The sequence below is a fragment of the Balaenoptera musculus genome, chromosome 1, assembly GCF_009873245.2.
Source record: "Balaenoptera musculus isolate JJ_BM4_2016_0621 chromosome 1, mBalMus1.pri.v3, whole genome shotgun sequence".
Classification (NCBI taxonomy): Eukaryota; Metazoa; Chordata; class Mammalia; order Artiodactyla; family Balaenopteridae; genus Balaenoptera; species Balaenoptera musculus.
In genome coordinates, this window is record NC_045785.1 from 13,029,638 (window position 1) to 13,312,703 (window position 283,066).

A 283,066-nucleotide genomic window follows, 5' to 3' on the forward strand; every position below is an offset into this window, starting at 1 on the left:
TCTTCATTTCCTTATGAAGTCTCCTGTGTCATGTAAAACTTAGGTTAAAATAAATTTGTAGGCTTTTCTCCTGTTAATCTGTCTCCTTCAGCATAATTTTCAAACCCAACCAGGGACCGGGTCAAGGAAAGCTTTTTTTCTCCCCTACATAAGCATTGCAAAGTGACACATATGTAGGACCATTATGGCAAGGGAATTCATCCTATTCTGGGGTCGGGGAAGGCATCCCTGTAGAAAAATCATCTGAGCTGAGTGACTGACAGGGGGGATAAGACTCAACAGATGAACAGGGGTGAGAAGACTTTCCAGGGCGGGTGGAGGGAGCCATACACACAAAAGTCCAGGGGTCTTGACATGCCTCCTGGGAGAAGTGTCCCTTGGGGTTGAGAGAGAACAGTATGGCTTGAGGTGAAGAGGCAGGCCTGGTCTCCCCTTCTACATTATGATCTCAGTATCACTTGGTCTCCTACCAAAGATTTTTACCGGCTTCCTTTTTCCTTAAGCATTCTGCACAAGGAAATTCCTACTTTAGGCAACTTCCTGAAGATGGCTAGAGTACTAGGATTTTTGCAGTCAATTAATTCCTTAACCACTATAGGAAGAAGCAGGATTCATGGGACTTCCCTGGCCGTCCAGCGGTTAAAACTCCGAGCTTCCACGGCAAGGGGCGCTGGTTCGATCCCTGGTTGGGGAACTAAGATCCCACAGATCCCACATGCCACGTGGTGCCACAAAAAAACAAAACAAAAACAAAAAACCAGGATTCAGGAGGCAACAAATGTTTAAAGGAAGATAGAGAAACCAAGAGGCCTAAATCTAAGGTATTTGATCAGAGTCAAAAGTGTATGTGTGTCCAGGGAGCCAAGAGCACTTATGTAAAAGAACTTTGGAAATGAGAAATCATCTGGTACATTTCAGAGATTTTTCAGAAAGGCGAAGCACCCTTTGAAAGCCTCTTCTTAATAGTCATGTATTTAAAAAGATCTAGGAGATTAAACCTTGATATTTTGGTATAAAACATAAGTAGAGCCAACCAGACAAGAATTTCACCTAAATATGCCATCAGGTCCCCTCCAGGAAATGGCATGCCGATGCTTGTCAAGCTGCAGTGGTTAGGTGGGTGTTTGTCCTCCAAACACCCTGTGTGGCCAATTAGGAGCAGTACTGACAGTACCTTTAGATGTCAGCCAGCGAGTCTTTTTCTTTTTTCTCTTTCCCAATTGTAAAGCCTTTTGCCTGCGCAAAAGACACATGCGTCAAAAACACTGATGCAATGAGACGCTAATATCAGATTGCATCATATGATCCTAGGTGTGGTGCCCCGAAACTGGTTTTTCCTGAGGTCGCGCTGCCGTAGAAAAGCACTTTGGGTAGAACACCCAAGAACTGACCCTACTCGTCAGATGGCAAAAGTAATTTTTGCAACTACATGCCTCAGTTCCACACCACTATTTTCCCGGCGGAAACCAGTGTGGCTTTCCTGGCTGAAATGGGTGTGCGGCCGACATTCATCAGTTAGGTGTGTCATGCTGCGGCTTTGTAACGAATGTCACCTAGGGAGATGCACCTACCAGGCAGGCTGGAAACGACACTTCTGCCTCCAAGATGTGCTCTGAATTCTATCTCACTTGAATGGAGCAACTTCTCTGGGGACAGACCCGTTTGGTGCAAAACTGGAAGAGGAGAAAGGAGAGAAGGTTGCGGAGGTTTCTCGGACACTTGCTGGGTGGCTGGCACAGTGTTCTAAGCAATTCACACACGGAACTGCGGAATTGTGGGTTCCAACTGCCAGCCTGCCATCACTGGGACCCACAGCAGGCTATTTTGCTGCCCCGGGTGTTCATAAAATCATACATCAAGTTAGTTTAGGCTACTTTTAAGGTCCCTCCCAGAAAAGGAATGCTATTCAACTTGGCCACAGAAAGCTACATCTCCTGTTGGACAGTTAACTTTCTGGTCCCGTGTCTATAAAATATGATCACTGATCATGGGAATGATGCTATTGCCCACTGGAAAATTGGTCTGTGTTTGTACAGTTAGGTTAGACTAGGACGATACAACTTGGATCTTTACCATCCAACATGAGAGCCATGCCGGAAATGTGGCTAGTGCAAATTGAGATGTGCTTTCGGTGTACTTACACTGGATTTCTGAGTCTCAGGACAACATAAAAGAGTATGAAATATCTCATTAATAATTTGATTATATTGATCACATGTTGAAATGATAATATTTTTGACCTTTAGGTAACGTAGAATAAAATGAATATCACCTGTTTCTTTTTAATCTTTTCAATGTGACCAGCACAAATTTTTAATTACCTATTTAAAATTTTGTGGTTCACATTTAATTTCTATTGGAGAGCACTACCTCCAAAAAGCATAGTTGAAACCAGTAATTCGCTCAGGACCCAACACTTTCTGCCTCTGTTCTCTAGTTCCCCCCATCAGCTAAATGGCAAGATATAGTTTGGGCTAAATTTTCAGGGAGTTACTTCTGGATTAAATGTTCCCTGATTCTGAGAACAGTAGTTGGTAGAGGCTCCCTGTCATAGTGTTTGGAAAGATGTTTTCTAGTAGAGGAAGATCTTTTAAGCCTTTTCTACCAGTGAGCCATGAAATTTTAGAATCCAAGTGGTCTTTAAATATTATCTTTGGAACTTTAGGCTCCCCAGTCTGTAAGCCCCTCCTGGGCTGGGCTTGTGATTCATTCATCTTTGTTTTTCCAGCATCCACCCAGGGCAGTCTGACTTGTAGTGAGCTGTTCATATATGTTTGTTGACCTATATAATATCCAGACGAAGAACCAAAGCCCAGAGAGGTACTGAGACCACCTAAGGCCACACAGCTGGCTGGTAGGAGAGTCAAGAAGAATACAGTCCTCATGCACCAGTTCAGAAAACCCTTGGTGTGGCCCCTGGACCAGCAGCAGCTGCAACACTTGGGCGTTTGTTAGAAAAACAGACTCTTAGGCCCGGCCCCAGCCCTACTGAATCTGAACCTGAGTTTTTATTAAGATTCCCCACAGGTGATTTGTATATATGTTAAAGTATGAAAACTGCCACTTGAAGTCATGTCACGTCTCTCAAGGAAAGCCTCCCTGTCTGTGCCCTGCAGAAGCTATTCCAAGTCTATTTCCAGGGTGAAGAGGTATAGGATGCTAGTCACCAAGACTCACATGCTGGCTGATGAAGACTAAGATTTAAAGATATTTCAGGGCTTCCCTGGTGGCGCAGTGGTTGAGAATCTGCCTGCCAATGCAGGGGACACGGGTTCGAGCCCTGGTCTGGGAAGATCCCACATGCCGCGGAGCAACTGGACCCGCGAGCCACAATTACTGAGCCTGCGCGTCTGGAGCCTGTGCTCCGCAACAAGAGAGGCCGCGATGGTGAGAGGCCCGCGCACCGCGATGAAGAGTGGCCCCCACTTGCCGCAACTGGAGAAAGCCCTCGCACAGAAATGAAGACCCAACACAGCCATAAATAAATAAATAAATAAATAAATAAATAAAAGATATTCCGGTAATATTGACTGAGTCTCTGCTATGCCCAGTACCTGGAGCCAGTGCACTTGCTTCTCTTCCTGAGGGCTTGAGGGGCTCACACTTTTGTAGCTCCAGCCACCTGCACCTCAAGGAACAAGCAGTTCTTCACAAGTTTGCCCCCGCTGGTCCTGCTATCCTGCTTTCATACAAGGGAGTCCAGGAGAAATTTGAAATGAAACCAGGCACACCTTGGGAGTCCAATCTAATTTTTCAGATCCAGGAAAAATAGGATCAAAATCAATTGCATCAATGTCTGTATGTTGTTTATATCTACCATTGCCTCCCCTCTCTGCTTCTGCACTGGTGTTCACAATTCGTGGTGCGTTCCTGGCCTGTGATAGAACCCAGTTTGCAGAATTGGTCTCTAATCAACAGCTCTCCAGTCATTTTTTAAGACTGTCCCTCATCCAAGTTTGCAAATAAAAGCTGTCTACTGCAGAGATTCTATTTTCTCCTGGCCGTGGGCAGGATGGATATATGGTTTTGAGGCTAGAGAAGGACAAACAATTTGCAGGACTTACAGATGTTCGCCCAGCATCGATTGTGTAATGGAGCCGAGAAGCCAGGCAAATTTCCGGTGAGGTCAAGAGGCAGAGTTTGAATGAACAAGAAAAACCAGGGCTTTGGGCTCAGCTACAGAATTGGGTCATGTGCCTGGAATGTTAGTGATAAAGCCAGAAGGAGTTCAGCCTGTTGAATGTGTCAGGTGGCCCTGCTGGCTGGGGACCCCTGCATTTCAGGCCATGTCATGTCATCCCAAACTATAACAACCCTTTGGAAAATGAACAAACCAAACCAATGGGGGCCCCCACTGTGCTAACTACCTGGACTGTCTGATTTTCACCTTCACTGAATGGACTGAGTCAGCTGGGTGAAAGAAGAGAGGTCTTAAATTGAATCAAGCTCTGGCATTTATTGAGCACCTACTATGTGCCAGAGATCGGGCCATGTGTTCTATGTAGAAAAGCCTGTTTAATCTTTATAACATACATACAACAATGGCTACTGCTATGAGTCCCTGTATTAGTTTGCTAGGGCTGCTGTAACAAAGCATAACAGACTGGGGGTGCTTAAACCTCAGAAATTTATTTTCTCCCAATTCTGGAGGCTGGAGGTCCAATATCAAGGTGTTGGCAGGGTTGTTTTCTTCCAAGGCCTCTCTAATTGGCTTGTAGACAGCCGTCTTCTCCCTGTGTCCTCCCATGGTCCTCCCTCTGTGTGTGTCTATGTCCTATTCTCCTCTTCTTGTAACGCCACCAGTCATACTGGATTAGGGCCCACCCTAGGGATCCCATTTTAACTTAATTACCTCCTGAAAGACCCTACTGACAAATACAATCAGATTCTGAGGTATTTGGGGTTCGGACTTTAACATAAGAATTTTAGAGGGGTGGGGGGGGACACAATTCATCCCATAACAGTCCCATTTTACAGATAAGGAGACTGAGACAAAGAGGTTAAGTAACTCGGTCAAGGTCTAGCAGGTGGAAGTGGAGAAGCCGAGATTTCAACCTCAGCAAGTGACTCCCAACCCATTCTTTCTTGTTTGTCAGACAGACCCAGCCCTGGGACCGGGCACAGGGCAAAATCTCTGAGAACCTCAGGCCCCAGGTGTGGAAGGCAGAGCCGGCTCACCAAAGAGGAGAGGGTTCCGCTCAAGGCTGTAGGTCCAGCAGGCTCACGCTCCCCAGCGCATGCACAGTGCGTGATGGAGCTGATTCTGGCCTCCTCCCACTGACCTCTCCAGGACCCGGGCTCCTAGACTCTCAATGGGGCCAACCATTCCTGCTCTGCCTGCTCCCAGGAGTGGCACATGAAAGGGCTTCCTAGACTGTAAAAAGGCTGTTCCCATGTAAGGGAAACTTGGCAACAGGGGACAGTGTGGCTTTAGGTCAACACAGCGCCTAAAACCATGTGCGTCTCCTCTTCAGCCCTTCCTGGTGAGGCTCAGCCAGGAAGTCACCTGAGGAAGTCATCCACTCCACAAGCAACCACTAAGCCAGGCAGAGCCCACTTCTTTCTGCCTTAGTTTCCCTGTCGTGCAGTCACTAGAACACCTTAGCTGAGTACCGTCTCTCTTTTTCTTTTTTGATTGAAGTATAGTTGATTTACAATGTTGTGTTAGTTTCTGGTGTATGGCAAAGTGATTCAGTTATACATATATATATGTATTCTTTTTCAGATTCTTTTTCATTATAGGTTATTACAGGATATTGAATATAGTTCCCTGTACTGTGCAGTAGGACCTTATTCTTTAAACTGAGTACTTTCTAGTGTGTTGACAGTGACTTAATGCTTTGCTGTTCACTAGGATTCATTATGAGATATAACAATGTCAAGATAAAATATAAGGAATAATGATATAATACGTTCATAACTTTTGTCTATTTTCAAAGCCGCTGACTTCAAGGCCTCTACCCAAGCCATTCCTGTACTTACTCCACTGTCCCCCACAAGCTCTCTAATTGCTGTCCTCCCCCATACCCTCCTTCATTTTCTTTGTTTTTTTAATTGTTTTTTATTTTATTTTATTTTTTTGGCTGCGTTGGGTCTTTGTTGCTGCGCGCGGGCTTTCTCTAGTTGCAGCGAGCGGGGGCTATTCTTCGTTGCGGTGCACGGGCTTCTCATTGCGGCGGCTTCTCTTGTTGGGGAGCACAGGCTCTAGGCACGCGGGCTTCAGCAGCTGTGGCACGTGGGCTCAGTAATTGTGGCTCACGGGCTCTAGAGCACAGGCTCAGTAGTTGTGGCGCACGGGCTTCATTGCTCCACGGCACGTGGGATCTTCCCAGACCAGGATCAAACCTGTGTCCCCTGCATGGGCAGGTGGATTCTTAACCACTGCGCCACCAGGGAAGTACCCCTCCTTCATTTTCTTAAATACCCCCTCTTCCTATGACCCCTTCATTTAATTCCTTATCTTGCTATCTCTACTGGGGTCTCACTTGGGTTCCTTTTTTTTGGGGGGGGCGCCATGTGGCATGGCTTGCAGGATCTTAGTTTCCTGACCAGGGATGGGATCCAGGCCGCGACAGTGAAAGCACCAAGTCCTAACCACTGGACCACCAGGGAATTCCCTCACTTGGGTTCTGAGGCTAGAAACAGAGGGGTCCTCTTTGGAATGAATAGCAATAGCACACGTGGTTCTGTGGGTTTTAAGTCTCAAGCGGAGGCAACATCTTAAAATACACTCTCTACTATGGGCAACCGTGACACCAGGCATGGAACTGGATGATGCCAGGGCCCAGCTTCTACCCCTGGGCTGTGCTGTTCCTGGAGAGTGGACCACATGGGCTGGCAAGTCTGTGGTGTGCGCTGAGTGCCTGCTGTATGTTGGACCTGCCCCAGGCCAGGTGCGTCACCCACTCTATCATGACCTTAGATTGGGTCCCTAGATTACAACCAACACAGAGGCATGAGGGTCACAAGCCTCAGCATCCTCTCTTCACTTGGCAATTCAGGCAGTAGGAACAGCATGTGCAAAGGCCCTGAGGTAGGAATGCATTCTGCTCCTCTGGGCAAAGTGGAGAAGGAGCAAGAGAATGACTATAGACCAAGTACTCTTAAGGTGTCAGCCCAGTGAGATGTGCCCTGTGAAGCCGCAGCAGTTAATGAGGGAAACTGGGGGTCTGAGGCGATCATTGGGACTTTGCAATTCTGAAACCCACATCCTTTATGCCATACCTCACTGCCCCTCAACGCTGAGACCTGGGCTTCTTCTCAGAATATGCATCAATGATGTTAGGCTTGGGCTGTGGGCAAACCTCCTGGACCCCAGGCATCCTCACTGCAAAATGGAAGGGATGGGTCTGTGCTCCGTGGACGGACGTGCCGGTGGACATGCTCCACAGACACACACTGTGGACGTGGTCCGTGGATGCACAGCATACACAGGCACCACGGCTGTGCACCAGGAGGTGTTTTAGCTGGGACGCAGATGAACATTTTTAAAATTCCAATTGCTACACGTGTATTTCTGTGCATTTTAGAAACGTGCATGTTTGTTTAACTAGCAATTAAATCCATGTTTTCAATCATGACTGATAGAGAGTTTCCTTTTCAAAATGATTCATTTCAGTTTAAAATAGGGGCTTATTGGGAATTCGCTGGCGGTCCAGTGGTTAGGACTCCGCGCTTCTACTGCAGGGGGCATGGGTTCGATCCCTGGTCAGGGAACTAAGATCCCACATGCCGCAACGCAGCCAAAAAAGAATTTAAAAATAAATAAAGAGATTTAATGAGGTGTTATATAGATCTTGCAAAAATGGGGAATTCGGTTCACACACAGCCTTGGCCTAAGAGACCTGGATTTGCTACTCTGGCACCTCTCCCAGCTCTGATGTTCTCAGTTCTATGATGGACCAGACTCTGACCATCTAGAACAATCCACTGTGAAGGGGACTCAGGGAGTGGACAAGAAAGTGGGCCTGTTTGTTTGTTTGTTAAGTTTCTGGACGTGGCACTCGGCATGTGAGATCTTAGTTCCCAGACCAGGGATCAAACCCGTGCCCCCTGCAGTGGAAGCAAAGAGTCCTAACCACTGGACCGCCAGGGAAGTCCCAGACCTGTTTAAATGAACACCTGGGATCACGCAGGTCTGGACCTGATCCATGGAAGACTTCTTGGCTTTGAATATGTGACCAGGTGTGCAACCCGTCTTCAAACGCCAGCCTGATTGCGGGGCTTAGGAAGCAGGAAGCTGGCACCGAAGGAGGATGAACCTTGCAGGTGGGAACCTGATCTCGGCCTGTTGAGTCTAGTGTGTATGTGGGAAATATCGTCATTTCTGTGTCCGGTAGGCTGCTCTGGAAAGTTATCCTTTTCCAGCTGGAATCTAGTCCCCTCCTTTGAGGAATGAGAAAACTAAGACCCAGGGGAGGGGATCTGTCTGCACTCTGAGCCGGATGAAGGACCCTGCATTGACTCCTCACTGCTCTGCCAGGATCCACCCTGACACCTAAACCACTCATTACTTTTTATCTTCTGGGTAGTTTAAATAACTATCATTAAGTGCACGTTTTCCAAAAGAGTGCATTTCTTTTTTTTTTAAATCCAGGCATTCTGATTCCACAGCTCAGACTCTTTTTTTTTTTTTTTGAAATTTTTTAATTTTTATTTTATTTTATTTATTTATTTATTTTTGGCTGTGTTGAGTCTTCGTTTCTGTGCGAGGGCTTTCTCTAGTTGTGGCGAGCAGGGGCTACTCTTCATCACAGTGCACGGGCCTCTCACTATCGCGGCCTCTCTTGTTGTGGGGCACAGGCTCCAGACGCGCAGGCTCAGTAGTTGTGGCTCACGGGCCTAGTTGCTCCGCGGCATGTGGGATCCTCCCAGACCAGGGCTCGAACCCGTGTCCCCTGCATTGGCAGGCAGATTCTCAACCACTGCGCCACCAGGGAAGCCCCAAGAGTGCATTTCTTACCAAACTCATTAAATTGCCTGAGTTGTGGGCTGGTTCCTTCCCTGTCTTGGAGGGAAGGAAGAAATTTGGCTGGACACAGAAACATCCTCCTCCCATGCCATCATCACCTAATGCTCTGTGTCCAAAACAGGGCGCTGGGGACCTACCAGTCTGGCAGGAAGGGGGTTTCCAGTGATTCGCAGGGCAGCAGTGAGCACAGGTAACCCCAAGAACGCAGGCAGGGCCCATCTGAAGAGGCTGAAAAGGGTGGACTGGAGTGAGAGACAGTGTGGGAGGGAGACGGAGAGCTCAGACTCTGGAACTGGCCTGTCCGTGTTCAAATCCCAGCTCTGCCGATTGCTGTGTGATCCTGGACAAGTTAAATAACTTCTCTGTGCCTCTCTTCCCTCCTCTGTAAGTGGGAATGATGACAACAGAAGCTACCTTGGAGCCCCATTCTGTGGCCTAAGTGAGCTCGTCTTAGGATGGTGCTAGCAAGTGCTATTGGGTTGCTGTTATCCTAGACCTTAGGAGGGCAGCCCCTGGATCCAAAGCCTGGCCAGAATCAAAGCTCCAGCCCTACTTGCTCCATGACCTTGAACCACCTACTGCACTCCTCTGGACCTCAGTTATCTCATGTGTCAAATCAGGGCAATGACAGAGCCTACTTCCTGGGATTGTTCTCAGGAGTCAAGGACTCAAACCCAGAGCCTGGCACAGAGGGAGCCCTTGAGAAAGAAGAATTTGCATGAGCTAAGCCTCTAGTCCATACATGGTTGGAATCCTGAAGGCCTCACACAGGGAGTGCTCAGGATGACCCTGAGGAGTGAATGTCTCTGGCTGCATGGGTGGGAGGGGCCGACAGAGGAGTAAAGTGAGAAGAGCCCAGGGTTAGGAGCCAAGAGCACTGGGTCTGAGTCTCCCAGCGCCATGGGCTCTGGATGACCCAGGGTACAGTCCCTCCTACTTCCAGGGCCTCAGCTGCACCGAAGGTACAAAGAGAAGTGGTCTTCCAGTGAGGTTTCCTTGGAGGTGCCTGCCCCAGCTCCCCCAGCCCCACTCCAATCAGAGCATATTCCTTTTTATAATAACAACAAGCATCTGTTGGGTCCTTACTAAGCACCAGGTACTTTACATGTGTGCAGTTAACCCTCACAAACTCCTGAGGTAGTTCCACGTTACAGAGGGGGACATGAAGCCCAGAGAGGTGATGCAATTTGCCTAAGGTCACACAGCAAGTTAACAGTGGAGCTGGGATTTAAACTCAATTCTGAGTGACCTCTGAGCCGGGGTATTTATTTATTTATTTATTTACTTTCCATTGTGAAATCATTATAGCTTCAGAGGAAGTTGCCTAGATAGTACAGTGAGGTTCAGTGTACCCTTCACCCAGTTTTCCCCAATGGTTACATCTCACACCCAGTTTTCCCCAGTGGTACAATATCAAAACCAGGAAATTGACATTGGTATGTACGAGTATTGTATAGTTCTGTGCCAGCTTATATCACATGGGTAGAGTTGTGTAACCACCACAGCAATCAAGATAGGAAACTGTTCCATGATCACAAAGATCTCCCGTGTTGCCCTTTATAGCCATACCCACGTCCCTCCTACCTGCCAGCTCTGACCCCTTGCAACCACTAATCTGTTCTCCACTTGTATAATTTTGTCCTTTCAAGAGGTTATATAAATGGAATCATACACTTTTAAGGCTGACTTTTTCACTCAGCATAATCCCTTGAGATTCCATTAAAACTGCCCTGTGGGGCTTCCCTGGTGGCGCAGTGGTTAAGAATCTGCCTGCTAATGCAGGGGACGTGGGTTCAATCCCTGTTCCGGGAAGATCCCACATGCCGCGGAGCAACGAAGCCCGTGCGCCACAACTACTGAGCCTGCTCTCTAAAGCCCGCGAGCCACAACTACTGAAGCCCACGCGCCTAGAGCCCGTGCTCCGCAACAAGAGAAGCCACTGCAATGAGAAGCCCGCGCACCGCCACGAAGAGTAGCCCCCGCTCGATGCAACTAGAGAAAGCCCGCGCAGCAACGAAGACCCAACGCCAAAAATAAAATAAATAAAATAAAAATAAATAAATTAAACAAACAAACAAACAAAACTGCTCTGTGTATCAGTAGTTTGTTCCTCTTTATTACCGAATTGTATTCTGTGGTACAGATGCCCCATTCAGCCAAATAAAGGACCTTTTGCTTATTGCCAGTCTTTGGCTATTACAAATAAAGGTGCTACAAACATTTGTATACAGGTTTTTGCGTAGACCTTTTTGTTTCTCTGGGATAAATGTCCAGGAGTGTAATTGCTGGATCATAAGGTACGTGTATATTTAGTTTTTTAAAAAGAAACTACCTAACTCTTTTCCAGAGTAGCTGTACCATTTTCCAGTCCCACCAGCAATGTATGAGAGCTCCAGTTTCTACATACCCTTGCCAGCATTTGTTGTTGTCACTATCTTTTTTATTTTAGCTGTTCTAGTAGGTACAAAGTAGTGATGTCCATGGGAGTCCTGATTTATGTTTCCCTAATGGCTAGTGATGTTGACCATCTTTTCATTTGCTTATTTGCCGTTTGTAAACCCTCTTCAGAAATGTCTCTTAGGAACTCCCTGCTGGTCTGTGGTTTACAAATATTTTCTTATTTTGATGAAGTCCAATTTATCGATTTTTTTCCTTCATGGATCTTGCTGAGGACCGTAGTCCTGGATCCCAAAGGCAGTCACCTATGTTTCTTCTAAAAGTTTTACAGTTTTATGTTTTACTTTTAAGTCCATGATCCATTTTGAGTTAACTGTTGCATGTTTTTAAAAATTTAATTTTATTTTTTATTGAAGTCTAGTTGATTTACAATGTAGTGTTAATCTCTGTACAGCAAAACTTTTGCATGTTTTTATATGAGGTGTGTGGTTTAGGTCAACTTCATGGCTTCAATGCCATTTGTTGAAAAAACTATCCCTCCTCTTTAATCTATTTTTTTAATCTTTTTTTTTTTTCAATTGAAGTATAGTTGATTTTATCCCTCCTCTTTTGAGAGTGGATGTAAAACCACAACACTCTGCCATCTCTAGTCTTTATCTATTTGTGTTCCCTGCAGGATTTTGTTTGAAGAAAAAATTGCACTGCTAAAATAGTTTGAAAACGATTGAACAAGAAGATGCCGATGTTCCCCTGGCTCTAATTATCTTATTAGTTAGTCCTAAGCTAACACGTCTTGGGTGATGCATGAAGTTCAGCATGAAAGCCCCCCAGAAAAGGGATTCCTGGGTACCAGGCCTCTCCAGGACCCCCTCTTCTCACCATCTGAGGCCTCTCTCCCCAGAGAAGCAGGTTCTCTGGCTGGAGGTTCATTAGTGGGGCAAAGGACATCCATGGCCAGGGGCCTGGGCCCGCGGGGAGGCAGGCAACCCTCTTGTGAGGAGCAAATAAGAGCCGGCAATTTAGATGAGGGAGTGGAGATCAAGGGAGAAGACCCAGCTCTGAGGACTTGCGTGTGGGGTTTCACAATGAGAATTTAAAACTTGCCTCCATCCACTGGCTCTTTGATGCTGGAAGAGAGTTCTAGCCACTCAAGGCCCCCAGTTGAAGCTGGAGCAGTTGCAGAGGGCTGAGGGGCATATGGGAACACTTCCCTCCGCACCCCCTCTCCCCAAATACACGTGGATGCTCCGGGATTAACTTCATATCAGGAATGGCCCAGATTCCCCTGGTAACTGATGTCTCTCTCCACTCACTCTCTGCCGTCCCTACCAACTGCAATGAGACCTTGAAGGTTGCTTGTCAAAGTCTCTTGTTTTCGACAAAAAAAAAAAATCAGCTAAAAATAATAAACGCAGAAGGTCCCTGCTCACATCAGTAGGATGCTTTAAAGTTTGTAAAGCACGTTGGTCTTCTCTCTTGGGCCTCACAGCCATCTGCAGAGTGCATGGGTCATAGATTATTATGCCCATTTTACAGAAAGGGAAACTGAGGCTCAGAAAGGTCAAGTGGTTTGCCTTTTAACTTTTCTGTCTACTACACCGGAAGCTTCGAGAGGGAGGGCTCAGGCTTGACTTGCTCACTGCTGTGTCCCCAGGTCTAAGCGCAGCTTCCAGAACATCGTAGTCGCTCAGAAGATACTGTGCAGTTGAGCAGAGTAATGCCCCAGAAGACAAAGCTAATCAGAAAAGCAGCAGCACTTGGATGAACAGTTCTGGCAGTTCTTTTTTTGCAAGAAGATCCAGCCAAGAAAAAGGAAAGGCACCAAGAGAGACAAAATTCAACCTGGGAGTTAAGAACAGTTTTTACATTTGAACCCCAGGTAAGCAAATTGTTATCCCCTCTCCAAAGAATTTCACTCTACTCATTGGTAGATCTGTGTTATTAAAAAAATAATTCTATTCAGTTATTATTTTAGAATTTGTAAACAAACAATAAAGCATTTATGAATGTTTGTTTTCTCTCGTTATATAAGTACCCACATAATATCCCCAAGTGTGCCTCTTGGCTCACAAAGCCTAAAATATTTACAATATGGGCTTTTGCGGAAAAAGTTTGCCAACCTCAACTGCAGAGAGGGAAAACTTGAGCTTAATGCAAGTGCTGGGGGAGATGCGAGGGCATCCAGATGAAACGATAAGGAAGTGGGTGACAGATTGCGTGTCCCTGGGCAGTGGAGGATGGTGTGTGGCAGAAGGAGGGGGTGAGCAGCTAATAAGGAGTGGGGACAAGGCTGCTGTTTCCCCAAAGACCCTGTTAAGGAGGAAATCCCAGGTCCAAAATGGCATCACTTGTGCTAAAGCCCATGATACCAAACCTAGACTTAATACCTGACCTAACTGCAGTTTCAGCCTTTCCCAGAAATGAACCCTTAATCCACTACTCTGGAATGTTCTGGTCAGCACTGATGAGGTCATCTGTCCAGTGGAATCCCTCCATGCCCCAGAGGAAGAAGAGGCATCTATCTGTATGATAAAACCTTTGCCACTCCCTTCGCCCCGCAAAGAAGCCATCCTTGCCTAAAATTAAACCCTTCTTTCCTTTTGCTAGTAGTTCCCTTGCCCTACCCTTCTTCCCATAAAAACCTAACATTTTGTACAACCCCCGGAGAACCCTTCTAGTTGCCCCATTTAGGAATCCTTGTCTAAAGCCAATTAGATCTTCAAATTTACTTGGTTGAATTTTTTTAACAACCCCCTAACCGTGACTGTCATCTACAAAGTACCCATCATGCACTGGGGACTTTCCACAGACACCTGACCTGCAGGGCAAGTGTTGTCAGGGTCCTGCTTTCCTGTGGGGAAACAGAGGCAGAGAAAATTCTCGCAGCCAGGGAGAGGCAGAGCCAGGATTCTGTGATGGTTAATTTTACGTGTCAGCTCGACTAGGCTCAAGGATGCCCAGATAGCTGGAAAAAACATTATTTCTGGGTGTGGCTGTGAGCATGTCTCTGGAAAAGATTAGCATTTGAATTGATGGACTGAGTAAAGAAGAGCACCCTCACCCAGGTGAATGGCTGTTGTCCAAACCCTTGAGGGCTGAACAGAACAAAAGGGCAAATTGCTCTCTCGGCAGGAGCTGGGACGTCCCATCTTCTCCCAACCTCGATCATTCGTGCTTCTGCTTCAGACTTGAACCCAGACTTACACAGTTGCACCCACCAGTGCTCCGGCCTTTGGGTTTGGACTGGCAGTATGCCACCCACTTTCCTGAGCCTCCAGTCTGCAGACAGCAGGTCATGGGACTTCTCAGTCTCTAGAACCAAGTGAGCCAATCCTTTACAATAAGTCTCTATATTTTATCTCTATACGTGCTATTGTTTTTTGTTTTTTTGGTCACGCCTCGCGGCTTGTGGGATCTTAGTTCCCTGACCAGTGATCGAATTCAAGTCCCCTGCAGTGGAAGCACGGAGTCCTAACCACTGGACTGCCAGGGAATTCCCTGTCCTATTGGTTCTGATTCTCTGGAGAATCCTAACTAATACAGATTCAAACACAAAGCTGACCAAACCCAGGCTCTCTCCTGGACACCAGGCTGACTCTAGAAGGTGAGGCTGTCCATTCCTGCCACCCCAAGTCCTGCAGAACCTGCCCTTCTGCATCTTACAACCACAAATACTTCTTAGGTGCTTGTCATGTGCTCAGCACCATTCTGAGTCCTTCAAACTCCTATTCATCCTTCAAAACCCTTTCCAAGGTTACATCTTTCCAGAAGCCTTCTCTGATTTACCAGTAATGATGGTGACGATGATGATTATAGAACAGGCCTTGTTTTTTTAATGTATTTTTGTATGTATTGCTCACAAGCCCTTGTGACTTGGCGCTATTATTACCAACCTTGGTTTACAGATGAGGAAACTGAAGCTAGTAATGGAGGATTGAAGAGCTAGTAATGGAGGATTTGAACACAGGTCAAACTGATTCAGAGTTAGTGATCTCAACCACACACTCTACTGCTTCTGGAGTAATAATGAATAATTTCTCATGTCTGTGTTCAAAAGTTTCAAATTCCTATCAGGTGCTTCACAAATTATATGTCATCATCTTCAGAACAATCCCAGGAGCAGGTATCATTATTGTTACCATTGCTATTTTTTTGGTGCTCAGAGAGCTGAACAAAGTTCTCAGAAGTCACACATCAATATGCAGCAGAGAGACTTCCCTGGTGATCCGGTGGTTGGCACTGCGCGCTTCCACTGCAGGGGGCGTAGGTTCAATCCCTGGTCAATGAACTGGGATCCTGCATGCTGCATGGTGTGGCCAAAAAAAAAGCAGCAGAATCAGATTCAACCTAAGGTTGCCGGATCCCAGAGCCTGTGCCCCTTCTGCAGACATGTCCGTTTCTCCTAGGGGCCTAGTGAAATGTCACTGGGAGAGTTCTCCAGGTGTTATGCATTCCCTGGAGTCCTCCACTAACCGGATGGTGGGCTCTGGGTTTGCCAACTCCTCTGCAGCCAATCAGCTTCCCCAAAGCCACTGCCTTCCTCCTACCCAGCTCAGCCCAGGACACTTGGGGTCCTGGAACCCCAGAGTGGCATGGGTTTGGGCGTGAAAGTGAAGAGGAAAGGCCTTTGGAGAGACACCAAGTTCAAACCTGCTTTGCTGGGCATGACCCTCAACCCAGGGTCCCATGGGGCAGGGGGCAGTCCCAGCTCTCCAACTGCCAACCTGGCTGTGCCAGGGACCAAGAAGGATGCTTCAGGCAAAATCCCTGCATGAAAGAGCCGGCTTCCTAGGTTCCTTCAGGGGGCACGTGAAAGGCATGCACAAGGTGTGGGGACATCGAAGCTATTCTGTCCAGCAGCTCCGCTCAGAGAAGCCTGGTAAATCTCCCTGTCCTAGGGTTCGTGTTGAAATAATAACCTCAGCCGTAAACACAGACCTCCTTCAATCCTTACTACGCCTTGCACTAGAGAATGGCTCCTTTCCAAACCATTTCATGCATGTGTTAAAAACATGTTCTGAATCAATGACTAAACAAATCACAGAACTTGTTTGTATTTAGGAATGTTATTTCAGGCTTATTCCCAGAAGTAGAATTATTGGGGCAGAGGGCATGCATATTGTTAAGGCTCTTGATGCAAACTACACACCAAAAGAAGAGAGATGGTGTGGACCCTGCCATAAACAGTGCAGGGTTCTGGCATCATCATTCGTGGATGCATTTTAAATTCCTAATACCAAGTACCCCACATATAACTATACCCAGCACAGCTTTATTGACTATGTAAAGGGGAGATATGTGGCCCTTAGCACATGCCATGTAAAGGTTTTTATGCTTTTGCTTATTTTAACTTAGTTATTTAAACCTCATAATGATCTTATGAAGTGGATGGTCTTCTTATCCCCCTTTTACTGATGAGGAAGCTGAGACACAGAGGTGAGAGGCTTGGCCAGGAGGAGTGCCCCTTTGGCACCCTGCCCTACCACTTCCAGGCATTTCTGCTGCCCCAAAGGCAGGACCTCTGGGCTTCGCCTGGGTTCCAGCTTCTGTGTGGTGTTTGGGGAACTGTCCCCAGGAAGAAGGGAGGTGGTAAAGGGCAGGGGCTCATCTTGTGAGTTTCTTTCCTCTTGCTTGTGCTGCTTGTGGTTTGATGCCTGAGAACTGCTGCTGCAGCTGCTTTGTACAATTCTATGGTTGTTTACAATGGGAGGGCTTGTATGGTACCAGTTCGGCCATCACATCTGTCAGTGGAGTCCACCTTGTTTGCCAGGATGATGTTTCTTTTTTTCAATTAAAATTTCAGATGGTGGTAAATACATATATATAACATAAAATTGACCATTGTAACCATTTCATTTATTTTTTAGAAATGCTTATTTATTTATTTATTTATGGCTGCGTTGGGTCTTCGTTGCTGCACGCGGGCTTTCTCTAGTTGCAGCGAGCGGGGGCTACTCTTCATTGCGGCGCGCGTGCTTCTCATTGCAGTGGTTTCTCTTGTGGAGCACGGGCTCTAGGCACGCGGGCTTCAGTAGTTGTGGCACGTGGGCTCAGCAGTTGTGGCTCGCAGGCTCTAGAGCGCAGGCTCAGTAGTTGTGGCGCACGGGCTTAGTTGCTCCGCGGCATGTGGGATCTTCCTGGACCAGGGCTTGAACCCGTGTCCCCTGCATCGGCAGGCGGATTCTTAACCGCTGCACCACCAGGGAAGTCCCAGAAATGCTTTATTTTTTAAAAATTTTTTGGCCGCACCACGCAGCTTGTGGGATCTTAGTTCCCGACCAGAGACTGAACCCGGGCCCTCGGCAATGAGAGTGTGGAGTCCTAACCACTGGACCGCCAGGAACTTCCCCATTTAACCATTTTAAAGTGTACAGTGCAGGGGCGTTAAATACATTCACATTGTTGTGCAACCAGCACCACCATCCACCCCCCAAACTTTCTCATCTTCCCAAACTGAAACTCTAAACCCATTAAACAGTAACTCTCCATCCTCCCTCCCCCAGCCCCTGGCCACCGTCCTTCTACATTCTGTCTCTGTGGCTTAGACTTCTCTAGAACTCTCATATAAATGGATATGATGTTTCTTGAAAGTTATTTTTAAATATGAAAACAATACAGAGATCACTGAAGCAAAGTTGAAAGTACAGGAAAGAAGAGAGAAGAAAGATCATCTAATGACCCATCATTCTGTAAAAATTTTTTTGTTTCCATTTACAGCAGCACTTTCTGGGAACCATCAAAGCCAACTGCTATTGTAAAGTCAACTATACTTAAATTAAAAACAACAACAACAACAAAATTGCTGTACTTCATGGCAAGGGGCTCTAGTGAGCTGAAGCTGATAAACGATCAAAGGGACTTCCCTGGCCGTCCAGTGGTTAAGACTCTGCGCTGTCACTGCAGGGGGCGCGGGTTTGATCCCTGGTCAGGGAACTAAGATCTTGCATGCCACACAATGCAGCCAAAAAAAAAAAAAAAGAAAAGAAAAGAAAAATCATGTACTTGGCATGGCGGGAGACGACCAGACTCAGCGGACCTAACTGAAGACATTTTCCTGACCCATGAACGGCGAAACTTTTTTTCTTCTAGTTTCATGGAGATGTAATTGACATAGCGCTGTCATATAGCGCTGTAGAATTTTAAGGTGTACAACATAATGATTTGACTTACATCAGTGGAACTTGTTTTAACCAACCACCTGCAGACCCAGGGCCTCTCCAGGGCAGTGGTTTTCCAGGCTTCACCCGCAGAACACCATGAACCCCCTTTCTAGCACTGAAAGCCCCTGTCCCCACCCTCAGGAACCCATGCCAAGTGTTTCTCTGCTGCCCTGCCTTCCTTTGCCCAGCCAGCTAGTTACTCGGCCAGGTAATGTTACCCCAAAACATTCACCTCTAAGTGGGTGTGGAGCCAATAGACACAACCAAGCCAAAAATCGGGAGGAGGAAGGACTTATTACACTGGGGACCTCTCCCAAAGCAATGTCTCCCCGGACAGTAAAACTGGGGAAGTTTTAAGCTAAGGGTACATGCATATTCATGAGGGGGCTTGAGCAGAGGAGAATTCAGCACAGAATAGGGGCAAAGGTCAACAGAGTCCAAGCTTAGTTGATTGAAGTCAGGAGGGTCAACATCGTCCTTCTACCCTCTACCTGGTTGGGGGTCTTAGTTCCTGCAGAACTCCAAGATATATTATTATGCATATCCCTTGAGGAACCAGGACCCTGCCCCCAGGCTGGGGCAAGAAACTATTGTTTCTTGACTGTTCCTCCCTTATTTCTGCATTCCCTCCCTTAAGATCTTGAATTACTGAGACCTGAGGGTAAGGATTGTGGCCAGGCTTAGATCACAAAATGGCTTAGGCCAGAAGCCATTCCTGGTTCTCTTTCTCTGGGGACTCCCCTACCTTATCTGCTTACCGTAATGTTTTCCCTCTGACGGCCTTTATTTTCAAAAACCTAAACACAACCATTTTGGCTGATTTTGTTGTGGTGGTGACCTATAAAAACAGATCAAGGAGTAGGGGCTAAACCTCAAATTCCCATCGCACTGGGGCTGGGCCCTTGGAAAGCAATTTAGTTCCTGCCCCCGAGGGATCTAAATGCTAAACACAGGCCGATCAGGGGCCCGGAAAGAAAGCTGGCAAACAAAGGCCAGCTGTTTTGAGAAATCATCATAATTAGAGCTACCATTTCTTGTGCTTTTTCTAGGAAATGTTGGGTACTTAGCACACATTATTTTATTGGAAGAAGGCATTGTTCCTTTCAGGAGAGGGAAGCTCAGAGAGATGAATTGATTAGCTTTAGCTCACACAGTTGGAATTTGGTAAAGCAGCGATGATGGTGATAATGACGATGATAGCTAGTATGTATTGAGCAGTTACTAGGTGCTGGGCAAAGTTTTCTGTACTATACGTGTGTATAATTTTATACAATTCTCAGTATAACACAATGAGGTAGGTGCTAGTTTCATCAGCATCCCCATTTTACAGAGGATGAAACTGAGAAGCAGGGAGAGCCTCTCTCAAAGCAGCCTAGCTGGTCCTAGGGGGAGCTAGGACTTGAACCCAGATCCTCCACACCACCTGTATTTAACCTTTGGCTCACCCTGACCCCCGACCTCTGAGCAGCTTGCAGATTCTAAAGCCCTCCCTCTTCCCAACCACCCTGTACATGGATAACACTAGCCATTTTGTTATGGGCAGACCTGCGGGGTCTGATCTCAGGCAGGAGCTGGGACGGGGACCTTTGAGGTTTGGCTTCTATCCCTGGGGACCATCCAGGTCTCTCTCGTGAGAACGGCACAGGCCCCTCCACCTCCCTGTGGTGGAGTGATTATCTCTTGGCAAAGTCTGAGAGACTGTGTGCACTGGCTCGTCACAGGTATTTGCAGGTTTGGCCACAATCTCCTTTTGTTTGGGACTGTGGAAAAAACAGGCTCCATATGTGAATTTTATGCCTGCTCTCTCTATTTAAGAGAAGTTTTAGCACTTCTTGGAAACAGCTTTTTCTACCTTCCAGTTCTTTCAGGCCAGCTGGGAGGTTAACTCCTTGCTCTCCGATCCCTCTCTTGCTCAAATGGAATCTTTCTCTCCCTCCCCCGCTTTTTTCCTTAAGACTCTTTTCAGCAAGGTGAAATTTACATACAGTGAAATGCATGGATTTTAAGGTACAGTCTGATCAGTTTTGTCAGGTGTATACAACGGTGTAGGTTGCACCCCTGTCAAGAGGTCGAACATGCCAATCACTCCAGAAAGTTCCCTCAGTCCCTTCTCTCCCTCATGATCCCTGGACAACGGCACTCACCGGATGGCTGGCCAAATGCCTGGGTGGTGCGGTGCCGGGTCCTGAGCTGGGTGCCTGTTCTCCAGGGTCCTGGGGCGAGGGACACCCAGCCTTAGCCTTCATGGAGCTCCCTGGTTTCACTGGGTGGGGACCCAGGTAACGAGAGGCTGATGTGAGATATAGAAATAGCCCAGCAGAGGGCTTTCCAGCCATGGGGAAGATGCTTGGAGGAGGGCCAGAGCCTAGCTCATTCAGGAGTGTGTGTGTAAAACCCGGCTGTGCCAATGTGTGCTGTTAAAGGAAAGAAAGGTTGCACTGGACACTAGTTAAAAACCGTAGGGGGGGTTATTCAAAACTATTGCAATAGGGGAGAGACTATTGCAATATGGAGAGACTGAACTCAACTCTGAATACATCACAGATGGGGGTGAGGAGGCGAGGGAGGATTGCAGGGGGGTGGATTTATAGCCAAGGAGCAGAGTGAGGCAGGTGAATCATTTTTCTTTAACAGTGACCCCTGCCAGGAGGGGGAGGCTCACCTGATTTACTGAGGACGTTTATTTGCCCCTGGCCCACATCAGGGGGATGGACCTAGAGTATTTCCACAAATGCGGGAGGGGGGTGGCCCTACATATAAATTCTTTTTTTGCGTGGGAAGCTGGGAGGCAGAGATAGGGGGAGGGGAAAGTGGAAGAAAAAAACGAAAAGGTAAGCACTTGTTCAGAGTTAAAGGTGAATATTGGGACTTCCCTGACGGTCCAGTGGTTAAGACTCTGTGTTTCCACTGCAGGGGCCATGGGTTTGATCCCTGGTCGGGGAACTAAGATCCCGCATGCCTCGAGGTGTGGCCAAAAAGAATTAAAAAATTAAAAAATAAATAAAACTAAAACAACAACAAAACAGAGTTAAGGTGAATATCTCAGAATTAATTTGATCTTCTGAAGGGGAGCAGAATATACCACGCCCAAAATATGCAATTTCAGCATATTGTTTATTTTGAATTAAAGTTATTTGAGAAACAGTCAGTGCAAGAATGACACTCTGCCTTCCTTTTTCCCCTGAAAGCAGGAAGTAAATCTCCCAGGTGAAAGGTATGCTTCCTGTACCAGGAGGGTAGATGGCATCTTATTGCAGGAGGAAATTTAGGGCTGAGAAGGCGGTATAAACAAACCTTGTTATTTCCTCACTAATTTACTAGCCCAAGCCCAAGCTTCTTTGTCCTGTCAATTCTTCACAAATCTGTTTCTTTGTCTAAAGGTATAAAAGCTTCCTGCTTTGGTCACTGCTTTGAGTCTCATATTTTTATGAGTTCCTGTACATACGAAATTAAATTTGTTTTTCTCCTGTTTGTCTGTTTTATGTCAATTATTAGACCAGCCAAAAAACCTAGGAGGGGAGAAAGGAAAAGTTTCCTCCCCTACACTTGCTTTCCTTTCAACACCTGCCCTAGTGTTCCATTCTTCCAAACACCACCTTTTGGGAGTATTCCTCTGACAAATATTTATTGAACATTGACTGAGCCAGGCACTGTTCCTGGCACTGAGGATACAACAGTGACTGGTGCAGACAGAGATCCTGTCCTCCCAGGGTTTCCATTATATTGTGGGGCGATAGACAGTAAATAAGATAAAGAAGTGAATTGTGGCTTGTGTTAGGGAAAGATGCCGTGGAGGGAAAGGGGAGAAAGAATGCCATGTTGGAAGGTTTACAATTGCAAACGGGTGGGCGGGGATGATTTCACTGGGAAGGAGACATCCCTGCTAGGGAGCTAGCCAGGAGGATACCTGGGGGAAAACACTGGACAAAGGGAAAACGAGGTGTAAAGGCCCTGAGGTAGGTGCATGTCTACTGTATTGAGGATGCAGAGTCAGGGAGGCTGGTACGGCTGGAGATGAGGGAGGGAGGGAGGGGAGGAGATGAAGTGGGAGAGGTAAGGGATGTAGGGTAGGCCATCTAAGGCTTCGACTTTTACTCCAAATGACATGGCAGCTCCTGGAGAGCACTGAGCAGAAGAGGGACATGATTCTCTTATTTTTTAAATGGAATTTTTAAAAATTCTTTGTTATGTTGAGGCAGGGGCAAGGGAGGCAGCCTGGAGATCATTTAGGAGACCAATATGAAAATCCAAGGGAGGCCTGAGTACAGGGAAGGTGGTGAGAAATGGCCACATGGAGCTGTCATTTGAAGGTAGTGCCATTAGGGTTCGTTGACTGTGGGGTGTGAGGGAAAATGAAAGTATGACACTGGAAGCATGGAGTCATTGTCGTCAAAGGAGAGGGGAAGACCCACCTGGGTAGAAGCAGATGGAGTTGGGGGCGTGTGAGGGAAGCTGAGTGGAAGAGGGGGACCACTTGGGAGCTCAGTTTGGGACATGCTGACATGAGATGCCATTGGACAACCAAGTGGAGATGTTGAGCAGGCAGCTGGCTCTCAGAGTCTGGAGGTGAGAAGAGGTTTGGAGTTATAAACACGTGAGTCATGGCTTCGGCGTAGGCATACTACTTAAAGCCTTGAAATTACGTAGAATCTTCAAAGGAATAGAATCTCAGATAATAGCAGTGGAAAGCCTCTCACAGCTCTGCCCATTCGATGCTCACATTTCACAGGAAAAAAAGTGAAGCCCAGAGAGGGGAGGTTACTGGTCTAAGGTTACACAGCTAGTTGATGGCAAAGTTAGGAAGAAGACCTCAATTCCCTGGTTGCCAAGTTCAGCGCCTTTTCCTACACCCAGTTTGTCATTGCATTTTTTTCATGATGAATAAGGCTTAGGGGCTCTAACACTTTGTCCTTTGACCTCATGGCAAGCTCATGAGGTCACCAGAGAGCTAAAATGACCTTCCTCAGACACAGGGGGGCTGAAGGACTTCTGATTCCTGGTCCAGTGCTCCTTGCTCCCCAGCCCCCTGTCTGTGCCGCCTCCTTCAGGAAGCCAGCTGTCTCTCATGACTGGACCATCCCTGGACCTTCTTTGTCCTCTGTCCATCTTACCAGACTCTGGGTTCCGGGTCTTTGCCACTGTATGTCCCACCGCTCAGAGCTCAGCTTTTAGTGGTGACAAAGATTCTCTCCTTGGCCAAACTCTACTTAGGTTCCTCTGAATTCTCTTGTCAACTGGGCTCTGACTTTGGGCTTCCATGTTGGTCTCTGCTTTGTCCTGCATTCTCTGCAAGAATCCTGCTAAGTCACTTCAGCCAGGATCCCCCATTGATATCTGATCATCTAGATATCTGATCGGGTTCCTCATCCTCCACCATCCCCCAGGTGATGTCAGATCACCCTGACCTGCCTTCAGCAGGAATCCTGCCAGGTTGGTGTGATATTGTAATTTATAATAAGACATATATTAGGTTTTCCTCCTGTTTCTGGCACAGAGCTCCTAAAACCCTTGTCATTTCCTATAGAAGAGCCATAGGGGGCATCTTTTGTTACAATATTTACTTCTGTTCCTCAGTTCCTGAAGTAGCTCCAGAGTGATAAAGCCAAATGGATGTCTTTTGTTGTTCATAACAAGCCCCTTTCAACCACACCTGAACTGATGTTAATGAGGTGACTTTTGGGAAGCCCCTAAGGATGGGGGCTGGTAGCCAGGGGCACCAACCAAGATTAGAAGGTTGGAACTTTTAGCCTCACCCTTCAACTTTCCTCCTACCTCCAGAAGGTGAGCAGGACTAGAGATCGAGTTCAATTACCAATGGCCAACGGTTGAATCAGTCATGCCTATGTAATGAAGCCTCCATAAAAAGTCTAGAAGGATGGAGTTCAGAGAGCTTCTGGGTTGGTGAACACAGGGAGGTGCTGGAAGGTGGCACCCTTTGCTCACATATCTTGCTTTCTGCATTTCTTCCATTGGGCTATTCCTGAGTTGTCTCCTTTTATATAATAAATCAGTGATCTAGTAAATAAAATGTTTTCCTGAGTTCTGTGAGCCATTTTAGCCAATTAATCAAACCCAAGGAGGGGGTCGTGGGAACCTCTGATCTGTAGCCTGTGGGTCAGAAGCACAGGTAACAACCTGAACTTCAGTTGGCGTCTGAAGTGTGTGTGGGTGAGTAATTTTGTGGGACTGAGGCATTGACCTGTGGGATCCGATGTGAATTCTAGGTGGACGGTGTCAGGATGGAGTTAAATCGTAGGACATTCAGCTGGTGCTGAAGACCTGCTTGGTTTGGGAACCGCCCCCCTGCACACACACACACACACACACACACACACATCCCATTTAGTGACAGAGTACAGAAGTGTTCAGAGTATTGTGTGTGGTGTAAAGGAAAACAATAGTGTGTTTTTCCTTTTTTTTTTCTGGCCGTGCTCTCTGGCAAGCGGCATCTTAGTTCCCCAACCAGGGATTGAACCCATGCCCCCGCTGCATCGGAAGCACAGGGTCTTAACCACTGGACTGCCAGGGAAGTCCCAATAGTGTGTTTTTTCTTTACAGTCCAGAATCCCCCCAACCCCTGCTGTTTCCTCTTAGTAATTTTCCATCCACAGACAGCTGCCCCCACTTGGCGATACATTCCCACTTTTCCTGGTTGTATTCTGAGTTGAGAATTGGGAGTTTTCTCCCTTACTGCAAGGCCTCATTTCAGTGGCCCCTCCGTCTATTGCAATAGTCCCTGAATAAAATCTGCCTTTCTGTTTTCCATGAACATCATGAACCATCTTGTAGGAAGGGTGTCTGTGACCATCTTCTTTCAGGAATAACCTCCCTAGGGGCGGGACCCTGTTGGCTGGCCATGTCTGTAAGCAGCACGGGGCCTAGCCCAGCACCAGGGACAGGTAAGTGACCCAATGAAGATTTGGAAGATCTCCCTGCCCAATCTCGTGGTCCACATTCATGCTTTTGGGGTGACACTGTCTGTAGCCAGTGGTGAAGAAGGACATGTCCAGTGGCCTGCTCTATCCCTCAGGCCAAGGTTTGGGGGTGAGCATAGGAATTTTTTTTGTATTTTTTAAAATTGAAGTATAGTTAATTTACAGTGTTGTGTTAGTTTCTAGTGTAAAACAAAGTTATTCAGTTATACATATATATATTCTTTTTCATATTCTTTTCCCTTATAGTTTATTTTAGATATTGAATATAGTTCCCTGTGCTATACAGTAGGTCCTTGTTGTTTATTTTATATGTAGTAGTGTGTATCTGCTAATCCCAAACTCCTAATTTATTCCTCCCCGACCCCCTTTCCCCTTTGTAACCCTAAGTTTGTTTTCTATGTCTGTGAGTCTGTTTCTGTTTTATAAATAAGTTCATTTATGTCATATTTTAGATTCCACATATTAAGTGATATCATATGGTATTTGTCTTTCTCTGTCTGACTTACTTCACTTAGTATGGTAATCTCTGGATCCTTCCATGTAGCTGCAAATGGCATTATTTCATTCTTTTTTATGGCTGAGTATAATATATATTATACATATATTATATATTATATAATATATAATATATATTATATAATATATATTATATATATATATCTATATCTCACATATTCTTGATCCATTCATCTGTCGATGGACATTTAGGACATGTTGCTTCCATGTCTTTGTTGTTGTAAATAGTGCTGTTCTGAACATTGGGGTGCATGTATCTTTTCAAATTAGAGTTTTTTCTGGAGGTAGAGTATAGGAATTTTTGCCTCTTATTGTGGATAAACCCGGATAAGCTTCTTTCCCCTCAGCACCATTCCCTTTGCTAAGGAATTTCCCTCCCCATGTGGGGGGGAGGGATAGATTGGGAGTTTGGGATTGACATGTACACACTGCTATATTTAAAATAGATAACCGACAAGGACCTACTCTATAGCACAGGGAACTCTACTCAATATTCTGTAATAACTTAAATGGGAAGAGAATTTGGAAAAGAATAGATACATGTATATGTATAACTGAATCACTTTGCTGTACACCTGAAACTAACACAACATTGTTGATCAACTATATTCCAATATTAAAAAAAAAAAAAGAATGTCCCTCCCCACTTAGCTCCTGAAATTTGTCCTCTTTCCTGGGTCTGTAAAGAGGCCTTACTCATGCGCTTGGGCTAATGCAGAGGTTTTTCAGGCACCATTGACCTTTGGGGCCTGGTAAGTCTTTGCTGTGGGGCACCGTCCTGTGCATTGTAGGATATTTAGCAGGGTCCCTGGACTCCACCCACTGGATGCCAGTAGCTCCACCTCTCAGTTATGACAACCAAACATGTCTCCAGACTTTGCCAGATGTTCCCTGAGAGCAAAATCGCCTCCCCTCCAACTGAGAACCACGAGTTACTGGAAAGAATTGTTTTCAGCTGTGGTAGCTGGAAGGGGTCTGGAGTGGGGTCCCTACAGGGGGAGGTGACCAGAACCAGATGTATCACTTTGATCATTACACTGAAGCTCACTTTACGGCCACGTGTTTTATATCTAGAGGGGCCTCAGAGACTGTTTTCTTCATTGTCTTGGAAGTGGGGGCAACTTCTGAGAATTAGCAGGCTCCCTGGGTGCAGTGAAAGGTGATGACATGTGAGTGATGTCTTGATTAGTGAAGAAAGAGCCAATTCCACAAAGGGAAGGGGAAGAAGGGAGAGTCTTGTATCTGATCTTGGCCCAGCTCTAGATAGCTGTGTGGCTTCAGGCGAGTTACTTAATCTCTCTGGGTTGTGAGGATCAAATGCACCCAGGGGTGAGAGGTGCCCAGCAGACTGTGTGGTCTGCAATTGGCCTGCCCAATAAATGCAAATTCTCCGTTTGTTTTTTTTTTATTTTTTAAAAAAACTTTTAAATTTTATTTATTTATCTATTTATTTTTGGCTGAGTTGGGTCTTTTGTTGCTGCGCGCTGGCTTTCTCTAGTTGCGGCAAGCGGGGGCTACTCTTCGTTGTGTTGCGCAGGCTTCTCATTGCGGTGGCTTCTCTTGTTGTGGAGCACGGGCTCTAGGCACGTGGGCTTCAGTAGTTGTGGCACGTGGGCTCAGTAGTTGTGGCTCGTGGGCTCTACAGCTCAGGCTCAGTAGTTGTGGCGCACGGGCTTAGTTGCTCCGCGGCATGTGGGATCTTCCCAGAGCAGGGCTCGAACCTGTGTCTCCTGCATTAGCAGGCAGATTCTTAACCACTGCGCCACCAGGGAAGCCCAAATTCTGTTTTAACTCTGAACGATGCTGAGCATGATGGCCAAGTTTCCTAATAGCCTCGTGATGTTGAACTCTGCAAAACCGAAACCAAGTGTAAGGATCGTCTACCCAGTGGTAGGTGTGAGGGAGAATTAATGTTTGGTAATTATGCTGTGCAAGCAGCACTGGGAGCCAGGACTTTGCCTCGTTCTAGAAAGAAGAAGAATCAAAGGAAGGAAGGAAGCCTGAGAGCTCATTCAATGACTTCATGCTTCGTGCTGAACTGGCTCAAATGTTCTTGGAAAGTTTTCTTAAAAATGTCTGGAGGGAATGAAAGAAACACACACACAGTAGCTTTTAAAGAAAGGCTTGACAGCTAAATTCCATGTCCTTGGTTTGCAGTGCCAGCTAGTCCCCTGCAAACTCCTAATAAACAAATCTATATAATTAGGTTGGAATGGGGTTGGGAGGAAATTTCACCCAGGTTTGCAGAAAGCACAATGACAATAGAAAGGGTGGAAGTTGCTTTGAACGAGGACCAAACAGGAAATAACAGGTTAGTTCTCTCTTATCCTTTTTTCTTGTTGTTGTTTTTCAGTTCTCTCTTAACTTGACAAATATTGACTGAGAAAAGTGAGCCAGACCCACTGAATAATTGGCCACTGAGGGCTGATCAATTTGAGGCTCTTTTCTTTTTCTTTTTTTTTAAATAATATTCACTTACTATTTTTTTTAATTTTTTTTTATTTTTTATTTATTTATTTATTTATTTATTTATTTATTTATTTATTTATTTATTTATGGCTGTGCTGGGTCTTCGTTTCTGTGCAAGGGCTTTCTCTAGTTGTGGCAAGCGGGGGCCACTCTTCATCGCGGTGCAGGGGCCTCTCACTATCGTGGCCTCTCCTGTTGCGGAGCACAGGCTCCAGACGCGCAGGCTCAGTAATTGTGGCTCATGGGCCTAGTTGCTCCATGGCATGTGGGATCTTCCCAGACCAGGGCTCGAACCCGTGTCCCCTGCATTGGCAGGCAGATTCTCAACCACTGCACCACCAGGGAAGCCCGGCTCTTTTCTTCTTGAGGTTCTGATTGGATGGCCCAATGTTTTCTTCTGGAAAGTCCCGGATTTGAAGATCTGAAAGAGGCCAATCCTCTCTCCCTCCCCTTCTTTCTTCCTCCCTCCCTCCTTCCCTCCCTCCCCTCCTTCTATTTTTCCTTCCTTCTTTCCCTTTCATCCCTCCATCCATCCATCCAATGGTGCTAACCTGGCAAAACCCTAACTAGTTAAATGCAGCCCTAGCTGCTCCCACTCCATCTCCATGAGTGAGATGAACCTTTAAATCACCTGTATTCCCAGGACACAATTTACATTTTTAAAAAATTGAAATGTAGTTGATTTACAATGTTGTGTTAGGTTAGCTGTACAGCAAAGTGATTCATATATATATATGAATATATTATATATGTATATTCTTTTTTCAGATTCTTTTCCATTAGAGGTCATTACAATATATTGAGTATACAATATATTGAGTATAGTTCCCTGTGCTATACAGTAGGTCCTTGTTGTTTATCTATTTTATATATAGTAGTGTCTATCTATTTTATATATAGTAGTGTCTTTCTGTTAATCCCAAACTCCTAATTTATCCTTCCCCTCTCCCTTTCCCCTTTGGTAACCATAAATTTGTTTTTTACGTCTGTGAGTCTATTTCTGTTTTGTAAATAAGTTCATTTGTATTACTATTATTATTATTATTATTTTTTGGCTGCACCATGCAGCTTATGGGATCTTAGTTCCCCGACCAGGGATTGAATCCAAGCCCCCTGCAGTGGAAGTGCAGAATCCTAACCACTGGACTGCCAGGGAATTCCCTGTATTATTTTTTCAGAGTCCACATATAAGTGATATCATATGACATTTGTCTTTGTCTGACTTACTTCACCTAGTATGATAATCTCTAAATCCATTCATGTTGCTGCAAATAGCATTATTTCATTCTTTTTTATGGCTGAGTAGTATTCCATTGTGTATATATACCACATCTTCTTTATCCATTCATCTATCCATGGACGTTCAGGTTGCTTCCATGTCTTGGCTATTGTAAATAGCACAATTTACATTTTCATATAAGAATTATTTGTATCACTATCAGGTTTTCTACAATTTGCAGAGCTGTAAGTTACCTTATAGACTAAGAAAGGTGGTGGGCAGCTGGTCATGCACTCACTGCATCTGAGTCTTTCACAATTTCCCCTATGCCCCTAGTGTCTCCTCTCTTCTGTTTCCCCTTACTCACTCCGGTCCAGCCAGCCTCCTAGCTGCCCCCGAAGCTGGGAAAAGCCCTGTCCTCAGAGCTTTTGCCCTGCGGTCCCACCTGCCTGGAACAGGCTGCCCCCAGCCATCCCGGAACTCTTCAGACCTCGTCCCTCTCAGGTCTCTGCTCAGAGGTCACCTTCTCAGGGAGGGACCCCACCTGTCCCCTTCCCTGCTTTATTTCCCCCTCCAGCACTTACTGTAAATGGTAGAATCCTGTCTTCTCCACTGCACATTTGTTGAATGGAAAATTGGACTATCGGGTCCCAGGCACTAGGAATTATATTATTTTTAGAGTCATAAGTCTTAAGTCATAAGATTTAAGATCTTTTTGACACCCCATTATTGTTTTTTTTAAAGCTGGGTTTTTAACTGAAATATAGTTGATTTAGAATATTGTGTTAGTTTCAGGTGCGCAGCAAAGTGATTCAGTTATGTATATATATACTTTTCAGATTATTTTCCATTATAGGTTATAAGATATTGAATATAGTTCCCTGTGCTATACAGTAAATCCTTGCTGCTTATCTATTTTATGTATAGCAGTTAGTATTTGTTAATGCCAATCTCCTAATTTATACCTCCTCGCCACCCTTTCCCCTTTGGTAGCCATAAGTTTGTTTTCTATGTCTGTGAGTCTGTTTCTGTTTTGTATATAAGTTCATTTGTATTAATTTTTAGATTCCACCTATGTGATATCATATAGTATTCGTCTTTATCTGACTTACTTCACTTAGTATGATAATCTCTTGGTTTATCCATGTTGCTGCAAATGGCAATATTTCACTCTTTTTATGACTAAGTAATATTCCATTGTGTGTGTGTGTGTGTGTGTGTGTATACACATACACACCACATCTTCTTAAACCAATCATCTGTTGATGGGCACTTGGATTGTTTCCATTTCTTGACTATAGTAAATAGTGCTGCTATGAACGTCTGGATGGCACCCCATTATTTTAAGGACAAGAAAACCAAGAGCAGAGGAGGAAAGATCAAGGTCAGAGCCACAGCAGCGGGATGTAGTGATGAGGGCCATGTTCCAGAATCTTCTGCTGGGCTCAATCCTTATTGTGTGACACTAGACTATGTTCCTTCAACTCCTTGACACGGTCTCCTCACCTTTAGAACGGAAGTACTGCTGTGCTTGTTGAAAGGATGTAGGTGAATTGCCCAGCCCAGCAACACTGAGCAGCTAATGTCAGCATATTAGGAACCCACAAAACCATGAAATAAAGCCACGTGTTTCTCAAAACTCCGTCCAACCAGTGTTCCTTCTCTGGAGCTCACCTGGTTTTGAAGGGAATAAGAAGTGCAGCCAGGAATTGGCAATCCTCAGGGATTGCTTAGAGCAGTGGTACTCAAATTTTAGCATCACCTGCAGTGGGTGGGGTGGGGTGGGGGGAGGCTTGTTTAATAATCTGCATTTCTAGCAAGTTCCCGGATGACAAGTTGCTACCAGCTACCCTGGCTCACAGCTCAGTACTACTTCTCTTTCTCTACCATGGCCAATGGTCTACTGTAAACTTGCAGCTTCACTTCTACCTGCTCAGCCCAGCTCCCGACCCCTTCTCCACCCTCCCCAATCTGGCCTGGGATTCCTCTTCTTTCCTTATGCACCTTTACACATGTGGTTCTTCTTATCCTTCTGGCCCCATTAATGCCTTCTCATTCTTTAAGATAACAGCTCAGATAATGTTCTCAGGGTGTTTTTTGTTTTTTGTTTTTTTTTTTTTAAAGTCATGGGCAAGATGGCCTATCCTAATTGGCCTGGCCAATTAAGCCTAAATTGTTTTGTCTTCAGTGAATTGAATTGAATCAGGCTACCCATTGCTCTATGCAGATAGTCTCCTCCAGGAAGCCTTCCCGGACTACTCAGGCTCAGCAGGTGTTTCTTCTGAGCTGTGTGATTACCACTCTCATAAATGGTACATTTCCTCTGAGGGGACTGTGGATAATGCATCATCAGGGCAGGGATGATGCATTATCCATCTCAGCATCCCCAGTCCTGTTGGTATTCTTTTCACTGCAGCCAGCAGAGGGCACCTCAGCACCACAATTCTGCCCAGCTGGGTTCAGCCTTGGGGATGAATAGCCCAGATCTTCCTGTCCTCAGGAGGCCTTGGGGCAAAGTGGAGGCTTCCCAGTCCTTTGAGAACCAGGTCACCTATGGTTAAGTGCCGGCACTTCAGCCTAGACATTCCTAGCTGTGTGATCTTGGGCTTTGTGACTCGCCCATCTGACCCTCAATTTTCTCTTTTATAAATTGGCTATAATAATGCCTCTTGGCAGTTTGTGAACATTTAACGGAATGGTCACGTGAATTGCTTAACCCAGAGCCTGAATCAGGATTAGGATGTGCGTGGGTGACCTTGGACTAGTGATTTCACCTTTCTTCGCCTCAGTTTCCTCATCTGTAAAATGGGGATAATTTAAACTACCTCCTCATAGGCTACCTACTCAATTCGTGTTATTATTATTATTCCTTGATGATGATGATGATGATGATGATGACGACGACGACCAAGCCTCGATAGTTACCTGTTCCATTGTAGCTGGTTATGGGTCCAGATTAAAAGCTACTCCATCTCACGTTCCTGGGCTCGCCCCTGTTCCCCCAGAGCTATCGCTCTTGGTGAGGGCAAGATCAGCATCCCAACTTTTCCTGGGAAGCATCTGTTGAAGTTCCTGGCATGAGCTTGGGTGCCAGGTGGTATCTGGAAACTTGAATCCCCTGAACCTGGTTGCGGCTCATGGCAGGAGTGGGAGTCCAGGGTGCCCCCAGTATGCCCCCACACCTACCCCACAGAAACCGAGACTGCCCTGGGCCACTGAGCAGGCCCTGCTCTCTGTAAGGGGGCGGGGGGTGGGGAGCAGGCAGCAGGGAGGCTGGTGGCTGGGTCAGCCTTACAGCCAAAGTGGGGGGCAGGAGGAGCTTGGACCACCACTCTCTTTCTCTGTCCGCATAATGGGGACAATAAAACCTGTCTTCTCTCTCCCTCTCAGGGCAGGCTGGCAGAGCAACATCTTCATCCAGTGGAGTTAGATGCAGGAGAAAAGCCCACATTTTGGATGATCTGGCTTTGAACCCTGGCTCTACTTCTTACCAGCTGTGTGACACTGGACAAGTGATTTAACCTCTCTGAATCTCATAGTTTCCTCATAGTGATGCTGGGAGGATTGAAAATGTTATATATCAATACGTGTTGTGTGTGTTTGCTTTATTCTTCCTGTTGTTATTATGTTAGAGAACAAAAGGTTTTCTGTGTATTTTATTTATTTATTTTTGGCTGTGTTGGGTCTTTGTTGATGCGTGCTGGCTTTCTCTAGTTGTAGCGAGTGGGGGCTACTCTTCGTTTCAGTGCGTGGGCTTCTCATTGCGGTGGCTTCTCTTGGTGCGGAGCACAGGATCTAGGCACGTGGGCTTCAGTAGTTGCAGCACACAGGCTCAGTAGTTGTGGCTCGCGGGCTCTAGAGCTCAGGCTCAGTAGTTGTGGCGCACAGGCTTAGTTGCTCCGCGGCATGTGGGATCTTCACGGACCAGGGCTCGAACCCGTGTCCCCTGCATTGGCAGGCGGATTCTTAACCACTGCGTCACCAGGGACGCCCCCACTGCCCTTTACATACATGGTTTCACTGATTCCTCATAGCAATGGTGAGAGGTAACATCACCATCCCAATTTATAGATAGGAAGACTGAGGCTCCAGGAGGTGGAGTGACTTGTTGAAGATCCTCGTTTGCAGGACCAGGTGACCCAGAGGCTGCCTCTGGGATGGAGGAGAGGGCATGAGAACATGAGCACAGTGCAGCCCCGAACTTGTCCAGCCCTTGATACATCCCAGTCCTGACTCTACTGCTCTGTGCACAACGCCAGGGGGCGTCATTCACCTGGCAGAACCCTCCTGGTGAAACCTGGTCCTCAGGGCTGTCCCTCTGAGCCACAGCTGCAGCTGACCACTGATTTCTGTGAAGACAGTTCTGTGAGGACAGCATTGTAGCTGGTAATGACCCATTATTCCCATCACTGGCCTCTTGGGAACTGGTCCTCCTCAAGCCATTGACTTTAGTCCCCCCTCTGACTTGCTCTCCATTTCTGCAATGTCTTGAGTGTGTCCCAACTGTTTGTGCTGTGAATTTAATTCCCAGGGTGGCCTTGAGCTTGGCAGAAGAGAGACACAATAGGAATCTAATAAATGCATAGGTGGCCAGGCAAATAGATGTAATTAAGTTGTGCCTCTGAGCCTCTTGCTGAAGGGTAACTCATCCTTACAATACTGTTCAAGGGCCTGAGCTGGAAAGGGAAGAGGTTCAAGTTAGACCCCAAACAAGGTGAGTATTGGTGATTTGAGCTGAGATTAGAGACAGGATGTCATAAAGGCGAAGTGACAGGCCTGTGTTCAAATCCTGGCCCAACCACTGTATAAGTGACAAAAATGGCCACCATGCTCCGTTTCCCCCATTGGTGTGGAGTCTATTTTTACACTCCTTCTCTTAACCTATAGAAAGTGATGGAAGTGAGAACATGTGACTGCCAAGCCAGGGACTCAAGAGACATTGACCACCTGCACATTCTCTCTCTTGGACCTTTGTAACCTCCATGTGACACAAGCGTGTGCTAGAGGCTGGGGGAGGTGAGAGGCCCTGTAGAGGAGAGCGTCCCAAGCAAGGTCACCCTAGACCAGCTGACAGCAGACCCAAAGGCAAGTCAAGTCTAGTTGAGGTCAAGTTTGGTCCTGGTCAGGAGAACCACACAGCTGACCACCAACTGATGCTGATTGTTTTAAGCCATTGAGTTTGGGTTGGTTTGTTATGCAATGACAGTTTATTGATGAGCCATTTGTCATGGTCAAATTGCTTGCCCTCTCTGAGCCTCAGTTTCTGTCTCTGTGAGATGGGCACAATAATCTTCTGTGTCCCAGAGGACTGACATAAGGAGGAGATGAAATGCACATAAAGTACTGAGCACAGTGCCCGGCATGGCGAGGATGCTGGAATGGGCCCCGTTACACTGCCATAAAGAAGCAACCTCCAGCTCTTTGATCACTCCTCCTCAGTCAGCTTTGCTTGTTTTTCCTCATCTTTCCCATTACTAAATATTGGAGTTTCCCAAGGCTCAGGCTTCTGATATTTTCATGTTTCCATCTATATTCTACTCTCTAGGTGATTGCATTTGGTCTCACTGTTTTTAAAATGTATGTTCATCATTCTCAGATTGACATCTCCAACCTGGATTTCCCCCTGAACTTCAGATTCAAAACCAAACTTGCTATTTTACATCTCACTTGATGTCTAATAGGTCTTAAACTTGATATGTTCAAAATGAGCTCTTGATACACTCACCCAAACCCACCCCTTGAACATTCTTCCCCTGCAGTTAACGGCCCCCGTACTTCTGGGTGCTGAAGCCCAAACTCTTGCAGTCATGTTTGACTCCTTTTTTTCCTCTTACCCTCCATACTCCTTGTCAGCAAATCCTGTTAACTCAGCTCTCAAATATATCCATAATCTGACCACTTCCCACTACCAACACTGTTCCCATCCTGGTCCAAGTGACCATTATTCTTGCCTAGATTATTTGCACTAGCCATTTAATTGATCTTGCTGCATTTGCCCTTGCCCCAGTGCAACAAAATAGCAGTTGGTGTTTCTTTGAAACCGTAAGTTAAAGCATGTCACATTTCAGCTCAGTATTCTACAGTGAATTCCCATCTCACTCAGAGTCAAATCCGTGATCCTCCATGACCTGCCCCTCTTCTCATTACTTCTCTGACCTCACATCTTATAGCACCTAGCTTGTTCTGGCCACTCCGGCCACTCTGGTTTTCCTGCACACCAGACACACTCCCTCCTCACTCATTGGCATTTGTTCTCCCAGTTGCCTAGAATGCTCTTCTCCCAGATGTCCATGTGGCTCAGCTACTCACTTCAGACCTTCAGAACTTTACTCAAAATTCACTTTCTCCACAACAACTTCCTGTTCATCCTATCTAAAACTCCATCACACCCTACACACACACACACACACACACACTATTCTTCCCTGCTATATTTTTTTCTCTCTAGCATGCATTACTTCCTAACATACTGTATATTTTACTCATTTATTTTGTTTATTGTCTGCTTCCACTAAAAATATAAGTTCCATGAGAACAGAGATTTTTTTAAAAAAATTACTGCCATATTCTTAATGCCTAGTATACTGAATTAATTGTTGAAGGCAAACTATTGTTTTGTAGGTACTTCATTTTGTTCACCATCTCTCACAATTAGGTGCAGATTCAAAATCAGGCTCCAGCACACAGCTCATTTTCCAAGTCAGTGAATTCCTTATTCTTTCTAGTTCTGCAAGAGTTATCACTTTTTCTTATTAAGTTTACATCGAAGGATCAACAAGTTAAAAACCTGTCTTTTTTTTCATCATAAGGGCAGGCAGGACCATCTATATAATTGTGAGATCCCAGACAAAATGAAAATAGAGATTCCTCCTCATTCAGAAAGTATTAAGGATTTCAGGATGGTGACAGCAGAGCACTAAACCAAACGTGGGGCCCTATGAGACTGCACAAGTCATATTCCCATGATGCTGGCCCTATAGGCAGGTTTTTATTAGAGCTAGATGTTTTAAAAACTTACAAAAGAAGCACACAGTTTGGTAGTTAGGATTCTCTTTTCACGTTTCCCCATGTCCATGTTCTATGATGAGTCTGTATTGCAAAGGTTTAAAGATTCTAAAGATGAATACAATTTAAATCATTAGTCATGTAAGCTACGTAACCACTTTTTGTGGTTCCAAGTTGATGTTTTAGTTATACAAATTTCCATCTAGTTATAATTATTTATTGTCACTTATGTTAATTTAAGATTAAAAAATCTCACTGCTATATTTTTCAGGACATTGATTTATCATATAAAAAAAAAAAAAAAAAAAAGAAGCAACCTCCAAAAATCCTAATGACTGAAAACAACAAAACTCTACTTTTTGCTACTTGTTGATGGCCTGTGGGCCAGGGCTTAGCTCATTGTGGTCACGTAGAGTCCTGGGCTGCTGAAGTTCCCCATCCTGCATGGTGCAGAGCCAGGCACCGTTCCAGAACTCGGCAGAGTCTTGTGCTGGGAATTGAGCGCTCAGCCCGGAAGTGACACACATGGCACTCACAACTCATTGCCCCACCCATCCAAGGGGTCAGGAAGTGCATCCTTCGTACCAGAAGGAGAGAGCCGGAAATATTGGGTGAACAACGTTCATTAATGTTAGCTATCGTTTCCTGCTTTTCAAGTCCAGAGAGTGGAAAAGTCAAAACAGTAATAGAAACAATGCTAATAGAAGGAATAATAACAACTCCATTTATTGAGGGCCTACTACATGCCAGGCACCGTGAGAGGCCTTTTACATGTGTCATCGAGTCCTCATTTCCATTTGATGGGGGATGTGGCTCAGAGAGCTACACGACCTGCCTGGTGCTCCGGGTTGGTGGCAGAGCCAGCGTTTGGACCCAGGACTCTAAAGCTCACTTTCTTTCTAGTAGACTATGTGGCCCCTTTTCAAAGACCCCAAAGGCTGACCAAGGGGCATTTGAGAGAGTGCCCAGAGGTAAGACAAGGGGTCAGACCAGGCTTCCATAAACAGGGCCAGCCAGGCAAGGCTGTCCCTGGACTCCTATCAGTTTCGATCAGAAATCCAAAAAGTTGTCTGTTTTTGCACTTTTAATCCCCCTGCTCCTTCTGGTTTCACAGTACATCGTCCCTCTGAGGAATTCCAGGTGAGCCAAGAGGCTCAGGATTTTCTTACCCGCATCAGACTGGAGGCAGGCTCTTCCCCTTTGCGAAGCCATTCATCACTACTGCCATCATTCACTGCACTCTCGCTGTTTGCCCACGGACGCCAGGTGCTTCATGAGAGTTTCCTTACTGAAACCTCTCTGCAACCCTCTGTTATCATCTCCATTTTACACAAGTGGGAACAGTTGCACAGAGAGGTTAAGTGTCCTGTCCAAGTTCACACAGATGGTTGAGGAACTGCAGTCCAGGCAGCCTGGCCCCATATCCTCACTTTTAACCACCAAGCTACAAAGGGCTTTCACATCCTTGAGCTCATCTGATCTTCCCCCAAATACACACACACACCCCAAAACTTCATGGCAAAAAACAACCATTCTGTGATGCTAACAGACTCAGAGATTTGGACCAGGTACAACAGGGATGGCGTTTCTCTGCTCTTTGTTGTCTGGGGCCTCAGCTGAAAGACTTAAAGCTTAGGGGTGAGTCGAGAGCTGGACACTGCAATCATCTGGAAGCAACTGATCCCAGGTGTGGCTGGGACTCAGTCGGGCTGTTGACACAGGACCTCTTCATGTAGCTTGGGCTTCCTCACGTCATGGCAGGCTTGGTGTCTTATGTGGTGGCTCCAGAGGTGAGTGTGAGCTAACAGGATTGAGATCACATGCCCTCTTCTGACCTAGCAGGATCACTTCTGCTGCATTCTGTTGGCTACATAAGCCTGCCCGGATTCAGGCACAGACCCTCTCTCTCCATGAGAGGAGAGTCAAAGAATTTGCGGACGTGTTTAAAAACTCCAGGTGGAGGGCATCAATACCTGGCCATCCCCCAGGGCCATGGAAAGCTGGGACAGAGAGTGTGGAACCCTAATGGGATAGTGCAGAGACTCAGGTTAGCATTGACCTCCAGCATCCCATCACTGCCTCTTGGTGAAAACTCTTGCATCTTGGGTATCCCCATCCTGGAGGACATGCTCCTATGGCCAGCAGGGGGCGCCTGATATCCCTTGGTGTCCATAGGTTAGGAGGTGGCAAGAGAGGACACTCTGGTAGCCTCTCTGGACATAATCGCCCTCCACTGCCCAGAAAGGGGCCCTCAAGGGGACTCCAGCTGTGTCCACACTGTGTTGGCCCCCTGCCCACAAACTCCACAACAGGCTGTTGATGGCTCTTCTTGCTTCTCACCAGCTGTGCCAGCCCCACAGAACCCCCTGGGGCAGCACCCTAGGCAGGGGGTCCGGCACTGGCTTTGCAGCCGGGCAGATCGTGAGCTTGGACAAATCACATCTCTGGTCTGGACTTTGGATTTCCCAGATGCCGGACTGAGGGGGCTGGGCTACATCATCCTCCAGTTTCTAGAACTCCATGGAGCACCTGAATTTCTTCTCAGGCGAAAGCCTCACCTGCCAAGACTGACTGCAAGCTCCTTGAAGACAGATCGTGTCCTCTTGACTCTGGGCAAGGCACTTCCCTACTCTGGGCCTTCTCATCTGGAAAATGGGGATGCCACCAATGCCTGCCTCAGAGAGTCGCTGGGAGGTGGACTTATGGACACACATGGCACCTTAGTCGGTGGTCACTGACAGCTTCTTGCCTTCTTGCTTTGCTGTAAGAAGAACCCATGGAGGCGGGTTCCTGAGTCACTGGTCCCCTCGGGTCTCCTGGGGGCTTGGGGAGAGTGTGGATGTTTGAGTGCCGGCCTTCACAGCTACTGGACGCAGAGTTCCAGGAGCAGGCCTCCAGGGGCTGCCCTCCAGTGGCTCTAAAAGGGCACTGAATGAGGTTTCTGAAAATACCTCTTGTCTTTACAAAATGACCTGCTTTCCCAGGCTTCTGCCCGAGGCCCCCTCTCATGCTGTATGGGCGCCATGTTGGATTGTAGGTGGGCATCAGGCCCAGGGTCCACAGGAGGCACTGAGGTCCAGGGAGGTCTGGGGCTTCTCGTACAAGCAATAACAGCAACCCCTCCCAGGAATGAGCACCTACTGTGCGCCAAGTACCTCACCCTCTGTGTGCAGAGGGCAGCACCATTGATGTGGGGTGAGGAAGTCCTCCCTGCCTTCACTGCTCTGACACACTGGAGCTCTGAGTCACTGGGACCCTGAAAACTCCTGCCTGTTCCCCTTTCTTTCCTTCCCCCACTGCCCGCCCTGCAGAGGCTGGGTCTTCCTCGCCCTTCATCTCTCCCAGCCTCTGCACGTCTCCAGGCATGGCCGGTGCGGCCCCAAGGGGCTCGACTTCTCTTCACTGGTGGCTGACATTTGTCTGGAGAGTGGGGCCCCAACCGAGGAACTTTGTTGGCGATAGAGATCACTTATCTCTTTTCAACGTTCCTTCCTCCCAGGTTTGATCTATGATCCTGAGGCCTGTTTGGACGTCTCTGAAGAAGCAGCATCAGCTCTTGAAAGCACAGCCTGCTGCAGCCATTGGGACCCACCGGCTTCAGAGAGGGCAGGGGCACGGGGAGAGGGAGGCCTTGGGGGTGGGCCACTGGAAGGAACTACTTTTCAGTGAATCAGCCTTTAAACTTTCCAGGACCCGGGGGAGCCTTGCTTTTGGTGCAGCCAGGCAACCTGATGTCACAGCTGCCACCTTCAGGCTTGTGGGCTGAGCGTTGCATGACTCTGGGGGCACCAGATGGGCTGTATGTGATGGCACCCCTCAGGGGTGCATCGTGGCCACCCTGGCTGATGTCCGGCCAGCTCAGACCTTCCATGGCCCCCTTGCCTTACCTGTCCTCTGTACCTGGGCACCTGCCTCAGTTTCCCCGGGCTGGGGCCTCCTACCCTGCCTGTCTCTTGCAGTAGAGAGGAGCTGGATCCTCCTTTCCAGGCCCAGGCAGTTGAAGAGATTGCTCCAAATGGCAGTGCCACCAGACTCCTAACACTGAGTAATGCCACCACCTGGATGTCACTATCGAGACCCCAACCTGGGATGGACCTCTGATGGGACATTTGCTCAAATTGGCCCAAACTGAACAAAATAGAAGCTTCAAATCCCAACTCTGCCTCTTTCTCTCTGTGTGATCACAGGCAAGACTCTCAAATCCTTCTCATCTGCAAAATGGAAAATAACGCTAATAAACCTATAATAAATTTAGGGGCATGAATCTTGGTGGCACAGTGATGGGGATGGAGCAGGCGTTTAGCAAATACCAGTTGTCAAGTTCTGCCCCTTGGAGCACTGTCTTAAGGTAAGCTTTCCCCACCTGTGTCCCATCTAGACCCTCCTTCCTCCTTCCTCTCAGCTCAGGACAGTCAGTGTAGGCGGGGCAGCTGAAAGCCTGAACTTCAAGGGGAGAAGTTTAATCTCTTCTATGCATTTTTAATGAATTGACTTGAGATTTCCACTGGGTCTGTTTAACTGACAGGTAAGAATCATTTGCCGTTATCCTGGCCACCATTAACGTAAATGGGGCTTCCATATTATTTGCTTTTGCTTTCTTAAAATTTTTTTTTTATTGACATATGGTTGATTTACAATGTTGTGTTAGTTTCAGGTTTACAGCACAGTTTTATATATATATATAAAACATATATATAAAAATATATATTATATATTCTTTTCAGATTTTTTCCTTTATAGGTTATTAGAAAATATTGAGTATAGTTCCCTGTGCTATACAGTAGGTCCTTGTTGTTTAACTACTTTATATACAGTAGTGTTATATGTTAATCCTAAACTCCTAATTTATCCCTCCCCCCTTTCCCCTTTGGTAATCATAAGTTTGTTTTCTATGTCTGTGGGTCTATTTCTGTTTTGTAAAGAAGTTCATTTGTATCTTTTTTTTTTTTTTTAGATTCCACATATAAGTGATATCATATGATATTTCATATGGCTTACTTCACTTAGTATGATAACCTCTAGGTCACTTTCTTCAATTTCTTACATTTATTTATTCATTCATTCAATGTTACTTAACCCCTTAGGATGCGCCAGGCACCAGATTAGCTGCTGAGGATACTGGTGAATCAGACAGGTGGGATCCTATGTTCATGGAGTTTCTAACAGAGTTGAGAGCATAGATAAAATCCAAGCAAACACACAGATATATTACATAATTACAAATTGCATAAATGCCTTGGAGGAAACAAACTTATTTGCTTATTAAAGCTTAAATAATCCAAAGGTAAGTTTCAGCCTAGCCCATGGAAGGTTTTCCTGGGATACTGTAATAAAAATGGTAATAACCATGACAATCTCCATAGATATCAGTGACCTGCTAAGGCTACATATGTAAATGAGTGCTCTATATAAATGAGCTGATTCACTTTTTACAACAGCTCTCATAGTTGAGTGTCATTATCCCCATTTTACAGATGAGCATCTGTAAACAGAAGTTTAGGGGTCAAGTGATTTGCCCAAGGTCACAGGGCTTGCTAAGGAAGCTAGATTCAAACTTGGGTTTGTTTGATCTGTCCCTGCTGTAATCATAGACCTCGACTGTGCAGGGCTGGCTGGGGTTCATGCTACACTGTTTGTCTTGCTAAGCCTGGGAAGGGATTTTTTTTTTTTTTTTAATTCATTTATTTTATTTATTTTTGGCTGCACTGGGTCTTTGTTGCTGCGCGTGGGCTTTCACTAGTTGCGGTGAGCAGGGGCTACTCTCCATTGCGGTGCGCGGGCTTCTCATTGCGGTGGCTTCTCTTGTTGCGGAGCACAGGCTCTAGGCATGTAGGCTCAGTAGTTGTGGCACACGGGCTTAGTTGCTCCACGGCATGTGGGATCTTCCCGGACCAGGGCTCGAACCTGTGTCGCCTGCATTGGCAGGCGGATTCTTAACCACTGAGCCACCAAGGAAGCCCATGGGCAGGGATCTTTAAAGCTGCATGGCTGGAGGGCTGGGAGAGAGCAACAGGAGAGAATTGACTACTGGGGCATGTCCCCTCCCTTGAGGATGAACTGGGAGAGGGGATGGGAGGGCAGTGAGACCTGGAGCTGGGGGTTGCTAAAGTCCAGGCCCAGTCCAGAGGCTTGTCTCTTAACAAATGGGAGCAAATAGTGTCTGTCTCCAAGATGCATGGTCCCTTCCACCTGGAAAAGAGTCCCTGACCTCAACCTTATTTGCAAAAGCTGGATGAAGATGATGGGGTGGGGACGGGAGCCCCGACTCTGCATTCACGTAACACCTGATGGCTAGTGTGTGTTATGGCTTTGACCTTTCACACTTTCAAGACTGTGGGCAGGTGGCTTTGGAGGTTGGGAGCCAATATGGAGGAACCCAGGCTCAGAATCTGGACTCCGTTCTTCCACTACCCCCTGCCTTCCGTAGCCCCAATCCTGTCCTCCCTGTGGTTGAGAGCCTGGACCCTGGAAATTAACATAAAACTGGATTGAAATTCCAGCTCTCCCACTTCTTCTTTTTTTTTTTTTTTTTTGGCTACGCCATGTGGCATGCAGGATCTTAGTTCCTCAACCAGGGATCGAACTTGTGCCCCCTGCAGTGGAAGCGTGGATTCTTAACCACTGGACCGCCAGGAAAGTCCCCAGCTCTTCCACATTCTACTGTGTGACCTTTGGCAAGTTACTTCACTTCTCTGAGCCCCAGTTTCTCATCTTTCAATGAGCATAGTAAGACCTGCCTTTCAAGCTGTTTGGGAGATTAAATAAGATGATTTATATAAAGTGTTTCATCCAGCTCCTAGATGATTATATAGTCTTAGTCGATGAGCATAAAGTTGAATCCTATTCTTCCAGGAGTTTGGGGTGTTGGCATCTCCCCAACTGATGTGAAGAGTCTGCAGAACAGAGCGTGACCCACAAATGTTCTTTCTCTGATTTTGTTCTAACTACATGCGTGCTTATCTCTGTAAGAGACTGTCGTCTCTTCAAAGTGGTCGCCTGTCAGGAGGCTCTTTGGGGAACTTGGCTCTTGGAAATGTCCCAGAACCTGTGGCACCACTTTGAATGTTCTCAGCGGAGGCCCATTCATCCTCTGAGGGTGGGTCTGGTGTTTGGAATTAGCAAGGAATCTTCTGGATCCAAGACTGCTGACTTTGGGTGGAGGTTTGAACTGGGAAATGCTGACAAGGGAAAGCTAGAATTAAAATGCAGGGGGCGGGGGAGGGTGGAGGGTGGAGAAAGGTTTTCTGCTATGGAGGGCTGTGGTTCTAATTTAAGCAGTTTTAAAATAAATGTGTGGAGGGTGGTTCTATTATGGGTCAGAAAGAGAAGCTTGGGGTATGGAGGCACCAGACCTTTTTCGGGGCTGACCTTGGACAGAGGGTGATGCCCTCCCAGAATTAACTGTCCCCTGATATTCGACTGAGATCCTTTCATTTGAAAATACAGAGCCCTGAGTGAATGGGCTCAAGCAAAAAAAGGAACATATATTCTGAGAATTCAGGGGTGTCTCAGAAATCCAGAGAGCTGGCCTGGCCTCATGGGGGCTGATACCAGGAGCTGGACGGGGGCTGGGAACGCAGGCAGCACTGCCTGTCTCTATTCCCACTGTCTCTCTCTTTTTTGAAATTGTGGTGAAATATACATAACATAAAACCTATTATTCTAACCATTTTTAAGTGTACAGTTTGGTGGCCTTAAGTGCATTCACAACGCTGTGCAGCCATCACCACCATCCATCTACAGAATTTTTTTATCATCCCAAACAGAAACTCCGCACCCATTGAAGAACAACTCTCCATGCTCCTGCCCCCATCCCCTGGTAACCACCATTCTACCTATGTCTCTACGAATTTGCCTATTCCAGGTACTTCATATAAATGGCATCATATAACATGAGCTTTTGTGTCTGGCTTATTTCACTTAGCACAATGTATTTGAAGTTCATCTATGTTGTAGCATGTGGCAGAATTTCATTCCTTTTTAAGGCTGAATAATACGCCATTATATGCATGGATCACATTTTGTTTATCCATTCATCCGTCTATGGACATTTGGGTGGTTTCTGCTTTTTGGTTGTTGTGAGTAATGCCAATAGCATGATCTCATCTCTGCTTCTCTCCTTGCATCTGGGACCAGATTTCTCAGTGTCTCTGGGCATGTGGCAGAGATGGCCACCCCGCAGCTTTTGAGTTGAAAGTGCCCAGTTCCAGCCTCCAGCAGAAACCCAGTTCTAAACTGCTGAGGCAGAGACTGTGACTGTCACATGTATATGCCATGGCATGGGTTTACATGGTACCAATATGGAATCTATCCTTGGGAGTAGGGAACGGTTCTCAGAAAGGACATGGCAGTTGTTTGCGACCTGGCAACCTCCTCCTCAATAAAAAACTAAGGGACTTCCCTGGTGGCGCAGTGGTTAGGACTTCGTGCTCCCACTGCAGGGGGCCAGGGTTTGATCCCTGGCTGGGGAACTAGATCCTACATGCATGCCGCAACTAAGAGTTTGCATGCCACAACTAAGGAGCCCTCGAGCCGCAACTAAGGAGCCCACCTGCCGCAACTAAGACCCAGAGCAACCAAATAAATAGATAAATAATTAAATATTAAAAAAGAAAGAAACTAAGCCAGGACACCCCCAGATGGAAATATTTCCACTTTCATGAACCTATCTGGAATTTTAAAATCAGAAGACTCAGAAAAATGCTGTTAATTTCTGCATATATGCATGTTTTGTGTCACCTGGCTTATTGTTTTTAAGGGCTTCTATAAGTCATCCTGGGCCCTGGTTAGGCTGACACCTTGACCTGGCCTGGGGACCTGCTTGCTTTGGAGGCCAGTTGGCTGCAGGTATGGGAGGAAGGAGTGTCATCCAGTTGCTCTTTCAAAACCTCTGGGGCTGGTGGTCCCTGGACTAGCCCTGCCTCTGCCCCAGCATCCTCACTCATCCTTCAGGCCCCTCAGTAGAGTGACTTGTACCTTTTCCAACTTCTGTTTTGTGACTATGAGCCACTAACTAACTGACGTGAGACACATCTCTGGATATTATGAAACCTCAGTTTTCTTAGTGATAAAATGGGTAATAACACCTGTCTCTTTTCTTTAGATGTTGGTGCAGGTGTACATGAAACTGATGACTACAGAGCAGGGGTTCTCAACTGGGGGCAATTGGTCCCCCTGAGGGCATCTGGCAATGTCTGTAGACATTTTTGGTTGACACAACCAGGAGGGGTGGGTACCACCGGCATCCAGGGGTTAGAGACCCATGGAGCTGCTAAATATCCTACAGAGCACAGGATAGTTCCCACAACAAAGAGTTAGCTGGTCCAACACATTAGCAGTGCCAAAGGTGAGAAACACTCGTCTAGAGCTGCTTGGAAGATTCATTCACTCTGCAAGACTTTTTGAGCATCTTTTGGTGCTGGGTGCTGGGGGAGGAGGGACGTTGGTGAGGATTCAAGGATGGAAAGGACCCAGCCCCTCCCTATGGTGGGGAGGGGGCAGAGGGTCTGGCATGTAGAGAGCACTTAGATTCTGTTTTTACATCACAGTTTTCCTCAGTTAGTGGAAAGCTTGGCATGCAGCTGTTTAGGCCCTGCACAGATGGCAGAGCAGACTAGGAGTTAAGGCTTGGTGTGGGGAGGGGCTCCTTGGGGCACTGGATCAGCGACTAAATAAGTTGCTGTGGGTAAGCATAGCCACTGTTGGCAAACAGGTGCTTCCCGAATGCTGCCCTGCAGCCTCACCTAGCAGAGCATTGCTCAGGAAACCAGTTATGGTGTGGATGGCGGAAAGCAAGCCTCCCCTAACCTCTTGGAGGGACCAACAGTTTGGGAAAAAGAAGTGGAGGTAGATGTATTGAGTTTTTTCTGAACTCATGGTTTTTTCTCAACTAATATTTAGCCCCTCCTCTGCCACTGGACCTTGGGGGTGGGTGGGGAGAGCAGGGGCCAGAGGAGATCCCCAGAGAGCAGGAGATATGCCTTTATACCTTTCAGAAGATATGGGAGTGTGGGGTGGTGGTTCAGATTTCCAAAGAAAAGCACTAAGAGTGACTCTGGCCCCTCCCGCCCTCCTTCCATGACCTTTGGTGCTGCTTCTTCTGGGAAGCAAGGCCCAGGCCCTCCTTCTGGGTGGGTGAAGGCAGTGCCCTCTGGGGTGGGGCTCCGGGAACGAGAGTGCAGCCTCCTGACAGTGGCAGCCTCTCCCCGGCCAGAGCTGAGGGAAGGTGCTGGAATGGAGGCAAGGGAGGCGGTGGTAGACAGCATCTCTCGTCTCAAGACCCCCGGAACCAGGAACCATCCCTCCCAACCCTAGCCATGCCCTCTGGAAGGGAGAGCCCTCACCTCCTGCCACTTCTGTGGATGGAGGGGCCACTCCTCCATGGCCTTCTTTTTGCTCAAACTTTAGGCCCCAATAATAATGACAAGGATGCTCTAGAAATGACAGAAGGCTTCCCGCCTGCCCAATGCTGTTCCAGGTGCTTTCATTCTGCACTATTCCCATGCCCACCTTACAGCTGGCTCCTGGTGGAGCCAGGAGGTGGTCTGACTCTGGTCCAGAGGTTGGCAGCCTCCCAGGTGGGAATCCAGTGAACCGGACCTGTTTACTCTCTCCCGTGGGGCAGGACTTCCGATCCTACTAGGGTTTGCTGAGCCATTTGTGCCCCAGGCCTGTGTGCTCACCAGAGGCTTCTGCTTCCATCAGCCCATGATTCAAAATATCCATCTACTGCACTCCCCATGTGACCCTGGGCAAGTTAGTGATCTCTCAGAAGCCTTAGTTTCCCTCTCTGTAAAAGGGGGAGACACTTTTGCAAGGCTTGTATGAAGTTATTCATGGAGTGGGTAAAACGTTTAAGAGCAAAAACCCAGGATCATCATTATTATCATCATCTTCATCATCTAAGCAGGGATCAGTAAACTTTCTCTTCAAGGCCAGACAGCAAATATTCTGCCTTTGCAGACCCTGCAGTCTCTGTCTCAATTTTGTCTTTGTCTCTCCCAAAGCAGCCATAGACAATAAGCCAATGCCTGTGCCTGTGTTTCAATAAAACTTTATTTACAAAAACAGATGAAGGGCCAGATTTGGCCCTGATCTAAGACCTTGAGGCTTGACTGCCAGTGTCCTGTAGCAGAAGGTGGAGCAGGGTCCAGGTCAGGTTTGGTGTGAAGTGCAAGCTGTCCGTAAGCATTTTAAGGGCAGGGGCTGATCTCCTTTGAGACCCCATCCTGGGTTCTCAGGAGCACATGGTTAGGGCAGAGTAAGTCTTTGTGGTTAAATGACTTTTTCCCTGATGTCCAGATACACATGCTCTCAATCAGCTCAGCAGATGTTTGACGAAAATCTGGGGGGGTGATTAACACTGACAATGAGAATGCAGGCAGGGTCAGCCCTGAGTGTGCCGTCCTGCTTCCCGGAAAAGCATCCTTGTGATGAGAATCAACGTATTGTCTGTCCCCCCGGCAGCCGGGACTCCAGCTTTATCCTTACACAGTTTCATTTAATTCTCATGAGAACGCTGTCATCCTGGGACTCTTATAATTACTCCAGTTGAACAGTGGGAAACTGGGGCTTGAGAGACAAGGCCTTGTCGCTGAAAAGGGCTGGGATTCAAACCTGAAACGTTCCGACTTCAAAGTCACGTTCTCTTCCACGCGTTTCTGAGCCAACAGGCAGCTGTCAGTGCTCAGCCCTTCTGCTCAGAACCCCCTTTTAGAGGGCCCCCCTGTGCTCTGTTCATGCCCCTCCTCCCTTCCTCATCCTGGCAACTTCCTGGTCCTCCCAGCCCGGCCCAGCCTTGCCCTGCCCTGCCTGGCTTGACTCAGTCTAGCCCTTCCTTGTGGGCTGCCAGGGGCCGCCTCCTGTCCTCCTGCCCGCCCGCCTGGCAGGTCTGGCAAGTGAGTGACTCACACACCTGGATCCACCGCACACCCAACGAGGGGAGTCCGTGTACATGACCCCTGGGCTCCTGCTGGCCCTGTCAGCTGCGGCGACGACCAGACGGGACGCTTCCCTGCTGCTGGGGCCCGCCCCCATCACCCGCGCTGCCTTCTTCCTTGGTTGGAATTGGACTGCACAGAATCCAGGTCAGGCTTTTGGTTTTTAAACATCTCTGTCCCTCGCTGAGTTGGAGGAGGACACTTTGGAGGTCACTGGGTGTGTCTGGGTCTCTGTTGCCGTTGACATCCTTGGGCTCCAGGCCCAGGGACACCCTGCTCCCTCCCAGGTGGTGGTGGGGCTTGGAATGCCTTGTGCTGGACTCAGGGAAGAGAACTCCGCTGGGAGCCTCAGTGGACATGACCTTGACCCTCGTGGCTACCTTGTGGGGCAGGTCAGGGCAACATGGGGGTGAGGAATGCCGAGGGAGCCTGGCTGGGGCGTGTGTGCGGTGGGAACTTTCCCCAACTCCCTTCTTAGGGTCACAAAGTTTGATAGTTGCAGCTGGATAAGGCCTCAGAGGACACCTAGTTCAAAGGCATCATTTTACTGCTGGGAAAACTGAGGCTTGGAGGAGAGGGAGTGACTCAAGGTCACGTTGTGAATTGGTGGCGGAACGGGGGCTGGAAGCCAGAATCAGCTGCGCCTCCCCGCCCAGGGCTCCTTCCTGGCTCCTCAGCGCCTGCGCCTCTGTTTGTGCCCCTGGCCCACCTTGGTAGCCCTCTCGCGCCTCATCCTATCCTGGCTGTGTTAGGAGGGGGGAATGCATTGCACGCAATTTCACGGGTGTGATTTCATGGACTCACAGTTGGAAGCATTTGAAAGGTCACCCAGGCAGTCCTGGCCGTGAGTCTCCGACAGGTGGCTGTTTAGCCCCAGCTTGAATATCTCCGGTGATGGAGAACTCACTGCATTTGGAGGTGGCCTTTTCGTTTGTGTGACCGCTGTCCGGCGAAGGCCGGTGTAATGCTTGCTGGGCACTTACTTGGTGCCAGGCGCTTTGCTAATGGAGTATATTACATGTACGAACGCATTTAATCCTCCCAACACTCCTATGAGGTAAGTTTTATTCTTATCATTTGTGTTTATAGCTGAAGAAACAGGCACAGAGAGGTTAAGTAACTTACTCAAGATTTCACAGCTTGAACAAGGGGAGCTGAGATTTGAAGCCAGACAAGTCTGGTTCTAGAGCCCCACTGAGCCCTTAGCTCCGTGACTTGGTCACTGCTGGGTGATGATGAGGCTTCCTGGGGTGGGGAGTCCCGCTGGGCATGGTGAGGCCAAGGTTGGAATGCGGAATTTAGATGATTGTGTGCCCCTCCGGCTGACCTTCCGGGAGAGGGGCAAGGCTCAGAGAGGTGAGGTGACCTACTTGAGGTCACACAGCTAAGAGATGGCAGAGAGTCAGACTCTCCCTCTTGGCTCCTAACAGAGTGTGTGCCGCACGAGGCCGGCCCCTCCTCTGGGTAGCTTTTCCTCCAGAGGATCCTGGTACGTTTGGGGCAGAAGTGTCTGAGTGAGGCTGCCTCCCCAGCTTTTGGTCCCTGAATCAGTGTCTCCTGAGGCTTCTTTGGGGCCTACCCTCTCTCTTCTATCCCCCTGAGGGCTGAGCTCTTCTGGGATTAATGCGACCAGCCCTCCAGCTGGGTCTCCTCAGTTAGTGGGACTTTGGGAACTTCAGGGTGGTGACCGGTCTGGCCCCATTCACATCCGTACCACCTAGAAGATGAAAAGAGTCCCTGGTGTCTCCTTCCAGGGCTCCCTCCCTAGGACAGTCACGTGGGCAAGAGGCCCCCAGGGTGATTCCGTTCTGTCCTCTCCTCCTGATAATAATAATGATATTGACAGCGATATTGACTACTGGTCCTGCCACCATTGCTCCCTTTCCATTTGTTGGACACTCACCACCTGCTAAGCTCTGAGTCAGGCAGCCCGCATGCCATAGTTTGTTCAGTCATTCTGAGAGCTCCCATTTCACAGATGAGGAAGCTGAGGCTCAGAGAGGTGAACTCACTTGCCCAGGGTCACACAGCTGGCCAATGGCACTGAAATCATCAGCAGAAAGTTGAAAGCTCACATCATCCAAAGTTGCATGCTGAGTTCACGGTGCAGCCAGGGCCAGTGTCCAGCTTGGTTGACCCCAGATTTCAAGCTTTTCCTACTTGGCTCCTCTGGGCTGGGCTGCACTGCGGTGGGACTTGAGAAACATGGGTTCTGGTCGTGTTCTGCCTCTAAATACTACAGGACCTTGGGCAAGCCCCTCAGTCTCTGGGGGCCTGGGTCACCCCTATCTGGGTGCAGGAGCTGATCATTGCTTTCCTGTGATCTCACCGAGGGCTGTGAATTATAGTCACAGCTGGGAATGCCTTAAAAACCTTGACACAGGGAGTTCCCTGGTGGCCTAGTGCTTAGGATTCTGGGTTTTCACTGCAGTGGCCTGGATTCAATCTCTGGCTGGGGAACGAGATCCCTCAAGCCGCACTGTGTGGCCAAAAACAAACAAAAAACAACAAAACAAAACAAAACAGCAAAGCTTGACACAGTATGCACGCAGACAATTAGTGTGAAGAGAGGTAATTACCCAAGCAGCATCTCCAGTCCCCTCTATACCTGGGACAGCCTTGACATTGAATCCCCACCACCACCTTGGGATGCAGGAACACAAGCCTGGCTCTACAGCAGGGAAGCTGAGGCTCAGGGAGGTGAAGTCACTCACTTGAGGTCACAGGACCAGTAGGTAGGGAAGCAGGGATTTGACCTCAGAAGTGAACCCCCCATCACGATGAGGGACAGCTCCTTGGGGATGGGGATGTCCCAGGGTACCCAGGCTTGGAGCAGTGAGCGGGTTTGGAGACATCGACCCTTTGGCCTCAAGGGGGTCAGACTCCCAAGAGCAGGGTCCCAGGAGCTTAGCAGGTGGATTCAAGGCAGGTGGGGCGGTGCTGCCATGAGGTGAGTCCCTGGCTGCCCTGCTCAGGACTCTCCCACTTGGCCCTTCAGCAGAATGAGAGGGACCTCCCCTCCCCCATCCTCCCTTGTCTCAGGGACAGAGGCAGTCCTTGTTCCAAGGGGACAGGAAAACAGGGCGCACTCCTGAGCCATTCTGGGACCTGCCCTGAAGGTGACCCTGATTCCTCCTCCCGGCCCAGCTCAGCCCAGCTCAGCCACTGCAGAGTCGTCTGATGCCCCAGCAGAGGGAGGGATGCACCGGGGTTAGGTCGCACTTCTGCCCACCTCTTCCTTCCCCATCTTTCCCTCTTCCCTGCTTTTCCTCCTGAGCAGTGTCGTAATTAAATCTGATAACCATTCATTCTCTCTGATAAGAGGGGTTCCAATATCCTGGCTTGTTTGAGACTGGCTGGGGTGGGTGAGGGGACCCCAGGCTGGGAGCCAGGAGGCTGCCACTTCTCCCACTCCATTCCTCATGCCTGGTGCAACCTTGAGCAAATCCTTTGCCCTCTCTGGGCCTCAGTTTCCCCTTCTGTGAAAGGAGGGGTTTAGCTTGGATCATCCCTAAGGGCCCTGCCAGCTTTGAAAGTGTCTGACTTGCTTGAATGGATGGCCCCGAGGTGCCCTCTGAGCTCCCTGCCAGCTCTCTCTCCTCCCCACGTGGCCCCGGGACCACAGGAATGCAGGGGAGGCTCTCATTTGCTTCTGATACATGGGGACTGGCAAAAATGGGAGTAAGCTCCATAAAAACCCGCTCCTACTCTGTGTGGCCGATTTTTGGAATAAACGCACGGTGCCAATGTTTGTCTGACTACAGGGGAGAGGCTGCCTGAGGCCCTTTCCACCTTGTTGTTTGTGGAAAAAGTATGGACGTTGGGGTCAGACTTGGGTTCAAATCCCAGCTCTGTCCTTCCTGATGGTGTGGACTTGGGCAGGCTGCTTGGTCTCAGTTATTGCATTTGAAAAGGAAGATAGGGCTTCCCTGGTGGCGCAGTGGTTAAGAATCCGCCTGCCATTGCAGGGGACACGGGTTCGAGCCCTGGTCCCGGAAGATCCCACATGCCGCGGAGTGGCTGGGCCCGTGAGCCACAATTACTGAGCCTGCGCGTCTGGAGCCTGTGCTCAGCAACAAGAGAGGCCACGATAGTGAGAGGCCCGCGCACTGCGATGAAGAGTGGCCCCCACTTGCCACAACTGGAGAAAGCCCTAGCACAGAAACGAAGACCCAACACAGCCATAAATAAATAAATAAAAAAAAAATAAAAAAAAAAGTAAAATCTTTGTAAAAAAAAAAAAAAAAAGAAAAAAGAAAAGGAAGATAATAATACTGAACTCACTGAGACGTTATGAGGGTTATGAGTTCTCCCAGGCAGAGCACTTGGCCCAGCGAATAGTAGATGCTCAATAAAAGAGAGGACAGGTCCCTGGCACCAGTGCCATCTGATCCCTCGTGGCTCCAGAATGACAGGACGCCTTGTCCGGGATCTCAGTGCCACAATCCATGCAGAGGAGCGGATGTCTCCAGGTGTGATAGGGATGATATGGCCCTAGTTCTAGTCTTTCCTCTTCCTCTTTCTTAAAGTTGCTCTGGAAACTACAAAACTGGGCCACATGCCTCAATGCCTGCTCTCCTGGGGCCGCTGGGTTTCTTCACCCCCCCGGGAACCCTAGGCTCCAGCCAGGGCATAGTGGGGAGGCGGGCAACCTGCTGCACACTGACCTCACCCCCACATCTGGCTGGCTGGCTCAAACGACTGATCAGAATTCATAAGGTATAAGGATTCATGGGTCAGGGTGAGCTCTCTCCAATGAACTAGAGAACGAGCCCCCTAAAGCTCAAGGCTCCTGGGGGGTGCTCCAGAATTCCGAGAGCGCACCCAGGGAAAGGGTTGGAGCTGACTTCAACCAAAGCCCAGGGTCTGGCACAGGTGTATTCCTCGGCCCAGCCCTGGAGCCACAGGGCAGGTAGCTCACTGAAGATGGCACATCGTATGGCTGCCCCTGACTCAGAGACGTGCGTTTGGGGATGGAGCAGATGAAATTCCCTGGCGAAGTGGTGGTTTCTGGGAATGGGGAACTTGCCTGATAAGGCTACGTGCTGCTATCTCAAAGCTCATTACCCGAAAGACATTTCTTTTTTCCTTCCCCTAAAAATCAGCACAATCTTCTCTGCTTTTCCTGGAATCCTGGATGGGGGATTTTCTAGTTAGTAGAGAAACCGTTATCCAGCTTCTTCCTGCTTCACCCAGGGGGTGAGTGGTTTTTTTTCCTGTAGTTTTTCAATTGTATTCATCCATCCGTTTGTCCATCCATCCATCTATCCATGTGCCCATCCATCCAAAGACTGCTTATTGAGTGTCCGCTCTGTGCCAGACACTACATTCTAGAGATACAACTCTGTGCAAAACAGACCTCCTATCCTTAGGGAGATGATAGTATAGCAGGGGTGACAGACAATTTAGGCAATATACTACCCGGGGTGCTATGGCCTTATCTATTTATCAGTTTCCTTATCTGTTGCATGGGCTGGTAACTGTACCTATCTCCTGGTATTGTGAAGATTTGATGAGATAATACAGGTAAAGAGTTGGCCCAGTGCCTGGCATGTAGTAAAGTGCTCAGTAAGTGTTAGCTGTGATAATAACGATGCTCATGAGCATGATAAAGACGATGATGATTCAGATCACCTAAAACAGTGCCTGGCACTGACTAGCGACCATGCACATCCGTAAGTTGTTCTGGGCAGCAGCAGGTAATAGGGGAATGGTGACCAAGGGCAGGCCCCGAGCCAGCTTCTCACGGTGGGGCAGTCCATGAGCTAATCATCTCAACAAAGGGGCCGAGGGTGCTGGCCATGCCATCTGGCGGCAGGGTGTGTGGGTCTGAGGGCTTTTCGGGGGAGCTTGAGCCAACGCAGCTGCCTCTCTGGTTGGCCCAGTTAGGAGTTGGTTATGAAGCGTCTTAGGGTGAAATCAGCCATGAGACCAGGTGCTGTAGACTGCCTTTGCAGGGCTGGAGCAGGCTATCTGGAAAGTTCCCAGAAGCTGAGAGAGGGCAGGGCAGCCAAGGGCAGCAGAGGTGGGGATGAACCCCTGCAGTGGGGGCTCAGCAGGGGGAGGCTAGGGATGAAATTCTAGGGGGAGCAGCCATAAGTGGTCAGGGGGTCCCTGGTGGTCCCCCATGGGGCTGATGAGGGTTGAGGATGGCAGTCTTATTCACCACTCTACCCCCAGCTCCTGGAACAGTGCCAGGAAAACCTTAGGCACTTAATTGGGGAGTATTAGTTGAATGCATGCTGTGTGATCAGGCCACCCAAGACGGCTGTTCTCTTGCTCTCCATACATCCCCGGCTACACCAGTCCCTGCTTCACCTACACCCTACTCACAGGACTGACCTTTCCTCTTAATCATAGAGCCTAATCTGTAAATGTCTACATATTTGTCCCCTGGCCCAGCTAGTGATTGTTCTAATCTTTAGATCAGAACATCTCCACCATAGCTTAACAAAGGGGCAGTGAGGGGATGATCCTCTGCTGGTTTCCCTGGTAACCGATGAGCCATCCTGATGTAAATTCCCCCTATAACTAGTAACCTTTTCCCCCCAAACCCTGGAAGCAAAGACGGCGGCCATGTCCTGCCTACCGTCTGCCGCGCATGGAAGGGTGTCGCTCCAGGACCTTGTTTCAGACATGTAAGCTCCCCCATCAATTGAACCATTAATGTCTCTGTTGCTGACTCCAGGCTCTTTCTTCGGTCTTGAGGCTGGGCTAGTACAGGGCTGGCAGGCCTATGGGGTGCAGCCCAACACACGCCAAGACGCTGTTGGGATGGTCTGGTTTAACTATCATGCTGGTTTACCTGTAGGAAGCAGTGGTTCTGGAACCCACAAGAGTGGGTGCAAACCCTGGTACCCCTACTTACCAGCTCTGTGGGACCTTGAATAAGACATTTCCCCTTTCTGAGCCTCAGTTTCCTCATCTGCAAAATAAGAATTGCAACATCAGCCTTGAGGATTGTTGGGTAGACAGGAGATGATGAAAGGATTTAGAAGTGACAGCTGTTGTCATTTTCCACACATCTAGGGTGACACCCAGAGTTGTAAGCCAGGACTGTGGGATTGGGCTGGTGGGGATGGAGTGTCTGCTGAACCCCACATTGTGATGTTTTGGGGAGGTGTGGTAGCTGGAGTCAGATAGACTTAGAATCCATTGCTTACTTGCTGTGTGACCTTAGGTGGCCTACTTACCTCTCTGTGCCTAAGTTCATCATGTGAAAAAAAGGGGATCTTGAAAGCAGCCATTCTACAGAGTTCTTGCAAGAGTAAATGGGGTCATACATGAAGAGCACAGGGCCTGGCATATCCCTCAGTAAAGGGGGATTTACTGCCCAGTAAACGGGGCTGGCTTTATCATTGGTGGCCATCCGGGAGGAATGGGGTGAAAAGCCTTTGTGAGCGTGAATGTGAGATACGGTGAGGGACTCTGCATTTCATCCGAGGGAAGGGGCTCGGGTCCCTCCCTGATGTGTTGGGAATCCCAGCCGGCTGTGTCTCTGCTGACATATTGTGTAGGTGAACAGAACCATCCTGGTGAAGGCTTTGAGGTCCCAGAAGTTGCTTGTTTCCAGGAGAAAACCTAGGAAACCCATTTGGCTTAATCTCTTGGGTGATCTTAACCCGAGGCCACAGGGTAGTGGGGAAGGAGCAGATTCTGGATTTAAATCCCCACTCCTCTACTCTCCCACTGTGTGACCCTGGGCAAGTCACTTAACCTCTCTGGGTCTGTTTCTGTATTCATAAAACTGGACAAAACCACCTTCCTTGCAGGATTCTCTGGAGACCAAGCACACAGTGGGCCTCTGTAAAGGGGAGTGATTTGTGCAGTCTCCACGGAGGGCGAGGGAGTAGATGTTAATGAACGCTGGGGCTGGTCCAAAAATCCAGTCTATAAAACTCCTGCCTGCAGCTTCTGGTGCGTTGCTAATGGGAGTTTATGTGAAGGACACAGCGGGATAAGGGCCCATTGTTTCCAGTGGGGACGGTTTTATGACTCTTAGAAAGCGTCTTTCATCTGGGAGACCAGGGAGCTTATGGAACCTCCCAGCCCTGGGCGGTGAAACTGGGGGATGCTGAAGGTTTCTGGGGCCGGTGCCAGGCTGCAGTCACGGCCAGGCCCTCCTGCTGACAGGGGCTAAGGCCTCCCTGGAGTGTCACTGCAGCGTCAGGCTGGCAGCCGCTGTGCCTCCCTTTCCCCAGGCCTAGGACCTTCTCTCCTGGAGACCTTCTGTTGGGTCCCCAGTGCCCAGCCTGGTCTGCTTGGCAAGGCTGGAGGCTCACTGGGTCTGCCGGGTTCCCTTTCTGTTCCCCCTCCTCAGAGGCCGGTGCCATATCCTCTTCATTCTTACGGCAGCTTCTAGAATAGGCTTTGGACTCTGTCTGCTGTCAGCTGACCGGCAACTCTCATTGCTTGGGAGGCTTGCCTGGCACCCTGAGCCCTGGGTAGGGGCAGTAACCTGATGCCAGGAAGCGAAGACCTTGTCTCTCTGTCCTTTCTGGCTCCTTGGCCAGGTCCCAGGCAGAGAAATCCAACCTCCTCTTGGCTCCGCAGACAGCCCCAAGTCCTCTGCCTGCTCATCCCCAGCGGAGGCTGCAGATACCCCAAGGAGTAGGTGAAGCTGGCTTCCTAGTGTAGGCTGGGCTGGCACACGGGGCCGGTGGGGATGGGCTGATGGGCAGAGGACCTTTACATGTTTGCAGCTGCCTCTGATGGCCCAGGCTGCGATTTTTCCCTTTTCCGTTTCATCTTTTCCATTTTGGGAGATACAGAAAGGCTAGAGCAGGATGTTTGGATACATGAATTGGTCCCAGAATCCCCCCTCATCCTGCACCAAGATGGTAGCCATGGGCAGTGGGCACCACTCTCCTTTTATCATATGAATAAAAATCCACTCAGGTGAGTGCAGTGAAGGGGGATTGTCTCTGTAAGGACACAACAGTTCACTCAGATGGACATTCAAGGCTAGAACAGAATATCATTGTGCCTCAGTTTCCTCATCTGTAAAACAGGGATAAAAGTACCTACTTTATAGGGTTGTTGTGAGGATTAAATGAATTAATACATGAAAGTGATTAAACAGAGCCCAGTACAGAGTGTTATGGAAGAATCTGCTATTATTATTGCTATTATTTTTGCTAGGGCTAGGTGATCTCTGCCTCACTGTCTTTTTCTCTCACTTTACTTTTTTTGTTGTTGTTGGTGGTGTTTTTGTTTTTCTATGGCGTTTCTGATCTCCCAGAACCTCAGCTTGAACTTGGCTGTGGTTTATTGCAGCATGATTGCCAGCTCTGGCTCTGCACCATCTTTCAGGTTCAGCGTCTGTGGTCATTTGACTGACTCAGCCTCTCAGCTCTCCAATGCCAAATTCTTGGGTGAGACGAGCAGATAGGCCCAGTTTTGTCAGCTGTTCACCCTGTTGTCCAATCAAGTACACTGGGGAATAGGTTGCTGTCATGGCACGTGGAGGGGCACGCGTCCTGGCACGTCCAGTCCGGCCTCTTCAGAGGCTCTGTCAGAGCGGCAGAAGAACTGTGAACAGCGGTTTGGAGCTTTTTCTGTCAATCCACAGGAGCGTTCCGTGTTTCTAAGTGTTCAGGACAAGTTTTCAGAACTCCTGATGCTGGCACTTGGAGCTTGTTTGGCTCACAAATTATTGGTCCATTTAAAATTTGAAATAGTTGTCAATATTAAAAATCAGGGGATTTCTTATGGAAATCTGGATTTCTAGCTTCTCTTGGGAAAAACAATAAGAAAGCTTCATAGTACACAGTGACTCATCTTCTAGAACTGGGTGGTGACTGCCCCTTTTATCTGGGGCAGTGCTTTCCAGGCCTCCAACCTTGAGACATAGTGTCAGCGGTCATGTTCAGCCTGCTTCTCCCATTTTCATCTCCTACCTGACCCCCTAGGTCCTGGAATTTGCTACCTTACTCCATATGCTGGCTCTTTCCCAGGGAAGGGAGCTGCGTAAAGAACAAGAAAAATTATGTAGCTTTTCAAAATTTTGGAATATATACATGAGCCCAGTTCTGTGTTAAATAGTCCACAAATATTACCTCATTTAATCCTCTAAACAACCTCATAAGGTAGGTATTATTACTTTCACCTAGATAGTGAAACTGAGGCTCAGAGAATTAAGCAACTTGCTCTATATTAGCACGGGCCATCTGACTTTAGAAATGACTTTAAGCTTACAGAAAAGCTGCAAGTACAATACGACTTTCCCTCTGAGGCATTTGAAAGGAAACTGCTGATGTGACGTTCCTTCTCTTTGGATATGTAGTATGTGTTTCCTACAAACAAGGACATGCTCTTATACAACCATGATACAACCATCAAAGTCAGGAAATTCACATCATACATTTCTACCACCTAATCCTCACACCCTATTCAAATTTTGCCGATTGTCCCCATAATGTCCTTTACAGGCGAAGGATGGAGTTCAGACCACATGCTGCATCTGGTTGTCGAGTCTCTTTGGTTTCCTTCAATCTGGAAAAGTTCCTTGGTCTTTCCTTGATTTTTGTGACCTTGGCACTTTAGAAGACATTTAGAGGAATGCCCCTCAATTTGGGTTTGTTTGATGTTTACTTGTGATTATGTGAGATGTGCATATTTGGCAGGAAGATCATGAAGTGATATTGTGTCTTTCTCAGCGAATCACATCAGGAGACTCATGATGTCAAAATATCCCCCAGCTGGTCATGGTAACCCAATCTGACAATCTGACAATTGAGTGAGAAGGTAACTGCCAAGTTTCTCTACTGTAAAGTTGCTCTTTCCCCCTTTGTGGTTAATAAGTATTTTGTGAGGAAGTACTTTGAGACTCTGCGAATAGCATTCCTAGCTTTCAATTTATTCATTTACTTATTTATATCAGTATAAACTCTTGGTTTCCAATTGTATTTAATGGAATGTAAATCCTTATAATCATCATTTATTTTGATGCTCAGATTGCCCTTGATTTGGCTAGTGGAAGCCTCTTTGAGTTGGCTTCTGTGTCCTTTTGCTATGTTTCCGTCATTTCTTGAGCAATTTATTAACTTCTGGCCCAACAATATGTTTCAGGCACAGCTTGTGCTTCCTCTGGAATCAGCCATTTCTCCAAGGAGCTCTGGTTCCTTTTAACAGAGAATGGTAATGGCCGCACCGCGTGGCATGCAGGATCTTAGTTCCCTGACCAGGGATGGAACCCGTGCCCCCTGCAGTGGAAGCCCAGAGTCTTAACCACTGGACCACCAGGGAAGTCTCAGAGAATGGTATTTAGAAACCATGATCTGACTGCTAAGTGTGTTCATTGTCATTGGGTGTCCCTGCTCCCAGGCCCTTTTGGTGGACAGAGCTATGAGCTCACACCCAAATCTCCAATTCTAGTCCAACACCACAGGGTTCATTCTACTTTTCTCCCTTTTCATATTTGTATTCCCTTCTCCAACAGTGTTTGGAGTTTGAACTCTTGACAACCACTATACTAGGCTGCCTCTCATCAATAATACTTATGATTGTTTATGATAATATAGTATCAAATAGCATATTTATCTAATTTTGTTGGTGAGATGTTGAAAAATCTCTGTTAGACTATATTAGTCTTCTATCCCTTCAAAATCCTATGGGATAGAAGAGGGCAAAAGGATTATTGCTCTTTTACAGGCATTGGGACCAAGTGGAAGAGGTTGAAGGCTGTTCTCAGGGTCCTATGGAGAGCGTGGGGTGCAGAGCCCTGTCCTGTGTCTGTGTCCAGCCCACTGGACAAGAGTGTCCATCACCCCCAATGGTTGTTTTGGGAGAACTTTGAGACTACATCCCCAAGAGAAAGAGCTGCTCAGACTGTCCTCTCCCTTACACCAGGGCCCGTAAAGTGGTAGCTCAGAAAATCAAGTTTCCTTCTTCACCTGAGCCCCCCAAACCACCTCTAGCTGTGTGTTTCCCCACAAATGGCAGGTCTTGAGTTATGAGGAAACTGGGAGGTGGTGGGGAGATTGCTCAGTGCATCCCAGCTGCCTTCAAAATGCCTGTCCTACTGAACAGGGACAGGAGTGTTACTAAAGGAGAGTTTCATTTTGGTAAGACAGATCATGTCGTCCTCATTCATAATCAAAATGCGATCCAGCCTCTCTTAGATAAGAACCTGTTCATGATTGGTTTGACGATACAGGAAATAATAAGGACTAGCTGCTTTCTGCACACTCTCCATTCATACTGCCTGTGCAAGGGCGGTAGCTGGACTTGGGAAGTCCACTTTCCCATCTACCCTCTTCCTTTTTGATCTACTACAAGCCTGGGCCGACGGAAGCAGGGCCAGTCTGGGAGGCAGAGGCAGAAGCCCCGGGTTCCCATCCTCACTTTGCAACCAGCTTGCTAGGCAACCTTGGCGACGTCACTTAGCCTCTGTGACCAATGGAAAATACCACCATGCCCTCCCTCCCTCCCTTCCTCTTTCCCAGGTCAGCAGGAGAGACCAGGGAGAACAGAGGCCCGGTCTCATCCAGATGTATCATCCACAATTATGCTTACACAATAGATCCCACACCACCAGAATGCTCAGCGAGGAGGACATGCTGGTTAATTGAATGTTCTGGGACATGGAAACGTTCCCAGAAATCCTTTTTGTTCCTTTTGTGCCTATTGAAACCCATGTGTTCAACTATTTAGCAAATATTTGTCTCGTGCTTATGCTCCATCAGGCTCTGTCCCAGGTGCTGGGGATTCCAGCATGAATGAGATAGCGGAGTCCCAGCTCCTGAGGACTCACAGTTCGGGGGAAGACATGGGGCAAATACCCTACACAACACGGTAGGATGGGTGCATGGAGGAGGGGACCGTAGGATGCTATGGGAGCCCAGGAGCCCAGTCTTGGCGCACTAGAGAACAGATCCTTGAGAAGGTGTTATCTATGTGGAGAGCATCAAAAAGCCACAGCGTCTGGGGGATGCAGCAGTAATGGCGTTTCAGGCAGAGGGAACAGCATAGGCAAAAACCCAGTGAAACGCCTTGTACATTCATTCGTGCTGTGGAGCTTAGCATGTGAGGCTGGGCAGGCGAGAGAGAAGGTGTGTATGCGTGTCAGGAGAGCAAGATGGTGGAGAGAGCAAGAATGCAGGAGAATTGGGCTGGGCTGGGGCCTGGCCTGACCTAGAAGGTGAGGGCTGCAGGCTCATTTATTCTCGAGTATGTGTTTCATGATGTGATTTTTTTTTTTCTCATACAGTATAAGTAGAAAGTAGATGGAAAATGAAATGAAAACACTAATTCACAGAGGAGGGGCCTCAAGGTCAAATGGATGACACAGAACTGGGAGGAATGGTGACAAGTGGAAGGACACAGCTCTTTCTAAGGGGCCACTGCTCCTTGGGGCCTATAGAGTATGGCCATGGGGGACTGGCATTACCAGATCGTCAGATTTGTTAAGAGAAGCCAGCAATCTGGCAATGGATGGGAAATCTCTCAATTGTTAAATGTTGGTAGCTAATTAACAATAATAAAATCACTGCGGGCAGAACAAAATGCTTCTGCAGGCTCTATTTGTCCTATGAGCTGGTAGTTTGCAACCCTGGATCCAGAAGTTTCTATTGATAAGGGTTTGAGGGTGTCCACTTGGTATGTCCCTAACCTGTGCTGGGCTCTGGGGGCACAAAGGGGGCCTGAGGTATGGCCGCTGCCCTTAAGCTGGAGACAGTTCAAGTCATTACATGCCCAGAATCAACTAACAGAAACAAAAGCGCTAACGGAAGCAACTAACCAAAGCACGAAGTGCTGTAGAGCTCAGAGGGAGAGGTGTTGGGGAACAGAGGCCACGTGGGGCGGCTTCCAGGAGATTCTGGGCCTTCTGATCGTCTGGGACGGAGGGTAGACCTTAGTGCAACCAAACAGGGGGCAGGCATTCCAGACTGGAGGACTCAGGAGGGCTCAGGCCCAGGAGGGAAACAACTATAGCCAGGGAGGGGGGCTGGAAGAGGTCTGAAAGGCTGCAAATGCAGGTCCAGGGACTTGTACTTTTTCTATGCCAGCAGGACCCGAATATCTAAATTCTGGTCCAAGGCTTAATACCATGAGCCCCGAAGTCACTGGAGAGACCTCTGAAGATGTTCCTGCTGCTTGCCTGGCATTCCAGAAACTTTCCTCCCTGCTGTCACGGCCACTGTTTATTCTTCCCTGGAATGGACAATCCAGCAGGGCAGGGGCCTTGCCTGTTTTGTTCACTGATGTCTCTTGCGTACCTAGAATGATGTCTGGAATGTAGTAAGTGCTCAGCAAACATTTACTGGCTGCACACTGTGAGCCCAGGGTTGCCCTAGGCTTGGGGGTTAGGATGACTTTATGAACAACTCTTAGGACAAGCTCTATGGGGCTTATGTTCTTGTGTGGAGATGGACAATAAACAAGCAAACCTATCAATGAATAAGATGATTTCAGAGAGCGTGGACTGGCGTGGCTTGCCTCGCTGCACTGTAGCGGCCTGTTATCCGTGTCTCCTCCTAGCCTAGGAGAGCCGAGGGGGCAGGGCCGGGGTCTGGTTCCTTGTTTCATTCCTAGCCCCTGAGGCTGGTGCCTGCCAAACAGGGAGTAGTTAAAAGAAAAAATGTTTTTGCTGGCTGTAGGAAAGAACGAACACAGGCCAACACAGACTCCAGGCTACATACACCTGTGCCCTTTGGAGGCTGCAGAACTCATTATTATCAAGCCAGGAGTAATTGCTGATAAGCCTGAGTGTGAATTTCCTTGCATATAGGGAGGTAGCAGGGCAGTGTTTAACAACAACAGGGATCATCTTAATTAATGAGCTGATAACTGTAATTAACTGCATCATATCCGGAGGCCCTCTTTGGAATTCTGAGAGGGAGTAACTAGGGTTTGGCAGCTTTGGGTACTGGAAGGGAGGGGCATGCTAGGATCTCGGTTCCACCACTTCCTTGCTGCGTGGGCTTTGGCAAGTTACAGCTCTGAGCCTCCGTTTCCTCATCAAGAAAATGGAGCTACATGGCAGGGTGGTTGCTAGTTCAAAGCCCTCAATGCCTGCGGCTGCCAGGATTATGGTTCCTGAGGTTATTACGGGAAACCAGGGTGCAGGGCTGATGTAAGGCGTCAGGAGGGTTCTCTGCGGCAGGGGCTCGGTGGGGGCCCATCGCAGGTCTGGGTTTTCCTCTGGGACCAACCCAGGCATCCCTCACCCTTCTGGGGTAGCCCTGGGCAAGCCCCCTGTAAGTGAGGGAGAAGCAAGCGGCTGGCGCGGGCCCGGGACCTTTCTAAGGGAGAAGCGGGGAAGGGGTAGGGGACACGGGGGGGGATGAAGGACTGGGGAGCCCTCTGAGACCTAGGGGGTCGTGCCCCAGCCCCTGCGGGCGTCGGTTTCCCCACCCGTGTGGCGAGACGCTGGGTGGGCGGGAGGGATGGAAGCCCTCCTCCGGCCGCGGGGTGGGGGCCGGTTGGGGGAGCTCCCGGCCTTCCGGGGGTCGCCGGGCGCGGCGGCCTGGCCAGCAGGGGTTAAGCGGTGACTTCAGCCGCGGCGAGCAGGCCGGCGGGCCGGGCTGGCAGGCGGGCGGGGGCGGCGCCGCGTCGCGTTGTGCGCGGCGGCTGGACCAGGCCGCTCGGCAGCGGCGGCGGCGGCGGCGGCGGCGGCGGCGGCGGGCGCACCCCGGACCGGGCCGTGACCTCGCGGGCGGCGCGCGGCGCGGCCATTGGCTCGGGCGGCGGCGGGCCGGGCGGCTGGGGCGCGGGGCTGGGCCGGCCCGGCCATGGGCGCCCGCGGCCGCCGGGGCAGCTGAGGTGCGGGCGGCCGCCGGCGCCTTTGTGAGCGGCGCGGACAACAAAGGCGCGGCCGAGCGGCCGGAGCCGGTGAGTGCGGCCCGCGGGGCGCGGGGCCGGGCGGGGGGCTCCGCGATCCCCGAGACCCCGCCAGGGTGTCCGTGTGGCTCCGGGTCTCTCAGGGGCCGTGGGCGTCCCTGTGCGAGTGTCGCCGAGTCCAGGGTCTCGGTCTCCCGCGTGGTCCTGGTCTCCGCTCGTGCGTGATCCTTGTGTCCCCGATTCTCCGGGGGAGAGTCTCTCCCGGAGCCCGGGTCTCCTCCGTGTGCCCGGTTGTGTATGCGAGTGTGTATCTCAGTGTCTCTGGGGGTGAGGTCCCGGAGCTGGGGTTTCCTCTCTGTGTGTATGTATGTCCTGTGACATTGGAGCGATTGTATTGCTAGTGTGTGTGTGTGTGTGTGTGTGTGTGTGTGTGTGTCCCCTCCCCCCATGGGAGACTCTGTGTCCCTTGGGTGTCCCATCCCTCTGCATGACTCCTGTCTGGCTTTTGTGCATCTGTGTGTGTGTGTGTGTGTGTGTGTGTGTGTGTTTGTGTGACCTCTGCAGGTTCTGGCAGGGACAGTTTGGAAATCCCCCCACCCCCACCCTGGGCTTCACTTTCCCTTTGGTTCACCCAGGCCTTCAGGTCCTGCTGTCACTGTGGTTCAGCTCCCCCCTGCACTGACCTGAGGGTCCCTGGGATTAAGTGGAGTCAGGGATGCTCTTCTCGCCTCTGCTCTGGGCCCGCCTCTCCCACCCTGGACCCCTGCCCAGAGACTGGACAGGGGCGGCCTCCTGGGGGAGGGGAGTGTGGGAGGAGAGGATGCCCTGGTCAGCCGGAAGGCCACGGCCACAGAACCCGGTCAGGCCTGGACACTCCTGGAGACAGAAAAGTGTGTCCGGGACAGGCTCTGTGAAGATGAAGACCAGCCTCCTGGGCCTCCGGGGGTGGTCTTTGAGAGGGAGGCGAGGCCTGATGTAGGGGAGTCTGGGGAGAGTTCTTCCTCCCTCTTCCACGCTGGGGTCCTGGGGCAGGGGGTCAGGAAGCTTCCTTTAGCCTTGAGAGCCTGAGGACCCTGCCTCGGGCCACAGCAGGGAGGTGGTAGGGGTGGGCCACCCTGCCCACGGGCTCTGGAGCTAAGACTTTGTCTCAGAGGCCTTGGCCTTCCCGAGGGCTTCAGTCCGGGGAAGTCATGCTCCGCCTGCTGAAGCCCCATCTGTTCCTCCTCGGATGCTGGGGGGAGAGGACAGGTCATGCAGGCTTATTAACATGCTCAGGTCTTCTCTGCAGGCCCTGCCTGAATGACCCTGAGCGGCAGCATTCATCCGTCCCTCTGTCTCTCCACCCAGCACAGTGCCCCACGGTGTCCAGGCCTCGGGTATATAAACTAGAAAGGAGGGCACAGTCTGGAAATCTCCAAGCTCCCTGTGGCTGGGTTATAACTTCTCGGGATGGAGCTCTTCTTCTGGCTTGTGAGGCCTCGGGTTGTGCCTGCGTCTTTCTTACTTTGCTCCATCGCACTTGCCTTTCCGAGTTCCCCTGCTCCTTCCTCTTCCACCAGAGGGCCGTTGCCTTAGCTGGTCCCATCCTTCCGCTCTTCGCTTCTAACTCAGGGATCTCCTCCTCTCTGGGCAGCCAGGCTGGCTCCAGAATTCCTGTTCGTGATGCTCTTAGAGCCCTCACTGCGCTCGGGGTGGGTTTTTACCCCTCCCAGTGGACTATAAGCCTTCGAGAGTAGGGCCCATGCCTGCCTTGATCACCAGTGCCTGACACACAGTAGGTGCTCAGTAAATGGTTGCTGATTATGTGGATGCCCAGGAACTAATGGTTCCTCAATTGTCCTGTTTCACAGGTTAGCTTTGAAGGAGTCTGGGGAGGGGGAAACTTGGTGGACTTCTTGGGACCCAGGTACCAGGTTCGTTTAAGAGGAAGGCCTACTTTTATTTAAATAAATAGTAAATTAACAGATAAATCAACAGTAAATTAAAAGCTCTTTATGGAACCCGGTATGTGCCAGGTGCTGGGCTAGCTGGTGCATATATGTCATCTTTTAAACGGTGGGAAGGAGCAGAGTGGAAAGAATATAATCTTCTTAGATAAGTTTTAAAAAGGTAAAGTGGGTGATATGTACTGCATATATATGTATGATAATAGTAGCTTAGATTTATGTTGCTCTTTCATGTCTGCTGTCTTTTTGTTTCTACAACCACCCTGATAATTAGGCAGTGAAGATGGGCTCATACCCATTTTACAGATGAGGAAGATGAAGCACAGCATTTAAGTGACTGCCGAAGGTCACAGTCAGTGAAGGACTCAAGCCTGGGTCTCCCTGACCGCCCAGTCCTTGCTTTCTTCTGCAAGCTTGTCTTTAGTATCTTTGGATTCTCATCTGCTGTCCTTGCCCTCAAGTCCAGGAAAGACAGTCAAACTCATAAACAGTGGAGTAGGCCAAAGTTCTCTTTCCTCCCCCACTGTGCCGCCTGGGCCCCAGCTCAGCTCCTTTCTTGCCATGTGTGCCTGAAGAGTTCCTTGGTCTCTCTTTGCCTCAATGGAGGGCATTTGAGTCGCCTTCCTTTGGGGTCCTAGTCTAATGAGCTCCCAGGAGTGACCCGTCCTCTCACAGCCTGTGCCCGGCCCCGGGCAGTGGTGTGCTGGAGTCTGTACTGAAGAATGAGATCTGATCGCTAAATTTTAGGCGTTTTGCGAGTTGGCTGTTAACCTGCAAGTTTATAGTGTGTAAACTGGCTGTAGTGTATAAATTTACAATTAAAAAAATTATACCAAAAACAAGGGTAATAAGTACTCAGAATACAGTACTTCCTGATTATTTCAGTTTTTCACAGTTACCTATGTATTTGTGATTATTTATATCTTTTGTGTGTGTGTGTGTGCATGTATATATATATATATATAGATAGATAGATAGATCCTTTTATATGTGTCTGTATGTGTGTGTGTATATACATATATATACACACATACAGATCTTCCTCAACTTCTGATGGGTCCTGATAAACCCATTGTTAGTTGAAAATATTGTAAGTTGAAAATACCGTAAGTCGAGGGAATTCCCTGGCAGTCCAGTGGTTAGGACTCGGCGCTTTCACTGCCAGGGCCCGGGTTCAATCCCTGGTTGGGGAACTAGGATCCCGCAAGCCATAAGGTGCGGCCAATAAATAAATAAATAAATAAATAAATAAATAAAATGTTTAAAAAAAAGAAAATCTCATAAGTGGAAACTGCATTTAATACACCTAACCTACCGAACATCATAGCTTAGCCTCGCCTACATTGAACGTGCTCAGAACACTCCCATTAGCCTACAGTTGGGCAAAATCACCTAACACAAAGCCTATTTTATAATAAAGTATTGAATATCTCACGCAATTTATTGAACACTGTACTGAAAGTGAGAAACAGAATGGCTGTCTGGGTGCACAATGGTTGTAAGCGTTATCGGCTGTTTACCCTGGTGACTGCACGGCTGGCTGGGAGCTGCCGCTTGCTCCCCTGCCCTGCATCACGAGAGTGTTGTACTGCATGTCACCAGCCCGGGAAAAGATCCAAATTCAAAATTCCAAGTACAGTTTCCACTGAATGCGTATCGCTTTCACACCATCATAAAGTTGAAAAATTTAAGTTGAACCTTTGTAAGTCGGGGATGTAATGTACATATGGGTGTGCTCCTGCCATCTCTTCCCAACTCTGTTCAGCGGTCTCACCTTGTAGCTTCAAAGTGGCCACAGTGAGAGCATTTATACCACAGAAATTGCAAAACGCTGCAGGTGTCCCAGTTCTCCCCCCTGTGGAGAACCAGCTGTTAAACATTTACCAGCACACCATGGGAATCTAGCAGTGAGCTCCCTGAGCACAGCGCCCCCCTGGAGCTTGCATTCTCATGTGACAACACTCCAGGGCTGGTTCAGGGTCGTCACAGTGAGAGTGGCAGCTGCTGGCCTGGGTCTGCTATGATGGTAGGGTTATAAGTGGCCCTCAAATGAGCTCTCCACTCCAGAAACTGACTTATCTCCCCATGCACCAAGAAGAGGGGACGTGGCATGAGGATAAGTTTCAGTTAACTGAGAGCCTGCTTTGCCATTGATTGAAAAACCACACTCAAGATGACTCAGGTATCTGGGAGGCAAAGTGGTTAGGGTGCCTGAGGAGAGACTGTGGATGAGTCAAATAGCTCGGGGCTGGTGAAGGTGTGATGGCCGGGACTCGGGTGGCTAGAGCTGTCTGGGGGTGGCTTGGGCAACAGTGGACAGGACCCATCCATATGGATTCAGGGGCAGAGTAGAGTCAGACTGTTGAATGGGCAGGCTGTAGCTCTTGTACAGTCTGAGAGCCCTGGTTGGGAGAGGGGCATGAGCACAGTTACATACAGCGGGGGTGTGTGCAGAGTGTAGCAGAAGAATGGGTGGGGAGAGGGCAAGGGTCTGGGTGGAAGGAACAGCATGTGCAAAGGCTCGGAGGCACGAGCTGTTGGAAGTTCAGTCTGGCTCAGGTGTCAGGTGAATCAGGAGTCTGCAGAGCTGGTGGCAGAGCAGGGGAAGTCCTGAACCTTTCTCAAGTCAGAGCACACAGCATCATCTGGGTACCAGCAAAGGAACGCTGCCAGCCCTCTTCTGCCAGGGGCATCGTGCTCTGCGGGTCACCCCCTCCCCTGAAAGTCTTTAAGTTTTCCGGGTAGTTTCTTGTTATCCTCAAGCTTTATGCTGTTCCAGCCCTAGCATCTGTGGCTGGTGGATTCATAAAAAAAATTCCATTTTAATATCAGGCCAAAAAAATACAGAATTGGGAAGGTGGGTCTGCTGCCCTCCCTCCACCCCAAAGCTAAAAGTAACGGTTATTTAGGTTATCCAGTATTTTGATTACCTCTGCTACTTCTGCCCTTCATTTAGGCAGATAATTAATTGGGAGCTTGTTTGTTTAAAGACAACTCATGTTACTTTAATGCCTGTATGTGGCAGACTTTTTTCATGCATCAATTCATTTAATTCCCACACTGATCCTGCAGGTGGGTACTATTATCCCATCTTATAGATAAGGAAACTGAGTCTTAAAGAGGCTGAGTGACTTTCCCAAGGCCACAGTGTAAGTGGCAGGATTCGAACCAGGTGGGCCCTGAGCTCTTTCTACAGTCCCCCTTTGTTCTATTTTCCCCTTTGCCCTTTGAGGAGGGGAGGAAGAGAAGATTCGACACACGTCTGGCATCTCAAAACACTCAGCCCTTCTTCGTTGGAAGTGAATGTGTGTTTTCTCTCCCATATAGCTGGGTTCATCACCCTGTGGTTTAGGGTCAAGGCCTAGAATAGAACTCGGTGCCCAGATGGACCGCTAGTCCTGGTGTCTGGAAAGTGCTCATATAATGATGGCTCGTGTTTATGGAGAGTGCTAATTGTAATAGCTCATGTTGACGGAGTGGCAGGCTCATTGGCGGGTGCGGGGCTCGCAGGAGTTTGTTTGGTCCTCGGCAGTCCTGACAAGTGGGCTGTATCATCAGCTCCATTTCACAGCTCAGGTAAGTTATCTTGCCTGCCCGGAGACACGTAGCGCGGAGGAGCGAAAGCAGCGCTGCTTGACCTTGTTCTGTTTGCCCAGAGCCCCAGCTCTCAACCCTGTGCCCTGGAGCCGTGCCACCCCTTCCAGGGCCTGGCCTCTCTGTGCCTCTGACAGACCCTGGCAGCGGGTTCCACATGCCGTGGGAACTCGGGGCGGGCAATCGATCGCTTGGCCAGCAGTGCAGGTTGTGCCCACCCCTTGGTCAGAGGCTGGTGCTGAGCCACGAGCTTTACCTTTTCCTGACCTGTCTGTCGAGAGAGAACCCCCTGCCAAGCGGCTCATCTTTCCACTGACCTGTTGGGAGGGTGGCCTTGGTCCCGGCCTCACCACCACCTCGTTGCAGGGACATCGCCAGTCCGGGGCAGTGCAGGTGGCTTGGGGTGACCCCTGTCCATGACTGCACATTGGGCCTGAGGCGAGGTGGCATTTCTGGGTCTGGACCCCCTCCTACTTGAGAGCCTGGCCTCTGCAGGACCCCCTCCCAGCGGCTTCCTGATTGGTATGCATCCCTGAATTCCAGCCCTGAGCGTGCGAGGCGAGGCGGGAACCAGCTCCCATCACTGCCCTCTCTTCATTGTTTGAAGTGGGCAGACTTGGAGCGAGCTTTAAAAATACGGGCTTTTTATTCAATTTCCCTAGAAAAACAATGGTTTAAATTAAGTAGAGGAGTAACCGTCTCTGGAAATCGAAGAAAAATATTCTGGAACCCAGACGTTACCCAGAACCTTTGAATTTCTTTTAAAATAAGGGTTTATTTTACTTTAAATTATGCGTGTATTATGTGACCATTGAAAAAAACTTGGAATATACAGGGAGAAGAAGATTAAAATGCCCCTTGTTGCGCCACCTGAAGACAACCTGTCTCAGTACTGCAGTGTATAACATTCATTTATTCAGCGATTCATCTGATCATTCGGCAAGTACCAATTTAGGGCCCACAAAGGGCTGGGTCTGTGCTGGGTGTGAAGGGGGCGCAGGTAAATGGTACCCTGCTTCCTGCTGGACCTCTTTCTTTTTTTTTTTTTTTGGCTGCACCACGTGGCAGGTGGGATCTTAGTTCCCTGACCAGGGATTGAACCTGTGCCCCCTGCAGTGGAAGCGTGGAGTCTTAACCACAATGGCCAGGGAAGTCCCTGCTGGGCCTCTTTCTATGCTGGACCTTGGGTAACTCACTTGGCCCCTCTGTATCTCAGTTTTCTCATCTGTAAAAAGGGTGTAATACAAGTACACTGCTCAAGACAGTGCCTGGCCCACTGTCCTGGCAGAATTGGTGGTTCTTACCACAGTGACCAGGCCAGTTGTAAGTAGCCTTGCCCTTGTGGATCTTATGTGATGGTGGAAGAGAGAAAAGCCAGACAAACGAGTTAAAGTAACTGCATGTCATGGAATTAGTCCTGCCAAGGAAACAACCTAATGTGGTAGGATGGGAATAGCAGGGGCTGGGGGGAGGCTGTTGGGAGAGGAGGGGGTGTACGTGGGGGTTAGTGGTGCAGAATTCGTCAGCTGGAGGTGGTGAGGAGGGCCCCTCTGAGGAGAGGCATTTAAGCTGAGTCCCAAATGACGAGGGAGGACCCCCCCTCCCCCTCCCCCTGCAAAGAGCAGACGGAAACGTGTTCCAGGCAGGTGCACAGCACATGCAAAGGCCCTGAGGTCAGAATGATCTTGACTGGTCTGAGCAGGAGAAAGCCCACGGCTTGCAGCGGCCAAGGCGGGGAGGGCAGTATAAGGAGACGCTGTGGAGGGCCATGTGGATCAAGGCAAGCAGTTAGGATGGCTAATCCAGGTGCAGCAGGAAGCCATCAGCAGTTTCTTTTTAGTTTCCTGTAAATACCTTTATTCATGAAATACAATCCCAAGGTTCCAGCTATAAATAGCTCTGGAAAGAAATTTATGTTTTCTTCAGATAATTTATTCAGAAATAACTGAGTGCCTATGACGGGGAAGCACTGGAGTGGATGCTGGATGGTGAGGGATGGCCTCATAGATGAGAAAGGGGAGGCCTCGCCCGCAGGTGACTGGTGACCGCGTGCCTGCGTCCCGCCCCGCTGACCCCTCCCGCAGCCTGCTGGAGCCTTGTGGGCCCCGACTCGCCTCAGGAAGGGACCCTCTGGCTGCAGGAGGAGAACCGGCTGTGGGCACCCGGGTGGACTTGGGCCCGGAGGAAAGGCTCGGGTGGCTCGGGTATGAGAGGTGGCCATGGAGCTGGAGAGAAGACTTAGAGAAAGAATCGGCTGGAATTGCTGGTGGATTGGTCACAGGGGCTGAGGGAAAGAGAGGAATCAAGAGGAGCCAAGACTTCTAGAATCTTCTTTTGAGTGTCTACGTGGGTGGTGGTGTCATTACAAAAAGGTGGTTCCGAGGGGGTTGAGAGCATGGCTTTGGAGAATCCAGGAATCCAGCTGGGGACAGGTTCACGTTGAGAAGCTGGCTTAGAAGTCCACGGGAGAGGTGGGGGCCCCTTGGCTGGGTGTCATTAGCATATAGATGGTGCAGGTGGGACCACCCGGAGGCCAGGTGGAGGAGGAGGATCCAGGAGAGGAGGCCGAGGAGGGGCAGCCAGGGTGCTAGCAGGAGAAGGGAGGGAGAGTGGGGTCTCTGGGAAGCCGCCACGCCACGCCACGCCACGCCACGGGACCTGTTGCAGAAGAGAGCTGGTGGGCCACAGGGCTGCAGGCCGTTGAGAGTGGAAGTAAGACCAGACAGAAACACGGAGGCAGTTTGGGCCTTTATAAGGGCACTTTTGGAGGAGGGATGGGGCTGGAATCTGCAGTGGGAGTGGCTGGGACGGGAGGGGAGCAAGGAGAGACAGCGTGTGCGGACAGCGCTGCGATGTTGGCCAGGCAAATGGGGGTTGGAAAAAGATGTCTCGGGTGGAGGGGAAGTGGGGGGACCCAGGAGAGTGGTTTGTGCTGGTGGCCAGGACTGCTCCCAGAGGGGACAAGACACAGGGTGCAGCTACGGGAACCGGATCTTTAGGCAAATGAGAGAGGGTGGTACCCAGTGTGATGATGTGGGAGTGGGGGGGAGGCATTGGCCCTTGATGGGAGCCAGGATGCTCTTAGGAAATGGGAGAAGATGGGATAGATTTGGATTATACATGAGGAGAAGTTGAGGACAGTCCCATCTGATGGCCTCATGTTTCTTAATGAAACCTGGACCAGAGGACGGTGAGGTAAAGGGCCCCCAAGACTGCTCCCCCCGGGAGAGGTCATTCTGCGGCCACTAAAGGAACAGGCAGAGATAGATGGCTGGGTCCCCACAATGACGGAAGCAGCCTCAGCCCGCCTTTGTATAGACAGAAAGGATCAGAGAGGTCAGTGGTTGGTCTGAGATGGCACAGAGGGGCTGAGCCCTCATTCCCGACTCAGTGGGGCTCACGTTCTCCGGGGCACCGGGCTGCTGGGGTGTGGGTCCCGTGCCAGCAGACGGGGGCAGCATCCAAGCCAGTTGGGAGGGTGGTGTCAAGGACACTCGGACCCTGCAGCAGGAGCTCAGCGCCCCGTGTCACGCCCGTCTCCTACTTTTCTTCCCCAGAGGTCAAGTGCAAGGAACTCACCTCTTCGTGCCAGGCACTGGACTGAGCACTCTGGGAGGATTAGGTCGCTGAGTCCTCATGGTAAGTGAGGTGCGGGTGCCGTTATTGTCCTCCCTCTACAGCGGGGAGAGGGGTCCCGAGAGGAGAAATACCACCCAGCAAGCCTGTGCCAGCTGTAAAAGGGGGTGAGGGTCCGCACCCAGCGAGTCCGGCTGCTTCTCCCACGCACGCCCGTTTTGCAGAGGAGGACGCCACAGCTCGTGGATTTGTTAATTTGTTCTCAGTTGCTTGTCCTCGCATTCCTCTCCTCCCAGCATATATTTACTGGACACCCCCTGGGAGCCGGGTACTGGGCTAGGAGCTGGAGATGAGTGCAATACGGTGACCACCTATCTGGGGTTGGGGGAGCAGACAGGTAACCGTGGAGGGAAAGGAGAGTGCGCGACCCAGGCATAGGGGCTCACCGGAGCTTCCCAGGGAGTGCTGGGCGAAGCAGCCTAGAGGCAGAGTTGGTTCTGAGAGAGGGAAGCGTCCCAGGTGTGTACAGAGGCTGGGGGTGAGTGCAAAGTAGGACCCCGCGAGGTCAGGAGGGATGCGGTGAGGAACGCTGCTCGAGAACTCTGTCCGTCTCACTAGGAGCTTGCACTTTATCTTGACCATGGGGAGCCATTCAGTTGTTTCTAGCTGGGGAGGGCCACGATCAGCGTGGTCAGCACTTTTTGTCCTGGTGGGGGCTGAGGTGGAAGGGACAGGAGACATCAGGGAGACATTTAGAGGCCTTTACAGGCCCTCTGATTCCTAGGTTGTTCTGCGAACTCTTGCTGCTTTCTTCGTGCTTTCCAAACTCTGCTCATTTCTCTTGTCTAAAAAGGTTCCCGAGACTCAGAGAGGTTAAGCAACTTGCCTGAGGTCACGCAGCATAACACGGCATCCAGGTTCCTGCTGGTTTCTTGAGTGAAACAACCAGAGTCTCAAAGGTGGAAGCAGGTGGCAAGTAACCTCTGCGAGGGGCTCACAGGAGGCTCCAGTGGACCGTCACCACCTGCAGGTCCCCCTGTGCCTTTAAATGTTGTCCTTTTGCCGGTCTCAGAGGCTGGGTGGGACTTCTGGGAGGGAGGAGCTGGGCTGCTGCTGGGAACTGGGGGTCCGCCTTCCCAGGAGCGGGGTCCCCAGGTTTAAGCAGTTTCCTGGGGAACTGGCTTCCTCCCCAGTGAGTGATGAGAAAACTCTCTGGGGCTGGGCCAGGTCATGGGAGACCAGCAAGGGCGGCGGTCTCCGCGGGGGAGGATGGCTGTATTTTACTGACGCCAGGCAGAGGCCTCCTTCTCGGGAGGCTGGAAGAGATGGGGAGCGGTTCCCAGAGCCCTGTTCCTGTGAGTCCCGTCACTTTGGGCAGGTGTCTTGCCTCTCTGGAGTCTTGGTTACCTCATCTGTGAGGGAGGGATAATATTAAACGTGCTCCCGAGGGATTGAAAAAAATAACCGGTGTTTTTCACTGAGGGCCTCGAGTGTGCCAGGCAGCACGCATTATCTTCTTTCAGTTCATGTGGCAACCTTTGAGGTATGTAGGGTTATCTTCATTTTACAGATGGGGCAGCCGAGGAACAGAGAGGGTAATTCACCTGAAGTCACACAACTTGTAAGTGGCAGAATTTGAACACTGACCCATCTGACTCTGGAGCCCTCCCTTGAAACCCCTTTGGTCCCTGTCAAACTTCCTTGGCAAATCACCTGATAGAATCTTCTGGGGCTCCAGCTTTCTGGCCACCCCACTTTGGGGCACCCCAATCTAGTCCAACCCCGTAAGTTTTATCACGAGGCCTTGGGGCCCCAGTGGGCCTAGGCCCCTTGCTCATCATCTCACAGCCACTTGGAGCAGACTTGGGACAAGACTCCCAGCGTCCCCGGGATACTGGCCTTCTGCCCTTTCGCTACCCCAGGGCCTCAGGAAGACCACCGGACTGGGAGCCCGGCACCTGGGTTCTAATCCCACCTCTTCCTCAAACCAGCCAGGAAAGCTTGGGCAACATTTCATCCTGCCTCTAACTTCACCCTAAGCCTCCGTTTCCTCTTCTGCAAAATGAGCAGGTGGAGAATCTAGGGTCTCTACCAATTCTAATAATCCACGAGTATAGGATTTCAGATTTCTGGGAGTCGGCAAGAGTCAACCATCTGCCACGTTTTTCTACTTTCTGTTCTCTGTTGCCTGGGGGGCAGGGGGAGATTGAATTGAGAAAACAACTCAGAGAGCCCTATAGTTAGATAGCAGCTTATGATCTAAGCATTGATGGAGCGCCCTGTGTGCCAGGCACTGAGCTGGCCGCTTTGCGTATAACTGAATGGTGTGCTCACCAGGGAGGTGGGTATTATTAGCTACGTTGCAGGTGTGGAAACTGAGGCATAAAGAGGTTAGCTAACTTACCCGAGGGCCAGGTTATACAGTTACCTTTATATGAGAACTAGACTTAAAAGCCCAGAGGCAGTGCTAAGGGTCTGTGCGGGATCCATCCTGCCTCGTGGCCCATCGTACGGACCTCTTGGTAAAACCGGCTCTCTGGGACCCCAGATGGAAAAATCCACCCTATCCATCCACCCTTGAGCGATGGTGATTGGGGTCCAATCTGGAAACACTCAACGGATGAGTCACAGGGAGGATGATGAAGGGATGATGGCAGGGAGAGCAAAACAGTGCTTAGTCCGCCGTCGGCCAGAGCTCAGCCTAGCCTGGCAGCCCGGCCACAGAGCGCAGGCCGCGGCTGTTTACAGAGAGGATTTGGGACCAGGGAGAGGCTGTGGCTGACGGGGAGGGAAATGGGAGCTGAGGGTAGGACAGTGGGGTCGGACTCTTATCTAGAGCTGGAACGGCCTTCTGGGATTATCTACTCCAAGCTCCTAATTTTATGTATGGGACATCTTAGTCTGGAGAAGGGCCGTGACTTGCCCCAGGTCACACAGCCAGTGACAGCAGACCCGAGAACAGAAGAGGATTTGGGAAGCTGGATCCTCAGCTTCCTTCTGGCCACTGTCGTGGGGATGACTTCCTGCCCAGGCCCTGCTGCTGCCCGCCCTCTCTCCCTTCCATCAGAAGATCAAGAGCAAGAACAGCGACAGTAAACAGAGGAATCATCTTGCTGAGTATAAGCACGGTGGTCGCCAGTATGGACTCTGGAGGCAGGCTGTCTTGCTCAAGCCTTACCGTCCCCCCACCCCCTTCCTCGCCCTGTGACTCTGGGCAAGGCATGTAATTCCTCTCAGCCTCCAACTTTCTTCATCTGTATCATGATTCAAGCAGATTCTGAAATTGCAGGACTTTTCAGTGCCTTTAACGTCTAGAAGGGCAATTTCTACCCTGGTTCTTCCATGGTCTTTGACCACTGAACACCTTTTTTTGCACTGAGTATCTATTAGCATATTTCAGGACACAGGTATTCCCCCAGATGTGCAGACTGAGAAACACTGATGTCGGTGGTTCCTCAGGACTATTTAAACATTGGAACTCAGGCACTGTGGACTGATCGTAGAGTTTTGGGGAGACATCCCTACTGAGCTGTGACATTCAGCACCCTCACCAGTCTCCTTGGGATGCATAACCGACCAGACTGTTTCTGCTCATTCCATTCTCTGACGCCTCCTCCTTCCTGGAGCACGAGCTGCTTTATCACCGTACGTGGTGGAAACAGAAGGAGCCTTCCCTGACTGGAGCCACCCTGTCTTCCTGGGACAGCAAGACTGGCTGAGATGTCCAGGGCCGGCAGCTGCTGCCCTGCTGCCAGGCTTACCTGGGAGCAGGCTTGGAGGATGCGAGGCAGGGCAGCCTGGGACCGTGGGGTGAGTCTGGGGCATGGCCACCTGGCTTCTAGGTTGGCTCTGCCACTCACCCTTTTATAACCTTGGGCAAGACACAGCCCTCCCTGGGCCTCAGTTTCCACATCTGTAAGATAAGAGGCGAGGTGTAGTGATTTGTTGGTTCCCTTTGGGGCTGATGTTCTGAGGAATGGGCACGTTTGTTACCTTTTGGCCTCATACCCTCATTCATTTGCTGGGTTCTTGGAGTCATCCAAGATGTCCCCCTTTTTTTTGGCTGCACTGCACAGCTTGCGGGATCTCAGTTCCCCGTTCCCCGATCAGGGATTGAACCTGGGCCACGGCAGCGAAAGCCCAGAATCGTAACCATTAGGCCACCAGGGAACTCCCAAGATGTCCTGACAGGAGCTTTTCTTTCTCAGGAGGTTAGGTGTGCATGAAGGTGCCAGATACAAGCAGGTGCTCTGAGCACCCTTGGGAACTGGGAGCCAGTAATTCTTACAAGTTAGTGTGTGCCAGCATTGCCCCGACAGCCTGCAAAGAATGCAGATTCTCGGGCCTCACCCCTAGAGATTCTAAGTTTGTAGGTTGGGGTTAGACCTTAGAGTCTACATTTTAAAAAAGCCTCCCCTTCATTCAGGTTGTTGTGAAGTCAGTAGTTCAAGGACCACACTTTGAAAAAGGCCGTTAGACTCTCTTTGAGCCAAAAAAGGCATAGGAGAGTGACAACCTGCCAGGTTTGGTGATGACTGTGTGACCCTGTTCCGAGCTGCCCTCATCTGTGGTCACAGCCTTCAGTAGCTGGTTACTCTTCTTGCCGACAAGCTAGTGTTTCTCAAACCTGACTGATTATCAGGATCTCCAGGAAGCTTTTGAACAAAATACGAATTCTTGAGTCTCACCCTTAGTGATTCTAAGCCAGCAGATCTTGGCTGGGACAAGAAATCTCCATGTTTAAAAAGCCCCCTAGGTCTTTGGTTCATTTGTTTGTCGTTCATTCATGCAATGCTCTAGCCCCAGGGGAAGGCGTTGAGGACATAATTGTTAGACCAGATGCGGTCTCGGACATTATGTCACCTATGCTGCAGCCTGGTGAAGGAGACAGACAGTGATCACATAGGGATGCTCAGCCAGGTTTGGGAAATATGTCTAGAAAATGGTTGGGTCAGATTTAATACCTGGGCAAAGCTGGGCTTCCTGGTAAATTCCAGATTGAAGTAGAGCCCTGAGCCCAGTGGCCTTTGGTCACTGCTATGGACACCTGCCATTTTTTCATTCACTTATTCTTTTATTCATCCATCCATCCATCCATCCATCTATTCATTCATCCACCCATCTATCCATCTATCCATTCATCCATCAATAGATCCACCCATCTATCCATCTATCCATTCATCTATCAACGATCCACCCATCCATCTATCCACACATCCACCCATCTATCCATCCATCCATCCATCCATCCATCCATCCATATATCCACTAATCCACCCACTTACCTAACCATCCATCCACCCATCCAGCCATCACTCTTGAATCTCTACCATGTGTTGAGGGCTGCACTAGGTACTGGAGAGACAGAAATGAAAATCCTTGCCCCTACCGTCAAGGAGCTCACAGTCTAATGGGTGGTGGGGTCAGAAAGCAAAGCAAATGATTCCAATCCAGAGTGTTAGTTGCTCAGAGGGGCGAGTGGCTGGTTCTCCCAGTGGGCCTCATGGAAGATTTCCCTGAAGCTGGCTTGTGTTAAGGCTCAAAATGTAGGTGGGAGGGTCCCAGGCAGGTAACGTAGGGCGTGGCTTCCAGGCCAAGGAAGGGTCTTGCCCTGGGGAGGGCAGGTCATTGTGGCTGGGCAGGTGGGGGCACCTCTTCTGCTCCTGGAGCTCAGGCTCTGTCTTTTGTTTTCCATGTTTGTTTCTCCATGAGGCCTGGTCCACAGTAGGTGCTCAGCAAACATTCGTTGTTGGTGAGTGGGGAGGTGTGGGGTGATCTGGAAGAAGGGATGGCCTTGTGGGCCACACTGCGGAGCTTGTGGCTCTGTGGGCCCTGGGGAGGGTGCAGGTGGGGAATGACACCATCGCCTGGGCTCCCTTGGCTGGGGGAAGGGGGAGAATGGAGATGACCAAGGGGGCCCCCCAGCTCTCACCTTTGTCGGCCTCCTCGGCCTTCAGTTCTCTCCTTGTGCGGATCAGAGCCATTGCCTCTATGAAAACTCGTTGAGCCCATGGCTCTTTTCCTAGAGTGGGTCTCTCCTGCAACCCAAGGGCTCTGCCTCTGTTGGTGGATGAGGAGGACAGGGTGCTCTGGGGAGGTGAGTAGATGCGAGGGTGGGTGGCTAAGAGCCTTGGCCTCTGGCATCAGCTTGTTTTTTTTTTTTTTTTAATTAATTAATTAATTAATTATTGGCTGCATTGGGTCTTCATTGCTGTGTGTGGGCTTTCTCTAGTTGCGGCGGGCGGGGGCTACTCTTCATTGCGGTGCGCGGGCTTCTCATTGCGGTGACTTCTCTTGTTGCGGAGCGCAGGCTCTAGGCACGCAGGCTTCAGTAGTTGTGGCACTCAGGCTCAGTAGTTGTGGCGCACGGGCTTAGTTGCTCCGTGGCATGGGGGATCTTCCCAGACCAGGGCTCGAACCCATGTCCCCTGCATTGGCAGGTGGATTCTTAACCACTGCGCCACCAGGGAAGCCCCATCAGCCTGGTTTTGATTCTCACTTCTGCCTCTTGTCAGCTGTGTGTCCTGAGGCAAGTGTCTCACCCTCCCCGTGTTTCAGTTCAGTTTCTCAGTTTGTCGAATGGGATAATACCAGCCTGTCCCTCATCCGGTTCTTGAACCGATTAAGAGCGCTGTCGTGTGTAGAGCACTCAGGGCAGTGCCTGGCGCCCAGTAAAGCATCTGATAAATGTTAGTTGAAGTGTGGAGCTTGGGAGGCAGTCGTGCTGGGGTGATTGGAGCCAGAAGGCCTTGTTCGAATCCCACCTCTACCTCTGACTAATTATAGAGACCTTGGCAAGCTGACTCAGGCTCCGAGTTCGGGTTTCTCATCTCTGATGCCCCGTAGGATTGCTGGGAGGAGCACGGAGTCTGGTGTTTCCTTTTCTGCACTGGGCTTATTACTGAAGTCTGAAAACCTGGGTCTTAACCGGTAGAGTGAAATCTCCATCTGGTGAGGGTGGTGTGGACGGTCACCTCCACAGCCCGCAGACTCTGGGGGTCGGTCTCATGTCTGTAGGGCTACCTCTCTTGGTCCCAGCGCCCCCTTCACATGCCCTCACTGGTTTCTGGGGTCCTTTGCAAATGGATCATCATATGACAGGGGCGCGGGGTCTTCAGAGCAGGGTGCTATGGGGGGAGGGTCGCACTAGTCTGTAGGGGCACATGGAAGGGACTCTCCTTCCCCAGCCAGCCTGGGTCTGGGTGCCCTGGAGAGACCAGGATTTCAGACACCTGTCCTGGTCTCAGCACCTTACCTCTCCCACATCATGTCCCTGCTTGGTTTGAATGTTCAGGGCTGAGTGATTTGGGCATGCCTGATGCCCCAGAAGATTTGGGTCACAAGCAGGTAAATATTAAACCCAGAAATCTAGCTCCGCATGGAAACCTGTTCGGGCTGGTTGCCTGGGGGACTGCCAGGTTCTGAGCCTCCCGCCAGCTGATGGCTAGGATAGGCAAGCACCCTCCAGGGGAAGAAAGGGCACCTGCTCTATTCCACGTGACTGCATTTACTTGCCATTACTGTCCGGTGATCAGGGGCTGCTGTGTCTGTTTTACAGTGAGGAGGAAACCAAGGCACAGAGAGGGCAGGAGATCTGCTTAGGTTTACATAGCTAATGGAGGGACCTGGGGTTGGACCCGGGAGGGCCTCTCAGCAAAGCCCATGCTTTTCTGGGCCTGGGCCCCCAGTGGTCTCCTTGCTGCTGCTAGGGCCATGCCAGGATGCTGTGGGGATCACAGGTGCTGAGGTTTGCTCTCTGGCTCCTCTGAGCCTGGGCCTCAGATTCCCTTTTTGCAAAGTGGGGACAGTCTTGTTTGGGGTCCCTGGCAGGCAGGACCGGGCTCAGGACACCTGAGTGCAGTGATGCTGGGGGCAGGATCCCAGGGAGCTCTTCCTGTTTGCAATGTACAAAGCTCTCCTGGGGCCTGGGCAGAGCTTCGGGAGTAACCACCTGGGCAGTCAAATAAGCCTTCTCTTGAAGACCATGTACGAGGGGGACGCCCAGGGCCCAGCCACAGTTCCCATCCTCTGGGAGCCAATACACAAGCCAGAATGAGAACATAGGTTTGGGGCTTCAGGACCTGGGTTTGCATTCCGGGTCTTATTAGCTGTGTGATCTTGGGCAGGTGCCTTCGTCTGGCTTAGCCTTGGCAGCTCCCTCTGAAAGACAGGAATTATAATTTACTTCACCGGACCATGGCGAAGAGGAAGTGAGATAGTGTTCTCAAAGCTCCTAGTAGAAAGTAGGTGTTCAGTCAGTTGACTGCCCTCCTCAGGCTCTCAGGGGATAGTCTTCTAAGGCTGAAAGTGACCAGCAGGTCTGAAAGGTGAGTGAAGACTGCTTCTCAGTGCTGCCAGCAGTCTAGGAGTAGCATGGGCTGGTCCTGCAGGCCGCTGGGGATGGGGCAGGACGGGGCGTCAGCTCCACGACAGGACGGGTGGGATGTGGGGCAAGCTTAGCTGGGGAGAGAGGGGGGTGTTGGCTTTTACCTGGTCTCCCCACCCCCAGCCCTATAGGCAGTGGCAGCCCCAGACCCTTGGCTGTTTTCACAGACTGTGAAAATCAGAAGCCTGGGAGAGGAAGTGACTTGTCGAGCGTTGGTGGGAGTTGGTGGCAGAGGCAGCCTGACCCCTAGCCCGAGGTCCACCCGGTCCTGAGGCTGCTCCATGGGCCGCCTGGGGTGGGCCCCTGGGGCGGTTGGCCTCCCTCGCCTCTCCGGCCCGCCCTGAAACCAGCTATGAATGGAATATTCTGGGCTACATGACTCACAGGCTGGCCCTTCCTCCACCAGGGCGCTTTGGGTTTTCCTTTCTTTACTTTTCCCTAATAAGGTCTCATGTGGCTGGCTTTCACCTCTCCTTTCTTTGGGCCTGGAGGAGTGGTGACTTTTGCCCCAGGAAGCCTGTCCTGGGAGGGCTCCCGTTAGGCTGCTGGGCTGCACGTACTCAGACCTGGGTAAGTTTAAAGGGAGGCCGGGCAGAGGCATTGGAGCCGCGCAGACCTGGGTCCGGAGCTCGCCGCCCGCTCTCTAGCTTTGTGACCTCGGGCAAGTCCCTTTGCCTTTCTGAGCCTCAGTTTTCGGACTCTGTTCAATCCAACCCACATTTTTTGAACCCCTGTTAGCTGCCAGGTATGGCGCTAGGCAGTTCCGGTAGAGCAGCAAGCAGACTCAGCCGCTGTCCTCCGGGAGCCTCGAGACTGAGTGGGGAGTCACGTGGGGGCCGGGCTTTCCACCCCGAAGCGCATGTGAAACCCCACACCCGGCTCCTGGTTTTACTAGAAACTCAGAGATCGTAGTGAGCCTTAGTTTGATTCCCAGCTAGTGAGAGCAGTAGTTGGGATTTCATGTCAACTACTGTCACTTGGATTTCACACTTGTTAGCAGGAAAGCGCAGGACCTACTTCTGGAGGGACGGCCTTGATTTTCCATGCACGTTGGTGATGTGAGTTGGTGTCCCAGGTGGTGAGCTGAGGCTGCCGTGTTCCCACGTGTGCCCCAAACTTGGCGAGGAGGAAATGCAACCCAGATAATGTTCCAGGGTAGTCCACCGCCTGGCATGTAGTGGGTACTCAGGAAGTGTTTGTTGAACCAATGAGAGGGACAGTGGCGGCCTGGAACACATCCTAGCGAGGGTGTGATTGACTCAGGGAAGGAGGGACAGCTTATGGGTGTCCCGTGCGGGAGGGAGGAGGCTTGTCCTGAGAAACTTCACAGGATGAAATGAGGGCAGGTTTATTAGACTTTTCTAATGTGGGACAATGAGTCTTCTGCCAAAGGAGGAATTCAAGCATGAGAATATGATGTGGGACAGTGTGACTCAGGCTTGGGTAGAGGTGAGGCCTTTATGGAATAGCCACTCTGTGGCTGGCATAGGGCTGGGCTCAGTAAGCTCCATCAGGGCAGGGAGGCTTTTTCTTTTTTTGTTCACTGATGTATCCCAGGCACCTAGAACAGTACTTGGCTCACAGGGCTGCTTAATAAACGTGAATTGATTGACTGAATGCATGAATGAGTATATTACTGAATTGGGTCTCAGGGGTGTTATTACACCCAGTGTGCAGATGAGTAAACTGAGGCTTATGGAGGTCAAGTCACATGTTTGCTGGGTTGTGGGGTCAGGATTTGGAGTCAGGGCTGCCTGATTGCAAAGCTTGTGCTCTGACCCATCCATCTGTTGGGATCCTCAGGAAGGAATTCTTGCCCTGGCGGACAGGTTGGATTTCAGCCTCTCAGAGATCCCTCTCTTCTGAGAGTGACTGATTGTGGGAAAATACAACATGCTTGGCTCAGAACTAATGGCAGGGCCAATGCTGCGAATCACAGTGGATCACCCAGCCTGCTCTGATCAACAGGCACCCTTTCAAAGAGAGGGGTTAGGAGGGGATCGATGCTGCCCGCCCAAAGGGGGTCCTGCCAGGCTTGGCCTGACGTCGTGGTCATCCTCAGCCACAGCAGAGGGGAGGGCGCTGGCTCAGATGGTGCCTGGCACACAGCCGGCACAGTGGGACCTGAATCTCAGGCAGACTCTGCCCAGGTGCCTGCTCCAGGGGAGTGGCTGGATTGGTGAGGGTGAATCCCTGGTGTTCACGGGAACCTGTGCCTACCCTCAGCCCCCAGGTGGTTCTGGACAAGGATGCCCAGTGAGGCTTGACATGTTTGCATTCAGCTGCTCCGGGAGGGGGCCGCTTATTGAGGCTCTGCTGGGGACAGCGTAGCTGGAACCCTTGCCCAGGGCCACCGGGCCGGAGCACTTTGTCTGCTGGTCCCCCATGTTCTCCTGATGTGCTGCTGCTCAGGGCCCCTGTCCCACCAGCTGCCCATGAGTGGGGTCCCCATGGCCCCGTCTGCTCACCTGAGCATTTCCCAGGCAGCAGAGCAGCCCAGCGGACTGGTGGCCGGCTAGTGGCTGAGGTGCGAAGGTGTGAATACCGTAGGGGTTCAAGGCACAGCCCTGCAGCCAGATGGCCTGGGATCCAATCCCAGTTCCCCCTTGTATTGACCGTGTGACCTTGAGCAATTTTCTTACCCTCTCTGTGCCTCTGTTTCCTAATCTGTAAAATGGGGGTGATAATAGTTCCTCTCTCAAAAGGTTGTTGTAAAGATTAAAGTAATTATAGGACTAAAGGACTTGGAATTGCTCCGGGCCCTTAGTTAGCAATTAATACATGTGAGGTGTTGTGATGCTGATTTTGGCACTCACTCCTTGGTGGCAACTCGAGGAGCGAGCATTTGCCTTTTTTCTGTGCCCAGTGTCGGGGCCCTGGATTCCACCCACTCAGTGCCGCTTTTGTGGATGAGTACCTGGGCCGGGTTGCTGGGGAGAGACGAGCCAGGGCAGCGCAGGGGCCCCTGACTCCCACTGGAAGCCCCCTTTCTACCGTCCTCCCTCCCTCTCTCCTGCTCCCATGTCCCAGGCCTTGCAGAGATGAACTATTCATGCTTTTGTTTACTGTTTCAAGGAGCATTAACTGACATCACCCCACCCCAGGTTCAGGGCCACTCCTGGGAGTTCCCCTAGGCCTCCAGGTCTCCCCCGCAGAAGCACCGCCGGCTCTTGACTGTTGGAGCCCATTCAGTTCACCTTCCCCTGCTGGACTGTGGGCTCCGAGGGCCAGGGGCCATGTCCGTCTTGCTCACCACTACACCAGCCCAGTGGGGCCTCGCCTGGCACTCAGCACGCTGGAGATGCTTGATGAATAAGTGTCCAGGGCTGAACCATGTGCTAGGCTAGGCTCAGGGCGCGGGGAGGTGGTCAGAGGGGAGTGGGGCACGGCCCTGGCCCAGAAGAGCTCACGGTCTGGTTGTTCATTTGTGAACTCAGAGATGGCGGCTAGGTGCCAGGAACGGTGCTGGGTGCTGAGGAGGGAGAGGCATAAGGCGTGGTCCTTGCTTTGAAGAGGCTGCAGCCTGCCCTCCCTCCCCACTTCCTGTATTCCAGATGCCACGCCAGGTGGTGGAGGCACACAGAAAAGTAGGTCGTGGTCTCTGCCCCCAGTCTCTGCCCCGAGATCCACAAAAACAAGTAACCAGAGCATAATGCAGTTTCTTTAGAGACTTGGAACCTGGTATTATCTGCCATGGAAACCGGTGGCAATGACTTTGGTCTCTGTGTCCCTGTGACTAATAACAGTAACACTACCCTGCATTAACAGGCCAGTGTCTGCTCTAGATCCTCAGAGGACTTGACCAGATGCCCCGAGACCAGGAGTTTTCTACCTCAGCGCTGTCAACACTTGAGCTGGATAGTTCTCTGCTGTGGAGGCCGGGCTCTGCACTGTAGGACATGCAGAGCATCCCTGGCCTCTACCCCCTACATGCCACTAGCCTCCCCCTCCCTCCCCGTTGTGACAACCCAAATGTCTCCAGACATTGCCAAATGTCCCTGGGTGGCAAAGTCGCTCCCGTTGAGAACCACTGCCTTAGATGGATCAGTGAAACTGTAATTGCATAAATCAAGATGGAATGGAAAATTTGAAATCCAATACTGCCACCCTCCAAAAAAAACAAAAGAGGAAAAAAGCGCCCACAACATCCTGTATTCCTTGGGTTTGGCATAAAATGCAAACATCCGTTGGGAGGTGGGAGAGCCCTTGGAGGCCTGAGCAGTTGTGTGCCTTGGCCCAGGCCAACCGGAGGCAGAGCCTCTGGCAAAAGAACAGGGCCATCGCCAGACCTTGTGTCCCCTTGCTCTGTGTGGTTACAATGTAGGGCAGGTCATCAAACGACCCTAGGGAGTACATACGACCATCATCAGTTCTGGGGGAGTTGAGTCGGAATGTTCGACTGGCTGCCTCAATCTCAGTTAAGCCCTGGTGTTCCCCCCACCCCATAGTGCCTATCCTGGTTTGTATAGATGTATGGACTTGTTTAATTGTTTAGCATCTGCATCCCTGTGGGGTTGTGGATTTCAAGGGGGCAACATCCAAACCCCCAGAACCTTGCATGGTGCCTGGCATCCAGTAGTGCTAAATCAATTTTTGCGGAATGATTAAGAGATATTGTTGGGTGGATCCAGAGAGATAAAGACTGGCTCTCCTGCCCTCCCCTTGAATGCTGTTACGTTCCCAGAAGGAGGGAGTGGGACCTGGAGACCTCAGTTCTAACATACATGGCACATATGTGGAAGACGTGACCTTCCTCGCTCACTTCCTCGCTCACTTCCTGGTTTGCATCCTAATGGGAAAGGAGATGGTGTCTCCCTCCTCTGACCAAGACCCTGGCCACAGCACAGACCTCGGATGAACCTGGCAAAGGCTCAGCCTTGGCAGGAAATGCACAGGTGTCCGCGCGTGTATCCCCCTGCCGCCATCTAGCATTTTGGAGCACCTGTTGGCTGCAAGCAGGGAAGAGAGCACCAGATCCTGCCTTCCCAGGCCTGTCTCTTTCCACAGGTCACTTGAGGATGCTCCTGATGCAGTGTCAAGTGACAGCCGTGGGCAGGCGGGGTCGGGGGGGGGTGGCGGTGGTCACTGTAAGTTTGCTGCCTGGAGGCGGGGTTGCTGTCCCTGACTTTAGCAGAATACATTTGAGTTCAAGCAAGGAAATTGAAGCATCCTGATATTTGCAACTCTCCCCAGGGCTGATTCTCCAGCCAGGGTGCTTTACATAAGGGGTACATCTGCAGCCAGCTGCGAGGCCCCGCCTCCCCCCCTTGACCACGTGAATTCAGGCAATTGGAATGTCTCCCTGGCACCACGCACTGAGCTTTGGTCATCACCGTGTTTCACACCAACTAAGGGAACTCAGCATCACTGTCGTTTCTGGAGTCCTCTCCTTTCCTGCTGTGACCTTCTTCCCCGGAATCTTGACTTTAAAAGGAGCAGGAGGTGGGTGGCGGCTTTGGGGAGCTGAGTGTTAGCTTCAGGGCCAGGCCAAGCTGGTGGCTGTCGCAGAGCACATGAGTGGGCACCCCTGGCCCTCAGTGGGGGGCACTGCATGGTCAGAAGCTGCAGGAGGGCTTTCACTGACCCAGAAAGACTCTGGAGGACAGTGATGGGGGGGGCCCTGGGACTGCTCAGCTCTACCTGGGACACCCTCCCTTCTTGTAGGCCAGGGCTGCTGTCCAGTTAGAAGGAGGTGGTCATTCATTCATTCAGTAAACATTTACTGAGCACCTCCTGTGTTCCAGGCTCTCAGCGAGGTATTTTATGTGAATTATTCTCATTTAATCCTTATAACAACTCTTTGCAGTGGGGATTTTTAGAGTTTTCCTACAGAAGAGGGAACCAGGGATCAGAACGGTGAAATAATGTCTTTGTGTCACGGTGAGGAAATGGAGAGCCAGAACCCAACCAGGTTTGACTGCAGACCCACTCTCCTAAAAATCATACCTGGGGCATGATGGTGGCAGAAAGGGGCACCCAAGGGATACCCTGCAGGACCAGAGACTGCCTCAGGATGGGGGCACCCTGAGTGCAGCGGGTCCCCCACTTTCCGCCGGGCAGCAGGATGCAGGCAGAGGCGGGCTCCCAGCCCATGGCACCCAGGGCGGTTTCTGTGAGAAGGGCGGAAGGACGGCGAGCAGGGAGGGTAGGAATTCTCTGTAGGACCAGGCTGTGGGTGCCAGTCCCTCAGGAGTCCAATTACAGGGCTGGTGTCGAGAGCACCAGTTAAGCTTTCGCCAAAGCTGGTACTGAAATAGGACCGGTGTTTGGGACCGGTTCCCCGTGGGGGACATAGTTCAGGATTTGACTCCATCCCAGGACAGCAGGATTCAGGGCAAATGTATTTCATGGTTGAAACCCCGCCTCCCCCCAACACCTCCAGCCCAGTCTCCTCTGCCCCCTTCCCAGAGCCCCAGGCAGCACCTTGTCAGAGGTGTGGTATTCATTGCAAGGGAGTGGGATGGATCCATGGGTCTGTTGCGGGAGAGGCACCCTGCTACAGCGAGAAGGCGTGGCCAGACCTCTCCACCTGCAGCTTAATCACGGGTCTGCCTCTGATGAGCTTCTTGAACATGGACAGACCTCTCTATCTCTCTGAGCCTCAGTTTCCTCGTCTATAAAATGGGGCTGATCCCATCCACTCGTGGGTGCTCCGCCCCTTTGGGGGCTGGTGGGAGGACAGGCATTTCCGTCTCTCTCTGGCAGGTGTGGAGGACAGGGAGCTGCTGGAATGACACTCACACCTTCCCTGGGGGAGGGCCGCACATTGTTAGGGGGAGGGCCGCACATTGTTAAGGGGGTGGCTTGAATCTTAAGTGCTGGCCTTTGGGGCTGAGGCCTCTGGGTTCCCTGGGGCTCCTTGCGGGGCTTGTGTTTCGGGAGACCTCAGGTGCTGTCCAGCCAGCTTGCCCTGCCTTGCTTGGGTGGGCTGAGCTATTTTTAGCTCCGAGTTTTGCAAAGGTTATTTGTTCCTGCCCGGAGCTCTCTGTGGGACAAAGTGGACAGCCCCCTCTCAGAGGGAGGCAGAGCTTGGGCCGGAAGAAGAGACTGGAGCCAGACTGGACCCTTGTGGGCTTTGACAGGGAGGCTTCCTCTGCTCTCGGTGGCCTGCCAGCCGGGGGCTCCTGTGATCCTTCCCGGGGAAGCCGGGTGTATGCCAGGGTCCCTCACCTGCCTGCCAGAGTGGCCGAGGGCGGCAGCCCCCGGGGCTTCGGCGTCCTGTCTGCTCTCCCGGCCATGTGCTTCTGACTCATGAGAGCAAGAATGCGGTCTTTTTGGGAGCGAGTTTGTAAAAATAGTCCAAGTCCTTCCTCGTACCCGCCCCACCCCTCTTCTGATCACACCCTGGCATGGGCCCCAGGCCTCTTCCCAGACTGGTTTTGGGGGAAGCGCCTCTTGCACAGCTTGGCACTGACTCTGTTTGTGCAGCTCTCCTGGTAGGAGCTGTCCTGGCGGAGGCTGATTTCGGGTAGGAGGAGGCACGGCCCCAAGAGCGGGTGCCCCACAGGCCTCGGCCGCCTTCTCCCCTCCTCTGATGGTGGTGGCGCGGCTGGTGTGGACCAGCATCCCTTCCTTCATGCAGCAGGTGTGTGTTGAGGTCTGCTGTGTGCCAGGCACCATTCCAGGGCTGTGGATGGAGCGATGAACATAAACGATAATGTCCACATTCTGGTAGGAGGAAACTGATGTAAACAACTAAAATGTATAGATTCCCGGAGGTGTTAAACACTGTGAAGGCGGGGAGAGCAGAGTCAGAGGAAAGAGTGTGATGGGGATATGTATGTGCGATTTTAAAGCGGGTGGTTGGAGGGGGCCTCTCTGACACAGTGACCTTTGAGCAGAGCCCTGAAGGAGGTGAGGGAGTCATCCATGTGTATATCTGGGGGAAGCGTGTTCCAGGCAGAGGAAACAGCAAGTGCAAAGGCCCTGTGGTAGGGTGTTTGAGGGGCTGCACGGTGGTCATTGTGACTAGGGTAGAAAAGCTATGGGGAGAGAGGTAGGCTCTGAAGTCAGGAAGTTGGTGGAGGGACCACATCATGTAGGGCCTTGTTGGCCAAGGTGAGGACCCTGGTTTCCACTCCGAATGAGGTAGGAAGGCATTTGAGGCTTTGAGGAGAAGAGTAACTCGGCTGCTGTGTTGAGAACAAAGTGTGTGGGGTGGGGGGTAGGGGGGTGAAAGCGGGAAGCAGGAGACCAGTCAAGGGGCTATTTTAATGGTCCAGGGAAGAGATGATGGTGGTGTGGATCAGGGTGGTAGCAGGGGAGGTGGTGCGAAGTGGTCAGATTCTAGACATGTTTGGAGGGTAGAGCCAACGAGGTTTGCTGATGGGTGGCATGTAGGTGTGAGAGAGAGGGGGGAGCCAGGAATGAGCCTGAGGTGTTTAGCCTGAGTGCCTGGCAGGCTGGAGCTGCCGTCAGGTGAGATGGGACTCCTGGGAGGAGTGAGGGTGGCCATCAGGATGTTAAGTTCAATATGCCCCGTAGACCAGTGAGCGGACGTGCCGAGCACGTCTGCTTCTGGGCAGAGGTCTGGAGTTCCTCCAGGGAAGGTCAGGCTGGTGGTGTCACCGTAGAGATGGTCTTAAAAACCACGAAACGGGTGAGGTTGCCTGGGGAGGCGCAGATCAAGATGAGGTTGGAGTCCTGAGCCTGGGAGCGGCCCAGCATTCGGAGGTCCTTTGCCTGGGCCATTTCTGCAGCTTAGACCGTCCATCCTTCCCCCACATCCAGCTCCGTGAAATTGCCTGGAGTCAGACCCCTCCATTTCCTGGTCCCACTTCATGCTTCCTGGGTGACTTTGGGCAGGTTGCTTCCCGGTCTGAACCCCAGCTTCCCTGTCCATGAAAAGGAGGGAACAAAGCCACCTCTTGGGTTTGGTTCTGGCATGAAAATGCTCTACTGCTGGTATGAGTGTTCTAGAGCCGCCCTGGCACTAAATGGCCCGGGCTTTGGATGGGGAAACTGAGGAGCAGAAAGGTGAAGGGGTGGTGCAAATTCCATGCTGTCCTCTTCCAGCTTCCAGGTGTGTGTGCTGTGGAGCCCCATCGAATGGGCCACCCAGGATGTGGCCAAGAATATGGGACCCTCGGATTGGCAATTTTTCACCTGGCCCTTCAGCCTGGGGCCTTCCGCCTGGACTGGACCTCTGGGGACGAAGGGGTTAATGTGCCTGGGGGCGGGAAGGAGGAGGAGGAGGGGGAGAAGGATGGGGAGGGTCTGGGGGCTGTTCTGGTGGCAGCAGCTTCTCCAGGCTGGCTCTGGTTTCCTAGCAACAGCCCCCAGGGGTCCCTTCTGCCCAGAGGCCTCCTCCGGGGTTGGTGTGGGAGGGGCCTGCCCCCAACCTGTCCTGCCTGGGGATCACTGACCGGGGGCACGCCTAGGGAGAGGGGACACTTACCCCGGGCAGTTACAGAGCCTCCATTGTCTGAGGCTTCAGCTACTGGCCAGCCTCACCCCCCCTGCCCATGGCAGGAAGCCCATTGAGTGGCTTGGCGCCTAGTGGGCAGGGAGAGGAGCTGGCCCTGTGTCCCTCTGGCATTTGGAGGCTCCCGCCACGGGCTGTGGAGGGTCTGGGAGGATGCTCCCCCCACTCACCGCACCCTCAGCCACCTGGCACCTGGTCCGTGCTGGGATCCCGGGAGAACCAGCCCGAAGGTCCCGCCCCGGCTCTCCCAGCTCACAACCCAGGGACCCTGCTCAGCCACTGCGTGGCCTTGGGAACATCCTCAGTCTCTCAGCCTCCTTTTCCTCATCTGTTGTGGGAATTAAATTAGACAGACACTGTAAAATGTTCAGCAGGGGTTCTGGTGCACGGCAGTGCTGGGAGACGGCAGCTCTTATCGTTTCTAAGACGATCATTTTGTGATCTCAAGGGTGACGAGGGTCACAAAGGTCAGGGCTGGTATTCTGGTGGACCGTCGGCCTGGACTCAGTTGAGCAATCTGCAGAATGGGGCAACGCTGTCCTCCAGGAGCGGCAGGAACTCCAGGAAGGGAACTAACATTGATTAAGGGCTTACCGGCATTTTCAGATGTCACTCCACTTACATCTGCATCTGACAGATGAGGAGAGGAAGCACAGAGAGGGTGAGTAACTTCCTGAGGTCTGGCCGCTGGAGGGCAAGCGCAGATTCAGGGTCTGAAGCTGGTCTCTCTGACCCCAGGCTGAGTGCTTTCCAGGGCTCTGAGTCCTGGACACGTGTCCCTCTTGCTGTACCTCCACCTGTGTTCGCTTGGCTAAGGCACCTTGTCTCTCCAGAGCCCCTGCGAGCTAGCCCCCTCCACAGTCTGCAGCAGGGGGGCTGTTTGCGATGAGGGACTCCCAGGGCAGAGGTGCCCCCACCATACAGCTTGCAGACCCTGCTCTTCCTCCTGGCCCCGGGCTTTCTGGGCAGGGCAGAGGACACCTGCGCTGAGGTTCCCATTTGGGCCTGTGCCCCTCCTCCACTGGTCAGGAAGCCCCACACCTGCAGCCACCCAGGTTCGGGGATACGCCAGCCTCATGGGCTCCTCGGTGAGTGGATCCTAAGCAGATGAAAGTTCTCAGGCTCTGGGCTTAGTTCAGTGCAGCTCAGCTGTTGTCTAGTGTGTGGGTCGGTGCTCCGGGCACTGAGACGAAAAGAAGAGGTCATTTTAGGGAGGGAGACCGTTCTAATGGGGGCTGTAGGTATCCCAGAATCACCTGTGCTCTTTGAAAATAGACTTTCTCAGGCTACACCCACAAGCTACCAATTCAGAATTGTGGGCCTGGGACACAGGTTTCCTTTTTTTTTTTTTTAACATCTTTATTGGAGTATAATTGCTTTACATTGTTGTGTTAGTTGCTGCTGTATAACCAAAGAAGATGGAATGCTTCACGAATTTGCATGTCATCCTTGTGCAGGGGCCATGCTAATCTTCTCTGTATCGTTCCAATTTTAGTATACGTGCTGCCGAAGTGAGCACAGACTCAGGTATTTTTTAAACTAGGCTTGGGAACCACTGCATGAGATGGGTCTGGGGAGGCCTCACAGAGAAGGGTCTGGGTTTTGAAGGTTGAGTAGGAGTTTGCTTTTTGGTTCTGAGAGAGAATTCTCTCTGGAGGGAACAAACAACCTGAGCAAAGACCCAGAGATATAGAACAGGTCGGCAAAGCGATGGGCCTGAAGCCCTTCATGAGGGCTGGAACAGTCAGGCTGGGCGTGGGAACCGCCCAGACCAGAGAGGTCGGTGGGGAGGGTGGTGCGGCAGGTCAGGGAGGGCCTTGCTGAGGACCTGCATTCCGAAGGCGAAGGCGACGAGGAAGAGTCTGAGGCTGTGTGTTTTGGAACCCTTGCTGTGGCAGCAGAGGTGGGCGTGTGTTGGTCAAGCTCACACCTGACAGGGGCCGAAAGCTGGAGAGGCCTCCCAGAGTCTGTGGTTGCAGGAGGAGCTCTGGTCCACACCCCTGGTCTTACCTCCCGTCCCGCACTTTTTTCCTGGCTTCTAGGAGACAGGGTGCCTCTGAGGCCAGAGTTGGAGGTGGGGGCCTGGGCCAGATCCTGGTCCTTGTTTCCCTCCGTGCAGAACAGGGTGGCATCTACCTTTCCTCTGGCAAGGCTGCCCAACTCCGTTATGCCAGCATCTCCCTCTGGGCCTGCCTGCCTGCCTGCCTGCCTACCTGGGCCCCTGCCCACCCTCCCCTCCCCTCCCCTCTCCTCCCCTCCCCGCAGAGTCCCGCCTTCCCTGTCCTCAAACTCCTGGCCTGGTTTGTGCAGCCTCCCTGATTTTCAGGAGCCTTCCTGGTGTATTTCTCCAGGCCTCATTCAGGGGGAGCTGATGGGGCCATTCACTTGAGTGGGAGGTGGGAGATGGTCCGGGATGGCGTGAATCTCAGGGACTAGTGAGGAGGGGCGGGTGCGTGCAGGCTGGAGGAGGGTTTCCTGCCGGGCCTCTGGGCTGGATGGACTTTGAGCTCTATCGGAAGGAGGAACTGATAAGGGTCTGATTAAATTAGAGCCTGGAAGACACCTGCTGTGGTGAGCAGGGCTGTCCAGGGTGGAGGGAAGTGCTAATCTGGCCGCTCTTGGGTGGTCCCAGTCACTGAACTTGACCTGCTTGGGAGGCACACCCGGAGCTGGGCTTGCCCCTTTGCTTCTCGCTCTGTCTGAATGTGCTTGAGAAGGACAGCCTGCTGCTGGTCGTTCTGTGTAGGGTCATGGGCAAGAGCACCATTCAGGGGGTCTGCCTGCCTAGCCAGTCTTGGCAGTCGTTTTTAAAGAGATGACCCCCCCCAAAGAAGAAAGTCTCCATAACCCTACCACCCACTTGGAGCACTGTGAATATCACCGTGGTAACAGTGGCCACGGCAGGCTGAGAGCTACACCACCACACACCACGGTCCCCGTTTCATGAGCACAGGACCTCTGTGAGGCGGGCGCTGGGGAGAAGGGGGTGAATTGTAACAGCTGGAAGTGGCAGAGCTGGGATTCGAACTCAGATCTAGCAACAGATCCCACCCTTTCAACACCATCTTGCAGCTACTGTCTGGTCCGACCTGTGATGCTTTGCCTTAGTTCTCTTTTTAAAAATGAGAATGCTTCTTCTCATCTTCCCTCCCTATAATACTCACTGTAGAAGATCTGGAAAATTCAGAAACATGGAAAGAGGGTCAAAAGAAAATCTTCTGGAGCCCTGCCACCCAAGCAAGCACTGTTCATATACCTTAGTGAGTTTCCTTCTGTCCTTTTCCTCTCTGCACTTTAGAAACAGTTGGAATCCCTGAGTGTAGATAATTCTGTAGATAATCCTGCTGGGCCACTCTTGGTTTTCAGTCGATGCTCCTTCCCCAGCCAGACTGCCTCTTTTGCCAGAGGCCGCTGTGGCAGGAAGGTTCTGGATCGCTTTTAAGAGCGAGGCTCATTTCAGGGGCATCACAACACATTTCTTCCAGCTCAGCCTCCGACCTTGAAGCTTTCAGACCATGCATAGCTCAAGGAAGACTTAAAAAAAAATAAAAAAAGGAAATAGCCGAGCAACCCCACCTGTTTGCTCATGTTCACACCTACACCCTGGCTCCTGGCTGTGGCAGCCTGTGGCATCCTCCGGGCGGGTGCTGTCATGCCCACTTTACAGAGATGTAGCCTGAAGCTCTGAGAGACCACGGGGGGGCCTGGGGTCACACCGAGAGGAGGAGGCAGAGCCCAGCCTGCAGATGGATTTGGCTGCCCCCAGACCCTCACGGCTTGGAAGCCCTTGGGGTTCCCCTTTGAGCCTCCTCCAGGGTCTCTCACACTCCTGGGATGCAGAATCCAGACACATGGTCCCATTTGCTGTTTCCCATTTTGGTGGTGACACGTCAAGGACGGGCATCTTGGCACTGACTGAGCCTGCTGGGGCTTTGTGGTTGAGCTCAGGGATGCTGCTGGGAGTCCCATGGGCCAGGTAGCAGGAACCCCATTTTACAGATGAGGACACCAAGGCTCAGCTCACCTGCCAGTGGGGATGAGACTCCAGCCTGGATCCCCGACTCCCAAGGTAGAGCTTGGTCATCACACTTGGTCTGTGCCCTGGGTGTTAATGACAGCCAGACCCCTCCAAGCGTGTTGCATGTATTTACTTTTAATTTTCTTAAGAACCCCATGAAATAGGTACTTCTTAGAAGTATTTTTTTAAAAATTTATTTATTTTGATTTATTTATTTTTGGCTGCATTGGGTCTTTGTTGCTGTGTGCAGGCTCTCTCTAGTTGCGGCGAGCGGGGGCTACTCTTCATTGCAGTACGCGGGCTTCTCATTGCGGATGGCTTCTCTTTGTTACGGAGCACGGGCTCTAGGTGTGCGGGCTTCAGTAGTTGTGACACAGGGGCTCAGTAGTTGTGGCTCGCAGGCTCTAGAGTGCAGGCTCAGTAGTTGTGGCGCACGGGCTTAGTTGCTCCGCGGCATGTGGGATCTTCCCAGGCCAGGGCTCGAACCCATGTCCCCTGCATTGGCAGGCGGATTCTTTCCTGCGCCACCAGGGAAGCCCCAGTAGGTACTTTTTAATCCCCATTTTGCAGATGAATAAACTGAGGCACAGAGACGGGGGTTAAGTAACTCATCCAAGGTATTATGGCTACTGAGTAGTGGGCCCAGGTGGTATCAGGTAGCCTTGAATTCTTTTCTAATTATTGTGCCGTGAGGGTCTCTAGCAGGGCGTTGTGCTGCTCTGAGCCATGCCTATTCCCTCACTCACATCCTTCTGAGCCTTGGGGCACGTGTGTGCAAAATGGTGACCACAGGCCTGTGGGTGTGCACGGGGCTTGCTGGCCTGGGCCCTTGCCCGGGGACCTCACTGCCCTCAATTAGTCTGCAGCAAACGCCTCCCAGATGCCAGCCCTGAAGTCCAGGGAGGCCGTGTGATTAAGGGGTTGAGACTAGGGTTTGGGGTCAATACCCCTGGATTGAATCCTAGTGTTGTCACTTTGTTCACTTGCCTCTGTGACCTTGGGCAAATCCTTACCTCTCTGAGCCTTGGTTTCCTCATCTGTTAATGAAATAATGCAGATAAATCTCTGGGCTCCTTATATGTTGATGTCTCTGTTCCTTTCTGGGGAAAGCCTTGGGCTTGGAGGGAGGGCAAGAATCATCCCTGAAAATGAGGAAAAAGGAGAGGACATTGCACTTTCTGGCCTAGAGGGAAGGATCCTGGGCTTCTGCATGATCAGAAAATATATATATATATATTTCTCCCCACAGGATGTTTATTAATTACAAAGGAAAATAGTAACTTTACAGTGGAGAAACCTCAGGGAGACATCACTTTAACTAAGTGATCAAAGTTACCATGACTAGTACAGGCGTACCTGGGAGATATTTTGAGTTGGGTTCCAGACCACCGCAATAAAGCTAATATTGCAATAAAGCGAGTCACGCTTTATTTTCCCAGTGCATATAAAAGTTATGCTTACACTATTCCTTAGTCTACTAAGTGTGCAATGGCATTATGTCTAAAAACACAATGTGCATACCTTAAAGAAAATATCTAAGGAGCAGTTTGCACATGAACCTGGGCTGGGTGCCTTCCTTTTTCCTCCTGCAAAATGGGTATGTCTCCCTGCTCCTTCTTCAGTGGTTCTGAATGAGCCCACAGGGAGGACAGACCTGCAGGGGGACTGCTATGCAGCTGTTGTTTGACTTTTCAACTTGCAAAGGGATTTGCAGACATTTTAGTTTGCTTTCCCCAACCCTTTGCTGAGAGTTTTCAGTGTGGGACTAAAAGACACAGTCACACACTTAGTGGAGAGCAATCTGCATTCAGTCAGAATGAAAAGTGCAATTCTCTGACCCAGCAGATCCCGCCCAGGAGTGTGACTGACAGGTTCATACATCCATTCGCTCAAGGCCAAGTGTATGGAGGAAGGCTTTATAACACCAAAGCCTGGAAACAACCTCAGTGTCCCTTGATAGGGATTATGTCAATTATGGTATATCCCATCTGCCCCAAAATACTACGCAGCCATTAAAAAAGTGAGACTGATTTCTGTGTACTGTTCTGAACTGATCATGGAGATTCTTAAGCAAGAAAAGTGGTTGCTAAGTGAAGTAAGTCAGACAGAGAAAGACAAATATGTGACATCACTTATATGTGGAATCTAAAAAGACTGATACAGATGAACTTATTTACAAAACAGAAATAGACTCACGGACGTAGAAAACAAATTTATGATTACCAAAGGGGAAGGGGGGGTGGAGGGATAAATTAGGAATTTGGGATTAACACACTAATATGTATAAAGTAGATAAACAAGGACCTACTGTATAGCACAGAGAACTGTAGTCAATATCTTGTGATAAACTATAATGGAAAAGAATCTGAAAAAGAATATGTATACACACACGCGCACGCGTGTGCCCATGTATAACTGAATCACTTTGCTATACACCTGAAACATTGTAAATAAATTATACTTCAATTAAAAAAATTTTTTAAAAATGTGGTCGCACCACAGGGTGTGCAATGTGCTTCCTCCTGTATAAAACAAGGCATGTATACGGATAAACAAGCTGGTGCATACATGGCATAGTTCTGGAAGGATTCATAAGAAACCAGTAATGGTCACTCCTGGGGGATCTGAGAGACTGACTTTTCATTGTACATCTTTTGTATTGTTTGGACTTTGAGAGACAGTAGAGTGTGGTGGTTACATAATGAGCACACACTGGGGCCCATGGCCTGGGTTCACACCCTGGCTCTGCTGCTTACTAGCTGTGTGATCTTGGGCTACTTACTTAACCATCCTGGGCCTCATTTTCTCATAATTTGGATTATTTGGATTTTCATATTTGTAAAGTGCTCAGAATAATGTAGGAGATATAGTAGGCACTGCATAGATGTTTGCTCTTATTAATTAATTGCCCTTTACATGCATTCTATTTTTATTTAGGAAACCAGCTAACACAAATAGAGGCTTTAAGGATTGGAAAGGAAAATAGGCACGCAGCCAGTTTGTGTCAGGCGCTGATTAGAAAGGAGGGCTCGGGGCTTTCCCTCTAGGGTCGATCCCCTCCTCCCCAGGAAGTCTAGAAGGACTGCCTCTAGCTCAGAATCGGGGGTGTGAACCGGGAGTGGGGAGAACTCTTTCTGTCACTGCTTGGCAGGGGGCATCGGGCAAGCTTGGCTCCAGGGCCCAGGAAGCCCGGTGGAGGCACTGGCTTCTTGGTTGCGGGATCCTCCACTGCGAGGCCTGGAGAAACTGCCCCCAGCTCCCAGTATTTGGGATTCTGCCCAGATCTCGAGCCACCTGTCTCCATGAAGCCCTTTATTTCCCTCACACCCACGTGCTAAGTGGCCAACCTCGTGGGTGCAGCACAGGGAGAGACAGAGAGAGAGTGAATGGCCTTCCGTGGGACCACTGGGGCGGGAGCTGGGGAGAGCGGCTGGACCCAAGGGCGCCCATGGAGGAGGAAGTATCTGGCCACATCCATGACAGTTCAGGTGTGATCCAGCTTCTGCAACACGGGGGCTGAGTGTGATCCTGGCTTCTGAGGCTGGAGTTTCACCTGTCAGCCAGTGGGGACCCACCTGTCAGCCTAGCTGGACCCAGCAGGCTCCCGAGGTTCCTTGGTATTGGGCAGAGGAAGGTCCGTGGAGGCAGGGCCCTTCTGGGAAGATGGCTTAGGGTTCTGCCGCTGCTGGTTTTTCTGTGGGTTAATGATTTATGAAGGTGAGGGCTGGGCCCTTGCTGGCGCTGTCCTGTGTTCCCGAAGCGGCTGGGGAACAGGGTGAGAGCTGGCAGGCTGGCGTGCACGGGTCACGAGTCAGTGACCCCTCTCTGTCGCTGGAACTTCAGCCTTGAACGTCCTCTGATCACATTTCTGGCCTTCTTTTTGCAGGCGAGCGCTGGGACGGTGCTGGTGAGCTGCACCCTGTCTGATGGCGTCCTCCCATCCTCCACAGGCTGCCATAGGTATGGTACTCCGGGTGCCCGCACCTCCCGCCTCTGAACGGGGCCGTGGGGCCTGGCCCAGGGCCGCTAGCTTTGGAGCAGGCTGACCTTGGGTGTGAATGTGGCCCTGCTGGCGGTTAGCTGTGTGCCCTTGGGCAAGTGGCCTCACCCCTCTGCCTCAGGTTCCTTGCCTACAACATGGAAATAATGATTTCCTCCTCATAGAGCGGGCTCCAGGCAAGGGTTGACTCTTTACCTTTCTCCCTAAGGTCCCCTGGGGAGACGAGCAGAGCCCCTCCGGGGACTGAGGTGTGCTTGGGGGTAAAGCTTATGAATTGAGAGTGGGGAATTGGGGCTCAGGGGACTGGCGGGGCCATCCATCTCCATCTGCTAAGGAACTGAGGAGGCCGGGTCATCTAGCAGTGGTGGGGCTGCTAGAGTTAAAAAAAAAAAAAAAAAAAAAAGAAAGCAGAAAAATACATACTTATACTAAAAAAAATTGTTTTTTTATCTGAAATTCAATTTGATGTCCTGTATTTTTATCCGGCAACCCTAACAGTGGGGCCTTGGACACTGCTGGTAGAATCCGGACCCCATCCTGGAGGAGCTGGATGCAAGGCCATTTCTCCCATTGGGCCCAGCTTCCTGACCTCTTGTTCTTTCTGGGGGGTGGCAGTTAGCAGAATGGTAACAAGCCAGGGCTTTTTCTCCAGTCCGACCCTGCCACTGCCACTGTGAGCTCAGCTGAGTGACTTGGTGTCTCTCTGGCTCCGTTTCACCACCCACAAACATGGGGATAATAACGATACCCTCTCCTGTGATGTTTCGAGGTTTAAATACAGGTGGGACCCTGGCATGTGGTGATCAATGGCTCAGTGCATGGGAGCTGCTATCACTGGGGTGTTGGCAGGACGGGCCGCCTGTGCTCTGCTCTGAGCCCCCGGCCAGAGCCCAGGGAGGACTCTCTTCCCCCCCGAGCCTCCGTGTTCTTTTCTGAAGGGTGGGGGACCAGCACGGTGGACACACCTTCTCCATAGCGTGGGGTGGCTTCCTGGGTCCCGGCCTCCTGGATTCGCTGGAGACTCGCTGGGGTGGGCTCTCCCGAGGATGGGGCATGTCCAGGAACGTCACAGGCGTGTGTGGTCACCTCCAGCCCTGCCACCTGTCTGGATGGGTGGGAAGGGCTCAGTTCAGCTCTCAGTTATCCAGGGATGGGCCTCCTGATTTTTCCTTCTGATAAGGAGCTGTGTCTAATTGCCTGGGTCTCAGGATCCTGAACAGAATCTTGGGGACAAGGGCATTTCCTGATTCATGGCCGTGGCTTTGGGTCCCAGGATGTCCGCACCCCCCGCCACTGTCATAGGCACCCTGAACCCTTTCTCCTACACACCAAGGGGCCAGACATGCAAACTGAGAGCGAAAGTATCTTATGATGAAATCAGTTCAGTTCCGTTCAGCAAACATTTGATGAAAGTTTACTGTTCTGGGTGTATCTGACATTGCGGGCTGGTTTCATCTGGTTGAACCAGTCTCTTTGCCACTTTCTGATTCTTTGAGCGCTTCCCATGGTCTTCACGAATAAATTCAAATCCCCCCAGCACCTCGCAGCCGTGTTCTCACCCCCATCGTCCTTGCTCACGTCTTCACTTCCACTGGGCCACTTGCTGTTGTGCTCTGCTCTTGCTCTGGCCTCAGCCTGGAATACCCCCTGACCCGTAACCTGAGCCTGTCAGACCATTGCTCCCCCTTTAAGGCTCTGCACTGGGGCAGCCTTGTGCCAAAGCCGCGCCCCACATAAGCCCCCTCCTCTCTTTAGCACCGGCTCAGTCTCTGGGCTTTTACATTATTCTCTGGCTGTATCTGCCTGCCTCACCCTGTAGTGAGCTCCTTGACATTGAGGGGCCATGTCTGTCTTCTGCTTGAACCTCCCAGCCCAGGGGCTCTCGGGGACAGTTCACTGGATGCGGGCATGACTGTGTTGATTGCTGGGCTAACTGAAGCTATTTGTACTCTTAAAGGGAGAAGGTGCAGAAGTAACCTAAGTCCCTGGACACAGCCTGGGGACCGGGTCACCTGGGGCTGGGCCTGGCCTGTGAGTGGGGAGGGGCTCTCCATCTCACCCAGGGTCAGGGCCTGGGCTGTGACTCAAGGCAATAATAATAGTAAAAACGATAATGATAATGATGGTGCAATGACAGTGATGGTAAGTAGAATCGTCATCGTAAGAACAGCTAACATTTAGCGAGCCCATACCTCGCACTGGGTGCTTTAATGTTTGTCAGTTCATTCCATCCTCCCAACAACCCTGTAAGGCAGTTACTATTATTGTCCTCATTTGACAGATCAGGAAACTGCAGCTTGGTGGGGTAGGGGGAAGGGCGGTGAAATAACTTGACACTCATACAGCCAGTATAAGGGAGAGCTGGAGTCTGAACCCAGGTGGTCTGACTGTGAAACCGTAGTGACTATAATGATACAGCCCACGTGCAAAGGGAACCCTCCCCCCACTGTCTGCCCAGCAGATTCAAGTGGGCAGGACCATGGGCACTGAAGCCCCTTTGGTCAGGATAGGTCTGAATCTGGTGGTCCAGAAATAGTGGGCAGGGACTTTGTGGTCATTTATTCCAGTATTTTTTAAACTTTTAAAACTGCAACCCATAGACCTGACAATAGGAGTGTGTGTGTGTGTGTGTGTGTGTGTGTGTGTGTGTGTGTGTGTGTGTGTATTCAGCAAATACTTATTATGTGCCTACCATATGTCGGGCACATTACCAGATGCTGGGAATATGACAGTGAAACAGACAAGAATACCTGCCCTTAGGAAGCTTACATTCTAGCAGAGGAGGCAGTAAAATAAATAAAACATACTGTGTGTCACATGCTGATAAGGGCCACAGAGAAAAAGAAAGCAGGCAAGGCAAATCGGGAGCCCCCAGGTGTCACTGGGGGCAGTTTTGGTCCTGGCAGCCTCATTGGAAGCTGACATATGGTAAAGACCTGAAGGAGGTGAGAGCAGGAGAAGACGCCTGGGGGAAAGAACATTCTGGACCCCAGGACTGAAAGTGCAAAGGTCCTGAGGCAGGAGCAGAGCTGGCACTTTCACGGTACAGCAAGGAGATCAGTGTGGCTGGAGTGGAATGAGCAAGGGGAGAACAGTAGAAGATGCTATACACACACATTTTATATATGCGTGTACATATACATATCCAAAACGGAAGTGTTGAAAGCAATATCAAAAGTAATACCAAATGTGACCGGGGAGGGCCGGTTAGCTCTGGGTTTCTGCTGCAGTCAAGCAGCTGAGGAAGGGTCTTCTTGAATTTGATACACTTGCACCTAAAATGTTCTGCTCTGGAAACCCCAGGTCACTGTGGGCGGGGCGGGGGGGTTGGATTTTTCTGGTCAGTGAGACTGCTAGAATCAGATCTGTCCATCTGTCCATCCTCTGGCCCGTCTAGCTGTCTCCCTGCTCCATCCACCTCCCCACCCATTTACTTATCGATCCATCTGTGGACAGTCCTGTCCTCAAGGATCTCGGGCAGGGAGGGGACAGAAATTACAGCAGGTGTCACTGTGTAACACTCGCATCCCAGGCACTATGCCAAGAGCTACAGCTACCAGAGCAGTTCTCCACCAGGGGCAGTTTCGTCCCCCAGGGGACATTTGGCAATGTCTGCAGACATTTTTGGTAGTCATAGCTGGAGGGTAGAGGCCAGAAATGCTGCTACACATCCTGTAGAGCCCCCCAGCGCGAAGACCATGCCGCCCCGATAGGAGGCTGAGAAACCCTGACCTACATCTCACGTCACATTCACATCAGCCTTATGAGGTAGGTGCTGTTTCATTCTCCAATTTACAGGGAAGAAACCAACGTTCAGAGAGGTGAAGGGGACCCAGACAGGACTGGGTGGGCCCCCAGCTCATGCTCTAAAATGTGTGACATGAGCTGTGACAGGCCTGCTCCGGGCAGCCCAGGGAGGGGCGATCAGCTTAAAACCAGCCCACATTGTCCCTTGGTTTGGGAGTGGGTTTGCACGAGGTAGGGAGATGGGCTAAATGGACGCTTGAGGTTCTGTTTAGGCTCAGATTCTAGGAAAGAAGTCTTCTAAGGAAGAAGACTGGGGACCTCAGCTTGCTGAAATTGGCCGAAGGCGAGGGCTTGTTATGCTCCTTAGGATAGAGGATCCATTTCTTCACTTGTTTAATGAATCAAGTGAAGTTCTTGTTCAAGTTTGCTGAGTTCTGCCCGTCGACTGAGAAAAAATGCACAACCTCAAAGTAGAGAATTATGTTTTACTTGATGGACTTACTGAGGACTTAAGCCCGGGAGGCAGCCTCTCAGATAGCTCTGAGGGACTGCTGCTAAGAGGTGAGGGGGGAGCCAGGATATATAGGAGTTTTTGCAACAAAGATCAGGTAGTGAGAACATCAAAAGATTAGTGTTAACTAAAGAAAACCAGGCATCTCAAGTTAATGAATTCAGCACTCTTCAGTATATGGGAAGTGCAGGAGGCTGGGCTCCTTGAAATCATTCCTTTGACGTGCGCTTTAGCTCTCTGGGGCCAGCATCCATTTCTTTCGGTCCTGAATCCCCTCAGGGGGCACCACTGGGGTGGCTGCAGTGGCTGATGCCTTGATGGCTGGAACGTACTTTGTTTACTGATATGGCTGGCGACATACCCCAGGCCAGGACCTGCCCCCTTAAAGGGGCAAAATAAATCATTACACATTTTACAGGAACAGATGAAGAAAACAAGAGGCTAAGACAGAGACGGGATGTGGGCAGGGGTCCTCCCAGGGGAGAGAAGCAGGGAGTAAGGCCGGGCTGACCTTCATGCTGGGAGCCCGGGCCCCGAGCCCTGCCCCATCCAGTCTGTGCCCTGGTACCCGAAAGCTGGCTGCCTTCAGGCTCCCCTCCCCCGTGCATACCAAATAAAGCACAGGGTGCCGAGCTCATTCGCATATACGCAAAATGCAAAGACGTATCACACATAGAAATACATACGAAGGTGTGTGCCCAGACGCACGTGGGCAGATGCATTTATAAAACCCCCTTGCTTACAAAATAAGAAAGTAGGAAACAAGAAAACCAGAGACTTACATTCAAGTCCAGATGCACACACGCTCGCCTTGGAAGCTTGCTCCCTGCCCTCCGTCTACTGCCCATCTGCTTAGAGCCCCAAGCCAACCACAGGAGCCTCGGGGCACAGGAGGGCCACCTGACCTGGGCATGGGTTTAATCTAGTCTCTGGGAACTGCCCGCGTGCTCTCTCTCGGACCCCCAGCTGCTCCCCACTTCCAGCCCTCTCTCTGGACCAAACCCTGAGACCCCACAGCGGGCTAACTCCTCCTCCCTTCCAGGAGATCGGCTGCTTCCTGGAGGCCCAGGCCCCTCCCCCGAGGCAGAGGACGACCCTGGCGAGGCCTTTGAGTTTGATGACAGTGACGATGATGAGGAGGACACCAGTGCTGGCCTGGGCGTCCCAGGCGCTGCTCCAGAGAAGGAGGCAGAAGACGCCCCACTGATCCACTTGGACTCCACCCCCGTCGCTGGTAAGGTGCTCTGGAAGCCCGGGGTTTTCCCGTTTCCGGGCCTCGGGGGCTACAGGGAGCTCAGGGCTGCGTGGAGGCTCCAGGCTCCCAGTGATGCCTTGTGGCTCCTCCACTGTCCCCAGAAAGCAGGAAGGGAAGACAGACCACTGGGAAGAAGCTGCATTCCATCGCTCCCATTGGGAATTGGAGATTCCTAGCATTCCTGCAGCATCTGGTGCACTTTGGCACGTCGTAAATGGCAGTGGTTGGCCGTCAATGGCAGTGGTTGGCTGTCGGTTGTGCTTCAGCGACAGTTACTGCCCAGAGCTTGTCTCTCGGAAGCTCCCCTCTCCCCGCAGCTTCTCCCAGGGAATCACAGCTGCCAGAGCCGCAGCCTCCCAGAGCCCTGGGGGCGGGAAGGCCCTGATAAGGCCGGTGTTAAATGGCAGCTTCTGTCATCGGGAGGGACTGGGGACTGGACCGGCAGGAAGTTCCTGCAGGCTTGGGGACAAGGGGCTCCTTGAGGGGCTGCGGGTGAGGGCAGGCCCAGAGCAGGCAGCGTGACTGGTTCTGGTCGGAGCTGGGATGTGGGCCATGGGGCTGGGGGTGGGGACAGGCAGGTAGGACTGGTAGGGGAGCTTAATGATGGTGTGGGGCTGGGGGAAGGCGGGCAGGGACGCAGCAGGCACCGGGCTGGCGGGCCGTCTCTGGGGCCCCCGGGGAAGCTGGGAAAGGGGGCGGGGATGCGCTGAGTCCCTTGGGCCAGCCGCTGGCCTGACGGGCTCTGCCTCTGCTCTCCTCCCGCAGACCCAGACCCAGCGGCCTCACCGCCCCAGACACAGTAAGTGAGCCTCGTTCTTTTGCTCTGGCAGCTGGAAAATGAGGAGAGACCGGGCAGGAGGTGTGGGAAGGGGTGGAGCTGCGGCTGTGGGGGCTCAGGGCAGGTCTTTGGCTAAGGAGGAACGCATTTCAGGATCCCTGGGCCGGAGGGAAGAGGTCAGTCCCTAAAACGTGTTACTTTTTCCTTTATTTTTCCCACAAGCCTGTGAAGTAGAAAGCAGGCCTGGCTCCACATCCTGGCTTTGTCCCTTGCCAGCTGTGTGGCTGGAAGGAGTCACATAAACTCTCCAAAGTCAGTCTGTTCATATGCAAAATGAAAACAATGAAGTACCTACCCACTCCATTGGGTTGTGGCTGGGAATTAAACAGCTCTCTGGTGTTCCACACGGTGCCACCCTCTGTAATTGTCTTTGCCATCGCCATTTGTTTTGCCGGTACCGTTCCTGCTCCCTTTCCTGTGACTGTTGCTGGGGACTCTGCCCTTCTCCACCTGGGAGCCTGTCTGAGGCAGGGCAGCCTAAAGGCTAACACCCCTGGGTGTTGGGGTGATCGCCTGCATCGTACTCTGGACCCAGCATGGGTCCTTGTGTAAGTCCCAGTCCCCCAGTCCTTGGTTTTCTCATCTGTAAAATGGGCCACTGCTTCCTCCATAGAAGAATGAAGAACTGCTGGGTAAGACACCTAGAGACACTGCAGGCACCTAATCAAGGCAGTTTTACCACCACTCCCTCTGTGGTCTTCAGCAAGTTGGACCGTGCATTTGGGAGTTGGGGGCTGTGAAAGCTGAGGCCTCTTGGAGCTTTGCTCACTGCTGCTCATTGCTCGGCTTTCAGGACCTGGGTGTTTAGAGAGTCCTCTTCTAAGGGAAGCCTCAGTGGTGGATCTAGGCCCTGGGGTTGATGGCTGGGGCCCCTGGGGCCCTGAGTTTAAATCCTGGCTGCCCTAGTCTGGGGAGGGGTGTCTTAGCCTCCCTTTGTTCTTCTAGCGTGAGCTGAATCTGGGGGGGTTAATTCTCAGGCAGGTCCCTTTGTTTTTCTGGAGCTGCTGAATCTGGGCGGCTAATTCTCAGGTAGGTGTCACCCAGCTGGAGGTCTCAGAGATGCAGATTGTGGCCCTGGGTCCGGGAGCCAGGGCAGTTCTGGATTCAAATTCAAGCCTAGGAGTCCTTGTGTGTGCTCGTTTGCTTGTTGGAGTGGGTGGACCCTGGGAGGGTTTCTGCTGGGCTTGCCACTGTGTAATTATGGCCAGAAGAGGCGCCAGGCTCTCCTCCCTGGTTAGGGACCTGAAATGAATCAGAGATTCTGCGCCTGGGCTGGGAAGTCCTGACATTGCTGTGATCTCCCAGGGGTTACGTCCCTCCAGGGTGGGCCCGGAATGAAGCCACCCAGAAGCTCAGTCTGGATAGGGAAGCAGACTCATCCAGGTGGGACAGGGGGTGCCCAGGGAACAGGAACACTGACCGGAGGGGCGCTAGGGGGGTCTTGGCTGAGCAAGGGAGCATCAATTCACCGGTGGAGAGAGAGAGGAGGGGTCCACACGAGGAAGCCACTGAGCAGGGACTGGGGGCAGGGGGTTGGGAAACGGTGTGGGCAGCCAGCAAGTGCACCCCTTCCAGGGGTCTGGCACTTGGTTTTCTCAGGCCATCCTTCTGGAGACCCTGGTTCCCTGACCTCAGAGTCAGGAGCATAGCCGTCTGGCCCGGCCCTGCCGCCTTCTCTCTGTGTGTCCTGGAGACCTGGTGGCTGCGGCCAGACGCTGTGTCTGGCTGGTGCTGGTGCCCTGTGGAGGCCTTGTTGCAGTGGCCCCCAGAGCTGGTGCTATACTGTGTCAGAATCACTCAGTGTGGGCCAAGCGTTTCTGGGAGAGGGGCCCAGCCTCTGCCTTTAACCCACCACCCGCCATTCCGTAGCACGCCCACCTATCCTATACCTGGTCCTGGTGTTAGCCCAGCTCCCTTGAACACCATCTCCTGGAGGTTCACATCCTCACTCAGCCCTTCAGTAGCTGGGTGGCTTTGGGCTCCCTGTGAAGCTCTCTGAGCCTCAGTTTCTGCATCTGTAAGATGGACGTGTTCTCTGCCGCTACGCATCGTGAGGAATAAGTGAGGCTGGTTGCTTCTGCTCCTGCCTCCTGACCAGTTTGGATGTTTCCAGTGCGATGGGGCCGAAGGGGCGGAGACTGTGTGCCCAGTGCCTCTGACTCCTGGGCTGGGCCTGGGTTGCCAACAGGTGTGAATAAACATCACTTTTGAGAGCCCTTGATGGGGGCAAACATTCATGGGCTGTGAGTCCCCTGCAGAATATTGATTGCAGCAGGAGTCCCGAGAGACTTCCTTTCTAGCCCCTTAATTTTACAGATGGAGAGACTGAGGGGTGGGGCTTGCCCACAGTCACCCAGTGAGATGCTGGCGGCCTCCTGACACCTTGTCCGTCAAGTGTCTCTGTGCTGCTCCCAGCTTTGTTCCCTCCCTTCCAGGTCTCCATTTTCTTAAGTTCCACCTCCTTTCCCGGATGGTGAATTTCCACTCTGGAGTCCTCTGGGAGAAGAGTCAATCCAGATCGCTTTCCTTCTCCTTGGTATCCAAGACAAAGGGAAAAAAAAACTTGATTTTCCTTCTTTCTTTTCTTTTTTTAAAAAAAATTTTCCCAAAGGTAGTCACTAAGCCGACATTGCTCTGAAAAAACGAATCTCCAAGTGGAGGACATTTCATCTCTTCTCACAGCATTTCTTTCACGGTCCCTACCTGAAGGCTTGGAAATGGCCTTGGGCTTTGCCTGGCTGCCTTCCTGGCCTCCAGAAAAGCAAGGGCTGCCTGACTCGAGGCTCCTGACAGCACAGTTAGAACCACTGCCCAGATCCGGGCAGCCTCAAAGTGACCTCACTCCCTCCCCAGCTCTCATCCACAGCTGGGGAGGGAAGGCGGTGGGAGCGCCGTGGGTAAAGTGAGGGCTGGAGTCCGGGTCTTCGAGGGCCTGGGAGCTCGGGCTCTGAGCCGCAGAGAGCTGGCTTCGAGTCTCACCTGTTACTTAATACCTGTGTGTCATTGGGCAAGTTGTTTCCTGTCCCGAGCCTCACTTTCTTAATCAGTAAAATGGGGATAATAAATCTACTTTCTTGCAGGGCTCTGTGAGGTGTACGTTAAGTTAACATTTATTCGGTGCTGCATCACTGGTTACGAGGACAGCTGAGGCTGACGGGCGGTCCAGGTGACCTGGGCAGGGGCACCGGGTCCCTGTCTGGCTGTGAGGGCTGTGGGCTTCCGGGTCCCTTCACCTGGTGGGTGGGATTGCCCCGAGGAGGCAGCCAGTCTGTTATGGGGTAGGCAGAGTTGCTGGCTTTGCTGAGTGTGTGTGGTGCTGAGGCCCACGGCGTGATTTTAGCGTCGGGCCCTGCTGCTCCACAATCCCAAGGAGCGAGGAGGCCTGGGCCCTTGTCCGTCCTGCTGCCGGGCAAAAGAACCTTCAGCCTGCTCGGCTAGCTGCTGCCACTTTCTCTTTCCGAAACAGGACATATTATCAGATAACAGCAGCAACGACAACAGCAATAATAGCGAATGATAATAGTAATAACAGTGATTGTGTTTACTGTGTACCAGGCACCAAGCTAAATGCCCATTCCCATCTCTTGTCTCTAGGAAGCGGACACTTCATTACCCACGTCACAGGTGGGAAATTGGGGCTTGGGGAAGTTAGGTGGCCAGAGTTACATGTAGATGGTACATGTTCATTCAACAGAGACTAGAGCCAGGGCCTCTCCGACCGGAGGCCAGGTGTTTGACCATCACCCGACCCTCCAGGGGTGCGCTGGGGACTCAGGGTCCAAGCTCAGGACTTCAGACTTTGGTTCATGCTGGGAGGGGTGGCTGGCTCCGTATGAACGATCCCCTTCTGTGTGTGTTTATTGGGGTAAGAACTTTGCCTCTTATGAGATCTAACTTTGCCTCTTGAGCTCTTGGGAGAGTAGTGTCCAAGCTGTTGCTGGAATGTTCCATAGACCCCACCTGGGGAGCCAAGCAGAGTGGCCTCGGCCCTGCCTGTGTGTGACTCTGGGTGGCGCCCCTTCCCTTGAGATGGGAGCAGAGTAAAAGCAGCCCCCTCCCCTCTTGCCCCACACAGAGGTCTTGTGATGGCAGAGGGGTGTGGAAGGGCGTCTCCACCTGCAGGACAGCTCCATGGGGACAGGGATTTTTCTTGGTGGGGGAGGTGGGTATTTTGTTTGCTGCCATATCCTCCCGGCTTAGCATGGTGCCAGGCACAGGGCGAGTGCTGAAGGCATCCCCGTTGAATGAACGATGGATTCCGATGGACAGAAGGAGGAGCCGGGTCTGAAAGACGACTCTCAGTGTCTCCGTGAAAATGAAGAGAAAACAAACGGTGTGGAAACAGAATCTCTGAACCGGGGTTCTGACTCTGGCAGCTGACTGAGGCCAGGACAGAGGCCAGAGGGAAGGGAGGCCTCAAGTGGCTGAGTGGATGATCCCGCCGATGCCACTCATGTCGGCTGCTGTTTCCTGAGTCACACTCTGAGTTGAGTGCTTCCTGCCCAAGATCTCATCTCCTAGGCAACACAGCCCTAGGAGGCGGGGCTACTGATTATGCCCATTTTGCAGATGAGGAACTGAGGCTTAGCGTTGAAGTAGTTTACCTGAGATCTTGCAGAGCTGGTGAATGGCAGGGCTGGAGCTTGGCCCGTCTGCCTCCACAGCCATCCATCTGCTGGAGCTCACAGGGTTGGCCTTTCTGATGGACTTTGAAACCTGTGAACTCACAGCCACCCTGAGCACCCAGTAAGTACTTGCTGGGAAATGAGAGCGCGTAGGTCGCCGGCTCCCTGTGTTTTCCCAGACTCAGGCCTCGTCTCTCACCTCTGAGCGCACCACGCCCTCTGGATTTGTTTGCTTTTCCTGCCCAGTTTCGCTGCCATCCCCACCGGCCCCACTGCAGCCTCGGCATTTCCTGTTGGCTCCTGGCCCGGCTGCAGGGACTCTCAGTGGCTCCCGGGAGGTACCTGTCCTGCCCCTTCCTGGGCTTATCCAGGCAAGATGGACTGTGTTGCCCGCTGGCCAGCATCGCTCACCCGGGCCTGGAGCCTGAGGGAAGCAGCTGGGCAGCTGGGAGAGTCAAGGAGACCCATCCTCCCTGGACGTATCAGGTGCCGAGAAGATCAGACCAGGCTTGGGGAAGCAGTGTTTGAACAGGATGGAAACAGGGCGCTGGAGGGCCTGCCTGCAGCCTGGCCTTGTGGCTTCTGAGGGCCGAGGGTCTGGGGAGCGTGGGGGCTCTTGGGGGGCAGCTTGACGAGGCTGGAGTATCCCCCGGCCCCGGGAGGAAGTGGAGGTGTCCCTGAAGGTTGGTGAGATTGCTGCAGACCCAGTCTGGAGTTGCTTGGCATCCCGAGCTTGCCCTTAACTTGCTGTTTCCCCAGATCCAGAGCATTCGTAGCCTCCTGTGTCCTGTCCTGCAGGGTCTCCCTGGGACCCGAGGACTGACAGAGACAAGCTTCCCTCCCACTGGAGTCCCTCATGGGAGGGTTATGGGGACCGTTTTCCCATGAAAGACCTCTGTCTGGCCCCTTGCCAATCCCTAAATTGGAAAAGCTGTATTTTTGTTTTTCGTTTTCCCCTTTTCCACCCCTGGCTACAAGGGGTTTCCATATAGGACCTATGGTCTTTGGGTCACAGACCCTCTGAGTCCCCAGTATGAAGGCCACACAGTCTCTGGCCTGAAAAAATGTACACAGGTTCACATTCATTACATCGAGTCCCCCTTCAGGATTGTGTCAAGTCTACCCCCTGGATCCCTGCAGTGACAGGACTCTGCCTTATGCATCTTCCATCCCAGTGCCTGGCACAAAGAAGACACGGTGCTAATAGTTTACACGTGCACGGACGTTACAGTTTATGTAGCCCTTTCCACACGCATCTCATTTTGATTTGCACAACTGTGGCAGGCAGATTAATGTCCCTCTCCAAGACTTCCATGTTCTAATTCCCAGAACCTGGGAATGTGTGACCTTGTACAGATGTGATGAAGTTAAGGGCCTTGAGATGGGGAGATGATGCTGGATTATCCAGGCGGGCCCAACGGAATCACAAGGATCCTTATAAGGGGGCCTGTGGAGTCAGAGAGGGATTGAAAGATGCTGTGCGGTTGGCTTTGAAGATGGAGGAGGGGCCACGAGCCAAGGCTGCTTCCAGAGGCTGGAAAGAGGCAAGGGAGCAGATTCTCCCTTAGAGCTGCCGGAAAGAGCACAGCTCTGTCAACACCTTGCTTTTACCCTAGTGAAACCCATTGTGGATTTCGGACCTTTACGGCTGTGAGATAATATACATCTGTGTTGTTTGAAGTTACTAAGGTTGTGGTAAGTGTCACAGCAGCAGTAGGAGACTAACACAGCAGCCCTGGAAAGAGGGAACTGTTATGGGTCCCGTTGTGCAGGCCCAGAGAGGTGCAGTCACTGGTCCAAGGGAGCTGAGTGGCAGGTAGTGGCGCTTGGGTTCAAAGCCAGAGGGCCAGGGCTCTGTTTACTCTTCCCCAGCAGCCCCCTGCCCACCCAGGCCAGCGTTCTGCTGGGAGTCCCCCTGCCCTTCCCCTCTGTCCTCCATCCTCCACCTCTCTACTGAGTGCCTGCAATGTGCCAGGCGTTGCAGCGACAGAGGCAGACAGTCCCTGCCCTTGGGGGGCTGACATTCTGTGCCTTGGTGTGTTTATGGGCTCTGTAGCCAGATAATAATGGCCTGCGCGTATTCTGCACTTATTATTCACCAAGCCCTGTTCTAAGAGCCTCTCCCGCCTCCAGTAATGCTCGTGACACTCACAGGTGGGTGCTACTGTAATCCCCATTTTACAGATGCAGAAGCAGGTGCAGAGAACACACGCTGTCAGCCTCAGGACACGGAGCTGAGACGAGGCAGAGCCACGGTTGAACCTGGTTGGCTTCCAGACCCAGTGTTCTAACCTCTGCCCTCCCGTCTCCCGCATAGAACTGGTTTGGACCTTGCCTGTCTTCCACATCAGCTCCACAACCCAGGACCCGTTCATTGTCTGATCTGCTTAACCTTCCATTTTGCCTCTGTAAAGTGGAGGCTAAATGAAATGTGAGGACCAGATGCTCCGTCAGCGAGCTGCTCTTACCACTGTCCTCAAAGGGTGTGGGTCTGCCTGGAGCGGGACTCCAGGGCACAAGGGACCCCGCGCTGGCCAATCTGTTGCTCAACTTGCCTGGGATGTGTTTTCCTTCTCCCTTTCTTTCTTTCTTTTTTTCTAATAGTCGTGCATGTTTACTGTAGAAAAATTGGAAAGTACAGAAAATGATAGACTAAAAGCAACCTTTAATTCTATCACTGTGTGTTCTTGCCCAGCTTCCTTGCTATAGAAGTATACATATGTGTATATATCAATATTTTATAGAACTGTGGTTTTATTGCACATGCTGTTTCCCAGCTCACCTTTTGACCTAATTACATAGGGTGAGCATTTTCCCATGGGAACTTCTGCAATACCCCACAAGGCTCTTGATAAGTTATTGCTGAGGGTACAGTGCCTGTCCTGGCCCCAGACTGCTGAGCCTGGGGCCCTCGAGATGACGGGAGGGAGGTGCGTGCACCACAGAGAAGAAGGCCAAGGTGGGGTCTGGGTTATTGTCTGTGGCTGTGGGGAAAGATGGTTCCCCGGGAGCCTGGATGCTCGCCCCCCACTGAGGACTGTGTTATAGACATCAAGTCAGGGTCCCCTCCTCCGACTTCCCTGGGGGCTCCTCCCCACTCTGCTCATTCAGTAAGTGGATTTGTGACCATGTGGGGGATGGCACAGGGCAAACAGACTGGGGCCCAGAACCATTCCATATGTGAGGGGTGTGAAGAGGTGATTGCATACAGGGACCCCGTTAGCTGGAGGAGGGGTGGAGGGGAAGGAGGAGGAAGGGAAACAGTGCACCGGGGGTATTTATCGTGGGCCAGACCCTCTGCTAAGAGTTTTACAAGCCTTTATTTACTCCTTCCTGGAACCCTAAGAGGGAATTATTATTGCTCCATTTCACAGATTTGGAAACTGAGGCAGGGAGAGGTGCTAAGTGCCTTATCTGTGTTATCTCATTTAATCCTCACGGCAGGAAGTAGAGCGATTATTCATCCCATCCCTCAGCAGCTCCAGGACGTTTAGCCACTGTCCTGGTCTACAGCCAAGTGGCAGAGCTGCGATCTTATCCCAGGTCTGTTGGCTCTGGAGCATATGTCTATTCCCACCCTAAGCCCATGATTCCCCCGTTCTTAACCCTGGCTGCACATTGGAGCCAGGAGGGAGCTTTAAAAACACCAATGCTGGGCCCCTCCTGACTGATGGGTCAGAATCACTGGGGCAGGGGCTCTGGGTCTGTATCTCTGAGGAGCTTCCCAGGTGACTGCCGTGGGCAGCTGCTTTGAATCCTCCGACCAGGTGATCTTCAAGGTCCTTCTGCCTTTTTTTTTTTGGCTGCACCTTGCGGCATGTGGAACTTACCCGACCACAGATCGAACCTATGCCCCCTCAATGGAAACGCAGAGTCTTAACTACTGGACCACCAGGGAAGTCCTTTTTTTTTTTTAAATCTTTATTAGAGTACAGTTGATTTATGATGTTGTGTTAGTTTCAGTTGTATAGCAAAGTGAATCAGTTACACATATACATATATCTACTCTTTTTAAGATTCTTTTCCCATATAGGTCATTACAGAGTATTGAGTTGAGTTCCCTGTGCTATACAGTAGGTCCTTATTAGATATCTATTTTATATATAGTAGTGTGTATATGTCAGTCCCAATCTCCCAATTTATCCCTGCCCCCTGCCCCCTTTCTGGCTTTAACATGCTATATGAACTAGAAAGTGGCCAGGGCTCAAAAGAAATCTGGCAGCAGGCTTAATCTGGGCTTGATGTTTTTGCCTTTCTTTTGTGTCTCTTGGATTTAGGGATAGGGGTAGTGGGGGTAGTGGGGGGTGCTGGTGGGGAATTTCTCGAGGGGAGTGATACTCTGAGTCGGGCCATCCTGGGCAAGCCCTGCTGTCCCAGCCCTCGGTCTGCTGCAGATTGGGTTTTACTCAAGGCCTTATAAGGCTCATGTTATTCTGGTCCTTTCAATTCCCAAAGGTGGAATTCTTTCCTCTTTCATATTTTTCATACCTTGTCCTGGAAAAGGCGCGCACGCGCACACACACACACACACACACACACCCAGCCAGCCACCCAGCCAGCCAGGGATCCTCTGACCGTACTGGTTTTGGGGGTCTTCTCTCTGACAACTCACACTGTGTAGCCTCTGGGAAGGGACCCTGTGGAACCTGCTGAGCAACCGGGCCCAGCAGGGGCAGGGGTGCTGCCATTCTCGGAGTGGGGCTTCTTGTCTTTAGAAGAGGCTGGGGGGCGGGGGCATCCATCATCACTGAGCGTCCTCGTGTGAAGGGGCTGACAGAATGGGGTGACCAGGCCAGAGCAGGTCCCTGCTGTCACAGGACACTCACTCCCCTCTTGTCCCCGGCGTGTCCCTGGAGAGAGAGGAGGTGGGCTCAGAAGGTGCTTTGAGCTCCGTGGTGGCCTCCTGGTGTACTTGACCTCAGTCTGGTCGGTGAACGCTGTCACGGGGGGCCTTCTCTTCTTTGCCCAGCTTCTCGTTCTCTGTTCCTCTCCACGGACTTGGCTCCTTTTCTTGGCATTCGAGTGGCGGTGGCCTCACTTTGTAAGACGGTGTCATCTTAGTGGCTGGCCTTTCTTGAGTGTGCAAGCTGAGAGGCATTAGAAGTGCAGGAAGCTCAGATAAGGGCAAGATAATTGGACTCTTATTGCTTTTTTATGGCTCTTTTATTATCCGAAACATTTGGGGAGGCTCCAGGAGTGTTTGCTCACAAGGAGAATTAGATTTTCCAGCCAGGCAGCAGCTGGGAGAGGCTGCCCCTGGGTGGGCTCAGGGTGGGTCAGTGGCCTTTGCAGGCAGCTAGAAAGGCCAGGGAGGGAGGAGGCACCCCCAGCCTCATTTCTTGCCATGCCCACTGCTTCCCTGGCCTGGGAGGCTCTTCCCCCTCCCGTCTGCCTGGGGAACACCTGCTCAGGTCTGAGGGCAGCAGAGTTGATGTCAAGAGCAAGGCTTTGCAGGCAAAGTGCAACTCTGCCACTTGCTGGCCAGGTGATTTGGGGCAAGGTACTTGCCAATTCTGGACCTCACTTTCCTCATCTGTAAAATGGTCACAATAAGACACACACTTGTCCTCAAGCACTCTGCCTAGGGCTGGGCGCAGAGAAGATAGCAGCAAAGCACAGGGCACAGGTGCTGGTGGTCTCCAGCCAAGCCTGGGAAGACCTGTCCATGCACGGGCACTGGCCTCTTTCCTCCCTTGGGGCCCCTGGTGTCTCTGCTTGCCTCAGCCATTGAGGCACTCAGGGTGGGCATAAAGGTGACTGCTCTGCTGTGTGACCCCTGCTCCCCCGCCCAGGAAGCCAGGACCAGTACCTCGGTCGCTGCTCAATAGAAGCACGAGCTTCTCTAGTTGTGCCGGTGGCTTAGACCCACGCTGTCCTGTTCGGGGGCCACTAGCCACATGCGGCTGTTTAAAATTAAATTACTGAAAATGAAATACAATGAAAAAATAAGTTCACTGTGTTTTGGTAACGTGCAAACCAGAGGCTCATATTTTCAGCCCCATCCTGGCTTTTAGTATAGCAGTTCCAGATCCCTTCTAAAGCTGTCTGACCTTACCCCAATATGCCCATCCCGCCTCGATGTCACCTTTAGAGGTTACCCGGGACCTTCTGGGGTGTTCACTGGTCGAAATGCACCTCAGCCTTGGAGCTGGTGTCACGATTTCTCCCGGACGGAGACTCGACCGTGTGTCTCTGACTATGCCAAGAGCTCTTTCTCTCTTTCCTTTTTAAAAACATGGTTGGGAGAGTAGTCAAGCGAGGTGCAGTGACGTCGTGACACAGCGAATCTGTGATGTCGGTGAATGTTTGGATGCGAGTTCCCTACTTCCACATGGTCTGGTGGAAGGAGCAACTCTGCGGGCGGACAGCCTGGGCTGCAGATCCCAGCTGCCTCTGATGAGCCGAGCGACTTCGGTAGAGTCAGTCATCAAGACTTCGTGAGCCTCAGCTTCCCCATCTTAGAATGAGGACGACACTGCCTACCTCACGTGCGCTCTTGTGTAGTGAAATATGCACATATAGGTAAAGCATAGCAAGCAGCACCTGGCACGTTCTTCCAGGAGACACCAGTTGTCCTGGTTAACGTAGCAAAGCAAACTTCAAAACCAAATTCTGCCAGACTCTCATGTCAGCTCCCGCTGGAATGACTTGGTTGTGTCTGAGCATTTCTGAGCGGCTGGACTCAGCACCTTGAAGCCGTCTCCAGGCTGAGAAGGTGGTGACTCAGGGAAGCGCTGTTAGGGACTGGGGCTCAGGTGGCTCCAGCCCAGCACCCCTCCTGGTCCAGACCAGCCCTGTCCCCTCTTGGCCTTTACTTCCCGCTGATGGAAAGCGTTACCCCAGGACTGAAACGTGCCCCTCACCCCCGGGCGACACTGCTGACTTCTGGCAGTAAAATTGGAGCTGAGTCTTGCTTCTCCAATAGTGCTGGTGGCTTCGGCCTGTGCTGTCCTGTTTGGGGGCCACTAGCCACATGTGGCTATTTAAAATTAAATGACCTAAAATGAAATAAAATGAAAAGTTAAGTTCCTTAGCCACACGAGTTCCATTAGCCACCTTCCAAGTGCTCCATAGCCACGTGTGGCTCACTGGACAGCGCAGACGTGGCATGTTTCCATCGTCACAGCCGTCCTTGCTCTGTTACCTGAGACGCAGTCCTGAGAGCCCAGCTTCGGGGCCCAGCAGGCTGGCTTCAGGGTCCGGCTCTGCCACTCACAGGCCGGTGATCTGGGGCAGGTTCCTCTGCCCGCCACCTGCCGAGTGGGAAGGATGCCAGGATCTACCTGTCAGCGCTACTGGGAAGGTGAGGCGAGGCCAAGGGCCCGCTCAAAGGAGGTGTTCCACACTTCACTCTCCTCCCTCCCCTCTCCCTGCACTTCCTGGTTGTCATCTCCCCCTCCTCCTCCCTTCCCTCCCTTCCCCCTTCCCCACCCCTCCCCTTCCTCCTCCTCCCCATCCTCCTCCCCATCCTCATCTCCTCCCCTCCCCCACCTCCTCCCCTCCCCCTCCCCTTCCCCCTCCTCCTCCCCTCCCTCTCCTCCTCCCCCTCCTCCTCCCCCTCCCTCTCCTCCTCCTCTGTTAAGGGCTTGCGTGCGGGCAAGTTCAAGTCAATTCTTCCTAACAGTGGCTGCTGCCTTGGACAGTAGAAGGCCTCTACCCTCTGGGTTGCCAGATGTGGCTTGTTTTTTTTTGAGCATGGGCTTTAAAAAACAAAAACAAAAACCTTTCACTTTGGGATAGTTTTAGATTTACAGGGATGTTGTAAAGGTAGCACATAGAGTTCCATATACCACCTCATCCTGTTTTCCCCATTGTTAACATCTTACACGACCACGGGATATTTATCAAAACTAAGAAACCAACGTTGGCACATTACCATTCTCTGAACTCCTGACTTTATCTGGATTTCATCAGTTTTTCTGCTTATGTTCCTTTTCTGTCCCGGGATCCCATCCAGGACCCACATGGCATTCAGTTGTCATTTACACTGCTCTGCTCTGTGACAGTTCCTCAGTTTTCTTTTTCATGATCTTGAGAGCGTTGAGGAGTAGTGGGCAGGTGTTTTACAGCATGTTGCCCCATCTGGGTTTGTTTGGTGTTTCTCTCATGATGAGCCTGGGGTTATGGGCTTGGGGTAAGAACCCCACAGAGGTGAACATCCTCCTCATCACGTCATATCTGGAGTACATGATGCCCGAGTGACGGCACTGGGGGTGCTCACTTGACCTCTTGGTTAAGGTGGTGTCTGCTGTTTCTCCGCTGCTTTCCCTTTGCTTCTCTGCTCCTGGGAAGCGTGTCTCTGGTCCAGCTCATCCTCAAGTGTGTATGGGAATTAAGCCCTGCCTTCTGCGCATGGTCTTGTGAAGCTTTGCAGGTCCTTGTCTCTCAGACGCAAGGCCCCCGAGTCCTCTCCTCCATTTTGCATGTGGAGACTGGGGAGATGGAGAGTCCCACTGAGTCTGCCGTGGAGGAGGAGGGACAGGGTGCCCTGGCCTGGAGAGCATCTGATCCTTATCACTTATCACCGTGAATACCTTTGACCTTTATGCTCTTGTAAAGCAGCAGGTCGGCCTAACAGTGCCTTCTAAAGGTGAGGAAACCAAGAGGGGAAGGGGCTTGTCCAAGGCCAACCCAGCTGTGGCCTCCCCAGCTCGGCCTTGGGGGCAAGTGGCCCTGTCACCTGGTGAGGGGCTGTCTGACGCTTCAAGGAACCAGCTGTCCCATCCTCCCGGCTCACTGGCCCTGCTTCTCCGCCTGCAGGGGGCCGGCCGTGGTGAGCAATGGGGATGCCGAGGACACAGCTTTCTCTGGGGTCCGGCACTCCAGCTGGAGATGGAAGAGCTCCCGTCGCAGTAAGTCCCCTGCATCCCCCACCCCCCCTCCCCCAGGTCTCAGCCCCAGGAGGTTGGTGTCAGGATAGCCTCCCCTTCTCTAGGCTGAGAGAGCTGATGTGGGCTCGTGCAAGCCGAGGGGTTGTCCTTGCTTCGTGGCTGCTGTGGGCTTGGTGGCAGCTCTGAGGGGGACCGGCCACTGCCCACCCTTGAGAGTTGCCCCCTTGGCCACCTGATGTGAGTCGTGATCCAGGAGTAGATCACACATTCAGCTACTCCTCTGTCCCCCCAATACTTCCAAAGCTCCTGCAGCGGGCCAGGGTGATCTGGGTGGTGGGTGTACACTCGTGACCAAGACGAGGTCCCTCTGGCAGCAGGACCAGACACATAGGCGGGCGGTTACCGTGCAGAGGGCAGGTGCTAGGATGGGCAGGTGGGAGTTGGGAGAGCCCACGAGTCCTGAGGCAGAGAGTGAAGGAGCAGGGGTCAGGGCAAGAGTGTCTAGGCTAAGAGGGCAGCCTGTGCCGGAGCCCAGGGGCGAGGGGATGCCTGGCACCTGGGAAGCAGTGAGCCTTGGTGTGGTGGAGGGGAGGGTCTAAGGGGTGAGCAGGGCCAGGTGAGACTGCCATCTCCCCAGTTCCTCCCAGAATGTGTGTGGGGTGGCCTCGGAGGCCGTGCTTTCCCTAAAGTGACAGTGAGCCATAAGAGGCCAAGAGGAAGCCATGAGACCACGTCTCCATTTCAGTCCCATCACGGATGCTCCGAGACAAGGTGGTGGGCTGGAGGCTGTCCAGGGGAGGGAGGCTGATGGCTGGAGCCAGGGACCTGGAGAGAGGTGGGCAGGTCTGAGCCATGTGGGAGGCAGAATCTGTGTTGGTGGGGAGGGGGCGGTGAGGCTCCTACAGGGCTCTGGGGGCCCTGGGACTGCAGGGAGCAACGCAGTTAGGAACGGCGACTTCAGAGTCCATCTGGTCCTCTGTCTTCCTGGAAGGTCTGTGGGGTGAGGACAGGCTACCATCAGGCGTGGGGGCTGGTTTTCCAAACCCTCGCTCTACTGGGGCCACATGCCCCTAGAGAGGGCAGAGATTGGGCACACAGTTATGGGGGGGAGACCTCTTTAAATATTCCAGCTCAGGAGCTGCTAACATGGGCAGGATGTGCTCTCTGCCCTGCTCATAGCACACCCAGAAAAATGTTAGGGGAGTGATGCGCTCATTTGCAGATTTTTTTTTTTTTTTTACCAATCAGGACCCCGCTGGCTGAGTTTTGGGGGACTCTCCTTAACCCCACTCTCCAAATCCATTCCCCCACTCCCTGCTGTATCCTGTGCTCATTAGATATGGCTGCCTTGCCCTCCCCCGCCTCTGGGTTGGGGGTGACTCCTTTTGGGTAGTCCTGGCGGCCTGGGCGGCTGAAGAGGCTTCCGGGCCCTGGGGCACAGGTGCTGGGTTTGCTTCATGCTCCCTGCAGGTGCCATCAGTCAGAGGGGCAGGCCTGCAGGTGGCAGGGTGGCAGGGGGGGAGGTGTGCCGCAGTCACTGGGAGGGCGCTTTGGAGGGGCTGGGGAGCGGTAAGAGGCAGCGGAACCTGCGTCCTCTCAGAGCAGTGGCCGGCTGGGGCTCCCCAGGGGCTGGGCTGCAGGACGCTGGCCCAGCTGAGCCGTGGGGATGCGGGCGGGCGGGCAGAGGGAGCTGCCAGCTGGTGCAGTCCTGATGTCAGTCTGGCAGCCGCCCCGGGCCACCACAGCCTCCTTCGTGCTCTTTTCCTCTCCCTTCTCTCCCAGTCGACCGGTTTACTTTCCCCGCCCTGGAAGAAGATGTGATTTACGACGACGTCCCCTGCGAGAACCTGGACGCCCATCAACCCGGTAAAGCCTCTTTCAGGCGTCCTGCTTCTCTCCAGACAGAGGAGGGGTGGGAGGGGCGGCGGGAGGGCGGGGCCTGGGGAGGGTCTCTCCTTCCACTTCCTCCCCGGCCCCACCGAGTCCACGGCCCCTCCTTCTTGCTTTTAAAAACCACGGCCGTCTTCCCGGGAGAGTCCGGAGACGGCTGAGGGCGTGGCCAGGCTGGGGCTGGGGCGGGGTTAGGGCTTCATGGGGCGGGGTTAGGGCAAAAAGCGCAGGGGTTAGGGCTTCAGGGGCAGGGGCATGCTGGGCTGTGGGTCTCCAGGCAAATCACTCACTTCTCCAAGCCTCCATTCCTCCTGAAAATGGGATAATAGTCCAGACTTGCTGAATGGTGAAGCAGAGAAAGCCTGGGAAAGCCTGGGCCCTGCTGTAGGGCCAGGCCCGTGCGGGGCTGGGAAGGCGGGGAGATTGGGGCCGCAGAGGAGAAACAGGGTGGAGGAGGGTGAGTGTGCTGGAACTGGGCCCACATACTCACCTAGCTGGAAGGAGGACTACCCAGGGAGGAGGAATATTTAACATCCATTCATAGTAAGAGCTGTCTTTGCTTAAACACGTTTTGCCAGCTGCTCTTCATGGTTTATCTCCTGTAATCTGCTTTGAAACTTTGACTTAGGGTATTACTTCCTTATTCTTCAGAGGAGGAAACTGTAGAGGCAGAGCTGGGATTCAAACCTGGGTCATTCTGACTCCAAGTCCAGTGCTCTGTCCCCTCCCCCCCAAAAGAACTTGGGAGGCATTTTATGAAAGATAAAACACATTTGCTTCCCCTATTCAATCAACCCCGTGAGGTCAGTAGGGCAGGGCCTATGGCTCCAGTTGACAGTCACATCAGAGAGGTTAAGCCACCAGCCCCAGATCACACAGCCAGAATTTGAATAGACGTCTGCTGGACTCTGCTTTTTCTACAACACTGTTCTGCCTGTCTTCAGAGACTCCCCATCTAGTGGGGGAAACTGCCCCTGCATTTGTGGAGCTCCTAGTCTGACAGGGGCGACCGTAACCATTCCGGGGCAGCATATAGTCCAGTGGGAGAGACAACATGACAAGGCCCGACGTTCCCCGGGGGCACACTCCTGACACCTGTCCCAGGAGCAGGGCGGATGGGCCCATGATCCATCCATCCATTTAACAAGCCCTGGAGGAGCCTGGAACCCATTCCTGCTTGTAGCTCATGTGAATCCGGGAGAGTGGGAAAGGGTGGCTGGATGAAGGTCCCAGAGCCAGGAGATCTGAGTGGCCTGAGGCCATTATTTGACCCCTTTGGGCTGTTCTCCCACCTGAATCCAATCAAGCCACTAATCACTTGGTCACAGTCTTCACTGGGCACCCTCGGGTCCCCAGGGTGTGGGGATATGGCATGTCCTGCGGTTTACCCTGAGGTGGGCAAGAGCAGGTGGCCTGGGAGCCAGTTGAGCCTGCCAGCTGAGGACCAGGACCGCCGCCCTGAGACCCCCACTCTCTCTCGGGGCTGTGAGAGGGTTGAGTCGGCTAGGCTGGGCCCAGCCCTCAGTAGGTGCACCCCACGAGGAGCGCTGTGAGCCTCACACCTGCCAGGGCCCCGCACTGACCTGCACGGCCTGTGGGCTCAGCCGGCACTCGGTGGGGAGGTTGTCCACTGAGGTGCAGACCGCACAGGCCAGTGGACCCACACAGCCCTGGGCTCTCATCCCAGCTCTGCCATTAATTAGGGCACAGCGCTCTGTGCTTTGGGCCTTGGCTTCTTCGTATGAAATCAGAATATCGTCCTGACTTCACAGGACTTTGGGGAGGGTCACGCCGCAAAACTTCTGGTTACTCTCTCTGGCGTCAGTCGATGCATCTGTAAAACTGGGCAATGCTAGCTTCCTGCTTGGGTTGTGGGGAGGATGCCGTGAGATAGTTGATGTAGAGCACCGAGTGGGTGGTGGTAAGTGCTTTGAAAGGGGAGCCATGTTCCTGAGCATTAGTGACGCCCGTGGCCCCAGGAGGCGGGGGGAGCGGGAACCAGGCCACTGTGAGGCCTCTGAAGGCTTAGGAATCTGGTGACACTGTCTCCACTGGAGAGAGTATTTCTGGACGAGCCCAGGGGGTCGTCAGCACGGCGAGTGGATGGAGCCCCCTCCCCGCTCACTGCCTGACTTTGGGCAAGCACATGTCTTCTCTGGGCCCCATTTTCTCATCTGTCTGATGGGAGGCGGTGATAATTTCCGGCCCCACAGGGCTGCTGGGAGAATCCAGCATGTAGATGTAGGTGGGCGGGGCCAGAAGTCAGGGGAAGTAGATGCCACGTGGTTCTTCCTCTGGGGCAGCCCCAAGAACTGGGCTCTGCCCCTCGACTCACAGGTTGTGGGGCCTCCATTGCAGTAATAGGACAATCAGCCCAGCCTTGTGAAGGTCACAGCCTGGTCACCAGCTGCTCTACTCCCTGGAGACGTTAGTCACTATCATCTTTTGCTGAAAAATAACCCCGTGCTTCCTCCTGATCCTGGGACCTGAGTCTCCAGCCAAGCCTCAGTGTGTCTGTTTTGCTCTTTGGCTGAAAATCTTCCCTGACCCCTCACCCCCCGGCTTTCCCGTGCGGAGGAGGTAGAGGCTTGGGGTCAGTGTGGAGACCTTCAAGCCCACCCAGAGCCCCCACGAGTAAGGATCAGCTGCTCTTTGCTGAGCACCTGCCATGTGCCAGGCTCTTGGCTAAGAGCTTTTTGTGCATATATTATATTTACTCCACCTTTCAGCTTATTATCCCCATTTTGTAGAGAGGGCTCCAATAACCAAAGTTCCATGCTCTTTAGAACGCGTGGTTTCTGAGCAGATTTTTTTTTTAAAACCCATCTCAGTGCCATATTTTGTCTGTGTTAACGAAAAGCATTTTCACCTTTGTGCACTTTTTTGGAGTCTGGCCTTACTTTTGTGAGGCCTGCGGTTCAGTTATTCTCCAGATAACAACCCAGGAAGTGAAGCTCAGAGGGGAAGGTGAGACCGAGAGCTCCCAGAGGTGGAGCTGGGGCCAGGGCTGGGACCCCGTGTTCTGGGCCCGGGAAATTGGCTTTCCCACCTCAGTCTAGAAACAGCATCTCAAACCCGAGTTGACAGGGACCCCAAGAGTGCTCGGCCCTGGTGGCACCTGTCCCTCCAGGCCAGTGGACTGTCAGGTCTCTGTCCCCCAGTTTCCCGTTCAAGGCATTTCCTGTGGGGCCGGGGAAGAAAAGGGAACATTCCTGGATGCTGGGCCAGGCGCGCCCCCTACTGGCCCATCCTGGACCCTCATGGGGAACTCAGATTTGGGGTGAGGGATCTGAGTCATTCAATGCTCCGGAACATCTTCATTTTTTCCCCCCTAGGATGCTGAGGCCAGAGCTGAGGGCCTGAGTCAGGACTTGGTCTTAGGACTTCTCTTTTCCTCTAAAAAATGCCACACAAGCCCCAAATGAACATTCAGATCCTAGCAAGGTGATGTGGATAGGGGAAGTTACTGAGCCGATTGTGTGCCAGGCACATTTCTTGTGCTTCTCTGCATTTTTCACGTCCTCCTCACTCTGCGGGGTGGATGTCGTGTTCTCACTGCCTCCTGCTTATGGACCAGGAAGTGGAGCTGAAGGTCCACCTTGACCCACCCCCCCACCTGCCCGCCTGGGTTCAGAAATTGGGGCTGGTGGGCTTGGCCTCAGGGCCTCCGCTCACCAGCCCTGTCTCTTGGCCAGCAGGGGCAGAGAGGAACCTGCTCTACGAGGATGTGCACCGGGACGGGGCACCCCGGGAGACGGAGGACCTAGGCTGGAGCTCCAGTGAGTTTGAGAGCTACAGCGAGGACTCCGGGGAGGAGGCCAAGCCGGAGGCGGAGCCCGCCAAGCACCGAGTGTCCTTCCAGCCCAAGGTGAGGGGGAAGGCGTCTCTCACCCCAGCCAAGGCACCTGCGAGTGGGATGGTGAGGGCCAGGCCTGAGACTCGTACCTAAACCTCAGTGATTCCCAGGAATGTATGGTGAGAGAGGGAGAAGTGGCCCAAGTAATCCCGAGACAGGAAGTGACCCACCCGCATTGCTGATTGGCCGTGGAGAGCCCTAAACCTAGGATGGGCGTGGTTAGTGCCTGGCACAGGTGCTGCCCCTGCTCCAGGCCTGTGGCAGACCCGGCAATTGATGACGATGCTCACGGGCTCAGATCTGGCTTCAGAATCCTCCTCAACACAGTGCTTGGGCAGCCTAACCAACTGATTACAGTTGACACATGGATCAAATCAGCTTGATCTCCCTGCCTCACAGGATGCTTCTCAGATCAATCCGAGACCCCCACCAGCCCTGGGAGACCCGCCAGCCCTCTGCCCTGGGGAAGTGAGCAAGCGGGCTAAGTCAGAGGTGCCTGGCAGGCTTCTTTCCAAAGCCTTTCAAAGTGCCATCCATGCGTTGATTGCTTCCAGTGTCTGCCTGGAACAGAGTTCATTCTGCTGATTTCATGGAAGGAGCCACGGAAGCCAAGAGCAGGATGAATTGTTTGGTTCCTCCTTTTCTGTGCCAGCCTTGCCTGTCCCATTTGTTCTCTAGAAGCCACCAGAAGGCAGGTTCTATCCATGCCGAGATTTGGGATTTAATGGGAGCAGCTTCTTAGAGACAGGCCCTGCCCGACCAGAGGTGACTGGGTCTCTGTAAGGTACCTTTTGAAAAGACACAGGCAGGCAAGTGGGCTCAACCTGTCGGCGAGTCCTGCCTGCAGGTGGGGCAGGGACCAGGCAGGGGCCCCAGGCCCAGGCTGGATTACAGGGGCCTCCAACTCCCAAGTTTTTCTGAGTGCCTCCTGCCCCTTTCTGAGTCTGGGGATCCCTTCTGGGAGAGGGGCGCAGGCCAGAGCAGCACCTACACCTAAGAGTCTTCAGACAGACTTTACTCAGATGAAGAGGGCTTCCCAAGTCCTCAGGAAGCCTGGGGGCTGAGCAGGTCTCTCCTGAACCCTGGTCTCCTCTCGGCTGGGCCCCCATGGGCGGCGCCACGGAAAACAGCCTTGACCTCCTGCTAGCAAAAAAAGTTAAGCATCTCGGACACCTGCTCTCTGCCCAGTCCATATCTTAGGGTGTGGGTTGGGGTACAGGGGGACTGGGAGGCCCAGCCCAGGCTTGGGGAACCTTTGTGGTCTAGGAGGAGATACCGAATATGAAACGATTTGTCAAAAATGAAGAAAACGTGCCTTTCTGTGAACACAAGCCCGTGTACCTATGGCCGCCTGCCCGACACAGGTGGGATTTGATGGGCCTAATCACAGGAGGCTTCCTTCCAAGAGAGGCGGGTTGGGAGCTGGGGTGCAGAAGCCAGAGGAGATGGGAAAGGCGTCCCCAGTTGGAGGGATGACCCAGGCGGAAGCCCAGGAACAGGCCTCTTCCTGCTTCTGTCCTTAGAAGGGGCAGCATGCTCTAGTTTAGGGGAGAGAGGGGGCTTTGGTTATGAAGGCGCCACGCGCCCTGGGTAGCCTCTGCATGGGGGGGGGGGCGGGACTCATGTGTCCCAGCCCGGCTTTGGAGAGTGTGAGCAGGTGGGACTCCAGGCCTGGGCCAGCCCTTGTTCTCAGCCTCTGACTGTCCCTCCTAATCTCCCACAGCCACTTCCCTGGCCCCCTGCCTTCTTGCTGGGGACCAAGAGGGAACCGGCAGCACCTCTCAGGGCAGGACGTGCGGGGATGCTGAGTTTGGGCTCTCCTGTGGTGGTCCTCAGACTTGCACAGGCATCAGGATCACGTGGGTAGTTGGTTGAAATCGCAGATGTTGGGGCATCGCTCCCAGGTTTCAGGGTTTGGGTGGGTCCTGGCAATCTGCTTTTGAACAGCGTTCTGTCCTCCGGGGATGCAAGGGGCCCACAGAGCACTCTGAGAAATGCTGGGCGGGCCCTCACCTTGGCCTGGCCCCAGGGGTGGGGTCTCTGGGGGCTGCCCCTGGGCTTGTGTCCCGCACACCCTCAAGCTGGGGGCTTGGGACTCTTCCTCAGCAGACAAACGACATGCAGAGTTCTTGGAATTTCTGACCATGAGGACTTTTCTCCGGCCATGGGCCCAGACCCACCTATTCCCTGAACAGCAGGCCCCCAGGGATTGTAAGGGGGCATTTCCTCTGACACCCACCTCTGCCTGGGAACCACCCCACCCCAGCCCCACCTGCAGGGCTTTGCCCTCCTGAGCTGCTTGGGGCGCATCTGCTCCTATGCGTCGTGCTGCAGCCGCTGCATGTTTCCGGTGCCACCGCTGCTTGCCTGTATGTAGTTTGTGCTGTGGCGCGTCGGGCAGCAGAGATCTGGGCAGAGTCGGGTCCTGTCCTTAGAGTCTAACAGGAGCCTGGCACCCTGTGCAGCTGCAAAAGAACTAGTGGAGCCCCTCCTGCAGGTGTCTGGCCAAGCCAGCCCTCAGTGGGCCGATTTTTGCCAAAGAAAATGACTGAGGGTCTGCAGAGGGACCTCCTCAGGAGCACTTGACCCAGATGTGACCAGGAGCCTGAGCCTGATTAACGAGGGCCTGCTGGTCGATCCCCATGGTCAGTGGGGGGTTTTTTCTTTTTTTTTCCCCCAGCTCCGCTGAACCTTTCCACTTTCTGATTGTGATCTCTTCATAATTAAGGTGACCGTGATCTGGTTGGCCAGGGGCCTGGGCAGCAATGCCAGCTCTGACCTCAGCTGGTTGACTCTGATCCGGCTAATTCTGCAGCTGACCTTCGAATCTAGTTCTTCTGACCCTGAGAGAGGCAGAGGCCCAGGTCCTTTATGATTTATCACGTCAGTCTTATTTACAGATGAAACAGGACTCCAGTTTTCTGGGGAGTCTGAGTAACTCTCAGAAGGATCCCTGTCCTGCTACTTCTTTGTATAACAATAGTGAATATTTACCCAATGTGGTACAGCTGACAGAGCAGTTTCGTTTATTGTTCCTAATACCCTAAAGTGGTTGATATCACTTGCTTTAAGAGTCTCATTTTGTTGATCAGAGAACCTAAGTGACAGAAGCTCAGAGAGGTTAAATGATGTGGTGAGGGCCACACAGCAAGTAGGTGGTAGAACCGCAGCTCAACATCACATAGGATTGGAAAGAAAGTACCTTGTCCATCCGTTCATCCCTCCATCCGTCCGTCCATCCATCCATCCAGCCGTCCATCCATCCATCCATCCGTCCAATCAACTGTCCATCCATTCAACAAATATTGAGCATTTATTATTTGAAAGATAGTCTAATATCTAAAAAAGCTTCCATTTTTTTGAACACTCACTAAGCTCTGGGGTTTACGTGCTTTGTCCATTTAACCTTCTCAGTGATACTATGAGGTAGTTATTATTTTGGCCACTTTCCCAGTGAGAAAGCTGTCACTCAGAGAGGGAAAGAGACTTTTCCAGCTAGTAAGCGGGGAGCAGTGATTTGAATGTAGGCCCACCTGCCTCTAAGCTCATGCTTTCGATTCCTCTGCTTGTCTACTTTTCTACAAGTAGTCCCAGTGCTGGTCTTCTCTATATTTTACCAAATATCACTATTGCTCCTACAGTTCATGCATTTGAATGTCTGTCTGTTTGTCCATTTATCTGTCCATCTTCCCAGATAGTATGTAAGCCAGTCAGCCACCTATCCCTCCGTCCAGTTGCCTGCCCATCCCTCCCTCCATCTATTCCTCCCTCTGTTCCTCCACCTTTCCTCCAGTGGCGTGCTCGAGCCAGCTCGTCCTAGCTCACAAGAACCCAAGAACCAACTGTGCACGTCCCTTTCCAACTTCACACTCAGTGATGTCACATTGGTAGTCTGAAATTGGCCATGGTGGGCGTGTTCACTCCATGGAAATACTACAAAACAGGGCTCTTTTTCCTGGAGAACCACACGTTGAATAATTACCAGCACAGCACTGCTTCCATCCATCCATGTTCTTTTTAATTCATCTGACTATCTCTTCATCCCTCTACCCATTTGCCCAGCTGTACGGTCATCCAACTAAATGTATCCATTTGCTCACCCATCCATCCATTTATCTGTCTATACATCCATCTATGAGCCTGTCCATCTACCCATCTGTCTATTGTCCATCCATCCAACCACCCCTCTCTGCATTCACCCATCTTTCTGCATTTGCCCACTCATCCATTTATCCCCTTGCCCACCCATTTCACCCACCCATCCACCTGCCATTCATCCAGCTCAGAAACTTGCCAAGAACCTCTTATGTCGAGAGCCCCACGCTGGGCTCCCGGGATGGGGAGATGACCGAGACACAGTTGTCCTCCGAGCACTGGGAGGGAGCCTGGGCTGTTCCCCTCCCACCTCTCGTCCCCCACAGCTACAGAGACCCAGCCCCCAACTGCTTGGCATGTTGGGGTTGGATGCTGCTGGAGCTCATTCCAGGCAGGAGCCTGGTGGTCCCCAGGTACCCAATCCCACCTGCCCCGAGTTGTCTAGCCACCACCTCACCTGAGTCTCCTTTTTACTCTGTTGCCGGTGTTTTGTCTCCTGCCCTCCCTGCCTGCTCCTCTCACCTGCTGTCCTTCTTCCTGGCTGCTTGGGGGCTCCAGCTTTCTCCAGACCTGACTAGGCTAAAGGAGCGATGCGCCAGGACTAAGAGAGACATCTTGGCTTTAAGAGTTGGGGGGAGAGACATGCAGGAGCTGAAGCACAAGTACGATTATAAGGTATTGTCTGTCTGTCCCTCCAAGTCCTGGGGGCTCCCGGGGCCTTTCCTGTTGCTTCTGGGGCTGCAGGGGCGGGGCTGAGTCCCGGAGCTGCCTCGAGCCCTGGAACTTGGTGGCATCTTTCCTCGGCTGCGCGGGCTGATGCCAAAGGCTGGCTCGCTCCTGTCCATGTCCTCGCCTCTCTTTCTTCCCACCCTCAACTGACACCTTAGCCGTCGATAAGAATTCCTGTGTGGGCTCTCAAACTTTAGGGCCCTCAGAATCACCTGGGTGCTTTGAAAAATGCAGATTCCTGAGCTCCACCCCCAGAGAGGCTGATTCTACAGGTCTGGGCCAAGGCCTAGGAATCTATGAATTTGGTAACTGTGGCAGGTGGGTTTGGGTTACACTTTGAAAAATATGACTGTTGGTGACATTGGACGTTCCTCCACCTCGGAGCTGTTCAGAGAGGTCCAGGGTAAGGAGGCCAGTAGGAGAAACCGCAGTGCCTTTTTCTCAGATGGGACTCCGACTTCTGCGTAAGGATGATGATATTGACAGCAGTGGCTTCCATTCATTGAGCACCTACTGTGTACTGTGGGCTTTGGAGGCCTGCAGGCCTGGATTTGAATGCCAGCCCCACCACCTCCTCGCTGTGTGATCCTGAGCAGGCCTCTTGACCTCTCTGAGCTTCAGTTTCCGTGCCTGTGAAATGGCGGCATGAACAGTACCAGCCCCCAGGGTGGATGTGAGCTCAGAACCGTCAGGTGCTTAGGGCCGTGCCGGGCACAGGCTAAGAGTTCAGTGGATGGTGACCGTTACTACTTGTGTGCCTGACCGTTTTCTCCCTGAGACGCCCTGGGAGGCTGCTGTCTTACTGCTGTCATTCAGCGTTAGTGAGGCCGGCAAGTGAGGCAACTGGCTGGTGGTCACACCAGAGGTCAGCAGCAGAACTGGGGTTCAAGCCTGGGTCTGTGCAAGCCAGAGCCTGCCTGCCCTCTGTCCTGTAGCCCTGCCCATTTCCTCAGAACCGGAGGCCTCTCTGGAGGAGGCGGAGAGACCCTTTATAGTTTGCAAGGCCCTTATACGGACACCCTCTGAGAGCCCTATGACTGGAGGTGGGGGCAGATTTAACTTCTCAGGAAGCTGCGGCCCAGGGAGGAGCAGAGAGCACGTGGAGGGTGGCGTCGAGACCAGGGTGCTTTCCCCAGCCCAGCCCCTGAGTCGGCCCCCAGATCGGGCTCTGTCCTCAGTGCTGTGAGCCAGTGGAGGTGGCAGGTTGACCCAGGGACGCCTTCCACGTGTTCACCTGTTGCTCTTTTTTGGCCCAGGAAGGGTCCTCTGATGGTTCCCCCAAAGACCACTTTGGGGGTTCCTAGGACAGCCCCCCTGATGGCTTTCTGCCGAGACAGGAACTGGGCTCCAGGACAGAGGTTTCCAGTCCAGGGGTCATGACCCCCTCAGAGGAGGATGAGCATCTTCGTACGGTTTCTGGGGTCTGGGGTCGAATGTCCCTCTCATTAGATTCTCACAGGTGTTTATGACACCCCCCCCCACCCACCTCTCCGAAAGGCCAAGAACTGCTGCTCTAGAATCTTACCATTTAGAGGCAGGGAGGGGCCCGGGACTTCCCTTTTCCCTGCTGGCTGTTGGTTGTTTCCAGAAAGTCGTCTTGTTCCTGAAAAGTTACTACCCTGCCCCCAGCCTCAGCGCCCACTCGGTGTTCAGCAAGCCTTCCTGGCCCAGACCCTTGAGAAGTGCCAGGGCCCTTGTGCCGGGGACCAGGGCGGGTGTTTGGAGGAAGGTGACAGTGAGAGCAGAGGTCAGGGACCCCCAGATGAGTGCTTCCCGCCTTTAGCAGAGAGCTTCAGGGAGAAGGGGGTTTCCTAGAATTGTACCGTCCATTATGATAGCTACCCAGCTCTTTACATTTAAGTTAATTAAAATTAAGGATCACCAGGACTTGGGTTCCTCAGTCGCACCCGCCAGCTCTCAAGTGCCCAGTGGCAACGTGTGGCTGGCCATTGCTGTGTTGGACAGCGCAGACAGGGAACATTTCCAACCATGTGGAAACTTCTAGCACTGGCTGTGCGTCAGGGAAGCTTCCAGGACTGGGCCGGGGGCTGAGGGGACAAAGCAGTGAGTTAGGGGGCGGCAGCTCTGTTTGCAGGCCCAGGGTGCCGCTTCCCCGTCCTGGGCCTGCCTCCGCCCGCGCCCCGTGTCTGCTTCGCTTGCTGCGCCCGTGCCCACGGGTCCTCCTCACCTGAGGGAAGCTGTGCCCGGCTCCGTGGTGGCACCAGCCTCCCCCTCATTGCTGGGCAGAGGCTCAGTAAGAAACCCGGCTATTTGGAGGGGGCCGGGGTTCCACTGATGGGATGGGGGTGCTCCCCTCCTTTTATAGTTGTTCCTAAAGTAAGCTTGGGCATCTGTGCAGCTCATTTTACTGTTCAGCGTGCTTTCCCAGACCCTGTTTAGTCCTCACAGGCTCTGGCGGGTCTCAGGGCGGAAACTGAGGCTCAGTGAGGTTAAGGGTCTTGTCCAGGGTCACGCGGCTGGGGAGCGGTAGGGCTGGGATCTGAACCAGGCCTAGGACTCCAGGCCTTGAGCCTTGTCCCCAGTGTCACACCATGTCCTTAATTTGACACCCAAGGGGAAAAAATTGGGTTAGTAAAGAGGGTTCCCCCCGGGAGGTGCCCCAGGGCATGAATGCCCTTCCACCCCTTCCCAGGAGGTCTCAGGGTGGCACTGCCCTGCTGTCTTTCTTGGCCTCTGCTGCCACCTCCCTGGGAGGCAGTGGGCTCCAGGGTCCTCATGTTTGTAGCCCTGGCCGGGAGGCCTGAATAGGGCTGGTGGCCCTTGGTGGCAGATGTCGCAAGGCCTCCTTCCGCTTCTCTGATGAGCCCCCCTGCCTTTGCTCAGATGACCCAGCTCATGAGGGCCGCCAAGAGCGGGACCAAGGACGGGCTGGAGAAGACGAGGATCGCCGTCATGCGCAAAGTGTCCTTTCTGCACAGGAAGGATGTCCTTGGTGAGGCTCTGCGGGCCGGGCCAGGGGCGGGCTCGGTGCTCGGCAGGGGTGGGTGGGCGAGGTCACTGGGTGTCCGGGCTCCTCTGGCGGTGGGGTTTGGGGATTGATCCCCAAATGTGCCAGCTTGTTTCCCGGCCTATGGCAGGTGGACCCCATCTCTTCTGGGAAATGTAGGCCTCTCCCTTCAGCATCCCTGCCCTTGGTCTCTGTCGTGGCCTCCTTGGCCTCTTGCCTCCCATGCTCACCTGGCCTCATCTTTGAATGCACCTGTTCATTCCCTCCTTTATCCATGCACCTGTCTCTCCACCAGCCAACATTTATTGAACACCTACTAAGTGCCATGCCCCGTGCTGGGTGCAGGGACACCAAGATGAGTTACGCAGTATTACCTGCAGGAGCACCTGGGACAGTACGGAGACAGGCATGCAAACAGGAAATGACCAGCTGCACGGTGGGGTGCCACGGTGGGAGCGTGGGGGAAGTGAGCGTGGAATGCGGGAATGAAAGGTCAGGGAAGGGCTGAGAGCAGAAGGAGAAGGAGACCCAGGTCCATCAGGCCAGGGAACGGGGCAGGGAGTGGGTGCTCTGGGCGGAGGAGCCAGCATGTCCAACGGTCCGGAGGTGGGAAGGTATGAGACGTTCAAGAAGTGATTTTCATGATGGTCATCGTTTATGGAATATCTGTTGTGTGCCAGGCACTCTCCTAAGAGCTTTACAGTTTCTCATTTAATCCTTAGAAACACCAGACAGGGGCAGAGGACTGTCTTGTTCCCATTTGGAGATGAGGAAACAGGCACAGAGTGGTTCAGTGTCTCGCCTGGGGACACACAGGCGTGGAGGGGACAGAAGAGGCTTCCTCTGGCTGGAGTGAGGGCAGGGGTGAGAGATCAGGGCCCCGTTAGCACAGGCATTCAAGCCAGGGAGGACTTTGAGGCTCTGCACCCTCTTGAAATCTATGTATTTTACCCTCTCTGTGCCTCAGTTTCCTCATCTGTACAATGGGGCTAATCTGGCATCTGTCTCAGGGGGCTATGGTGAGGATGACCGAGTAGTAGTAGTACATGGAAAGAGCCCAGCACAGCTCCTGACCCCTGTGTGGCAGGTGTTATTCCCGGTGGCAGCCACAAGAAGGAGGTGTTTGGTGCTGCGACAGCATCTTGCTGATGTGGATCCGATCCTGGTTCCACGGCCTCCTGGCTGTGTGACCTTGCCCGCTTCTTCCCCTCTTGGACTGCCAGGTTCCTCATCTGTGAAGCGGGTTTAACCCCACCACTGCATATACTTGATTCAGCGCCAAACTTTTGGGGGAGCCCTACCCCCCAATGAGGGAGAGGATGATGGGTCGAGGAGCCATTCCGAACTTGGAGTGGCCTGGAGAAGGGACAGGCTGGACATGCTGGCTGGCTGGGAACTCTTCCTGGTCACCCTCCCCATCCCCAGGCCAGCTGGGCGGCCAACAGGCTCCCCCCTCACCCCGCCCGTTAGCCCAGAGCCTTTCCTAAAGCGACCCTCCCACCAGAGGCGTTATTAATAGCCACAGCAGGGCTCGAATCACCAGCCAAGAATGTTACCCAGTGGTGCATGGGGGAAGAGGAAGCCGCGGGGCCAGCGGCTGGGGTGGGTGCGGAGTGATGCCCAGGGTGCCATGTGGGCCAGGCAGGAGGGCCTCCACCACCCCGACCCCCATACTGTCATCCGCTGTCCCTCCTCCTCCTCCTCTTCTGTCTCCTGCTCAGGTAAGGCCCGTCTGCGTGTCCCTGTTCCCTCGGCCCCCCGGAGCCACCGCCACTTCTTTCTTCCCAGCTTCCCCATAGCACCCGCTTCCTGCTGCCTGCGGCTGCCGGCACTGGGTTTCAGGGCCGCAAGCAGTGGGGTCCCGTCTCCCTGTGCCTGTGCCTGTCGCTCGTGGGGCGGGAGCCCTGCAAGGCCGGGTTACTGCACTCTGCCTGACCTCCGCTCTTTCTCTCCGCCCCAGCCTCTGTCTGTCTCGATCTGTCCTCTGAGGTCTGCCCCCACTCATGTCTGCGTTCCCCTATTGGACATCAGCTGGACTTTTTCCCTGTTGGGTCTCTTTTTTTGAAAGATGAAAACACAGAGCCAAACAGCCCTGTTCTTCTCGGGGCTTACTTTCTTCCCCCTTTTTGGCATCCAGAAGAAAACTATTTTTAGTGCGTAGTGATGGGGACATGGGCGGCCTGGCCTTTGCCAGCCCAGAAGCGGGCGGGTCTGAGCAGGGACAGAGGCTCCTGGCAGAGTGGATTCTGAGAGCCGAGCCCCTGCTGCATGTTGCTTTCTACTCCCTCGCTCCATCCCTCCCTCACTTCTATTTCCGGGTGGACTGTTCTAGCAGAATATAACCAGGAGGGCGGTGAGTAGGCTGTAATCCTCTGTGGCCCCAGGAGCTGCTCATCCCAGGACCCCGGTCTGTGGGGAGAGAGGGGTTTCCAGCTCCTGGAGTTTGAGCAGGTGTGTCATCCTTGCCTTGCATGTGTCACCAGCCCATCTCACTTTCCAGGTGACTCGGAGGAGGAGGACATGGGGCTCCTGGAGGTCAGCGTTACGGACATCAAGCCCCCAGCCCCGGAGCTGGGCCCCATGCCAGACGGCCTGAGCCCGCAGCAGGTTTGTGAGAGGAGTGGGGTGTCTTCAGGGGGAGGGATGGTGGGGACGCCAGCCTGCTACCTGGGACCGTGAAGGTCTGGGTCTGGAAGGGGAGGTGATGATCAGGGGGCTCTTGACAGAGCCCCAGCTGGGTGGGGGACCTCCTGGGGTCTCTTCTCGACCTGCTGCACAGACTTTCCAAATTGGACCCCTCAGGTTCCATGCCATCATCCTGGGTGGCGGTGGGGCTGCATGTGGAGCTCTTGCTTCCCAGCCCTGCGGCAGCCAGAGCAGCTCCTGTGTAACTGGGTCAAACGAAGGTGTTTGAACAAAGGGTCCGCAGTCCCTTTCTGGGAAGCATCGAGCTAATCCAGTTCAGGGGGGGACCCTGGAGGTGCCCGTCCACCCACCTGTCATCAGTTCAGACCCCAGAGTCACCGCAGGCTTCCCAGGAGCGGGGCTCTTCGGGCGATGTCTTCCTTCTCCAGAAGTGTCACATTGAGATCGGGGTGGCTGTGCTCTGAGACCTTCCTCGGCAGAGTCTGGTTTGAGTTTTTCCCCGCTGGGGTTTTCTTAGCCACGAGGCAGGGGGAGAGACCCCTGCCTCCCTCTGGTCGTGAGGACTCTGAGCAAGACATGTCGGGGCAGCAAATGCAATGAGGGGGTTGGCCGGCTTGGAGTTGGCAGGAAATCCTGACGATGGGCCCCTTTCGAAAATCGGAGATACGGCCACACATCTCGTCTTGGGAGTCCATCTGCCTCCTTCCTTCCTCCTTTCTCCTGCCTGGCCCCTGGCAACACTGAGGTGGTGACCCCCCCTGCTCCCTCCCCTATGCAGTGAGTCACTGTCAGAGCCGTCAGAGCTCAGAGCCAGCCAGGACCCCGGGCTGCCAGCTCATAATCCGGGGTTCCCCTTTTTGATGTCGGCCGGGTCTGTCTCCTCGGGAGCCTTTTGCATTTCTTGGATCAGCAGTGTTAGTTACTCTAGGCCAGTGGCTCTCAACCGAGTTTATTTTGTCCCCCAGGGGACATTTGGCAATGTCTGGTGATGCTTCTGGTTGTCACAGCTTGTGTGGGGGGGCAGGGCGAGTGCTACTGGAATCTGGTGGGTAGGGGCCGGGGACGCTGCTACGCATCCTACAGTGCACAGGACGGCCCCAAACATCAGCGTGCTGAGGTTGAGAACGCTGCTCTGGGAACACCTGGGAAACTGGGGATCGTTGACAAGGCATCCCACCATGGGGCAGCTTGAAGGACAGTGGCCTGGCTCGTCACACCGCCGGGGGCCATGGTCAGGCCTGGGGGGCCATGGTCAGGCCTGGGCGCAGGCAGGGTTGTGGGAGGAGATGCAAAGGGTGTGCCAGAGGGAGGAGGGAGGAAGCAGAGGGGAGCAGGGGAGATGGTGGTGGGCGCCTGGACCAACGTTCTCAGGATGGCTTTGGGGGCACAGTGAGGATCAGTCACCCTCCCAGCTCTGGGCCAAGGTGGATAGGCTCTCCCCTTGGACACCTCTCATGTGCGATACCTTTCATGAGCTCTGTCCCAGCTTTGCTGCACGATAGAATCACCTGGGAAACTTTAAAAAACACTGTTACCGAGGTTGCACCCCATAGCAATTCATTCAGAATGCCTGGGGTGGGAGCCACGTGATTCCAGTGTGCAGCAAAGTCCCCCCACCAACCCCCCTCCCAGCCCACATGCTGCTGTGTCCAGGTGAGGGCTTCTTGACTGGGTGCTGGTCGGTCTGCACCTGAGAGATGCACTAATTTGGGCTGAGGAGAGATAGGGAGGGCAAGAGGGGAAGGATAAGGGGCTGGGATGTTTAGCTTGAAGTAGAGCCCACTTGGTGGGGATGGGAGAGGGATTGGTTAAGGATTGGATCTGTAAGTGTCGGGAGCTGAGATTTCAACTTCATCCAAGAAAGAATTTTCTGCTAGAGTTGTCCAAAGATGGAGGAGGCCGCCTGTCCCCATGGAGGAGAGTGGTGGTTTCCCATCCCTGGATGTGTGGGAGCAGAGACCAGGCAGGGGACTCGAGTCCCAGCGTCCCCTGCCCCCATGCTGCAGTCTGGGGAGCACGGGCATTTGTCTGGGGTGGGCAGGGGCTCTGGAAGGGAGTGCTGGCCTGCCAGGCCCCAGTGGTCCAGGAGCGGCTCTGGGAAAGACGAGTTCCTTCTGTCCCACGGCCGTCAGCTCCACTGGGCGTCATGACTCCTCTTCCCATCACCCGGGGCTCCGCACACAGCCGGTGCTCGCTCTGTGCCATGGTTGGCACAGGTGCTGACTGTGCTTTCCGCCCGAGCAGGTGGTCCGGAGGCACATCCTGGGCTCCATCGTGCAGAGCGAAGGCAGCTATGTGGAGTCTCTGAAACGGGTACTCCAGGTAGGACTCTGGGGGCTCTGGGGAGAGGGCAGGGGAGACCCCGGAGGGACATTTTACAAGGCGTGTTTGGGGACTGTGGGCATTTTTAAGGGGAAGGAGCCAAAGGCCAGGGCTTTTATGGAAACAGCAGGACCTCCAGATGGGGGACACCAAGAATTCCAGATGCCTTGGTGTTCACAGGATGACTGCATTTTCTGAAACCATGTCGGGGTTCAATAAAATGAGCTCTATCCTATGGACTTGAGGGCATGTGGTGCCTCTTGTGCCTTCCTTGCCACTCTGGGAGCCCCCGGGGCAGAGGCTGGTGTCTCCCCGTCATCTTGGAGCTCCCTGGGTGCGCCCTCTCCCCTGTGATCCGGATGCACAGGAATTGCTAAGTAGATGCTTGCATGACTAAGGTGTGCTGGCCTGGTCTGTAGTCTGCATTCCTGAAAAGGTGAACCTTCTGGGATGTTGTGGGCTCTCGGTGAGGACAACGGGGAGGGGGATTGTAGGAGTGGGAGGATGCTAGTGACAACCTCATTTCCCCTCCTGAGTTTGGATCCACAGTGGAGGAGCCCAGACCTCAGGCAGGTGGAGGCAAAAATATCCCGTGTTTCTGACAAAGCTGGTTGGAGAGTGTGGCTCTAGGTCTTGCTGTGACATCACTGCCACTGCTCCGTTAGACAGACTGGCTCACTTGTGGGCAAAGCCGATCTGGGCCGGCCCCTGGGGACTGCCTCCGTGGAGCTCCTTGCAGGCAGGGGTCTGCCCCAAAACCCAGCTTAACACATAAGTCACGGGGGTGGGTTATGGATGGGCAAAAGGGTCAGGAGTGTCACGTTCATGGAGATCCTTCCAGAAGGACAGGTGAAGAGTGAGGGGTGAGTGCTCCCCCCGCAGGAAGGTCTGCCGAGTTCTGCTTGGCCCGGTCCAGGTGGCCATGAGGGCAGTGGGGGCGGGGGCTGTGGCCTGGCCTCGGGGCGCTCACCCCGCCCGCCCCACCCCGCCAGGATTACCGCAACCCCCTGATGGAGATGGAGCCCAAGGCGCTGAGCGTCCGCAAGTGCCAGGTGGTGTTCTTCCGCGTGAAGGAGATCCTGCACTGCCACTCCATGTTCCAGATCGCCCTGTCCTCCCGCGTGGCCGAGTGGGACTCCACCGAGAAGATTGGGGACCTCTTCGTGGCTTCGGTAGGTGTCCCCAGACTCTCCCCAGCCTGCCAAGGTGCCAACCACGGCCCTGATCTGGATGTTCTCTGGGCCAGCCTCCTGCCTCCACCTGGTCGCCTCGTCCAAGCCGGCGGGGTCAGAGGGTGGCAGGGCCTGAGTCGGCCTGGCCTACGCGGGGGCGGGTGTGACACCTTGCAGCGTGTCCTCGGAGATGTCCGCCGGCCTGGCGCCTGCTCCCTGTTCTGGCTCCGCCCAGGTGGCAGCACCTCCAGGAGACTTGGCCGATCTCAAGCCCCCCCTGCCAAGTGCTCGCAGAGGGGCCACTGTGCAATGCTCACACAGAGCATGGCCTTGGCCCCAGAGGATGCTGCAGGGTGTCGGGGCCAGGCCACTGGGTCGTGCTCCCGGAGACCTAGCCTGGTCCCAGCTCAGCTGTGCAAACGTGGGCAGCTCCAGGGCCCTCTCGGGGCTCAGGTCCCCATCTGTGGAAGAAGGGGGTGTGCTGGACTCATGGTTTTTGACACTGAAGTCTGCAGGCCCCAGAGAGATTCACGGGGTGGGAGATGGTCAGGTCGGTGGAACCTGCTTCGATATGTTTTAGGCAATTGGGTTCTGCTAAAAGACAAAAAACCCAGCACCCTGGTCGGTGTGTCCATGGGGCTCAGGTCGGAGCACCATCCTTGAGGGTGGGGGGCTGGGGGGTGTAGCAAAGGGCCGCCATGCCCCCCTTCGCCTGTGGGCCAGGCTGCCGTGCTGGGGGACGAAGGACCTCCCCGGGCTCTCCTTAGCACCACCTCTTCCTCCCTGTGACCTTGGTGTCTCTTCGCCTCTCTGAGCCCTGTCCCCTCCCCTCACCGGGTGACAGGTTTCCTCACCTCAAGGCTAGCTGAGACCCTCCAGGCAGAGGAGGACTGTGGCCGGCGGTGAGGGTGGGAGTGCTGGTCGCCCTCCCCCTCGCGTGGATGTGACCCTCCCGGGCCGCGCCCACACCTGTTTCAGTTCTCCAAGTCCGTGGTGCTAGACGTGTACAGCGACTACGTGAACAACTTTACCAATGCCATGTCCATCATCAAGAAGGCCTGTCTCACCAAGCCCGCCTTCCTCGAGTTCCTCAAGGTGGGCCCGAGGGTGGTCCGGGGCCCCTCTCAATGGAGCCCCGGCCATCGGGGGGGGGGCGGGGAGGTTTCTCAGGAGGGAGGGATCGCTGCAGCATCATTTCTTTGGCCCAGACACCTCTCTTCTTTCCTTTGGGGCATCCCCAGTCACACGAGAAGAAAATTTGCCTCTCCTTTCCCCACTCCCCCAAGAGGAGGGTGAAAAAGAGTTAAAGTTTCTTTAAGCCACTTGGGATCCTGGAGTTTTGACAGGTGGAAGGGTAGGCCTGTGACATCTGCTGATGGTGGCTGGGCTTGGTGTGGCTCAGGTTGTGGCCGGGATGATCCCTTTTCTTAAAGGATCCCTTTTCTTAAAGTGGTGCTTTGGGGATCACGTGGGAGAATAGAGTTTAAAGGACTATAGGCCTCAAGTAGCCGTGGGACCAGGTCCCCCATCCTCATTTCCTAGGCGCACGGTTAGGTGAGTCAGAGAGACCCTGCCGCAGGGAGCGTGCCACCCAGCAGAGGGCGCAGGTGGGCTAGGGCCCCCCCAACCCGCCCCCGCCACCCCCGGCCTCAGCCGAGGAGCCTACAGCCTGGATCCCAGAGGGTCAGGGGGCTTTCTCAATGGGGTACCATCTGACACGGGTCCTGGGGGGTCAGTGGGGTTGAAACAGGGGGAGATGGAGGAGAGGGTGTTCCAGGTGCAAGGGTGATGGGGCAAAGGTCAGAGGCAAGTCTGGTTGGATCCTGGGAGCACTGGGTGCCCGGGAGAGAGGCCCAGAGCAGCGGAGTTCAGTCTGGGCGGATCTGGACCTCCTGACCCAGGGGCTAGGATGTCGTATTTCAGGCAGCGGGGGCCACTGAAGTTTTGGGTGGAGGCAGATGGAGGCAGAGGCCGGTGGGGAAGCTGTGGCGGCAGCCTGGGTCACAGGGGCTGAGGGCCCGGGTCAAGGTGACAGGTGTGTGGATGGAGAGGTGGAAACAGAAGCAAGAGACAGGACAGTAAGAACCGCCCCTGTGCCCGAGCCTCACCCCGGCCCGGGCCCGTCCGCTTTAGCTTAGGTGGAGGGAATGGTTGTCTCGGCTACTTTCGGTAGCCTGACTTCTTGGATAAATTGCTGAAATGGCCTACTTATACTTTTAGTCCAGAGACTTTAACGTGATGCTCTAGGCTTTCCAGGGTGAGGGGCTGTACAGGGGAGCCCCGTGGTGGCAGGGACCCCTGACTGTGGAACCAGGGACCTCCTGGGCTTTTCTTGGGCCCAAGGCCGAGCAGGGTCCTGGGCCCGGGGAGGGGAGCCCGGGATGGGCCGCATCTGTACCCCGGGTGCTGGGCCCTTGCTGCGGAGGCTCAGTGAATTATTCCCCGTCATCTCCAACAGCGGCGGCAGGTGTGTAGCCCCGACCGCGTCACGCTCTACGGGCTGATGGTGAAGCCCATCCAGAGGTTCCCGCAGTTCATCCTCCTGCTTCAGGTACCGCGGGGGATTCTGGCGGCCACCAACCTGCAGGGTGCGGCGTGGGATGGTGCGAGCCTCATGGGGTTGGGGCAGGAGGCCTGGCTTCTCATCCGTCACCCACAACCCACGCATCTGTGCACGGTGGGCAGGGTCTCAGACCCCCGGCCCCCTCTTTCCCCGCTCCTAGGGTGGAGCCCGTCAAGCTTACTTTCCCCTCCCCTGGTGGGAACCTGGTGACCGGTGGTGACATTAGCCCAGGTTGTGGGAAGGCACGTGGAATCCGAGCGCCTGTGGGGCCCCTGGCAGTGAGGAGATGCCCCGTGGATGCTCTGATCTTGTCACTTCAGGCTTCCCGAGGGAACGTTAGCCTCCACGCTGGGCCCCGAGAGCTTGAGACACCTCCCCTGGTTGCCAGGGGTCCTCAGTCAGGGGGTGAGTCCCCCTGGGGGGAAGGCTGGCTGTCAGCCCAAGGGTCCCAGCAGGGTTTCTTCTCTGTCCTCAGAGCGACCAGCAGCAGGAGTGGGTCTCATCTCAGTGTACAGTTGATCAGTGAATCAGGGATTGGTCCACACAGCTATTTTATTTTAGTTTTTCATTCACTAGCTGCTTCTTGAGGCCTTGCTCTATGTCAGGCCCCGCCTGTCCTGGCTACAAGCTGGGCCCTTCTCAGGCCTGAGTGCAGAGGCGGAGGCTGTGACCCCAGCCAGGGGAGGGTCTGATGGGGTGGGGGTCTCAGTCATGGCTCCCTCTGGGCCCCGGCAGGACATGCTGAAGAACACCCCCAGGGGCCACCCGGACAGGCTGTCGCTGCAGCTGGCGCTCACGGAGCTGGAGACGCTGGCCGAGAAGCTCAACGAGCAGAAGCGGCTGGCCGACCAGGTGGCCGAGATCCAGCAGCTGACCAAGAGCGTCAGTGACCGCAGCAGCCTCAACAAGGTGCGTGCGTACCTGCCCTGCAGCCGGCGTCGCCTGTTGCTCTGCCTCCTGCCCTGTGGCACCCACCAGGTGGCAGTGTTCTCTGAGGGAGGCAATTCCTTGCTTCTCTCTGAGCCCGCAGACCTTACCTTAAGGATTAATCTTGACTAGACCTCCACATTCGTTACTACTCATGTGATTTTAGGATAAAAGCTGATTTTATTCAGCAGTGTAATTGCCAGTAAAGATGCCAGAAACGATAGCCTAGTATTGTGCTTAAACTAGTGGGCCGTGGAGTCAGAGTCTGGGTTTGAATCCAGATTTTGCCACTGGTGCTTACTGTGTGGCCTCAGGGGAATCACCCAACCTCTCTGAACCTCAGTTGCTTCCTCTGAAATGAGAAGAGCTCGATGGCGCCTGACCCTCAGGGCTTCTGCGAGGCAAATGAGAGAGTTGGCAAACTGGCAGACCCAGAGCCCTTAATACAAGGTGGCAGTTGTCATTATTAGTGTTATTTTTTAAGAAGCAAAAAGAAAAATCCATGCCATGTTTTGGGATTGCAACTTAGGAACATTCTAGCAAAAAAAAAAAAAATCTTGGAAAACTTTCAAATGAGTCTATTAGGGAACTCTGTTTTTAAAACAAAGTTGGTACAAAAAAATTAGTCACCTCCCAGAGTCACCTGTTGGTGAACTTTATTTTTTTATTTTTTATTTTTAAAATTTTATTTATTTACTTGGCTGCGTTGGGTCTTCGTTGCTGTGCGCGGGCTTTCTCTAGTTGTGGCGAACAGGGGCTACTCTTCATTGCGGCGCGCGGGCTTCTCATTGCGGTGGCTTCTCTTGTTGCGGAGCACGGGCTCTAGGCGCCTGGGCTACAGTAGTTGTGGCACGTGGGTTCAGTAGTTGTGGCTCGTGGGCTCTAGAGCTCAGGCTCAGTAGTTGTGGCGCACGGGCTTAGTTGCTCCGCGGCATGTGGGATCTTCCCGGAGCAGGGCTCGAACCCGTGTCCCCTGCATTGGCAGGCGGATTCTTAACCACTGCGCCACCAGGGAGGTCCCTGTTGGTGAACTTTAGTCCTGTTTCCCTAGTGGCTTGTGACATGAGCCGCTTGCAGCTGCACCCACATCTGGGAGGTCCCGGGCCCCGCCTTCTTTCACCCACCAGAGTGTGGGGTTGGCTCCGATGGTTCGGGGTGAGGTGACCCCCACCCCAGGGCACTTGGCAAAGGCAAGCGTTGTTCTTTGGGGAAGGGACATCCTGTGGGGTCACAGGGAGGTGTTCAGGTATTCTGGGGGAAACCTGGGGGCCTCCTGGCTCTGTGGCCCCCAAAGCAGAACTAAGGCCAGTGACTAAGGCCGATGAGATTTCAGCCACATGGGGTGGAGCTTTCTAATGTTTGGGGAGTGTCACCAGGAGCACCACAGCGCTTCCCACGTGGCCCCGCACTTTACAGTATATGATACTCTCTAACCTGCGTTGTCATGTTTGATTTTCACCACAGGCCTGCAAAACAAGGCTCGGACAAGTTAACTTGCAGGGTCCCTTGCAACTCTAAGCTTCAGGGTCCTGCATCTTAAGACTGTCCCACCTCAGGCCAAATTCAGGCTGCACATGTGTATTTAGGCCCACACAGTATTTTTAGGAAAATGGAATTAATTGCCAACATTTAGAAATGGAGAAATGTCCCACAACATTTAGACTCATGTATCTTCTTAAGGGTTGGAAGAGCTGGCACTCTGGCCCACCTTCCTATGTGGCACCAGTCACCTGAGTAGCAGCTGCCCTTGCCCCCTCAGTCCACATCCAGGTCTTCCCACTGAGGTTACTTCTGGCCCTGCAGGCACCTGGGTTTGCTTTGCCTGTTCCAGGAGTATAGTGCTGGGAAGAAAAGATGAGGCAGGGGATGGAGCTCCCTCCCCGGGGTGTATCCCCATCCAGGATTGCTCAGGGTGGGCCTGAGGGGTGGGGGTCATCCCCCTCCCTGCCTCCAGGCAGGACTTCCCCAGCCAGTCCCACACAAGCCTTCTATTTAAAAAAAAAATTTATTTATTTATTTGGCTGCGCCGGGTCTTAGTTGCGGCATGCGGGATCTTTAGTTGCGGCATGCGGGATCTTTAGTTGCGGCATGCAGACACTTAGTTGCGGCATGTGGGATCCAGCTCCCCAACCAGGGATCGAACCCGGGCCCCTTGTGTTGGGAGCGCGGATTCTTAGCCACTGGACCACCAGGGAAGTCCCAAGCCTTCTATTTTGAAATGTCTCTCGGGAAAAAGACCTTAGCCCAGCCATGGCCACCGTGCTAGTGTTTGATGGTCTTTGCACTTGGGAAGTGTCTTCTTCTGTCTTTAGCTCCTTTCCTGTAACCAAGAGGGTTTCTCTCGCTTTGGCTCACACACTTGTGAGATCACTCGGGAGAAGGAAACCCTCCTCCTTAGCACTTGCTCTGGGAAGAGCTCTCTGTTCCCTTCTGCTCTGGCTGCTGGGGGGGACCTGGGCTGTGAGGAGCAGTGGTCACTGGCTGGAGGTCAGGGGGACCTGTTGGGTGTTGGGTGAGGAACTGACAGCCCCAAGCCTCAGTTTCCCCACCTGTCAAGTGGGTGTGTCGGATGCGAGTGGGATGGTGTCGTGGAGAGAGTGATGGTGGCCGCACACCACGCCTTCCCCTGCCAGGGCCCCCCTGGGGCAGTCTCGGCCAGTTCTGAGGCCAGTGCAGTGATTTCCCTCTTGCCACCCATCACCCAGAGAGAAGTGGAAATGAAACTGGGTGTGCCCGAAGTGGAACCGTGTCGGCTGTTTCAAAATGTGCCTGCTCAGGACCTGACTGCAGGGGGCTGTTTGTGCAATATCCGAGTTTTCTTTTGTCTTTCTTTTTTTTTGATCTGCTTAAGTGGCAGGAGGATGGTTGTCGGAAGCCAGGGGACTTTCCTCTCCCCTGAGGAAAAGGGTCACGGCACCCTTGGCCGTCTTCTGAGGGGCCTGCTGTCTTCGGGTCCCAGCTGTGTCTACACGAGCTGGCAGTCAGCTTGCTGGTGGAAGCTGTGGGCTGGTGGAGCCCGGTCTGAGCAGTCATGGGGGTATCCCTGGGGCACCCTGAGACTTTTTGTGTGTGTTGGGAACAGCGGGCTTTCCCTGACTCCCCTTACCCCGAGTCAGGAGCCAGAGGGCGTGTGGCTGGCTGCCCGGTGCTGGGAACAGCATGTGTGGCCTGGCTCTGCCCCGCCGCTCAACCGGCACTGGGTCTCAGCAAGTCACTTTACCTCTGGAATCTCCGTCCCCTTGTCCAGGAATGGGGCGGCCTCAGCGTTCTCGAGGCGATTATGTGAGAGGTGGACTATTTAGTGGCATGTGGTGTCACTCGGGCTTTCGTGTCACCTGGAGAGACACCGTTCTTCACAGAACAGAAGGGCCTTCTCTCCAGGAGAGGTTTTGGGATGATCCGCCCTTTCCCTTGTGACGATGGGGAGGAGGGGGCGCTAGCCGTTGTTATCAGAATCATGGGCTTTGGGAAGGAATTTTGCCGAATACTCCTTTTCCTCCTCAAAATCCTTAGTAAAGAGGTGTTTTCCCAGCGGGTCTCTGGGTCTGATGGTGGTCCGGTGCTGGCAGCATTCTTGGAATCCAGCCCGAGATGGGCAAATGCCTGTTCGGGTGCTGGAGGCTTGAAGGCCTTCAGCCTTGTCAGAGGGTTGCCTTGTCAACCAGCAGATCTGTCCCAGCCCCAGCACGAGGCCTTCCACGAGGCCAGTAGCTGAGGCTGTTCAGTAGGTCAGGGTGAGGAATGGGACCTACTTTCAGGCCAGGAATCTCCCTGCTTGAGGCCACACGCACAGTGGCAGCAGTGGGGACAGTGGCCGCCATCTGTGGGGCGTCCCGTCGCAGGGCCGGCTCCTTGGGTGTGTGGCCTGTGCCGTCACGCAGGGCGGGCACTCCGAAGGGTCCCACGTTTGGCTTAAGGCTCTGCCATCGCCATCTTGAAATTCTTAATAATTCTGAGCGAGCACCGCATTTTCCTCCTCTGCTGGGCTCTGCGGATCATGTAGCCAGGTCCAGTCCCACGTTGCCTTGGTGATGTGAGCAGTAGAGGTATCGCCCACTTGACAGCTGAGAAAGCTGAGGTGTGGAGAGGTGACATGGCACCTGCCAGAGGGCTTCACAGCGGGTGCTCCGGGAACCAAGGTCAGAGCACGGGTCTGTGGCTCTGGAGCTGTGCCGCTGGCAGCGACATAGGTACAGGCTGGCAGTGGCTGGCTCACCTGAGCAGGGGTGCTGGCTGCTGGGGCCGGTGGGTGGTCAGTGCCTCTCGTCCCCCGGGGATGGAGGGCGTGGCCCTGCCTCATCCTCTGCCTCTCCCAGCTGTGGTCCCCTTTGTACGTGGAGGGAGAATCCTGGGTCTTTGGCACAGTGATGTCTGTGGAGCAGCCTGTGTACGATGTTGGTGTTGACCTTGCTCTGTCCCCTCCCCCCAGCTTTTGACCTCAGGCCAGCGTCAGCTGCTCCTGTGTGAGACGCTGACGGAGACCGTGTACGGTGACCGCGGGCAGCTGATCAAGTCCAAGGAGCGCAGGGTCTTCCTGCTCAACGACATGCTGGTCTGCGCCAACATCAACTTCAAGTAAGCAGGCCTGGCTGTTGCCCCTCCCTGGGGACCCCTCCTGTCGTGTCCCAGTCCGTCATAGCTGGGGTCCTACGTGAGCTCATCGGAGGCCTCCAACGTCCTGACTTCCTCTTCTATCCCTTTGTGCCTGCTCTGTCCCTGGTCCCCAGAGCTAGGAAGCACCTGCAGAGGTCACTGAGGGTAAACAGCTGTCTGTTGCATAGGGTGGACTGTTCTGGAACTCTGCTGTCAGAACTGAACAGTCTGCTGAGTCTTGACCACTTTGAAATTCAAGAGATTCTTCCCTGTTCCCAGCCCAGATCCCAAATCCCTGCTGCTTTAAGTCAAATAGATTTTCCTCCGGCCAGATCCGAGTGTTTCTCAACATGAGTCTTTGCCTTTCCCCCAACTCCCTGCAGGAGCCTGGTTTCCCGGTTCTGGGTCAGAGGTTGTAGAAATGCCCAGTGCCAGGCTGCCAGGCTGCTCCCTGGAGTCAGGATTGGACTTGGAGCCCTGCAGTGGGGAGACGGTGATTCTTTAGACCAGAGTCTGCACACTCATGGCCCGTGGATTGCACTAGGCCTCTGGGAATCTTATGTTTGGCTCCTACGGGGAATTCACACAAAGATTGAGACATCTGGCTTTTCTTAGAAATGTGAAGATCTCACGTTCTGGGCCCACACTGCCTGGGGCCACACGGGCCTGCAGCTGGGTTGCGTGAACTCTTTACTGGGGCTCCCACCTGGCACGGGTCACTCGCATCCACTGCTTGGTCCTGTGGGCTTCAGGAATTGTGACCCTTTACCAAATGAAGGCCAGCTGGGACCTTTCCAGCCATACTCGTATCCACTCGAGTGGAGGAGAATCTCGGTTCTCAATATTTGGCAGCAGTTTCAAGAACCACGGAAACAGCAGGATGGCAGCAACCACCCAGACCCACGAGGGAAAACAGTCACCCGTAGTTGGCGCTAACCCCAGCCTGGCTCTCCCACCGCCTGGCTGGAGCACGTGTGGGGCGGGGGGCGCCCGAGGAGCCTGATTTAGATTCTGCACCCAGAGTCAGCTGTGCCTTCCTGTGCGTGGCCACGGAGCAGATTTGGGGATTATCTGTGGCTGTGGATCACGTGTCCTGGAAGGCGGGGCGCAAGCAGGGCCCTCTGGGGACTCGCCCACTCAGCCTCCACCCACTCATCCTTCGGTCTGTTAATCCATCAAATGTTTATTGAACTCATACTTGGTGCCAGTTCACAGGTCTGGGCAGGATCCGGCCCTGGTAGGGGCCTTGGGCAAGGAAGCCTCTGTCCCAGATCAGTGCAGCGGTGCTGATGGCTGACTCATTCATTCATTCATTCACTCACTCACTTCCTCATTCAAGCACTATAATTTATTTATTTATTTATTTATTTATTTATTTATTTTTTGGGCTGTGTTGGGTCTTCGTTCCTGTGCGGGGGCTTTCTCTAGTTGCGGCAAGCGGGGGTCACTCTTCATCGCGGTGCGCGGGCCTCTCACTATCGCAGCCTCTCTTGTTGCGGAGCACAGGCTCCAGACGCGCAGGCTCAGTAATTGTGGCTCACCGGCCTAGTTGCTCCGCGGCCTGTGGGATCTTCCCGGACCAGGGCTCGAACGCGTGTCCCCTGCATTGGCAGGCAGATTCTCAACCACTGCGCCACCAGGGAAGCCCCAAGCACTATAATTTTTAAGTCCCGTTTATATCCTGGGCTCTGTGCGGGTGCCAGGGATCTGACCTCCACCCTCTCTGCCCTCCTGTTGCTTGGAGCCTAGCATGGTGTGAAAGTGTGATGAGGGTGTTAGTGGCCCACTTTTGGGGGGTCACCTTGGGTGACTTGGGGTGAGTCACGTGACCTGTCTGAGCCTCAGTCTCCTTTTCTGGAATAACACAGGCTTCCTAGTGGGGCCACTGTGGGAATAGGTGATGGAAGGCCAGTGCCCAGTCCAGGGAGAAGTCCCTCCGTGTGGTCCCCTCTGCCCACACCTGGCCCAGCCCAGTGGCCGACCCCCAGGGGTGTCTCAGCGGCTGCAGAAACCACTCCATAACGATAACGACCCTTCTTGTCTTTTTCCTCAGGCCTGCCAACCACAGGTAGGGGCGCCAAGGCTTGGGGTGGGCGTGTGATTCTGGATCTGGGGCTGGGGCCTGGACGCCCTGATGCTTCTGCCCCCTCCTCCGTTCCCTGCTCTGCCTGGCTTGGTTTTGGCCTGAGGGCTTGTGCTTGGGCTGTGAGGTGCCTGGCTGAGCTGACCCGCTGAGGAGCGGCTCTGGCTGGCCCTGGGGCTGGGTGCTGCGGGCTCTCCAGGGCCGTGTCCTCTCTTCCTGGCAGGGGCCAGCTGGAGATCAGCAGCCTGGTGCCCCTGGGGCCCAGGTACGTGGTGAAGTGGAACACGGCGCTGCCCCAGGTGCAGGTGGTGGAGGTGGGCCAGGAGGGCAGCTCCTATGACAAGGACAACGTACTCATCCAGCACGCCGGCGCCAAGAAGGCCTCGGCTGTGGGCCAGGCCCAGAGTGAGTACCTGCCCCGACACTGCCCTGGGAGCACCTGCCCGGGCTCGGCCCCCGGGCCCACGGGCACTTGGCCCAGAGGCTTTTCCTGCTGTGCATGACTGTACACAAACACACACCCACATCCCTACCTGAGTGTGCAAATGCATGCTTCACGCAGTCACACTTACAGCCCCTGCCCACCCCAGTCCTGTACACCCTGGAGAGCATGCACACACACACACGCACACACGTGCACACGCATGCATGCACACGCAGTGACCTTGGATCAGAAAGGGTGACCTCCAGTGCCTGCCTGGCCATTGCTTGCCTCCATGTGGGACCTCAGTTCGCCCGTCTATACAGTGAGGGGCCCCGGTGACACTCACCCTGTGCCTGAAGCCCTCAGGGCCCAGGCTCAGGGCTGCCTGGCTCTGCCTGGATGCTGACTATCTTTCCCCCATGCTTACTGTCCCCTCAGACTGTTGGGCAACAAGGACAATGAGAGCTCGGGGTGGCAGGCTCCCCCGTGCGCCCCGATCTCTCCATCTCCGTGGTGCTGCGGCAGGAACTTCCTGGTGCTGCCCTTCCCTCCCCTTTGCCCCTTGCTGTCCTGTCCCGTCCTCCACCCTCCCCAGGCCGACTCTTCAAAATGCACATCAGAGCTGTGTGTCACCCTTCACCTGAAATCCGCCGGTGGCTTCCCACTGCTCTCGGGGTGACGTCCCAGGTTCTCGCCCGGGCCCACACGCCCGCCCTGGGGGCCCACCTGCCGCCCCACCTCAGCCCACCCCACCCCTTCACTCCCTGGGCTTCGCTGCCCTGACCTCTCTGTTCCTGGGGGGTTGAGCCCCCTCCTGCCCCAGGGACTTCTCCCGGCCTCTGCCCTTTTCCAGAGTGTTCTCCTGCCATCCTGTTTTTGTCTATCTGCCCCTACTCATCTTAGCTCAGGTGACACTTTCTCAGAGAAGCCTTCCTGATTCCTTTGGACTCGCCAGGTCCCCATCCTGTGCTCTCAAGGCCCGGGTGTGTTTTCCCCTTTATGGTGATGGTCTGGTTGCCATCTCGTCTTTCCCCTTGGTGTGACTAGCCCTCCGGAGCCTGGTGTGTGGTGGGTGTTAGTAGACATTTGTTGAATGAACGAAGGACGTAACTGCATGGCCAGCAGGAAGGCACTTGGCTGTCACCCCTCCCCACTGGCCCGCTCTGTCCATCCCTGACCTAGGAGGTGGCTCTGAGGGAGGGACTCAGCGCACACTCTCGTCCTCGGAAGGCTGCGCCCACTTCAGCTGCTGTGTCCCCCTCCCCAGGCCTGGGAGGCATGGGAGGCCGTCTTGTGTTCCTGGCTCTCTGTTCACAGAAGCCCCCTGGGAGGGGCTCCTGGCCCATCTGCCCCCCTCAGAGGTGCCTTCAGCCCTGGCTCCACTCCACTCTCCCCCCACCATTCGGGCTCTTGCTCTGGGAGTTCTCCTTCAGCCACTGTCTTATCTGTGGCCACATTTCTCAAAGTAGAGTACTAGGCTGCCAGACCCCCGTCACAGAGGAAAAAAGAAATCCTTGCTGAACCCCAGTTGGCCTTGAATGATTTTTTATTATATTGTTATTCAAATATGTGCAAGTATAAGACTAGGTGTAATAAACTCCTTATGCTTATATCCCTTGAACAACCATAAAACCAAAACAGAATCACAAATAGAATAAAAATGATGCTACAAAACAATAAAATTCAAATTAACAGCATTAATTTAATGTGATGGATGATGTTGTTTTGCTGGCACCAAATTGCTCTCAGCATAGATGTGGTCCTCTTATGGGGCAGGTTCTTTTGAGTTCTCTGCACCTGTACCCCAAAGTGCCTCACGGCGATCTCCATTTCCCACCAGCTCACCCCGTTTGGGGCGCTGCAGAGCCCTTCTTTGCCCTTCGTTTGGTGTGAGCGTATCTCTTACCGCCCACGCCCACCTTGCTCTGTGTTCATTGCCTGGTGACCATCACGTGGTACCAAAGTCCACAGAAGCCCTGATACCGTGCAGCAGGATGTGGCTTTAAAGTCATTGTATCCAGGTGACTGAGGATGTGCATCTGATTTTTAGATAATCATCTCGATGAAAATCCAAATTAAATGCCTCCGCCCCTCCCTGGGATTCTGTAAGATCTCAGCTTGAGTAACCATGGCGTAGAGAACACAGCCCAAATTCCCTAGCCTGGCATTCAGGGACCTCCCCATCCAGTCCTGCTGGGCCCTTCTGCTCTGTCTCTTGCTGCCCTCCTTCCACGTCCCCGACACTGCATTTGTATCATCATCAGAGATCTGGGCACCCTCAGCCCCCATCCCATCTCTGTCCTATCACCCCGATATCTTTCTCCCCAGTACCTCCCACCATCTGCAGTTGTTAATTGACTCCTCCCTGACTCTGACCAGGTCATAAGCTCCACAAGAACAGGGACACTGTCTGTCTCATTTGCAGCTGTCTCTCCAACATGTAGACTAGAACCTGCCATATAGTAGGTTCTTAGTACATCTTTGAACAACTTACTGTTCCTGGGCTTCCTTATACCACAGTGCCTTTGCACCTGCGGTTTTCCTTTTTTGGCAGTGCCCACCGCTGTCCTGGGCCTGTGAAGCCTCCTCGCCTCTCATGAGCACAGTTGGTTCTCAGTCTTCTGGTCTCCTGTGACCCTTTGTATAGACTGAGAGTGGCCCAGATCCTAGGCGCTAGACTTTACCCGTGACTGGATTTGTCCCCCCTAGTAGACAAGAGCCTGGTAACATTTCCTTCTGTATCTGTAGTGCCATATCTCCAGGGCGACAGCTCTTCTTTTTTGCAGTGAGTACCTGCTTGGGCCCTTGGTGGTGCCTTCCCCACCCCTGAGGCTGAGTAGGGTCTCTCTCTGCCCAGATAAGGTGTACCTCGGGCCCCCGCGCCTCTTCCAGGAGCTGCAGGACCTGCAGAAGGACCTGGCTGTGGTGGAGCAGATCACGCTCCTTGTCAGCACGCTGCACGGCACCTACCAGGTACCCAGCACCGGCCTCGGCAGGAACGTGTGGGTGGGCTCCTCTCCCGCCCGGTCCCCCGATGTGCCCTGGCCTCTGGGCTCCCACTAGCAGCAGTACTGGCTGAAGATCCTGTCACTATCTGGAAGTCTGGTGGGCGGCCTCCGGTTCGGGTTGAAGCTCTGGTTCGAGTTGAGCAGGGCCTGGCTATGGGCACTTTTTTTTTTTTTTTTTTGGTTCTCTGCTCAGTGTCTGGTCTGTCCTGCAGCTCCTTCCCGAGCCTCGTCCCAGGCTGGAGAGGAAGCTGGCTGGGAGGGTGTGTCCCTCTCCGAGGAGGGGTGCCATGGTGGGGGGAGGTCTGAACCAAAGCCTGGAGCCCGGGGAGTCGGCATCCCCCCACCGCTTGTGGCCGAGTGAGCCGCCCAGGTTGAGCTCCGGCACTGACCCCCGGCTCCTCTCCCCTTGGGGCCCTGACTGCTGTGGGATCTGGGGTGGCTTTCGGGGAGTCAGAGGGCTGTATGGTGACCTCCTTGGCCTCCTTGACCCTAGAACCTGAACATGACCGTGGCTCAAGACTGGTGCCTGGCCCTGCAGAGGCTTATGCGGGTGAAGGAGGAGGAGATCCACTCGGCCAACAAGTGCCGCCTCAGGCTCCTGCTTCCCGGGAAACCCGACAAGTGAGAGGAAGAGGGGCCTTGGAGAGGGGCGTCGGGACCAGCCTGCTTGCCAGTACTGCGGGGGTGGGCGTGGGCGTACACGCATCGTGGGCCGTGCCTGGCAAAGCATTTGACACAGAGCAGGTGCTCGTGGTCAGATGAATGAATGAATGAATGAATGAACAAACGACCTGTTTGTACCTGAGGTGAGGCTGTCCTCTGTTAGGCTACTCGGACACCCTGCCGTCGGTTAGTAGACTGTGCAGTCCCCTGGGACCAGGCCCTGGGTCTCCTCTCATGGACCCAGCCTCCCCCCAAATGATCCCACAGGAGCTCGTGCTCAGTCGACCCGCAGCTGATGTTTGTGGAATTGATGCAGAGATGGGGGAAGCGATCCGTCTGATCCCCACTCTACAGATGGGGAAGGCAAGGCTCAGAAGTAGGTGGCAGAGCTGGGTTCTGAGGATTCTGACTCCGAAGCCGAGGAGGCTGGCGCAGTGAGGGGCTTAGAGCCCAGGTTTTGACCTCTCGGCTGGGCGGGGACAGTGTTACAAGCACAGTGGCTGCAGGGAAGGGGAGACTGGGGCGCTGTGGTCTGAGGCAGGTCCGGGAGCCAGGATGCAAGGGTCAGGGCTGGAGTCTGAGGGTCAGCAGCCTGGAACCTTCTGGGTGCCCTGCTGAGCGGCTCTCTCCCCTTCTCTGCGCCCCTTCCTCACCCTCCTGCCCACCTCCCGGGGGCTGGGATGGCTCACAGGGGGGAAATGGGCCCCGGAGAACAATGAAGGGGCTCCCACTGCTCTAAGGTGAGATGACAGTGTGGTGACAGCAGTGACCTCTGGCCACCCCAAGCCTGTACATACCCCCATTCATTCATTTTTTCATTCATTCATGTGTCCGTTCAGGAGACATTTACCAAGCAAGTGCCCTGTGCCAGGTGCTGGGAACAGGCCCGAGTCAGAGGCTCCAGGGTCAGGCGTGTGCAGGTGTCTGACGAGGCCTGTGGAACCCTGACCAGGTGGGGCCCTGGAGGGCCTCTCGAGTCGCAGCCTGCGGAGGGCCAGACCCCCCATGGCCTTGCTAGGCACCCACGCTGGGGTGCCTGGGCCGGGCTGGAGGCCGCGGCCTGGTCGCTCGGGGGAGTTACCTGGCCCCTCCCCGGGGCTGTGGTGGGTGGAGGGAGTCCTCCCCCAGGGGACTGAGGCTTTGCCAGGCCACTGGCCTCTCTGGCCATGCTTTGATGCTCTGCACAGACCTCGCTCTATCTCCAGGGCTGGTGGTTGGGGGGAAGAGCTGGGTACCTCCCGGGTGAGCCAGGCCCCGTTCCAGCACTCATGCTCCTGCCCTCTCACCACAGGTCCGGCCGCCCCATCAGCTTCATGGTGGTCTTCATCACACCCAACCCCCTGAGCAAGATCTCCTGGGTCAACAGGTTGCACTTGGCCAAGATCGGACTCCGTAAGTAACGCCCCGGGGTCAGGAGTGTGGAGAGGGGAGGTCTGGGGAGTGTATATGTGAGTCAGAGGGCATTGTCCAGTCTTGGGGGGCAGGGAGGCTTCTGAGTGGAGGGAGATGGTGCAGCGGAGAAACAACTGGGGCCAGAGGCTCTGCTTCGTGACCTTGGACACGTCACTTCCCCTCTCTGAGCCTCTGTTTCCCCATCTGTAAAATGGTGGGAGTTGACAGAAAGTAAATTAGTGGTTGCCAGGGGCCTGGGAGGAGGAGGGAATGGAGAGTCACCACTAAAGTTTTTTTTTTGGTGAGAGTGATGAAAATGTTCTCAAATTAGATAGTGGTGATGGTTGCCCAAGTCTGCGAATATACTAGAAACCAGTGAGATGTACTCTTTAAAGGGGTGGGTTTTATGGTAGCTGAATTATATCTCAATAAAACTGTTACATAAAGAATGATGCAGGTTAGACTAAACTGATTCTCAAGCAAAGGCCTCTTTATAATTCTTTTCTCCTATGCACCCCCTAATAATAATACAGATAAATAATAGGTATTTCTATTTATAGAGTACTTCCTGTGCGGCAAGCATTTTTCTAAGCATTTTACACACATCTCTTTCATTTCACGTTCACAATAACTCTAAGAGGTAAGTCTGTTGTGAATCTCTTTGTACAGCTGAGGATTCTGAGGCCCAGAGAGGTGCAGTGGCTTGCCTGAGGTCACACAGCAGGGAGGGGTTCAGAACCTGGGCAGTCGGCCCCCAGAGCCCACTCTCAATCCCTGTCCATTCTGCTTCCTCAAGTTGGTGAGCTTCTGTCTGCCAAACCACATTCATTAAATTATAATTACTTTGTGCTTTTTTTGAATTGACAAAAGGCCTAGTCTCTTGCCAATCAGGACCATTATTTGCTGTGACCTACTAGAATTCCCATTTGCCGATTCCAGTCAATAGCAGTGATTTCTGGGGTTTTGTTTTATTTTTTATTTTTTTTAAATTTCTGGCGTGATCTTTCTAGATAAATATGTATTTCCGATAGATTTTAAAACATTTCTGGAAAGGAGTCAGGACCTTCATCAATGGCTTTCATCAATTAAAAAACTATTTATTGAGTCTCTACAGTAATTTTAGGTATAGGGGAAAAGAGCAATGACAAAAACAGAAAGGTCGCTGTTCTCAAGGAACTTACAGTTTATGAGGGGCAGGCAGAGATTTACATGAGGAACAAATCAACAGGGAGAGGTCCGTGCTGTGAGGGGGTAGAGCCGGGTGTGTGACTGGCACCGAGCCCGGGGGCCGGGACTGCTGTCAGGGAGACCTCTGAGGAGGTGACATCTGAAGCTGTGCAGAGGTCTGGATAAAGCGATCCAGGCTTTGGAACAGCAAGTGCAAAGGTCCTGAGGTAACCAGAGTTGGTGAATGGTGGGGTGTGGCGGGAGACAGGTGGAAGTAGGGAGCAGGTTTTCCAGAAAGCCAGGGTGAGGTGCATGGAACTCTTTCTTGACGCGTGGGGGCCGTGGGTCGCAGAGCTGGGAGAACCGGACAACGGCGTGAACTGATTTCTATTTAAGTGGATCATTCTGGCTGCTACTCGGAGAGAGGCATGTGGAGACTGGGGAGGGAAACGGGGAAGAGGTTGTGGCTTTGGAGGAGCCGGCATCAGAGACTTCTGCTCAGCCAGCCCCTTCTTGGATCTGGCGCTGACATCGCACAGGCCTCCGCTGGGTGTTTCTGGGCGACCAGGAGGCCTGCGGAGGGTGGAGGAAGGGTTTCAGGCAGAGGCTGCCCCGGCCCTGGCAGAGGGCTTCGGAGATTCCAGCCGAGGAAAGGTTACGGTGGCCTGCCTGTTGGGCCTCGGGCCACCCGCTCCGCTCTCTCCCCTTCCCGTGGAGCAGTGCGTCTAGGGCAAGCTCCTGAGCCCTGTTTGTACACCTGCTAAAGGCAGGTGCATCTCCCGTTTGAAGCCCAGATGCTTTGCCGAGTGGGCCTTGGCGTTGGTGGGAGAGGAGCCGACTGATGTGAGCATCTCTGTTCTTGGCGGCCTGTGAAGACGCTCGGCTGCCTTATCTCCACATGGCTTCACTGCAGCAAAACTTTTAATGGAAAGAGAGTCATTTGAAATCTTATTTGAATGCCTGGGTTCCCCTGGGGCTTGAATAATTTGTTTCTTTTATTTTGCCAGTTTTTTTATCTGCAGTGCCTGGTGCTGAGGAAAATAATACAAGCCCGTTAGAAATAGAACCGTTAAAAACATTTATTCACAAAGGATGTTATTCCTTTAATTTTTTTTTTTTCTGCATCTTTCTCTCTCCCTGAATCCAGCGTGCCGAGATCATAATCCACTAAAGATTGGGAAAGAGTGGGCTGGAGTTGGGGGGTGCCTGGGATCCGAGATGGGGGGGGGGCAGTTCTGTCCCTTGGAAGGGCAGGGGTCCTGGGGAATCTGGGGACCCAGTTTACATCCCAGTGTGGCCACTGCTGTGCTGTGCGGCCTGAGAAAGGCAGGCTTCCTCAGTAACTTGGCCTAGAGTTCCATGGGCCTTTTCCCTGTTGCATTTCGGGATCTTAGCACTGCGTGAAAGGGAGCCAGACAGCGTGGGTGCAGTTCCCGGTTCTGCCGCTTGCCAGCTCCGTGATCTTGGGCAAACGATTTCACCTCTGCATGCCTTGGATTCCCCATCAGAAAATGGGGATATTCATAGGGTATCATGTGAGCATAAGGGGAGATGGTGCCTGGAAGGCGCCTGGCACACCGGAGAAGCTCCTAGGAAAGGGGTGTCTGCATCTCACAGTGGGGAAGTGACAGGCCTGGGGTCACATGACATTTAGTCATGTGCCAGGATGCCCTCCCCCTCTCTCTGCCAATTAGTCTCTGTTCATTAAGGCTCCAGAAAAGAGATGCAGATAGGAGGCCCCAGGGGTGGGGGGTGGGGAAAGGGGAGATTGGGGCTTCCAGCTCTCCCTTCCTGTGTCTCCCCCAACCCTTACAGCTCTAAGTGCTGCATCCCTGGCCCAGGGACCCCTGCAGCCTCTTCCCCCCATGGCCCTCCTGGTTCCCACCCCTGGAGGACCTGGGCTGGGCAGGCCCCAGGCTAATCCCATGCTCCCAGGGACAGGTCCTCGCTGGGCATGGCCTGGCGGGCTCTCCCCACTGCCTGTGACTTGGTTAGTTTTCCAGCCTTCATTCCTCACAGTAATACCGACGCACCACCTTATGACGGATTCGGTTACAGAGTCCTGAGCGTGGCCCAGGCTGCGTGCCGAGCGTGTTCTAACCCTCATCTCTCGTCTCCATTAGCCCTCAACCGTCCCAGAGCCAGGGACCTGCCCAAGCCCTTGGCCGGAAGTGGTAGGTCTGCCCTCCAGGAGGGGGACTGAGGGTACTGGCCCAGGAGCCTGACTTGGGTTTTACCCCAGCTGGGTGATCATGGCCACTGCCTGGCCTCCCTGGACCCCAGCGTCTCTCTCTGCAGGATAAGATGCATGCTGACGTCCCAGCAGCCCTGATGTCTGTGGCCACGGCCAGTAGCATCTCCGCGGTGCTGGGAGGTGTGAGACGGGCCTTGGATTTAAGAAGGAAGAGAAGGGCAGTCCAAACTGTCCGCTGGGGCAGCAGTGACAGGAAGGGCATGGTGCTGGGACTCAGGAGGAGTTTGGGAGGCAGGTGGGGCTGGAGAAGCAGGGCAGGGCCAGTGCAGGCGGTGGGCTCAGCCCAGTGGCGGTGGGTGGTCTGACCTCAGGCATAGTAATAGGCAGCTTTTTAACCATGAGCACAGCGATCATAATGGGTACTATTTCTTGAGTGTCTGGTATTAAATATAGTCTTTCCAGTGCTCACAGCAACTCCAAATGGTTGGGACTATTTCCCCCATTTTCCAGAAGAGGCCACAGGCTAGGAGAGGTTAAGTGTCCGGCTCTGTACCCTCCAGGGCCCTTCTGGCAGAGTCGGCTTCCTGCGGCCAGCGGGTGGTCCCGAGGGCTCAGGGGGTGGGAAGAGCGAGCGGGAACATGGGCTCCGGCCCTGGAGCTGCTCCCACTGCCCCCTGGACGGCTCTCAAGTTCGGTGGGCGCTGGCAAACAGAGCTGGATGCTAAATAAGCCCCCCCTTAACGTCAGTTGGAAATCGCAGCTTTGCCCTTGGTGCCTGTTCTTAATGTCACTTATCCCAAGCGGGCTTTCAATTTCCAGTGGTAACAGCCTTCTAATTTGGTCTCAGCCGCTCCGGTTTTGTGACGGGAACAATGGCAGTGGCAGATGGGGAACAACAACTCCAGTTTCTTTTAACGTTCCCAGTCGCAGGCAGGGAAGGCACCATCTGAAACGAGAAGGTCAGATCATTAAAGGGATGCATAGTGATAAATTGCCAGGACTTGATGGGCTGTGGGTGCGTGGCGGGAGGAGAGGGGTGAGCTCGGGGCGACGTGGTGACGGGTGGGCATGGGGGCTTACGTCCACCCGCTGAGCTCCAGGCGAGCAGGTGGGCTTGACTGCTGTCTCGGGCTCCTGCCCCTGGGGAGGCGAGGGTCTGCGTGACTGTAAGCTCCTTGAGAGCAGGGCCAGACTCTCCAATCTCGATCATCTTTGTTCACTGCCCGGAGCCTTGTCCAAGAGGCAGCGCGGTGGCTGTGATGTGAGCTCCTGCCAAGGAGAGGTGGTGTCCCCCAGGGCGGGCGGGCTGTCTCGGCTGTCACGGCAGGGCCGCGGGCGCTGTGCAAGGTGCCCCAGAGGTTAGTTCCTTGGCTCCTGCACCCTGTCTTTGACTCCCTGACCTCCGTTTCCCCAGTGTAGACGGGGATGGGAACTCCGACTTCCCCTGGTGGCTGTGGGATGACGTGCGGGACAGAGCTTCGTAAACTGTGAAGTGCGGTGCGCATAGTCGTTCTGTTTCGGTGATGCCCATCCTGTGCCACTGTTGTCCTTTCCTTGATGGCCTCTCCTCCTCGGTGGCGGGAACCAGGTTTCATGCGACTCTGTCTCCAGGGCTCAGTGGGGCAGAGGGCCTGACGCCGGGGTCGCCTCTGGCCTGTTTAGGGAGTGAGCTCCCTGTCCAGCGCCTCCACTGCTTGAGGGGGTGGGGCAGGCACGGGAGCCTCTGTCGGAGCCAGCTGTTCACATAATAATTTCTGACATTTGCGAATGTCTTCATCTTCTCAAAGAGCCTCCGCACTTGCCCGCTCATTCCGGCTCCTCTTGCTGTGACCTACACGCAGACATCACCTTTCTCTGGTGGCAATAGCATTTTTAAAGCCCCTTTATTGCGGTGTGATTGACATACAAAGAGGTATCCATATTTCAAGCATACAACTTGATGGGTTTGGAGGTAATCATACCCCTGTGAACTCCATCACCACAGTCTACGCCATAAGCAAACCCATCCTCTGAAAAGTTCCCTCCTGCCCTCTTCCTTATTATTGTTATTTTTTGTGTGTGTGATAAGAACGCTTAACATAAGATCTATCCTCTTAGCCAGTCTTTAAGCACGTCATACAGAATTGTTAGCTATAGGCTGTACAGATGATCTCTAGGATTTACTCATCTTGTAAAAACAAAGCTTTGTACCCTTGGATTGGTTCCTCCTGTTTCCCCTCCCCAGTTGACCATATTTCTCCAGTGCTTGCTCTGTGCTGGCTGGGGGTTGGGGGTGGTGACTGCTCTTGGTGGCCATCATTCCGGTTTGACAAATCCGGAAAATGAGGCTCCAGGAAGAGACTTTTGTTCATGCCACACAAGGGTGTTGATGGTCTGCTGTGTGTCCAGTGCCATGTGAGGGGGTTGGAGGGTACAGAAGGAGATGGTGTGGAAGGTTTCAGCCTTCATGGAACATGGGCGTTGTAGGGGAGCCTCTGGGCACACATACACAATGAAACACTCACATGTGCACACGCATGCACGCACATATACACGTGTACTCGCACACGCACGTGCGCACACACACACACACACACGGAGGAAAAAAGAGACAAGCCAGTAAAAGAGCTGGAAATTGTGCTCAGGGCCATTACACACACCAATAGGGGCTGAGACAGAAAGTGATGGAGGTGGCAGATGGGGTGATGGTCAGTTAAGGCCTTTCCGAGAAGGTGGAGGTGTAACCTAAGCCTCGCAGAGGAGTGGAGCCAGCCCTGGAGAGAGCTGAGTGCAGCCTTCCAGGCAGAGGGAGCTTTCCGGGCTCGTCCCGTTTAAGTTGCTGAGGAAAGCATAGCACGGTGGAGCCTGCAGCCGAGGGATGAGGCTGAGAGGGAAAGAGGGTCCTTGCAGCTCTTGTGGAAGAGTTTGGATTTTATTCCAACTGGTCGGGGACTCAGTAGGCATTTTTAAGCAGGGGAACAACGAGGTCCAGGGGAAGTTTAGCAGGATGGCTCTGGCTGCTGTGGGGAGGACCAACTGTAGGGGGCAGTAGTGAGCGCAGAAAGACTGGTCAGGAGGTCCCCATGTGGCCGCGGGGCACCCTTGGGCTGAGCCAACCCTCCCTCCTTGTAGCTGAGTAGATGTTTGTGGTGGGGGGGGGAGGGCTGCTGTCAGACCCTTTGGTTGGTGACCTCTCCTCCCATCTCCAAAGCTCTAGGCACCCCCTCATCTTGATGTCATTGCGTTAAGTGGCCCCTCTCACCTGGGGTGCCCTGTCCAGTGCCTCTGGCTCTTCGGGGCAGAGTACCTCCTCATTGTCTAGTGTCACCATGTCCAGGGTCATTCATGCCCAGGGGTGTCACTGGGGGTCTGATTGCTGGAAGATTGCCTGGTTTAGTGCAAAGAACTCAGCCTGTCAGTCAGACAGACCTCGGTCCGCGTGTGGGCTCTGCCACCTAGCCATGCACGTGACTTGGTCAACTTACTTACTTGTCAGTCTCATCATTTGTAAGGTGAAAATTGTTATTCTGACTGTGCTTGGTTATTGTGCAAACTAGCCAGGGAGCATATGTAAAGCACTCAGGGTGTGCCTGACGCCTGGACACATGCTGGGCGTGTCTGAGCTGCGCCCTGCCCCTGCCGTCATGGGATCCCTGGAGGGCAGCCATCAGATGGAGTGTAAAGAACATGGGCTCCTCAGCAGGGAGAGTTCCTCAGGAGAGATGGCGGTTTACTCACTTGCTCACTCATTCATTCTTTCAACCCATGTTCGCTGAGCACTTACTATGTGCGGGCAGCGTGCTGGGTGCCAGAGAGATAGTGGCGGACAAGACAGCCCAGATCCCTGCTGCTTTGAACTTACATTCTAGAGACTTACGGAGACAGACCGGAAGCAAGGAAACAGAAAACATGATTTTTGATTGTGAGAGCTGTATGGGAAGTAAGACAGGGTGTTTAGTGTGGTTTCTGAGAGAAGGGGGCCATTGTAGCCAGCGTGGTCAGGGAGGACTTCTTGGAGGTGGTGGCGTGTGAGGGAGCCCAGACCCACGTGAAGGAGACGCCACAGAGAATGTGGTTGAGCAGATGCTCTTGAGCGCAACAGTCTCCAGGTGAGGATCCAGGGTCCAGGCTTGGGCCTGAGCATGTGCACTTCCTTTTTTTTTTTTAATCTATAAATTTATTATTTTTGGCTGCATTGGGTCTGTTGCTGTGCACAGGCTTTCTCTAGTTGCGGCGAGTGGGGGCTACTCTTCGTTGCGGTGCGCGGGCTTCTCATCACGGTGGCTTCTCTTGTTGCAGAACATGGGCTCTAGGCATGCGGGTTTCAGTTGTTGTGGCTCGTGGGCTCTGGAGCGCAGGCTCAGTAGTTGTGGTGCACGGGCTTAGTAGCTCCACGGCATGTGGGATCTTCCCGGATCAGGGCTCCAACCCGTGTCCCCTGCATTGGCAGGCAGATTCTTAACCACTGTGCCACCAGGAAAGCCCAGCATGTGCACTTCTAACAGGCTGCCAGGGGCTTTGATGCCAGCTGGACTGGGGGACCTGGAGGCAGGTGACCTCCTAGGTTTCAGGGTAGGTCTTAAAGGGAGCAGGAGAGAGAGTCTTCCTCTTGACCATCGTCATCACAGGTATAAAAGTGTCATGGCTGCACTGTCATAATCCAAAAACCTCTTGTCCGCCTACTTGTTTTGGCCGCCTCCCACCTCTAGAAGGTGAGGTCAAGGCAGCAGGGGCCTGGCCTGTGCCCAGTGTCTTAATGCTTTTTGAAACCCTGTCCCATGTGCTGTTTCACTGGATCCTCGCAGCAACTGCAGGATGAAGGCATTTTCATCGTCCCTGTTTCATAGCTGAAGAAATCGAGGCTCAGAGAGTTGGGCGGATTTGCACAAAGTTGCTCAGGGAGAAGGTGGGCAAGCTGGGACTGAAGCCTTAGGTTTCCCAACTCCCAGCCTGGGACCCATGGCTGTGACCGTGGAATGAGGCTGGATTTCATCTCACTGGGCAGGCGTGGGGCTGGGGGAGCGGCTGGCTGGGTCCGTGGGGCATGCGGGCCAGGCCTCTGGGGCCCGCGGTGGCTTCCTGGGCTTTCAGGGCCCCTCACAGTCCGCTTGGTCCTCGGTCTCTGACCAGCTCCTCCCACCTCCTTCCTCTTGCCGCAGGGGAGGAGAACCAGCCAGGCTGGCTGTGTCCGGACGAGGACAAGAAGAGCAAAGCCCCATTCTGGTGCCCAATCCTGGCCTGCTGCATCCCCGCCTTCTCTTCCCGGGGCCTCAGCCTGCAGGTGAGTGGCACGCATCTTGCTGAGCCCACCACGAATGTGGCTCCTGGGACAACCAGAGTTTCCGGGTGGTGCCCACAGCAGGGGAGGCCTGGCTTCCAGCTTCAGCTTCTAGACCTCTTGCTGACGGAGTTGATCGAGGCTTTTTGTTATTCTCAGAGTCAGCTTTTCCCCCCCAAATAAGGGGGCAGATGCCCTCTGTGGGTCACTGAACAGAAAATTCCATCATTTTGAGCTAACAAAAAGCAATGATCTCATCAGTTGATGGCGTGACTCCAGCTCAGAAGATAGACTGTAATAGGCCCACCTGGCCGTGCCAGACTTTGTGGGTTTCACCCTTTATGATGCTGCCGTGGGGCAGCCGGCTTTGGCTCCACAGCCATCATGCCCCTTGGTGCTTTGCTGTCACTGTCTTGTTTTAATATTTATAAGAACCCCATGAATAGATGTTTCTAGATCTGTTTCACAGGTAAGGAAGCTAAGGCTCAGACAGGTGATGTGATTTTTCTAAAAAAAACAACACCGCCGGTAAGGATGAGTTGTAGGAATTGGAACCTTGCTGCCTTCAGCGCCCCAGGTTGTAACGACAAGGATGTTCACTTCCAATGTCATCTGTCCCCGATGTCCCAGCTGAGCTCACCCCTCCATCTGGAGTAGTTACTGCCCATCCCTCTCCCAAGGAGATGAGGTCATCTGAGCTCCAGGGAGGGGACCTAGGCCCAGGTGAATCCCCAAGAGACAAACCGGGCTGTAGATAGGGGCTCTAAACAGCTAAAATACCCTTGAGATGCCAATTCATTCATTCATCCGTTCTGCATATAATTTTTGAGGACCTACTGTGTGCCAGCCTCTGTGCTGGACACTGGGAATATGGTGGTGACCAAAACATACAAGGTTCCTGCCTACATGTGGCTTTCAATCTAGAGGAGAGACGGATAATACCACCCCCACTCCCCTGCCCCGGCAAACAAAAGCAAATAGAAAAGAGTGTTGTGTGTTATAAAGAAAATAAATCCGATATAATAGATACAGAGATGGAGCCACGTAGTTAGGGGGTCAGAGAGGGCCTCTCAGAGGAGGTGGCATTTAAAGTGAGCGCCGCATGGCAAGGAGGATCCAACCCCTTGAGGGCCCAGGGGGAGAATATTTCAAATATTGACAAGACAAGACAGACTGACACAGAAGCCCATGATAGGAGCAGTTGGGGCAGCTGGCATGGCTGTAGCTCCGTGAGCTGGAAGGGGAGCCCAATGGTGGGTGAGCTGGGCCACGCCGGACTCATAGGCTGGGTCAGGTTTGGCTTTCATTCTTGGCAGCGAAAAGCCAAGCATGGCTCCAAGCAGGGGACTGGCACGATCTGGTTTACACTTTGGAAGGATCATCTGAGCCTTCTGGCTTTTGCGTGGGAGTGAACCGTGGACACGGAGGGAGCAGGACTGGAGACCAAGAGACCGGAGCAGAGCTTGGCGCTGGGGTCCTGCTGAGATGGGGTGGCACTTGGTGCAGGTGGAGGCCAGGGAGGAGGCCAGGGGGGAGGCCAGGGTAGACTAGCGCGAGACGAGTGAGGCACTCATGGTCAAAATAAGTGATATTTTCACACAATACTTAAAAAAAAATCAGACCGGCAAACTGTGGCCTTGGTTTGCCTGCTTTTTTTGGTAAATAAAGAGCCAGCCTTAGGGTGAGGCAGGGTCAGGTTCTGTCTTTATTTAAACTCTTAGTAACTCTTCACTATGGATTTTTTTTTTTTGCATTTTTATTGTAAACAAATTATGTTAAAATATTTTCTTGATTGTGTTAAAATATGTCTCTGAGTGTTTGGGCCCCCCTGAAGATGTGCCCCTGGGATGAGTGCCCCGCTCTCCTCACCCTGGTCCCGGCCCTGGTGGGGAAACACTGGGGCAGTGCTCTGGGGTAGGAGTGGCTGAACTGGTGAGAGATTAGACGGGGGCTGAGGGTGAAGGAGAGGATGGATGAGCTGAGTATTTGGCTTGTGCTCCCGAAAGCTGGTGTCAACGGGGTGGGCTGCTGTTTCCTGTTCCACAGCCTGATTTAGGGATTCAATGAGAGAGACTGGGTCAGGTTCCCAGCACTGAGCTTGACTGGTAGCTGGTGCTCAGTAGACAGTGGCCGTAATAAAAACAACAACAATAACAGCAACAGCGATATGACTTAAGGTCCTTTAGTCTTGACAACTTGGGGTCAGGCCCTTCCCAGAGGCATCTGTGCCAGGCTCCGTCCTGGGCATTTCCCAGCGATGAACTCTGATCCCCGCAGCTGCCCTCAGAGGAGGGGCTGCTAGCCCTTGCGGCTGAGAGAAGGGATTCAGGAGTGATAACTTGCCCGCTGGGCAGGGAGGGTTTTCTTGACCCCGGCCCTATCCTGCTCCTTCCCGCCTCTCCCTGGGGCTTGGCTGGCATGTGCCCCAGCACGATCCCCCCACCAAACATTCCCGGCCTTTGTAGGGCTTCAGTCCTTATTTATTGATAACGGGAGGCTCTTACCTCCTGGGGGTTGCCTGTGGGCCTCGGGGTGGGGACAGTTCAGGTCCCCCCCTGCCTGCGGCTCTCCTGGCCCTAGCGCATCCCGTGGAGAAGGACTTCTGCGGTGGGGAAGGGATTGTCCCGTCTCCCCCCGGGGCCTTGGGCCTCTGGGGAATACAGGACGCGGGCCCGTGCCCTGATGGGCCACACGGGGTGGTGGGGTCACAGACAGGCCGCTGCCTCCGGGGCCTCCCTGAAAGAAATGCCCACCTGAGCGGGCAGCCATCTGCCTCCTCTCCCTGGGGGGGACTTGGGCCTGACCTCATGTGAATCTCGTGGGGCTAGGGCCGTGTGGGCTGGAAGCATTCTCAGCCTCCTCCCGGCCCCCTGCCCCACCTCTCCTGAGGAGCACCGCCCCCCACCCCGACCCCGAGTGATCCAAGGGAGCTGCAAGGGAATCCCCGCGAGGGACGGGCCCGTGGAGCTCCCGAGGGACTTATCAGAGCCTGCATGTCCCCGTTTGCTGGGCCCCAAGACACCGTGCCCTCTGCTTGTACCTGCCTCCCACCCCGGACCGGACACATGTGCCCATCGGCTCTGTGCTGGCAGCAGGTGGATTAGGGCCTTGTCCAATTACCGCGAACAGATGTGAGCGTGTGGGCCCCTGCCTACGCCTCGCCCCAGGCCCAGTCCCGGGGGCCCAGGACGCGGGCTCCGCGGCTGGCCTAACGAGAGCTGCAGCCGAGCCTGTTCTCCCGGAAAGGCTTGTTATCCCAGCCCCTCTCCCAGTGTAGACGAGCTCAGACCTCTTGTACTGCCAGCCAGATGGGGGGGTGTGTTGGGTTCTTTCCCTCAAGGGAACAGGGATGCTGGGGCTGAAGGAAAGAACATCTCTCCTCTCAGTGCTGAGGATGGCCGGTCCCCATGCTGGGCTGCACCATGGCCTTCAGACTCATCAGGGAATTGCTTGGGGGAGGGAAAGAGCAGCCACGGGAGCCACCCTGCCCTGGGTTTGAATCCCAGCTCTGCATGTCCCAGCTGTGTGACATCAGGAATGCTACTTCGGCTCTTGATGTCACAGCTGTGTCTTCAGTGCATAAACTGGGGTGACCGTGGTGCCTCCCTGATTGGGTTATAGTGAGGGTTAAATGATATGATTCTTGTCAAATGCTTATTGTCTGCTGTGTGCCGTGCCTTCGGAGTTCAAGAATTGGAAGCGAATATTTGAGGACATTTTGGTCCCCAGGAAGGAAAAGTCACTGGTGTCTGTTTTGGGGGGTTTCCGATAGCCTGACTGTCAGGTGTTGGGAGGTTCTTCTTGAACCTGGGCTCCGTCCAAGGTGTAAGCCTCTCCCTGGCGGGCAAGGGGGGTGGGAAGGGGAGGGCTCAGTGCAAACCCATTCTCCCTTGGGCTGAGGTCCAGTTAGAGGCCTGGCTGGGGACAGGGCCTTGGGGAGGGGGTGGGGTACTGCCCACTCTGGGGAGCTTTAACACGCAAGCGTCTTGGGGGCCTGGGGGCTGCAGCCCAGAGCTGCAGAGGGTCTTGTCTGCAGGCTTGCCTAGGCCTCAGTACACTAGCTAAGTGGGCTCTGTCCTGGCTGTCACCCTCCATCCGCCAGAATTGCTGTTCGTGGGTCCCTGTCTCCTAACTGTGTGTCACAGTGGCTCTTGTGGAATAGCCCCTCCCCCATAGTGTTGTTCTGCCGACAGAGTGTTACTGCTTATTGAGTACTCACACATCCCACAGGAAGTCCTCGTAAGCAGTGGCCGCTGCCGGGCTTCACGTCTACCATCTCTAGTCCCCAAGGCCATCCTGACAAGATGTCAGGGTCCCCATGACCATGAAGAACGGGTTTGTGGGGTCACCCAGCTGGTAGCAGCCGAGCTGGGACTGGAGCCCGCTGGCTGCATCCAAAGCTGGCCTCCTTTCTACAGCCTGTGCTCTCCTCTGCTCTTTATGGGGCACCTTGATTTTGGGGAGTCGGCTTCCTGGCATGGACAGGACTTCTGGGTCCAGGGCCTTGCCCGTCCGAGGAGCCGTTTGAGTTTTTGCCATCATCTTGGACCCAGGCTCTGTTGACTGGGCTGACATCCGGCCCGCTGGAGTTGCCATAGAAACGTCTGAGCCAGGGCTGCGGTTGCCCCCTCCCCATCTGACAGGACAGGAGCAGCAGCCTGGCAGAAAGGGCCAGGCACCCAGCTGGATGTGGCCCCCCAAGAAGCAAAGGGATGGGGAACAGGGGCCTGAGGGTGCCCGGGAGGCCTGGCATAAGTTGTACCCCAGAGTGCCAAGGTCTCCAGCCTGGCAGTCTGGCCTCTGGGTAGAGTTCAACCAGAAGGAGCCCTGGGCTGGGATTCGAAACTGAATTCCAGTCCCGACTCTGCCATTAACTTGCTGTGTGACCTTGAACCAGTCACATCCCCCCACCCACCAAACTTCAAGTTTGCCAACTCCTAAGTGAGGGGGCTGGATGCGGTGACCTCTTTGGGTCCCCTCACCCATGGCCATTAGAGACTTTATTAGAATATTCCAGCAGGGCTGGGATTGGCCGGGCCTTCAGGACCAGCAGAGGGCAGCACCTGCCTGTCAAAAGGTCCAGTGGTGCTGCGTTTCTCCTGGGGGCACCTTGGAGCTCTCCCCACTCAGCCTCCTTCTCCTTCAGTCTGGCTGGAGTTCCCAGCAAGGCCCATGAAAGGGCCAGGCCATCTCCTCACATTGCTGTCCTGGCCAATGTGGACAGGGAGAGACAGACGGGCAGATCTAGCTCAGGAAACAGGCCCCAGAGAGCCACCAGGCATGGGGTTTGGGGCAGCAGATGCACAAGGAACAAGCAGCTGGTGGTTCTCAGTGACAACCCATTACAGACGGAGCCCCCAGCCTGCGGACCCAGCCCTCTGGTCCTGGAGGGGTCATCTGCAGAGGGGCTCTGTTGACCTGAGGATCCCCCTCCATCGTGCTTCCCTAGGGGATGCACTTACCGTCCCCGTGGCCTCGGGCAATTGCGTGTCTTCCGTGGACCTCATTTTCCCCATTTGTAAAATATGGGGGGTGGGCATTAGTGGTTTTCAACAAATCTTATCTGCAAGTTGCCTGGTTTGAAAATCCCTCTGCTGGCCCAGAGTTTCATTCAGGCCCCTTTTAGCCAGAAGGTTCTAGGAGAGCGATGGTCAAGTGCGAGTGCATAGGAGCTGCCTGGAGAGGAACCTGCCCCTTTTCTGGCTCCACTCTCAGGGGCCTCACTCGGGGCCTGAAGGGGACCCAGGAATCTGCAGGTTTAATCTGAAGGGTGGTTCAGACCAAGGTCTTGCTGTCAAATGTCAGCATCTCAGTCACCTCGACATTTAACCCTGTGTGTGCCGTCTGTCTCTGCAGCTTGGGGCCCTGGTCCACAGCCCTGTCAGCTGTCCCCTGGTGGGCTTCTCGGCTGTCAGCACCTCCCTTCCACAGGGCTACCTCTGGGTGAGTAACCCCCAGGCCCAGCCAGGGATTCTGGCCTCAGGGCATGAGCAGGGAGGGTGGCACCCGGGGTGGGTGCTGGAGAAAGCTGCCTGCCTGTGGCCCCCATTTTCTGCACCTTCAACCAGCAAGGTCTTCCTGGGAACTTCTGTGCCAGGCTCTGTGCTCAGAGTTGGCAGGTGTGACCTCACCAGGGACAACAGAAAACCAAGGGACAAATAAGCTCACTTATTTGTGAGCTTGCAAATGGCCTTGGTGCCATGACGGAAATGAACAGGAAGCTGTGTGGAGTATCTGGATGGCAGGGTCTTCACTCCGGGGGTCAGGAGGCAGGGCTGCCTATCTCTTACGGAGATCCCAGCCCACCTTTCTGCCCCTGGGGTTCCTGGCAGAGCCTTCCTTGATTCAAATAGGTGTTCCCAACCCCCCATGCTCCTGGTGGTGCAGACTATGGCCTCCCATAGATTCCCTGAGGTTCCAGCCTCACCACCCCTCTGGTCATCCTCTAACTCCTCTTGCTTATTCCTGTCTCCAGATACTTAGGCAGGGAAACTCTGGCTTACCCTTCAGAGTTCAGCCCAAATGTCCCTTCTGAGGGTGATTTGTTCTTCACTGTTTCCTCAGTGTCTAGCACATGATGTATCCATCCATCCATCCTTCCATCCATCCATTATCCTTCCATCCATCCATCCATCCATCCTTATAATCTTCTGTCCATCCATTCATCCATCCTTCCATCCATCCATCCATCCATCCATCCATCCATCCATCCATCCATCCATCCAACAAGTATATAATGAGTGCCTGCCATGTGCTAGACACAGAGGTAAAACAGTGAACAGGACAGAGAAGGACATTTTAAAGAGCAGAGTGTATGCTCACTATTTGTTGGTTGAAATTCACCCTGGAGATAAGGAAATAGAAAGCTGACCGGGTATCTAGTCCACCTTAGTTCTTTACCTGATTTCCTTTGGGTCCTGAATCTAACTTGTTGCCCTGGCAGCTGGGACCGAGCGACCTTCAGTGACAGCAGGATATGTGTGGGCAGGAGGGGGGACGTTTCTCTTGATACCTAACCCCAGTGGCAAGTAGAAGTTCGGGACGGGTCCCTGGGAGGCAGGGGCTGAGCTCTGCCTCTGCTCTCATGGTTCTCACCTGATGGCCTCTCTGGGTCTCTGCCCCAGGTCGGGGGCGGGCAGGAGGGTGCAGGGGGCCAGGTCGAGATCTTCTCCCTGAACCGGCCCGCGCCCCGCACGGTCAAGTCCTTCCCGCTGGTGGCCCCTGTGCTCTGCATGGAGTACATTCCGGAGCCGGAGGAGGGGGAGAGCAGAGACGGAGACAAGAAGTGCTCGGCTGCTGACGCCTCGGCTGGAGTGCACCCCACCGTCTGCCTCGGGCTCCAGGATGGCAGGTTAGGGGCCTGGGGAGGAGGGGCTGGGAACAGCCTGGGGCAGGGCTGGGCAGGTGCATCGGGGGCTGTCCGTCTAGCTTTGGCTTGTCACCCACCAACATTCTCCATGCCTGGTTGAGAGCAGAAAGGGGGAACCAGGGATGCCCAGTGTCAGGAGGTGCTCGCACTTTAACCAAGACCCTTCAGCGGCTGCTTTGTGCAAGCTGGCTCCCTTCCGGGTAGTGTGGTACCGAGGGCAGCCACTGACTTCAGTGTCACAGAGCTGGGTTTGGACCTGCTGTTTCCTCATGCCATTTAACCGCTCTGAGCCTCAGTTTCTTGTCTGTAAAGTGGGCGTTAGCATGCTTCCATGCAGGGCCGCTGTGAGAGTCCACTAGGACATGGGACATGTGAAGCCTTCAGGTCCCTTCTCTGTCACTGACAGCATCCACCCATCTGTGGCCTCAGTTAGCTTTGCAGGGCAGGTGGGCGTCCTGGGTGTGCCCGGGTTATGAGACCTGCTGGCAGAGGGGGCTCCCCCAGTAAGACCCTCCCGGAGCTGGCGAGTCAGCAACACTTCATTGCAGCAAGCGGCACTCCCGCCAGAGTTTAGCCTGCTGGAGGGTCCAGCCGTGTGGACGGAGGATGAACATTCATCCCACTTAAATGGAAGGTGAAGATGGTGATGAACAAGACCCTGAGATGGGCTACACCCCCATGTCCTCCTCATAGCTCCAAGCTTTTCACGCCTGTCCTAGAGTCGGGGGAAGTGGGGAGAGAGGATGTTTCCTGAGCACCTACTGTGTGCTGCTCCCCAGGCCAGGGGCTGTGAGCCTCACAGCAGCCCCACTATGAAGTGTTTCCCACACAAGCAGCTGGGTGAGGAGCTAAAAGCTAACATACGTAGAACCAACTCGGAGACACTAAAGGCTCTGTGATGTCCTGGTCTGGGTCCACGGAACCCAGGGGTCTGGTGAACACTCTTTGCTTTTAATGAGATCAAATTCAAACAACATAAAATTCACCACTTTAACCATTTTAAATCGTATAATTCAGTGGCTTCCAGTACATTCATGATGGGCAACCATCACCACTACATAGTTCTAGAACATTCTCACCACCCCCAAAAGAAACCCTGTATCACCCCCCATTCCCTGCCCCAATCCCTGGGAGCCAGTAGTCCACTTCCCATTGCTCTGTATTTGTCTCTTCTGCACATTTCAGGCAAACGGAGTCGCACAGTGTGTGGCCTTTTGTGCCTGGCTTCTCTCACTCCCCATAACATTTTCAAGGTTCACCCACGTAGCACATGTCGGTCCTTCATTCCTTTTTATGGCCGTGAGGTAGGCATCACGGCCCCGCTTTTTGGAGAGGACTGAGGCTCAGCGGTCCAGGTCAGTCAGCTGGACGGGGCACGTCTGGATTCACCCTCGGGTCTGTGTGACCCTGAAAACTGTTCTCTTAGCCCCTCTATTGTGCTGTATCCAGAGCCCCCTGTTTTCCACAGGCACCATCCTCTAAAGGCCACCCATGGAAAAGTCCGAGCATCGGCCTGTTCACACAGCAGGGAGGCTGGCTGAGCTTGGTTGGGGGGACTCGGAGCCTCTCACCAGGAGGGCACGTGGGGTGTTGGCACCTGGGGGGCTGAGTCACTCGACCTCTCCCCACAGCATCCTGGTTTACAGCAGCGTGGACACGGGCACCCAGTGCCTGGCGACCTGCAGGAGCCCAGGCCTGCAGCCCGTGCTCTGCCTGCGACACAGCCCCTTCCACCTGTTTGCCGGCCTGCAGGATGGGACCCTCGTCGTGTACCCCGGGACCAGTGGTAAGGATGGGCGGCTGGGGGCGATGGGGGCAGCCCTGGGCCCTGACGGAGAGCCACATCCTGTACCAGAGCGTCTGTGGGAGGCAGGCCAAGGAGGCAGCTCAGAAAAAAATCGGGGAATCGAAGTGCTGGGGAGATTGGCGATCCCTGATCCCCACAGGAGCGGGGTGCTCGCTACCATACAGGCAGCTCAGCCCATTGGCGGGAAACTCTGCTGGGTAAGAGTGGGGTCTCTGGGCTCAGCTAGATCTGGCTTCATGTCCACGCTCTGCCCTGATGACAGCTGTGTCCCTGGGTGAGCAGCTTCTCCTCTGTGCCTCAGTCTCCTCATTTGTAAAATGGGAATAATGGTAACACCCACAGCTCATGGGTACCTGTGGGGTAAAAGATTCAGTGAAGGCAAAGCATAGGACCTGGCACAGCGAGTGCCCAGTGGGGTGAGGCATTTCAATCTCCATTATTTTATTAAGTCATCGATGGCACAGATAATAACGTCTGGAGGGCAAGGCTGACAGCGTTTGAGCTGCCGTATGCCAGGATGGGGTGAAGTGCTTATGCAGGCGCATTATCTTAATTCTCGCCACGACCCTTGAGAACTGCCTCCCCTTTACGGATGCTGATGCTGAGACTCGGGGAGGGACACGAGGGCTGTGGTCCCCTGTCCCCTTGTGACTCGTTCAGCTCCCAGTCCGATGACGAGGGCTGGGCAGAGCAGAGAGCTGCCCCCAGCACCCCCAGAGATGGCTGATGTGCCAAAGCCTCAGCCTCCCTCCCCCTCCCATGCGCCTCTAATTGCTGCGTCATCACAGCCTGTTGCAGGGCTATAAACGGATATTTGTACTGAGCTTATTTTTTTTTTTGGCCACTTGGCACTGTGTTGGTATTTTAAATTAGCTTTCAATAAGGCATTTATAGTTTTTAATTAAAGGGGGTAGAGGGAGGGGGAAAAAATCCCTCTCACCGTCAGACAGACTGTGCGTTCAATATGGGCTCAGATCTTCGGAGATTTAGACCAGGGGTTCTCAGGGGACTTTTACCCTCTGGCTCCCACGGGAGACTGGGAGCCCTGCCCTGCCCCTGCTGGCTTCTCAGCCACCAGCTTGGCTGCCTCCAGCCCTTTCCGTCTTGGTTCCTGACTCATCAGTTTGGGCGTCCGGGTTGGGAGGAGGCAAGGAGGTGTATCGGTTTGCTGGGGCTGCCATGAGAAAGTACAACAAACTGAGTGGTTTATACAGTGTAATTTATTGTCTCACATTCTGGAGGCTGGAAGTTCAAGATCAAGGTATCGGCAGGGCCGTGCTCCCTCGGAATGCACTGGGGAAAGATCTGTTCCAGGCCTCTCTCCCAGCTTTGGGTAGTTCCTTGGCTTGTGGCACCATAACCCCCATCTTCATGTGGTGTTCTCTTTGGGTGAGCCTGTGTCCAAATAGCCCTCTGGAGTAAGAACCCCAGTCATATTGGATTAGGGGCCCACCCTCCTCCAATATGACCTCATCTTAACCAAGTACATCTGCAACAACCCTGTTGCCAAACAAGGTCACGTTCTGAGGTACTAGGGGTTAAGACTTCAATGACTGAATTTTGGGGGACACAATTCAACCCATAGGGGGATGGGGTCTAACCATTGGCTTTCAGCCTGGGATTGGAGCCTGGTGGTTTGTCAGAACCAAAAGAGCCATTGGGGACCATCAGATGCCACACCCTCATCTTCTGGGTGGGAAGAGACTCCCTAGAGCCCCACAGGTGAGCCAAGACCTGAACCTAAGTATCCTCCCTCCAGGGCTGGCTGCCTGCTCTCTTGCCTGGAGGTTGAGATGCTCCACTAGCTGTCCCACATTGCAAACATTTGTCCCCCTAATATTTACTGAGCACCTACTATGCACCATGGATATGGTGGCCAGCAAACCAGATGTGAGCCCACCCTCACAGTTTATAGAGGGAGACAAGTTAAATTTATAGATGAGTCAAATGAACAGGCAGGAAGCTTACAATTACACAACGTGCTGAGGGTCCTAAGGGGAGGAAGAGGGTGTCGGGTGAGAGCCTGACCCCCTGTGCATGGGGTGGGCTGGTTGGCGAAGGCCTCTCTGAGGAGTGAGACCCTGAAGGTGAGGCCTGAAGAAGGAGAAGCGGCCGGGCCAGTGAAGAGTTGGGGGAACAGCGTTCTTGCCGAGGGAAGTGCATGTGCAGAGACCTGGAAGCAGGAGAGCGGTTGGTCTGCTGGGGAGGCTGTCTTGCTGGACAGTAGCCGGGGTGGGAAGCGGCACCAGGCAGGGTCCGGGAGTCGATGGACTGGACCCTGTGGGCCTTGGGTTTGTCTCGGTCGACGGGAAGTGGAGGGAGGTGTTGGGAGTGGCCGAGCACTGTGGCTGGTGGGTGGAGTGGACGTAGGCAGGCTGTCTGGGAGGCTGCCACAGCCAGCCGGGTGGGGGAGTCTGGGTCACTCTGTCCATGGGAGCCCACCCTCTGGCCTTTGGTTTGGCTTTGGCCAGGGAGGCCTCTGGGAGAGACCTTGGCCTGGTGCCTCCCCTTCCTGTGGTGTCCTCCAGAGATGGCCAGGGCAGGAAGGGGGGCTCTCAGGACCACACGCCTTTCATCTGGGCTGCATGTGGCTGGGTCTGGAATCATCAGCCTGGCCCATGACCCAGCCGTGGGGCCTCAGATACCCCTCAGATACCCCCACTCCATCCCAGCCCCGAAGCTGGAGCTGGGAGCTGCTCCCGGGCCAGCCTCCCTGGCCTTGGGCCCGCAGAACCCACCTCTGGTGCCCCATGGGGATTGTGAATAATCCACACCCTTATTCTGGGCGCGGAGCAGATACTGGTGAGATATCTGTCAGTGTTCATATGACAGGTTTGCCGTCATGCCTGGGTTTGGCTAAGACCAAGACCAGATAAAGCTGGCATCCCTGGCCCAGCTTTGGCTCACTGGAGAAGGGCAGGACCAGAAATATTGGGTGAAACAGGCAGAAACCAACCTGGGGACCTGCTGAGTCCTGGAGGTCCTGTGGAACCAGCAGCTGTGAGGTGACTGAGGATTCTAAGGTCACCAGGCCACTTGGAGTCCTGGGCTGTCGGAGCTGGGGGGGGCCTTGGAGTCCAAGCTCCAGGTGACAGATGGAGAATCCGACTCCATGGCAGTGTGGCCGTGGCAGTCAGTCTGCTGCCCCCAGGAGCCTCCACTTATCAGCATTCATTGCCTCATTCATTCATTCACTCGCTCAGCAAATACACATTCAGTGCCTACGAGGTGGTGGGCACTGTGCTGGGACATGAGCCAGGCGACCCCTGCCCCTGCCCATCCTGTGCTTGGGCGGAGCTGCCTGGACCCCCTCTGTCCGCCCCCACCCCCGGCTCCGAGCAGAGACAGGAGCGTGACCAGGCCTGGGTCGGGGTGTGGGAATGTCCCTTGTTAGATGCTGGGGACGTGGGCCAGGGTCACCCCCAAGAGGAAACGGACGATGGAATGGGTGAGTGATGGTCTGGGGCGTGGTCAGGCTGTCGGGATTGGGTCCCTGCTGTGAGAGAGCGGGCCTGTTGCTGCTGCTCCTCTTGGAGCCTCAGTTTCCTCACCTGTAAAATGGGTATGAATTCAGCCCCACCGCAGTGGGTGGTTGTGAAGGCCAGGTGCAGTCAGTCACACAAGTGCCCAGAATGGAGCCTGGGCACAGAGACTCATGCCTGTTACCTTTCCACCATCATCATTGTTACTGTTGTTATTACTTCCGGGGTACCGGCTGCCCTTTGGGCCCCCCTCGATCTCAACGACTTGCACTCTGTGTCCTAACTTCTGGCTCCAGCTCGATCTGGACCCCCCAAGGACACCGGCTGGGCTTTGTCCCCTGCAGCCTAGGGGAGGAGGGACTCCCGCCTCTTGAAGGTGCTTTTTGCTGAGACAGGGGCTTCATCTCCGTTCATCTGGCGTGAGAGCTGATGCCGGGCCCAGCTCTCACGAATGGGCTGTCATGCAGGGGGCGGGTGTGAATTTGTAGGTGCGCGTGTGTGTTCTGGAGCATGTGTACCTAGAGCCACTGGTGGGCAGGGAGCAGGTGGAGGGATGGATCCCCCAGCAGGCTTGGGGTGGGTAGGGGTCCAGCCCTGCCCAGAGCTCACAGTGAGTATGTTTAAAGTCTTAGACTTGTGGCCTGTGGAGGCTGGGAAGAACCTTAGAGGTCAGAGTTCTGTCCCCTTGGGGTACAGATTGGAAAACTGAGTCCCAGCAAGGAGAAACCTCTTGTTCAGGGTCCTACCATGGGCCTTCGAATCAGGGACTCCTGTCCTGTATCCTTTTTGATATAATGATATCGGTATTATTAAATTTCATCAGTTAATCATTCTGTCCTGGAGTCAGGACTCTCAGGAGACACCCAGCAGGTGGAGGAGTGGTCAGTGCACATGTGACCCTCAAGGGTATCAGACCCTACCCCCTACCCCAGGCAGCCGTGCTATTCCAGGAAGGTACAGAGTAGAGGGTGCACGGGCTCTGGTGGTCATCACTGCCCACGGGGCAGAGCTCGCATTTCCGTTTTTGGGGTGTGGTTCCAGTATCCCAGCTGCTTCCTTCCTGGCAGGGGTCTCAGCCCCCACCTTAGCCTTAGTGGCGGGAGCTCCAGCTTCTGGCCGCAAACACTACTCACCTCTGGCCGCTGGAGGGCGCGCAAAGCCTTGCATTTTTGTGGCTCTGGTGTCCTGATGGGGGTCAGCGTCCCTTGTGGAGGCCTGGCTGTGTCATGGTCACTCTCCCCAGAGATCTTTGGAAAGCCTTGGAACCTGAGAGGGCAGCAGGGACTGGGGAAGGAGGCCAGGACCAGAGTTAGCCGAGTTCCAACCCTGCTTGGCCCACCCTCCTTGCGTGGTTCTGTGCAAGCTCTGGCTCCCTGGGTGTCTGCCGTCGCATCAGTCAGTGCCCTTCCGCGGGCTCTCATGTTGTGTCAGAAGACAGCCAACAGCCAGAGCTAATGAGCAGCGGGTCCCGTCGAGCGGTGTGATTCGGACTGGTTCTCTAAACTCTGGGTCTCAGTTTTCTCAGTTGTAAAACAGGGATAAGAATAGAATCTTCCACATAGGCTGGTGGGAGGTAATGAAATAATTCATGAAAAGAGTGCCTGGCGTGCCCACGTGTAACAGAATGTGGCAACAGCTGTCAACGCTCCTCACTGGGTGCCCACCCTGTGCTAAACATTCTACACATTTAATTTGATCCCTCCAACATCTGGCGAGGTGTAGGCACGGTTATCTTGCCCACTTTACAGGTGAGGAAACTAAGGTTCAGAAAGGTGATGTTACCGTCACCCATCCAAGTTAATGCAGAGGTTGAGAGGCCGCAGCTTCCCACATGCTCCTATTCATGGGCTGGAAAGAACTGGATGTGTGTTGGTTGGGCGGGGGCTGGGAGGTGTATTTTCCAACTCTTAGCTGAGCTGGGAGTCTGCCAAGTTTAAGTAGGGCTGAAGGGGAGAGGAGAACCCGCTTGACAGGAAGGGGAAGGGAGGGTGCTGGTGGGGGAATCTGGTCTGTCTTCCATGGGCTCCTCCTGCCACACCCCTCCTGCTCTGCAGACAGCTGTGCTCCATCGCGCCACCCAGCAGCTGGCTCAGAGGGAGGGCCTGTGCCGGGGCTGCTTTGCACCCCTTCCAGGGACGCTGTGGAGGGGGGATGGGAGTGGCCGGGCACTGACAAGCCAGCGGCAGGCTCTGTCCTGCCTCCCACTGCTGACGGTATCTCAGAGGTGCGCCCCACTTCCTGTTCAACCCTCCTGTCCCATCTGGCACCCTGGCAGACAGGACAGCCTCTGGGGTTCTGTGGGCATCGGGTGTTGCTTCAGAGAAAAACCAGTCTCAGTGGACACTGCTCTCATGCCAGGGAAGATCCTTGGCATGTTCTTGGGTGAGCCGAGCAGCCCTGAGGGTGGTGGGAGAGAGCCTTGTTCGGTGCTTGGCCAGATCCCTTCATCTGCCTGTCTTCAGGGATGGTGGGCTGGGGACTGATGGCCTCTCGGGACTTCCTCCTTCCATACCTGGGGTGGTGGCATCTCTGGAGGAGTAAGGTCATCAGAGATCTTGGTAGAGGTGACAGAGTGCCTTGGAGCAGGCGAGAAGATGTGTGAGAAGGCAAGACTCATTTTCAATAAGTTACGGTGTCAGGAAAGTCCTCAGAGAGAGTTTATTCACAGCACCCTCCCCATTTTACAGATGGGAAGACTGAGGCATTGAGAAGTAGAGAGATGCACTCAAGGTCCTTAGTTAGCTGCTAGCAGAACCAGGGCCAGGACATTCCCCACCATGTGCCACCTTCTTGGCAGGGCTCTGTGGATGCTGCCTCTTCGAGGAAGCCTCCCTGGATTTCTCCTGTGCAGAGTTGGTTCCTTCCATCTTAACAGCTCTCAAGGCCCTCTGTGCACACCTGGCCACTTGGGCTAGGCACTTCATATGGTAACTGCTGTTTAACCCTTTGTTTTCTCCATCCAGCAGGGATTTTCTTGAGGGCAGGGTCTGTGTCTGATTTATTTCTGTCTTCACAGCACACAGTACAGGGCCTGGCATGGAGTAGGTGCTTACTAGGTGTGTGTGGAATGAATGCACAGAAGAGAGGGAAAGGGAGAGAGGAAGGGAGGGAGGGAGAAGTGGGGAGTACAGCCCCCAGAGCGGGTGGAACATAAACTGAGGCAGATGGGAACAGCCGCCATGCCACTGGGGAGGGGGAGGGGCAGAGAAAGGGGCCAAAAGCTGTCACGGAGCCAGGCTTGGCCCACCGCTGTAGCCCGTGGTTCCTGAGGGTTGAGGAGCCCTGGGCCTCTGACCCGTTTGCCATCCCCCACCCCCTGCTGCTGACCTGCTTCCTTCCTGTCCCTCCAGGAGGCATCCCCTGGGACCTGGAGAGCCCGCCCGTGTGCCTGACTGTGGGACCTGGGCCCGTACGCACCCTGCTGAGCCTGGAGGACGCCGTGTGGGCCAGCTGTGGGCCCCGGGTCACTGTCCTGGATGCCACCAGCTTGCAGACTCAGGTACCAGCCCTGCCTTGTGGCTCGTGGGTCCAGGCCCTGGGGGGGGGGTCATCTCCGGGCACACCCTTGCACACCTTCTCGCATTCTACCTGGCACCGCTCTCGGCTCCCAGCCGCGTCTCAGGGATCATCAGAGTTGGCTGGGCAGCAAGAGGGGGCCAGGATCCCCGTGGGGCCCCGCCCTCTGCCCCGCCACGCACCCTCGGGGCTGCTGTGAGGGGAGGGATCCCCAGCCCACTGGGCAGTGACCCAGCTCCTCCGTTGTGTTTACTGCTCCCTGTGGAGGTGGAGCTGGGGTCCCTGCGCTCCCACTGGTACCCAGGACCCAGCTGTGCTGAGGGGATGGCCAGTGTGGACGCAGCCATCCTGGGCGCTGGGCTCTTTAGACAGTGTGGACGTGGAGCCTGCTGGGTCCTGCCTTGTCCCGTCACCAGCACTGCTGGATCCTCAGCCCTGGGATGAGGGCCTGGCCCAGGGGCTTCTTCCCATCCCCGCGTGGCTCCCTGAATGGTATTTTGGTGATGTTTGCCATTATTTGATTTGTTTGGATTATCAACTTGAAATGAGCGGCCACCAGGCCCAGAGGGGAGCTGTGGGTGTGGGCTTGGGGTCAGAACAGACAGGCCCCCGCGTGCCTCCACGTCTTCTCTCGCCCGCTCTGTCCTCTCTCGTACAGCCATACATCAGCTACTCAACAGCCAGGCGACTGTAAGATCCCAGGGGATTGGGGCCGGGTCCCGGATGACACTGTCCTGGTTTGGCAGATGGAGAAACTGAGGCCCAGGGAGCTGTGGGTGAGCTCTGAGACCCGGGATTGAACCTCAGGGTCCCGGCGCTAACTTTCCCATCTTTGTTGAAGCATGAGGTGCAGCGTTCGGAGCTGTGCACGCCTGGCTCTGCCTTCCGGTTCCCCCACTCACCTGCTGGGGCCTTGGGGGGCCCCGTCTGTGAACACAAGTTTTCCCATCTGTAAAAGGGGAACAAGCATCCTTTCCCTGCGGTCCTTTCGCCGCTGAGTGAGATAATGCTTGGTCAGTGCCAGTGCCAGGAGATATTTGATTATCGGCTCTTCTGGGTGCTGGAAAGGGAGGTGGGGTGAGAGGCAGCGCCGTGGGCAGAATCAGAGGATTTGGGTTTTGAACTATAATCAACCTTTGAGGAGAAGAGGGCTGGGGGCTAAAGGTGACGCCGGAGCTGCCACCCTTGAGGGGCTGCTTGAACAGGACCAGGACCTTTGACCTCACTGGTGGGGCTGGGCCTGGCCAGAGGGGGTGGGCTCTGGGAGGGGCCGGGGCGGCGCCAGCAGGAAGGGCACTGCTGCCTCCCCCACTCCAGCTTCTGGATTTCTTGGTGCTCTTTCCCCAGGCAGAGCTGGAGTAGGGACGGGGAGCCCTGAGCAGCTGCGGCCACAGACTCCCTTCCCAGCCCCTGGTTCTCTTTTGGGGGCTTCCCTGCTGCCCCGGACCCCGCCCTGTCACTTCCCTCAGGGGCCTCTCACCTTCTCGGCCTTCTGCGAGGAAGGTGAGCAGGGAGAGCTGGCTCCCCAGGGCTTTTGAGGTCCCCAACTGACCTGGGTCTCAAGACATTTGTCAGGAAAAAGGATGACGTCCCCCTGAAGCCCCTGCCCAAGCATCCCTGCATTGTCCCCACGCCAGGCCCAGTGCCCTCCCAGCTTTCTCGGCTGGCAGCCTGCGCAGGCTCTGACTCAGCCAGCAGCAGAGCCCTGGGGCCCAGCTTAGGGCAGCGGTGAGAGGGAACAGGGCCCAGCCCTGCCCTTGGAGGGCCTCCAGTCTGATGGGGGAGACCCAGCCCTGCCCTTGGAGGGCCTCCAGTCTGATGGGGGAGACCCAGCCCTGTCCCTGGGGATCTCCAGTCTGATGGGGGAGACCCAGCCCTGCCCTTAGGGGGCCTCCAGTCTGATGGGGAGACACAGCTGTGCCCTTGGGGACCTCTAGTCTGATTGGGGAGATCCAACCTGTCCTTGGGTGGCCTCCAGTCTGATGGGGGAGACCCAGCCCTACTTTTGGGGACCTCCATTCTGATGGGGGAGATTCAGCGCTGCCCTTGGGGGGGCCTCCTGTCTGATAGGGGAGACACAGCTCTGCCCTGGGGGCCTCTAGTCTGATGGGGGAGACACAGCCTGCCCTCTGTTCCCCATATGGGAAAAGTGAGCCCAGAAACATGAAGAAGCCAAAAGCGGAGTGCGGACGAGATGGGAAGGGGCAGGCTTTCAGAGCTCCCTGTTGGCCAGCAGACATTCTCAGTGCTGCCAGCAGGGGAAATGGGACAGGAGAGGGAGAAGGCAGCCGAGGAAAGTGGGAGGCAGGATGTGAGCTAAGAGTTGTTTTCAAGGAAGAATCTTCTAAGGAAGGATCCAGAGGCCGTAGGACCCTGAAACCACAGGCCTGTGGGAGCAAAGTGGCTGCTGGTTGTTGGGGCAGGCAGTGTGGGCAGCAGGGCCTGAGGAGCTGGTGAAAGCTGGGCCCCCAGGCGGCCCCTCCCAGGGCTACGAAACTTTCCGGAGGGGGAGGAATTGGGAGGCATCATCAAAGACAGAGGCCCTGTCCCTGTCCCGGCCATGCCCACCTCGGGTCTGCTGGGCACCCCACTCCCTTGGAGGCGACTGATTTGCTGGCAGCCTGCTTCAGATTGGGGAGATCCTTGCCCCGCCAGGCTGTGCACCCTTGGACAAGGCACTGGGCCTTCCTGGGCCTCAGTCACTTCATCTGTAAAATGGGATGACAGCAGTACTGTGTAGAGTTACAAGAGGACTCAATGGGAGGGTTTATATAAAGGGCTGTTTCACACAGTGCCTGGCACATACTAAGTGTTGGATGAGCATTGGTTATTGTGGTAATTGTTTGCCTAACTTAAGTCCTTATTGCCATATATGTGGTTTGTTTGGAAAATCAAGCTGCTCCTTTAGAGTCGGAGGTGTTGGTGGGTGTGGCGTGTGTGTCCGCATTGCAGGTCTGCCGGCCCCTCGCTTCGCTGGCTGGAAGGCTTCCTTCTGCTGACAGCTGTTCTAGGAGCTTGAGACAGACGGACGAAGGGAAGGATGGGGCCCAGGCCAGGCCCTCACCCGATTTCGACCCTCACCAGCTGCCGTGCAGTCCCACCCAGGCCCTGCAGCTCAACTCCAGCCCCACTGTCCCTCGGGCCAATCGGCCATGAGGCTCCAGCCTGAGTCTGCAATGATTTAAGATTAGTTCTGGACCAGCTGCCCTTAAGAAGGGGATCAATATGACCTTTGCCCTGGTCTGCATACCTGGAGGGCGTCGGGAGGGCACTGGGTGGAGGCAGCCGGGATGGAGGAAGGGGTGGTGGAGGAGGCTCTGCAGCAGGGCGGGAGGGAGCCCAGCCCCCCCCCGCCCCCCACCATCCGCAGCCGGGGAAATTGAAAAGTTTGTGCGTGGCGCGATGCGGGCGGCTCGCCTTCAGTACACACAATCCTTTGCACAGTAACGAGGCGATCGCCATGCATATTTAATAAAACCTCGCTTTGCTGCAGCTTGGGAAAGAGGAAGGCAGCCCATCTCTGTGCCGGGGCTCTGGGAACTGCTCTGGCTGGCTGCTGCTAATGATCGCCGGACCCGGCCGGCAGCTCCACGCTCGGCTTGGTGGCCAGACGACCCGAGGAGCGGCCTGTAGACTGGGCTGCTGTCCAGGCAGCTGTGGTCCTGAAGGGGTGCCGAGGCCTCAGCACATGTCCTGCAGCGGCAGCGTGCCTCAGCTCAGACGAGGGGCATTGCTTAGTGGCAGCGACGTGCTAGACTCTCCCCCAGGGCTGAGAACCCCTGTGGGGACTGGAGCGCCTCAGAGCTGCCTAGGGCTCCACGCCAGGGGCCCAGGAGTGTCCTGTCAGCCGAAGTGTGGTCGCGTGGCTCTGGCCCAAATGCAAAGGCATTGAGTGTTCATCCAGGGATTGTGTCAACTCTAAGGACCTTGCCCTTGTTTCTCCCACCCCCCAGGAAGTAATAATAACCAACATGTATTGAGTGTGTAGTGCGGACCAGGCATGAGGTTAAGTGCTCTACATGTATTAGCTCATTTAATCCTCAAACCACCCTGTGAGATGAGTACTATTATTATTTCACTTTACAGATGAGGAAATAAGAGTCCCAGAGAGGTTAAGTGACTTGCCCAAAGTCACACAGCCAGAAGGAGGCAGAGTTGGGATCTGAACTCAGGCCTCCGACTGAGTTCTGAACTGAGGCATCTTTTTTTTTTTTTTTATACATTTTATTTATTTATTTATTTATTTAGGCTGTGTTGGGTCTTCGTCGCTGCATGCAGGCTTTCTCTAGTTGCGGTGAGGGGGGGCTACTCTTTGTTGCAGTGCATGGGCTTCTCATCGCAGTGGCTTCTCTCGTTGTGGAGCACGGGCTCTAGGCACGCGGGCTTTAGTAGTTGTGGCACGCGGGCTCAGTAGTTGTGGCTCACAGACTCAGTTGCTCCACAGCATGTGGGATCTTCCCGGACCAGGGATTGAACCCGTGTCCCCTGCATTGGCAGACGGATTCTCAACCACTGCACCACCAGGGAAGCCCCTGAACTGAGGCATCTTAACCGCCGTGTTGGCTGCCTGGGTGGGCAGAGGCTCGGTCCCCTTTGAGCTGCATTGTCCCCCTGCAGTTTCTGTCCTGTCCTATGTAACTCTCAGGCAGTGTTATTGTTTAAGTGCCTGCTTTTTCCACCAACACATCTTCTGGGCCAAGGATTGCACCCTGTTCATTTCCCCATGTCCGTCTGGCTCACGTAGCTCACGTAGCAGGTACTCTAAGTAAATAGTAAATAGTCGCGGTGGACAGACGGAAGGTGTCCTGATTTGCAGGCCTTTTGTGCAGGGGGTTGAGGGGGGTGGGCACAAGTGAGACCTGCTCTTAGCTCTTCAGGAGCTCGGAGTCCAGTATGGGGAGCAGACCCAGGATGGTCAGTGCCAGCCAAGTGGGAGGAAACCTGTGGGGTGGGGCCTGGGGGGCAGCGCGAGGGGTTCCAGACATGGGGAGGAGGGACAGGACAGGAGAGGTTCTCGGAGGTCAGGATCCCTGAGCTGGGCGGGGCAGGTGAGTCAGCTGTGATGCTGAAGGGGGAGAGGAGACGGGGAGGCTGCCCTGAGCAGAGAGGGCACCGAGAGCCAGGCCCGAGCAGAGCCAGCCCCGTGCTGTGTGGGATGGGGGTGGGCAGCTCCCCGGCAGGAGCCTCTGAGCTGCCGCCTCCATTAGGCCCACTTGGCCTCTGCCGGCAGCCCCTGACCTTGCTGAGCCCCTCCTGCGGAGCCGGTGCCGCATTCTGTCTCTGGGCTTGATGCTTGCCCACCAACTGTTTATTCAGCTCCTTGATCCCAGCAGAGGCAGCAGCGAGGCCTGTTAAATAATAATGTAGCTCACCACGGCCTGTGTCAACACCGCATCGTCCATGTTCATTATCTGGATCGCCACCTTCAAAGTCTAATCCAGTTGTCTGGAGTTCATTTTAACCGATCGCTGGAGGGGAAGTCGGCTGTGGGATGACCTGCTGCATCTTAATTTAAAAAAAAATGAGTTAGAGACAGGCCGACAGGAGGCCTTCGGCTTGTGGGGTGCGCTCTGCCGGGTCGGCCTGGTCAGGGCACCGGGGCAAGGCTGCTCCCCAACACGGCGTGTGCTGGGATCTCCGTCACCCCGGCTCAGGGGAGGGTGGCAGTAGCGACAGGGAGGGGCGCTGGAGAAGGGGCTGGGCTGCGAGTGTGCTTTATGCGACTGGGTCCTCGCGTCGCTGCGGGGGTCAGCTGGGCCCATTGTGCAGGTGGGGATGCCGACTAGAAAGCAGGCCCTTGACTTGTGGTCTGTGACCTCTGCTCCCCAGCCACGCTGGCCCCTCCGTTGGGCTCTGGACATGCCAGGCTTCCTCCCACCACTAGGCCTTTGCCTCTGCTGTTCCCCTGCCTGGAGCGGGACACTGGGCCCACAGAATGTCCCTCGGGCGGCTCCTTCTCATCCCCCAGTCTCGGCTCAGCTGGCACGTCCTCAGTGGGGCCTGCCCTGGCGGCTCCATCAGAGTCACCTCCGTCCCCAGTCAGGGTCTTGACACGTCAGTGGCTTTATTGTCATCAGAGTGTTGGTCACTGTCTGAAATTGTCTCCAGGACTGTTGTTGTCCCTCTGCGCCCACCCGGCCGTAAACAGATGAAAACGGGGCCTGGTCTGTTTTGTTCACCAGCGCATCCCAGGGCCGGGCGCTGCACCAGCTTCTCAGCCAGTGCTGGTGGGAGCGTGCAGGGACCCCCTCCTCTGTTGGGTGGGTTGAGAGGGGGGCTGGCTGCTGCCTTACATGTTGGAAAATCTGGGCGGGAGGAGGTTTGGGGCACTGGTGCCCGATGGAGAAGTGCCTTGGAGGAAGCAGGCCAGGAGGCTACACCAGAACAGAGGCGGGAAGGAATCTGGGGAAAGGGCTGGTCAGAGGGTCTTGAGGCTGGGGGGTGGGTCCTGCTCCATAGCAGCCATCACCGCTGGGCAGAGGGACTTGGCAGGTGGGACAGATGCGGGTAGGACGGCTGTGTCACACGAGGGCCCAGGTCCCACCTCTGACTTGCCCCTGCGCCAGCCTTGAGGCATTTCCAAGGCAACCCCCTTTTTTCCCAGAACCTCCTGGGTGTGATTGCAGAAACACAGGCCTGGGGCCAAGGCTCCCCCAGCCCTGCCTGGAAAGTGCCGGAACACAGGGCAAGATACGTCCGGTTTGGGCTGTGGGCCTGGTTCCCACTCCACAGGGCTGTTGTGAGGGTTAATTGGGGCAGCTGTTTCTCACTGGGCCCCGGCGCCCCACCCTGGAGAAGCCTGTCTGGCCCCTCATCCATGTGCACTGGGTCACAGCACCGGCACTGGGCCCTTCTCCTCCACAGCACTTGCCACGACTATCAGATTCGCCAGATCGAGGCCCTGTAGGGCAGGACCGCGCCTGGTGGGCTCCCACCACATCCCTGGTGCCGAGACCAGGCTGATGTATCGTGGGTGCTCAGTGAAGGGTTGTGGAGACAGAGGACGTTTCCATCGGGGAAGTGGGCTCCGTCTGTGGTGGATCTAAGTGTGCCAGGGGCGTGTGGCCAGGGCGGGCAGAAGAGCTGACCAGCTCCGGAGCTCGGTGCTGAGCATGGAAGGTGCTTCCCCAAGCGCGTGCTGTCAATAGTCCGCCTTGTAGGGGTTCCAGCATCGTCTGCCCCGACTGCTCCGCCTCCTGCCACCACCTCGGCGCCTGGATGCTGGCTTCTGATACCGGAACTCATGCTTTTTGTCATTAGCACACCAGAGAAGAAACTTCTCTGGTTTCCTGGACACCAACAGACCCCAGATTTCCCCCTGCCCGTCCCTACGTACACCCGCCCTCCCCAGCCTTAATTTTCACGTTTAGTGCCCAAACTTAGTTTGCATGTATTAGCTGTTGTAAATCTATCATAACAGTGTGACGCGGCATGAATAATGCATCACTGGGCTGTATTAGTTTTCTGTCTCCTATCTTATTTATGACACGAAACAGGTGGGAATTTGCAAAAGCGAAATCCAGGCGCAGGGATTCTTGGGTAATGGTATGCAAATTGGTGTGAGCGTGGAAAGATGCACCAAGTCCTCGGGTGTCCAGGGAGCCTCCAAGGCCCAGAGCCCTGGTGTTCAGGTCACCCAAGCTTGCGGATCAGGAGTCATGATACTCCACGGAGTCATCTCAGTTCAGCAGTTTTCTCTTAATTTTTTTCAGTGTGTGTGTCATTGTTATTGTTGTCATCCTGTTTTTCTTTCTTTAATTAAAAGTTGGCAGGTGAAACTCGAGAAATCGATTTTCTAAAGGTTGTGGAGACTTCCCAGGAGGAAAGTAACAAGTTCCAAAGGAGTGCAAGTGTTTTCTAGTAGCGTGAAGAATTGAGGTTAGATGTTCAGAAGGACTTCCTTTCAGGAAGCTTATGAAGGATAGAATGTGGGGGGTGGATTTGGGGATCCCGTGGGGCTCCCTTCCCGGGGGGGGCACCGATGGGTCAGAAGTGGTCCAGGGCCGTGGTTGCCGCCTCTGCTCTGGGGTCTGGGGGTTGTGGGGACATATCTCAAGGGACGTCCTGTGGGACTTGGGTGGCTAAGGGGCTGGGCTCTAGGCTTCCTCTCTCCTCACCAAGAAGAGCTCAGGGCTTTCTTGTCTCTGACGTTTGGTTTCCCCCCGTCCTGGAAGATTGAGGTTGATGAAAGGATTTCATGGTTAAAGAAAAAATTGTTTGAAGCTGTTGGCTCAGGGAACAGGTTCTGTGAAACCATGGAAGAGAAAAGGGAGACGGTAGAGGGAAGGCAGATGAGACGGGACGTTGGAGAGAGAACAGACTGGGACTGGAGATGGGGCAGGGGCAGACGATGGCGCTGGGGGTGGGGTGTCGGGAGTGGGCAGTCCTCTGTCTTCTGAGCCCCTGTCCCCCAGCATCTCTGGCTGTCAGTCTGTCCTCCCCTCCACGTAACTCTTCCGTGTCCACCCCCCTCCACCATGGTTACTCTCCCCTCTGAGCCTGCTGCAGGATTAGGGATGGGGACGCCATAGGAGCAGTTGTCCAATCCCCTGGGATTTGGCAAAGACACAGAGAGCCACGGATGGACCCACGGAATGCCAGGCCTTGGGCTGGGCCTTAATACAGTGGCGGCTGGGAGCGCCGGCGGGAGGGGTCACACCGGGAGAGGTTTAGGCCAGTGCCCGGTGCTTAGGGTGCACGCGGTGGTTATGTCATGGCCCTCGCAAGCCTGGCCGCTGGGCTGGGGGAGGGTCTGCCCGGTGGGAACCTCGAGACGCATTGCCGGCTGCCCCTGCTGTGGTCTGAGCGGACTCGGCTGATAGTCAGTGTGGGCTCGGGAGCCACGTTGGTTGGTTTCGACCCCCAGCTCCACCACCTGTTGCCTCAGTTTCCCCACCTATAAAATGGGGATAATTACAGAACCTACCTCAGGACTAAGCAGCGTGATGTACGTAAAACTCCCAGGGCTCTGCCTGGTGAGGAGTCAGCACGGTGGGCAGGTGTCAGCCGCTGTTTTATGGTGACTGCAGGACCTGCTCAGGATCCCAGGGACCCCCCAGTAGGTGGTGGAGCCCAGATCTCAGGGGGCTTCTGACTCCAGTGCCTGTGCTCACGAGCACGTGTGCACGTGAGCGCACGTGGGTGCGTGCACGTGAGAGAGAGGGAAACAGGTCGAGTATATTAATGTCATATAGGTCCTTGTCTGTGATCTGAGAGTGCTGACAGCACCCTGCTGGGACCTGAGGGCCTGGGTCAAGCCTGGAATGAATCCCCCCTCTCCGTTATCCCCTGGCCCCATCCCCCGCTCCCACCCGCTCTGGACAGTCACCCTGATCTCTCACATGGCTGCCGCAGCTCCCCAGCGTCCTGGGGGTGGATCTGCGCCTGGTCCGAGAGGTGGCCCTCCCCCGAGCCTTTCACTCATGCCCTGAGCGGGAGGGCAGGGAAGACGCCTTGGCCGAGGCTGCTCACCTCTGCTGCTGAGCCCAAGGGGAATCTGGAGTCCAGACCGTCACGAGGGGGGGAGGCCCCCCTCTGGTTAAGCAGGTGCCACAGGTGCTGAGCAGATGCCGTGTGAAGGGGTGGGGGCCATGGAGGGCTGGGCGGGTGCCTGGAATTGCACCACGCAGGCTCGCTCGGGCAGGGCCAGCAGGTGTAATGCCATCTGCCCCTTGGAGCTGGAAAGCAATGCTGAGCCACCACGGGGGTTCTTTCCAGAACAAAGCTCCCTCACACCTGACCCTGCTTCAGCCTGACCACCCAGGCTGCCTCTTCCCTGGCTCTTCCGGCCCCCAGCTCAGGGGTCGCACTGGCTGGGGCTCCAGTCCCTGTGCAGGGCCCTGGGCTCCAGCAGCGGCCCCCACCCCCATGGACCTGCCGCTCTGGTGTGGGTGTGGTGAGGGGGTCACGGGGCTGACAGAGACCCCCCCCGCCCACCATGAGTTAACGCTTATCGAGACTCACCCAGAGGCTGGTCCAAGCTCTTTGTGAGTAGCGACCCGTATAACCTTCACAACAGTTTTATGCTGGTGGTCACCTCATTACCCCCCCTTTTAAAGTTGAGGAAACCGAGGCAGGAAGTGGTGGAACTGGCACCCAGACCCTGATGGTCTGGTCCTGAGCCCATGGCCTCAATACCTCTCGAAAGCAGGAGGCAGGTGACAAGATGACCTCAGGCCACAGTGATGTCACACCGAAGGTGAGCCAGGCAGCCGAGCTCAGCCCCACTACTTCCAGGACAGGCCACTCCCCTTCTGAGTCTCGGTTTCCTCATCTGACCAGAGGCTCAGTGGTCCCACCAAATCTCGGGGCCGGCGGGGGCTCCGAGGGTTGAGTTGAGCTGCGGTGAGCGCAGCCCAGATGCACACAGGTGCCGAGCTACACGTCCCCGGCTCTCTGCTTGGGGCTTCACCGGGGTCCCTGTGGTGCTGGAAAGGGACAGGCACCAGGCAGACCCCGGTGCAGCCCGGCACCTGCTAGTCCAGAGCAAGGCTGGAGCAGAGCCACAGCCAGGGTGCTCGGTGGCCCCAGGTGGCCGGCAGCCCGGCTCCCTCCTCAGGTGTGTGCGCTGCGTCTGCTGGCTTGTATAACTGAAGAAAACAAAAGGAAATTAAATAGGACTAATGAGGAGAATATCTATAGCCCACACTTTGAGATGTTTTTTAGCCAGATGCACAGGTGGATGTCAGTTTGGTTTAGTTTTTTTTTGGTTGGCTTGTTTGTTTTCTTTTCCACTGTAGTTTATTACAGGATATTGAAGTTTTGTTTTTAAAGACAAAACGTTGGTGTGGCCACAGCAGGACAACCGTCCCTGCAGTGGCGCTTTCTGTGGGCCTTGCTCTGGGTGTGGTGGTTGGCAAGAAGGGTCTGTGCCCACCTCCTTATGTGCCTAGTGATAAAGAAGTTTCAGTGCAGGAATTTTTAACTTGGCGGCAGGGGGCAAGAGTGGTTTACAGACTCTTTAGAGATGTTGGCAAAAACTATTGATCATCTTTCTAGAAAAGTGCACCAAACACACCAAATTTTGCACAATCAATTTCAAAATGGGTTGTTGAAGACAAGTTTGGGACTGGCTGTTACTCTTAGGGCAGAGACGTTGTCCTTCCCTCTGTCCCTTCTAGGTTCCCGGAGTGGCCCTGAGCCAGGAGAGCCCAGCACCCAATGAAGTCTCTTGCTAGAAAAGGATGGCCTTGCCCCCACTTTACAGATGAGTAAACCGAGACCCAGTGGTGTTAACTGACTTGCTGGTAAGAGGTAGAGGTGGATGCCACATCTTAAGCCTCCCCACTGGCACACGATCCCCTGGCCTTGACCAGGTCCGTTTCTGAAGGCAGAGTGTTAAGCTTTGGACGGAGCCCCACAAAGGTGTCTGTCCATGGCTCAGAGGTCAGATGTAGGCTTTGGAGTCCCATTAGGGTGACCAACTGTCCCGTTTCACCCAGACAAGGAGTTGGACTTCCAGTGCTACAACTGGGGTCTCTCTGGGCAAACTGGGACGAGTGGGTCACCCTAAGCTGAAATCCTGGCTTTCCCCCCATTTTCCAAGCACAGTGACTTTGTGAACGGCATTCAGCCTCTCAATTTGTTTTCTCAGCTGTAAAATGTTGGTAAGAATAAGATAGATAAGGGAAGGGAGTTGTGTCCTAATTGTCTTTAAAAGACCGCCTCTACCTGCCCAGTGCAGCGGCTTGGAGCATGACCTCTGGGTCTCAATCCTCAGCCTGTCCCCTGGCTGGCGGAGTGACCCCACGCTGCTTTCTCGAAGCTTCGGCATCCTGCCTGTTAGGTGAGGATGGAAGGGTGGTGTCCTCATCCCAGGTTGCAGGGGTACTAAGCGGAGCCAGAGCTGGCGAGGTGCTGGTGAGTGCTCCGTGGATGGTCTCTGGGTCCATGACCAGGCCTCCCAGGCCAGCTTGTTGTGGTGACCGAGCAGTGAGTAGGAGGCAAGAGCCCCTTCACGCCCACACCCTGCTGGGGAGCTTGGCATGAAGGTGTCGGAGGCAAGCCTGGAGCTTGGAGTCCACAGGTCAGGCCCACACCCCAACTCTGCCCCTGTCTGGCGGGTCACCTGGGCTCATCGTGTCCCCTTCTGGGCTCTTGCCCTCTTCTTTCGTGAAGGCCTCTGGGAAGATGAAATACCAGGCATGGCGTGGCCTGGCACACAGTAGGTGCCCAGCGAGCCTGGCACACAGTAGGTGCCCAGTGAGCAGTAGCCTCCTGCCATTTCCTCGGCAGCCCCTGGCCCCTGAAGGCCCCAGCATCCCTTCCCGGCTCCTTGGCGTTATCGCAGCTCTAATGACTTTGAGTGCTGAGCTGCTCACGCCAGGAATTTATGGAAACCAGACCCAGAAGCATCACCTGGAGGCACATAAATATTGTAGGACTGAGGCTGGGCTGTGTCAGCACTACTTGGGGTGGGATTACTCACCTGAGACCCTCTGAGCAGATGTCTGCCGCAGGGCTGCCGTGAGGCTGCTGGGAGAGGGCGAGGGGGACGGGGCTCCGTGGGCGGCTGCAGGACGCTGGCTTGTCCCCGCTCCCCTGACCCACTCCTGCCCACAGCCGCGTGCGTGGGGCGCTCACGGTGTGCTGGCCCCATCCCATGAACCGCCCAGCACCCCATAAGGCAGGTTCTCCTTGTATCTCTGTTCGCAGATGCGAGAGGAGACCCAGTGACCCTGCCAGAGATGAGCTGGGAGCTGGGAGTCAGGCCCGGGCCCTCCCCTCCAGCGACCAACCTTTTTTTTTTGAAAAATAACTTTACTCCCCTGACTCCCAACTTTTTAATTTAAAATATTTCAAACTACAGGAGGTTGAAAGAATAGCACAACGAATGCACGAATTGTCTTCACCTAGTAAACCAACTGTTAACATTTTACCATAATTTTCTTCCCATATTATACATATACACACACACTTTTTGGGGCTAAATCACTTAAAAGCTAGTTGCAGACATCATTGCCCTTCATACATAAATACTTCAGCTGGGCTCCCTTATATAACCTCAGTAGCATTATCGTGCCCATCAATCTACCGACCATAGGCCCGTTTTCCCAGTTGTCTTCAAAATATAGCTACTCCCCATCGCCACCTCAGGCATCCAGCTGGGAACACATGTTGCATTTGGTTGTCATGTTTCTTTTGTCTCCTTTTAATCTAGAATAATTCCTCTCCTTTTTTTTTTTTTTGGTCTCCATGATAGTGACTTTTTTGAGAGATTCAAGCCAGTGTCTTCTCATAGGTCCCACCAGCTGGAATTGCCCCATTGTCTCCTCCTGATGAGATTGGAGTATTTGGCCAGATTCAGTGTAGGAAGCCGTGCCTTCCTATCGCATCCCTGGGGAGGCGGGAAATGCAGGCTGGTCCCATCCTTCATCACTTGGTTAAGGTGGGGTCTGCCAGGTCTCCCCATCGTAAAGGTACCAGTTTCCCTTTGTAATTACTGCGGGGGATTCTTGGAAAATGGGAGAATATCCTGTTCCTCAGTGAATTTTCACTACAAACTTTATTTGAAGAGGCGTTTCCTCCCCCCCACTTAACTCTCCTCCTTTATTACTAATGCAAATTCATAGAGTATTTTAAAAATCCGGTGTGCTATCATCCAGGACCATTGTTATTACTTTTGATGCTCAAATTGTCTCAGATTTGCACACCAGGAGCCCCTTTGTGCTGGGTCCTGGGTCTTGTGGACACTTCCTCATCATTCTTTGAGCACTTCCTTGCTTGTCTGCCTCTAGAGAAGCTCTAGGCTCATCTGGTACTTCCCCTGCCCTAATCAACCATTTCTCCAGGGTTCGCTTTCATGGGGAATGGTGTTTAGAAATCAAGAAGTGGTGTGCTCACTGCTGCCGGGGTGTCATTGCTTCCAGACACTTTCAGTGGACAGAGCCAGGAGAAAAATCTCAAGTTCATACTGATACCTCTAATTCAAGTCCAAGGTCATAGAGCTCTACCCTAACTTCTCACTCTACACTTGACTCTTGCTGTTTACCCTGGTTCCCAATAATAACATCAGTGTACTTCAGTCACACTGTGTAGTTTCAGAATCACTGTGCCTGTTCCATTACCATCACCAAGCTTACTAAGTAAAGTTCAGGATTTTTTTGTGGATCTTTTTGTCCTTAAACAAGGACAAAGGTTGTGTAGTCAGAGTGCTGAGTTCCCAACCTACTTGAATGGATTCTTTTCTATGTGGGTGTGACCATGTTCCAATAAAACTAGATTCACACACACACACACAAAAACAAAAAACAAAACAAAACAAAAAAAAAACTAGATTCACCAAAACAGGTGGCAGGCTGGTGTAGCCTGAGGGCCATTGTGTGCACACCTCTTGTCCAGAATATCATCCTAACAGAGCAGCTCCTGGTGCAAGGTAAGCAGCCAGTAAATAGCCGCGCCTGGACCATAGCGGCCGAGTGGGCAGGAAGTATCAGGCCTTCTGGGGCCCAGAGGAGGGGCATGACTGGGCTGGTTGTGCAGGGGGGCAGGGGGCCTTCTTCAGGGACAGGGGGTAGAGACCTCTTAGATGGTAAGGTGGTCCCCCCACTCCTGGGGCCCCCAGGCTGGCCAGGGATTAGAGGAGGGGTCCAGAGGTGAGAATGGGGAGCCATGGCCTGGAATTGGGGTGCCAGGTGGGCAGTGTTTCACGTGGTCCTGGTTGGGAGGAGAGGAGAGCTTGATAAGCTGATAGCCTCCCCGGCTCTGGGCAAGCAAACACCCCATGTTCGGAAAACAAAATGAGATGCATGCTTGTCAGCTCCGAACCCAGTGGCAGCAAGGGCTGGGCCTCACTGCCGCCTGCTCCCACCCAGGGGTGCTGTGCTCAGCTCCCTCCGCCCTCCTGGGGGACCCACGATGCCAGGGTGCCACCTACCCCTGCCCTGCGTGCCCAGGAGGCCCAGCCCCAGTGCCCCAGACCCGGCTTCCCCCAGCAGGCTCCTGGTGCGGGGAGGGGTCCTGGCAGCCCAGGAATAACTGAGGGTGAGGGGCGGAGGCTGGAGCTGCCCTGTTCACACCTATGCCTGCCCTCACCCCCACTCGCCTTACCATTGGACTTGGCAGCTTTGCACAGGCCTTGGGCAAAGCCCTTTGGGCCTGGAGACAGACTTGTTATGCCTCTGGAGGAATGAGCCTGGATGTCCACTGCTGACTTCTCTTGTAATTAGATTCTGACGGCAGCACGCTGGGCTGACTGACTGCAGATTCAGGTGCAGCTTTCCGTGGGCCCAGGTCTCTCGGTTACAGTGCAATTTGGCTTTTTCGGAGGCAGGAGATGCTTCTGACCTTCCTTCGGGAGCCGGGCAGGAGTCTCGCTACACGTGTGTGAGCATGCACACACCTTCCTGTTGGTATCTATGTGTTTGTGCATTCACGCGCAAGTACGTGCGTGCCGGTTTTTGGAAAAGTCTGCAGACGAAGCACGTTGGGTGCCCCTTCCATCCCGCTGCCCCATCCGTTCAGCCATCTGCTTGTCGACGGCGGGCATTGCGGGGCTGCGGACCCGGCCTCAGGGTCTCATCTGTGATGGGGGTTGGTGGTTCCTCGGCTGGACTCTCCCAGCAAGGCCCCCCTTGGGGGAGTGTCCTGTTGTAACCATGGGCTTGGCCTGGGTCTGAGCCTTTAGGAAAGCTGAATGCAGGCTGGTGCAGGAAGATAACCACCCCTCACCCCCGACAGCGGTTTCTTTCCTTGAAGCAGAGCTCCTCTCCGGAAAGGAGCTGCCAGCCAGCACTGCCGGGGCTGTGGGCTGTAGACTGCGGAGCAAAAGGCCAGAGACTTGGACGTTCCCGCCCTTGCCCTGCGCTCCACGGACTGAGCCCGGCTTTGTGGAGGCTGTGAGGGGGCCGGGCCTCTCCCCACATCCCAGGGCTCCCTGGCTGAGCCTCCAGCTCCCGGGCCTTCACTGGGGGCGCGGGAGGGGTGCCAAGGAAGGAGGAACAGAGACACCCCCCCAGGAGGCCTGAGTCTGAGCCCCCAGTCTGAGGGAGGAAATCGCTCCCTGCCCTCTGAGTGTGCCCGGCCTGATACGCGACCCCCTCCTCGCCCCTGGAGCGCCCACTTTGGTGGAGATGAGGCACTCCTGTCCCAGAGGGAGCTGCAGCTTCTGCTCGAGGGGCCCCCCATCAGGGGTGAGCTGCGCGCTGGGACCCTGCCTCCCAAGAGCAGCCTGGGGCCCTTCCTCTGGGACCCTCCACTTTCCTGTCCCCCCAGCCCGTCCGTCAGGCCACCCCACCTGGGCCGCAGAGCTCAGCCTTCAGGGACTGGCTCAGAAAAAGCCATTTCATCAGCCATCTCACAGCCTTGCCCTCCGCAGGGCCCCGTGTTCTTTTTTTTTTTTTAATTTATTTGTTTTTGGCTGCGTTGGGTCTTCGTTGCTGCGCGCGGGCTTTCTCTAGTTGTGGTGAGCGGGGGCTACTCTTCGTTGCACGGGCTTATTGCGGTGGCTTCTCTTGTTGCGGAGCACGGGCTCTAGGCTCACGGACTTCAGTAGTTGTGGCTCACGGGCTCAGTAGTTGTGGCTCGCGGGCTCTAGAGCGCAGGCTCAGTAGTTGCGGCGTGCGGGCTTAGTTGCTCCACAGCATGTGGGATCTTCCCAGACCAAGGCTCGAACCCTTGTCCCCTGCATTGGCAGGCAGGTTCTTAACCACTGGGCCACCAGGGAAGCCCGGGACCCGTGTTCTGATCGGGAGTGAGCACTGAGTTCATTGGCTTGGTTCCCCCTTGGCTCCCCATGGAGACCCCCCTGCCCCAGCTTCTTTATCTCGGTGGGAAACCTCCGGTGATTTGAACCGGGATGGAGTTGGGGCTGAGCGGGGGCTGGTGTGACAGCGGCAAAAGAAACCGAGTCCTTTTATTGCCACTTCTCACTGGCTAAGCCCACGCGAGGCCCAGAATTCCAGCCCGCTGCCACACAGCCCTCGAACTGAACTTCTTTCAAAGGTAAACATGAACTTGTCGCTTACCAGGCTCAGCCCCCTCCCGCACTTGAATACAATCTAAACTCTTCGCCGTGGACTTCAGGGCTGCCGGGTGTGATCTGGCCCCTGACCGCCTCTCCCACCTCTGTCTTGCCACCGTGCTCCCCAACACTGACCACCTTTCTGTTTCTCAAACACGGCAAGTTCATTCCTGCCCCAGGGCTCTTGCACTTGCTGTACCCTTTGCCTGACCTGCTCTCCCCTCCCCCATCCCACATCCCAGAGCCGACTCCTTCACATTTTTATTGTCTCTGACAAATACTACCTCCCAGAGAGACTTTCTCTGGTCACCCAATCTTAATGGCACCCAGTATTTTTACTATTGGGAGTAATCTTTATTTGTTTTAACTGTGTGGGCCCCTTGTTTATCTTGTTCATCACTATATTCCCAGCACCTAGACCCACGCCAGGCATATCGTAGGGGCTCGAGAACATCTGTTGGATGAATGAGGCCGTGTTAGGAACTGGGTTTGTGCTAAGCTCTCCCTCACCCAGGAGTCCCTATAACTCTCATGACAACCTCCACCTACAAATGGGGAGACTGAGGCCCAGACCTGGGAAGTTATTGAGGAAATGAGGTTTAACAGCAGGCCTGATTCCACATTGATGTTCTGGCCAACACCTCCTGCTGTCCTGGGCTTCCACCCAAGATCTGCTCTTTATAGAAAAAAAAAAAAAAAAGGAAAACCAGACAACTGGAAAGGAGGAAAATCAGCAGGTACGGCCCTGGAATAATACTCAGTGTGCAGGTTTCACCTCTCCTGCCCCTTCCCCTCCCCCAGTTTTGAATGTGGCCTTTTGCTTTTGTTTCTTTTTGCAATTACTGCTATAACATTCACATTCTTCTACGTTCATCACACAGTCTTTGTAAACATGACGTTGAATAGATGTAGGACAGTCCACCGGGTGGATGCACCAGAGTTACCTGACTGTCCCCAGTGCTTGGACCTCTAGCCTGGTGCACTGGGGTTGTCGATGTTTAAGTAACACCTCAATGTCAAGGCTGGAATTCAAGCATCCATCCATTCGCTCTTTGACCAGATTTCACTGTGCGCTGGGCCCTATGCTGAACAGGGAGGATGTCGACGGGCCTGAGGCTCAGTGTCTGTCCTTGGAGTTCATGGACCGGTGTGGGAGGCAGCCGAGCAGGGCCAGAGTGGAGTAGGTGTCGTCAGGCTGGAATGCGGCAGGCAGAGGAAGTGGCCGGTGCAAGGGTGGCTGGAGTGGGCTTCATGGTTGAAGACGGTGAAAAGCTTTTCCCAGGAGGGCAGGGGGTGGTGCACGTTGCAGACAGGCCATCTCGAGGGCAGAGGCGTGGCCGCGTAGGGCATCCTGAGCATCCCGCAGGCCCGGGCTCTGGCTGGCCTGGAGCGTAGGGAGCCTGCCAGGAAAGGCGGGAGTTGGGGCGGAGCTGAGGCCTGGAACGCCCAGCTAAGGAACTTAGACTTTCTCCGGCAGTAGATGGGAAGCCTGATGTTTATCTCCTCTCTTTGTAAGAGGTTTTTTTTTTTTTTTTTTTTGTAATTAATTAATTAATTAATTTTTGGCTGTGTTGGGTCTTCGTTGCTGCAGGCGGGCTTTCTCTAGTTGCGGTGAGCGGGGGCCACTCTTCGTTGCTGTGCGCAGGCTTCTCATTGGGGTGGCTTCTCTTGTTGCGGAGCACGGGCTCTAGGTGCGCGGGCGTTAGTAGTTGTGGCACGCAGGCTCAGTAGTTGCGGCGCATGGGCTTAGTTGCTCCACGGCATGTGGGTCTTCCTGGACCAGGGCTCAAACCCGTGTCCCCTACATTGGCAGGCGGATTCTTAACCACTGTGTCACCAGGGAAGCCCTTTTTCATTAAAGATCAAAATTTCATTTAAAACTGTAAAAAAGAATCAAATAGCATGGAAGGGTTTATCTGGAAAAGCCCTTCCTACTCCCCGTCTCCAGTTCTGCTTCCTGGAAGAAAATACTTTCACTTGTTCTGTTTTTAATCCACCGGGCACTTTTCTTGTGACTCAGTTGTGTGCTCCACTGTTTCTGGATTTATCAGTTTTTGGACATTATGTCTTGCCTCCCTGCAGTGAAGACGGGGGTTTGGCTCACACCACCCACCTGCCTTCCCTGATAGTTCTGTTCTGTTGGTGCCTTCATACCTTTAGATAATACACGTAAGCTGTCACTTCCTCTTCCGTAGACTTGCAGCTCTGTCTTTCCCTGGCATCAGTGTCATGGTAGACCCTGGTGTGCGCTTGTCTTTCATTGCTCCACGTTCGGTGCTGTCACGTGGGTAGCTTGAGATGGGCCATGTTAGAAGTATTTACACCACGGGAATCAGCAGACGCAACACACCAGGATTCCCCCCGCCAGTTGTTAAAATGTTTACCGACACAGCGCTGCCGGGCTTCTGAGGTTTCTTCCCTCTGACTTGGGTTCAGGCAGAGGCCGGGTTAGCTTGGCTCCCAGAGGCTTGGCTGGCCGGCCCCGCCCAGCACTGACAGCCCTCCCTCTGTGCCGCAGCAAAGCTTCGAGGCACACCAGGACGCGGCCGTGAGTGTGACACACATGGTGAAGGCGGGCAGCGGCGTCTGGATGGCCTTCTCCTCCGGCTCCTCCATCCGCCTCTTTCACACGGAGACGCTGGAGCATCTGCAGGAGATCAACATCGCCACCAGGACCACCTTCCTGCTGCCAGGTGAGGCTGCCGCTGGGCCATCGTGTCCTGCTGTCCTGGGGCTGTGAAGGGCGGGAGGGAGCAGACATTCGGGAAGCAGCTTCCACGGCCAGGCCAGCCCATCTCATTAACCCTTGAGGCAGCCTTTGGTCAGCCTTGAAAACTGGGCCTCCCAGAGAGGAAGCAGTGGGCTCAGGATTTGAACCCAGGCCTGTCCTCCCAAAGCCCTTCTGGCTGTCACCGCAGCACAGCAGGGGGGGGCTCGTGGGAAGTCAGGCTCTGGGCTCAGGGGACTCCCGCAAGTCAGGCAGCCGCTAAAAAGCCACGCTGGGCAGGAAGCCAGGCTCATCTATACCTGCCACTCCTCAGGTTGACCAAAAACCCAATTCTGCCTCAAATCACCTTCAGAATAAGGCAAAGGGAAAGAGAGAAGGTCAACTAAGGGTCTCTTTCCTTAGAGGTTTTTAAAGAAAGGCAATTGTCCCTCTTAGTTTGCCATCAGGTTTGGGGCAAGGGGAGGGTGAAGACCTTGGACATCATCCCCTTGGGGCCCGTGCTTCCTCCTGCAGAGCTGTTTGTGAGACCCACGGAGAGGATTAAGATCTGAGCTCACCTAGCACCCCCGCTGCCACCCAGCATCTGCCGAGGCCTCCGTAGAATCGGCTCCAGGCATCTCCCCTACTGTCTGCTGCCCCAGTCGCTGCCCAGATCCCTGTGGGCTGTGCTGGGAGCCTGTGCTCAGGGTCCATCCCTACCCCCAGCGGGCTTTACAGCAGCCCTCGGGCTAGCAGGCCTTGGCCTGCCTTGCCCTGACCCGGGGCTGGTCTCGGAGGGTGTGGGGACTGTCCTGTTCAAGCTCAGCCGACTGGGCTGGGTGCAGCAGCTGGGGGCGCTGAAGGGCCCCAGGGCCAGGGAAACAGAGAGGCGTGGCAGGCTGAACCTGGAGCTGATTGTGAGAGGGGCTCGGCAGATGGGCCATGGCAGAGGCTGGAAGTGGCCAAGGCGGGGGCGGGAGATGGTTACTAACAACGAAATCAACAACAATAGCGATAGTACCTAGTAGCTGCTACTCTACAGCGAGCTAGGAGTTAGACAGGCCCTGCTGGAATCCTGGCTCTGCCGCCTTCCAGCTCTGTGACTGCGAGCAAGTGGAGAGCCTCTCCCACCTTCCGTCCCCGCCTTTCAGGGCAGGTGTGGGCCTTACCTGAGGTGGTGAGGACTGCGTCCCATGGTCCCCGGCTCCAGTGCGTGATGGTGTCGTCCACCATCGTTATCTTCATGGCGGTCCCTGCCCCTCATTGCACTGGTCCCCTTCGGCCGTGCATCACCCCCCAACCCTCCAGTCAGGGCCCCTCCCACCACATCGGCACAGACAGAAGCCACCTGTCCGCTTGCCCGACCTCCCGGAGCTGGGCCCTGGACACGTCAGAGTGGAGGCTGAGCTTCCTGGGTTCAGGGCTTCCCAAAGGTCCCCAGGAGTTACTGTCCTGGGCCTCCTTCCCCCAGGCCTGACCTTTCCTAACACTGGGGAGCCCGGGCTCCTGCTGGCCGGGACACCGCGAGCCCAAGAGGAGCCAGCCCTGGGTGGAGAGGGGCATGAAATCCACCCTACACTGTGCCCTGGCAGAAGAACAGAGCAGGATTCTTAAATTCTTTATTAGAGGTATTTTTAAAAGGCTTTTAGGTATTTTTTCTTCCCCCATACCACCAAATGAAATAATTGTATAATTACTAATAAATTTGTTCCTCCTCTAAGTGCGGATATTTTTTAAGGGCATGTTAAAAATTCATCACGCTTCCTTCCCCCGACCCCTTTCCTCCACTCGCGTCCCCAACTGGTATTAATGCATTTTTGAACCTAAACTCCCTCCTCCTCTTAACTAGACAGGTCATTAATAAAATGTCCTCTGAGAGCCTGAGCTTTTTAAAGTTGTATATCTCCAGATAGATGGCTTGGGTGAGTTGAACACTGCTGCGTTAAGTCTCTGTGATAAAATATTTATCCACCATTAGACCTTCTTTTTTCCTTTCGTACTGTTTGTGAAGTGCCTTGCTCTTTTCCTCGAGGCAGAGTGGGAGGAGGAAGGGCCTCGGAATGAGGTCTGCAGATGAAGTCATTTCTCCGTTCCGGCATCTCTTTCGGTTTCTCGCTGCCTTCCTTTCGTTTGCCAGGTTTCTGCTGTCCAGTGGGGGCCGAGGGGAGGCAGGGGCATCAGGAAATGGTCTCCTGCTGGTCCTAAGGCCCCAGGGGCCCTGGCAAAGGAGGGGAGGCATGTGAGATGAAACATTTGCCACTGCTCCCTCTCTTGGCTTTTATTATTTTTGTGGGTTTCTGGCTCTGACGGAGCTGATCTCAAGAGACTAGGTCCTTTTAATAATCACAAATATTGTCCTAATAGCCTCCATTTTTTGATTATATATTATGGGCCAAGAGGTGTGCTCAACTGTGTGTATATATTATACTGTGTGTACAGATATATATATATATATATATTTATATACATACACCCTATGTATATATACATATATAATATTGCTAATAATCATAAAACTGAGCAAGGGACATTTGTAATACTCATTGAACAATGAGAGACAGTGGCTTGTCGATTCACACAGCTGGTAAGTGACAGCAACACCTGTGTCCTTACTCACTTCTCTGCTTTCATTCATTCATTCTCTCATTCACTCATTTACTCACAGGTCCTTTTTAAGAATATTTATTGAGATACATTTGATTTATAATATAAGTTTCCGGTGTACAACATAGTGATTCACAATTTTTAAAGGTTATACCCCATTTATAGTTGCTATGACATATTGGCTATATTCCGTGTGTTGTACAATATATCCTTGTAGCATATTTATTTTATATCTGGTAGTTAGTACCTTCTAATCCCCTACCTCTGTCCTGCCCCTCCCCCGGTCCCTCTCCCTACTGGAAACCACTAGTTTGTTCTCTAGATCTGAACTCACAGGTCCTTTTCGAGTGTCTACCATGAGCCAGGGTATTTGGCCATGAGCTGGGGAATCAACTTTGAGACACAGATAAGCTGCTGCCCTCAGGAAGCTTTCATTTGGGAAGGCAAACAGTAAATGAGCAAAGAGAGAAATAGAGGAATTACAGACCTTGAGCAGAACCAAGAAGAGAAGACAGGTGGTGACGTGAGAGGGCTCACAGCCCGAGCCTCCTGCACTTTCTGATTTCACGAGGGCTGGGAGCACCCACGGTTGGACTGTCCTCTGAGGCTGTCCTAGTGGTTGGGAGCCTACACTCTCTGAATTGATGAGGATGTGGGGAAGAGTCCCAGCTCCCCCAAACCCAGATACTGTTTGTGAAATAGCCCCTGACAAACTGGCTTTTTTCCCACTGTGGTTTCCATTTCCACATTGAATCAATACTATGAATATGACTCGCTGAGTTTGCATCACGTCGCCAGACTCATATATCCCACTGCCTGCTGACAGCTCCACTTGGGTGTCTAATGTGCATCTCAAACAACATCCAGTATTGAACTTGGACTTCTACCCCAAGCCTGCTCCTCCTTGTTCTCGGTCCACAGCACTGCCGTGCACCCAGCTGCTTGAGACAAAAAGCTCTGAGCTGTCCTTGATTCCTCTCCCCTCCCCCCTCCCCTTCAGTCTGTCAGCAGGTCTGTCTCTAACCTGTTGGTTTCTCACCATCTCCCTGCCACCACCGTGTCTCGGATGCCACCATCCCTGCCTTGCTGATCTCCTTGCTCCCCCCATCACCCCAGTCTTCCGTCTCATTGCAGCTAAAATGCTCCTCTAAAATCCGGGTGCATCACTCCCCTGCTTAGGCCTGCCAGCGGCTCCTCATCACACTCGGAATGAACGGTCAAAGCCCTAGCCCTGGCCCATCTACTCTTCTGACCCTCCCCCCGTCGTCTCGCAGAGCCCTCATCCCCGAGCTGCACTGGCTCAGTCCTCCACAGACTGCGAGCTCATCTCGTCACAGGGCCTTTGCACGTGCCGCCTCCAGGGCTTTTGCTTGGGTCTTGGCGTGGCTGCTGCCTCCTTGTCATTGGATGCAGCCTCCGCATCCCCCCAGGAAGCAGAGTAAGGCACAAAACCCCGGCATCCTCCCACCCACTCTCTGCCTCACTGCCCCGTTTCACTCCTCTGCCTAGTAGCTATATTCCTTGTTTCTGTTTTCTTTTCCTCTTTCTCCTCCCAGGGCTGCATTCATACGGTAGCTACCATTAAAATTAAAATTAGAAGAAATTACAAACTCAGCCCCTCAGTCCCACTAGCCACATTTCAAGTGTCAGTAGCCATATGTGGCTAATGGGTACCGAATTGGACAGTGTGGTAGAGAACCTTTTCATTATTGTAGAAAGTTCTAGAATGTTTGCTCCTTGGGAGCAGAACTTTGTGTGTGTGGTTCCCCCTGTGCCTCCAGCACCGAGTGCAGCGTCCTGCACACAGTAGGTCCTGGGGATGTGCTGGGGTGCCGAGTGAATGGATGGGTGATGGTATAGACCAGTGTGTTAGGAAATGCTGTGTGAACCCCAAGATAGTAACCTTCCTTCTGGGGTGACCATGGATCCACACCATTCTGCTGTGAGACTCTGCTCTGCAGAGGAAGCCCATACACCTATAGGTATGGAACTCAGGTAATTTGCTCAAGAGTAGAGAGGCAGTGAAAGCACCAGGCTGTAAAAAGTGGCAGACCTGAGTTCTGCTCCTCCCCACTCCCCACCCCGCACTCACCAGCTGGGTGACCTCTTTGGACCTTAATATCCTTGTCTGGAAAATGGGCACAGCATCCGGGTCTTACATACCTCTCAGCTGTTGCAAGGCTTATGTCAGTCTAGGGCAGGTATACGAAGTGCTTTGGAAACTGCAAAGCAGTATTTCTCAAAGTGTGGTCCCGGGCCCAGCAGCATCGGTGTCACCTGGGAACTTGCTGGAAATGCAGTTTTGGGGCTCACCTCTGGGGTTGGCCCCTCGGTTATCAGCCCTCCTGGTGGTGCTGATGCATGCCCAGCTTGAGAACCCCCTGTTCTAAGCATCACTGCACGTCATGGCATGACTTTGAATTTGAGGAGAGAATAATCCTGTCCGTGGGCAGAAGAATTCAGGCCAGAAGTGAGACGGCCCTTTGGAGGGACAGGAGTGGGCTCGCAGCCCCTCCCTCCTGCCCATTCCCGTTGACCGGAATTGTTAGCAACAGAACAGCAGCGAGGATGGCAGACGGCCCCTCCCTGTGAGTGCCATGTACCAGCCACTGGATTATGTGATTTACAATCATTGGCTCATTTACTCCTCAGGACAAGGCTTTGAAATATCATCATTGTCGCCTTTTGCAAGTGAGGGAACCATGCCACAGACAGGTTTTGTTTCTGGCCCCGGGACATGGAGCCAGGAAGTAGCAGAGCCGGGGTTTGAACCCAGCGCCTGGCCCCGCAGCCGTGCTCGCAGCCATCATGCTGTGCAGCCCACACTGTGCTTCCTCCCTGTGAAGAGCCGAGGGACCCGCCTTCCCTGCTGTTGCTGTTCTCACTAGAAGGAAGAGACAGCCCCGGGGGTAGCCGGATAAGAACTAATCTGGACTGGCATCAGAAACATGCTAGTTCCTGGCGCTGAGTGCCCGTTTCACTGTTGGGCCCGGGGACTGCAGGGTACACTGCCCTCGCTGGAGGAAGGGCCCATGTGGGCAAGATGTCAAGCCCGGGCTGGAAACCAAGGGGCTGCAACAGACTGCCAACTCACCTGGACCCCTCCCCATGCGTCCCGTCTGCACCATCTGCCTCACCCTCAAACCCCCACTTTCCCAGGCCTCCCTTCACTCCCCAGCTGGCCAGTTGTGTCCCTGGCATGGGCGGCCCTCAGCGTACACCCTGTGCCAGATAAGCCAGCCATGCTCACGTGGGCCAGTACCGTGGCCTTCCCTCATAACATCCTCAAGGCAGCCCCGCTTTACAGAGGAGGAAACTGAGGCTGCGTCGGGGGAGCGCTCAGCTGGGGGACCCCGGGGGCCAGACCCCAGCCAGGTTAGCCTCCCAAGCCCCATATCTTAATCACAACCCTGTCCAGCTTCTTGCTTATCTCGAGAGGAGCCCAGACTGTGCCATTTTCTCACCTGCAGTGGCCCCCATCCACTGCCCCCCCCACCCCAAGAGGATGTACTGCTCATGCTGGCTTGTCCCTCTGCAGGCCAGAAGCACCTGTGTGTCACCAGCCTCCTCATCTGCCAGGGTCTGCTCTGGGTGGGCACTGACCAGGGTGTCATCGTCCTGCTGCCTGTGCCTCGGCTGGAAGGCATCCCTAAGATCACAGGTGAGGCTCTGGGAGCCAGTCCTGCAGGGCCCGGGGAGTCAGCTGCTTATGGCCAGGGAAGGGTGGATCTTGTGCCCAGATGTTTGCGCTCTCTTCTGATATGGGGGTGGGGGTCCGTTCTCCCAACGTCCTCTATCATCGCAGGTGGCACTGTGGCTCAGTGGAATTAAATCACCTTGGCCTTGCAGTCTCCTTCTGAGTCTTCTTTCTGAGTCTCAATTATTTAATCTAGCAATGGGCCCAGTAGGCATATTGGCCAGATGGTTTGGGGATTGGCTGAGACACCTGACTAATGGTAGAGGATCTGCTGGGCCCCTTCTGCCCCCTCCCCACAGCAGCTTCAAAGTGTCCAGGCTCCAGTGGTAGAAATGACTGAGGGCTCCTGGGGCTGGGGGTCCATGTGCAGCTGTGTTTGCATGGATTAGAGGGAGAGCTGCCCTGACTGTGGCACTGGGTTGCAGGATCAGGGAAGACCCCAGAGCTCTGGGCCCCTCTCTGCCTCTGCCCTGAGGGGGATGACGAAGTGGCCTCTTTCAGCTGCTGCCGGAGGGCAGGGCTGAGTGCAGTGGGAGGGAGAAGTCCTGAGGGAGACCAGCCCCAGGTGGATCTCAAACCTCTCTGCCAAAGAAGACTCTCTTCCTAAATTGTAAGATTTCCCATTTCCATGATTTTATCACACAGATCAATTTGTTCATCCCAGGCTTGGTCCTGGGGTTGCAGGGATACATTGGGCAGAGACCCTGCCCCCAAATGCTGAGAGTCTGGTAGGGGCAGCTTGTAGCCAGGGTAGCAGGTGCTATGATGGCAGGTGTCCTGGAATCTGCAGGGCATAGAGACAGGAGTGATCATTTCTTCATGGCTGAGGGCAAGAAGGGTGCCCCGTGGAGGAGCTGAGCTGGGCTTCAAGGCTGAGCTGTAGAGTTAGGTGGATGGGAAAGACTCTCTAGGCAGAGGCAATGGCTTGGGCAAAGCACAGAGATGTGAGGATGGCTCAGGCAGGGAGCTGCAGGTGCTTTCACATCGAGGTTCCCCATGTGGTTTATAAAGTCACTCGTGTTCCCCTGCTCCAGTTCTCCAAAGAAAGTAGCCCTGGAGCATGGAGAGCCCTCCCCCAGACCCATGGCCTTCTGGGAAGATACCGACGTAGATTGCAGTAACCAAAAAAAAAAAAAAAACCAGAAACAAAACCCAGAAATTCTCCAAGAGACCTGTTGGGTCTTTAAAACTCTGGGCCTGTGGGCCCCTTCTCTCTGCCCTCTTTCTGCAGGGAAAGGCATGGTCTCGCTCAACGGTCACTGTGGGCCTGTGGCCTTTTTGGCTGTGGCCACCAGCGTCTTGGCCCCAGATATCCTGCGGAGTGACCAGGAGGAGGCCGAGGGGCCGCAAGCCGAGGAGGACAAGCCGGACAGTCAGGGTCATGAGCCAGCACCCGTGCCCGCGAGCCACGTGGGCCGAGAGCTGACCCGCAAGAAGGGCATCCTTTTGCAGTACCGCCTGCGCTCCACCGCCCACCTCCCGGGCCCGCTGCTCTCTGTGCGGGAGCCGGAGCCCATGGACGGCTCAGCCCTGGAGCACAGTGAGGAGGACGGCTCCATCTACGAGATGGCTGATGACCCCGACGTCTGGGTGCGCAGCCGGCCCTGTGCCCGTGACGCCCACCGCAAGGAGATCTGCTCGGTGGCCATCATCTCCGGAGGGCAGGGCTACCGCAACTTCAGCGGCGCCCTGGGCGGCAGCGGGAAACCAGCCCCGTGTGGGGAGACGGACAGCGCCCTCCTCATCTGGCAGGTGCCCTTGACGCTATAGCCCCCACCCAGGCCGTGCAGCTGCAGGCCTGGCCGCAGCCAAGCTGGGCTCTCGGCCTGCTGTGGACCCTCCCAGCGGTCCAGGGTCCCCAGGGAGCACCAGGGGGCAACGCCTTCCAGGGACCTGCATGGCGCCATGCGGACGGGCCTGGAACTCCGGTAACTACCTGAGCGGGGCAGAGGAAAACCTCTTCCTTTTTAAGAAAAAAAAAAAATTTCAGAGTGTTTAGGGGAGTGGTTTGGGTTTGGGGAGAGGGAGGACACCTCTGGAGAAGATGGCCTTCTTTTTAAAAGCAAAAAACACAAAACCTCACAACTGCCTGGCAAGCCCAGTGCCTCTTGTCCAGGCCCGAGCAGGGCTCAGGGGCGGCCACGCGCCCCTCCTGGAAGGGTGCGTGTGTGTGAGTGTATGAGAGTGTGTGGGCTGGTGTGTGAATACATATAAATACGTATATATGGTGTATATTATATGTGTATAAAGTCTGTACATATTGGAGCTCTGGGAGATGCTGGAATAAAAGGCAAGAATAACGTCAGTACTTGGATTGAGGGTTGTTTTTTTGTTTTGTTTTGTTGTTTCGAGATGTGATGGGGGAAGAGACAGAGCAGCTGTCACTGGATAGGGGTTGTTCTGGAACCAGCAGGAAGGATCCAGGCCAGGCACCGCGAGAACAGGCCCTAGAACTGTGCTGTCCGGTGCAGTCGCCGTTGGTCACATGTAGCTGTTTAATTTTTTAATTAATTAAAATGAAATAAAATCACAGATTCAATTGTTCAGTCCCATTAGCCACATTTCTAGTGTGGCTCAAGGTGCCCAGGTGGTGAGTGCCAACCGCATTGGACAGCACAGGTACGACTGTTTCCATCACCCCAGAATGTTCTCTTCTGCTCGGGGAGGGCCTCTTGGGAGTTTCTTTTCTGAAAGTTTTTGGAAGAGAAGGCTGGGCCCCAGCTCTGGAATGGTGTGGAGGCACAGGCCTTGGCATCCATCTGGCAAACCTGGGAGGAAAAGAAACTGAAGGGCTGCACTGTGTGGAGGGTGAGGGCCTGGGGCTGTTGCTATGGGCAACAGAGCCACGAGGGAGGGGGCTGAGGTCCCTGGGTCTGAGGGAGGATGGGGTGAGTTCCAGGGGCTGGGAGCAGAGCCTAGGCTGTGGGGTGGGGTTGGCAGGTGGGGACCTGGCTCAATCTCCATCCTTAAGTTTCTAGAGCTGCCTGTAGAAAAAACACCAAAACCCAAACCCACCACCCAGAAGGGAAGTGTTCCCTCCATCTTCCCACCCATCCATCCACCTCTCTGTCATCTGTCGGCGTGTCTGTTCGCCCACCACCCACCCACCCACCTGTCCTCCCTTCCACACGTAACAGCGGCCACACTGGGATACAAGGAGGAGGGAAGCCGAGGCAGGAGGCAAACCTCGAAATGAGACCCGGCCACACGGCTCAATGCGATTCCATGGGAAGCTCCGGGAACCCAGGGGAAGAGCCGCCAAGGAGGGGACATTTCAGCCGTGTCCCGACTACCTGGTGGGATCTCGTGCACTGGAGGAGTCACTTCCTTGTTCACTCCTTTCACACGCCCCTTGAGCCCCGCTGTACTCAGGCACCATGCTGGTTGCTGGGGCCACGGAGGTGAGCAAGGCCACGGCCATCCCTGTCCCTTGTCCTCAGGAAGTGCATGCTTAGCGGGTAGGGCAGGCATGAGCCAGTGGGCGAGGGCTGGGGGAGGTCAAGGGTGCTGCAGGGAAAGGGAAAGGCCTTGTGGAGGGAAAAGCCTGTGCAGAGGTTGGCTTATTCCTGGGGTGGGGGGGCGGCGGGTGAGTGGTCCAGCATGATCGCCCAGGAGGAGGAGGGGAAGCTGTGTCTGGAGGAACCCTGGCCCTGGACACTGACCGACTACATCCACTCCAGATGAACCCATCTTCTCTGGGCCTCAGTTTCCCATTTTGTATCAAAGGGAGGCTCGTTACCTCCAATGGGAGGGGAGGGTCCTTTCTGAGTACAAATGGGATAAAGAACATGTCTTCATTTTCATTGCTCAAGTTAATTACTGAGTGCACTGTCTGGGTGGGGCTCCCCGGGGGAGCTGGATGGGACTTTTCCTGGGACAGCGAGTGGTAGGTAGAGGCCGCTTGGGACAACGGACAAGCCTGGAGTCTAGGATTCGGCAGGCCTGCATTCATGTCCAGCTCTGCCACAGCCCCGCCGTGTGTCTTCCAGGGCGTCCCTTCACCTCCAGGCCTCGGTTTCCTCGCCTCTAACATGGGGACGATGAGGCCTTGAAGAATTACTGAGAACAAGTGTTAACAGGTCCATGGAAAGCACCAGAACGGTCCTCCAGCGGCAGCTCTGTGATGATTGCTTATGTCGTCGTAGCCTGCCTCGTTCCAAACGATTTGAGGCAGGCTGTTCATATTAAGAAGTCCCCCCCCTTTTGTGCAGGAGTTAGTGTCTGAGAGCTTTGCGGGTCTGTTAGATCCTAGCCCTGCAGATCGCTCAGCTGAAGAGGACCCGGGAGATGTGATGGGGCCTGTGAAATCTGTCACTGAGCAATTGACTGACTCTGCTACTGTAGTGAAATTATCATATCAGTCAGCAGCTCCTCTCCCGAGTCTCTGACAACAGAGCAAGGGAGGATCGGGGGGCGTCGGAAACGGCTCCCGAGTCGAGCGGAGGATGTGCCTCGCATAGGAGCGGAGAGGCCCTCACTTTAGATATTCATCGGAGTAATAATAACCACAAGCGCTCTGGGTGCCCCAGCTCATTTTATCCTCATAGCCGTGCCCTGAGTAGCTGCTGTTTGCCTCATTTTGCAGGTAAGGGGTCCGAGGCTCAGGGAAGTTAAGCAGCTTCCTGAAAAGTGTCAAGGCCAAGGCTGAGGTAGGTCTGTCTGCCGCCAGAGCCAGATTCTCAGCCACCAGGCAACTCTGCCCCCAACAGCAAAACTTGGGAGACAGAGCAGAGTTCCAACTGTGCTTTACCCACTTACTAGCTGTGTGACATCGGGCAAGCACCTTAACCTCTCTGTGTCTCAGGGAGGGGATAGTAAACAGTTCCTGCCATGGGAGCTGAGTACCATTCATTCAGGGTTTATTGAAAGCCTACTATGTGCCAGGACCCGGATCCAGGTGGGCACTGGGTAGACTGGTGAACCAGACACCTGGTACACACCTGCCCCCCGTTCTACGGGGGTTGCAGAGGGAACAGAAGATAAATAAGTAGAATGTGTCAGATGGCGTCTGTGCTCTGGAGAGGAATGACACAGAGAAGGGGCTTAGAAAGTACTGGAGCGGGGGCTCTGACGTTAAAGCGGGTGGCTAGGGAAGCCTCACTGACGATGTGACATTTGAGCAAAGAGCCGAAGGAGGAGCAGACATGTGGCCATAGAACATTTCGGGCGGAGGGAACAGCAAGTGCAAAGTGCCGAGGCAGGAGGGCAGCTGGAGCGGAGGGAGGGGGGCCGTAGGAGATGGTAAGTTCGTGGAGGGACCTTGCCTTTTCCTTGGTGACATGGGGGGTCATCGGAGGGTTTCGAGCAGAGGAATGACGCCATCTGTCTCTGGCTTTCTAACAATCACCCTTGGCTGCTAAGTTGAGGAGAATGCTTGGGGGCAGGTGTAGAAGTGTGGGGATCCGGAGACCACCTGTTGTAATCCAGGCGCAAGATGCTGGAGGCCGGGACCACCGTGGGCGTGGCGGAGGTGAGGGGCGCCAGTCAGTGTGGATGGGTTCCGATGGTGGAGCCCACAGGGTTAGCTGATGGGTAGGCTGGGAGGGAAAGGGGAGTGAGGGATGACCCCAAGGTGTCTGGCCCGAGCAACTGGAAGGACGGAGCTGCCATTTACTGTGAGGTGGGGGGTTGGAGATAGCTGCGGAATGGCTGGTTTTCTAGGGGGAGACCAGGAATTGGGTTTGGGGCTTGTCACATTTGAGTTGCCATTGGACATCGGAGTGGAGAAGCAGGGGGCGTGGTGGTTCTGTGCGTTTGGAGCTGTCCGGGGAGAGGTCCAGGCTAGAGGCAGTTGTGAGCCTGGCTGTATCTCAGGGGAGCAGAGGAGATGGAGGAGACATGAGAACAGCACAGGGAAGGCGGGTGTTGGGAGGTCTGGGAGATGAACGCGACACCCAGGGAGCCTGAGAAGGCCTGGCCCAGACGAAGGGGGAAACCAAGAGGGCAAGATGTCCTGGAAGCCACGTGAGCGTGTCGGAAGGAAGAGGGAACGATCTTCCACGTCCAATGCTGTGGAGAGGGTAAGACGAGGCCTGAGAACTGACCTTCAGTTTAGCCACGTGGAGGCCATTGGTGACCTTGACAAGAGGAATTCGGGCAGAGTGGTGGGGAAAGGCCTGATGGAAGGGGGTTCAAGGTCGAACAGGAGGCGAAGAACTGATTGATTGGTCTGGGCGAAGAGCCCGGGGAGCAGGGTCTGGGGTGAGGCTCTGAGGCTGAGGCGGCCTGGCTGGTCCTTGGGGCCCCTGTGGTTGGGATGGAGGGAGTGACAGGCGTGGATGCCATAGCTCTGAGGGCCCAGAGCATATCAGTCAGTGTGCCTTAGTCCCTTGCCCTTGCCCGAGGGGAAACCACTCTTTTCTTTACCCCCGATGAGCAAATACAGCCTCCAGATGAGACCCTCATCAGGAGGCAGCTGTGACCTGGACCCGTCTCCCGGCTGGGGTTCTGTGCAGCTGCTGATTGGGGAGCTCAGGCTGATGGCAGGCTGCTCGCCGCCCACCCGTGGGTTCCCCAGCCTGCTCTCTCCCTCCTGCTGTCCTTCCCTGCACACAAGGACACTCACCACCTGGGCCATCGCAGACCCGCGGTCCCAGACGGTCCTCTGCCCTGCTGTCCCCATCCCTCTCCCACCCTGGTGGGCATGACAGGGACACAGATCCCTGCCCATGGCTCTGTCTCCCTTCATCTTCCTGACTTTCTCCCGGACTTGTGAGGCCCAGGGTGTGGGTTGGGAGTGCGTTTCTCTCCCCGGGAGCCCAGGTAGTGTCTATTCTCAGGCTTTTCTCCTCCAGTCTCCCCCATTTCCAACTTGCTGATTAAAATGGGATTTCTGGCCTGGGAAGAGCTACTCTGTGGCCTGTGGGGGTCTCTGGGCTCAGACGTGGAGCTTTGCTCTTGCTTCGTCAAAGGAAGTGACTTGGCCTGGGTTTCCCCAGAAGCAGATCCTGAGACAAGGATTTTGATTCGAACCGGGGACACTGGGATGGGACGTGAGACAGGGATGGGACAGAAGCCAGAGCAGGGTGTGTTAACTGAGCAGGTGACCCGGGCTGGGGAGCTCGGGAGACGTGCAGAGCCTCAGAATTCCCCAGCTTCGGGGTGAGGACGCCGGGCATATATCCCCACCTCTCGTCAGTAGGGTCCCTGGCCGAGGCTGCTCCCAGAGCCATTCATCCAGCCCTCCAGCCTGCTTCACTGCTCAGCCAGAGAGATGGCCTCGGGCCGAGGAGCCCCCGTGCCCCCAGTAGAGCATGGACTGCTGTAGTGAGTGCCCAGGAGAGCTGGCTGTGACTTTTATAATTTTAAAATGTTTTCTTCCCCAACAAAGCCAGGCTTTCAAGAAGATAGTCTTGCTATGGACACAAAAATATCTAATTTGGAACTCAAAGCTGGTTGTTTCTTTTAGGTTTCATCCCCCATGTCTTAGTCAGCTTGGGCTGCTGTAACAAAAGACCATCACTGGGTGACTTTAACAATTTCTTTCTCAGTCCTGGAGGCTGGGAAGTCCCAGATCAAGGTGCTGGATGATTCAGTGTCTGGTAAGAGCTCTCTTCCTGGCTTGCAGGCTGCTTTCTTGCTGTATCATCACGTGATGGAGAGAAGACGCTCTGGTGTCTCTTCCACTTATTATAAGGGCACTAACCCCATTCATGAGGGCTCCGCCCTCATGACCTAATCACCTCCCACAGGCCCCACTTCCAAATATCATCACATTGGTGGTTAGGACCCACATTCAGCCCATAACAACTTCTCTCTCCTCCCTTGCAACACACACACGCACACACACACATGCTATCTGACATTGTTTTAGTGGGGTGGGGGTCAGGGAGATGTTGATTCATCAAGATTTATAGGGGATGAAAATAAACCTCGAACACATCACCTTGCTACACAACTGGGTACTTTGCACTAGAATCACTGGGGATATGAGATTGTCCTTGTTCTCATGGAACATGCAGTCCAGCAAGCAGGGTACCGGTGCCAAGGAGATTCAATCGAGGGAGGCTTCCTGGAGGCAGTGAGGTGTGGTGCAGCAGATTCAGGCCTTGGAATGATGCAGATTTGCGTTTGAATCTTGGCTCTATCATGTATTTACTATGCGGCCTTAGACAAGGGACAGGCTTCTGTACTTCCATGTCCTCAGCTGAATAAATGGGTTAATAATGCCTTCCTTGCAGGGTGGCTGTGAGCGCTTAGTAGATGTTAGGTATTAGCTATTACTATCATTACTACATCTTCTAATCCTGCTGCTACTGCTACAAGCATTATTTCAGTGAATCTTCAAAATTAACTGGAAAAGGGGACTTCCCTGGTGGTCCAGTGGTTAAGACTCTGCACTCCTAATGCATGGGGCCTGGGTTCAATCCCTGGTCAGGGAACTAGATCCCGCATGCCACAACAAAAAGATCCCGCAGGCAGCAATGAAGACCCTGCATGCTGCAGGTAAGACACAGTGCAACTAACTGACTAAATATTAAAACAAAACAAACAAACAACAACAGAAAAACCAAAAACCAAAATTAACTGGAAAGGGAGGGAGATGAAGAAACGGAGGCTCAGAGGGTGCAGTAACCTGCAGTGCACACAGCCTGGGGAGGGGGACGAGGATGGTGGGGCAGAGGTCTGCCATTCTGGGAGGTCTGGTTCCAGGAGGGACTGGAGCTGAGCTAGGGGTCGGGGCTGTGTTCTGGCTCAGGCTCTCCTGGCCTGTTTCCAAATCCTAGGCTCAGCTCAGGGGACCTCAGCTGTCCTTCCCTGAGGCCAGAACCATGTGGGGCTCCTTTTGTCCTGTCTGAGGGGAACCAGCCCTCCTGACACCAATATGTTTTGTGTGACCCTATGAAAGTCCAGTACACACACATAAACTTGCCCCATTATTCCATGGAGGTCACAGAACCTCTGAAACCTGCTTTCTTGTGGGTCTGATCCTGCTTTCTTTAGACTGCCACGCACATGCACGTGTGTTCATGTGGGTGGGGTCCACACAAGGACGGAGTCAGCTTCAGCCACAGAATATGAGGATGTTAACAGCACTGACCCCACCAGTCTGATGGGCAAGACATAGCCAGACAAGAATGTTCCCAGTCTGATGGGGGAGAGGTCCTTGTTCTCAGGGAGCTCCCAGTCTGATGGAGGACTCACAGCCTTTCTCACCTAGTTTGATGGGGAAGTTGCTAGTCCAATAGGGAGACGTGGGCCTGTTCTAGGGAACCCCAAACTTGATGGGGGAGGCCCAGCCCAACTCTCAGGGATCTGCCAGTTTGATGGGGAAGATACAGTTTCTCCCCAGGAGGAGACCCTAGTCTGATGGGGGAGATCTATCCCTTCCCTTGGAGGATTCTCCAATCAGATGGTGGAGACCCCCAGCCTGAAGTGGGAGATAATCCCTTGCCCTTGGTGAGCTTCCAGTCTGACAGGGGAGGCAGGACCCTCAACTGTGAAGAGATCTGATAACAAGACACACAACAGAAAATTGTTCACAACACAGACCTAATTACAGCGCTGCTGAACCACTCTGAACTCCTCATTTACACTTTCCTGGGGAAATAGCAGATAGCAAGAATGTGTAAATTGAGGAAGATTAATATAATTACCTGAGCTATTCCTTGTTATCTTTTCATATCAACAGAAACCACAAACCTTTCCTGTTGAGAAGCCTGGCCATTATAGGCTCTCTCCCCCAGGCAGACAGCTGGCTCATTCTCTGCAAGGAACAGGTGCCCCATCCTAGAAGCCAGCCCCCGACGGATGGGCAGGCTGTGTGGTGGAGAGGGTGCTGGGCCTTTAGTCAGGAGATGTGGGTTTGAGTTTTGGTTCTGTCACCACTTTGCGTGTGACCCACGGGTCCCCACCTCTGTGAGCCCAAGTCCTGCCCAATAGTAATCCAGAGGTGCTGAGCTCTCGTCCGGGTCCAGGCACCGTATTAAGTGCGTTATAACCTTGATGGCAAGGAATCGGCACAACCACCCCCCAAGGAGGTTCTGTTATTATCCCCACTTTACAGATGAGGAAACTGAGGCTCAGAGAGGTGAAGTCACTTGCCCAGGGTCACACAGCACAGAAGACGACCCCAGGGCTGTGGCCTTAATGCCCATACCCTTAACCCTGCACTCCCTGCCGCCCTATCCTCAGCCCCTGTCCCGGCCCCGCCCCTTCCCTCTGCTGCCTGAGGACAGAGGTGTGAGAACAGGGGCCCAAGTGCCAGTACAAGCCACAGAATATTTGTGGACCTTTAGCTTCGGTTTCCTCTTCTAGAATGTGGGGATAGTAACAGCACTGATCGCATGAGCTGTTTTGAGGATGAAATGAGTTAATTCATGTAAAATGCTCTGAGCAACCCCTGGCCCATGGTAAGCCCTCATTAACTGGCTTATTATCATCTCACACAGGAGCCCTGCCAGGCATCTGTATCTGAGATGCCCCTCTTTAGAGCTTTAAACACGCCAGGCACGTTGTGAGCCCTTAGCACCTCCTTTAGAGAGGCATAGCTCGGTGAACTCAGCAGTGTGTGCAGAAAGTCTTACTGGTTCTGCTGTTTTAGGACACAGAGAAACTGGTTCCTCTCACCAAATGTTTTTGGAAAATAAGGGCAAAGTGCAGTGAAAACTGTCCTGATAGACATCTCATTGTGAGCTGTTTAAGGGGTCCATAAAATAGGCAGTTTAAGTTTACAGAAGACATAGCTGTGTTTGAGCAAGTGATACCCCAGAGCGGGCTTCATTCATTGCTGTGCCCCAGGCTCTGGTTGGGGCTCCGGAGCAGATACAGTCCTTGCCCTCCTGGAGCTAAGCCCCTAGCCTCGAGGCCAACACAGGTGTGAAAAGAGAAGGTCCTTGGAGACCCACCGTGTAGGGGAGAGAACACTGGTTTGGGGGGGTCTCACAGATGTCAGGTCTCCCACTTGCTGGTCTCAGTTTCACCTGTTGTGAGATGGTGATAACAGTTCCTTATCCTGGGCTGCTGCCAGGAGTGAAGGAGCTGTGTGTGGAAAGTACTCAGCACAGGGCCTGCCCACTCAGTGGTAGCTCTTTTCAATTGAATGATATTAACAATGGGCCTGATAGGTAGTGAGCATGTGGGTATATGTGGGCAGGGAAGTGGGGTTGGGGAGCATTCTCTTCCAGGGCCCCATCTGGAGGGAAGGGAGATCCTGAGAGCTCAGCTGCAGGGGAACAGGGCACCACTGTGAAGCTGGGCTCTGTTGGCAAACCCAGGGCTGGGGGCTCCTGGTTCCAAGGGTTGGGGGCAGGGTCTGTGGCCCAGGGTGATTAGGGATCCCTCAGCTCCATTCCAGAAGGCCTCCAGAGTTCTTTGAGCCTGAACCTAACTCTGACTGACAGACACAATTTTATCCCCCTGTTATTTCTGCTAAATTAGGTGACCGGGCCTTTTTCTTTGGCAAATCCAGGGACATACATTTGCATGCTATTTTGCATAAATCAGGGATCATTTGCATCAATTTGCATGTTTCTCTGGATATAAGGTTCAAGAGGCCCAAACTCAATGTGTGTGAAATGAAATAAGTATGTTGAGTCCAACCCCTCTGAGCTGGCCTGAACCCCACAGGCAGGGATGGAGGAGCTCAGAGGCACCGGTGCTCTTCTGGGGATGGTTAGAACAGGGAAGGACACTGGGGCCAGCTCCTCCAGGGGTGCTCAGGACTCGGGGGAAGGAGAGCTTAGGGCGCCTGGGTATGAAGAAGCTGAATTGGCTGAGACGAAACCACAGGGCAGGGTGTCCTTGGAACACAGCACAGACCTTGGAACAGGTTGAGACATTGGGGAGTGGTGGTAACTCGTCTAATAGGGCCTCATTATTGAGCACCTACTGTGTGCCAGGCACTGTACTAGCTTCTCTACATGTAAGTCCATTTTCTCCTTAGAGCTATATGAGGTAGGTAATTATCAACCCCATTTTAGAGATGAGGAAACTGAGGTGCAGAGAGCCAAAGGGACCCATTCAAGGCTTCAAGGCTGGTCTTTGGAGGCCCTGGACTCAAACACAGGCCAATTAGGTTCCAGAACCTTTCTGCTCTGATGAGGGAGAGTGAGAAGCCCCACCTCTGACAGCTCAGAGAGTCCCCCTTGGAGCCCCTGGGCATCTCTTTCCCAGGGAAAGGCCTTCTCCTCTTCTTTTCCCATGTTTCACTGGACTGCCTCATGGGGAAAGACCTGTAGGAGCACCTGTGCCTCCAGAATGGCTTGGCTCCCATGACAACAAATACACAACAGCCCAGTCACAGGACCCTCCCCCCGACAAGGGAGGGGGTCATGGGGAGGTCCGACTTCAGGTCCAGCCCCTGGCACAAGGCCTGGCACTGAGCAGGGCCTCCATGAGTGCTTCTGGAGTTAATTCGCAGCTGAGTGGACATTAGGGGGCATACCTGCTGCCATTGTTTGCTCAATCCTCCCAGGATGGGTTAAAAATGCTGAAGATTCTTTGTCACTGTCCCCATTGAGGAGTTTCTTACCTTCCTCTTGAATCTGAGTCTGTCTTTCTGCTTGACAATGGAATATGATGGACGTGACACTATGCCATTTCTGGGCCTGGTAGCTTCTTCTTTCATGCTTTTGGGAAGCCCTGAGCTGCTGTGTGGGGAGTCCAGCTACCCTGCTGGAGAGGCAACTGGGGCAGACCCAGAGAGACAGAGAAGACCTGAGAGAGAGTCCTAGCCTTGGGCGCCATGCACTCAGGTGAGCTGTCTTGGACACTGTTGCCTGGTCAAGTCCCCAGATGACTACAGATCCAGATGATGTCACATCGAGCAAAAGAACCACCAGACTGAACCCAGTCAACTCACAGAATCATGACATCATCATAAAGGGTGTTGTTCTAAGATGCTAGACTTTGGGATGGTTCATTTTCTGTAACCACATGCTTCCTCCTCTTCTGGTAGTAAAAGCATCCTTTTGGGATGCCCCTTCACCTGCTTTCCTGGTGGGGGTGCCAATCCTATTAACACCTTGTTCCTTCAGTCCCAGGAATGGGTTGGGACCCAGGCCTAGTCAATATAATATTAAGCCACCTGGCAATAGTGATTGGCTCAGAGGTGGGCATGTGACTCTAGATGAACCAATCAGGGCCCTTCCCTGGGCTTTATATATTGATGCTGTGTGAGAGAAGGTGTTTCTTCTGAGGTTGCTAAACCGGGACCGACGTGAATCCAGAAGCTGTCTGTGGTCATGTTCCCCACCCCCATCCCCACGCCAGCTCGTTGTGGAACAATTCCAGCTGCGGTGGGAGAGGAGAGAAAAGATGGTGTGGTGACATCGTTGGACCAGCTCTTCCTCTGGACTTCCCAGTTTCATGAGCCGATAAATGTTCTTTTATCTCTAAGCTGGTCTGAGGTGATTTCTGTCACTTGAACAGATGGGACACACATCATACTGACTCCACTTCTTGGCCTTATCAAACTTAGAAATAGCCTGTGCTGTGTTGTTCTGTCTCAGAGGCTCGGTCCTCATGGGAAAGGAAAGACATACCTGCTCTGTCCAGGCCCCGGCGTTGGGCCCTCTACCCTATTCTATTACTGAACTCCCACCACTGCCTTCAGGGGAGGTGGATCCTGACCATTTTGCAGGGTGGGAGCGGGTCACAGGCCGAGGGGCAGACCCCCACCCAACCTCTCTCTTCGTGTGGCAGCTCTGCTCTGGGGCAGAGCAAGGCAGAGACCAGGCAGGGGAAGAGTAGGGGAGGCAAGGGAATCCCATTAATTTTTCCAGCCTTAAATCAATTTAATGGGAACCTCCAATGACTCTGATTTGATTTTTCATTTTCACCATTACAATTATCAGCTGGTATTACCGGCAGCTCAAGCTTGAAATGGGACAGCACAGCAGAGGCTGTCAAAAAGGGAATAGTACCAGATTACACCAATTATCTAATACTTTGCTAATTAGACAGCCAATGCATCTCTTTCATTTACAGCGAGGGGAAAAAAAGGCTTCGCGCTATCATTGTTATTCTTCTTTGCTGATCAGTGGTTATCATGTACCCCAGCTTGGGGATTTTACATCCCAAGGAGATCTTCCGTTTCCAGAATCTTTCATCCCCACGAAACTGCCTCACGTGGAATCAGGGAACTCCTGAAGTCTACCTTTAGTCCTTTGTGCTGCTCTCTGGGGAGACGGAGTGCAGGTGGTTCAGGCGTGCTCAGCCTCTGTGGGGTGACACTGTGTCGGGGTGCAGGATGCATGGTGAGAAGTTTCAGGCACCTCCAAACCTAGGAGCAGGTGCCTTAGAGGAGGACCCTTGGAAGGAATTGGGCTGGAACATTGTTTAGAGTCAGAAACCTTCCTTCCTCTCTACAGATGGTGAAGGGGCTCAGAGAGAGGGTGTGACCCAGCTAAGGGGCCACAGAGAGTTGTGGCAGAGCTGTGCCTGAGGGGTCTCCTGATCCCCAATATGACAGATTTTCCACCCACCGCATATGGCCAGTGTGAACTCAAGGTTGTTGAAGTCTCCCATGCAATTGACGATTGGTAAGAAGGAAAACATGGTCAACGAATGTGTTCAGGTATAGCCATCCGTCTGCAGGCTCACATGTCTGCACAGCTGCCCCTTCTTAGCACATGGTATGGAGAGAAGAACTTAGCTTTGGGGTCAGAAATACTGGGTTCAGATCCTGCATCTACCAGCTATGTGACCTTGATCAAATTCTTCAACCCTTTGAATCCCAAAGGGAACAGAAAGCCCAGAATGAGAGAAGTCTCATGAAAATCAGGAGTCAATCGTTTATCCCATAGAACCATTTTCCAAATGGATACACAAAGTCAGTGAAGGGGCTTCATTATTTTATTTCAGTAATAATAGTAACTGTTACTGTTTACTGAGGACCCACTATGTCCAGGCTTGTGTCAAATGCTTTATGTGTATCTCATTTAACCAGTGCCAGGAAGTGGGATTGTCATGCCCATTTTACAGCAGAGAAGAGTGAGGCTCTCAGAGGTCAGGTGACTTCACTTGTGTGGCACATGGCAAAGCCAGGATTGAAAGCCAGCTTGTTTCCAGAGACGTTTAGGTCCCCTGGGTCCTTCAGTCTAAGGAGGATGAAATGCATGGTGGAGGTTGGTGGTGGCGGAGACCACAGAGGAGGGACAGCGTGCCTTGGAGTCGCCAGCCGCAAGCCCTTTCACCTCTCCCTAGATCCTGATTCGTAGAGCTCAGGGCAGCTGCTCTCAGAAACGTGGTCAGCTCTGCTGACGAGTGTGGTCATCAGAGCCAGTGGTCATCTAATTAAGACGTTTCCCAGGGCCCTGTGCCAGCTGCTTAATGATACGGGAGCGGCTGGCCTCATGTTCAGAGTGTCCTGGGGTGAGCCGGGGAGGGGTGTCAGTGCGTGACCCGACCGCGGTGGGGTTCCTGCTCCGTCATGGTCTGGGGCTGTGAGTGACCACCCCTGGTCATTGACGCCACCCCCTGGCCACACTCCAGGACTTCTTGGGAAGGAGGGTGTGCCGTGGCCTGCAGTGCCTGAGTTCCTTGGAGTTAATTTTGTAAGTGACAGGGATAAGACTTTCTTTTGTGCCCGATAATGGCTCAGCCCTGCGGCAGCATGCCCCCAATTTGGCTAATGAACTCTTCTGTTGGTTAATGAGATTTTTAAGATGGGAAAGGAGGATAGGGAAGGGAGGCTGCGGCAGCATTCCAGGTGAGTGAGGGTCCGGCTCCGAGGGAGGAGGTTTGGTGGTTGATGGGAGAGCTGTTCCTTAGTAGGCGCGACGGATGGATGGACGGGGGTGAGAAAAAGTCAGGAATGGCATCCTTTTTTCTGGTTTGGGCAACTGGCCAGAGAATGGTCAGCCCTGCCAATTCATTCATTCATTTATTCACTCATTCATTCAACACACACACACACACACAAACACACATTGATCACCTATTGTTAAAAAAATTTTTATTTATTTATTTAGGCTGCGTTGGGTCTTCGTTGCTGTGCATGGGCTTCCTCTAGTTGGGGTGAGCAGGGGCTACTCTTCGTTGCGGTGCGTGGGCTTCTCATTCTCCTGTTGCCAAGCACGGGCTCTAGGCGTGTGGGCTCAGTAGTTGTAGCGCATGGGCTTAGCTGCTCCACAGCATGTGGGATCTTCCCGGACCAGGGATTGAACCTGTGTCCCCTGCACTGGCAGGCGGATTCTTAACCACTGCACCACCAGGGACGTCCCTCACGTATTTCTCAACTCCTGGGTGCCAGGTACTGGGACTAACACCATGAACAGAACAGACCAAATCCCTGTCTCACAGAGCCGACATTCTAGTAAGATTTAGTCTTAAACTCGTGAGCCATGTAGAATCATAAAATCTGGAGCCTTGGGTTCACTGGATCTTAAAATCAGAGACTCTTCACTCTAATTCTATTAACTTCCATTAAGTGAATGCTGACTCATGCAACGTCTCATTCAATCCTTGCAACCCCCTGAGGTGGGTTCTAGGGTTTGCCCCATTTTACAGATGGTACCACTGAGGCTTAGGGAGTTTCATAACATGGCCCCTAAATGGCTGAAGCCAGGATTGATCAGGCCTACCTGACACCTCTCCCCTCCTCTGCTGCCTCCCTCATCTTACAAATTGGGTACCTTCCAACAGGCGTGTTTGAGCAACCCAGAGCATCCTCTGGGCCCTTCAGATGCCCTCTGTGGCATGTCTTGAATGAGGCAGCCCCCTTTGGCTCCATGCTCATTCTTGTCCTGACCCCAGACCCTCAGGCCCCTCCTCCTCTGCCCAGTCCCTCCCTACCCACCCCAGCTTCTTCTGTCTCCAGCTCACTGGCTCCTTCTCTTCCGGTCTCAGCCAGATTCTTGGAGCAGGCATCTCTGTAGCCCACACCCTTTGCCTTCAATCTGCCGGGTCTGCTTATGTTGACTGCAGAGCTATCTTGGGTCATAACAAGGAAGGAGTGATAATGACGAAAACAACAGTAATCGCTGGCCCTATTGTGGGCTTGCTCTGTGCCACACCCTGCCTCATTTAATCTTCCCAGTGTTGTTAATCCCGACAGGTAGATGCTGTCACTACTTCCATTCTGCAGACCAGGAAACGAGGCCCAGGGGCAGGCAGCTAGTAAGTGGCAAAGCTGGGATTTGAACCCAGGACTGTGGCTCCAAAGCCTACATGCTTAATCAGGATTGTGTGGAGTTGGGAAGCTGGGTGAGAAATCCCGCTGGGCGAGGCTGCAGAAGATGAGTCTGATCTGCAAGCAGCTGCCCGGTTTGCAGCGCAGGGAGGTGGGGGGAGAAGCCTGGAGTGGCCTGTGGATGGGGCAGCCAGCCTTGTGGTCCGCGGCAGACGGTGCCCTCGCCTCCCTCCTCATACGGGCATTACCGGCGTGTCATCCCACTGTGATCCCCCAATCTCAAGTAGGCTTCCCTCCCAATCTTATTTTTATCGCACTGATCAGTACCTAAAATTGTCAGGACTTAGTGGTTTACTTGTTTTTTCTTTCCCTCTAGAATGAAAGGTCCAGGAGGGCAGGGCCTCACGTTGTTCCCTTGGCTGAAACCCTGACACCTATGATCCCGTGCTGGGTCCCTTATTCATCTGCAGAGAGGACGATGAATTTTCTTTGGAAGAGACAAAATATCCAAGCCCCTTGACTGTGGTATGGTCTAAATGTGGGCCTGCACCCATCTAGTCATTTCAGATCCAATGATTAAACAGAAGCAACCACCAGTCGGGCCCACATCACCTCTTCTTTCTATCCCAGAATGGATGCTGTCAAAAGCTCGCTCCTCCCCACTCCACACAAGCCCAGCCCCCAACTGTGATGTCAGTGTGGCTGCCCCTGGGATCCCGGCCTGATTTGCCTTGAAATTTTACAACCTTGTTTGTGCAGCCCAAGGCCCGTGCATTAAAGACCACATACTCCACTGAACACTTATGGCTGCAAGTGGCTCCCAGCATGGGCAGGGGAGGGGGCTGTGTGCAGATGGGGTGGGGTGGGTCCAGGGGAGACCCGCCGGCTCTCAGCCTTGGCTTCTCCCTCTCAGAATTCTTCCCTTGGCTGACTCGCTACATCTTTTTCTTGGGCATCACTCAGTTCAACCATTCCCCCACAGCGACCATGCAGCTTGTGTCTGGGCACTGTGTTAAGAGTGGGGTAAGGACTTCCCTGGAGGTCCAGTGGTTAGGACTCGGTGCTTCCACTGCAGGGGGCATGGGTTCAGTCCCTGGTTGGGGAACTAAGATCCCGCATGCCAAAAAAAAAAAAAAAAAAAGAGTGGGGTTAGAGGTGGGCAGGACATCTGCCACTGCCATAGGTGGCTTCAAGAGATGAGGATTTGGGTGTAAGAAAGTGAGGAAGGCAGTCCAGGGTGGGGGATGGCTGGGGGATTGCCAAGCCAGAGTGTGATTTCAGGCAAAGCCCCGCAGGGAGCAGCCCCAGCCTGATCCCTCGGGGGACTCTGGAGTATAAGTTACACCTCACAGGTGGTCTCAGCTGGTGACCTGTCAGTCTCTGGCCAAGGGCCAGCCTTGGGCTTGCACAGGCCCAGGCAGCTCAGCTCTCTGTAGACGTGGGCAAAGCAGCCCAGCCTCTGGAGGAGATCTGTGGGTGCAGACTTCACAGGGGGAGGCCAGAGTCAGCGGGGAGGCTCACAGAAGCTGCGAAGGGGCTGCGTGGGGGTCTGGGAAGCGCCCAACCATCTTCGTGACAAGTGCCAGTGAGTTCATGAGCAGGTGGCAAAAGACAGTCTGGTAAACAGACAACACGGAGTGACGCTCGTGACACTTGTGACCGCTAATACAAACCACTCACATCTGTGAGCGCTCAAAATGTGCCTGGTGCCACCCTGTGTGCGGTGCTTGTCCCCTGACCCCTCACCATTCTCCTTGGCAGACACTGTTATTATTATCCTCCTGTTACAGGTGAGGACATGGAGGCACAGAGAGGTTATGTCACTTGCCCAAAGGCACAAAGCTAGCCAGTTCAGAGCCAAGGCTTGGACCCCAGAGCCTACACTTAAAATAGTTCAGGGTTTCAGGGGAGCTCATATGAGGAGCCCTTAACCCAGCCTGGGTAGAAGGTCAGGGAAGTCTTCCTGAGGAGGGGGTTCCTGGTGGCAACTTCCTGAACCCTGTTTTTCCTGTTGGTTGATCATTCAACAATTATTCACTGAGCTCATGGGGGTCCTGCTCTAGGCCTGGAGGACCACAGAGAAGGGGGCTGGGAGAAATGATCCCGAGGAAATGGACATTCCTGACTCTGGGTTCTGGGAAGACAAGGGGCAAAGGGGCAGCAAGGGTGTCCCTGGAGCCTCACCCTGAGGAGGGGGAGGGATTCACAGGTCTGGTGTATTGTGGGGGGGCCCAAGACTTGGGCTGCTTTTCCACAGGAAAAATCCCCACATTATTGAGCCCTTACAAAGTGCCAGGAGCCACCCTCAAAACAGTCCTGGGGGTGTGGCTTTATCATCTGCAGTTTCAGAGGAGGAGACAGGTTCAGAGGGGCTGCCCCGGGGCGGGACAGCTGGCGGGGAGCTGAGCAGCTGCTGGGTGTGGAGATGGGCGGAGCAGAGGGGACCGCCGTGGATTGATGGCTGTTGGGGACAGAGGAAGGAACAGAAAGTTAGACGGCTTTTAGAGGCGCTGGGAGTCTGCAGAGATGGTTCCCCCGTTGTCCCAAGGTGCTTGTAAATTGTCTCTTCTGCCTGCATCAGACTTGGAGGAGAGCGTCTGGCCTCGTGCCTCTCTGTTTCCACATCCTGAGAACCTCAGCTGCTCAGAAGCTCCAGATCCCCCCACCTTGTCAGGCACTCAGGCCCTGCAGGAAGGTGCCTGCCGCCTCCTCTTAGCTGTGGAAGGTCAGAGTCAGGAGGGACGGGGGATGGGGCCACACCTGGGTTCTAATATCTCCGCTGCCTCCGGCCAGCCAGTGACCCGGGCCTGCTGTGGTCCTCTCTGAGCCTCCGTGTCCTCGTCTGTACAACAGGTAGCCTAAGCCTCTCAACCCTGCCCAGGCCTTGCAGGGGGGCAGGATTTCCCATTGCAGGCCTGGGAGACACATGTGGGAACTAAACGCTGGCTGATTTAGTGCGGGCCTTCCTGGGCAGGGCCTGTGAGGGAGAGCGAAGGAGGAGGGGCACTGCCTGCCCATGCCTTTTGGTTCTGACAAGGGACCCGAGAGGGAGGTTCCTGGTGCTGGGAAAGAGGCCGGGCTGCAAGTCTAACGGGCTCCCCAGCCCAGCTGCGGGCGAGCTGCTCAGCCTGCCTGAGCCGCGGTTTCTCCAGAGTTCAGGCTCAGTCACCACAGCTGTCATGATGTTTGTTTCTTGGTGTCCAAGGGGAGGGAACCTCCCTGATCTCCTATTTCTTTCTTTTTTTTAAAAAAAATTAATTAATTAATTAATTAATTTTTGGCTGCATTGGGTCTTCGTTGCTGCGTGCGGGCTTTCTCTAGTTGCAGCGAGCGGGGGCTACTCTTTGTTGCGATACGTGGTCTTCTCATTGCGGTGGCTTCTCTTGTTGCAGAGCACAGGCTATAGGCGCGCGGGCTTCAGTAGTTGTGGCACGTGGGCTCAGTAGTTGTGGCGCACGGGCTTAGTTGCTCCGCTGCATGTGGGATCTTCCCGGACCAGGGCTGGAACCCGTGTCCCCTGCATTGGCAGGCAGATTCTTAACCACTGCACCACCAGGGAAGCCCTGATCTTCTAGTTCTGATCTGATTCTGGAACTTTCCAGGTCCTCTTAGGCCTTCTCAGGCCCTCAGCCACTCTCCCCTTGGCACATTCACAGTCTGCACAGGAGTAGGGGACATTTTACTGGTTCTGAATGAGCTGCCTTGCGGGGAGGCAGTGAGGTCCCAGGGACGAGATCCTCACTGCCCTGTCCAGCTTCCAGGAGCCAGAGACCCAGCGTCCCCGACCAAGAGGCCTCGGCTCCTCAATCTCTCGTCTCCCATCTGCCTGAGCCCCTTCCCCGCTAATTCTCTGGGCCCTTCACTCTTCCCTAGCTCGACCATTTTTCCTCAAGCAGCAGCAACCATCTAGTATTTTATATATATATATATATATATGTAATAATAGCAACAACAATATTAATGAATGTTAACCTTTGCCTCTAAACCCGCAGTCCAGTCTGCTCTGGGGCTGCCTTCATCTCTTTCCCCATCGGGGTGTGTCACGAGCTCATTGAAGCCTCTCATTACCACGAACGCCACCTCTGAGACCTGTGCGGGGAGCAAGGCCCTGGAGTTCGATGGATCCGGGTTCAAATGCTGCTTCAGCTGCTGCCCCTGGGGCCCTGGGACCTTTGCCCTCCCCATCACCATGGCAGCCCTCAGTTTCCTCATCCGCCCAAAGTGGAGAATGGCGATGGCCTCCTGGTAGCTGTGATGCTTAGACACAGCAGGTCCTAGGATCCACTTATGCACTGAAGAAGGATTTGGGGCATATGGCGTACCTCTCCACCCTCTCCAGAGCACAGAGGTGAGTCCTGAGCCCTGGCTGCAGGGAACTTGCCACCAGGCACAAGTAGGCAAAATGCAACACTCAATCAACAATTCAGTGATAATTCAGGTTGTTGCAATAGATGCACAAGGCCAAAAAACTCTGTCCTTCCCTCCACCCACCACCCCCTCCCCCCCCCCCCCCCCCCGCCAAGGAGCTCACTCTCAAGCTTGGGAGATAGGTAATAATAACCATTTCTGTAATAACAATACTGTTAATAAATAATAAGGATCATTTGTTGAATTGGGCTGAGAATTGTAAAGTGCTTTACATGGATTTTATTTTAATTCTCACAAAAACCTGAGAAGGCATCCTCAGAGAGGTGTAGCTGCTTGCTCTCAGGGTCGCACAGGAGAGCTGTGATTTAAACCCAGATGACTCTGTTCTATGCCTCTGTGTACAGGTCTCTGTGCACAAGGCTGCAGTCCCCTGAGTGTCCTCTATGCGCCAAACCAGGCACTGTCCCTGCAGTAAGTGATACCCATCTTCAGTATGTACTGCAATTTGGGTTGCCAGGGACGGAAAACCTAACTCAAAGGAGCTTAAATAATAAAGGGAATTCACTGGTTCACATAACGAGAAAAGAGGTAGGACTGCTTCAGGCAAGGATTGATCCAGCCTCTAGACACTGTTTGGTATGGATAGGACCACCAATGCATTTTCCCTTTCTTCATTTCTTGGCTCTGCTTCCTCATTGTTGCATCATTTTCAGCAAGCCTATCCCTCCTGCCTCTAGGATGGTTACCAGCTGATTCCTCCTTCGCATCTGTGATAAACAAGAGTCCGAGTCACTCAACAGCTAAATCCAAGTCCCAGAATTTGGCCTGTGGTTAGCCAGATTTGGGTCATGTGCCCATTCCTGTACGAATCACTGTGGCCAGTCAAACCCTCCTGTGGCCAAACCACATCGCCAGAAAATTTAGGGCAATGAGAGGGAGAGGGAAAAGGATGCCAAACTATAAATAAACATCCACTGCTTTCTTCCTACAAAAAAGGTGTTCTACCCATTTTATGGATGAGGAAACTGAGGATCAGAGCAGCCATGCACCAGGATGGTGCTCTCTGATGGGGAAGGGAGCTTTCCCAGGAGAGGAGAGCCAGCTAGCCATTGTGGGCATCTTACATAAAAAATCCTGTGCACACACCTATGCTTAACAAGGGTTTTGTTATCCTAACATTCCCACTTTCCCAAAACCCACTGTTGCACCTCACTCTAGTAACTGAAGAATGCAAATGGAAACAGCCAGAGTCTCATTTTTGGCTCAACAAATTGGCAAAAGTGGACAAAATAATGATCCTTGATGCTGGGGCGTGTGGAGTGAGGCAGGCTGTTTATCTCTGGCTGATGGCGTAGAAATTGGTCTGAGCTTTCTGGAAGAGAGTGCTTCTATATTGTGTTAAGAGCCCTAGCAGTTAGTAACCTTTGACTCCCAGCAATTTTACTTCTAGGAATCCATCCTTAAATGATGGGGACCACCCAATAAAGAAATATGAAGTTGTCCAGTGCTGTGTTACTTGTAGCAGGGGAACCCTGGTAACACTGTGTTCTCAGTTGCTCATCTACCAATGGCAGTGTGCAAAAAATGCAGCCCTCTTTATTGCTCTAAGCCTGAGCTTAATTTCTATTTCAACTTTCCATTCTGACCAGGAGCAGAAACCTAATCTCTGTGGCTCAGGCTCCCCATGCCCGCTGCCTCTTTCCCTCCTTGGGTGCTCTTGGTCTTGTGTGGTTGTTAATTCTTGATTCATTTAATCACTGCCTGTCCCCCGCATTCCTCTCCCACCTTGTGGCCTTCTGTGTGTGGGGGAACATTCTCCCTCTGGGAGGTAGGGGACCTTGCAGACAGCAAGCTCAGGCCCTCTGCCTGGACCCTGCAGGCAGACATGTCTTCTGCTCTCATTCTGTGTTGATGCAGGGATTGGGGAGTGGCAGATGGGTCCTCTTTGCCTTAGATTTCCGTACCTTTATAGAGTTTCTGCTAGAATCTAGTGTTTTCCTGCCCTCTCGGATACTCTTGTGCTCAGCTCAGGGATTCTTCCTTAGCTGGTCTGGGGTGAGAATCCTTGCTTTTATACCTTCTTGCCTTCTTCCTTCTTTTGCCTTATGTCAGAAGCCAAGACAGTGCAGTTGTCTGGACTGGGTGTGAGGTGGGGTGGAGATGCTGGTGCATGAAGGAGGATTCTGGGGGGAACTTTGGTTAGAGCCGCAAATAGGAACAGCTAATATTTATTGAGCACTTACTATGTGCCAGACCCTATTCTAACCGATTTACAGGTATTAGCTCATTAATCTGTGTTAAAACTGACTTTGATTGTTGAAGAAACTGGGGTTCAGACTAGGGATGTTTTTTTACCCAAGGTCACATAGCTGGAAATGGTTAGGACAGGGCTTTGAACGAGGCAGTCCAATTCCAAAATTCCTGCTCCCAGCCATTCCTCCCATGGCCAGCAGGGGCTAGGAGGGGTGTTGGTGGTGAGCGAGGGGCCGAAGTGGTTTGAGCCCTCAGGGCTGGTTAAGGAGGGGGAAGGAGTTCAGTATCAGCCCCCCTTCCCTGTTCCCTGCTGCCCTTCACCTGGGGAGGGCCGAGCTCCCCTTTGGCAGATGCATGGGCCAGCGTCCTGCTGTGGTTGACTAAGTCTTGGGCCCCCAGCCTTGACCTCAGCTCTGCCTGGGGAGTCGGCCTAGCTCCCCATTGGCAGGTGCATGGGCCAGTGCCCTGCTCTGGTGACTAAGTCTTGGGCCCCCTGGCCTTGACCTCAGCTCTGCCTGGGGAGTCGATGTATGACCACCTCTTGTGGCATCCAGTAGTGGATGAATTTTGCACAAGAGCCTTGGAGGCTAGATTCTTCTATGATGGGCCTGGGAAACCCAGCCTCCTCCCACCCCACATCCAGCCCCACTCCTGTCTGAGCCGGTGGGGGAGTCCTAAGCACCTACTGTGTACTCTTTCTTTCTATGCTGTCTCAGTGGATCTCACATCAGCCATGTGTTACAATTCACCTTTTACAATTGAGGAAACTGAGGCTCAGAGAGGTGAAGTCACTTACCCCGGGTCACACAGCCAGTAAGGGGGCAACTTGGGGTTGAACCCCATCTGGTCTATGCTCATCCCACTCCATCAGGGATGTGAACAGGCGATGTGATCCCTGCCCTAGAATTCTAGCCCTGACCAGGCCCTCTAGGGGCCAGGGTTTGGGTTATGGGATTGGAGGTGGGGAGGAGGCAAAGGCTCTGTGAGCACCAACCTGAGGAACCTGTGTGCTGTCATCTGATGTATCTGGACAGTTCAGCTGTCGTCTGAACTTCCTACGGGGATTCTCTTAAGGAACCACGTGAGAGAGGAGGGACATTGACGTGGATAAATCTGCTTTGCTTTTCAGGTGACGGGCTCTGGGATCACATAGACTTGGGCTGAAATCCCAGCTCTGCCTGCTACCTGCTATGTGGTTTGGGACAAATCCTTTGTTATCTCTGAGTCTTGGGCTTCATCTCTAGAAAATGGGTATAATGGTGCCTCCCCTGACCCTATAGGGATCACAATGTACAAAGTCCACACATAACTTTTGCCAAATTCATTGAGTCTTTTCTATGTACTGGGCACCATCCTAACCCTTCACACCCTTAACTTCATTTGATCTTCCTATGATCTGATGTGGGGGGATGCTCAGTGAGGTGAATCACCTGCCTGAGGTCACACAGCATGGAGGTGGCAAAGCAGGACCCGGCTGGCCTGTCTGCCTCAAGTGCCCACAGCTCCCCCTGCCCTTCTCTTTCTCTGTCCCTTTCGTGCTTGGGCTGGGGCCCTGGTGCTTCTGATCCTGTGGTGCCTGCAGAGGAAGCTGACTCAGGGTTTTGCAGGAATTCTCCATCAGCTTCCACGTGCTCCTGGTGAGTGTGGGCCACGAGGGCTGAGGGCCTGGGTCCTCTTGACTCTCCCTGAGACATAACCACCACTTGCCTCAAACCTTTCTTCCCTCCCACCCTCCCCCAGGCCCGTGGAATCTTCCCTACAGGGATAGTGATGCTTCCCTGTAGTTTGCTGTAGTCAGCTGGTGCTCCCGGCTCGGCTCCCCGCCTCCTGCAGCCTCGTGGTGGCAGCCTCGTGGCGGCTGGTGGCTGGTGGCTGGCGGGGGAGCCCTGGGGTCACCCCAGGAGACTCTTCGAAAGCCTTCTAAGCAGGCAGCGCCAGCAGGTTCATCACTGCAGAGACCCGTCTCCTGCAGCACATCTGTCTCAGCTTGGGTCCCCCACCCGGAAAGCAGACTCTGAGACAAGGCTGGCTGCAGGTGGTTTATCTGGGACCAGATCCCAAGGACCAGGGGAATAGAATAGAGATGGAGGCAAGCGTTATCAAGTTAGCCCTTGGCACGGGGGATCGGTGTTCCACCTTGCTGGAACCTTCTGAGAAGACTTAAGAAACACATCTCTGAACTGTCCACCTAGGGGGCAGAGGGAGAAACATTTACCTGTTGGCTCCTGGCCCCCGCTGGTCGAGGTGGCCCTAGGGGTGTTGGCTCCCCACACTTCTGGCTACGCGTGTGTGAGTCCTGCTGCAGCTTCGGAAGAGGGGCCAGAAGCAAGGGGTCAGCATCCTCAGTGCTGTGAAGTGGCCCCTACGTGAAGCTGCGTGAGGTCCGCAGCAGTGGCTGGAGAAGGGGCGGGTGTTGGGCGGGGGTGAGAGGACTTGCAGAGCTACTCAGGAGGTGTCCAGTACCAGCATCTCTGCCCCGCCTGGTCATTCCCTCTCCCTTCCCCGAACCCATGGGTACTCAGGAGTACCCTGCTTTGCCAATGGTCTGGAGTTAACAACCACCGCTGGGCTTCCGTTATATAGGTTGTGTGGTGTCCTTCTGAATGTACACCTGTTCTGTCCCAGGTCCTGTGCTAAGCACTGTGACATATAATTTGAGCCTCACAATTCTATGGGGGAGGCACTATACCCTCCCCATTTTATAGGGGGAGGAAATGGAGGCTCAGAGAGGTGAAGGCACATGCTCCAGGTCACACAGCTCGGAAGAGTGGGGTTGGGTTTTGCAGCCAGACCTCTTTCCTGCTGCGCCCCTCCTCCATCAGCTGGTTCGCCCTCCTGCTTTCCTTCCCCATCTCCATCCTCCCTGTCACTGGGGCCAGACCACCCGGTGGGAGGCAGGTAATAGATTTTTCAAGGGAGGGAGGCATGGGAGAGGCACTGGGTTGAAAGCGGGTGGAGAAATGGGGGGATGTGGGAAGTCTGCCCGGTGGGGCTGTATCCTCTCTCAGTCCTGACACCCCTCCCCCATCATGCAGCCCCCCAGTCCCGTCTCCCCATCTCCCCCGCCCCATCCTCCTCCCTTAGACTCCCAGAAGGGCCTTCATGACTCGTCTAGTCCAGGCTTTCAAGATTCCTTGAAAGGAGGGGAATCCTTTGTTGAAATGACGTCTTACGTGGACTCCCAGCACACCAAACAGATAAAAGCGAGTCTGGTCTGGGGGGCAGCTGGGGGTCAGGGCCAGAGCTCCACTTTCTCCACTGCCCCCTACTCCCCCGCCCCCCACTCCCACTTCAAAATGCCCCTGAGGCTATTCCAGGGAACCCTGGGGTCCCAAGGAATCCACTTTGAAAACCCCTACTCTCATCCATGTAGATGGGGACAAGGAGGCCCAGAGAGGTCCCCTGACCTGCTCAAGGTCACCCAGGGAGTCAGGGGCAGAGGCAAGGCCCAGACTGCGTGGCATCCAGGGTGTGCGTCCGCTGTGTCCTCTACGCGGCCAAGGGCTCCACGTTGTAAAATTTCCCTTGCAAACGCCACACGTGCCCCTGGCGTTGTGTTTGCTCACACCTGCGGAGGCTAGTGCTTCCAAATCCTTATCATTAGAGCGGGGCTCATCACTCCGGGCCTTCCCCCGCCCCTCTCTCCAGGCTGAGATAAGGGACATTATCTGTCTCAGAGAGCGGAGCTCCTGGAGCAGTGGACGTAATAAATGATGTTTGCCGATCAGACCATGTTCACTGAATCTCCTTGAAGAAAAGACATAGAAATAGCTCAGCGGGCCCTGAAAGCCCCAAGGCCTGACTTCCCTGGAGATGCGAGGACCAGGCCATGTGAGGTCCTGGAGACCCCTGCCTTTACTGGGCCCCCTTCTCAGTGGGAACCCGTAGGGATGCCCTGACATGACGCAGGGGCGAGCTGGGTCACCAGCAGGCAGGAGGAGTGCCCAGTGTCCAGCTGGCCTCCCTCTGGCTGTGTGTCCCTAAGTCTCTGCTCCTCTCTGGGCCTCAGTTTCCCCATATGTACCAGGAGCTGTGGGCCTGGACCATCCCTAGTGCCTCAGTAGCTCCGGCAGCCTCTGTCCTCTAAACCCCATTCTGCCTTGGACCCCCCGCTGCAGGTGAAGCTTGTGGGCTCCTGACCCCTCTTCTGCATGCCCAGGGACCAGCTGCACACTACAGCCTTCCCTCCACCCCCGAGGCTCCCACCTGCTCCCCTCCTGGAGGACCGACTCTAAAGGAAGCCCGTCCTTTGTCAGCAGAGCCGCCTCTCCCAGCAAAGGGCTTTCATCTCAGTGAGCAGGGCTTCCCTCCCCATCAGCAGAAACTTCTGGCTGGGGAAGAAACAGGTTCCTGACTCCAGAGGGAGACTTCAGAGAGCCCAGCCTCTTGTCCTCTAATGTCTGGGCTGGAGCGGCTGCAGGAAGCTGGGTGAGTTGGTGTGGCTCAGTGGTTAAGGGCAAAACAGACCTGACCTTGAATTCTGACTATGTTCTGGGGCTAGTTGCTTAATGGTCACATGACTCAGTTTCCCTAAGTGGATGATGGGGGCTAATAATAGTACCTAATTAAATGGTTCAAGAAATAAACAGCTAGTGTAAAAGATCTAGCACACTGCTTGGCACATGGTAAAGACTCTATTGTGATAAACTGATTGTATTAACAACCTCCATTTTTCAGTCTTTCTTGTACCTCTATCCTTTGCAATAAGACCCTGCAGTTGATCCCACTACTGGGCATATACCCAGAGAAAACCATAACTCAAAATGACACATGCACCCCAATGTTCATTGCAGCACTATTTACAATAGCCAGGTCATGGAAGCAACCTAAATGCCCATCGACAGACGAATGGATAAAGAAGATGTGGTACATATATACAATGGAATATTACTCAGCCATAAAAAGGAACGAAATTGGGTCATTTGTAGAGACGTGGATGGACCTAGAGACTGTCATACAGAGTGAAGTAAGTCAGAAAGAGAAAAACAAATATCGTATGTTATTGCATATATGTGGAATCTAGAAAAATGGTACAGATGAATTGGTTTGCAAGGCAGAAATAGAGACACAGATGTAGAGTACAAATGTATGGACACCAAGGGGGGAAAGCTGGGGGCGGTGGTGGTGGGATGAACTGGGAGATTGGGATTGACATGTATACACTAACGTATAAAATAGATAACTAATAAGAACCTGCTGTATAAAAAAAATAAACAAAATAAAATTTTAAAAAAACCAATAAAAAAAAGAACTGAATATTTGTTCTTGAATGAACTTGTATATTTAGCAACAAATCAGTTAAATTAGTCAAATGCATTATCTCATTCATTATGGCAATTCTTACAATAAACTATTTTGCAGTCATTAGGATGATTTATACCATTATGTATTGTCATAGAAAAGTGTTTATGATAAGGAAAGATAAGTAAATGTCTTATTTGCATAAATTAAAAAAAAAAAAAAGACCCTGCAGTGTTCTCACTTAACAGGCAGAGTCTAATTCCCCATCCCTTGTGCCTGGTCTAGCCTTGTGATCGCTGTGGTCAGGTGGGAATGTGGCTGGAGTGATGCTGTACCAGTTCCAAGGCCGGGTCTTGTACATTTCCACTTGTTTGCCCTTGCACTTTTGCTTTGTCATGAGAACATGCCCGGGCTAGCCTGCTGGAGGATGGCAGACATATGGAGAGGAGCTGAGTTGCCCCAGTGGATTAACCAACAGCCAGCCAAACCCCAGGCACAGGAGCCCAGCCTAAACCAGAGCCGCTCAGCTGACCCACAGACTCATGAGCTAAATGAATGCTTGTTTTAAGCCACTGAGTTTTTATGGTTGTTAAACAGCATTGCTATGGCCTAAATGACTGATGCAGATATTTGTATTATTGAACTTAGGATGTCAGAGGATGCAGCCCTGTGCACTAACTTGCTGTGTGGCCTTGGGGAAGTCACATCTGTCTCAACTCATTCCTATTTGCTAAATGGCAGTAGTAACACTCAGGGCTTTTGTGATGACAATTGTGGCTTAGCTGCTGGAGTTAGACTGGGGCTGGACACTAGCTCTCTGAATGTCTGACCTTGAAGTATTACTTGAGCTGTCTGAGCCTCACGTTCTCCACTTGCTGGGTAGCAAAACCATCTCAAAAGAACTGTTGTGAAGATTGGAACTTTTTATGTTGAAATGTTGGCACATATTAGGGACATGTTTCAGTTATCCATTCACTGTATAACAAAACACCCCCAAACTTAAAACAGCAGTTGTTTACTGTTTCTCTTGACTCTATGAGTTGATGGGTTGGTTTTTCTGCTCCATCTGTTTTCGGTAGGGTGACGGGGGTAGGGGAGGCATGTTCCTGGGAGGTGAGACTTTTCAGCGTTAAAACTGGAGAGTCCCAGGGAAAACTGAGATGGTCACTGTTGTTGTCTGGGTCACTCATGCAGTTGCAGCCGGCGATGGGCTTGACTCGGCTGGGATGTTGAGGATGGCATCACTCTCGTGGTTGGTTGGCAGTTGGTGCTGGCTGTGGGCTGGGACGCAGGGGCACGGTGAGGGGTGGGGCCCCAGTGTACTGATCTACCACCGGCTTCTTAGGTCATTGGGTTGCTGCCATGATTCTTATTGATATAATGAAAGGCCTGATTGATGATCTCCGAGGTCCCTCCCTCCCAGCTCCTGTGCTCTGTGATCCAGGAGGATGAATGACTTGCCCATGGCCACCCAGGGAGGTGGGGGCAGAACCAGATAAATCATAAGCCTCACACAAGTGGCACTATTGATAAAACAATCAGTAACTGAGAAACGACAGAAACATAAAACATTATACATCTGAGCATTGGTAAGAATTTTAAGTGTGGCAGGACCATCACAGGGTCAGGCTGCTCTGTGCCTGCATTATTGCAGACGGTGAAGTGCTGGGAAAAAAGAGTCAGCAGGGTCTGGGGCAGTGGGGGTGATGGTCAAATAGACCCTATAGCTCCCACCCCATGACTGTGCGGAGGCCCTGCTGGAGGGGCTGTGTTTTCAAACCAAGGCTGAGTGTATGTTTCAAACTGAGGCTCAGAGAGGTCAAGTCACTTGCCCAAGGCCACACAGATAGGACAGAGCAGAGCAGGGATTGGAACCAGCACTGTCTGCTTGCAAAGCCTGGGGTGTAATTTTCGAGCCAAGCTGCCTCCAGATTTCCTACTGTAGGAGCTTTTCTCCAGGAAGCTGGGTCAGGATAGACAGTTGGTGGTCAGAAGGGCAGCAACCTCCTGCCTCCTCTCTGGGTGAAAGGGAAGGCCAGACTGAAATGAAATAAGGTCACTAGGGATCATACCCAGCGGGTCTGCAGGTCAGGAAATCTCATTTTCTCCAATTCTTGACCCCCAAACCCTTCTGACAGGCAGCCTGGTGGGTGGTCAAGGTCAGACTTTAGATTGAGGTGAGTCGGAGTTGGAGGTTCAGCCGAGTCCCTTAACAGCTGTGGGACTTCAGACAAGGTCCCTACCATCTCTGGGCCTCAGTTTCCACAGGGAGCTATAAGGATGAAACGAGAGGATGCACCCTGAGCCCTGAGACCGGTGCCCGGCTCCCATAAACCCTCCGTAATGCTCAGTTGTATCCTGCACTGAAATCCCATCATCCTACCTGGCGATGGCAGAAGGGGCAGGATGACAGACTACCTCTCTAGGCATCTTTCAGACAGGATTCTCCCCGCCAGGCCCAGTGAAGGAGGTGCAGATACGTCCACCTCCCCCACCCCTGTAACCCCAGGCACCAGCGGACGATCAGAAAGGAAACATGAGCAAAATGGATCGGTCGGCCGACAGCGCCAGCTGTTGATTTATTCCTGGGAAGGGCCCCATGTCCCCCGGAACAGTGACCTCTATTAATGTTGACATGTTTGAAAGCTACAAATTGGGATGCAGCTAGCCTCTCCTGTCCCTTTAAAAAACCTGCTGTTAAGTTTCAAAGACCCTGGCGGAGTGTGAGGAGTGTCTGAGAGTGCAATTCCTTCAGGAGGAATATTCCGTCAAATGCCCGCCCGCATGATAAATGGGGGCTCGAGTCACGGCAGACGCTCACCTAGGACGAGTTGCCCAGTGCGGGAGACTTCACTCGCAGGGATAAAAGGAGATTCATTCCAAACAGAATGCCTGAACAAACAGCCGGTGCCTGTGTGCATTTCTGCTGCCCTGTCCTTTGCTGCAGCCCCAGCTCCCCGGGCCCAGCCAGAGTCATTCTGTGCTGGAGGGGGGGCCAGCTCCTCGCTGGGAAGCCCTGCGGACATCCAACCCCACAGATGTAGGAAGGGGCTTCTGTGTGCTCAGGATGTGCTGCGTGCTTTGCATAAGCTGTCTCTTGGTGTGCCCACCGTTCTTGGCCAGGTGGGAGTTATCCCCATCTTGCAGAAGAATGTGAAGCCCAGAGAGTTTGGGTCACTTGCCTAAGGTCACACAGCCCAGGAGCCAGAAGCCAGGACTTTGACTCCGAAATTGTTCCTTTTGCACTATTTAGCCCTGGATGAACCCTTAAAGCCCAGCAGTACCAACCACGGCATTTTATAGCATGGAAACGGAGGCCCAGAGGGGGGTCGTGGCTGACCCAAGGTCACAGAGCCAATTTAGTAGAGAGGAATTTTCTAGTGATGAAAGGAAGTGTAGCTCCTGGCCCACAGTTGGCACTTACTAGATTGAAGTCAGTTTCCTTCTTTCTCCTTTTTTTCCACCAAGGCCAAGGGAAAGGCAGGGGTGGGGGAGTTAACAGTGATGAGAACTGAAAACTCAGCAAGGTGGAGTGAGTGCCCCTGGGTCACACAGCCAAGCCAAGCTGTCTAGGAAGCGGGTTGTGCTGAGTCTCCCTTTTATACACACGATTCCCTTCAACTCCAACCTCAGGCCTGTGGACGGAGAGTCAGCTACAGGGGGGCAGCCCTGGGGGTCAAGGGTGGCATTCTGCTCCGTGGGTTCCAGCAGAGCTCATGTAGCTTCCAGAAGGTTGGCTCCACAGAGAATCCTGGGTTGCTCAGAGGCTTCCTGGAGCCCAGGACGACAGCCTTCTCCACCTCACCTGCTCCCCGGCCTATGCCCCACTCCCGAGAGAAGGTCTAGAGCTGACCCTTTAAATGTCTTCATCCTTCCTTATTACTCACGGGATAACACCTGGACCCCTTTCCCTTGCCTGCTGCAGGAGGGTTGCTGGTCCCTGCACACACACCTGGCTCTTTCCTGCCTCTGGCCCTTTTCCATGCTGTTCATCTGACTAGAACACGTTTCCCTCTCTCCCTGCCTAACGACCACCTCTAGGGCTCAGCGGAGGTGTTGCTTCCTCCCTGGCTATTAGCCTGGGCGTGTGCCCCTCCTCTGGGCTCCTGCAGCCCTTGGGCTCTCAGAGTCTTCATCAGCTCACCAGTGATTCCCTGTTGCGGGTCTGTATCCCAGACTGGACCGTGAGCCCCTTGCGGGCAGGGCTGTGTCATTCACCTCCCGGCTCCGGGGCCCAGCACAGCTGGTGCTTTACAAGCACTAGTGTAACTGCATTGAGTTTGTGAGCTGCCATCCATCCCCCCAAACTGCAGCTGTTCCTAGGATGTGGGCACAGCTCAGAGTGTGTGTGCGCGTGTGTGTGCGTGTGCGTGTGTGTGTGTGTAAGGGCTTTGGATCCCAGCTGCTCTTTGGGAAAAGGCCCAGGAGTCATGGTTCGGGTCTGAGGGTCCTATGGGTTCCTCCCCTGAGCCCCACTGCAGGGAGCAGCCTGAGGGGCCTGGCTGGGGTCAGGGCCTGGTCCTCACAGACTCCATTCATCACACCTCCAAGCTCCCCATCAATCCCGCTCTTAATGTACTCAAGGATTGATATTCTTCCTCGGCCTGGCCGAGGGCCGGATCGATTCCTGTCTTAGATGCACCAGCCTCCCTTCAGAGCCATCAAATGAACATTTTGTGGAGGTGGTTATTTAAAAACAGCCTTTTCATTCTGTTCTTGACTCAGAAATACTGCGGGCTTATGTTCGTTGACCCTGGGCACAGGGCAGGGCTGCGTCTCCTGCTCGGTACAGATTATCTCATTTAATCTCTCGATAACCATTTGAGACGGGTTATTTTGATCCCTGCGCGGGTGAAGACATGGAGGCTCAGGCTGGTGGGGTAGCTTGCCGGGGGGGCAGAGCTGGGACTGGAACCCCGTTTATCTGATGCTGGGTTCATACACATAACAGGGACTTAACCCAGGTGGGGTGAAACCCCACCTGGCAGCCCCCCGCCAAGCCCAGGGCCCGCGATACCCTGAGATACCCCGCTGCTTGTTGCATCCGGGCTGCCTCAGCCCCAGGCCCCAGTCCTGGGGGTGGCTCCCTCCCTCCTATCCCTCCCACAGCCTCCAACCCACTTGACTGCAATTAAGGATGGAACCACTGAACAGGGGTCGACTGGTGAATTAATAACCTTATCCCCCAGCCAGCTCTGTGGCCGCCACACACCTCTGGCCCGGGGCGGGGGAGGCCTGCTTTATGTGGTTGCAGGCAGTGCTCAGAGTTTCCTTCTTAGACAAGAGGGCACAATTATCTCGCCTGCTGGCTGCTTCTCGTCCCTGCCCCCAGCTGTGGCTGCTGGTGCCCGACCACTGCCTGGGATTTCCCCCAAGCCTGGTGCTTCTCTGCAGAAATGTCCCCCGAGTGGCTGGTTTGAAAGCTCAGGGCTGGATTGGCTCCAGGGACTATTGGGCGCATTCCTCTGTCACCGTGCAGGGGGTGGCCGCCTTCCCCTGGAAGGGGTCCAGCTTTCTCGGTCCAGCTTTGTCGGGGTGGAGGTTGTGAGTCTTTGCAAGGATCACTGCCAGACTGTGAGCTCCCGCCTGCAAAGATGGGGACCTGCATTGGGCCTGGCCCTGGACATAATTAGCGCAGGACAGAAAGGAGCTGCCCAGGATCCTCTTTGGCTGCTGGTTAATTGTCCTCCCAACCGTGATGGTGGAGAAGGAGGGTCTCATTAGCCAATGGGAACCCCGAGGGCTCTTGTCTTGCAGGTTGCAGAGAAGTGAGGCTGATGCTGCCTGAGAAGAAGTTTCTGCCTGCTCAGCTGACTTTGGCTGGTTTATTTGCCGCAGGGGGAGACCCTTGTCATCGTGAAGGGAATCAGGTGATGCAGCAGGGAGAGAAACAGCTAAACTGTGTAACATGGGCCCAAATCTCAAATGGTCTTTTAGGCGGCTCAACACATGGACCTTGTGGAACCCTGGCTCTGCCACTAGAAAGCCAGTGTCTTCAGACGAAGGAATTTGACTTTGCTGAGCCCACTTCCTCTCTGTGAACTGTGAACTACAGCAGCAGTACGTACCTCATGAGGCCATGGGGAGGACACAAATGAATCCATCTGTGTAAGTGCCTACAACAGGGCCTGGTCCAAAGTTAGGGCTGTAAAATTGTTCGTGGTTACTATTTTACTTTATCTTCATGCGGGAATCCTCTGAGAGGTCATCAGGAAACTGAGGATCAGAGAAGGGGAGTCATTTATCCAGGGTCACACAGTTGTAAAGAGAGAGCTGGAATTTAAAACTCAAAATCCTACCACCCCATAGGGTACTGTCCTTTTTTGGAGGGCAGGAGCCGGGGCTCTGGCTCTCCCCTTTGTCCCTGATTCATCACGTGACCTTGGGCAACTCATGTCACCTTTTTGAGCCTCAGTTGTTCTGTCTTTTTTTTTTTTTTTTTTTAAGTTGTTCTGTCTTTAAGATGGTCATATTACTTTTGTTGAATGAAGGCCGACAGCTGGATTAGATGGATTGGATTAGACTGGAAGTTTGGAAGGGGCCTCAGAAACAATCCAGGCTCATTCTACCCTTTTAAAGATGCGGTCACTGAAGCCCAGAGAAGAAGAGAGAGTTTCCAGGATCACACAGCATTTGGGATGGAGCCAGGGCCAGAAGTTTCCAGCCTCTACGGCCAGCACCCAAGAGGTGGCCTCAGGGGGGCCCTCCCTCCTGCTGGGACATCTGGGTTCTCCCCAGTCAGCAAGTGTGTAACCCATCTCCTGGCTGCAGGCTTCCTGCTTCTTGCCTCTCCCTCATCTGCCTCTTCTGATGGGTCCAGCCAGGTAGAAACCGTGCCCTTTGGGGCTGCCGTTCCAGTGTCTGAGCCTTCACCTCCCCTGTTCCCACCCAGAGCTGGGATGGACACGTCCTGGAGAAACTAACCTTCTGATTGGACCGTTGTTAAGATGGGACTGACCAGGAGGAGTCTTGCAGTTTCACCAGGCAACCATTCAACCCTCCTCTGCCCCATTAGGAGCCCGTCAACAACTTGGGGAGCAAAGAAGGAAGCATTGTTTGGAACCTGCAGAACCCCCGTTGCCCTCTCCCCCAAGGCTCTGGGGCTGGAGGAAAGACCCGTGAAACAGGCCCCACTTGGCAAATGGTGTGGGAAAGACTTCCCACAGGACACAGAGAAAAGTAGCCTGGAAATAAATGATGCGCTGCCAGACCTCCTATTGAAGGAGGATTGGAATCCCATCTCGGGAGATTAATGTTCCCATCTTGCTAGTCTCCAACTGTTGATATTGGATTGTTGATAACCCAGAAAGTTGATGCTCCAGAAACACTGATATTTAAGGATCACTGGAACCACAGTCTCTGGGAATTGTGATTGCAGGAGTGTTAATCAACCAAGAATGCTGTTTTTCAAGAAGTCTTGGACTCCCATCCCAGGAAACTGATCCTCCCAGAATATTTATTCCCTGTGCTGTTGGTACCCCAAAAACAATCCTTTCTCATCCCCAGGCCCTCGGCAACCTGGCTTTCCCGGGAGCTCATTCCAGGCCTGATGGAGACCCTGTGAGGGATTTTCTCCCTGGAGAGATTTTGGAGAAATATTAGAGCCTGGCTCTCTCACTTGAACTGCATCACGATCGCCTGGAGGGCTCCTCAAAACACACACTGCCTGGGACCACCTCCAGAGCTGCAGATTCAGCAGGTCTGGGGCACAAGAATTTCCATTTCTAACAAGTTCCCAGGTGAAACTCATGTTGCTGGTCCTGGGACCACACTGTGAAAACTTCTGATCTGGAACTTAGATGCTAAGTTCTTAGCTCTGGCTGCATTTTATTTTATTTATTTAAAATTTTTTTCTTTATTTTTTTATTGAAGTATAGTTTTTTTAGCCTTCAAAGTACTTTAATTTTTTTAATTGAAGTATAGTTGATTTACAATGTTGTGTTAATTTCTGCTGTACAGAAAAGTGATTCAGTTATACATATATATATATATATATTCTTTTTTATATTCTTTTCCATTATGGTTTATCATAAGATATTGAATATATTTGCCTGTGCTATACAGTAGGACCTTGTTTATCCATCCTCTATATAATAGTTTGTATCTGCTAATCCCAACCTCCCACTTCATCTGTCCCCCAACCCCCTCCCCCTTGGCAACCACAAGTCTGTTCTCTATGTCTATCAGTCTGTTTCTGTTTCATAGATAGGTTCATTTGTGTCATATTTTAGATTCCACATATAAGTGATAGCATATGGTATTTGTCTTTCTATTTCTGACTTATGTCATTTAGTACAGTAATCTCTAGTTGCATCCATGTTGCTGCAAATGGCATTATTTCGTTCATTTTCACGCTGGGTAGTATTTCATTGTATATATGTGTGTGTATATATATATATATATATATATATACCACATCTTCTTTATGCATTCATCTGCTGATGTACATTTAGGTTGTTTCCATGTCTTAGCTATTGTGAATAGCACTGCTGTGAACATAGGGGTGCATATGTATCTTTTTTTTTTTTTTTAATTTATTTATTTATTTTTATTTTTTTAAATATTTATTTATTTATTTATTTATGGCTGTGTTGGGTCTTCGTTTCTGTGCAAGGGCTTTCTCTAGTTGTGGCAAGCGGGGGCCACTCTTCATCGCGGTGCACGGGCCTCTCACTATCGCAGCCTCTCTTGTTGCGGAGCACAGGCTCCAGACGCGCAGGCTCAGTAGTTGTGGCTCACGGGCCTAGTTGCTCCGCGGCATGTGGGATCCTCCCAGACCAGGGCTCGAACCCGTGTCCCCTGCATTGGCAGGCGGATTCTCAACCACTGCGCCACCAGGGAAGCCCCCATATGTATCTTTTTGAATTCTTGTTTTGTCTGGATGTATGTCAGGCTGCATTTTAGAATCAATCAACTGTGGAGTTTTTTTTCGAAGATTTATTTATGTATTTTATTTATTTTTGGCTACGTTGGGTCTTAGTTGTGGCATGCAGGATCTTCATTGAGGCACGCAGGATCTTTCGCTGTGACGCACGGGCTCTTCATTGCAGCGTGTGGGCTTCTCTCTAGTTGTGGCGTGAGGGTTTTCTCCTCTCTAGCTGTGGTGTGTAGGCTCCAGGGCACATGGGCTCTGCAGTTGTGGCGCATGGGTTCCAGAGCGTGTGGGCTCTGTAGTTTGCGGCATACAGGCTCTCCAGTTGGGGCGTGCAAGCTCAGTAGTTGTGGCGTGCGGGCTTAGTTGCCCTGTGACATGCAGGATCCTAGTTCCCCGACCAGGGATCGAACCTGCATCCCCTGCATTGGAAGGCGGACTCTTTACCACTGGACCACCAAGGAAGTCCCTCATCTGTGGAGACTTTAAACTGCTACCCACCCTGAGAAATTGATTTAATTGATCTGGGATGGAGCTGGTAATTTAAAAAGTTCTCTAGGTGATTCCAGTGTGTGGTCAAGAGCTAAGAACCACTGAGCTCAGCCAAGCTTGGGATGGGGTGAGTAAGAAGAAGCTGTGTCCTGTTAGAGTTTCTGAGATGCGAGGGGGAAAGACACACCTTGGGGCTTTGGGGCAGAACCTTGGGTTTAGCTCCCAGCAGGGGCACCCCCAGACTCAGGGCCCAGGCAGCCCAGGACCCTCCTCTTGTAGCTACTGAGATGGCTTCTCCTGGATCTGGTACTGTGAGGGGGTCTGTTCATTCATTCACCCATATTCAGTAGACACGTATTTGGCACCAACTATGAGCACTGTTCTAGACCCTGGGGTATACATTCTGTGAGTGAAACAGAGAGACATCCCTGCTTTCCTGAAGCTCAAGTTCGAGTTTATAGTGCTGATGATGCCAAGTGTGGTCCAGAGGTGTTCTGGCACCTGAACATCTCTTTGTTCATATTCACAGCCGGCAAAGTGATGGAGCCTGGAGCCTGGGGCAGGCAGTGGGGTCAGGGTTGGGTACAGGGGCAGTAGGGGAGGCTCCCAGCACACCCTCTAGGTAGAGCCTCTAAAACCTGGCCAAGAAGGGAGTCAAACTTTTTCCTGGGTTCCATCTCCTGTTTGGCAGACCTTGATTCAGCTTCTAGGTGACGGGCATCTCAGCATCAACCAGTCCACCCCTCTGCCTCCAGAAAAGATGACAGCAGGTCTTCCCCTGGGGCCTGTCTCGTGGTGGTGGGTCTGGGGGCTGCTTTTGTCTCATGTCTCCACCCCATTCTCTTCCTTCTTTGGTTTTGTCCCCCTTTTTTTATTCACTCTCTGTCTCAATCTTCTGTTTTTGCCCCCTTCTTTCTGCTTCTCTCTCTCCATTTTTCCTTTGTTTGCTTGTCTCCAACCCTCCAGGCACACTCAGACCCCTGACCACCTTGGGACGTCTGGAAGCGTCTCTCGTGATTGGATCTCTCTTCTCTGGCTACATCCTTTCCCTCTTGATGAACATATTCCAAGCCTGATGCTCCGAGCCCCCTTGGGCAGCTTGACTTGCTTCCCTTCCTCTGCCAATGGATGCAAATTTCCCTTCCTGGCCAGGGCATGCAGAGCCGACTGTAGCGTCCTGCCTTTCCCCCTCCCCACAGGCCTGGAGTGGGTAGGGGCTACTTAGGGGTCAGAGTCTCCATTGAGTAGGTTCCAATCTTGGTTGGGTTAGGAAGCCCAGTCCTCAAGACTATTTAGGGCAGTGACTCTGGTTCATTCTCTGATACATGAATTTAATGAACATTTGTGGGCTGCCTATGGTGTTGCAGGCACTGAGGCAGAGAGAGAAATAAATCACAGTCCTCACCCTAAGGAGTCAAGTGAATGATGTTGCAAGTGCCATCCATCGACGCTTCTATTCTCTCGTCGTTCATTTATTCATCCATTTATCCATTCACTCCTTCAATAAATAGTGACCACCTTCTATGTCACAGACACATGGGGATATAGGAATAAACCTGAGACAGTCCCTGCCCTCAGAGTCACCCCCTTGCGGGGAAGACAGACAAGGCTCTGAGCTCTCATCAGATTCCAGGTCTGGGTGGCCAGACCTCCTCTTCAGCCTGTCTGGTGGTGGGCTGGGTGGGCTGGGCTGGGAAAGTCACTACAGACCTGGCTCAGGAACAGGTGAGAGCTGCCCCAGCTCAGAGGGAGTCTGTGGTCCTGACATGCTACTAAGTCTCCCTGAGCTGGGTTAGGGGCTGTAAAGTGTGCCTTTTAATACCCTGATGGCGTCAGGCATAAGAATGCAAACTGTCTGCCACGGGGAAGGGGAGGAAATGCATTTCCCAGCTAGGAAATTATTGAATATTTAGGACCCAGAGGAGATCGTTTAGAGGGGGAAATGAATTTCTCTGGCTTCCTTTGGCTGAGATAAATCAGCCCAGATGCTCTCATACTTTCATTTACCCCTGAGGAACGGGTCTGGATGGGTGTTTATGCAATGCTAAAGTAATCGTTCTCCCAGAAGTGGTAACAACTGCTTCCAAAGCCATCAACTTCTACCTACTGCCGGTGTGGTGGACCCCATCGGTCAGCCCCTGCCTGTGTACATCTCCAGGGCCCGGAGGCCAGGAAGGGGAGGGGTGGGGTAGCGCCATCTTCCCTCCTGATGGTTGAGATCTCGCTTGTCTTGATGGGATATTGAGCAAGATCCAAGTCTCAGTCAGTAACAATGGGGTCACCCAACAAAGTGCCTGGGGTTGGGCCAGGGGTCTGAGCCATGAGGTAGGAGGATTAGGGGGTGCCAGATTTAAGTTAGACTTAAGGAAGGACTTCCCCTGTCAGAAGGTGGTTGTGGTATTGCTCTCCCTAGGTGATTGGTCAGAGCAGAGAAGACCCTTATCTATGGGGGATGGAGGCAGGGGATGGACTGAGAGACCTCTGAATCCCAAATGACCCAGGATTCTGTAATGCCCAGATTACCAGCCTATAAATGTTGGTAATCTTGCCTTGGCACTGGGCAAGGACTAATTTTTTCTTCACAAAACTATGTTCTTCTAGATCAGGGCTTGGCCAACTTTTTCTCTGAGGGCCAAATAGTAAATATTTTTGTTTTGGTAGGCTGCACAATTTCTGTAACAACTACTCAACTCTGTAGTTGTAGGGCTAAAGATGCTGTAGACAATATACAAGTGAATAGGTGTGGCTGTGTTCCAATAAAACTTTATTTATAAAAACAGGTGGCGAGCTGGATTTGGCTCCCTACCATAGTTTACTGACCCCTGTCCTAGACCTTTGATTGTCAAACTGAGAGTGAACCAGGGGTTTCTGGCTTTTGTGTTTTTGAAACTGCTCTATTTCATTTTCCTGATTAGAAAAGTAATGTTTGCTTATAGTGAAAAATTAAAATACTATAGAAAGTGAGAGTCATTAGTAACCCTCCCCCTTCTCAAAGACATCCGCTGTTCACAGTTTAATGTCGGTATATATTTTTTGTCCTAACACCGTATTCTTTTTAAAGGTCATCTTATACAGACCATATTTACTGAGGCTGTTATATTTGGAGTCCCAAGTTGACTCGGGTTGAAAAGAAAATGGGGAATGGCGGCAGGGAAATGGAGCCCCGGGTGAGGGGAGATGAACCAGGTGGGCTTCTCTTTCCTGGGCATGTTCCCTCCCAGGGAACTGCGTGGTGCCTTTGGGATGTCTGCTGTGTACCAAGCTGACACGGAGGAAGGGCGGGTGGGTGAGGAGATGCAGGGAGGGAGCCGGAGCACCTCCTCCTGGCCAGTGGGAGTCAGAAGTCCCTAGGGAGAACTTGCTGAACCCAGCAGTGGGGCAGGGACCCCTGATGGGGGCGTTCCTGGCAGTGGGAAGAGGAGTCCTGAGCCACACAGGATTCTGGCTGGCCTAAGGGGGTCTCCCAGCTTGGGGCACTGGGACATGGGCTGACCTGCCCACTTCTGGAGAAGGAGGAAAGCCCTTTCCAAAAAAGCCCAGGAATACAAGGGAAAGGTACTCCTTACCCTCCCCACCCCCCTGCCTTGAGCAAAAATACATTAAAATAATGGAAAAAAGAGGGTACAAAGAGGGAGAGAGAAATTCAGTCTTGGAAAAGGACTCCCACGGTCCCCCCAGGACTCCCATGCTCCCTGGGAGTGGCGTGGGGGATGAGGAACCTGACTCCCCTTGTGGGTCCTAATGCCATCTGTGCCCTGAAACAGGAGCTAAAATGCCCAGGCATCAGCTTTTCTTCAGCCTCGATTCCATGGAGGAGAAAACGTCTTTTCCCAACAGGGACAGGATGGGGAAGAAAGGGGGAGAAGAGAATGACCAGTTTTCTTGAGAGAGCGGATGGCCCAGTTTTCTAACCACCACGTTACACCACAAATTAATTTCAAGTTGTCTGGATCCAATTTGGCTCCTGAGCTAAAAAAAAAAAAGGAGGTATAATTAAAAAACAGTAACAACAATGGAACAGGAATTCAGCTATCACAGTTGATTTTTCTCAGAAGTTGATGATGGGAAACTAGTGAAGCCCTGCATTGTTCTGGAAGCTGCACCAGGAGGGGAGCAGGCTGGGTGGGCCCTGCCTCCCAAAGTTTTTGTGGTTCCAAGAGAGACCCTGAGGCTGGGCGGCTCCCCCCATCCTCCCCCGTGCAGATCTTGTGTCCCTTGCGACCACACTGACCTTTGTCCCTCTTTGTCTTCTTCTGCAATGCCAGATCTCCAGTCAGCTTTCTGCAGCCTTGTCCTGTGCTGCTCTATGGCCCACTGCAGTCCTCCAACCCTGATCCCCTCTCCTGCAGCAAGGCTCCTCACCTGCCCTGTCGCATCCTCTGCACACACAGACTCAGCAGTGCGGAGCTGGAAGGGCCTTGAATAACATGGGCTCCAGCCCCACAGGAGAGCTGATGATCACAGCTGGCGGTTACTGCACACCTACTAGGTGCCCACATCTCCTTCTTCTCCTCATGACACTGCCAAGTATGTACCGTTATGGCCCCATTTTTATAGATGGAGAAACTGAGGCTTGGAGGGGTGAAGTGCCTTATCCAAGGATAACAGCCAGGAAGGGGTTAAGTTGGATAAGACTGTGCTAAACACTGTGCTGTGTAACAGTTGAGAATACAAAAACAGGCAAGGCAAAGCCCCTGATTTCAAGGCATTCACAATCAGGGCAACCCTTGAACTAGGCTGACCAGCTGGCTGAGTGGATGGGTGGATGGATGGATGGATGGTTGGATGGGTGGATGTGTAGATAAATGGACAAATGAATGAGTGCATCCACTCATTGATGGGTGGATGAATGGATGGATAGATGGATAGACAGATGGATGGACAGAAAGCCAAACTTGGAGACATAGAGAAAAGCAGGCAATGAAGACAGGCTGCACAGCAGTTCCCTTTGTCCTTGATTGGATGGGTGACCAGTGAGCAGGTCTCACTGGCCCTGACATTAGCCTGCTGTGTGATCTCAGTGATCCATTTAACCTCTCTGAGGATAGTGGTACCATTTGTGAAATGAGGGCTTGGTTGCCACAGTCTCCAAATTCCCACTGGGCTCCTAATGTTCTTTGATGATCTAATTTTCTCTCAACCCCAGAGTTGTAAGATCCACACTCATACTGGAAAGCAGAGGTAGTTGTGTGGGTGGTGGAGGTGGATGAAATTTAAATTCTGACTTGGTGAAGTTCTCGAAAAGCAGCAATTATAAGCTGGCAGCTGAGACACAGGTATCTTTTGTTCATGTCCATAAATACTGTTTTTTTTTTCTTAATTAACAGCCAGCATTTAACAATCAGGCAATTTTTCAATTTCCCTTGGAAAACTGAAAGCTTGGGCAACATGGGCTCCTACTCCTAGTGTACTAGTAAAGAGCCAAGCTTTGTACCCAGCCAGGAGTTCAAGTCCCAGTGCTGACCTTTTCTAGCTGTGAGTCTTTGGAGGAAGTTACTTAAACTCTGTGCCTCAGTTTCCTTATTTGTAAAATGGGGACGGTGATAGTACCTTCCTTATAGGGTCATTGTGAGGATTAAATATTAATGCATGTAGAGGTTTAGAATAGTGCCTGGAACTCAGTGAGGGCTGTGTAAACGTTGCCTTTTCTTTATTTATATTTTTATTTATTTATTTATTTATTTAACATCTTTATTGGAGTATAATTGCTTTACAATGGTGTGTTGGTTTCTGCTTTATAACCAAGTGAATCAGTTATACATATACATATGTTCCCATATCTCTTCCCTCTTGCCTTTTCTTACTGTTATTTTTTTCCCCATGGATATTAACCTGCTTAGGACTGCCACAACCAAATACCACAGACTGGGTGGCTTAAACAACCTATTTTCTCACAGTTCTGGAGGCTGGAAGTCCACGATCAGGGTGCTGGCAGGGTTGGTTTCTCCTGAGGCCTCTTTTCCTGGTGCACAGACGGCCGCCTTCTTGCTGTGTCCTCACATGGCCTTTCCTCTGTACAAATGCATCCCTGCTGTCTCTCCTTCTTCTTAAAGCACACCAGTCCAATAGGATTAGGGCCCACGCTTAGACTTCATTTAATCTTAATTACCTCCTTAAAGGCCTTTTTCCAAATGTAGTCACACTGGGGGTTAGTGCTTCAACTCAGGGGACATAATTCAGTCCAAACTATCATGGTGTAGCATCAGCCCAAAGTGAACAGCAGCTGCTCCCTCAGGACAGGGCTTTTTTTTTTTTCTGTTCATAACAGTCCCAATTAGGGTGACTACCCTTCGTGGTTTGCCTGGGACAGAGGGGCTTCCTGGGACGCCAGTCTTTCATTTTTAAAACGAGGCAACCCAGGATGAGCTGGGCACTCAAATCTTAATCGCACCCCACTTCCTTCATTTATCTTACCTGCCCGGCCCCTGAGTTTTGACCTTGCTTTGGAGTGACACCTGGCCCTAGGAAGGCTGGTGGGAGATTGGAAAAGATGAGCTCCCTGGGCTGCAAGGCACCAGGTGAGTTTCTTGGCCAAGGCAGGGAGAGAATGTAGCACCAGGGACTCTGTGGAAGCCCGGGCTGCCGAGGGTTAAACCTACATCAGGAAAGAACATCCAGCAAACACCAAGGGAAGGAACCAGCAAAAGCATTATCATGATTAATGTTATTTCAAAGACTTAATTTTTTCCCCCTCTTTCAGAAATGTTGTGCTGAGTGCCATTTCTTGATTCTGAATGTCCTTCCCCCTGGAGTAATTTGGAACAAGGTCACTGTTTACCAGGAGGGCCTCCTCGCCTCTGATCTACCTGCTGAAGTCCCTGCCAGGAGGAGGGGCTGTGAGCCAGCAGGAGGCAGACTGATGGAGGAGGTGCTGGGACCAGTCCTGATGCTTTCAGGGCTGGGTCCTCCCTGGCTGTAACCTCACCTTGCCCAGGGACAGACAGAGTCTTCAATCCAAAGGGGCAGGAGTGGGAGAGGTCTGGGGTGAGGATCAAGAACTTTATTCTGGCTCTACCCCTTGTTGGCTGGGAAATTTTCCACGTCTCAGTTTTCTTACCTGCAAAGTAGGGTCAAGAATGGTACATCTCCTTCTGGATGGTTGTGTTAGCTTTTGATTCTGAGAAGTCTGAGCACTTCTCAAGCTCAACTGTGCACACCGATCTCCTGGAGTGGGCAAGTGAGACAGGACTCTGAATTTCTAACAAGTGTTCAGGTGGTACCCATGCTGCTGGCCCATGGACCAGGTTTTGAATGGCAAAGCTTGCGAAGATGAAATGAAATGTAAGTTCTTAGCATCATAGCAAGTGCTCAGAGTACATATTACTTATCACTATCATCATCACCGCAACCATCACCATCGTCATTCCATCTTCACCAGCTTTATCCCTGGCATCAGCATCATCTTCTTTATCATCATTATCATCTTCATTTTCATCATTAGAGCTTGTCTATGCCCTCTCTTGCTCCCATTCTCCAGAGGAGGTAGTCGAGACCCAGAGATGGTTTGAGACTTGTACCAGCCAATTTTATACAGAAGAGAAGCTCGCAGGGTTGAGGGCTGCTCTGTTGAAGTAGACAAGAGCCTGGTGGTTGGAAGTCCGGAGACTGGTCTCGCTCTGTACCTTGTTAATTAAGCCTTTGAACTTTTAAAGAGATGGGCCACGCCCTTAAAGATTAGCCAGTTTAACTCCTTCCTCTAACATCTCTACTATTTGGGGAAACCAAGGCCAGATAGAGGAGAAGATACGCAGTTAAGGGGAGACACGTTGGAGCTGGACAGTCCTGCGTTCAAATCTCTACTCTATCACTTGCTGGTTGTGTGACCTCGGGCAAGTCACTTCATCTCTCCGAGTCTCAGTTTTTCCATCTGCAAAATGGGGTGTGATAGCCAGTCTCCAAGATGGCCTTCAATGACCCCTACCTCCTGGTATTTACACCCTTTATCAATCTCTTTCCACATTGTACCAGGCTTGGTCTGTGTGACCAACAAAACATGGCAAAAGGGATGGTATTCAATTCCAAGGCTAGGATATTAGGTTATTAAAGATGCTGAGACTCTGTCTTGGGTTTCTCTTTCTCTGTCTCTGTCTCTTTCTCCCTTTCTTCCTCTCTCTCTCTTTCTCTTATCACTAGCTCTGGGGGAAGCCAACTACCTTGTCCTGAGACCACTCAGGCAGGATATGGAGAGGCCCACGTGGTGAGGAAATGAGGCCTCCCAACAGCCACATGGATGAGCCTAGAAGTGGATTCTCCAGGCCCAGGCAGGCCTTGAGATGAGACGGCTGTCCTGGCTGACAGCCTGCATGCAACCTCCTGGGAGACCCAGAGCCATCCAGCTAAGCCACTCTCAGATTCCTGACCCTCTGAAGCTGCATGAGATAATCAGTGTTTGTCATTTTAAGCTGTGAAGTTTTGGGTAGCTTGGTACACAGTAGTGGGTAAATAACATATGGGGATAATAATATCTGTCTTGTAGGTTTGTTGTGAGGATGAAATTCAGGGAAGCACTTTGCACGGTACATGATGCATGTTGAAGGCTGTGTGAAATATAACAATGACAGCATAAAGCATATCGTTGACCACCCCCAGGGTCACATAGCAAGGGGGTAACAGGGTTGATGATCCTGTGGTTCCCAGATGCCCTGTTTTAACCATTTGTGTCCCCTAAGCCTTACTGACCTTGGTGGGCACTGGACGCTTTGCCAGAAATTAAATGGCAGGATCGGGGGTGGAGAGGCAGAAGATGTGATGGTGGTGGTGACAGTCTCTGGGCCTCTGGGAGGGCGAGCAGCCATGGTATGTGCAGGGGGTGTAGGGATGAGGCACAGGAACAGTGTCTGTGTGCACGCACACATGTACATGTATGTGCACGTGTACACGCATGTGCATACACGTATCGTATATGTTTATGTAGGTGTGTGTGTACAAATATGTGTGCATGCGCGGGTGTATGTGTGTTAACACGTGTGTATGCATGTGTGTGCACATATGTGCATGTGTATGCATGTGCATGTGAACACTTGTGCATGTGTGTATGTGCTTGTATATGTGTGTATATGTGGGTGTGTTTAGGTCACCTCTGAAGACCCTTCAGCCCAAGGGCAGCTGAAGATCTGATTCACTGCTTGTTTCTGGCCTTCTCTCTGTGGAAGGCTCAGAAAAACCATGGCAACAAAGAGATAATTAATGAGCAGGGATGGGGGAGGCCAGGAACCGGTATATCTCTGAGACGGCAGAGAAAGAAGCCTAAGAGGAAGGTCCATTGGGGTTTGTTTCCCTGGTTCCATGGGACTTCCTGGGTAGAGAGATATCAAAGAGGGTCTGAGTGGGAGGTAAGCCCCTGGACCTCTAGTCCCAACATTCCAGAAGCACAGGGTTCTCAGCACCCATCAGATGGCTCCCTTGGGGTCATTTGCTCCAAGGTCCTGGTGATCTGAAGTTAGAAGCATTGTTCTCGGGAGGCTGTCTATGGCTTCCTCCAGCTTCTCAGATGGGACTGTGACCTGAACCACGGAGAATTCCTAGATATTGCTCATTGTAGAGACAAGAGCAATGGAGGAACAGAGAGGTTAAGGAAACTGCCTCAGGTCACACAGCAGGCTGTGACAGACTCAGGGCTGGAATCCAGGCCTCCTTGCTGAACACTCTGTCCCAGGGTGGGGCCTAAGGTGGGTGTCTTGGGATGCCCTGGTCCAGAGGCCTCCTGTGTGCATGGGCCCCTCTGGCTGGTAGATCTACTGCCAGGAGAGCTGACCCACCCCTGCCTCCTGCCTGGACCAGATGGGCTGCCCTCTCCTCTCCCATCTTCTCCACCTTTGCATTTTTACCGGAATAACTGGGGCAGAAAATTCTGGGGGAGTGCACAATCTGCCACGTTTGAGTCTGGCATCAGCCTGGGCACCTGGGTACCAAGCAAGTTGGAAATAGAATTAGTAAAGAGGGTCCCTGAGGGGCTGAACTGCTGGGAGCAATTTGGCAACTGCCTCTCCTGGCTCCTGCCAGACCATCCATCTTAGGGATGTCTCCTCCCTGCCAGATCCTGCCTGCCATGCGCCAGGAACACCTGGGAGAGAGTGTTCTGGCAGGACCTGGGGTGTAGATGGGTTACAGGGGTGTCAGTCATGTATTCAATCACAAGGAAATGGGACTGGTGTGCATCCAGAGTGCCTGCTGGTGCAAGGCACTGAGTGAAGCCCTTGCACATCCTTTGCTTCACTTCTCATCACACCTGGGATATAGGAGTCTCCATTTTACAGATGAGGAAACTGAGACTTAGGAACTCCAGATGACTCTCCCAAGGTCACCCATCTTCTAAGTGGCAGAGCTGAGATTTGAATCTAGATCTGTTTGACTCCAAAGGCTGCCTTTTCCCATCTCTGATATCTCTCTGAGTGCCCTCTACATCCACTGTGTCCAAGTACCAGTCTGGATACTGGAGACACAGAGGTAAATGGTCTATGGGCTTTGCCCTCAAAGCACTCATAGTTTAGAGAGTGTATTAGCTATTGCTACTGCATGAATGCTGTGTAACAAATAGTCCCCCAAATCTCAGTGGCTTATAACTCTAAGTAATTATTCCTCTTGCTCACAGTGTTTGGGTCGGCTGGGAGGGCTCTGCTTCAGGCTGCCAGTTGGCTCCAGATCAGCTTCCCTTGTCTCCATCTCCTTGTAACAGTGGCTACCCAGCTCCTGCTTTCATGGCTGGGCAGAAATATACAATATCCCCTAAGGCTTCATGTTGAAATGGGTGCACTGTCCTGCTGCTCATATTCCAAGGCAAGTTAAGTGGCCAAGCCCTACATTGATGGGGTGGGGAAATTTTCTTTTTCTACTTGGTGGGAGGAACTGCAAAGTCATACAACAAAGGCACAGATGTCTAACTCTCTAATAGGGAGGCAGGAAGAATAGGGAAAAATAGTCTAATCATCTGCAGGGGGGAAGACAGACCTGTGATAATACCATAGTGCATTTCATCAAATTTAGGAAACCATCAACCTTAAGACACACCATTAACTTATGTACCACTAAGAAAGAAAAGTGACTGCCAACTGAAGTATGATATGATGCTTTCTCAGCTCACTGTATTTTTATTTTATTCTTATGGAAAGAGCTATTGATACTTACTTAGACATAGAAGTGGCAGTGATATGAACAGTCTAGATCAGTTTTCCTCATGCATAGACTGTGACAACTATATCACGACAGCCACTGTCCAAGGAGATTGTGAGATGCCATTGATTGCAAGACACATTCTGCTTTCAAAGATGCGAAAACGTGAAAATATATGGGTCTTAGCATCGATGAAATGCATTGTTTACTTATGGTGAGCCATTGCTCTGGATGGACACTGGACATAGTCTATGTGAATAAACTAACTTGTACCTCTTGACAACCCAAGGGCGAATATCATCTGCATTTCAGAGATGAGTAGACTCAGGCTCAGAGTAATCAGTTGTCTTGCCCAAGACCCACAGTTAGCAAGTGGAAGAGCTGGGATATGAACCTAGGACAGTCTGACTCCAGAGGCAAAGTGGTTAAGAGTGTAGACAAACTGTATCTCAATTTCCTCATCTGTAAAATGGGGATGATAGAAGTAACTACTGCGTGGGTTGTTAGACATATTAGACTATTCAAAACAGGGTCAGGCACAGAGCACTCACGATATGCTGGTCACTCTGATAGTACTTTTTACCCCTCTGCAGTGAACATCAGTATAATAAAAGCTATGACTGAACTAAGAGCTGAGGGCTATGGGAGCCCAGAAAAGCAGACCAGTAGCTTAATGATTTGGGGGGATTGTCAAGTTAGATGTGAGAAAAGTAAAAAGTGTGTGATTCATGCATGCATTTATTTACTTAAACATATGTGTTTGCCTACTGTGTGCAAGCACTACATAGTGGCTAAATTTGAAACCAGAAATTTGGGGACTAATTTAAAACATTTGAGTTATAACTTATCTGCAATGAAATGCACAGAGAGTAAATGTTCAGTCTGAAGGTTTTTCACACATGTAAATGCCTGTGTTACCACTGCCCCAATCACAATAGGGAATATTTCCATTACCCCAGAAAATTCCATTGTGCCCCTTTACAGTAAGACATCTCTCTCCATCTTGTTTTTTAAATTTCTGTCACCGTAGATTAGTTTGCCTGTTTTTGAACTTCTTAAAAATGTGAATTACAGAATGTGCTGTTTTGTGTCTGATTTCTTTCACTCAACATAATATCTAGACGATTAATCCAGGCATCGGTAGTTCCTTCTTTTTCATTGATGGGCAATATTTCACTGTGTGCTGGTTATACATGATTGCCGTGCGGCTCCAAATTCATCCTTCTTGCCTGCTGGCTGAAAATGGATCTGGGCCCTTTAAATTTTTTTTCCCTGGCCAGCCGGCAAGCTGAGCTTCCTCAGTAGAGGGCGCTGGAGAGCCCATGCAGCAGCAAAGGGCCCCGCTTCCGCTTCCAGAGTTCCAGGCGCCCACGGGCAGGCGACGCCACGTGCGGCGCCGACGCCACGTGCGGCGCCGACGCCACGTGCGGCGCCGACGCCACGTGCGGCGCCGACGCCACGTGCGGCGCCGACGCCACGTGCGGCGCCGACGCCACGTGCGGCGCCGACGCCACGTGCGGCCTTCCAGCGCGTGACTCCTGCGGGGCACGGTGGTCAGTAGCACCCAGCTGCTCCCCCAGCACGCTTCTAAAGGCAGTTTTGTAGTGGGGTGCTTCTGGTGAGACACCTCCTGTGAGCGGCTTGTGTGGTATCCTCCAGGGCAGATCTCTGGTAAGTTCCACAGGGTGGATTTCTAGCAAGTTCCACGGGTGTGTGGCACAGACCACTTTTTGCCGTGCCTGAGCCACAGGCACGCCCCGCTCAACAAGGTCTGGAGGTCAGCTCCGGAGGGTTGTGTGTGTGGGCACTGCTTCGGGGGGCTCTCCTTCAGCTAAGGGGTTTTTCCTGGGGGGCTTTATTCCAGATTTGGGAGGGGACTCTTGCTTGGGGGCCCTAGCTCAGCTCCGGGTGGGAGCTCCTCCTTGGGGGGGCTCTTCTTTGGGGTTCTATGTCATCCTGGTGAGAGGTTTCTTTTTTGGGGCTCTATGCTCTATATGAGCCCTAGGGTGAGGGCTCTTCTCTGGGGCTCTGTATCAGCCATGGTTTGGGGGAACTCTTCCTTCAGGGTTCTACCTCAGCCCCAGGGGACTGTTTCTTTGGGACTTTTCTTCACCTCAGGGTGGGGGGGGGGCTCGTCCTCGGGGATTCTACCAAAGCCCTTAGAGGATCTTCCTTGGGGACTGTATCTTAGCCCTGGGGGTGGGTGGTGGATACTTAGGGGCTCAGTCTCAGCTCTGTGGGTTGCGCTAGTCTTTATAGCTGCTGTTCGTACATTAATTAGCCAATGCCTCTTGATTCAGTCCTCTATTATAAGTTAACAATTCGTCATTTGAAACTTTCCCTGTTAAAATTACTGTGTGGTTTCTTTTTCTTGGTTGGACCCAAACCGATATAGAATTGGTGTCAGGAGAGATACCGGGAGATTGACCTGTAAATATGAGATTTACAGATTGGTTTTCTCATGTCTTTGGGCCCGAGCATGAGTACCTGCCAATAGGAAATGGGGTGTTGGTAACCCAAGGCACGTAGTGGTCTTACAGTTAACCAAGGTATCACCCATGGTTGATTGAGATAAAGTGCCACAGAGACACATCCCTTGGCAGCCTGAGTGATGCTGCCCTGACTGCCAGGGCAGTATTGATGACTATAAGAACTGTGGGGTGGGGTGGATTCTTCTGAGGGCTCTTGAGCACTTACAGAGAAAAAACGACAAGCTCAGGTCCATTAACTCTCACTCTCATCTGGTGTGAGAACCAGAGAGCTTCCATGACAGCCCTTACAGAAGCTCTTATTTCTTGCAGCCCCAGGGCTGATATTGCTGAAAGTCAAATACAAAATTTAATTGTGCTGGTTGCTGGATTACAATGAGATTGAATTCACATCTTGACAGATTGCTCATGTGAAAATTAGGGTATTAATTGGGAAAGAGGGGGGTCCTGAAACATGGAATGGGGACATCTGTGAGACCCAGATGAAACTGATGATCTCAAACCGCAAGTGGCTCTGAGCCTCCCATATGGGTGGTGGGAGTTTGCCCTCCATTGTCTGAGGAGGCTATTCTTCCTCTACTTAAAAATCCTGTAATAACCTCAGTGGGGGCAGATGCCCATTTTCTTTAAGATTCTACATAACCACCCCCTGTTGTCACTAGATGTTGAGGATCAAATCTTAGCCCATTCCTTGGTGACAGGGACACCATAGGACCTACGAGGAAAAACTAAAAGAATTGCCGGACTTTGCTAATATATATCAGCAGAAACCTGGGGAACATGTGTGGGAATGTATTCTAAGGTTTTCTGACCAAAGAGGGCAGCATATAACACTAGATTGGGCTGAATTTATTGCTATGGATGCCCTTACTAGAGATTCTGGGTTTGATTATTAGCATGTGCAGCTGGGGGTGGCTCTAACAGCTTACTTGGTTGATTGACTGAAATCTGGACTCAACAGTGGCCTGTAATTAATGAGGTTGCAAGGTCATGGTGTGGAAGAGGGAATTCAAAGCCTTGGGGAGAAAGGAGTGTTGGGCTGGATGTATTACATGAAATCTGCATTTCCCAGACCTAAGTCAATTCACCGACCCAGAAGCCCTCAGGAGGCCAGGTCCCCTTGAGGAAGGAGCCTGCATCATTGCTGCAAGTACTTTCTGTAAATATAACTCTAAACCTCCCCCACAGGGACCTGCAGCCATTTACCAGAGTGACTGTGCACTGGGGAGAAGGAAATGCCCAGATGGTCCCGAGATGACCAGGCACTGGCTCTGAGTACACCCTAATTCCTAGGGACCTACAGTGCCACTGTGGCCCGTAAGTCAAAGTGGGGCTTGTGGTAGGTGATAGAAAGAGTCTTGGCTCCAGTCTGATTCACAGTGGGCCGGGCTGGTCCATGGACCCACCTTGAGGTTATTTCCCCAGTTCTTGAATGAAAAATTAGAATAAGGACTTAGCAACTAACTAACTAGTTGCACTTAGCAACTAACCGTTTTCTTCTCTCTCCTTTCCAGTTTTATTTTATAGGCGAATTTTTGTAGGTTAGCTTTACAATTTAGTCTTTAGGTGACAATATTCTGTAGAACTGTGACTGAATTTGAGGGGTAATAAAGACAGTATTATGACTGTGGGACTGTTGGTTTCATTTTATGGAAAGGGTGAGAACTTTGCTTGTAAGAACGATAGCTGTGTCTTCTTAGGTAGAAATACAGAGTTGAGTTGCTGTACAGGAGTTCAGTCGTGTGAGAAGGGCTCATGTGGAAACTGAGTCATCAGAGGGATGGAGTGTGCTGGTTATACGTGATTGCCGTGCGGCTCCAAATTCATCCTTCTTGCCTGCTGGCTGAAAATGGATCTGGGCCCTTTAAATTTTTTTTCCCTGGCCAGCCGGCAAGCTGAGCTTCGTCAGTAGAGGGCGCTGGAGAGCCCATGCAGCAGCAAAGGGCCCCGCTTCCGCTTCCAGAGTTCCAGGCGCCCACGGGCAGGCGACGCCACGTGCGGCGCCGACGCCACGTGCGGCGCCGACGCCACGTGCGGCGCCGACGCCACGTGCGGCGCCGACGCCACGTGCGGCGCCGACGCCACGTGCGGCGCCGACGCCACGTGCGGCGCCGACGCCACGTGCGGCGCCGACGCCCCGTGCGGCCTTCCAGCGCGTGGCTCCTGCGGGGCACGGTGGTCAGTAGCACCCAGCTGCTCCCCCAGCACGCTTCTAAAGGCAGTTTTGTAGTGGGGTGCTTCTGGTGAGACACCTCCTGTGAGCGGCTTGTGTGGTATCCTCCAGGGCAGATCTCTGGTAAGTTCCACAGGGTGGATTTCTAGCAAGTTCCACGGGTGTGTGGCACAGACCACTTTTTGCCGTGCCTGAGCCACAGGCACGCCCCGCTCAACAAGGTCTGGAGGTCAGCTCCGGAGGGTTGTGTGTGTGGGCACTGCTTCGGGGGGCTCTCCTTCAGCTAAGGGGTTTTTCCTGGGGGGCTTTATTCCAGATTTGGGAGGGGACTCTTGCTTGGGGGCCCTAGCTCAGCTCCGGGTGGGAGCTCCTCCTTGGGGGGGCTCTTCTTTGGGGTTCTATGTCATCCTGGTGAGAGATTTGTTTTTTGGGGCTCTATGCTCTATATGAGTCCTAGGGTGAGGGCTCTTCTCTGGGGCTCTGTATCAGCCATGGTTTGGGGGAACTCTTCCTTCAGGGTTCTACCTCAGCCCCACGGGACTCTTTCTTTGGGAGTTTTCTTCACCTCAGGGTTGGGGGGGGGAACTCGTCCTCGGGGATTCTACCAAAGCCCTTAGAGGATCTTCCTTGGGGACTGTATCTTAGCCCTGGGGGTGGGTGGTGGATACTTAGGGGCTCAATCTCAGCTCTGTGGGTTGCGCTAGTCTTTATAGCTGCTGTTCGTACATTAATTAGCCAATGCCTCTTGATTCAGTCCCCTATTATAAGGTAATAGTTCGTCATTTGAAACTTTCCCTGTTAAAATTACTGTGTGGTTTCTTTTTCTTGGTTGGACCCAAACCGATATAGAATTGGTGTCAGGAGACATACCGGGAGATTGACCTGTAAATATGAGATTTACAGATTGGTTTTCTCATGTCTTTGGGCCCGAGCATGAGTACCTGCCAATAGGAAATGGGGTGTTGGTAACCCAAGGCACGTAGTGGTCTTACAGTTAACCAAGGTATCACCCATGGTTGATTGAGATAAAGTGCCACAGAGACATATCCCTTGGCAGCCTGAGTGATGCTGCCCTGACTGCCAGGGCAGTATTGATGACTATAAGAACTGTGGGGTGGGGTGGATTCTTCTGAGGGCTCTTGAGCACTTACAGAGAAAAAACGACAAGCTCAGGTCCATTAACTCTCACTCTCATCTGGTGTGAGAACCAGAGAGCTTCCATGACAGCCCTTACAGAAGCTCTTATTTCTTGCAGCCCCAGGGCTGATATTGCTGAAAGTCAAATACAAAATTTAATTGTGCTGGTTGCTGGATTACAATGAGATTGAATTCACATCTTGACAGATTGCTCATGTGAAAATTAGGGTATTAATTGGGAAAGAGGGGGGTCCTGAAACATGGAATGGGGACATCTGTGAGACCCAGATGAAGCTGATGATCTCAAACCGCAAGTGGCTCTGAGCCTCCCATATGGGTGGTGGGAGTTTGCCCTCCATTGTCTGAGGAGGCTATTCTTCCTCTACTTAAAAATCCTGTAATAACCTCAGTGGGGGCAGATGCCCATTTTCTTTAAGATTCTACATAACCACCCCCTGTTGTCACTAGATGTTGAGGATCAAATCTTAGCCCATTCCTTGGTGACAGGGACACCATAGGACCTACGAGGAAGAACTAAAAGAATTGCCGGACTTTGCTAATATATATCAGCAGAAACCTGGGGAACATGTGTGGGAATGTATTCTAAGGTTTTCTGACCAAAGAGGGCAGCATATAACACTAGATTGGGCTGAATTTATTGCTATGGATGCCCTTACTAGAGATTCTGGGTTTGATTATTAGCATGTGCAGCTGGGGGTGGCTCTAACAGCTTACTTGGTTGATTGACTGAAATCTGGACTCAACAGTGGCCTGTAATTAATGAGGTTGCAAGGTCATGGTGTGGAAGAGGGAATTCAAAGCCTTGGGAGAAAGGAGTGTTGGGCTGGATGTATTACATGAAATCTGCATTTCCCAGACCTAAGTCAATTCACCGACCCAGAAGCCCTCAGGAGGCCAGGTCCCCTTGAGGAAGGAGCCTGCATCATTGCTGCAAGTACTTTCTGTAAATATAACTCAACCTCCCCCACAGGGACCTGCAGCCATTTACCAGAGTGACTGTGCACTGGGGAGAAGGAAATGCCCAGATGGTCCCGAGATGACCAGGCACTGGCTCTGAGTACACCCTAATTCCTAGGGACCTACAGTGCCACTGTGGCCCGTAAGTCAAAGTGGGGCTTATGGTAGGTGATAGAAAGAGTCTTGGCTCCAGTCTGATTCACAGTGGGCCGGGCTGGTCCATGGACCCACCTTGAGGTTATTTCCCCAGTTCTTGAATGAAAAATTAGAATAAGGACTTAGCAACTAACTAAGTTGCTAACTAACTAGTCGCACTTAGCAACTAACCGTTTTCTTCTCTCTCCTTTCCAGTTTTATTTTATAGGCGAATTTTTGTAGGTTAGCTTTACAATTTAGTCTTTAGGTGACAATATTCTGTAGAACTGTGACTGAATTTGAGGGGTAATAAAGACAGTATTATGACTGTGGGACTGTTGGTTTCATTTTATGGAAAGGGTGAGAACTTTGCTTGTAAGAACGATAGCTGTGTCTTCTTAGGTAGAAATACAGAGTTGAGTTGCTGTACAGGAGTTCAGTCGTGTGAGAAGGGCTCATGTGGAAGCTGAGTCATCAGAGGGATGGAGTGTGCTGGTTATACGTGATTGCCGTGCGGCTCCAAATTCATCCTTCTTGCCTGCTGGCTGAAAATGGATCTGGGCCCTTTAAATTTTTTTTCCCTGGCCAGCCGGCAAGCTGAGCTTCGTCAGTAGAGGGCGCTGGAGAGCCCATGCAGCAGCAAAGGGCCCCGCTTCCGCTTCTGAGTTCCAGGCGCCCACGGGCAGGCGACGCCACGTGCGGCGCCGACGCCACGTGCGGCCTTACAGGGCGTGGCTCCCGCGGGGCATGGTGGTCAGTAGCGCCCAGCTGCTCCCTCAGCGCGCTTCTAAAGGCAGTTTTGTAGTGGGGTGTCTCTGGTGAGGCACCTCCTGGGAGCCGCTTGTGTGGCATCCTCCAGGGCAGATCTCTGGTAAGTTCCACAGGGTGGATTTCTAGCAAGTTCCGTGGGTGTGTGGCACAGACCACTTTTTGCCGTGCCTGAGCCACAGGCACGCCCCGCTCAACAAGGTCTGGAGGTCAGCTCTGGTGGGTGTGTGTGTGTGTATACTCCTTTGGGGGTTCTGCCTCAGCCTTGGGGGGCTCTTCCTTGGGCACTCTTTCATCCTGGGGTAGAGGGGTGCTTTCCTGTGGGCTCTGTTCAGTCCAGGTTGCAGGGGGGCTGTTCCTCAGGGGCTCTGTGTCAGCCCTTGGGGGATTCTTCCTGGATACTGTTCGCTCGAGTTCTCTTTCCGTCTTTCTAGCCAGTCCGTGTTAATGCAGTCTCCTGCTATAGTTAATAATTCTTTATGTGGCACTTTCCCTCTTCAAATTACTGTGTGATTTTCCCTCCTGATATGTTGCGAAGTGATACACATTGTATGTATAGATATAGTTTACTTATCCATTTTCATGTTGATATTTCGAATTTGGGGGTGTTATGAGTAATCTGCTACGCATATTCTCAGATGGACAAGCCTTTCTGTGTAGTATGTTTTCATGTTGCTTGGATAGATACCTCGAAATGGGTTCCTTTGTGAAGGCCAGGCTAACGGGTTTTTTTTTTTAAATTAAATTAATTAATGAATTCGGCTGCCTTGGGTCTTCGTTGTTTTGCGTGGGCTTTCTCTAGTTGCGGCGAGCGGGGGCTACTCTTCGTTGTGGTGCGCAGACTTCTCATTGCGGTGGCTTCTCTTGTTGCAGAGCACAGGCTCTAGGCACACAGGCTGCAGTAGTTGTGGCACGTGGGCTCAGTAGTTGTGGCTCGCGGGCTCTAGAGCGCAGGCTCAGTAGTTGTGGTGCAGGGGCTTAGTTGCTCCGTGGCATGTGAGATCTTCCCGGACCAGGGCTCGAACCCGTGTGCCCTGCATTGGCAGGTGGATTCTTAACCACTGCGCCACCAGGGAAGTCCCCGGCTAATGGGTTTTAACTTTGTCTGGAGGGTGCTGAGGAGTTACCAGGAGTTTTGTGGGTCTGTTTTTTTGTAGCGACGATGGGATTCATTGTGGGTCTTAGAAGGATTGCTTGGCTTTGTGTGAGCGGGGGGGTGGGGGTGGAGCACCAAACTTAAATTCCCCAAGATGAAGGTGGCAGCTCAGCCTAGTGAGTCTGGCATGTGGCTTTGCTCTAGCATCTATTTGCGACCAATCTGTGAAATGGGAATGTTCACGTGCATCCATAGGATTGTTGGCAGGACTGAATGGGATGATGCCCTTGGGGCACTTGGCATGGGGCTGGCATGGGATAGGTGTGCTTGGGACGTGGCAGCCAACACACTGATATTGTTAGGTGTTTAAGCTAGGATGTTGCAGTTTCTCCCTGGCACTAGCAACCACGTGTTCAGAGATCAGAGCCTGGAAGGGTGGAAAAGGGTCTCAGCACCTTGCCCAGAGGCACCTCTGGACCGAGAAAAGGCGGAGCACAGCTGCCCACTGCTGTCCAGCGCCTGGCACTTTCTGATGCCTTCTTGTGGCTTCCCTCTGGGGAGTGGACCTGCAAAATGGCCTTGGGTTCTGGGCTCTTTGCCCGGCCCCCTGACAGTCACCTCAACCGGCACCCTGCCAGCCCGAACCCTGAGCCACTGCACCCCAGCAAGTCAAACGGCCATGATTAGTCAAATAAAATTTCCATCTGCTGAGGAATTTACGAGAGTTATTACTGGCTATAAAACTGATCGGAGGAGAAGGATGGATCTAAGGGGGTAAGTGTCTCTAATGATGTGCAGTATTGACTTTTAAGTAAGGTTGCAGATGTCCTCATCAGAGTGAGCCAGATCACCCGAGGGGGCTGGGCTGGTGGGGGCAGGTCCATCACTGCAGAGGGAGGAAGAAGAGGGGCCTTTGCATTTGAACCTTGGGGGTTGTGGCATTTACAACGATCCTGGATGCAGGCGTTTAATGAACGCATGTTTCTGCTTTCCCTGCTTCCCTCCCTCTTCCCCTGGGGCCTGAGCCCAGCTCCTGGTCAGAGGCAGCAGTCTTTCTAGGCCAGGGTCTTGCTGTCACAGACTCTATGTGATCAGCCATGTAACCCCATTGAGTCTCTAAAGCTTCATTTTTTTTTTTTTTTTTTTTTTTTAAAGCTTCATTTTTAAAATGGGACAATTAATTACCAAGCGTCCATCCCAGAGGAACCCGGGGAGAGAAGATCTTGAGAATGTGGGCCCAACCTTGTTCTGTTATTAATATATGGCTTTGCTCCAGTGCCTGGCCCATTTTAACCCCTCAGCATCTGGGGATGGAGGTGACATCCTCCGTCTTGGATGGGAAGGTTTTGGGGCTCATCTGAGGCCACCTGGATGCCAGGTGCTCCTGCTTTTTTGGAGGGACATAGCTTTAGAAGTCCAGCCCCTTTCCTTCACCCTACTTGAGATGCTGAGAGCAAGACCATATTTTGGGGGCAAACTTGGGCTCCTGGGGTGAACCGGTGAGGTCAGTGGTCTTGCTGGAAAGGATTCAAACAGGACTGAGGGTGGAGGTGAATTACCCGACTCTAGAGAGAGCAGTTCATAGGGTCCAAACCCTCAAAGGCAGGGCTTGGGCCGGAGAGTCTGAAGACACATAGTCCCCAGTCTGCTAGGCCAGGGGTCTCTCCGTGGTCACTCTCTGTCCCTCTCCGGCCTCTCCTGCCCACCTCCCCATCAAGCACAAACTAGCCTGCCCCCTACCTCTTGGACCCTTTAAAATCAGGGGCACAAGCCCAGGCCTCATAGCTGGCTGCACTTTCATTCCTTAGAGTCAGCTGTTGAATAGCCCACACCTGGGGCCAGGAGCCATCAGGATGTCCTTCCCAGGCCCGGGCCCACCTCCGTGCAGGTAACTCTGGGCTGGGCCCCTTTCTCTGCCCGGTGGTTTGAGGGTGACTGTTTAGCAGGTGTGTCTCAAGTCCCCTGGGGCCTGACTGGAGCCATGGGCGCTGGGGCTGAGTGTGGGGCGTGGTAGGCACTGGTGCACGAGGAGCTGAGCCCTTTGGTTGCATCTTCTCCCTGGGTGCCCCCCAGCCCACAGACGGGGCTCTCCTACAGCTTGGTCCTCTGGGCTGATGGGGGCTGTGGAGGGGGGAATCCAGCTGTGCAGGGGCCCCCAGCTCTGCTGCGGCTGCATGATCTGGGCAGGTCCCCTGCCCTCCCGGGGACTTGGTTTCCATCCCTGTGAGTGGGGATGACAAGGCTGCCTCGTAGGGTCGGGGCAACAGTGAGAGGAGAGTGTGGGAGAGAAACCCCTGGCCAGGAGTGGGTCTCTGATTCCGTGTTTGCTTTTTTGGGTCAGGCTAGGAGACCTCTGGGGAGGGGAGGCTTTGGGGCTGGAGTGAGTTGAGTATCTAGAACTCTCCCCGGCACCCCACTGGGGGATGAAAGAGCCTGTGATGGGGTGGGCACCAGGGAAGGACCTGGGTGTCTGTAGGCTCTGAACAACAGCAGCAGTTTGGTCTTTGGATGAGCTTCCGTTGTGCAGATAGCTTCATTCCTGGCAGGGTCTCACGGTGTATAAAGCAGTGGCGGGGGGCTTTGTTGGTTCAGCTCCTGTGGTGGTCCTGGCTTGGCCCATGGTACACGCACTCATTCTTGCCTCCCCTCCCCCCCATGTCCCCACCCCCCCCTTCCCCTTCTTTTGATGTCAGGATAGCAACACAGCCTGGGTCATTCCTGCTTTACAAATGATAAAACACGCTTAGGGGTTGGGGCTGGGGTGGAGGGACTTGGTTTCAGGCCTCGGAGCTCGGACTTCCTGTCACCGTGGCGAATGCAGCATTTATGTATTGAACGTGCCCCCTGGTGCCCGATGCTGTACTAGGGGCAGGAGAAGCAAGGACGGCCAGAAGCCAGCCCACGTGGTGCGCCTGGGGGCGGTGGGGAGATGGACAGTGACCAAACCAACCCAGGCATAAAAAGGTTTCAGATAACGTGCAGCGCTGGGACTACTATGCAGTGGACGTAATGGATGAAGTGTGCTGGTGGGGAGGGGTGCTTCCTGGTTTCCTCAGTCACATTTGCATGTTCCCCCCCCCCCCCCCCCCCCGGTCTCCCATCTCAAACTGGGGCTGCGGGCGGGGATGGGCATTGGGAGCCCCTAGGCCTGGAGCCCGGCAGCTCTGAGCTCCCCCGGTTCCCCCCCCCCCCCCTTCCCCATTGTTGAACCATGATGATGTAGGACCCCTGCCCCCTCTCTGCCACTCCCAGGGCCCCTTGCCTCTAGCCTGGGAGGGGAGTCTGGTGATTTCCCCCTGGAAAGGATGGTTTGGAGGGCACTGTAGATTCCCTCTCAGGCTTGGAGAGGCTTTTCTAAGGGGCTGATTACATCGTTTCTTCCCAATTCCTTGTTAGCCGGAGGCCTTCTCCATGATTTCTGGGTTTGTGTCCAGGCCTCCGGCACAGCAACGCTTAGAGCAAAATGCTCCTTCATCTTTTCTTGTATTTTCCCACTGCCCCCGCGCCCTGCCCAAAAGAACGGGATGTTGGGAGCTTCCAGCTGACAGGTGTAGTGGGTGATGGGCGTCTGTCCTCAGGAACCCTGGATTTGAGATGGAACTCTTTGTTTTATCAGCTGATGACCCCGTGAGTCTGAGCCATAGTTTCCCATTTGCTAAGTGGGAACGGTAACCCCACAGGGCTGACACCAGGGTTAATGAGAAAATGGCTCCTCTCATGCTTTCTATCACAATCATCATGATTTTTGGGTGATGTGTCCCAGATCTAATAGCAAAGGATGGAAACAGAGCCATGAGGAATGGAGCTGAGTGAGGTTTAGGAAGCCAGCGGCAGAGCTAGCCATGGTTCTGTGCCCCTTGATGTGTGCACAAGCCTCTGGCTAGTTCCTCTGCCTGGGGGGCTGGCCTTGTGTGTGGTCCTTGGTCCTCCTCCCCTAAGGTCCCTCTGTCTTTCCCTGAGAGTCTGGGTCCCCCTGAAGTTTATGAGCGTCCCCTCCAGCTCTGGATTTCCCTTTATGACCAAAGGAAAGAGTGGGACCCCTTTCAGTAGAGAATGCTCTTTCTGTTGCAAGTTCCCTGAGGGTGAAGGCTGTCCTGGGCAAGCAGCTGACCACAGCATGGTCCTGCCCACAAAATGCTCAGATGAGTGCTACGATGGAGTTAGATATGGGGTGTGGGAGCACAGAGAGTGTGCTACTTCCCCCGGGGTGTGGGGAGTAGCAGGGAAGGCTTCCTGGAGGAGGTTACACCTGAGTGGAATCTTTAAACACGAACAGACAGGAGGCAGGCAGACAAGAGGGTTGGAAGGACAGACCAGGAGGCAAGAGGGCTTCTGGGCAGGGATGACCTGTGCTTTGTAGTTGCTGGAGGGTCAAGTGTGGGGCAGGGAATGGTGAGCATTGACATAGAAGAGCCAGGTCACGTAGGCCTTGAATGTCAGGCCATGGAGCTTGGATTCCATGCCACGGGTCATGGGTGCCGGGGAAGGTTTGAAACAGGGGAGCAGTGAGATTAAGCTTGCTTTTAAATTGCTTTTCTCTCTCTAGCCCAGTAGTCTTTGACATGGGGGCGTTTTCTTGTCCCCTAGGGGACTTTTGGTTGTCATAACTTGGGGGCAGTGGGTGCTACTGACATCTAGTGGGTAGACGGCAGGGATGCTAATAAATAATCCTACACTGCACAGGGTGCCCCTCCCCCCACGACAGAGACTTCTCCGGGGCCCCAAATGTCAGTATTGCTGGGCGCATAGTTGCTCTCAGTAACGTCTGGCTGAATGAGAATCTGGGGCAAGGCCGGGGGACTGGTATGAAGTCAGCCTGAAAATTGGGAGTTTCCTTCCTTGTCTCACGTTGTTTCTTTCCACTGCTGTGATGGGTGTGGACGGGAACATCACAAGATTCTGATAGGTAGGCTTGATCGAGCCTGGGTACCCTTGTGACCACAGTGGCCCAGCCTCCTGGGCCCCCTCCGTGGACCCCCCCTCCTGATGCCTAGGTCCCTTCCAGCCGCCGCCTCCTCCTCGCCTCACGCACGCGCTGCTGACAATCCACCAGGCCCACTTGGTTTGCAGCCGCAGCCTGGCCCGAGAGCCTGGGTTTTAACAGCTGAATATTTCTTTAGAAAAACTCTACTTGTCTCGAGGCCCTCATTCCTCCAACTCTGCCCGCCTGGCTCCCCGTGGGAGTTCATGCAGAAACCAATGTGTTAATAGACCGGCAGCATCTCTCAGTCTGGCTCCCACTTAGCTTCCTGCGGAGAGGGCGGCAGCCTCTGTGCTGCTCCCTGCGCCCCTGCCTGCAGCCCAGGCTGGTGCTTGACTTTGGGCCTTGTGTTCAGGCCACCGTGGGGGGCGCAGGCGGGCAACAAATGTCAGAATCCACCTGGTGGCCTGAGCCGCGGGCACTGGGACTGCCAAACTCTGGTCCCTTCTAGGGCGTGGTCATTTATCTGCCTTGTCCAGCCACCCACTCTCCATGCGGGAAACAGAGGGAGGCCCTCAAGGCTGTGCTGGGGATAAATCCACTCCCTTTTGCCCAGCTTTCAAGGCCCTGTGATCTGCCTACTCCCTACGCCTCCCTTGTCACTGCAAAATTCCTGGAACGCTTCTGAGCTAGGCACCCAGCAAGCCTTATTTTATTCAGTCTTCACAACAACCTTACGTAATAATGGGTATGCTGTTATTTCTCCCGTTTTACAGACCAGGAAGCTGAAACTTGGAGGGGTCACTTGCCCAAGGTCTCACCTCTGGTGAGTGGTGACCCTGGGCCTTAGACCCAGGTCAATGCCTGCGGAGCCTGCCACCCGTGGCCATCTTTCCAGTCCTTAGCAGGTTTCCCGTGACTTCCCTTCATTTGGATGAAACAAGGAGCAGCCTTAATTTGTGGAGTCAAAGGTCAGGACTGGCTTCTAAAGCGAGAACTTTCTAGCAGTAGAGCAGCCTACCTGTGTGATGGGTTTTCTAGTGAGCTGGTGAGCATCCCATCACTGGGGGTATTCAAGCAGGGGCCGATGGCCATTGTCCAGGTGGGACAGAGGGGATCCTTCTCAGGTGTGTGAGGGGCTGGATTGGAAGATGTCTGAGATCAAAATCCTCTGAGCCTCGAATTCTCCAAACTTGGAGGAGATGGAATCCCCTTCTCAGGATGAGGAACGGAGGCTCAGAAGGCGGCATTTCTGTGCCCAGGTTGCCTGTCCCTCCCCTACCTTCCACTTAGCCAGGTACAGAGCAGGTCACCCCTCTTGTCTTGTGTGATGGGCCTTTGATCTGGTTAAACACCCTCCATCTTCTCTGCTGAGCACCTCCTGTGTGCCAGGCCCTGGGGACTCAGGGCTGAGGAGAGATGATGGGCACGTGGCTTTGTGTGTGGTCACCAGGCCTCAGAGTGAAGTCTTGGTCTTCCTCAGATCCAAAGAATGCCTCGCTTGGGGAGGGGCCCTGGGATCTGTATTTTGTCACAAGCTCCCTAGGGGATCATGACTGAGACCTTGATTCAGGGACCGGGGACACGCAGCTCTCAGTGGGCAACTGTGCAGCATTTGGGGGTTCAGCCAGAGGGGACGGGGGAGGGGTGCCATTGGGATCCAGAGTTGGTGGAGAGATGGGATGAGCTGGAAGCTCCCGTGAAAAGGGACAGTGAACCCAGGGCTCCACTGGTGGGGTACCCCGTGGTGGGGTAGCCTTCCTCCCATCCTGGTCTCTGGGGGCTGGGATTTTTATCTGCCTTAGTTCACCACTGTGTCCCGGTGGCTGGACTGGGTCCGGCACAGAGGGGGGTCTCACACTTCACCAGACAGGACAGCCCCCTCCTTGCCTCCAAACCACAACCTCTTCTTGAACCCTACGGACCAGACCCTGTGCTCAGTGCTTTGTGTCTATTAACTCATCAGACCCTCATCATAACCCCATGAAGTAGGCATGATATTTATACCCATTTGACAGAGGAAGAAACTGAGGCCTAGGGAAGGGAGGGAGCATGCCCAGGCCCCTCTCTGTGGCTGGCTCCTCACAATCCTTTAGGGCTCAGCTTTGGTTTTGCCTCTTCAGAGGGGTCTGCCCTGACCCCTGGGCCAATTGCACAGACATCAGCCTCCTTGCTTCCTCCATAGCATGTAGGAATGTCCTGTCACTACTGCCCTGGGAGATAAGGTCTCTGAGAACAGCATCTGCCTCATGGTGGGCACAGGGAGGGCAGAGCCAGCTGATCTGACTTGACATCTGGGTTCCTAACGACTACACTTTGCTGCCGCTTGGTTTGACGAGAGCTGTGAGTTCATTAAATGACATTGGTATCATTTCCCGGGTACCCTGATGCGAGGCAGAGGTTCCCCCAGTGTACCCCCACCCCAGCTTCCAGGGGGTTAAATTTCACCCCAAGTTTTAGATCAGCCGAAGTTCACGCAGCCAGCTCTCCTGCGAAGTAATTACTATAATTTCCCCTGCATCACCCTCAGCTCTTGGCTGATATTGTGACTGAAACGTAAGGAGCGGTGACACTCCCTGCCCTTGTAATTGAGGCTTTGAAAACACTGCCGACATCTCCAAAGGGAGCTAGGGTTTCGTGGTGTGTGTTGGAAGCATCGTCACCTTTGAACTCTGGCTTTTTGACTTCGTGGTTGCTGTGTGAATAGAATCATGACTGAAGGGTGGGACGCATTGATTCACTGTCCCCCCCATGTTGTGTTCACATGGCTGGTCCAGTTTGGAAGCTCGTGGCAGGCCAGTGAGCTAGGAGGGGTGCTTGGCCCTGACGTGTCGGGCAGAGAAGCTGTCTGTCCCCCTAAATTGCACGGCGTGTGAGTGGCATGGCCTGGCTCGAGCCTGGGTCTCCTGCCCCCAGGTCACGTGCTCTCCTGCTGTCTCCCATCCCTCCTGCTCAGAGGCCCTCTTAGAGAGGATTTCCTGATGATTCTACCACCCAGCGGACACTTGAAGAGCAATAATATAAAAGCAAAAATCATAACCTTGGGCACTCATGGCTCACCCCAAGCACCCTCCGCTTTGCCTTGTATATGTAACACGTTTCATCTTCCCAGCCCGCCAGGGTAGGGGCTGTTATAATATCCAGTTTACAGATGAGGGAGCTGAAACCCAGAGAGGGCGTGCTGACCCGAGGGCAGGCAGCCAGGAGGTGATAGAGCCAGGGTTGGAACCCAGGCAGTCCCCAGGGCCAAGCTTCTAACCATCCTGCCTTGTGAGCTGTGCAGAAAGTCAGCCTTCCTGGATGTACTCTAGTTTTTCTTCAGGGACTTCATTCATTCATTCATTCATTCACATTCAACCATTGTTTATGGGTGCCTATTGTGGGCCAAGCGTTGTTCTAGGTATTAGGGATTCAGTCCTGAACAAAACAAGGTTCCTACCCCCATGGAGCTTCCATTCCAGTTGGGGGAGACAAACCACAAGCAGACAGATAATGCAGTTTCAGGGTGGGAGAGCTGTGGAGAAAGATGAATTAGGAAGGAGGACAGAGTAATGGGAGAGGGGAGACCTTAGCTAGAGAGGTAGGGGCGGGTTAGAGACCCGAGGGAAGCAAGAGGTGGGCCATGAGAATATGATGGGGAGGAGGTCTCAGGCAGAGGGAGCAGCATGTGCAAAGGCCCTGTGGTCAGGCTGTGTGAAGCATGCTCAGGGACCTGCAGGGAGGGTGGGAGGAGGTGAGGTCAGAAAGATAAGAGTGGAGAGATGCTGGGTGGTGGTGGTGGTGGGGTTTGAGCAGAGGAATACGATCTGACTTCCGCTGTTGAGGACAAGCTGTAGGGTGAGGCATCGGCAGAGGGGACAGTGTGGAGGCCGTTGCCATGATACAGGGGAGAGGTGGTCCTGGCTGCTTAGATCACGGTGGTTCTAAGGATCTTCTTCTTAGAAATCTCTCCTCTCCCCTTTCCTCAACTGGCTGACTTCTAAGCATCCTTCCCTCATGGCTAAGACGTTCCCGGCACTCCTGGAAGGGTAAGTTTGGCTGCATCTGTGCCCAGGGCCCCTGGGTGCTGCTCTTTTGTGCCCGCTGGGCTGTCTTGTCTTTTGGTCTCTCAGCGCATCGTAAGCCCTTTGCTCTTTGGACATTGACTGAAGATCCGTGCATGCTGTGTTTGTCCTACTTAAGTCCTCAATTCTTATTTTTGGCATCTGCAGAAATACCTGCTTTATATGTAATCTTCTCAAGTACATCTTATTGTTACCTTTACTTTTTTCAAGCAAGAGGTGTCACCCCCACTTGGCTTCTCAGTGCACTTGGATTCTGTTTGCTGACACAGGGGAGGAGTTAAGCCGCCTGGCTTTTTCCCTGAAAGCGTGAGGGTTTTGGCCTCTTTGGCCACGCGGAAGTGGTACCTATGAGCCTCTCTGATGGGACTGGGTGTCTGGGGGTTTGGTTCTGGGAGGCGTATGTGAGCACGTGTGTGATGTGGAGTCTAGAGAATGTCAGTTCTCTTTTTTGCAAACAGCAGCAGAAAAGGAATCGATCAGAAGGAAGCTCGTGGACTCTGAGGTTGAGCTGAAGGACTGGCTCAAAAAGACCAAGAGCCCAGGTAGCTCTAGGTGGTCTCTTAGCAAGATCTTTCAAAGGCCTCTGGGACCCCACCAGCATGGGCGGCCCCAGCTTTTAAGCACTGCACAGGATGTACTTCCATGTCCCGGGAGAGAAGGATCTAACTGAAAGGGCTGTGGTCGTATGACCAGTCTTGGCTTGGGGGTATTTAGGACTTTGTGATCAGTGGTCCCGCCCAGACTGCATTTTGGAAGGGAGGATCAGTCCTGGACAGGAATTTGGGGATGCTGGTATCACAAGAAGAGGGGACGAGTGCTTGGCTGCTACAGATACCTAATGTCCCCTCAAAGGATCTCAGAGATGTGTGAGCTGCATCCTGGAGCTTCAAGATGCTAAAGGCAGAGGGTGTCACCATATGGAACATTAGAGAACAGGACCAAATTCCTCCAAGCGAATGGAGGAGCAGAGGTCAGAGTGCACGGAGGTTTCTGGGTCTGGGGGAGGTTGTGGAAACTCTGGGTCTGGGTGTTCTTGAGTAGGAGGGGGAACGGTGGGGAACGGTGCTCTGAGTGAGGCTTACCGCTTGAGCAAAGTCACAGAGGCTGGAGGCTGGGATGTGCCTGCTGGTTTTAGTGGAGGCGGAGACCAGCTGGTGATTCACTCACTGGTAGGGAGTGGGGCGTGCAGCTGGAGCTGCTGGCTGAGGATGGAACGGAACACCAGGTGGGGGAGGGTGACGGTGTCTGGCTGGGGTGGAAGCACATTTTGAGTAGTAATGGAATACACTGCTTTATGGAGGACCTACTGTGTGCCTGACACTCTACTAAGTGCTTTGTTAGGCCTTATCTAACCTGCGTAGCAAGTCTACCCGATAGTGCTGCTATTACCCCCACTATGCAGGTGAAGAGACACGGGCTCAGAGAGGTTAAGTGACTTGGCCAAGATCACACAGCGAGCGAAGAACAGAAAGGGGATTTGAGCCCAGGCCTGGCTGATGTTCCCTACTCATCTGTGCTACAGAATCATCAGCTGTGAAGTCGGGGACAGCCTGGCCAGCTGTCCTGGGCTATGGACCCCCATTCTTTTTCCTCCAGCCTTTTCTTCCTCAGTATTCCTAGACAGCATTGAGTGTGGCCATGGGCAGGCAAGGATGGCCGAAGGCAGGGCGGTTGGGGAGGGTCCGAGGAGACTTTCTCCTTGTCTCTGCAGAGCTTTCCTTCCTCCCTCCCTTCTCCCTGAAAAGAGCTGGAACGAAGCTGGCAAAAGTGGAGTCAGCAGAAAAATCTAATTTTTACTTTAGACACGTTTGTAGCTGACAGATATTAACCCAGACTCTGAACTTTCCTTCCAGACAGGTCTGAGCTGAGTCCTGCCCTGGTTGTTGGGAGACCAGCTCTGTCATGAATCTACTGTCGCATTTTAGGCACAATGTTCTTCCTCCCTAGGCCTAAGCGTTTCTACTGGTAAAATGGGGTTGCTGGTACTCGGGTGGGGTATCACAAATTCAAAAGCCTACAGGGATCCTCCAGGAGAGACAAGGTGTGAAATGGGCCAGGTGTGGGAGAGAAGAGGGTGCTGGGGACTTAGGGGCCTGGCGGGCACGTGCCTGCCTGCAGGGACAGCCCCCGGTCAGGGCCAACCAGTTGCTGCTATGTAGGGTGGCTATCGCCCGATCTTCAGATTCTTTTCAGAAAAAGCCAGAACTCTGAATTGTGCTTGAAAATATTTCAAATTTTAAATGTTAGTAACTTATTTAGAAATTTGGGGAAAGATTGTGGAAGCCAGTAAGAGCAGCTGCATGGTTTGACGCTGGCCTGTGGGTTGCTAGCTTGCAGTGCCTGGGCTGGATTGTTTGGGTTTCTTCTAGCCGGCTGAGATATGGCTCCATTTAATATGCATATAAATAAAAATCAAATATTTGCCTTCCAGATATATTGATTTGTATTTATTGATGACCTCTGTGGTTTATAATGTGCATGTAAGCTCAGAGTTAATAATGGGGCAGAAACCTCTTTGAGAAACTTTAATCACAGATTAGGAGTTTGTGTGCCTGGACCTCTCCCTCTGGATTACTTCCGCCTCTAACATCTATCTTTAATCCTTCCTGATGCAGACATAGCCTAGCCTAGTTTCTATGGCAACAGAGTATGCTGCCTTCTCCCCTCATCGTATATTCACAGAAAGAAAAAAGCGGGGAGGGAGGCCTTGAGATTTCCATAACCTGGACAACAGTCCCAGGGACTTTTACTTTCTACCCCTGTGAGATTGTGGGCAGGACAGGTTTATTTGAAGCCAGTGGGCAGCCCAAGAGCAAGATTTGTTGGCTCTCATAAAGTTTTAGAGACCTCTGGCTGGAGCTACCGACTTTATCACATCTGCTGCTGTTGCTAGTCTGGAGGGTACTTGTGGATCAATTTTTTTTTTTTTTTTTTTAGTATCCAGAGAGCAATGGGTTTATAGGCCCATTTAAAAGAGCCACTACGAGTAGAAGAGGATCTGTGGGTCATAGTGGCCAATGAGCTGACCAGGTATTCTGGTCATTCCCACCATGCACAGTGAAGCCAAGAGGGCCTGTAGGCAGGGGAAGCAAAAGGCTCCGCTGGAGCTGTGGTGTGTGATAGTTGTCAGCCCTGGGCTCTGACAGGAAGAATAGGGGAGTGGATAAGACACAGATATTGGAATCAAATTGTCTGGGTTCGATTTCTGATTCCACCACCATGGGACTTGGGCAGTTTCCTTAACATCTCTGAGCTTCTGCTTCCTTGTCTGTAAAGTGAAGGTTATAATAGTAACCTCCTCGTAGGTTATGCTGAGGATTGAGATGATACACGTAAAGCGTCTAGAATAGGAGTCGGCAAACTGTTCCTGTAAAGGTTCTAGATAGTAAACCTTTGAGGCTTTTTGGGCCTTAGAATCTCTGCCAAACTCAACTCTGCTGTAGTAACTTGAAAGCATCCGTAGCCAATATGTAAATGATGGATTGGGCTGTGTTCCAATAAAACTTTATTCTTATAGGCACTGGAATTTGAATTTCATATACTTTTCATGCGTCACAAATGAGTCCTCTTTTTCTGATTTTTTCCCCAACCATTTAAACATGCAAAAACCATTCTTGGCTCACAGGCCATATGTATAAAAACAGGCAGGCAGCTGGATTTGACCCATGGGCCGTAGTTTGCTGGCTCCTGACGCAAAATAATGCCTATTTTATGTTCGTTAAGTGTTAGTCACTGAAATTACCTTTATCTCCTTCATTATTCTTTTCATCCTAGGAGGGTGGGTTGAAGGCAGTAAAATATCTGGCCCAGAAAGGGATGACTTGGGTGGGGAAGAGAGGGTACATAGTGACTGCACTCAGGAAGGGAAGGTGGAGTTTGTCCCGATAGTCCAGTAGGGGTATCCTCCGGGACTGCCGGATTTTTGGCTCCGAGACCTCTAGCAGCAGCTTGAGGTACCTAAAGTTGGAACAGACTGCCTTGGCCGTAGTAAGCTCCTGCCACCGGAAGTGCTCAAGCAGAGGCCAGGTTCCCCTGACATGCTGCTGCGGAGGAGGCTGGCTCACTGGGTGAATGGATGCTGAGGTGCCGGGGTCCGAGCTGGGTTCCTGAAGCTCTGGCCGGTGGGGGGAGGGGGTGAGGAGATTCCTGCTCTTCTACGGTCCCCTTTCCTAATTCACAAAGCACCTTGCCCTCTTGCTTCTTGAATAATCCAGCTATGTGTATGGGTCCGGCATTACCCCTCTTTAACAGGTGGGGGAGTCGGGGATAGAGGACAAGCTGGCCACTTGGCCGGACCCGCCAGCTAGGCGGGGAGGCGTGGTGTGGTGGAAACACACAGACTGTGGTCCTGGACCTGGTTTAGACCCCAGCTCAGCTGCTTCCTACCTTTGTGACCTTCTCTGAGCCTCAGTTTCCCCATCTGTAAAGTGGAAGTATATCATCTCCTTGACAAAGCAGTTGCAAGGCTGAAATGCGTTATTGCATGTAAAACGTCAGCATCCCTGCTGACAGACAGTAGGGATTCAAGCTGTGCTCTCGTGGCCACCCTAGTCCCAGCCATTGGTCCCAGGCTGCTGGGGTGTCCTGGGAGGGTCAGGAAGGAGCTGTCCTTTGGGACATGGCCTGTCCACCGGCAGTTGGCTGTATCAGAATCCTCTCCTGACCTTGTGGTACCGACATCTTCAGGGCAGGGATGGGTGTTAGGGATGGAGTGACTCCAGCCCAGCCCAAACGTCTCTGGGCCTGCAGGGAGGTGAGGCCAAGTCTGGGGCATAGTAACCACCCATGTGATCCAACGGTGACAGCAGGTGGGGATGTTGGGCTGGGAGGGTCACCGGCTTCAGGGTCTGTGCCCCCCGCAGGAACGACTCACATGGGGGATTCCATGAATCCTTACAACTGCCCTATGAGGAGCCTGCAGTTTTTACCCCATTATATGAATGAACAAACCAAGGCTGAGAGCCCGATCACCTGTCTGGGGCCACGGAGGAGAAAGTGGGAGAGTCGGGTTTTGAACCTGGGTCTGACAGCAAAAGCCTGCATCTGCCAACCCAGTATCCCTACCTCCTTCCACCTTTTGGCTGGCACTGGAGTCCACAGGGTATAGAGTAAGCCCTGATAATGAGAGTAGCGAGCTTTCTGGGGGGTGGTTACGATGCTCCAGACATTGATCTAAGTAACAGTGTGAAGGATAAAAGAGTCAATGTTCTCCTACATTGATTAATTTTGTAATCCTCACAACCTCTCTGAGCTATTCCCATTTTATAGATGAGAAAACTGAGGCACAGACAGGTCATGTAAATACTTTGCTTGAGCTCACAAAGCTGAGCAGTAGAGCCTGGGATTTGAACCCAGGAATTCTAACTCTGAAGCCTGTTCTCACTTGGCTCTCCTGCCTTCATCGGGCACAGAATAGGTGAGCAATAAACATAAAAACCCAAGACTGGGGCCAGCATGAAGTTATTAGAAGATTGGTGTGTCTTGACTCACCCTGGACTTTATGTTCCCTCCTGTGTGAGGGGGACGTGATCCCCATCACTGCTCTTGCCTCACAGGATGGTTTGTGCATGAGAAGAACTACCACTTCTGCTGTAACAGCCCTTTACTTGTGCCTCCGAATCATCGTGCTATGCAAAATCGCACAATAAAAACCACAGGGTTTATGGGAAAATGGGGTTAAGAGCGCAACACTCAAGCACATTAAGAAAATAGAAACCACATAAAATGGTAGCCGAGTTTTATCCATGTTGAAGGTTAAGAAATACGTAAATACTAAAGTAAGTGTGGCACTTCATCTTGAGGGAGACCTGAAGTTTGCTTGTGGGAGTGTGTGCCATTCTACCTGCTGGCTGCCAGCCCAGTTCCCACACTTGCCACCAGTGTGCAAGAGGAAGAAGAAAAAGAGGTAAAGAGAGAAAAAGGCAAGAGGAAGGAGAGAAAAAAATACAAAATTAGCTGAAGGGAAAATAGTGGGGAGGGCATGAGGTTGCCCTGGGGAGTGGTAGGAGGAAGGTTATGGGAAATTGGATGGAAGTTGTAGCCCCAGGTGTGGATGCGCCCGTTGTCTAGAGAGGTGTGTCCTGTCTGTGTCTTCCTACATGGCTCAGTTCAGCCGGGCAGGGCATTCTGTTTACCTAGTGTTTCTTGTGGATGAAGTCTTATCTGAAGCAAACGTGAAATTTGCATGATGCTCAGACTGTCCTCTAATACAGGGATTGTGTTGGAACAGATTTGCATTTTCAGAACAAGTGCTCTAGCAGATACGAGCGTACTTTGAAAAGTCAGGAGTTAGGAGGCGTGGGAGGGTCTCTTAAATAGGGACTTCCTTGTAAGTTGTGCCTCACCCCAGAAGGTGGGCTTGTGCTCCGCAATTCAGGCCTCTGGGACTTGAGTGAGGTTGCCCCTCCCCTAATGTCTGTCCCCTTTCTGACCCCCCAGCAGCTGGTCTCTCCGATCTCAAGGCCCCACACCGGGTCCTCTACTAAATCTGATCTCACTCATGCATTCCCAGCTCCCTGGAGCCTCTGCCGTTTGGCTGGAGCTCTGGGGGCCAAGGGATTTTTCTCTGGTCAGACCCAGGCGGTCTAAGAATGCACCTTCTTTTGCAGCAGAGCCCTCAGTGGGGCCTCCACATGGGTAATGAGGTCTGCTAAGTGGCTCCTCCTTGGAGCAAAGAGGGCAAACACAAAAGGATTGCCCAGAATTTATCAGTCTAATTACATTTTCCTAATGTCGTTGACCCTCCCACCCACAGGAGTGCGCTTATCAAAGCCGCGATCACACCCGCGTTATTGGAGTTTTAATAAGAGTCAACTGGTTATTGCCCTTGCCGCGTCAGACTCTGTACACGTCATCCCCCGAAGCCCCTTGGGGAGGCAGGGAGCTTGCTTTCTTTGCCGGAATTTTATTTACATTAATAACAAGGATTAGGGACTTGTTTTCTGTGTTTAGGAGAAGCAGACCTCTTCTCAGTTCAAGCAGCCACCAGCTGAGTGCCTGCCAGCACCTGCCCCTCAACCCAAAGTCAGGAGAGCACTGGGCTGGGAGTCTGGAGCTGGGGTTTGCTGCTCACCACGCCTTGCTGTGTGAGCTCAGGCAGGTGGTCTAACCTCTCTGGTCCCTCTTGTGTGAAATGAGAGGACTCAGCAATGACAGTGAAGTGAGAATGCACGGGAAGCACTTTCTTAGCGCAGAGCAAGTGTGAATAAATGCTGGCTGTTTCAGAAATGGCCAAATAAAGGAGGTAGCTAAACGCCACTCACACATATGTATTAATTGTGCTTGAAAGTCTAGCAGTTTTGTATCTGGAATGAGCTTCTCTAGAGTGCCAGGTTGTGTCCTAGTTTATGTCATGTAGAGGGTGGTCTTGCCTGGTAGAGAAGAGATAGGACTGCAAGCACTCAAATTTCTGCTCTCCCATCAGCTGTGTGACTTTGGGCGCCATTCTTGACCTCTCTGTGCCCGACTTTCCCTGTCTGTAAAATGGAGATAGTTAGAGGATCTCTTTCACGGGGTTATGAGAGGATTAAATGAGCTAACAATGCAAAGTGTTTGAACAGTGCTTGGCCCATGCTGACTAGATGCTGGTTATTGGGAGATTGACAGGGTTTCTAAGCTTCCGTTTGCTAGATGGTGATGCCAGCTTTGCAGGGTGATCACGAGGATGTGGTGGGGTTGTGTCTATGTGATGCCTGGCACATTGGGAGCAGTCAGAGATGGGGGTCGGTTCTCGCCATGATCCTAGAGGTGTCTCTTCATTCCCGTTCACAGACAAGCACAGTCTGAAGTGCATGCTGCAGACGGCAGATCAGAACTAAAGCTGGGTGTTTTCTGAGCCCCAAATCTGGGTTCATTTGGCTCCAGGGGGCTTTTATGCCCAAGGGCTCAGCAGCCTTACAAATCATTGCTTCCTACGTTTGGTCCTGGTCCTGCATTTCCCCCTTTTTGCAAATGGGGGACACTCTTCTGCCAGCTGAGGAGCTATGGTGCCCTTACTTTCGGCTCTGTTGGGCATCTTGGTTTATTACCGGCTCAAATGTCAGCACCAAGGTGGGGGTGTGGGCTGTCTCATCCACTGCTCTGTCTTCAGGGCCAGACACAGCTCCTGGTACATAGTAGGTTCTCAGTAAATATCAGACAAATACTCCTGCTCGTTTGGAGCTTACAGCATGTCAGATGATGGTAAGTGTAATGGGAAGATAAAGCAGGGAGTGGGGACAGGGATTCTGGAGAGTATTTTGGGAAACTTGTAATTTTAACTCCCCAAGGGCCAGAGAAGACCCACTGAAAAGGTACCATCTGAGTAGAGACCCCAAAGCGGTGAAAGAGCAAGCCGTGCAGCTGTCTGGGGGAAGGGGGTTCCAGCAGAAGGAACAGCAAGTGCAAAGGTCCTGAGGTGGGCACACACCTGGAGTGTTTAAAGAACAGAAGGGGGCCAGGGATCCCGGAGTGCAGGGAGTAAGGGGGATGAGGTCAGAGCTCTCCCTGCTTTGGCAACAGCTGGGGCACCAGACTCTGGGTGGTGACAGAGGCAGTTAATCTCCAGGGCAGCTAGAAGGAGGCTGAGGAACACCTCCTGGAAGACTTGTACCAGTGTCATTGTCCGGTCTCTGGTGACAGGTGTCCCCTTCCACCTAGCTGGTTGTCAGGCTCTGCCTCCTCTTTGACATGGCCTCTAGCCATCTTCTTTTACCTGATTCATATGCGGGAGGCATGGCCCCGGAGACGGAGACGGGGTGAGGGGAGAGGCCTAGAGGTTCCTGGGAAATGCTCCCTCCCCAAAGTTCAGGGAGGGTGGGTGGGCCTGCTGGCTCCATGGGAAGGACTTAGGAGATCAGAGCATAATGAACTCTGACTCTCTCAAAATGCAGGGAGAGAAACTGAGGGAGGTAGGGGAGGGGTTGACCCAAGTTCACCCAGCAGTTAGAGACCCAGGGCTGACATCAGGCTGGAAGTCTGGAGCCCAAGGTGTCCAGCTGGGTGGGGGCAGGAACGAGGGTCCTGGGAGGGGCCTGCAGAGGCTGCTCCCTGCCCACCCCGCTGATGGGTTTCTGGAAGCTGAGTTAGCTCTGCCTGGAAATGGAGGAAAGAGAGGTACCTTAGGGGATGGGAGTGGCCAAGAAGTTCATTAACCAGCACCGGGCTGGGGAGGCAGGCGGTTGTAGAGAGAAGCGGATGGAAGGTGCCAGAGGCCAGGTGGGCCAGCCGGCTAGGGCTATGCCCTCAGCATTGAAAGCTCAGGTGTACCCAAAGGTGACACCGAAAGGAAACCATTGTGGGCCTGGACCAGGGTGGACCATCAAAAGGCTGTGGCCCCCTTCCAAGGTCACCTGTGACTGACGACAGCTAACACGAACAACCACTTCAGTCCTCAACCTGATTCAACTCAAAGATACACGCTTTGTCTCTTGGCTTGACTTAACCGCACTCCCTGTTTATGTGGGAGCACGTCTCTCTTGGAGCTCCTTGGGGCTTCTCTTGTCCTCCCTCCTCCTTCCCTCATAACCCTCACCTCCCTCAGATGTCTCCGTCTGGTGGGGTGGACAGACCAGGGCTAGTGAAGCCAGCATGGGATGGGGAGGTGGTCTTAGAGCTAGGACAGGGGCTCCTGGGACAGTATGGGGAAGTGCTTGGTCTACCTGGAAGAGTCAGGGAGAGCTTCCTGGAGGAGGAGTCACTCAGTGAAAGGACTGGAAGCAGAGCCATTACCTGGGAGTCTAAGGTGGGGTGGGGGTAAGGTCACTGCAGGCAGAAGGGCGCAGTGATATGAGTACGGCATGTTTGAGAGACTGCAGAAAGTTCCACATGCCTGCTGTTCATCTCTGAGGGTTGAGGGGCATGTTGGATGGGAGGCTGGAGAAGAAAAATCATAGGAGGTCTTGTACAGACTGATAACAACGACAGCGACCCCTTGAGTATCTGTGGGGCACAGGCGTGCATTGTCTCTTGTCTTCCACTCTTGGAGGAGCTGTCATTATCTGCACTGTGGAGGTGCCAGAGGGGCAGGATGGTGGGGTCACTGGCCAAGGTCACACAGGCGGGAAGTGACAAGGGCAGGATTTGCACCCTTTAGACTCTTCTCCCCATCCGTGTCTCGTGACCTGCCCCTGAGGGCCAGAGGGAGCCATAGAAGGCTTTAGAGCTATGGACAGAGGCTTGTGATGGGAGCAGCAGGACGGTCCTGGGCAGGACGGGACCTGCCCAAGCAGCCTTCGCCTTGCCCTTTCCACTGGCTCTGGCAAGAACTGTCCTCATTGGGAGGTGCTGCGGAGGACCTAGCAGATGGCAAAGGCCATGGATTTGAGCCAGATCCTGTGTCAGCCCACTGGGGCCGATGAGTCTGAGTGGCTCAGTGCCTGGAGCGGGCTATGAGAACTTCTTTGTTGGTCCTCAGCTTGCCTTGCTCCTGTTCTGGGCCCTTCATCCTCCCCCTGGTGCAGGGGCAGTTCTAGGAGTTGGGAGGGAGGCTCCCTGCAGCCTCCTGGGAGTGTGGATGGCAGCTTTCTTGCAGTCCCCGTCTTGGCTTCCTTTCCACTCCCCACTTCTTCCTTCTCTTTGCCATGTGGTCCGATGGCCTCATCTTCCCTCGCAGGCAGGCGACACCATCTGCAGTCTTGGCAATCTTGGCAATCTTGTGCACGTTCTTTTGCCTGGCGCACTT

General features: G+C 53.0%; 1 protein-coding gene and 2 non-coding genes across 21 annotated transcripts; 2 read left to right on the forward strand and 1 right to left on the reverse strand.

Annotated features, from left to right (window-relative positions):
* The first annotated feature begins 48,635 nt into the window (after window positions 1-48,635).
* On the forward strand, window positions 48,636-207,541 carry ARHGEF10L (Rho guanine nucleotide exchange factor 10 like). 19 transcript variants are annotated; one of them, XM_036853905.1, is made up of 31 exons: window positions 64,305-64,445; window positions 73,492-73,573; window positions 74,364-74,540; window positions 99,225-99,298; window positions 104,639-104,830; window positions 105,617-105,650; window positions 119,075-119,166; window positions 120,928-121,011; window positions 124,731-124,903; window positions 129,545-129,661; window positions 132,560-132,668; window positions 135,184-135,290; window positions 137,574-137,651; window positions 138,644-138,823; window positions 139,802-139,918; window positions 141,282-141,374; window positions 142,122-142,295; window positions 146,743-146,888; window positions 148,960-148,974; window positions 149,213-149,394; window positions 152,271-152,386; window positions 152,915-153,042; window positions 154,376-154,476; window positions 162,976-163,097; window positions 168,951-169,037; window positions 170,219-170,445; window positions 172,095-172,249; window positions 179,103-179,251; window positions 198,747-198,921; window positions 205,078-205,200; window positions 206,468-207,541. In XM_036853905.1, the coding sequence occupies exons 4-31, from the start codon at window positions 99,265-99,267 to the stop codon at window positions 207,004-207,006; spliced, it is 3,849 nt and encodes a 1,282-aa protein (XP_036709800.1). In that variant the 5' UTR covers window positions 64,305-64,445; window positions 73,492-73,573; window positions 74,364-74,540; window positions 99,225-99,264; the 3' UTR covers window positions 207,007-207,541. The 19 variants fall into 19 exon arrangements, with proteins under 19 accessions (XP_036709826.1, XP_036709898.1, XP_036709920.1 ...); XM_036853959.1 differs by having other exon boundaries at window positions 124,734-124,903; XM_036854003.1 differs by lacking the exon at window positions 205,078-205,200 and having other exon boundaries at window positions 64,304-64,445.
* LOC118887575 lies at window positions 92,733-92,839 on the reverse strand. Its single transcript, XR_005018060.1, has one exon. It is a non-coding gene; the product is annotated as a U6 spliceosomal RNA (small nuclear RNA).
* Window positions 207,542-213,544: 6,003 nt separating the features above from the next.
* On the forward strand, window positions 213,545-213,617 carry TRNAR-CCU. The gene has a single exon. It is a non-coding gene; the product is annotated as a tRNA-Arg (tRNA).
* Window positions 213,618-283,066: the final 69,449 nt, after the last annotated feature.

What these genes read in the sequence shown, in the direction of transcription:
- ARHGEF10L (XM_036853931.1), top strand. Translation starts at nt 99,265, where the DNA reads ATGGCGTCCTCCCATCCTCCACAGGCTGCCATAG. An exon ending in CGTGTACCCCGGGACCAGTG is followed by an intron (nt 172,250 to 179,102) that starts GTAAGGATGGGC and finishes CTGTCCCTCCAG; the next exon opens with GAGGCATCCCCTGGGACCTG. An exon ending in AGGCATCCCTAAGATCACAG is followed by an intron (nt 205,201 to 206,467) that starts GTGAGGCTCTGG and finishes CTCTTTCTGCAG; the next exon opens with GGAAAGGCATGGTCTCGCTC.